Source organism: Perognathus longimembris, chromosome 14, assembly GCF_023159225.1.
Source record: "Perognathus longimembris pacificus isolate PPM17 chromosome 14, ASM2315922v1, whole genome shotgun sequence".
Lineage (NCBI taxonomy): Eukaryota > Metazoa > Chordata > Mammalia > Rodentia > Heteromyidae > Perognathus > Perognathus longimembris.
The window spans coordinates 1,579,733-1,827,790 of record NC_063174.1 but is presented as its reverse complement, the minus strand read 5'-3'; the positions used below and the strand labels follow the sequence as shown (position 1 = coordinate 1,827,790).

At 60.7% G+C, this 248,058-nt stretch overlaps 26 protein-coding genes and 2 non-coding genes across 42 annotated transcripts; 14 read left to right on the top strand and 14 right to left on the bottom strand.

Moving 5' to 3' along the window:
* The first annotated feature begins 3,976 nt into the window (after positions 1 to 3,976).
* Positions 3,977 to 19,883, top strand: Adcy4 (adenylate cyclase 4). The gene is given in 31 exon segments (XM_048362723.1): positions 3,977 to 4,055; positions 4,271 to 4,316; positions 4,319 to 4,453; positions 5,611 to 5,808; positions 6,013 to 6,174; positions 6,649 to 6,798; positions 7,626 to 7,774; positions 8,115 to 8,206; positions 8,209 to 8,225; positions 8,830 to 8,957; positions 9,043 to 9,082; positions 9,084 to 9,202; positions 9,646 to 9,778; positions 9,881 to 9,926; positions 9,929 to 10,053; positions 10,975 to 11,018; positions 11,150 to 11,236; positions 11,436 to 11,505; positions 12,012 to 12,109; positions 12,844 to 12,928; positions 13,025 to 13,162; positions 14,255 to 14,365; positions 16,118 to 16,308; positions 16,609 to 16,693; positions 16,985 to 17,143; positions 18,376 to 18,522; positions 18,839 to 18,910; positions 18,912 to 18,947; positions 19,077 to 19,191; positions 19,480 to 19,604; positions 19,681 to 19,883. Coding segments are annotated over 30 exon segments (3,234 nt in total). The 5' UTR covers positions 3,977 to 4,055; positions 4,271 to 4,292; the 3' UTR covers positions 19,834 to 19,883.
* A 360-nt stretch (positions 19,884 to 20,243) lies between these two features.
* On the bottom strand, positions 20,244 to 22,629 carry LOC125363604 (leukotriene B4 receptor 1-like). The gene is made up of 3 exons (XM_048362882.1): positions 22,575 to 22,629; positions 20,751 to 21,869; positions 20,244 to 20,531 (listed from the first exon to the last, which is right to left on the bottom strand). Exons 1-3 carry the CDS (start codon positions 22,602 to 22,604, stop codon positions 20,244 to 20,246), a joined length of 1,437 nt encoding a protein of 478 aa, XP_048218839.1. The 5' UTR covers positions 22,605 to 22,629.
* A 4,597-nt stretch (positions 22,630 to 27,226) lies between these two features.
* Positions 27,227 to 29,806, top strand: Cideb (cell death inducing DFFA like effector b). The gene is given in 5 exon segments (XM_048362787.1): positions 27,227 to 27,267; positions 27,541 to 27,598; positions 27,600 to 27,686; positions 29,327 to 29,517; positions 29,662 to 29,806. Coding segments are annotated over 5 exon segments (510 nt in total). The 3' UTR covers positions 29,795 to 29,806.
* Positions 29,807 to 31,670: 1,864 nt separating this feature from the next.
* On the bottom strand, positions 31,671 to 40,322 carry Nop9 (NOP9 nucleolar protein). The gene is made up of 10 exons (XM_048362728.1): positions 40,047 to 40,322; positions 39,423 to 39,893; positions 38,071 to 38,181; positions 37,429 to 37,570; positions 37,125 to 37,317; positions 34,210 to 34,350; positions 33,784 to 33,909; positions 33,324 to 33,560; positions 32,596 to 32,701; positions 31,671 to 32,362 (listed from the first exon to the last, which is right to left on the bottom strand). The coding sequence occupies exons 1-10, from the start codon at positions 40,294 to 40,296 to the stop codon at positions 32,205 to 32,207; spliced, it is 1,935 nt and encodes a 644-aa protein (XP_048218685.1). The 5' UTR covers positions 40,297 to 40,322; the 3' UTR covers positions 31,671 to 32,204.
* A 222-nt stretch (positions 40,323 to 40,544) lies between these two features.
* Positions 40,545 to 50,344, top strand: Dhrs1 (dehydrogenase/reductase 1). Its single transcript, XM_048362763.1, has 9 exons — positions 40,545 to 40,666; positions 41,314 to 41,465; positions 44,298 to 44,441; positions 44,575 to 44,651; positions 46,901 to 47,033; positions 47,601 to 47,744; positions 49,511 to 49,580; positions 49,849 to 49,929; positions 50,053 to 50,344. The coding sequence occupies exons 2-9, from the start codon at positions 41,316 to 41,318 to the stop codon at positions 50,187 to 50,189; spliced, it is 936 nt and encodes a 311-aa protein (XP_048218720.1). The 5' UTR covers positions 40,545 to 40,666; positions 41,314 to 41,315; the 3' UTR covers positions 50,190 to 50,344.
* A 1,203-nt stretch (positions 50,345 to 51,547) lies between these two features.
* LOC125363696 lies at positions 51,548 to 51,647 on the bottom strand. Its single transcript, XR_007213289.1, has one exon. It is a non-coding gene; the product is annotated as a small nucleolar RNA SNORA8 (small nucleolar RNA).
* Positions 51,648 to 64,513: 12,866 nt separating this feature from the next.
* Positions 64,514 to 70,835, top strand: Rabggta (Rab geranylgeranyltransferase subunit alpha). Its single transcript, XM_048362752.1, has 17 exons — positions 64,514 to 64,584; positions 64,903 to 64,965; positions 65,137 to 65,247; positions 65,879 to 66,003; positions 66,155 to 66,342; positions 66,626 to 66,829; positions 67,025 to 67,108; positions 67,503 to 67,585; positions 67,674 to 67,775; positions 67,886 to 67,991; positions 68,082 to 68,133; positions 68,217 to 68,305; positions 68,425 to 68,513; positions 68,628 to 68,744; positions 69,337 to 69,450; positions 69,604 to 69,691; positions 70,669 to 70,835. The coding sequence occupies exons 2-17, from the start codon at positions 64,963 to 64,965 to the stop codon at positions 70,815 to 70,817; spliced, it is 1,704 nt and encodes a 567-aa protein (XP_048218709.1). The 5' UTR covers positions 64,514 to 64,584; positions 64,903 to 64,962; the 3' UTR covers positions 70,818 to 70,835.
* On the top strand, positions 66,921 to 91,254 carry Tgm1 (transglutaminase 1). The gene is made up of 15 exons (XM_048362800.1): positions 66,921 to 66,927; positions 74,565 to 74,896; positions 74,987 to 75,175; positions 76,357 to 76,605; positions 77,166 to 77,284; positions 77,379 to 77,486; positions 77,816 to 77,990; positions 78,343 to 78,481; positions 78,587 to 78,690; positions 84,120 to 84,208; positions 84,776 to 84,929; positions 85,801 to 86,082; positions 86,190 to 86,350; positions 86,529 to 86,665; positions 90,883 to 91,254. Exons 2-15 carry the CDS (start codon positions 74,602 to 74,604, stop codon positions 91,091 to 91,093), a joined length of 2,412 nt encoding a protein of 803 aa, XP_048218757.1. The 5' UTR covers positions 66,921 to 66,927; positions 74,565 to 74,601; the 3' UTR covers positions 91,094 to 91,254.
* Positions 91,255 to 100,212: 8,958 nt separating this feature from the next.
* On the top strand, positions 100,213 to 105,586 carry Tinf2 (TERF1 interacting nuclear factor 2). Of its 2 annotated transcripts, none has more exons than XM_048362754.1 (9): positions 100,213 to 100,625; positions 100,755 to 100,859; positions 100,974 to 101,075; positions 101,159 to 101,266; positions 101,358 to 101,454; positions 102,036 to 102,498; positions 102,588 to 102,655; positions 102,751 to 102,842; positions 105,198 to 105,586. In XM_048362754.1, exons 1-8 carry the CDS (start codon positions 100,434 to 100,436, stop codon positions 102,828 to 102,830), a joined length of 1,215 nt encoding a protein of 404 aa, XP_048218711.1. In that variant the 5' UTR covers positions 100,213 to 100,433; the 3' UTR covers positions 102,831 to 102,842; positions 105,198 to 105,586. The 2 variants fall into 2 exon arrangements, with proteins under 2 accessions (XP_048218711.1, XP_048218710.1); XM_048362753.1 differs by lacking the exon at positions 105,198 to 105,586 and adding an exon at positions 102,961 to 103,549 and having other exon boundaries at positions 100,214 to 100,625.
* Gmpr2 (guanosine monophosphate reductase 2) lies at positions 103,612 to 111,915 on the bottom strand. Of its 3 annotated transcripts, none has more exons than XM_048362759.1 (10): positions 111,888 to 111,915; positions 111,505 to 111,606; positions 111,272 to 111,391; positions 107,216 to 107,299; positions 106,872 to 107,045; positions 105,581 to 105,662; positions 105,386 to 105,492; positions 105,237 to 105,279; positions 104,296 to 104,455; positions 103,612 to 104,117 (listed from the first exon to the last, which is right to left on the bottom strand). In XM_048362759.1, the coding sequence occupies exons 2-10, from the start codon at positions 111,589 to 111,591 to the stop codon at positions 103,928 to 103,930; spliced, it is 1,047 nt and encodes a 348-aa protein (XP_048218716.1). In that variant the 5' UTR covers positions 111,592 to 111,606; positions 111,888 to 111,915; the 3' UTR covers positions 103,612 to 103,927. The 3 variants fall into 3 exon arrangements, with proteins under 3 accessions (XP_048218716.1, XP_048218714.1, XP_048218717.1); XM_048362757.1 differs by lacking the exon at positions 111,888 to 111,915 and adding an exon at positions 111,754 to 111,835; XM_048362760.1 differs by lacking the exons at positions 111,505 to 111,606; positions 111,888 to 111,915 and adding an exon at positions 110,066 to 110,139 and having other exon boundaries at positions 111,272 to 111,393.
* Positions 111,916 to 112,232: 317 nt separating this feature from the next.
* Positions 112,233 to 114,463, top strand: Nedd8 (NEDD8 ubiquitin like modifier). The gene is made up of 4 exons (XM_048362797.1): positions 112,233 to 112,352; positions 112,867 to 112,914; positions 113,075 to 113,157; positions 114,113 to 114,463. Exons 1-4 carry the CDS (start codon positions 112,335 to 112,337, stop codon positions 114,207 to 114,209), a joined length of 246 nt encoding a protein of 81 aa, XP_048218754.1. The 5' UTR covers positions 112,233 to 112,334; the 3' UTR covers positions 114,210 to 114,463.
* On the top strand, positions 112,516 to 137,988 carry Tm9sf1 (transmembrane 9 superfamily member 1). Its single transcript, XM_048362732.1, has 7 exons — positions 112,516 to 112,522; positions 131,952 to 131,992; positions 132,220 to 132,573; positions 133,408 to 134,029; positions 134,277 to 134,462; positions 136,655 to 136,928; positions 137,457 to 137,988. The coding sequence occupies exons 3-7, from the start codon at positions 132,247 to 132,249 to the stop codon at positions 137,848 to 137,850; spliced, it is 1,803 nt and encodes a 600-aa protein (XP_048218689.1). The 5' UTR covers positions 112,516 to 112,522; positions 131,952 to 131,992; positions 132,220 to 132,246; the 3' UTR covers positions 137,851 to 137,988.
* Positions 115,682 to 117,228, top strand: Mdp1 (magnesium dependent phosphatase 1). 2 transcript variants are annotated; one of them, XM_048362785.1, is made up of 6 exons: positions 115,682 to 115,797; positions 115,882 to 115,942; positions 116,287 to 116,397; positions 116,599 to 116,706; positions 116,796 to 116,881; positions 117,027 to 117,228. In XM_048362785.1, the coding sequence occupies exons 1-6, from the start codon at positions 115,761 to 115,763 to the stop codon at positions 117,146 to 117,148; spliced, it is 525 nt and encodes a 174-aa protein (XP_048218742.1). In that variant the 5' UTR covers positions 115,682 to 115,760; the 3' UTR covers positions 117,149 to 117,228. The 2 variants fall into 2 exon arrangements, with proteins under 2 accessions (XP_048218742.1, XP_048218743.1); XM_048362786.1 differs by lacking the exon at positions 116,796 to 116,881.
* Chmp4a (charged multivesicular body protein 4A) lies at positions 117,439 to 121,995 on the top strand. The gene is made up of 6 exons (XM_048362781.1): positions 117,439 to 117,565; positions 120,154 to 120,303; positions 120,388 to 120,565; positions 120,937 to 121,051; positions 121,178 to 121,313; positions 121,689 to 121,995. Exons 1-6 carry the CDS (start codon positions 117,535 to 117,537, stop codon positions 121,745 to 121,747), a joined length of 669 nt encoding a protein of 222 aa, XP_048218738.1. The 5' UTR covers positions 117,439 to 117,534; the 3' UTR covers positions 121,748 to 121,995.
* On the bottom strand, positions 122,795 to 125,469 carry Tssk4 (testis specific serine kinase 4). 4 transcript variants are annotated; one of them, XM_048362772.1, is made up of 4 exons: positions 124,875 to 125,469; positions 124,327 to 124,541; positions 123,648 to 124,047; positions 122,795 to 123,303 (listed from the first exon to the last, which is right to left on the bottom strand). In XM_048362772.1, the coding sequence occupies exons 1-4, from the start codon at positions 125,100 to 125,102 to the stop codon at positions 123,121 to 123,123; spliced, it is 1,026 nt and encodes a 341-aa protein (XP_048218729.1). In that variant the 5' UTR covers positions 125,103 to 125,469; the 3' UTR covers positions 122,795 to 123,120. The 4 variants fall into 4 exon arrangements, with proteins under 4 accessions (XP_048218729.1, XP_048218730.1, XP_048218726.1 ...); XM_048362773.1 differs by having other exon boundaries at positions 123,648 to 124,017; XM_048362769.1 differs by lacking the exon at positions 124,875 to 125,469 and having other exon boundaries at positions 122,795 to 123,375; positions 124,327 to 124,699.
* Positions 137,989 to 138,312: 324 nt separating the features above from the next.
* Ipo4 (importin 4) lies at positions 138,313 to 146,899 on the top strand. The gene is made up of 30 exons (XM_048362722.1): positions 138,313 to 138,414; positions 138,498 to 138,584; positions 138,677 to 138,756; positions 138,901 to 138,942; positions 139,203 to 139,332; positions 139,421 to 139,600; positions 139,853 to 139,918; positions 139,994 to 140,095; positions 140,178 to 140,261; positions 140,591 to 140,752; positions 141,183 to 141,236; positions 141,590 to 141,699; positions 141,960 to 142,068; positions 142,162 to 142,291; positions 142,387 to 142,500; positions 142,760 to 142,873; positions 142,983 to 143,103; positions 143,197 to 143,308; positions 143,398 to 143,528; positions 143,613 to 143,690; positions 143,772 to 143,829; positions 143,916 to 144,021; positions 144,188 to 144,381; positions 144,467 to 144,514; positions 144,802 to 144,927; positions 145,167 to 145,375; positions 145,471 to 145,603; positions 145,687 to 145,791; positions 146,462 to 146,531; positions 146,621 to 146,899. The coding sequence occupies exons 1-30, from the start codon at positions 138,346 to 138,348 to the stop codon at positions 146,749 to 146,751; spliced, it is 3,255 nt and encodes a 1,084-aa protein (XP_048218679.1). The 5' UTR covers positions 138,313 to 138,345; the 3' UTR covers positions 146,752 to 146,899.
* A 115-nt stretch (positions 146,900 to 147,014) lies between these two features.
* Positions 147,015 to 154,502, bottom strand: Rec8 (REC8 meiotic recombination protein). Its single transcript, XM_048362881.1, is given in 20 exon segments — positions 147,015 to 147,106; positions 147,206 to 147,312; positions 147,479 to 147,546; positions 147,549 to 147,609; positions 147,702 to 147,765; positions 148,496 to 148,544; positions 148,663 to 148,793; positions 148,878 to 148,944; positions 149,193 to 149,327; positions 149,560 to 149,609; positions 149,878 to 149,969; positions 150,113 to 150,205; positions 150,263 to 150,378; positions 150,513 to 150,592; positions 151,111 to 151,195; positions 152,469 to 152,589; positions 152,673 to 152,748; positions 152,832 to 152,974; positions 153,065 to 153,133; positions 154,447 to 154,502. Coding segments are annotated over 20 exon segments (1,755 nt in total).
* A 2,943-nt stretch (positions 154,503 to 157,445) lies between these two features.
* On the bottom strand, positions 157,446 to 157,549 carry LOC125363709. The gene has a single exon (XR_007213302.1). It is a non-coding gene; the product is annotated as a small nucleolar RNA U13 (small nucleolar RNA).
* Positions 157,550 to 157,734: 185 nt separating this feature from the next.
* On the bottom strand, positions 157,735 to 163,203 carry Irf9 (interferon regulatory factor 9). The gene is made up of 9 exons (XM_048362755.1): positions 163,044 to 163,203; positions 161,993 to 162,173; positions 160,794 to 160,977; positions 160,196 to 160,308; positions 159,608 to 159,707; positions 159,437 to 159,520; positions 158,911 to 159,255; positions 158,125 to 158,228; positions 157,735 to 158,023 (listed from the first exon to the last, which is right to left on the bottom strand). Exons 2-9 carry the CDS (start codon positions 162,170 to 162,172, stop codon positions 157,949 to 157,951), a joined length of 1,185 nt encoding a protein of 394 aa, XP_048218712.1. The 5' UTR covers position 162,173; positions 163,044 to 163,203; the 3' UTR covers positions 157,735 to 157,948.
* Positions 163,204 to 164,177: 974 nt separating this feature from the next.
* On the bottom strand, positions 164,178 to 177,064 carry Rnf31 (ring finger protein 31). 2 transcript variants are annotated; one of them, XM_048362724.1, is made up of 21 exons: positions 176,847 to 177,064; positions 176,613 to 176,759; positions 176,350 to 176,505; positions 176,091 to 176,150; positions 175,927 to 176,002; positions 174,737 to 174,914; positions 173,389 to 173,755; positions 172,933 to 173,223; positions 172,451 to 172,699; positions 172,157 to 172,342; positions 171,849 to 172,055; positions 168,404 to 168,577; positions 168,210 to 168,308; positions 168,027 to 168,116; positions 166,206 to 166,320; positions 165,967 to 166,085; positions 165,716 to 165,829; positions 165,531 to 165,588; positions 164,696 to 164,792; positions 164,393 to 164,561; positions 164,178 to 164,299 (listed from the first exon to the last, which is right to left on the bottom strand). In XM_048362724.1, the coding sequence occupies exons 1-21, from the start codon at positions 177,033 to 177,035 to the stop codon at positions 164,246 to 164,248; spliced, it is 3,195 nt and encodes a 1,064-aa protein (XP_048218681.1). In that variant the 5' UTR covers positions 177,036 to 177,064; the 3' UTR covers positions 164,178 to 164,245. The 2 variants fall into 2 exon arrangements, with proteins under 2 accessions (XP_048218681.1, XP_048218682.1); XM_048362725.1 differs by having other exon boundaries at positions 172,933 to 173,220.
* Positions 177,065 to 177,781: 717 nt separating this feature from the next.
* Positions 177,782 to 181,944, top strand: Psme2 (proteasome activator subunit 2). Its single transcript, XM_048362778.1, has 11 exons — positions 177,782 to 177,940; positions 178,245 to 178,277; positions 178,925 to 178,987; positions 179,482 to 179,568; positions 179,673 to 179,703; positions 179,805 to 179,902; positions 180,457 to 180,525; positions 180,660 to 180,727; positions 180,875 to 180,929; positions 181,681 to 181,767; positions 181,850 to 181,944. Exons 1-11 carry the CDS (start codon positions 177,893 to 177,895, stop codon positions 181,928 to 181,930), a joined length of 720 nt encoding a protein of 239 aa, XP_048218735.1. The 5' UTR covers positions 177,782 to 177,892; the 3' UTR covers positions 181,931 to 181,944.
* Positions 181,945 to 182,830: 886 nt separating this feature from the next.
* On the top strand, positions 182,831 to 185,318 carry Emc9 (ER membrane protein complex subunit 9). Of its 2 annotated transcripts, XM_048362782.1 has the most exons (5): positions 182,831 to 183,170; positions 183,304 to 183,380; positions 184,702 to 184,771; positions 184,859 to 184,953; positions 185,087 to 185,318. In XM_048362782.1, exons 1-5 carry the CDS (start codon positions 182,973 to 182,975, stop codon positions 185,265 to 185,267), a joined length of 621 nt encoding a protein of 206 aa, XP_048218739.1. In that variant the 5' UTR covers positions 182,831 to 182,972; the 3' UTR covers positions 185,268 to 185,318. The 2 variants fall into 2 exon arrangements, with proteins under 2 accessions (XP_048218739.1, XP_048218741.1); XM_048362784.1 differs by lacking the exon at positions 182,831 to 183,170 and having other exon boundaries at positions 184,487 to 184,771.
* Psme1 (proteasome activator subunit 1) lies at positions 185,315 to 187,539 on the bottom strand. Its single transcript, XM_048362776.1, has 11 exons — positions 187,447 to 187,539; positions 187,145 to 187,177; positions 186,984 to 187,046; positions 186,774 to 186,884; positions 186,616 to 186,661; positions 186,418 to 186,515; positions 186,138 to 186,206; positions 185,987 to 186,054; positions 185,826 to 185,880; positions 185,659 to 185,745; positions 185,315 to 185,494 (listed from the first exon to the last, which is right to left on the bottom strand). Exons 1-11 carry the CDS (start codon positions 187,483 to 187,485, stop codon positions 185,414 to 185,416), a joined length of 750 nt encoding a protein of 249 aa, XP_048218733.1. The 5' UTR covers positions 187,486 to 187,539; the 3' UTR covers positions 185,315 to 185,413.
* Positions 187,540 to 191,437: 3,898 nt separating this feature from the next.
* Fitm1 (fat storage inducing transmembrane protein 1) lies at positions 191,438 to 192,976 on the bottom strand. Its single transcript, XM_048362880.1, has 2 exons — positions 192,729 to 192,976; positions 191,438 to 192,082 (listed from the first exon to the last, which is right to left on the bottom strand). The coding sequence occupies exons 1-2, from the start codon at positions 192,974 to 192,976 to the stop codon at positions 191,470 to 191,472; spliced, it is 861 nt and encodes a 286-aa protein (XP_048218837.1). The 3' UTR covers positions 191,438 to 191,469.
* A 3,949-nt stretch (positions 192,977 to 196,925) lies between these two features.
* Dcaf11 (DDB1 and CUL4 associated factor 11) lies at positions 196,926 to 205,463 on the bottom strand. Of its 6 annotated transcripts, none has more exons than XM_048362736.1 (16): positions 205,309 to 205,463; positions 204,993 to 205,055; positions 204,537 to 204,789; positions 203,506 to 203,633; positions 202,860 to 202,987; positions 202,555 to 202,619; positions 202,164 to 202,264; positions 201,800 to 201,946; positions 201,424 to 201,478; positions 201,023 to 201,091; positions 200,426 to 200,483; positions 200,143 to 200,328; positions 199,390 to 199,543; positions 198,935 to 199,087; positions 197,805 to 197,911; positions 196,926 to 197,707 (listed from the first exon to the last, which is right to left on the bottom strand). In XM_048362736.1, the coding sequence occupies exons 3-16, from the start codon at positions 204,689 to 204,691 to the stop codon at positions 197,579 to 197,581; spliced, it is 1,635 nt and encodes a 544-aa protein (XP_048218693.1). In that variant the 5' UTR covers positions 204,692 to 204,789; positions 204,993 to 205,055; positions 205,309 to 205,463; the 3' UTR covers positions 196,926 to 197,578. The 6 variants fall into 6 exon arrangements, with proteins under 6 accessions (XP_048218693.1, XP_048218695.1, XP_048218696.1 ...); XM_048362738.1 differs by having other exon boundaries at positions 204,537 to 204,716; XM_048362739.1 differs by lacking the exon at positions 204,993 to 205,055 and having other exon boundaries at positions 204,537 to 204,716; positions 205,309 to 205,460.
* Positions 205,464 to 210,579: 5,116 nt separating this feature from the next.
* On the bottom strand, positions 210,580 to 220,383 carry Pck2 (phosphoenolpyruvate carboxykinase 2, mitochondrial). The gene is given in 17 exon segments (XM_048362729.1): positions 210,580 to 210,621; positions 210,623 to 210,763; positions 210,765 to 210,908; positions 210,910 to 210,963; positions 210,965 to 211,018; positions 211,021 to 211,055; positions 212,274 to 212,369; positions 212,611 to 212,677; positions 212,679 to 212,749; positions 215,055 to 215,273; positions 215,561 to 215,723; positions 215,958 to 216,145; positions 216,426 to 216,629; positions 216,711 to 216,872; positions 216,875 to 216,894; positions 217,762 to 218,010; positions 220,242 to 220,383. Coding segments are annotated over 17 exon segments (1,923 nt in total). The 5' UTR covers positions 220,271 to 220,383; the 3' UTR covers positions 210,580 to 210,594.
* Positions 220,384 to 234,213: 13,830 nt separating this feature from the next.
* Nrl (neural retina leucine zipper) lies at positions 234,214 to 235,171 on the top strand. Its single transcript, XM_048362879.1, has 2 exons — positions 234,214 to 234,594; positions 234,851 to 235,171. Exons 1-2 carry the CDS (start codon positions 234,214 to 234,216, stop codon positions 235,169 to 235,171), a joined length of 702 nt encoding a protein of 233 aa, XP_048218836.1.
* Positions 235,172 to 239,746: 4,575 nt separating this feature from the next.
* Cpne6 (copine 6) lies at positions 239,747 to 245,649 on the bottom strand. The gene is given in 18 exon segments (XM_048362734.1): positions 239,747 to 239,785; positions 239,787 to 239,885; positions 240,016 to 240,252; positions 240,508 to 240,641; positions 240,885 to 240,936; positions 241,303 to 241,357; positions 241,445 to 241,578; positions 241,792 to 241,851; positions 242,152 to 242,238; positions 242,621 to 242,725; positions 242,995 to 243,084; positions 243,172 to 243,255; positions 243,418 to 243,492; positions 243,637 to 243,666; positions 243,668 to 243,712; positions 244,264 to 244,290; positions 244,292 to 244,444; positions 245,482 to 245,649. Coding segments are annotated over 18 exon segments (1,674 nt in total).
* Positions 245,650 to 248,058: the final 2,409 nt, after the last annotated feature.

The following is a 248,058-nucleotide window of genomic DNA, read 5'->3' as shown; positions in this document are numbered from 1 at the left end:
CTAGGCCACATTCCCAGCCCCTGTATTTAGTCTTTTGAGGAATCTCCATGCTGATTGCCAAAGCCTCGCTTCCCTGCTGTATCATGATGTCACTGTTTCCACTGCCTCCCTCCCTCCAGAGAGAGAGAGAGAGATCCGAATGTTCCACCCGCTATTCCTCTTCCCTCTCCCATTCCCACCTTCAGTTGGTTGTGTGGGGCCCTCCACACTGTGCAGGATGCCTGCTTTATCGAAAGCCCATCTATTGAACTCAATCTTATCCCAAATGTGGGGTCTGCCCCGGGAGGGCTCCGTGCAGGGTAAGGCCTCCTCTCACCAGGCCTGCTCAAGAGACGCGCATTGCCGCTGCAATGGTCAACGTCAGAAGTTGCTTATATTCCCGCTGTCTTTGCTCTCTCTCGTTCTCTCTTTTCCTCTCTCCCCCTCTCTCCCTCTTCCTCTTTGCCTCTCTTCTTCCTTTCTCGCCCTCTCTCGTCTGCCTGCCTGCTGGCTTTATGGAACTTCGAGTCGTGCCATCCTGTTGAACGCAGCATCCGCCACGTGGTCAGGGCTGGAGGACACAGGCCGCCTCTGGATGGCTTTGCGGGCAAAGCACCTTGGTGGTGGAGCCGCGGTGTCACAGGCCTGTGGAAAGAGGCCGCTTTGCGGGCAGGGCACGTGATCAGGATGCATGACTTGGAGCTCTATAAAGTGAGGACACAGAACACCTTCAAGTGCCCCCTTGGGGTACGGGTACACCCCCTGCCCGGGCTTCCGATCCGGGCCTCACGCCACGGGGCCTTGCGCAAGGTGGCGGCTGCGCGCTGCTCTAGCCGGGACCGGCTTCCTGCAGGCCTCCCTTGCCACCGAGGCCTGTGGACGCCCTCGCTCCCGTCCCCCCCTAGAAAGCTGGACCTGCCCTTCCTGGGGGAGAGGGAATGCGGGGGGGGGCTCCCTCGCCCCTTCAGCCCGTGCCTCTTCCTCCTCCCTTTCCTTTGCAGCTGGCAGACTTTGGACTGTCCAGGTTTCAGGGGAAGCCACTTCCTTTGTTTTTTCTTCTTCGTCGGTCTTTGGGCTTGAACTCGGGGCCTTGGCGCTCTGCTCGCTCAGGTCCTCTTCCACGTGGAGCCACAGTGGCCCGGCCCCCCCCACGCCCACAGCTGCTCGGGGTTCTCGGGAGGACGGTGGGGGGGGGGGGGCGTTAGTGGAGGTTGGCCGGGCTCCGCCTCGTGTCCCCCGCAGCTTGGGATCGTCGCGTGGACCGTGTGCGTGGGGAGAGGAGCGGGGGCGCGGGGGGGGGGGGGGCTCCGGCAGACTCGGGGATGCCTCGCTTGGCAGGTCGCAGCGCTCCGTCCCCCGGGGTCCCAGGCAGCAGTGTCCCCCGGCTTTTTCACACGGACGCCTTGCCGGTGGCTCCTGTCCCTGCGGGGGAAGACACTCGTGTCCCAGCGCAGGGACAGCACCGGGAGGGCCCGTCCAGAGCCCGGCCCCACGGGGCCCCACGCGGAGATGGCCGGCCGGGAGCCCCGCACCCGAAGCCAGGGCCCGGCGGCGGGGCGCGCGGCTTCCCGGATGCCGCACAGCCCGGCTCCTGCTGGCTTCCCGGCTCACCCCCGCCCCCCGAGAAGCACGCACTAGGGAGAGCGGGGCGCAGGGGCGCAGGACGGGAAGGGCTGCAGCGCTGGGGCATCGGGACACCTGCGGAGTCCATGGCCCCAACTCCCCGAGACCAGAGACCGCCCGGCTCCACCGCGGGGCCCGGCCCCCAGAGCGTGGGGTGAGGCCCGTCTAAGCGGGACCCCCTCACTAAGAGCTCAGGGGTGGGCGTTCAAGGCGGGAACGAGGCTCCGGGACAGGAGGCCCCGGCGTCCTGCGTTGTTTGTGGGGAGCCCAGAGACACGCCGCCAACTGTTGCTCCTCCGGAGCCTCAAATCCATGGACAGGTGTGCACACTGCCCAGCCCAGCCCCCTGCTGCTCCACTGTTTACTCAAGCACTTTCTTCCCCAACACACGCATACAGATCCACGGCAAGGAGAAGAGCCTGGACATCATCTACCCAATCGCATTTCGTGAACGAGTTGTTACCCAGTGAGAGACGCCACACGACGAAGCCTGGATCTTATTTACGTGTGTGCTAGTACTGGAACCTGAACTCAGGGCCTGGAGGCTGCCTCTACGCCGGCTCACCTGAGGCTTTACCACTGGAGCCACAGCTCCACCTCCAGCCCTCCGGTGTTTAATTAGAGGCAAAAGCTTCATGGACTCTCAGGCTTCAAGCCACGATCCTCAGATCTCAGCTTCCCGAGTAGCTAGGATGACAGCCGTGACCCCCGGTGCCCGGCACAAAGCCTGGACTTGTTGTTCTGTCCTCCGACGCGGTCCAGCAGCAGATCCGTGGTCCCCTCGGTTCCACGGCTGCCGTGGGAGTCCGGCAGGCTCCCAGCGGAACTCGAGTGTCCTGTTGAGCTGCTGCCAGACAAGTCTGAAGCGGCAGCCAGAGTGGAAGGCGGGGCGGCCCAGAGACCCCGATCTTGAACTTCCCCGGGGTGACCGCCAGGTGTCGCTGCCCACTCGACCCCCGGCCCCCACTGAACTTTCCTTCGCCGGTCCTCTTTCTCTTATCCAACTGCACTGGGGTGCAGACGGGAGACCCCAGCATCGCGACCTGGGCCGGCCACGCCCCCTCCCTGCAAGTAGGCTCACCAGAAAGCCTGCAGGAACCTACGCCAGAGCGGTGCCACACCGCGATGATCGTGGAATAAAAGCGGAATCGAAGCGGCCAGCGGGAGTCGGAGCCGCCGGCGTGGACGGTCAGGCCGGTGCCCGCGTCTGCTGTGGTTCAGCCCTCGGGAAGCAATAAACCTGTGTGAATGCCAGCCGGACGCAGCAGTCCTTAGTCAAGAGTGGGAGGGATGGGGCGGGTGGGGGGGGGGTGACAGGACCTGGTGACCAGGGAGGAGGAGACACCTGACGGAAGCGGGGGGGGGGGGGGGGGCTGCTCTGGGCTGGGGTTCTGGAGGTCAAGGCGCGGCTGGTGCGTCCCGGGCTCCTCCGGACTCTAATCTCTGGGTGGAGCGCTTCCCCCGGAGCTCACAAAGAGCCCCACCCTGGCGAAACCCAAGCTCCCGGGAGGGGGGGCCCCTGGTCTCGCCCCCCCCAGCACACACAGGGCCCCCGTGCGGCTCTCCAGGAGGGTTTGCCAGCCAGGCCCCAGGGCTGACCTGGCTTCCCCGGCTCTCTGTACGCGGGTACACGCGCCTTGCTCCCTGGGCCCGGCCGGCCATGCGCTTTCACATGCACCCCCCCCCCGCTAGGGGTGGGCAGGGACTGAGCTCAGACGGGGCGGCCGGAGCTGCCTGGAGGGCAGGGGTGGAGGGAGGTCGATCCCAGCCCCCATCGAGGCCCAGGGCGTGCGCTCCACCCGGCCTGCCAGCCAGGCTTCGCCGTTCCGGGTCCCCACGGCCCAACTGGCCACCCGCCGCCCCGCGGGCTCCCAGGTCCTGGACCCCCCCAACCATCCCACCCCACCCCACCGCCCCGCGGGCTCCCAGGTCCTGGACCCCCCCAAACCAACCCACCCCGCCGCCCCGCGGGCTCCCAGGTCCTGGACCCCCCCAACCCATCCCACCCCACCGCCCCGCGGGCTCCCAGGTCCTGGACCCCCCCAAACCAACCCACCCCGCCGCCCCGCGGGCTCCCAGGTCCTGGACCCCCCCAACCATCCCACCCCACCCCGCCGCCCCGCGGGCTCCCAGGTCCTGGACCCCCCCAACCATCCCACCCCACCCCGCCGCCCCGCTGGCTCCCACGGCCGGGACTCCCACCCCCCAGCCCGAGGGCTCCCACAGGCCCGACTCCCTCTCCCAGAGGCCGGGGGGGGGGGGCATGGACCATGGCCAGCCGACGCCGGGGCGGGGAGAGGGCATGGGAAGGGGCCAGGCGCGCCGTCGAGGAAGTGGGAGGCGGCCGCGGCGCCCGGAGGGAAGCGACCGTCGCCAGAGGCCAGAGACAGGGAGCGGGCGGCGGAGGCTGCGGGCTCCACTTCCAGCCCCGGGCGCCCTCGGGGAGCCCAGCGGTGAGTGGTGGGGGCCGGGGAGGGGGGAGGGGACTCCGGGACACTAACGCCATCGGGGGTGCGGGTGGGGGGTACGCAGTGCGGTCTGGGGGAGCAAGTCCCTGGAAGGAGCGGGGGGGGGTGCTGGGCGGGGAGGGGGACCCCGGGCGGGGCGGGAGGGAGGGAAGGGCGGACTCCCCCCTCCCCTGCCCGACGGTGACCGGTCTCTCCCCCAGCCCCCCGCACGCCGCGGGCGGCATGGCCCGGCTCCTGGCCCCGCGCCGCCGCCGCCGGGCGAGGACCTGTTCTACGAGACCTACTACAGCCGCAGCCAGCAGTTCCCGCTGCTGCTGCTGCTGCTGGCGCTGGTGCTGGGCGCCCTGGCCGCGCTGCTCGCCGTCACCAAGGCCAGCGGCAGGGTGAGCCCGGGGGGCGCGGGGGGGGGCGGGGGGGCGCAGGGGGCCCGGGGGGGGCGCGAGTTCCAGAACACACCCAGCACCAGGCTTTCCCGTGCGCCAGCCCCGCCCCCTCCCCCACCGGGGCGCGCGCTTCCTGGCCGTGCGCCCTCCCGCCCCTCGCTTCCTCCTCAATGAAACCAAAAGTGACCTCATGCTCAGCTGCTCTCCAGTGCTGCTGCACCGCGAGGGCCCGCGCTGGGCTTCCTATCCACAGACCGGTGGCGGGATGGAGGGGGGGGGGGCGGTGGGTCCACCCCCAACGTGCGGAGAGAGGGGTGGGGTGGGCCGAGACTTCCACGGGGGGCCCCCCGGGCTGTGCACACCCTGCCCCTCGCCTTTCCTTTCCCCAAGCTTGGAGTCACCGGGAGGCTAACGAGTCGGATCTGAGAGGCTGGGTTTTGTTTCTGTTGTTCCTATTTAAGTTTGTTGTTATTATTATTAAGGTGAGGTGCAGAGGGGTTTCAGTTACAGAAGCCAGATAAAGAGCACATTTGCTTTTGGGCGATGTCACTGCTTTGTCGTTGTCGCTGGGTACCCTCTTTCTGGTGAGGGAGGATCTTTCCCCCTGTGGGAAGCCAGGCCGGCGCTACACTAACCCCCTGATGGACGAGAAAGCGCATGGAAGGCCAGTGTAGTGACCGAGCCGGGTCTCCTGGGCTCAGGTCCCGGGGAGATCATGAGGTTGGCGGGAGATTGCCACCTGTCAATCAGAAACGCGTGCGCGCCTGCGGGTCCTGGGGCTCCAATTCCAGGCCTGAGCGCGGGGTCTGAGCTCTTTTTGCTCAGGCCTGGGGGACTTTGGGAGATAAGGATCGCCCAGACTTTTCTTCCTGGCTGGCTTTGAACTCCCATCCTCAGGCCTCAGCATCCTGAGTAGCCCGGCCTGCGGGCGGGCCTGAGCCGCGGATGCTCTGCGGAGGCCAATGGCGTATGAGTCGGCCCGAAAGGAACGATGGGCGCCCGGCGTCCTTGTCGCGCTTGCGTTTGAGCCCCGCTGTGGAAGGGACCCGAGGCCGCCGCCCTCCCTGCCCGCCCCGTCTGGTCTCCTGGCCCTGGGCGCGCTCCTCCCAGCCCCCCATCCCAACGCCGCCCTCGCGCGCCCTCTCCCCGCCCGGCAGGAGCTGACCTCGGACCCCGGCTTCCTGGGCACGGTGCTGTGCGCCCTGGGCGGCTTCTCCTTGCTGCTGGGCCTGGCCTCCCGCGAGCAGCGGCTGCAGCGCTGGACGCGGCCGCTCTCGGGCCTGGTGTGGGCGGCGCTGCTGGCCCTGGGCCACGGCTTCCTGTTCACCGGGGGCGTGGTGAGCGCCTGGGACCAGGTGAGCGGCGCGCGGGGGGCGGGGGGGGGGGGCCGGGGACTGGGGGGCAGGGGGGGACCCCGCGCCCGTGCACAGCCGGGGGCCGGGGGGCATGGGGGACCCCGCGCCCGTGCACACAGCTGGGGGCCGGGGACTGGGGGGCAGGGGGACCCCGCGCGCACAGCCCTCCGCGCCGCCCTGAGCGCCCCGCGCCCGCCCCCGCAGGTGTCCTTCTTCGTCTTCGTCATCTTCACGGCGTACGCCATGCTGCCGCTGAGCATGCGCGCCGCCGCCGCCGCGGGCCTCGCCTCGTCGCTGTCGCACCTGCTGGTCCTCGGGCTCTACCTGGGGCCGCAGCCGGGCTCCCGGCCGCCGCTGCTCCCGCAGGTACGCGGGGCTCGCGGGTCCCCCGAGGGGGGGCGGGGCGGGGGCGCGGGGGGGGGGGGCGTCGGGCCCTCGGGGAGGGAACCCAGGTTCCCAGGTGAGGCGATGGATGGATCCTAGGCTGGGGCGTCCGGGGGCGCGGGCGGCGCCAGGCTCCGAGGGCGAGCCCCATGCCCCGGAACCCCGGCCGGGAACGCAGACCACACCTCGAGTAGTTCTGGGGGGGGGGCGGGGTGCGCATCAGAACTTGGGCAGCCTTGGTAGCCTTGGGCAGCAGCGGGAGGGGGGGACGAGGGTGAAGAGGGCGGGCGTGAGGATAGTCCCGTCCAGCCATCAGCGTGCAAGGCTTCTAGACCTGACAGACGGTGTCCACCAGAGTCTGGAGCAGGAAGCGGGGGGGGGGGGGGGGGGGATCAGAACCGTCCCCGCCGGTGTGGCGCCCCAGGCCCTCAGAGACGCAGGCCGCCTCCCCCCCAGCTGGCAGCCAACGCCGTGCTGTTCCTGTGCGGGAACGTGGTGGGCGCGTACCACAAGGCCCTGATGGAGCGCGCGCTGCGGGCCACGTTCCGGGAGGCGCTCAGCTCGCTGCACTCGCGCCGGAGGCTGGACACCGAGAAAAAGCACCAGGTCAGCGGGGGGGGGGGGGGGGGGGGGGGTCGCACACCAGGTCAGCGGGGGAAGGGGCTGTGGGCTCCTTCAGGCTCCGTGGTGTGGGTATTATTTTCCCTTCTAGAGCATGCCTTTCCTCTTGTTGCTAGGCTCAAATCAAAACTTAAGAAAAAAGTGCTGGGTCTGGGAACATGGCCTAGTGGTAGAGTGCTCGCCTCCTATACGTGAAGCCCTGGGTTCAATTCCCCAGCACCACATATGCAGAAAACGGCCAGAAGCGGCGCTGTGGCTCAAGTGGCAGAGTGCTAGCCTTGAGCAGAAAGAAGCCAGGGACAGTGCTCAGGCCCTGAGTCCAAGCCCAGGACTGGCAAAAAAAAAAAAAAAAAAAAAAAAAGCTAAGCGACACTACCCAGGCCCCGAGTTCAAGCCCTGGATGGGCACAAGCTTTTTTGTTTTAATTTATTTATTAATTGAACACAAACTTTTTGACAAGGTGTTGTGCAAAGAGGGTGCAGTTACATAGTAGGGCAGTGTGTACATTTCTTGTGATAGCTTACGCCCTGTTTTTCTATCCCTTCCCTAGGTCAGGTAGACATACAGACAATAGACAATGTGTCAAGCACATAGACAGTAGCCACGTGGCCACGCCCATTATTTTTTTTAAGTAAGAACCCCGTGACGCTCGGTCCAGAACTCTGATTCAGACACGGGTGACGCAAAGCTCAATTCCTCCAGAGGCTCGCTGGGCCCGCGACGGGCGGCAGAGCCCCGTCCCGCAGCCGGAGGACCCCCGGGGGGCTGGGGAGGCCGGGGGTGGGCCCCGTGCTCACGGCCCCTCCCTCCAGGAGCACCTCCTCCTGTCCATCCTCCCCGCCTACCTGGCCCGAGAGATGAAAGCGGAGGTCATGGCCAGGCTGCAGGCCTGGCGGGGCTCCCGGCCGGAGAACACCAACAACTTCCACAGCCTCTACGTCAAGAGACACCAGGGCGTGAGGTGGGGGCGGGGAGCGCGAGGGCGGGCCGGGGGGCGGGGCGGGCCACGGGGGGCGGGGCGGGCCACGGGGGGCGGGGCGGGCCACGGGGGGCGGGGCGGGCCCTGGGGGCGGGGCGGGCCTGGGGGCGGGGCGGGCCACGGGGGGCGGGGCGGGCCACGGGGGGCGGGGCGGGCCGGGGGCGGGGCGGGGCCGGGGGGCGGGGCGGGCCACGGGGGCGGGGCGGGCCACGGGGGGCGGGGCGGGCCGGGGGGCGGGGCGGGCCACGGGGGCGGGGCGGGCACGGGGGGCCGCGCTGACTCCCCACGTCCCCCCCCCCCCGCCCCCCCCTCCGCCCCGCAGCGTGCTGTACGCCGACATCGTGGGCTTCACGCGGCTGGCCAGCGAGTGCTCCCCGAAGGAGCTTGTGCTCATGCTCAACGAGCTGTTTGGCAAGTCGACCAGATTGCCAAGGTCAGAGGGGGGGACCCCCCTCTCCCCCTCTCCCCCAGAGAGCCTCACACCACCCCGTCGCGGGGACCCCTGGCTTCCAAGATTCCCGTCCTACCTCGGAGCCCGTGGGCGTGCTGGTTCCTCGGGGACGTAGAAAGCCCCCCCGTGGTGACCGCACCCCGTCTCCACAGACGCGATCGAGAACCGCCGCGGCGTCTCTAGACCCCGCGTCCCCAACCGAGGGTGATACTCAGGGGTTCTCACTCGGGGAGGCCCTTCCCAGGGAAACCCCTGCCACTTGGGCTCGGGCCCCTGGGGTGCAACTTCGTTTGGGGTCCCCCTAATCCTGAGACTTCCCCAGGCACTCGCTCCGTTCTCCATACGCCCCGCACACGCCCAAACCGGGGAGAGCCAGGGGCTCCCCGCTCACCACCCCCCGCGAGGAAATCGCAGGGAAAGCCCGGTCTCCTGTCCACGTAGGGGATCCCCAGGATTGGACGTAGACGCCCCCGACGCCCAAAGGCTCTTCAGGAACACTCCGCCCGCGCCCCGCCTTTCCCAACGCCCTCCTACCCCCTCTGGCCTCTGACCAGGTTCCTCTACACACCCCCACGCCCACTCCCAGGAGCACGAGTGCATGCGGATCAAGATTCTGGGGGACTGCTACTACTGCGTCTCGGGGCTGCCGCTCTCCCTGCCGGACCACGCCATCAACTGCGTGCGCATGGGGCTGGACATGTGCCGGGCCATCAGGTGGGCCCCGGGGGGCGGGCGGGGGAGGGGCCGGGGCGGGGGCGGGCGGGGCGCAGGGCCGGGCTCAGCTCGCACCCCGTCTCAGGAAGCTGCGGGCGGCCACCGGCGTGGACGTGAACATGCGCGGTGGGCGTGCACTCGGGCAGCGTGCTGTGCGGCGTCATCGGCCTGCAGAAGTGGCAGTACGACGTGTGGTCCCACGACGTCACCCTGGCCAACCACATGGAGGCCGGCGGCGTGCCGGGGTGAGGCCCGGGCCGGGCCCCCCAGCCAGGCCCCCCCCACCGGCCGCCGCTCCCCCCACAGCTCCCTAGAATGCGCCCCCGACGCCACGGAAGGCGCAGAGGCATCCTGGGGTACCAAGAAGGGGCGTGTGCGTGTGCGTGTGTGTGCGTGTGCGTGTGCGTGTGTGTGTGTGTGCGTGTGCGTGTACACGGTGCATGGGGCCTTGAACTCAGCGTCTGGACTCTGTCCCTCAGCTCCTTCGCTCTACCGCTTGAGCCACGCCTCCACGTCCGGCTTTCTGGCGGTCGATTGGGGATAAGGGTCTCCCCGGCTTTGCGGCCCCGTCCTGGCTTCAGATCTCGGATCTCAGCCCCCCGGCCCCCCCCCAGCAGCCGGGACGGCGGGTGGGAGTCCCCGGCGCCTTGGTGAAGCCGGCCCTCCCGGCTCTCGTGGCCTCTTCTAGGCGGGTGCACATCACGGGGGCCACCCTGGCCCTGCTGGCGGGGGCGTACGCCGTGGAGGAGGCGGCCGGGGAACCCCGGGACCCGTACCTCCAGGAGCTGGGCGAGCCCACCTACCTGGTCATCGACCCACGGGTACTGGGGGGGAGGGGTGGGGGAGGGGCGGGGGGAGGGGGAGGGGCGGGGGGAGGGGGAGGGGACGCCCCCGGCTCCCCGCTCAGACTCCCCCCGCCCCAGGCCAAGGAGGAAGAGGAGGAAGGCGCTGCGGGAGGGCTGCTGTCCTCCCCCGAGGCCTCAGGATGCGCCCCTCGCTGCTGATGACGCGCTACCTGGAGTCCTGGGGCGCCGCCAAGCCTTTCGCCCACCTGAGCCACGTGGACAGCCCCGTCTCCACCTCCACGCCGCTCCCGGTGCGTGCCGCCCCCCCCCGTAACCCCCCCACCCCCCCCACCCCCTCCGACGCTGATCCCGACGCCCCGCGCCCGTCGCACCAGGAAACACCCGGTCCCCCGGTCGGCTTCCCCCCGGCCACCTGTTTGGTGTCCCCCAGAACCGAGGGCGCCCCTAATCCTAGCACCCATGCACGGCGAGATGAAGTGAGGATGGAAATGACACCTGGCCCGGAGAAGGACGTCCCCTGCGCGGCCGCGGGCGGGAGGAGGGCGGGCGGGCGGCGGGCGGGCCCCTGCGCAGGTCGGGCTAGGACGAGGCCGGGGGCGCAGAGCGCGTGGAGGCCTCCGTGCCCTGCGCACGCGTCTCTGCCGCCAGACCCTCCTCGTGCGGGGCGGCTGGTGCTCCCCCAGGCTGCGAGGGGGCGCAGTCCCCGCGTCCCAAGCCCGCAGAGTGGCTGGGGCGACGTGGCGGTACCATTCAGTGGAGGGGGGGGAGATAGCATCAGACCCGGAGGACACGGGCAGGTCAGTTGCCCGAGCGGCTGCTTGGTGCTGACGCCTTGCGATTCCAGCCTCCTGGGACGCTCAGGGCAGGCCAGCTCAGGAACAGAAAGTGCGCAGTACCCTTCCCAACAGGAGCGGGGTGCGGTGCCCACACCTGACACCCCGGCTACGGCAGGAAGCCTGAAAAAGGAAGGGGAATCGAAATCCCGGTGACTCCCGGGCAAGAAAGGAGGCTCTTACCTCAGAAAGGACACAGAGGTGGAGCCGCGGCTCGACAGGAAAGACTCCTCCAGCACGCGCCAGGCCCTGCGTGGAAACCCCAGCGCCATACGTACACACACGCGCGCACGCACACGCACACACACGCACGCCCACGCCCCAGAACAGCCCGCGCGGGGTCTGCTCACCGCCGCCTTCTCTGTGCTCCGCCCACAGGAGAAGGCCTTGGCCTCCTTCGGCCCCCAGTGGAGTCTGGATCGGTGAGGCTCGAGCGTCTCTGGCCGTGGGGCCGGCCGGGCCGATCCCCGGGTGTGGGGGGGGAGGAGGGTGCCCTGCTTTGCCCAGACGCCTGAGGCCCCCGTGGTACGAGGTCCGGTTGTCGCCCGCGCAGGAGCCGCACCCCCCGGGGCCTGGATGAGGAGCTGGACACCGGGGATGCCAAGTTCTTCCAAGTCATCGAGCAGCTCAACTCCCAGAAGTAAGAGCGGAGGAGGCCGGAGGGCGGGGGGGGGGGGGGGGGAGGGCGGGAGGGCGGGGGGGGGGGCGGGAGTCCCGAGGTGGCTGGGTGGAGGCATGGTGCTCCCTAGAGGGGCTGCTCTGGAGGGAGGCCCACCTGACCCCCCGCCCCACCCCTGCCCCGCCCACCCGCCTGGTCCTCCCCCCTCCCCGCACCCCAGACAGTGGAAGCAGTCGAAGGACTTCAACCTCCTGACGCTGTATTTCCGAGAGAATGACGTGGAGAAGCAGGTGGGTGGCCCGGACTTACCCCCGCCTCGCCCCAGGAGCCGGGCTTCCAGTCACTACCTCCCCCCCACGCCTGCGCTGGCTCAGGTTTCTGTTTTGTGTTGTGCCATTCCTGGGATTTGAACCTAGGACACTGTACTTGGGCTTTTTCTTTCTCTCTCTCTCAAACTGGCACTGTACCGTTGGAGCCGCAGCTCTCCTGCCTGCGGGCTAAGTGGAGATAGGAGCCTCACACTTTCCTGCCCGGGCTGGGTCACTAGGATGACAGGCCCGCGGGTTTGCTCCGTGTGTGGCCCCGGGGTGACAGCTTTGCACCTCTCTTGGAAAGGGAAGTCTTCGTAGACGGAGTTCCTGGGTGCCAGTGGGAGGAGGGGGGGCAGTTCTTTGGAGGTCAGGGAGGGGCTACCCTCCCCACAACAGAACCCGACGTCAGAGCGGGGAGGCTGGAAAGCCCGCCCTGGCGGCCCGCCGACACCTCAGGGCGTCTCCTCTCACCCGCGCCCGCCCAGTACCGGTTCTCAGCGCTCCCGGCCTTCAAATACTACGCAGCCTGCGCCTTCCTGGTGTTCCTGTCCAACTTCATCATCCAGATGCTGGTGACAAACAGGTCAGAGACCGACCGAGGCGGGGAAGGCCTCCCCCCCCCCCCCCCCCCGTCTCTCCTGACCCACGACCCACACTTGCCTTCCTGTTCGCTTCGTGCACCTGCCACAGAGGAAACCCGTGCTCCGGAGGATCCGCGATAACATCACAGGCCCCATCTTAATAGCGTACATCCTGGGGGCTGGGGCTCCGGGATGGAGAGCTCGCCCTGTGTTCACGAGGCTCTGGGTTCACCGTCAGCTCTGAAAAAAACAATTGTATCTCCTGAACACTTTTCTTTCTCTCGCTTTCTTTCTTTCTTTCTTTTCAGTCCTGGCCTTGGACTCAGGGCCTGAGCACTGTCCCTGGCTTCTTTTTTGCTCAAGGCTAGCACTCTGCCACCTGAGCCACAGCGCCACTTCTGGCCGTTTTCTGTATATGTGGTGCTTAGGACTCGAACCCAGGGCTTCATGCATGCTAGGCGAGCACTCTACCACTAAGCCACATTCCCAGCCCCCTGACTCCCTTTAATATTGTCCCCGTTCTACTGGTTCTTCCCCGGCCCCCCCCCCCAAACACTGCCCTAAACCCTACAATATTCTCAAACAACCAGCCGCTAAGCTGGCTCCCCCAAACCTCCTCCCCTCCCCCCCCCCAAGCCCACACCCAGCTGGCTTCCGGATGGCCCACCTGCAGCCCAGCCCCGAGGGCCCAGGCTCCGGCCACTTGCTCCAAGGACTACGCATTGTCCTCCCTTAGGCCCCCGGCTCTGGCCATCGCCTACAGCATCACCTTCCTCCTCTTCCTCCTCCTCCTCTTCATCTGCTTCTCAGAGCATCTGACGGTAGGTAACCCCCCCGCCGCCCGCCCGCCCTGCCCCCGGAGCCGCTTGAAGACGGGAGCCCAGCCCCACGGCTCAGCGTCTCTCCTCCCTCCACAGAGATGCGTCCTGAAGGGCCCCAAGGTGCTGCACTGGCTGCCCGCCCTGTCCAGCCTGGTGGCCACCCGCCCGGCCCTGAGGGTGGCCCTGGCCACCGCCACCATCCTCCTGGTCTTTGCCATGGCCGTTGCTAGCCTGGTAAGGCTCAAGGGGGACCTGTGTGTCCCCAGGGACGGAACGGGGTCCCGGGACCCGAGGGGGCAGTTGAGTTCAGGCCAAGGAAGGCTGGAAGGGTAAAGGAAACTCTGGGAGTGTAGAGGAAACGTTATCTCCCGCGGCCAGCCGCCTGGACAAGATCCTTGCTAGAACACTCTGCGTCCTGCGGAGGGAGTTACTAATTATGTAGCTCAGTTAATTGTGTGTTTTTAATAGAAATTATCACTGTTGTAGAAGTCTATGCCTGAAACGTGTGTAGGATTCATCCTCATAAGTTACAAAAGAGGAAATAAAGTCCTAGGAGACTAAGCGGCCGACAGGGATCTATAGCGGATTAGTGCTCATGAGCCCCCACCCCCCTCCTCCCGTGAGGACCGAGGCCAGGACCCCCCCATGACCCTCCCCCCACCCCCCTTCTCCCGAGAGGACCCAGGCCGGGACCCCCCCATGACCCTCCCACCCCCCTCCTCCCGAGAGGACCCAGGCCGACCCCCCCAAAAACCCTCCCACCCCCCCTCCGCCCGAGAGGACCCAGGCCGACCCCCTCCCAAAACCCTCCCACCACCCCCCTCCTCCCGAGAGGCCCCAGGCCGACCCCCCCTAAACCCTCCCACCACCCCCCTCCTCCCGAGAGGCCCCAGGCTGACTCCCCATGACCCTCCCACCACCCCCCTCCTCCCGAGAGGACCCAGGCCAACCCCCCCAGACCCTCCCACCACCCCCCTCCTCCCGAGAGGCCCCAGGCTGACCCCCCCATGACCCTCCCACCACCCCCCTCCTCCCGAGAGGACCCAGGCCGACCCCCCCATGACCCTCCCACCACCCCCCTCCTCCCGAGAGGACCCAGGCCGACCCCCCCATGACCCTCCCACCACCCCCCTCCTCCCATGAGGCCCCAGGCCAAGCCCCCCATGACCCTCCCACCACGCCCCTCCTCCCGTGAGGACCCAGGCCAGGACCCCCCCCAGAAGTGTCAGGGTTGAACCGTCCAGGAGGCCGCCCCCCCTCCTGCGGCTCAGCGGCAGGCCCTCGGGTGTGGGGAGGCCGCCCGCCCTCAGCCCGCCCCCTCCACAGCTCCTCTCCCCAGCCGCTTCCCACTGCCCGCTCCCGGCCCCCAACGCGTCCTCCGGGGCCCCCAACGCCTCCTGGGAGCTGCCGGGGTCCCTGCCTCTCGTCAGCGTCCCGGTGAGTGCTCCCACAGCCCCGCGGGCGAGCACCCCGACCTCCGACCCCACCCGACCTCCGACCCCACCCCGACCTCGCCCCACCCCCACCTCGTCCCCACCCCCACCTCCGACCCCACCCCGACCTCCGACCCCACCCCCATCCCTCGAGCTGAGGAGGGCTCCACCCCACACACTGACATGGAGACCCCCCCTGCCTCCTGTCTGTGGATGTCAGCCCCGCCCCTCAGCGCGGCTCCGGGCGAGGAGGGGGCAGAACAGGAATCCTGGGCGACCCCCCACTGTCCTGTGGACACGCCCCCTCCTGACCACCTCCCCCTCCTGTGGACACGCCCCCTCCTGACCACCTCCCCCTCCCGTGGACACGCCCCCTCCTGACCACCTCCCCCCTCCCGTGGACACGCCCCCTCCTGACCACCTCCCCCTCCTGTGGACACGCCCACTCCTGACCACCTCCCCCTCCCGTGGACACGCCCCCTCCTGACCACCTCCCCCTCCCGTGGACACGCCCCTCCTGACCACCTCCCCCTCCGTGGACACGCCCCCTCCTGACCACCTCCCCCTCCGTGGACACGCCCCCTCCTGACCACCTCCCCTCCGTGGACACGCCCCCTCCTGACCACCTCCCCCCTCCTGTGGACACGCCCCCTCCTGACCACCTCCCCTCCTGTGGACACGCCCCCTCCTGACCACCTCCCCCTCCGTGGACCACGCCCCCCTCCTGACCACCTCCCCCTCCGTGGACACGCCCCCTCCTGACCACCTCCCCCTCCGTGGACACGCCCCCTCCTGACCACCTCCCCCCTCCTGTGGACACGCCCCCTCCTGACCACCTCCCCTCCTGTGGACACGCCCCCCTCCTGACCACCTCCCCCCTGCTGTGGACACGCCCCCTCCTGACCACCTCCCCTCCTGTGGACACGCCCCCTCCTGACCACCTCCCCCTCCGTGGACACGCCCCCTCCTGACCACCTCCCCCTCCGTGGACACGCCCCCTCCTGACCACCTCCCCCTCCGTGGACACGCCCCCTCCTGACCACCTCCCCCTCCGTGGACACGCCCCCCTCCTGACCACCTCCCCCTCCGTGGACACGCCCCCTCCTGACCACCTCCCCCCCTCCTGTGGACACGCCCCCTCCTGACCACCTCCCCTCCTGTGGACACGCCCCCTCCTGACCACCTCCCCCTCCTGTGGACACGCCCCCTCCTGACCACCTCCCCTCCTGTGGACACGCCCCCTCCTGACCACCTCCCCCTCCCGTGGACACGCCCCCTCCTGACCACCTCCCCCCTCCCGTGGACACGCCCACTCCTGACCACCTCCCCCTCCGTGGACACGCCCCCTCCTGACCACCTCCCCCTCCCGTGGACACGCCCCCTCCTGACCACCTCCCCCTCCCGTGGGACACGCCCCCTCCTGACCACCTCCCCCTCCCGTGGACACGCCCCCTCCTGACCACCTCCCCCTCCGTGGACACGCCCCCTCCTGACCACCTCCCCCTCCGTGGACACGCCCCCTCCAGACCACCACCTCCCCCGTCCTGTGGACACGCCCCCTCCTGACCACCTCCCCTCCTGTGGACACGCCCCCTCCTGACCACCTCCCCCTCCGTGGACACGCCCCCCTCCTGACCACCTCCCCCTCCCGTGGACACGCCCCCTCCTGGCCCTCCCCCGTGGGCACGCCCCTCCTGCCCCTCCCCTCCCCCTCCCCCGTGGGCCCGCCCCCCGTGACCGCCCGGCCGCCCCGCAGTACTCCATGCACTGCTGCGTGCTGGGCGCGCTCTCGTGCTCGCTCTTCCTGCACCTGAGCTTCGAGCTGAAGCTGCTGCTGCTGGCGCTCTGGCTGGCGGCCGCGTGCTGCGTCTTCCTGCGCTCGCACGCCTGGCTGTCCGACTGCCTCGTGGCCTGCCTGTACCGCGCCGCCGCCGCCCCGGGCGCCAGGTGAGCGCGCGCGCCGCGGGCCTCGGGACGGGGGCGGGGGAGGGCGGCCCCGCGGGGGCCGGGCCCTCGGGACGGGGGGGGCGGGGGCCGGGCCCTCGGGACGGGGGGGTCGGCCCTGGGGGCCTCGGGACGGGGGGGGGGGGTGGGGGGGTGGGCGGCCCCCCGGGGCCGGGCCCTCGGGACGGTGTGCGCTGGGGCCGCTGACCCGAGCCACCCCCCCCTTCCCCCCGGGCGCCGCGGGTGGGGGCGAGGCTGGGCGCCCGGGGCGGCGCCAGGGCCAGCGCGCGGTGACCTCCACAGGCCGGGCGTGCTGAAGGAGCCCCAGCTGATGGGCGCCGTCTCCTTCTTCCTCTTCTTCTTCACCCTGCTCGTCCTGGCCCGGCAGGTGAGTCGCCTCCCCGCCCTCCCCAATCTCCCGCCACGGGGTGAGCCCCGGCGCGGTGCCACCGGAAGCTTCCGGGGGGCTTCCTGCCCTGCTCCTTGCTTCCTGGTCCCCCACGTCCCTCGAGGTCTCCTCGGCTTCCCCTTCCCCCCTACCCCCAAAGCCGGGAGAGGCCAGCCTTCAGGAAGACGCCCCGCTTCCTGCTTCCCCCTGGAACCGCGTCTGCAGGGCGGCCGCACCCCTGCCAGCGCGCTGTTTCGGGGCGTTATGGCGCTGTGGTCTCCCCTTCCCCAGAACGAGTACTACTGCCGCCTGGACTTCCTGTGGAAGAGGAAGCTGCGGCAGGAGCGGGAGGAGACGGAGACCATGGAGAACCTGACCCGGCTCCTCCTGGAGAACGTGCTGCCCGCTCACGTGGCGCCCCAGTTCATCGGCCAGAACCGGCGCAACGAGGTGACTCGAGGCCCCGGGACCGAGTGCGGGGGTCCCCCGGACTTTCCGACACTGGACCCAACAGCCCCTCGTGGCTTTGCCCCTCGTCACAGACCCCCAGTTCCCAAGGAGCTCGTTGTCTGTCTTTGGGGAGCATGGACTCTCTCTTTGAAGGAGCCTCCCTTCCAGCTCCCGGCTGCTCCCCGACCTTCGCCGTCCCCCTGGGGTGTTGAAGGGGGGGGGCTGTGTGGAGGACACAGCCCACCCCCGTCTCCGGCCCCGCGCTGTCCACGGCGCTAGCCGCGAGCCGCGTGTGGCCACTCGGAACGTAAATGTGATTGCATACCAACCCGAGGCTCGACTTCCCCTGCCGCCCCAGCAGCGGGGGGGGGGGGGGCAGCGCTCCCCGTGTTTGTTTATTTTATTCCGTGGCTGCACACATGCCTGCCGGGTGCTGCCACTCTGGATCCTCAGGCGTCTCGCCACCCACAAATTCACGCCACCGCTCTCGGGCCCTCTGTGCTGTGGGAATTCCGGGGCATAGGAAGGAAGCAGTTGGGAGCTCTTCCAGAGTCCTGGTCTCTACCATCTGCCAGCTGCTCTCCACAGCACAAGCAGCTATGCTTACGGTTTCTTCCCCTGTGGAGACGGAGTCTCAACACGAGCCTCTTTCCCTCTCCACGCCGGGTGTTAGAAAGCTAAGAGCCAGAACCTAGGACTGACAAGAACGTCACCGCAGCATTTTGCTGGCTGCCTAGATTCGGTTCCAGCCTTCCCCTTTTGCGCTTGGTTTGTGGTTTTTGTTTTTTTTTCTGCTGCTCTTGATTTTATCTTGCAGATAGCAGCAACCTTGTAAGCTGACTCAGCTGACGGAATGCTTTTTGCCAATAAGACAAACACAATTTCCCCTGGCACGATCAAAATCTTAGGAGCACGTCCCTTTACACGGCCTGACCCCGAAGCTCTGTCCCCTGCGGTCACAAAACCATCACTTGCTTGGCTCCCAAGTCTTACACACCCCTGGTGTCACGTGGTCCTGTCCGTGTCCTCCCTGTCTGACGCTTCCTCCGTAGAAGCAGCCTGGCGTGGCCATCCACGCCTGTAGTTCCAGCACGTGAGGCCCACTCGGTCTACACAGCGAGGCCTTGTCCCAGCCACAAGGACCGGGGTCGTGGACATGAGGAGGGGGGCCGTGCGGTCCAGGCGGGGGAGGGACCCCGCACACCCCTCACGCCAGCCTCCCGCCCACACAGGACCTCTACCACCAGTCCTACGAGTGCGTCTGCGTGCTCTTCGCCTCCGTCCCAGACTTCAAGGAATTTTACTCCGAATCAAACATCAACCATGAAGGGCTGGAGTGCCTTCGGCTGCTCAATGAGATAATTGCTGACTTTGATGAGGTAACGTCAAGAGTTGCCCGGATCCTATGTCCTCATTTCTAGAACTTTCCACCGCTCTGGCCTCTCTCTCCTCTTGCTTTCCTAGCTATGAGACCAGACCTGCCCCCCAACCCCAACACGCTCGCTCCTCAGATGTCCCAGCTCAGTCCTCTCCGTGGCCATTTCCCACCGCCGACCCGCTGCTTCCTGCTACCCTCCCCCACCCCACGGCCTGGCCCCTTAGTCCCCCAAGGCCTAGGGCCGGGCTTCTTGGAGGGGGGACGACGGAGAGAGGGAGAAGGGCTGGAGACAGACACCCCCTCTCCCCTTTGTGCAGCTGCTCTCCAAACCCAAATTTAGCGGGGTAGAGAAGATCAAAACGATTGGCAGCACCTACATGGCAGCCACAGGGTTTAAACGCCACCTCGGGACAGGACGCGCCGCAGGTAGGTACAGCCACCCTGCCTCCTCCCGCGGGCCGCGGCGGGTGGGACTTCCTCCTCCCGCGGGCCGCGGTGGGTGGGACTTCCTCCCGGGCCCTCGCCGGCTCACGCTGGCGGACGGGCCGTTCCCAGGATGCCGAGCGAAGCTGCAGCCACCTGGGCACCATGGTGGAATTCGCAGTGGCCTTGGGGTCCAAGCTGGACGTCATCAACAAGCACTCCTTCAACCACTTCCACCTGCGCGTGGGTGAGCCCGCCCCTGCCCCCGCCCCTGCCCTTGGGGGGTCGCTCCCCGCTCTCCCCACGCCAAGTGCGGGGTTCCCCACAGCCCGTCCACGGACGTGCTCCCCAGACTCAACCCCCCGGATGAGGAACGCAACTGCGGGGAACTACGCGGCTTCCCCCCACCCTTCCCCGGAGCCTCTCCTCTACGAGCCCTGCTTCCCGCCAGTCCTCCTCCTCCTCCTCCTCCTCCTCCTCCTCCTCCTCCTCTCTAAGGTGACTCCAGTGGGAACCCCTCTTTCTCTCTCGTCAGGGCTGAATCACGGCCCCGTGGTCGCCGGAGTCATTGGGGCCCAGAAGCCACAGTATGACATCTGGGGCAACACCGTGAACGTGGCGAGCCGCATGGAGAGCACAGGCGTCCTCGGCAAGATTCAGGTGAGGGGAGACACACTGGGGGCCCCGGGGGGGGCGGTAAGGGTGAGGGCACCCCCTCATACCCCTCCCATTGCAGGTCACGGAGGAGACAGCCCAGGCACTACAGTCCCTGGGTTACACGTGCCACAGGCGGGGTGTCATCAAGGTCAAAGGCAAAGGGCAGCTCTGCACCTACTTCCTGAACACGGATCTGACACGGACGGGGCCTCCCTCCGCCCCCCTGGGCTGAGACTCCATCCTCCCCTACGACCCCTAATAAAAACGCGGATCACAGGGCGTCTGCACACCGTGGCCACCAGACGTTGCTAAGTGGCAGGAACCCCCTCCTCCTCCGCCCTCGATAGGAGGGCACCTCCCAGGCCGCCTTCCTAGCATCGTGCCGGGAAGCCAGGTTTCCCAGAACAGCGGCAGTGACCCCTGAAAGGCAAGGGCCTATCCTCCAAAAGCACTTAGTTATCCTGGTGCCCGTTTTGCTGGCTCGTTGGCTTGTCCGGGTGGACGCAGGACCTCGAGTTCCCCCGTCTTTCTCTCTCAAGGCTACGAGCACTGCACCCCTTCAGCTAGGAGTCTCGCGGCCTTTCCTGCGCACAGTGGCTTTGAACCGCGATCCTCACACCCCGGCCTCTGGAGCAGCTAGGATCACGGGGGTGAGCCGCCGGAGCCTGGGGACTTCCCCGCCTCGAGAATGCCTGTTTCCTGGGGTGGCGGCCGCCAACCCGCACTAGCGTGTGTCACGGGGGCTGCGGGGTCTCCAGTGAGGCCGGGCTGGCAGGTGGTGGGGCGGAAGGCGGTGGGCCAAGAGCATGGAGAGGGCACGAAGGTGAGGCGGGGCCGAGGGGCACTTGCCACCCACTTCAGAGAAGGCGCGCGGTCTCCTCGGGACGATCCACCGGGGCGGTCCATCACCAACCCCGGCGTCGCTGGGGGCTGGGGGGGGTGGGGTGGGAGGGGGCGCCCATCCTGCCCCGGTGTCCTTTCCCCAGTCGCCACCCGTGGGCGAGGGCGGGGCCTGGCTCCGGGGCGCCCAGCACGCACGCGCGCGGCACGGCACGGGACGGATCCGATTCCAGACCTCAGCTTTTTTAATTGCCAGGCTGCCTGCCGGGGGACGGGGGGGTGGGGGGGCGGGGGGGGGCGGGGGGGTGCGAGGCCGGCCCCGCCGCGCCCTTCCGGGGCGCAGCAGCGGGTCAGGAGGGCGGCGGGGACGCCCCGGGCGGGCTCCCGGAGGCGGAGGCGGCGGAGGCGGGGGCGGGCGGGCGCGGCCCCCGCGGGCGCGGCGCGCACGGACGCGGGCAGGGTCCCCCCGCCGCCGCGCTCGGAGCCCGTGCCCTCCAGCAGCTTGGCCACGAAGCCCACGCCGGCCGAGCGCAGCAGGCCGCCGCCCGCGCACGCGTAGAGCACGGGGTTGACGCTGCTGCTGAGGAAGGCGAGCGCGATGAGCGCGCCGCGCGCCCGCGCCAGGCGCGCGCCCGCCGGCCCCGAGCCCGGGCCCAGCCCCGCCAGCGCGCGGCCGGCCTCGGCCAGGTTCACCAGGTGGTAGGGCAGCCAGAAGGCGGCGAAGGCGCCCACGATGAGCGCCACCAGGCGGCCCGCGCGCCGGCCGCGGCCCCGGCGGAGGCGGCGCGCGCGCAGCCGGCGCCCCACGTCCGCGTAGCTGGCGAGCACGGCGGCGAAGGGCAGCGCGAAGCCCGTGAGCGCCTCGAAGAGCAGGTGGAAGGCGCGGTGCCGCAGGTCGGGGTAGAGCGCCGCGCAGGCCGGGCGGCCCGGGGGCCCCGCCACCCCGCGGTAGCGCAGCGCGGGCGCCGCCAGCAGCAGCGCCGCCAGCCACACGGCCGCCAGCACGGGGCGCGCGGCCTTGCGCGTGCGCAGCGCCTGCGCGGCGAAGGGCCGCGCCACGGCCAGCGAGCGGTCCAGGCTCATGGCGGCCACGAGCAGCACGCTGGCGTACATGCTCACGCCGCACACGTAGTGGCACGCCAGGCAGCCCGCCCCGCGGAAGCGCCACGCGCCGCGCGCCAGCGCGTGCAGGAAGAAGGGCGCCGTCAGCAGCACCGCCAGGTCCGCCAGCGCCAGGTTCAGCACCAGCAGCGCCGTCACCGACGGCCGCCGCATGCGCCGCGCGATGCTCCACACCACGAAGCCGTTGCCCGGCAGCCCCACGGCCAGCGCCGTCGCCAGCAGCGCCGTGGCCAGCAGCCCCACCGCGCGGTCCCCCGCGGGCGCGGCGGCAGAGGGCGAGGTCGTGTTCGCCGCCATGTCCGAGACCTGCGGGGCGGGGGGGGGGGGGGGCGGAGATGACACGAGTGAAGGTGGGCAGCCCGGGACATGGGGGGGGGGGGCGGAGATGACACGAGTGAAGGTGGGCAGCCCGGGACATGGGGGGGGCGGAGATGACATGAGTGAAGTGGCAGCCCGGGACATGGGGGGGGCGGAGATGACATGAGTGAAGGTGGGCAGCCCGGGACATGGGGGGGGCGGAGATGACATGAGTGAAGGTGGGCAGCCCGGGACATGGGGGGGCGGAGATGACATGAGTGAAGGTGGGCAGCCCAGGTGGCCCGGGGACATATGGGAGGGGAGGGGGACATGAGTGAAGGTGGGCACCCCGGGACATGGGGGGGGGCGGAGATGACATGAGTGAAGGTGGGCAGCCCAGGTGGCCCGGGACATATGGGAGGGGAGGGGGACATGAGTGAAGGTGGGCAGCCCGGGACATGGGGGGGGGCGGAGATGACATGAGTGAAGGTGGGCAGCCCGGGTGGCCCAGGCCCCACAGACATCCCCCAAATATCGAGGGCACCAGAGGAGCCTCCCAAGTGTCCCGCCCCTTGTCTGCCCAACCGAGCAGTGTGGAGGGGCCTGGTGGGGTGGAAAGCCTCGTTTCCTAACTGGTCCACGGCTCCTTCCTGCCCCATTGCAAAATACACAGCGGTGGCGGTGACAGCCGTGGTGACAGCCCCACCGCCTCACCTCTGTCGTCGCGCTCCCCTCGGGCGCCATGGAAGCCAGGGCCGGCGGGGCTCTCCTCACCAGTGACTCGCCGGGTCCTCGGCTCCCGTCGGGCTCTGCAGTCCTCCACCTATTGACTTCTCCCAGTCAGCGGCCCAGCTGCTCTCCCTGGAGATTGGCAGGGTGCACATGAAGGGGGGGGGGGGCTGCGTCACGGGCGGTGCTGAGGATCGATCTCCACTCCGCTCACGCTGGTGGGCTCTCTTGGCAGACTTTCCATCTTCTCTCCTGCCCCACCTGTCATCCCCCCCCCCCACTCCCTTACACACACACTCCCTTACACACACACACTCCCTTACACACACACACACACTCCTGGATACTTACAAGTGTGGCCAGGTGCGGATTGGAAGCCGATAACTCTCAGGTGAGAGTCCCCTGGCACCCGCCCCTGGATGTGTCCCCCTGCCGTGCCAGGGGCTCTGCCCCAGGCTGGGTGCTGTCGGCTAAGTCAGCCAGAGAGGAAGTACCACGGGGCATGGGAGGGGACACCGTCTTCCTGAGGGTGGGGCTGAACCCCGCACCCCCTCCTCCACTAGGAAGGAACCATGTGTGTGCCGGGCAGCCCAAAGGGAGCGGTCTCCTCGGGGGCAGGGCCAGCGGAGAAGGGCCGGGCAAGGAGCAGATGCGGGAGGGGAGCGGGGCGCCGGCCGTGAGTCGGCTGGGGTGGGGTGCGGCGAGCAGGCCCAGACTAGAGGCCTGAGCGAGCCGGGGGTGCAGGCCCAGACTAGAGGCCTGAGCGAGCCGGGGGTGCAGGCCCAGACTAGAGGCCTGAGCGAGCCGGGGGTGCAGGCCCAGACTAGAGGCCTGAGCGAGCCGGGGGCGGCATGACAGCGAGCGCGGGAAGCGGCCCGGGCTCCACGGCTGCCACACTGCATCCACAGACGTGCAGTGTATATCACGTTAAGCTGTTGCCGCAGGCCACGGAGACGTTGAGGTTGGGGTGACTAGATGGGGAGTGGAGGCGTGAGCACAGAGCGTCAGGGTGGCAGTGAACCGCGGGGTCAGCACCCCGCTCGTGGCTTCCGCTCCAGCCCTGGCGGTGGCTCCCCGGCCTCTCTGCGCTCGAGGGTCGGCTCCGCGCGGCCGTCGGCTCCCGTCCCCTCCTTCCAGCCACGGAGCGGGCGCCTCGATCTCCCTCCCGCAGCCGCTCGTGCGGGGGCCCCCGTGTGGTAACGTGTGGCCATGTGGGCCAGGGTTGGCTTTGGGAACGCAGGGCTGGGCGAGTGCTCGCCCCCTAGTTCCTCCATGTCCACAGGCGGGGCGGCCCCGTCCCACCCCCGACACACTCAGAGAGGGCCGAGGGGAGCCAGGCTGGACGGGGCGCGAGGCACCGACGTGGGGGTGCGGGCACGCGGGCGGCTCGCACCGGCCCCCCCAGAGCCGTGGCTCCGCGCCACCCTGCGTGGTCTGCATGGGGTAGAGCCGGAGCCCGCTGGCCCCCAAGTGTCAGGCAAAGGATGTGATGAAAAGGAGGCTGAAACCACAGCCAGAACCCCGGGCAGCGTGGAGGAAGGGCTTTCCGACCACACCGGGGGTGATACGGGGAACACGTAACAGCGGAAGTTAGGGAACCTTGACCTTAGCGCGACCTTGAGGCGGGAAGAAGCCCATGTTGGGGATCAGTGCTCCAGGGCCAACCAGAGCCCCTTCAGACAGAAACGCTTGCCCTCCTTCCTCCGAGGCGGCGCCCAATCCCACCTCCCTGGAGGGAGGGCGTTTCCCCCACCCCACCAGGCGTCCTTCCTGCTCCAGAGGGCGAGAGCTCATCCCAGGCTCAATCTTAGTGTTCCTGGACTGGTCAGGAGTGCAGCCACCCACATCTCCCGAGAAGAACCAGACGAGCAGAAAAGGCCAAGGGACAGTCCCCAGGCCCTGAGTTCAAGCATCAGCGGAAAAGGAAGGAAGGAAGGGAGGAAGAGAAAGAAGGAAGGAAAGAAAGAAAAAGGAAGAAGAGAAAGGGAGGGAAGGAAGGGAAGGAGAGAAATAGACCCAGTGGAAAGAAAAGAGAAAGTTTCCTTTCTTCCAAACGCTCCTACCATTCCCCATAAACCCCCAGCCCCAGCCCCAGCCCCTCTGGCTGGTGGGGCGCTGGCCTCTGGGGGTCCCTCCCCGCTCGCTGGGGGCTTGTTGGGTGGGGCGGCCCGGTGGCCTGAGGGGAAGCGAGTCTCACACTCGGCTCCTGTGCTACTTGTGTCTCCCGGGCTGTCCCAACCCGAGGACAAGCAGGACCCCCCCCCCCCACACACACACCCCTCCTTTCCCCTCCCAGGGCAGTTTCTTCCTCGGGGAGCCTTCAAAGACTCCGGAGGGCCTCACCCCGCTTCCCTCCCAGCCCCCTGCACCGCCCTTCTCCTCCTCACTTGGTTTTCTGAGCGGGTCTGGGGATTTGCCCCGGGGGAACAGGCCACCGGGGAGGGGAGGGGAGGGGAGGGGCCCCCCGAAGCCTGGCACCCCCAGCAGCCCAGGTGCAAACGGGCACTCGGTGGCTCCCGTCCCGGCTCAGGTGGCCACCCGCGTGTGTCACCCTCACGGCCGCCGGCGGGGCGGGCGGCGCGGGCACGGGCCGCCCTCCGGGCCACAGGAAGCCGGACCTGCCCGCCTGGGCCGCAGCCCTGCCCGGGGCCACGCAGCGGACCAGGGCGGTGCCCTTCCCGAGGGCCCCTCCCCAGGCCGGTGACTTGCCCCGAGCCGTCCAGGAGCCGCGGGAGGCAGCGGCCGGCAGGTGGCGCGGTTGACGCCGGAGCTGAAGAAGCCGGGCCAGGGCGCCGTCGGGCGGGGCCTGCAGCAGGTGGACGGCGGGGCGGGGCGGGGTGGGGCGCCCGCCGCGGAAGGCCAGCACGACGGCGGCCACCAGCCCGCCCGCCCCGCGCTCCCCAAGCCCCTGCGCCCCGCGCCCCCCAAGCCCCCGCGCCCCGCGGCCGAGCACCAGCGCCCCTGGCCCTCAGACCCCCGTCACCCCCGCACCGCCCCCTGGCCGGCCCGCCGGTGTCAGGGCCCACAGCCCCGCAGCCCGCCCCACCTGCCCACCTCCCACCCCAGGCCCCGCAGCCCGCCCCGGAGGGCCCCCCGGCTGAGCGCCTCTCCCAACGCCCCTGGGCTCGCACTGGGGAGTCAATGGCAGTTTTTCGGTGGGGAGCCTGGTGGAAACCGTGTCCCGGGGTAAACCAGGGATGCGTGACGGTAAAGGGGCCCAAAACCTGGTGAAGAAGTCACAACCTGAAGCCACAAAGCCAGCTACTGAGCTGTGCCGGGAGACAGGGAAGGAAGGGGAGGAGGGAGGGAAGAAGGAAGGAAGGAAAGAGGGAAGGAAGGAAGGAAGGAAGGAAGGAAGGAAGGAAGGAAGGAAGGAAGGAAAGAGGGAGGGAAGGAAGGAGGAAGGGGCGGACGAGCAGTAGGCATGGAGGAAGAAGCCCTTTCCCCTTGGCATCAGGAGCTCGGGAATGAGATTTGAGGGGCCTGGAAGATCAAGGGGGTGGGGGAAGGGACAGGCGTCTGCCCAGCCAGCAGGCAGTGCCGGGCTTCCCTAGGAACAAGGACCCGGGAGCGGATGAGCACGGCAGTGCTCAGATGGGAGACGGCTCGGGAAGCAGGAGTGGGGGCGACCGAAGCTGGAAGGGGAGCGCCCGTTAGAGCCCTCGAGAGGCAACGGCAGCCTCCAGAAGCGTGAGGACCGCCCAGGACAACAGACTGAGCAAGAGTCACAAAGCCACCCGCCCGTCCTCCAGTTGTGATGGCTTCAATGACCCACAGAAGCTCCTCGTCCACGCGCGTCCTACCTAGGGCACGCGCCTCAGAGCGGTGTCACAACAGTTCCCACAGGGCGCGCCTCGCTACACCCCACCGAGGGCCATTTGGGGAGCTCAAAGAAATGCGGTTGCCAGGGCACTCAGTGCATGTCCCCTGGGGCTCGCGGAGCGCGCTGCCGGTGAGGACCCCCACACGGGGCCCTGTCCCCAGGGCATCTGAGCGTGGGGGGGGGGGCTCTAAGAAGCTCGGCTTACAATGGCCCACACTCCTTGCTCAGTGCCTGGGGTGTGCAAGGCCTCGGCTCGGGGACAGGCAGCCGTCTGGGCCATGGAGCCAGGAAGCAGGCGGGGGCCGGGAGACGCTGTGGGGCAGCCGGGAATGGCACGCGGAGAAAGACGGTCCCGCTCCGTCCTTCCCACGCCAACATCGGTTTCGTCGTCGAGGCCGCGGTTTACGCACTCCCCCAGAGGGTGGCAGCGCGGACGGACGGCGCGGACCCCCTGTGCTGCCGGAGCCGCACAGGGTGCCCTGGAGTTCCCCGAAGACGCATTCTGCCCTTTACACACACGCACACTCCTGTGGATATGCTTGGCCCTCCCTCCTCCTCCCCTCCCCCGTGGACTCTGTCCTGAACGGATATACTTGGCCACCCCTCTTCCAGCCCCCCTCCGGCCCCCCCCCCCCGTGGACTCTGTCCTGAGCGGCCAGGCGAGCAGGGCCAGAGTGCAGGCCTGACTCATCTGCGTCGCAAGGTCCCAGCTCCGTAACAGCAGAACACCAACCACTCCGGCCTCAGCGCAGCGGAGCCCCGACTCCCAAGCCCCGCGAAGGCCGCTGCCCTCCCCCCCCCCCCCCCCCCCGCCATGGACCGGATCCCGGCCTTGAGCCCCCATGGCCTGCTGAGGTAATGTCCAACCCTCCCCTCCACACGCTAACACGGTGGACGCGGGCCGGGGGGCGCAGCAAAGCATCCCGCCCCTGGGAGTCTCCCTCCCGCCCCGCCCACCCCCCTCCCTCCCGCAGGGCTGCCCCCGCGGTGAGCCCCCAATCCCCACCCTGCCTCGAGAGCTTCTTTGGGGAACCCGAACACTTAGGGCCCTCCCTAAGCCCTCCAGCCACCCCACCCCCATAATTGCCAGTCCCCCCACCCGACGGGACCTTCCCTCCCCACCGCCAGGTCGGTCTCCAACATCAGCTCCGAGCTGGGCCGCCGGGTCTGGAGCTCGGCCCCGCCACCCGCCGCGGCCCTTCCGCGTGTGCGACCACAAGCGGGCGCTCCGCAAGGGGCTGGCGGCCGCCACCCGCCAGGAGCTGCTGGACAAGGTGAGGCCCGCGGGGAGGCCCAGGGGCGGGACCGGGGGACCGACAGCCTGGGGTGGCGGGGCAGAAAGGGCCGGGGTCACCCACACCCTGGGTGGCAGGCAGGGGAGAAGCAGCCCCGCGAGCCACCACATTTGGGTGAGTGTTGTGGACATGGCAGTTCCGGGCTGAGCCGCCGGGGGGGGGGTGGGGTGGGGGGGTGCTGTCCCTGGGCTCCTTTGGCTGGTCACCTTCCGTCCTAGCTTTTCGGGTAGTTCATTGGAGATTAAGTCTCGTGGACGTTCCTAGCTGGGCTGGCTCCCCACAGTGCTCCTCAGATCTCAGCCTCCTGAGTGACTAGGATGACAGGTGGGAGCCCTGGGCCGGCAGCTTCTTTTCTCTGGGACTAGGGATGCAGTAAGGAAGAGCCAAAGCGATACAATTCCTAAGTCCATAGAGAAGGGTGATTTGTATCAACATTCAATTCAGTCTTGCTACTGCCTGCCGAACCTTGGAGCTATTCAACTAAGCTAAATCTGTTTATCTGTACGATGGAAATGAGCTACCTCCTAGTGCTATTAAAGGAATAAAAGCAGAAGAGTACGTAAAGATCCTCAGATGCCTGGCACACAGCAAGGCCTTTACAAAGTTAGAAACACTGGGGCTGGGAAGGTGGCTTAGTGGTAGATGCTCGCCTCGCATGCACGAAGCCCTGGGTTTGATTCCTCAGCACCACATACACAGAAAAAAAGTGGGAAGTGGGCGCTGTGGCTCAAGTGGCAGAGTGCTAGCCTTGAGCAAAAAGAAGCCAGGGACAGTGCTCAGGCCCTGAGTCCAAGGCCCAGGACTGGCAGATAGATAGATAGATAGATAGATAGACAGATAGATAGATAGATACACTGGAAATAGTTGTAGAGAACTATGGGCAGGAAAGGGGGTCTAACACTGTAGGCGGAAGGAGAAAGGGTGTTTTTCAAAAGATCTTGGTACTAATGTTTTTGCACAGCGTATGATGTTGCTGACACTGGTCTTGAATCCCTGGGCTCAAGTGTACACTCTAGTCTGGCTCCTAGCTAGATTTCTGAATCCCAAACTAATAGGAGTGTGGGCTTAGGGGGGCAGAAGGAGAGGGGAACATAAGAAGCCGCCCCCTTAAGGGAGAGCACCAGGAAGCGGAGCGGGGATGTCAGCCAGTGTCTGGGGCTGGCCAATGGATACTGGAAACCAACAGGGCCAGACGATGGGACAACCGCCCTCCCCTCCCCTCCGTGGGTCAACCGCCCTCCCCTCCGTGGCCAACCCCCCTTCCCCTGTTGCTTCTGGCTGCCGCAGGCGCGGGACGCCCTGCTGCTGAGTGGAGTGCTCACGCTGGTGCTGGAGGAGGACGGCACGGCGGTGGAGAGTGAGGACTTCTTCCGGATGCTGGAGGAGGATGCATGCTTGATGGTGCTGGCGCCGGGGCAGAGCTGGAGCTCCGCCAGGGTGAGCCCGTCCCGGCAGCCGCCGCCTCTGCTCCCCCAAGCGTCTTCTCCGGCCCCCCTGAGCTTGGGGGCGGGAGCACTGGGAGCACACTGGGAGCACTGTGGAGTCGTCAGACCCCACGGAGCACACAGCCAGGGGGCGGGTGGCAGCTCGGTCGACCGCACTAACGGGGTATCCTACAGAGCGGGGTGCTGACATACGGCCTGGGCCGAGAAAAACCCAAGCACAGCAAGGACATCGCCCGCATCACCTTGGACGTCTACAAGCAGAGCCCCCGCGACCTCTTTGGCAGCCTGAACGTCAAGGCCACCTTCTACGGCCTCTACTCCATGAGCTGCGACTTCCAAGGGCTGGGTCCCAAGAAAGTGCTCAGGTCAGAAGCGAACGGACGCCCAACGCCACCCTCCACAGCTGGCCCCGCCCCCCCTCCCGCACACACCCGCCTCGACGGCGCTCCCTCTGCACCCCCCCTCTGGCTCCCCTAACTATCGGCTTGCTTCCTGCTTCTGCCTTTCAGGGAACTCCTCCGCTGGACCTCCTCGCTGCTGCAAGGCCTGGGCCGCGTGCTGCTGGGGATTTCCTCCACCCTCCGCCACCTGGTGGAGGGGGCGGAGCAGTGGCACCCGCAGGGTCACCTCCGTCCTTACTAAGGGGCTGAGCCTCCAGCCCGACTTCACCCGCAAGGCCCATTGCGAGGATTGTTGACACCAGATTAGGGGACCTGCAGACAGCAGATAACTCGCCTGACCTCCTCCACGGTCCTCCGACCCCACTGTAACAGAACCCATCAGCCTGTGCCTCACCCCCCACTGTAACAGAACCCATCAGCCTGTGCCTCACCCCCCCCCAACAGAACCCATCAGCCAGTGCCTCACCCCCCACTGTAACAGAACCCATCAGCCTGTGCCTCACCCCCCCCAACAGAACCCATCAGCCAGTGCCTCACCCCCCACTGTAACAGAACCCATCAGCCTGTGCCTCACCCCCCCCCCAACAGAACCCATCAGCCAGTGCCTCACCCCCCACTGTAACAGAACCCATCAGCCAGTGCCTCACCCCCCACCCCGTAACAGAACCCATCAGCCAGTGCCTCACCCCCCACCCCGTAACAGAACCCATCAGCCTGTGCCTCACCTCCCCCGTAACAGAACCCATCAGCCAGTGCCTCACCCCCCACCCCGTAACAGAACCCATCAGCCTGTGCCTCACCTCCCCCGTAACAGAACCCATCAGCCTGTGCCTCACCCCCCCCAACAGAACCCATCAGCCAGTGCCTCACCCCCCACTGTAACAGAACCCATCAGCCAGTGCCTCACCCCCCCCGTAACAGAACCCATCAGCCAGTGCCTCACCCCCCCCCACTGTAACAGAACCCATCAGCCAGTGCCTCACCCCCCACTCCGTAACAGAACCCATCAGCCAGTGCCTCACCCCCCCCAACAGAACCCATCAGCCAGTGCCTCACCCCCCACTCCGTAACAGAACCCATCAGCCAGTGCCTCACCCCCCACCCCGTAACAGAACCCATCAGCCAGTGCCTCACCCCCCACCCCGTAACAGAACCCATCAGCCAGTGCCTCACCCCCCCCGTAACAGAACCCATCAGCCAGTGCCTCACCCCCCCCCACTGTAACAGAACCCATCAGCCAGTGCCTCACCCCCCCCAACTGTAACAGAACCCTTCAGCCAGTGCCTCACCCCCCCCAACAGAACCCATCAGCCAGTGCCTCACCCCCGTCTGCACCTTCTGGTGAATACCGGCTCGCCTTGCACTCATCTCCAGCCTCCTGTGGACTCTGAAAGGCCGCAGGCCCGTCTCCACACATCCCAATCCTATCCTGACTACCTCCAGATCCACGCCAAATCCTGGGGTCCCCATCCATGACCGCCCTGGCGTACCTGAAGAACTCTTACCTTCATACTTGGCTCCCCAAACGCAAAACATTTCCAATAAAAACATGAAAAGGTTTACCAAGGCCTGGTTATGTTTTTTTTTTAAAACTGCATACTGTTATTATAAAAGTGACGTGCAGAGGGTGGCAGTCACACGAGTCAGGTGATGAGCACATTTCTTTTTGGACACATCAGCCCTCCCTTTGATCTCTCCCAGTTTTTGGAGGTCTGTCTGTCTAATAGATATTCTGTCTGTCTGTATTTTTACCTCTTCCATCCTTTGAAGCATCTGGTTCCCCAGGCTGCACTCTTAACCATTGTGCCCATCACCTCCTGCATCTGTTTCTAAGGACTGGCCATCATTCCAGAGGCACTGGCCACTTCGTTTCTTCATTGGAGAAACTCATTTCTAGATCTCATTCCAAAAACCCAAGGTGCTGGTGGCACACACCTGTAATCCAATGCCTTTTTCTTTTTTGGCCAGTCCTGGGCCTTGGACTCAGGGCCTGAGCACTGTCCCTGGCTTTCTTTTGCTCAAGGCTAGCACTCTGCCACTTGAGCCACAGCGCCACTTCTGGCCGTTTTCTGTATATGTGGTGCTGGGGAATCGAACCCAGGGCCTCATGTATACGAGGCAAGCTCTCTTGCCACTAGGCCATATCCCCAGCCCCCAATGCCTTTTTCTTAAAGATCGGATTTGTCTAAGTGGACCAGGCTGGCTTCAAACTCAACTCTCCTACGTCAGGATTATGGGCATGGACGACAGTACCCAATCCAGGTACTGGGTTTGAATTCAGGACCTTGTGCTTGCTAGGCCAGGAGCTCTACTTCTGAGCCACAACCCCAGCCTTTCTGCATTGGTTATTTTGTGAGATCGGGTCTTGCTTTCTGCTTGTGTGCACGCCTGGACTGTGGTCCACCTATTTGACGCTTCCCATCAGAGCTGGAATGACTACTGGGAAGGTGGCTGGTAAGCTGGGCTGCCCAGGCGGACTCTGAACTGTGATTCTCCCAATCCCCAGCTTCCAAGCAGCTAGGATAACAAGCACGGGCCACCGGCAACCAGCTCAGGTAAGGTTTTTGACTCCAGCTTTAACAGGGAAGGTATGGAGTGAGCGGGCACTCCGCTGACTCCCTCTTCAACACCCACTCCCAGACGGCGGGGCCTCAGTCTTCAAGGATGGAGTTGAATGCCTTCCTCCGCTTGGCCACCGCACTCTGCTGCTCTTCCCAAGCCGCTCGCCGCTTCAAGAAGGTAGTCAAGGCCACATTCCGAGCCACATGGTGGCCAAAAGGGTCTTTCATCAGCTCCTGGGTCTGCTCTCCTGCAAAGGGAGTCACTCCTGCTTACTGCTATGCGTGCTCACAGATGCTCCTTGGGGGAGACGGCTCCAGGTCCCCCACCCTGGGGCTGCCACTGGGGTGGAGGGAACACACTCCCAAGGCAAAAGCAGCACCATCGGCAGGCAAGAACACAAAGGCAAGCGAAGAGCCCATGACCAGGCCCACCCTAGCTACCGGGAAAGTGTGAAGATAGCGGAGAGGCCCCGGCACTCACCCAACTCAGCGGCAATCTCCTTCCGGGCCCCCAAGGCCGCTCCACTCCAGATGGCGTCCAGCACGCGGCTGCCGTGACGGCTGCATGCCAGAGACACATACTGTCCCTGCGGTGAGACGGCAAGGTGAGTCGTAGGGACACACACTGTCCCCGCGGTGGACGGCAAGGGGAGCCTAGGGACACACACTGTCCCCACGGTGGACGGCAAGGGGAGCCTAGGGACACACACTGTCCCCACGGTGGACGGCAAGGGGAGCCTAGGGACACACACTGTCCCCGCGGTGGACGGCAAGGGGAGCCTAGGGACACACATTGTCCCCGCGGTGGACGGCAAGGGGCGTCGTAGGGACACACACTGTCCCCGCAGTGGACGGCAGGGGGAGTCACAGAGACACACACTGTCCCCGCAGTGGACAGCAAGGGGCGTCGTAGGGACACACACTGTCCCCGCGGAGGACGGCAAGGGGCGTCGTAGGGACACACACTGTCCCCGCGGAGGACGGCAAGGGGCGTCGTAGGGACACACACTGTCCCCGCGGAGGACGGCAAGGGGCGTCGTAGGGACACACACTGTCCCCGCGGAGGACGGCAAGGGGCGTCGTAGGGACACGCACAGAAGTGCTTGGGGAGGCAGCGGGCACGGTTTCAGAAGAGCTTCGGGGCAGGGCTGGCACCCCGTTTCCGGGGGGCAGCTCACGGTGTCTACGTGGTTGAAGTCGAAGGCTAACCTTTAGGGTCTTCAACACACGCCGGCGCTGCTTGCGTGTCACAGAAGGGCTGGTCAGGATGGCGTCCAGCACGTGGGAGCCAGCGGGGCTCTGGGCCAGAGCCACGAGCTGTGGTCCCGTCAAGGCAGCCAGGCTTCGCAGAACAAGAGCAGGGGTGGAGAAGTGCAGCAGATGCTGCAGCAGCAGAGACCCGAGGACAGTCACTTCCCCCAGGGCCCTGGCCGAGGCCGTGTCCACCTGAAAGAAAGCAGAGGGAGGAGAAACCAGGGGCGGGAGGCGCAGCGCCGGTGGCAGGGAGCCAGCTAATGAATGAAAGCGTCAGACACAAGTCTGAGTCCCAGTCTCCAGGAACAAAAGAAAAAGTAAAGTTCAAGAAGCAGAGGGGTGAGCTCCGCCCAGGACGCAGTCACGGAGGCCGTCTTGGAGGCCGTGAGCCACCTCCTCCTGGTCCCCGCCTTACCTGGTGCTCTGCGGGCTCCGCCCCCTCCTCCTCCGCCAGCGCGTAGTACACCTCGTAAGCCGTCAGCGTGGCGAGCAGAGGCACGCAGGCCGCCTGGCGGGATGCGGGCTCCGCACAGTGGAACGCCTGCGGGGAGGAGAAGCCGCGCAGCTCAACCCTCCAGGCGGGGAAAACGCTCAGCTGCCTTGCTGTGTCCCCGACTCTACGCGTGTGTCAGAGGCTGATTACCCTCAAGCCTCTCTCGGTGTGGACACCTTCTCCACCGCGGGCTGAGGTGAGGAGGGCCACAGTGAGGGCGCTCTCGGGATCCACTTTGCCCTTTGTCTGCGCACTTCCTTAGCGTTAGACCTCCTGGGCCCAGATTCTGTAAATCCTGATAAAACTAGACTAGGAGTACCAACAGGTCTCAAGTTAATACCCACTCACCTCCAACAAGCGCTGCAAGACCTGGGCTTGATGCGCCCCAACTCTGCGGCAGGCTCCCACCAGGGCAACCACCACCCCTGGGTGGCCCTGGGCCAGCACAGCTTCCAGGGCAGGGCTCAGCTCCTCAAACATGCAGGACAGCTGAGAGGAAAAGCGGGAGGGAGAGCCTCTGACACGGTGGTAATGATAGCCATATTAACTAAAAAGAACAATCTTCCTACTGACAACAGTACAAGTGCTACATAAAACACAGAAAGCAACGTCCACATCAGCACGGTTTTGCTGGGTAAGGCAGGCACAGAGGTGCCAGCTCACACAGCAAAAGGGTTTTTTCTTTTGGTCGGCTGTGGAACTTGAACTCAGGGCCTGGGCACTATCCCTGGCTCCTTTCTGCTCGAGGCTAGCACTCTGCCACTTGAGCCACAGCGCCACTTCTGGCCTTTTCTATGTATATGGTGCTGAGGAATCGAACCCAAGGCTTCATGTATGTGAGGCAAGCACTCTTTCCACTAGGCCATATCCCCAGCCCAAGTGCTCTACCTCTTGAGCCACAGGGCCACTTCCAGTTTTCTGGTGGTTAATGGTGGAGATGAGAGTCTCACAAACTTTCCTACCCAAGCTGGCTTTGAACTTTGATCCTCAGATCTCAGCCTCCTGAGTAGCTAGGATTACAGGCGTGAACCCGTGGCTCCCAGCAAAAGGACTTTCTAAAAAAATTCATTTACTTGTTTTTGTGTCAGTCCTAAGATTTGAACTCCAGGCCTAGGGGCTGTCCCTTAGCTTTTTTGCTCAAGGTTGGCACTCTACAACTTGAGCCACAGCTGTACTTCCGGCTTTTTGTGGTGATTAACTGTAGATAAGTGTCTTGCAAACTTTCCTGCACAGCCTGGCTTCAAACCTCAGTTCTCAGATCTCAGCCTCCTGAGTAGCTAGGACGGCAGGGTTACAAATGTGAACCACCCAGCAGAGTGGCTTCTCTGTAGATGTAAGGGAAAACTAAACAACAGAGGACTCGAATTAAACAGGCCCTTCCACTCCAAACCCAAACCCATGAGACCCACAGGAAACCCTACCACAGCGCCAAGCAGCAAAGGCTAAAAGGAGCTGTGGCAACAGCCCAGTACTCATAAGGCTATGTAGCTGAGTGCCCACAGTCTGGGGAGGCCACACAAGTGTGAGCTGGCTGCAACTGTGAGTTAAGTCCATCTCCTAAGTGGACAAGGTGGCACATTCCTATAACCCCAGCACTCAGGAGAAAGAGGAAAGATTATGAGTTTGAGGCCAGCCGGTGTAGGCTACATAGGGACTATCTAAAAAAAATAAAAAATAAAAAAATCGAGTGCTGGTGGCGCCCTCTGCTTCCTGATTTCTGTTACTTGCTCAATCCCAGTGGCGGGCACAGGGTTAGGGAAAATGGGGGGCCTCCACCCCAAGTAGAACCTGTCTATTTGAGCATGAGTGGCACGAAATACAAGGGGTTCCCATTACAGAGGAGCAGCATAGGAGCCCGGAATGCTAGAGATTCGAGTAGCTGAAACAGGACAGCTGTTCAAAAATCAGCCCAGGCAGTCAACATGAAGCTCTTAAATCCAGTTAACCAGCAAAAGGCTAGACGTGGGTGTGTCATTTAAGTGGTAAAGAACAGCCTCGAGCCAAGCAAGAGTGCAAGGCCCCAAGTTCAAGCCCCAGGACTGGCACCACCACCTCCAAAATATATATATATATTTTAATGAAAAATTACAGGCAGTGGAGCAAAAATTACAGGAGTGGTCAAAGTGGTACAGTGCTAGCCTTGGGCTCAGCTCAGGGATAGAGGCCAGGCCTTGAGTGCAAGCCTCACCCCCCGGGGGTAGGGGGAAACCCCTTCATTTTCAGGCTGGGAATGTGGCTTAGTGGCACAGTGCTTGCCTAGCATGTATGAAGCCCTGGGTTGGATTCCTCAGTGCCACATATATAGAATAAAGCCAGAAGTGGCGCTGTGGCTCAAGTGGTAAAGTGCTAGCCTTGAGCAATGAAGCTCAGGGACAGTGCACGGGCCCAGAGTTCGAGCCCCAGGACTGGAAAGAAAGAAAGAAAGAAAGAAAGAAAGAAAGAAAGAAAGAAAGAAAGAAAGAAAGAAAGAAAGAAAGAAAGAAAGATAGATTAGAGGCATGGATAAAGTAGTAGAGGGTTGCCTAGTGAGCATGAGACCTTGAGCTTAAACCCTAGTTCCTTAAAAATAAATAAATTTCACGAGTCAAAGCACTGCAGCACATGTCTCTAATGCAGGAGGCAGGGATTAGGAAGACTGTGGTATGAGGCCAATTAAGGCAATAAACTAGCAAGATACCATCACAACAAACAAGGAGGGCATGGTGGTTCTCAAGTGTGATCCCAACCATTCAGAAGGCACAAGTAAGAGGACTGTGGCCCAAGGCCAGCACTAGGCAAAACCAGCACCAGACACTGAGCCAGGCACCAGTGGCTCACGTCTGTAATTCTGACTACTCAGGAGGCGGAGAGCCCAGGCAGGAAAGTCTCCGATATGCTACTCAGAAAAAACCCTAAGTGGCATGGCATGGTGGCTCAAGTGGTAGAGTATTTTCCTTGAGCACAGAGAGGCTCAAGGACAGAGCCTAGGCCCTGAGTTTAAGCCCAGGACTGAAAAACAAACAAACAAACAAACCCACTAGACCCTGAAAACTACTAAAGGAAAAAAAAAGGTAGGCCCATGGCTCAAATGATAAGAGTGCCGACTACCTATCAAGCATGAAGTTCTGAGTTCAAACCCAGAACCACCAAAAAAGCCAGTCTCCTACTGGTAGGCACATCTCTGGCATGGGCGTCTTTATCCTCAACTCTGGGAAACCAACATCTATAGGCAAAAATAAACAAGACCCAATGAACAAGAAAAGCAGAAGAAGACTGCCACTCACCAGCTCAGGAGCCGTGACTGCATCCAGTAGGCGTTGCAAAGGGAAGTTAGCAATGGGATGGGCTGCCAAGGTCAGCAGCTGACCCCGGAAGTGATCCTCAAAGAGACTCTGGAGCTTCGGGGGCTCTAATACCAACAGCACCTGTTCTAAGAGTCTGGAGCTTGTCTGATCCCGAAGAAACACCAGTAGAGGGCTGGAGATATAAAAGGAACCAAGAAGTTTTAACTCTACTTCACTCAAAACAGTTACACCCTATTACCTGATTCATTTCACACAGCCAGTCAGTCCCAGCCCCTGGCCATACCTGCCATCTGCTGAAGGATTTCGAGTACCCAGATAGTCAATAACAGCACTGCAGAGACGGGCACAAAATGGAGGCAGTTTGCGGTGTAAGACCTGTAAGGCCACTTGAAGGCAGAAGCTGGAGATCTTGTCCGTGATAAACACTGTGGGCAGACAGCAGAAACAATTTTGTGTCTACATGGATACAAAGTGTCCACAAAGAGGTAACAAACAGTACAAGAAATGTACCCAATGCCTAATGTATGAAACTGTAATTTCTCTGTACATCACTTTGACAATAAATAAGAAAAAAAGAAGTGTCCACAAACAATGCTTCACAAGAACAAACCAGAAGTTTGAAGAGAGGAGGAATGACCTTAAGGGCTGTGCTTGGCAGTAATCACCAGCAAAGTGTTTCTTTTTTTTTGGCCAGTCCTGGGGCTTGGACTCAGGGCCTGAGCACTGTTCCTGGCTTCTTTTTGCTCAAGGCTAGCACTCTGCTGCTTGAGCCACAGCGCCTCTTCTGGCCGTTTTCTATACATGTGGTGCTGGGGAATCGAACCCAGGGCCTCACGTATATGAGTCAAGCACTCTTGCCATAGGCCATATCCCCAGCCCCTCCAGCAAAGTATTTCTAAGACCATCTTCTTACTTCTCTCCTTACCAGCAATGTCTTTCAGAAAGCAAGAGCTCAGGTCCTGAAGGCGATTGAGGAATGTTTCCGGGACTTCAAAATCAGCAGGCTTACATTCCCTCGCTGAGGTCCTGTGGGCTTCTGAAAGATTAAGCACATTTGTACTGATGGGGTCACAACCTGCTATGTAGGAAGGAGAACACCACAGATGGACGAGCAATCAATCAGCTTGGAGATGCTGAACTCCTGTTATCTCGGGATGACTGGCCTGAGGTAATGTTTCTGTTTCAACTTTTCTAAGAAACCTCAACTAGCTCCTCTGGGGTCCAGAGAAGATAGCTCAAACTCCTCGGCCAGGTGTGTAAAGGCAGTCCGGAATCAGATCTCATTTAAACTTCTCAGGCTGAGTGTAATGTTGAACTTCTGTAACCCCTTATAGCCAGAAGTGGGTCAGAGGCAAGCCCAATGCAAGTATCAAGCCAAACTAAAACAACAAACAGAAAACCATGAACTTCTCTCTGAAAAATAAGCTATAAGCAAAAAGGGTGTATTAGCCTAGCAAGTACAAGGCCCTGAGTTCAATCACTAATAGCAAATAAACTCTAACATTATTTTCTAGAGTTTCTCAAAGTGAAGGTCAACTAGGCCCAAGTAGCTCCCACTTGTAATCCTAGCTACTCAAGAGGCTAAGCGCTAGATGGTCTTGGTTCAAGGACAGCTATAGATAGAAAAGTAATCTAGACTCCATCTCCAAAATAACTAGCAAAGAGCAAGGCTAGAAGCAAGGCTCAAGTGGTCAAGTTCCATGTAAGCTAGTAAGCATCAGCCGTGGGTGCAAGAAAACCAAGAGAGAGCAGAGTGTTGAGGCCTGACTTCCAGCCCTGAGTTCAAGCCCCAGTCTCAGCACACACACACAGTCTGAAATACATTGCTGTGATGAAGCATCTCCTCCTGCTATGTTATTAGCTGTACCCTAAGCGCATAGTGCGAGCCAATGCATGCCTTCATCTCTGGTCTTCTAAACTCTGTCCTAATTCCTCTGCTAATTCAAGACCAAGGTCCCCCATGAAGCCTTAATCTTCCGCACTCTTTTCTTTTGAATGACCTGCACTCTTCCCTACCAGGTTCACTTTCCTTTTTTAATCTTTTTGTTTTTTTTTTTCTACCAGTTCTGGGGCTTGGACTCAGGGCCTGAGCACTGTCCCTGCCTTTTTTTGCTCAAGGCTAGCACTCTGCCACTTGAGCCACGGCCCCACTTCTGGCCGTTTTCTGTACAAATGGTGCTGGGGAATCGAACCCAGGACTTCATGTATAGGAGGCAAGCGCTCTACCATGAGGCCTTATTCCCAGCCCCACTTTCCTTTCTTACATAATGTCCTTACCAGATGATTGGGAGCCACGGTGCCTGGTTCTTTCAGACTCCAGGAGCGTCCCACCTAACACCTGCAGGAGAGTCCTAACCACGAAGCTGCCATGAGTGTCCCCACAGTAGAAAACAAAATCGTCGGACACCTCGGAAGCTAGTCCCAGGACCAGGTCCTCCAAGCTTCCCAAGGCACCATCCTTCCCATGCTCTTCCTCCTCCTCCTCCTCCTCCTCCTCCTCCTCCTCCGGCTGGGAAGGCCTCTCCAGCAATCGAGGCAGCTGCAGCAAAGCACTCTGCAACACATGGACCCCGCACCGATGACAGGCCACCAGACGCAAGTTGGAGCGCAGAGCGGCCCAGATTCGACACAGGGGCCTCCAAGGACTGAACCCCAACAGTTCCTGCAACATCTCACTGCCGGTGCGGCTCGTGGCCAGGGCTACGGCTTGGGCCTCCACTTCTTTTAAAATATTGTGCACCATCAGCTCTGGAAAAGGCGAGAAAGGGACCATTGAAAGCCAACGGGACCCCGGGACGAAGGGCAAAGACCGCGGAAGGGCGCGTGAGGAGTGAGACGGAAGCCCCCGCGCCCCGGGGACCCCAGCAAGTTCCCTCCGGCCCGCCCTGGCTGGCCCCGCACCTCGCTCCTCCCCGGCCGCGGGGGCCTCTCGCAGCGCGCACAGCGCCCGTCGGAAATACCCCAGGGCCTCGGGGCTCAGGTGCGGCGGAAGCGCCTCCGGAGCCGGCGCCGCCGGCCGCTCCGCCGGCGTGCGGGGCTGCCGTCCGCGGCCCGGCGGAGGCCGCCCCGACCCCCGCGCTCCGCGGCCCCGTCCGCGGCCCGCGGCGAAGCGACGCCCCGCCGGGGCGGGCGAGCGGGGTCCCAGCCCCATGCGTGCGCGCGGTCCCGCGGCTCCGGACACACTTCCCACCGGCCGGCGCGCTCCGGGCGCCGCGCCACGTCATCGCTCCGCGACCACGCTCAGCCGGCGGAGCGGGTGTGGCCTGCCGCTGGCCCGCCCCCGCGCGCGGATTGGACGCCTACGTCCAGGGCCCGCCCCCTCGGGCCCCGCCCCCTCGGGCCCCGCCCCCTCGGCCTGGCCCGGGAATCGCTCCGGACTTCGATCCTCCTCCCGCCCGGCTGCAGACGCGCTCCGTCCTCCCGGACCTGCCCTCCGGCCTGGACCGGGGTCCCGCCCGGGGACGGGATCGGGGTCCTCCAGGTTCAAGCGAGGACCCCCTCCGAGGAAACCCCAGGAACAGGTTAGACCCGCAGGCTCTCCCCACTGGGCTCCGGAGCCGCAACCCCCCCCCCCCCCCCACTCCCGGCTTGGCCGCGCCCGGGCCGGATCAGGGGCCGGGGCCCCGAGCCCTCCGAAGCCCCCCACCCCGTCAGCCCCTCCCGGGCTCCCCCCGGCCCCCACCCCAGAGCCTCCCAGCCGGAGGCTCACAGCCCGCGCGCCCCTCCGACCCCAGCGGGATCCTGACCGCGCATGCGCTGCACACCTGCCTCAGAAGACCCCCGCCCCCCCTACCCCCGTCCTGAACGATCTTAATTTCTTAACTTTGTCATTGTTATCGTAAAGGTAAAAAGAGTCCGCGTCTTCTCGGACAGTCACTCCTCCCCCCCTCCCCCCTCCCGTCCGCACCCCAAGGTGCGCGGCTCCTTTTCAGCCCAGGGTCCGGGGAGTGCCATTGCTGCCACTGCTGCATCTGTGCCCTCGGCCCCTCCAGTTCCGTGTCTCCCCTTACACTCCCAAAGACATGTAAGCAAGCAAATAGGACAAAGAGGAAAGAAAGCCCCTGGTCCCGGTTTCCTGGAGCGTCTGGCGTGACCAGAGGCGCATGGGCATGGCGCCCTTCTGTTGCTCTAACGCGCCTCTTGGCCCGCGGCGGCCCTCTGTCCCTAGCCATGGACGTTCCCATGAAGGGCCAAGTGTGCGTGGTGACTGGGGCCTCGCGGGGCATCGGCCGCGGGATTGCCTTGCAGCTCTGCCAAGCCGGTGCCACCGTCTACATTACTGGCCGCCATCTGGAGACGCTGAAGGCTACGGCTGAGGAGGTGAGTGACAGGCAGGCCGCCTGAGGAAGGCCTTCCAAGTAGCAGACCCTGGGCCTCACAAAGTACCCTCAACACAACATGATGTTTTTTTGTTGCCAGTCCTGGGGCTTGAACTCGGGGCCTGGGCACTGTCCTTGGCTTCTTTTTGCTCAAGGCTAGCCACTTGAGCACTTTGCCACTTGAACCACAGCACCACCTCTGGCTTTTTCTGTGTATTTGGTACTAAGGAATCAAACCCAGGGCTTCCTGTATGCTAGGCAAGCATCTACCACTAAGCCACATTCCCAGCCCCACAATATGAAAAGTAGTATAAATTAACCTTAGGAATAAACTTAGGTCAGATTGAATTTTGCTATGTATACTTTATGAAAACAAAACCAACTTTGTGAGAGCTTAAGATGTACAGTTAATCTTTTGGACTTGGGCCGTCCTTTATTTTAAGTAAGACTTTATTGAACTAACTATACATTTTCCCTTGTCTACTGGAATTCAGTAAAATAAACGAGCACTTGTGAATTGCTGGGCACTGCACAAACCACAGGGGTTACCAAGAATAATAAAATACAGGACTGGGGATGTGGCGTAGTGGTGGAGTGCTTGCCTAGCATGCATGAAACCCTGAGGTTGATTCCTCGGTACCACATGAACAGAAAAGGCTGGAAGTGGCGCTGTGTCTCACGTGGTAGAGTGCTAGTACCCTTGAGCTCAGAGAGGCTTGGACAGCGCCCAGGCCCTGAGTTCAAGCCCCAGGACAGGGCAAGAAAAAGAATAATACAATATAGTTTCTGCTCCTAAAAGATGAGTCCCACAGGAAGTGAACATTTCAGGGTCATATAAATAGGATAAGAGGGGAGAGATGCACAAAATGCCCCAGGGGCATGGGGTGAAAGGGCATCTGGATGATGAGGAAGTAGGTAAGGTACCTCGAAGTGCGTCTGGACAGAAACAAATTAGATAAGGAAGTTGGGCAAAGTGTTGTGAGTTACTTGAGCAAATGGTGACAGGGTCAGCCCCTGTGAGGGAACGGAAGGGAAGGGTGGGTGGTGAGCGGGGTGGAGGAGCGCGTCGGACGCTGCCGTTGCAGCTCTGCCGTACAAGGCCCGCTTGGCAGTGCGCAGGGCTCCGGGTCTAATCTCCAGCACCGAACCCAGCAAACCCCCTGGGAAGGAACTCAGCCTTCACACACATTGTGTTTTTATAGAGTGGTGTGGGTGGGTGTGTGTTTCTTGTTCAGTTTTTGTTTTGCTTTGGTGCTGGGACTAGGGCTTGAGCTCAAGCTTTCTGCTCTCTCCCCTGAGCCGCACCTCTGCTTCTTGTTTTTGGCTGGTTAATGGGAGATGGGAGTCTCATAGACTTTTCTGCCCAGGCTGACCTCAAACCTCGATCCTTGGACCTCTGCCTCTTGTGCGTTATAGATGTGAGCCGCGCGTCTCAAGGCAAAAAGATTGGAATGCAAGGGACTGGGAAGGTGGCTTAGTGGTAGAGTGCATGCCTGGCATGCGTGAAGCTCTGGGTTCGATTCCTCAGCACCCCATACACAGAAAGATTGGAATTCCAGTGAGCTCCAAGGAGGCCTCGCTAGTAGTTGAAGCAAAGGGGCATGAGGGCAGGCCAGAGCGTGCGCCCGGAGAACGGCTCTTAAATAGGTGCTCCTCTTCCTTCCACGTTGGAGAGGGTGGGGAAGTGACGCAGAAATGGTCATAGAAATGCTTCATACCGGGCTGGGGATATGGCCTAGTGGCAAGAGAGCTTGCCTCGTATACATGAGGCCCTGGGTTTAATTCCCCAGCACCACATATGCAGAAAACGGCCAGAAGTGGCGCTGTGGCTCAAGTGGCAGAGTGCTAGCCTTGAGCAAGAAGAAGCCAGGGACAGTGCTCAGGCCCCGAGTCCAAGCCTCAGGACTGGCCAAAAAAAAAAAGAAATGCTTCATACCTGATCATCCTGGGGTTTCACTTTTTAATATGTGCCATTTATTTATTGTTGGTCGTGAGGCTTGAACTCGGGGCCTGGGTGCTGTTCCTGAGCTTTTTTGCCCATGGCCAGCGCACTGCCACTTTGAGCCACAGCGCCACTTCCGGTTTTTGAAGCGTCTCACAGGGACTTTTCTGCCTGGGCTGGCTTTGAACTGACTTGGTCTCCTGAGTAGCTAGGATTACAGGTGTGAGCCACCGCTGCCTGGCTCATTCTGAGCTTCGGTAGAATGAGGGGTGGGTAGAGAGGGGTAGAAAGAGGGATGGGACCTCGTAAGGGTTCTAGATGAGTGGTAAAGGAGATAGGAGCTTAAGCATATGAAAGTTAGAAAGGACCAAGGACAAGGAAAGGCATACTTGTTTCTAGGAGTAGGCTCCGTATCTTGTCCTTTACCTAGGCTTTCAGAGTACACTGCCTTAAAGGCCTGTAATTTTGTTTTTGGTTGTTTTGTTTTTTTTTTTTGCCAGTCCTGGGGCTTGAACTCCGGGCCTGAGCACTGTCCCTGGCTTCTTTTTGCTCAAGGCTAGCACTCTACTACCTGAGCCACAGCGCCACTTCTGGCCGTTTTCTATATATGTGGTGCTGAGGAGTCGAACCCAGGGCTTCCTGCATGCTAGGCAAGCACTCTACCGCTAAGCCCCGTTTCAGCCCCACTCCTGTGGTTTTGAACCTTGACATCCCAATCCTCCTTGCTGTTTCTGAAGCTCCTCGAAGCGGCACTAGAGGGCAGTATCGCCTCGCTGTTTTCACTCGGCTCTGCTCCCCCCCCCCCCCCCCCCCCGCAGGCGCCCTTGGGAAACTGTGTTGTATCTCACGCGAGTGCACAGCCGTGAGTTCGTATCCCCTGCTCCCCTCCAGGCGCAGTCCCGCGGTGGCCAGTGTGTGCCTGTGGTGTGCGATTCAAGCAAGGAAAGCGAAATCCGAAGCCTGTTTGAACAAGTCGATCGGGAACAGCTCGGGCGTCTCGACGTGCTGGTCAACAATGCCTTTGCCGGGGTCCAGGTGCCCGCTGAGTCCAATCCAAGGCCCCAGGCCTTACCCTCCCCCCCTCCCCGAGGCCCCTCGGGACCAACCCCATCTGTTGTCTCCTCCCTAGTCCTTCCTTTACGCCCGTCACCCTCCCTGTGCCTTCTAGACCATCCTGAACACCAGGAAGCCCTTCTGGGAAGCCCCTGCCGCCATTTGGGATGACATAAACAATGCTGGACTCAGGTGTGTATTCCCCGGGGCTCGCTGCAAAGCCTGGGCTTTCCTTACCTCTGTCTTTCTCCTTTCTGTTGATTTGTCCTACGTATACCTGGAGAAGTGCCTTACAGGTGAGGATGTACCTGTAAATGTCAACTTTTGATCTATTTCTCTCAGTCTTTTTTTTTTTTTGGCCAATCCTGGGCCTTGGACTCAGGGCCTGAGCACTGTCCCTGGCTTCTCTTTTCTCAAGGCTAGCACTCGGCCACTCGAGCCACAGCGCCACTTCTGGCTTTTTCTGTGTATGTGGTGCTGGGGACTCTCACCCAGGGCTTCGTGTGTGCTGGGTGAGCACTGTACCGCTGAGCCACGTTCCCCACCCCTCTCCATCATTTTTATGTGAGCAAGCCTCTGGCCTTTCCTCTGCGTCTCTCACCCCCACCTGAGACCCAGCGGAGAACTTTCCCCTCTTAGTTGTGTCAGCAGTCTATAGTCTACGTTGGTGAGATGGTTGGAAGGGCTGGGGGCCGGTGGCCCACGCCTGTAATCCCAGCTACTCTGAGGATTGTGGTTGGAAGCTAGCCTGGGGTGGGAAAGTTTGTGAGACTCTTATCTCCAATTAACTGCCAAAAAAAAAAAAAGCTGGAAGTGGAGGCGTGGCTCAGGTGGTACTAGCCTTGAGCAAAAGAGCTCAGGGACAGCGCCTAAGCCCTGAGTTCAAGCCCCAGAACACACACACTCTCTCTCTCTCTCTCTCTCTCTCTCTCTCTCACACACACACACACACACACACACACACACTGGAGGGATGAATTCTTTTGCTTTATGTGAAGATAACGTTAATGACAGGCAAGGTCACCAACCTGCCTTCGCCTGCAGGTCCTCCTTCCAGAGCTACAGGCGAGTTCATTTCCAGTGCAGAGCTGGGGCAGTGTGTGTGTGTGTGTGTGTGTGTGTGTGTGTGTGTGTGTGCTGGGGTTTGAACTCGGGGCCTGAGCACCGCCACTCACCTTTCTTCACTCAGGGCTGGCCGCTCTACTTGAGCCATGGCTCTGCTTCTGCTCTTTGGTGGTTCATGGGAGCTAGGAGTCTCATGGGCTTCGCTGCCTTGGCCGGCTCCTCAGATCTCAGCCCCTGGAGTAGCCGGGACTACGGGCGTGAGCTCCCGGTGCCCAGTGACGCCGCAGGGACGTTAGCTCACGCGTGCGTCTGGCACAGGTGTGAGGCACACACATTTAGAATTTCCCTCGCATAGTCCGCATCGTGGTGCCGTGGGTTCTCGTGGGGATGATGGCGACCGTTTCCGGTGATGTAATCCCATGTGACCGAGGTCCTCAGTCCCCCGGAGACGATCTGTCCCCATGGGACAGGGAGGCGGGCAGGCCAGAGACCCAGACCCTACGCTCCAGGCCTGAGAGTGTGGCGATTGCTTTCTGAGCCTTGTTAGCAGCTCACTGGCACTTTGTCTTCCTTGCCTCCCCTCGTGTAAACTTACAGCCTTTCCTCGGCACTCCCTGGGGCTGGGGTACCCGCCCCCCAAGCTACAGTGCTGCCGGTGTTCATTCAAAAGGGTCTATCCGATCACCATGCAAAAGAATTTCTTTTCCTAGCTAACGAGCACATGTACATTACTAAAAACGATGGTGGGGGAAAAGGTAAAGGCTAGTAAAATCTCGGCGGGCATGCTGGTGCACGTCTGTAATCCCTGCCCTTGGGAAACTCGAAATCATGATCCTTTGGCCTGGGCCTCACAGGAACTGGGATTACTGGTGTGCACTACTGTACGCAGCTGATTATTTCTTTTTTGCAAGTTCACTCTTTTCCTCTACTCCGTAGTCATACAGAAATATATATGTGTGTGTGTGAGTGTTTGTGCACATCTTTCAGAGAACCAGTCTGTCAGTCATGTCTTACAGTTTCTGTCTTGGTGCAATGCTGAGGAACGCCTTTCCCACATCGGTTGTAAACACGTTGAGCGGATGCCCGTACCTATCTATGGCTGTAGTCCTGCTACCCAGCAGGCCGAGGGCCGGCTCCCGCAGGAAAGTCCAGTTAACTCCCCGAAAGCCCGTCGTGGACCGATCTGTGGTCCAAGTGGTACAGCACCAGCCTAGAGCAAAAAAAGCTGAGCCCGTGCCCGGGGCCTGCGTTCGAGCCCCCAGCCGACTTCCTCCACGCGGGGGGGGGGGGGGGTCCGCAGCCGCCCCCCGTGCAGCCTCCGCGCGTGCGTCGGCGTTGACCGCGCGCCCTCCTCCTCCCCGCCCGCCCGCGTCTAGAGGCCACTACCTGTGCTCCGTGTACGGCGCCCGGCTGATGGTGCCCGCCCGGCGGGGGCTCATCGTGGTGGTGTCCTCGCCCGGCGGGCTGCAGTACATGTTCAACGTCGCCTACGGAGTGGGCAAAGCCGCGGTGAGGACCCGCGCCCCGGGGCTTCCGACGACAGATGACCCCGATGTGCTGCTTGCAGCCAGGAGGCGCGGTCCTGGCGGCCAGAATGGCGAGGCCGGCCAGGCCCCTACCCACCTGTCCGTCCCGACCGGAGGGGGACCTTCCCTGCTCCCCCCAAGCCCCCGCCCCTTCTGCCGGAGTCGGCTTCTAATTGGGAAACGTGACTGGTGGGAACCTCGGGGCTCCCGAGAAGCGCAGAGCCGGCCGGGCACCGTGGCTCGCGCCTGTCGTCCTAGCTCCTCGGGGGGCCGAGATCTGAGGGTCGCGGTTCAAAGCCAGCCTGGGCGGGACAGCTCCCGAGCCTGAGTTCAAGCCCCAGAACCAGCAGAAAGAAAAAGGAGGGAGGGAGGGAGAGAGAGAGGGACGCAGGGAGGGAGGGAGAGGGACGCAGGGAGGGAGGGAGGAAGGAAGGAAGGAGAAGGGTGACGGGCAAGGCCTTGGGCATAGCGGTCGGGTGCGAGGCGGGGGCGGACAGGGAAGGTGACGGCCCCCGTGCCCGGCTCCCCCTCGGCCTCACCCCCTCTGCAGTGCGACCGGCTGGCTGCCGACTGCGCCCGCGAGCTGCGGGGCCACGGGGTGAGCTGCGTGTCCCTGTGGCCGGGGATGGTGCGGACCGAGCTGCTGACGGAGTACGTGGCGCAGGGAGCGCTGGACGACCCTCGCGTTCACAAGGTGGGCGGGGGGGGGGGCGGTGGCAGAGCGCCGGCCTTAAACAGAAAGACGCTCGGGAGCAGCGCCCAGGGCCTGAGTTCAAGCCCCGGGACTGGCAAAAAACAGACAAACAGAAGTTGTGAAAGGCAGTCACGCGGGGGAGGGGAGTGGAGGGGCAGCCGGCCCTGAGGACGATGGTCACGCGGGGGGGGGGGGGGCAGAGGAACACGGAACGCGCCCACCGCAGGGCCTCCCGCGGCGGCCCAGGACGGAGGACGGCATTGCCTTGTGCGGTGTCGGCCCTGTAAGGGAGAGACTGCCTCCATTTCCCCCGGCGGGGGGCGGGGGGGGCGGGGGACAACCCCAGAGAGGTGAAGAAACTTGTTCCAGGGCTGGGGCCAGAGTTCAGGGGCAGAGCACATGCTTAGCAGGTAGGGTCCCTGCGTTCGATCCCCAGCACGCCAAAAGCACAGGAAGGAGAGGAAGGAAGTGTGTGTAGATCGTGTGTGTGTGTGTGTAGATCGTGTGTGTGTGTGTAGATCGTGTGTGTGTAGATCATGTGTGTATGTGTAGATCATGTGTGTATGTGTAGATCATGTGTGTATGTGTAGATTATGTGTGTATGTGTAGATCATGTGTGTGTAGATCATGTGTGTATGTGTAGATCATGTGTGTAGATCGTGTGTGTATGTGTAGATTGTGTATGTGTAGATCGTGTGTGTATGTGTAGATCGTGTGTGTGTAGATCGTGTGTGTGTAGATTATGTGTGTATGTGTAGATCATGTGTGTGTAGATCATGTGTGTATGTGTAGATCATGTGTGTAGATCGTGTGTGTATGTGTAGATTGTGTATGTGTAGATCGTGTGTGTATGTGTAGATCGTGTGTGTGTAGATCGTGTGTGTATGTGTAGATCATGTGTGTATGTGTAGATCATGTGTGTATGTGTAGATCATGTGTGTGTAGATCATGTGTGTATGTGTAGATCATGTGTGTAGATCGTGTGTGTATGTGTAGATCGTGTGTGTATGTGTAGATCATGTGTGTATGTGTAGATCATGTGTGTATGTGTAGATTATGTGTGTATGTGTAGATCATGTGTGTGTAGATCATGTGTGTATGTGTAGATCATGTGTGTAGATCGTGTGTGTATGTGTAGATCGTGTGTGTATGTGTAGATCGTGTGTGTGTAGATCATGTGTGTATGTGTAGATCATGTGTGTGTAGATCATGTGTGTATGTGTAGATCATGTGTGTAGATCGTGTGTGTATGTGTAGATCGTGTGTGTATGTGTAGATTGTGTATGTGTAGATCGTGTGTGTATGTGTAGATCATGTGTGTGTGTGTGTGTGTGTGTGTGGCGTGGCAAGGCTGTTCAGCTCTTGACTCCCGCTCTGGAAAAGCCTGGAAGATCCAGACCTTAGTCAGTGCTGGGATGCTCCAGCTTAGGTGAGACAGAGGTCCTGTGCTGGCGCGCTGTGCCTGCCCGGGTGTTGAGACGCGACGTGGGTCCTCCAGGGCCTGTGCGGGCCCGCGGCCTCTCCTAGAGCGGCAGCTGGACGGGAGGAGGACTAAGTTAACCCTGAGCCAGGTGCCACTGGCACCTGCCTGTCACCCAGGGGGCTGAGACCTGAGGATGAGCAAGGAATGGTACTTGGGATAGTACTTGGGATGGGGGGAGGGGGGAGGGAGGGAGGGAGGGAGGGAGGGAGGGAGGGAGGGAAAGGAGAGAAAAGGAGAGAGAGATGAAGGAAATGAGCCCTGTGTTTCTGCACCTGTTTTGCAGTACACGCCGCAGTTCTCCGCAGCGGAATCCATAGAAATGAGCGGCAAGTGCGTGGTGGCTTTGGCTACAGGTAGAGCATGCGGAGCGGCCGGCGAGGGTGCGAGGACCTCGGTGGGCTGAGGAATGGCCCGGCCGCCCTCCGTGTCGGGAGCCTCCGGGGTGAGGGTCGGGGCTTTAGGCACTGGCTCTGGGAGCGAGCGGTGCCCAGAAGCCTTGGTGGGAGCAAGAGGAGCGCTCTCCTGAGCGCCCAGGGATGTTCTGGCCCTGTTGAGCCCAGATCTTGTCCCTCTGCGGCCCCCCCACCCCGGCGCCATCTCTAACCGCACGTGTGCCCCCAGACCCCGATATCCTGAGCTTGAGTGGGAAAGTGCTGCCGTCCTGCGACCTGGCTCGGCGCTACGGCCTTCGGGATGTGGATGGTAAGCACCGGGGTCGCGCCGTCCCTGCCTGCCGGTCCCTCCGTCCCGCTGCCTTCCCGCAGCCTGCTCTGCCGGGCTTGGGAGTGGCAGGCGAAGGTCTAATCACCCTTCTGTCGTTCCCAGGACGCCCCGTCCAAGACTACCTTTCTTTGGGCTCAGTTCTCTCGCAGTTCACCCGCCTGGGATGGCTGGGCTCCTACCTGCCTGGCTTTCTCCGCGTGCCTAAGTGGGTTATCACTCTCTACAGCAGCAAGTTCTAACCCTCCCCACCTGACATCGCCTCTCATAAAGGAGACTGTCCCTGCAGGACGTCCTTGGTGGACCTGGGGGTCCCTGTAAGTCCTTGGTGCCTTGCTTTGCTTTGTCCGTACCTTTTACTTTTGCCTCAGAATTTAATAAAAGTCTGGTTTCCTGATTCAGTGTGTGTGTGTGTGCTGATTCCACACTCAGAAGGACACAGAGAGCTGTAGATGTGTGAGCTCTCCAGGGACTCTCGGTCCCCAGGACAAGGCCCCCGTCCCCCAGCCCTGACCCCGCGCGGCCCCCCGCGAGGCCCGGGCCCCCTCCTCACCCCACCACCTCTACGATGACTGCTGACTCCTAGCTGGGCTGACCTCTGGGGCGCCCGTCCAACATGGACGGGTGCCTTGGTGTCTGCGATTTCCAGAGCCGGAGGAGAAGGGGCCACGCGGTCCCAGGTGAGGAGTGGCACTGGCACACTGATCCTACCTTTCGGGATACTATCCCTGAAGGGCTTCCTCACACACACCCGATTACACAGGCCTGTTAGGGCCATTTGGGCTCCTTAGTGACAAACTACACTGTCCCCCAGAGCAAAGGGGCTCCAGGAGACCCAAGTGGTTCTCTCTCTTTTTGCCAGTCCCAGGGGATTTGAACTCAGGGTCTGAGCACTGTTCCTGGCTTCTTTTTGCTCAAGGCTAGCACTCTGCCACTTGAGCCACAGCGCCACTTCCGGCTTTTTCTATATATGTGGTGCCGAGGAATGGAACCCAGGGCTTCGTGTATACGAGGCAAGGGCTCTACCACTAGGCCACATTCCCAACCCCCCGGTGGTTCTAGACAGTCGGTGTTGCCATAACCATCTTCCCCTTGTCCTCTTCCTTTTCCTCCTCCTCCTTCTTTTCCTTCTTTTCTTTATTTTCTTTTTTGGTGGTAGCAATTTGGCTTAAACTCAGGGCCTCTATTGGCTTTCCCCCCCCTCACATCTGGTGTTTACCACTTGAACTACATACCTCCAGCTCTGGCTTCTTGCTGGCTAACTGCATATAAGTCTCACAGATTGTCTGCCCTGGCTTCAAACCTTGATCCTCAAATCTCAGTCTCCTGAATAGTTAGGATTATACATGTGAGTTCCTAACACTTGCTGCTCGGTTCTTGCGTAGCCACGGGGAGCCCATCCTTTTCTTTTTTTTGGTCAGTCGTGGGGTTTGAACTCAGGGCCTGGGCACTGTCCCTGAGCTCTTCTGCTCAAGGCTAGGGCCCTCCCACTTTGAGCCACAGCACCACTTCCGCCATTCTTTCCTTTTCCCTAGAAAAACATTCACTGAGAAAAAGCATTTACTGTAAGTATTAACAATATGAATTGCCAAAGAAACTGCACTGCATCAACAGAAACACCAGGTTTACCATGGACAGAGCCAAGAAAACTGACAACGCCAGATACGGAATTTCCGTTGCACTGTCATTGACCGAGCGCCCCGTTGTGGATGAGCAAGCCTCCGGGCGCGTTGAGAGAGAGCTGACTCCCCCTCAGTCTGAGGAGCCTGTGAACCCCGTTCTAGCCGTGAATCCCCTCTTCCCAGCCAGGCGCAGCCAGGCCCAAGCCCCGCCTTGCAGGCGGAGCCGGAGACGGCGTGCTGGCTTCCGCACCAAGGCCAGCCCGGCTCCCCACGGGCCAGCTCACGGCACGCCTCCGGGGGGGTGGTCCTCGGATTCGCCCTGACTTGCTCCTCTGGCGCGTCCCCACTCTCTTCCCTACCCCGACGGGACGATGGCCTGCAGAGGGCTGCACTGGAGGGGCTGCGGTTTCCTTGGGGACAAAAGCTAGGGAGGGAATTGCATCCGCGGTGAGCGGAGAGGAGACCCTAGGAGACCAGGGAGGCGACGAGGACGGACGGGGAACAGGGCTCGAGTCACAGGACAAGGGGTGCACGCAGGTCCCACAGAGTACTACTGAAGAGCCACGGCAGGTGGCTGAGTCCACAGACGCCCTTCCGCCTTCTCTCCGCCCACCCCCGACCGCCAGAGGCCTTGACGTCGTGGTCTTCGAACACTGGCGCGAGGCGGCTATCGAGTCCCCTCGCGGTCCGGCTGCCGATCCCAGGGAGCACGGAAAGGCGCCTGTCAGCCTGGCCACTCAGGAGGCTGAGAGCTGAGGATCGCAGTTCAAAGCCAGCCAGGCAGGAGAGTCTGTGAGGCTCTCATCTCCAACTGACCACCACAAAGCCAGAAGTGGAGCTGTGATTCCAGTGGTTCAAGTGCTAGCCTCGAGCAAAAGAGCTCAGGGACGGTGCCCAGGCCCTAGTTCAAGCCCCACCACTGACCAAATATATATATATATATTTGCTTGGCCAGGCCCCGGTGGCTCAGGCCTGCAATCCTAGTTATTCAGGAGGCTGAGATCTGAGGATCCCAGTTCATAGCCAGCCAGGCAGGAAAAGCTGTAAGGCTTTTATCTCCAATTAACCACCAGAAAGCTGGAAATGGCTCAAAGAGCCTTAGCCTTGAGCAAAAAGAGATCAGGGACAGCATCCAGTCCCTGAGTTCAAACCCCATGACTGACCAAAAAAAAAAGGACAGCCAGATAATAGGTCTTGGGTGGTGGGGGGTTGTTTGTTTTTCCAGTTCTGGGGCTTGAACTCAGGGCCTGGGCACTGTCCCCCAGCTTCTTTTGCCCAAGACTAGCACTCTACCACGTGAGCCACAGCACCACAGTTTCTGTGTCTGTGGTGCTGAGGAATCGAACCCAGGGCTTCATGCATGCTAGGCAAGCATTCGACCACCAAGCCACATTCCTGGCCCCAGGTAATCGTTTTGAAGCAGTTGAAACACTCGTGTAACTACTGCCGGTAGAGCAGGAGCTGATTCTGATTGGTGCAGAGAAAACGTGGACCTGCGGCTGGGAACGGAGGGAAGGGTGGCCTGGAGCCGGAGTGGCCGGACCAGGTGGGATTCGCGCAGCCGTGTGTGTCTGGACTGGAACGTCCCCTCACAGGGACCTGCGCACAAAGGTCTTCTCCTTCTTGATGACCGCGTTTCAAAGGAAGGCACTAGAGAGAGATGCCTGTGCTTGCGAGAGACGCGTGGTCAGCTGTCAGCTACCGTCTCAGCAAGTGGCCTGGGAAGTGAGGGCAGGTCCCCGGCTCCTCCCTGAGCTACCCCACCAAGTGGGTTTCCCAGCAATCCCCGCGCAGGGGTCCGGGCTCACTTCAGGAGCGAGGCTGTGTGCAGGGGCTGGGCAGAGACGTCTCCTTGGAGGGGGAGCTCCGGGAGAGACAGGCCGAGCCCCAGCGCCCCGGGAGAGCTGGCGCTGGAGGGGCTCCGGGGAGCCGGCCGCGCCCTGTCCCTGGCAGTTCGACGCGGCCGCAGCTCGTGGCATGGTGGAAGCTGGGGGAAACGGACATTTCTCGAGCATCTGCAAGTTCTGACACGTTCTGCCCAGACCCTCCCTCGCCTCTGTATCTGCTGCACGAAGCGAGCACTCTGCGCGGCTGAGGAAATGAATCGAGGCGCCGGGAGGCCGGGGAACTTGCCCAGCCTTGCGCTCGTCACGGTGAGCGAACGCATTGAACTCCCAAGTGCAAGTTGCTCTTTCCCATGGCGCGGGCTGCCGGTGCTGTTATTTCTTGTTTGCTTTGGGCTTTGAGAGCCTTTTCTTTTCTGCAGAGGGAGTGTTGGGGTTGGGCAGAGTCATGAGGGCATTTCAAAGTTTACTAAGCCTGAAGACTTCCAGCCAAATTCATTCTTGCCTTTCCCTAAATTCAGCGCTTCCTTCCCTCCATCCCTTCGCTTATTCCATTCTGCTTCGTGCAGTAGTGCTCGTTCTCTCTGCCTTCCTCTGAGTCCCATTTCTGCTTACCACAGTTCAATCTGTAAGGCCTAGCACAGCGCTCTAGGAGCTCCTTAAATTCACTTGGGTCTTTAGAGCTGTACACTTCTTAAATAAGAGTGAAATGGAATTGGAGGTATGGTTCAAGCAATAGATGGCCAGACTTGAGCTTCTGAGTTCAAGCCCCAGTACCAGTGAACATTTTGGCGGTGTGCTAGTGGCTCACACCTGTAATTTTAGCTACTTAGAAGGTTGAAATCTGAGGATCAAGGTTCCAAGCCAGCCCAGACAGGGAAGTCCTTGAGTCTCTTATCTCCAATTAACTACACACATACACACACACACACACACACACACACACACACACACACACACACACACACGGCTGGAAGTGGAATTGTGGCTCAAGTGGCAAAGCACCAGCCTTAAGCACAAAGGCTAAGAGGCAGGGCCCAAGCCTTGAGTTTTAGCTCTAGTACAGGCCCCCAAATAAATATAACCAGACACTGGTAGCTCACGCCTGTACTCCTAGCTACTCAGATGGTTGAGATCTGAAGATCAAGGTTCAAAGCCAGCCCAGGGAGGAACTCTGGGTCTGGGCGCGGTCCCTTAGCTCCATTTGCTCAAGGCCAGCACTCTAGCACTTGAGCCACAGCGCCACTTGCAGCTTGGCCTGTGATTAATTGGAGAGAAGAGTCTCATGGACTTTCTTGCCCAGACTGGCTTTGAACCCTGATCCTCAGATCTCAGCATCCTCAGTGGCTAGCTAGGATTACAGGCACAAGCCACTGGCGATTGGCTGGTTCAAAGTCTTATCTCCCATTAACTTCCAAAAATAGCCCAGAAGTGGCGCTGTGGCTCAAGATGTACAGTGCTGGCCTTGAGCAAAAAAGAGACAGCGCCCAGGCCCTGAGTTCAGGCCTCAAGACTAACGCATGCACACACATACACACACTAGCTAAACACACAAACAAATACCTAGGAGCAGAAACCCCCTCCCCATCCAGTACCGGGCTTGCATTCTCCATCTTCCCGCCTGCTGCCCCCCCCCACGGAGCTTCCGGTCCCGGTGCACAGAACTCGGCGGTGTCCAGCCACTCGGAGGGGCCCAGCCCCCCGCCCCCGCGGGACGCCCCGCTGAAAGCGTCATTGTCTTTCCTTGGGGACAGATAGCCTGGGCAGTCCTGACGGTGCCTGTACCCCAGGACGGGCCCTCGGGGATCCTCTGGCTTCTGGAATCCATCCAGGCTCCTCTCGCCTCCTCTGCCCCCGTGCCAGAGCTGGGGCCTGAGTCACGGCTCGGGGCGAGGATGACAGAGGCGCGTGGCCGCGTCCTGTCAGCGGTTCCAGGCATTCTCCTTCTTGACACTGAATCGCAGTTTCCGCACCCCTCCCTGTCCACTCCCTGTCCCCTCCCGGTCCACTCCCGGTCCACTCCCTTCTGGTGAGCCGGGGCCTGGCCGGGGGGGGGGGGGCTGCGGCGAGCCCTCCCCAGGTGACTAACCTGGCCTCACCCCCCTCCACCGTGGGACCTGACCCCCCCCCCCGTCCCTCACCCATCCCAGGGGGGTCCAGCCTGGCCTTCTGGAGCTTCCAGGGCTCGTCATTCATCCCTCTTTCTCCGAGTGCCCAAGTCCCCCATAACACAGTTCCGTTTTCCTCAGGAGGCTTAGGGGTCCCTGGGCCCCCCGCCGCGTGCATTCACCTCTCCAGACCCGCCTCCCTATCCGGAGTGCAGGCTCCGGGAGAGCACATGGGGGGCGGAGCTTGCTCTCACTGTGTGTGTGTGTGTGTACACGCGTGTGCTGGGGCTTGAACTCAAGGCCTGGCTCCGTCCCTTAGCTTGCTTTGTGCTCAAGGCGGGTGCTCGACCACTTGCGCCACAGCTCCATCTCTGGCTTTTGGGTGGTTAGCTGGGGACAGGGGTCTCATGGGCTATTCTTCCCAGGCCGGCTTCGAACTTCAGTCCCCAGGTGTCGGCGTCCTGAGTGGCCAGGAGCACAGTCCGAGTGCGGGACTCTCCTCCTCGGTGCTGCCCCGGGCACGGCTACTGGACGCGTGTTTACCCAGCCAGCAGCGTGCTTGAGGCGCTGTGGGGGGGGGGGGGGCGTCCCCCTCGGCTCTGCTCGGAACCGTGCCCTGCCCGGCTCACCGCCACGCATGGGGGGGGGGACTGTCACCGTCAGGTGGGGCGGGGCGGGGCGAGGGCAAGGCCAGGCCAGCCCCTCCTTGTGGGGACCGGCCCGCGTCTGTCCTGCTCATCTGCCAGGCGGGGCCCCCCTCCTTCCCCACGCCCCAGAACCTCGCCTTGTTCTTCCATGGCCTCGCTGTCTTAGCGGACACAGACTGTCGGGTCTCCTCCCGCCCGGGTGGATCCCCGACGCTGCCGGGGGTGCGGCTGCTCCCCGCGCTGAGCCCCGCGTGCTGAGCCCCACACAGAGCCCCGCGCAGCCCCCCGCCCCCGCGCTGAGCCCCACGCGCCCCCCCCCCCCCCCGACTCCGCAGCTCGCCGCCCCTTCCGGCCCGGGTGGTTTTTCCAGCTCTTCAGTGCCGCGTCCCGGTGGCTTTGCCTTAATCCCTTCCCCCAGGAACGTCAACCTGAGTCAGCGCCCCCCGCCCCCCCCCGCCCCCCGAAAGAGGATGCGCTCCTGCCGGGGCTTTCCTAGAAGACACTGGCTGCCGGCTCCCTGTTCCTCGCGGTCCTTGCCACACGGGAAGCGTGCTACGGCGTGGAAGAGCACGGGGGGGGGCGGGGGGTGTCTTCTGGGCTCTGGGTTATTCTCGTCCCCTCCTAGGGACAGGAACCCGGCAGGAACCGGGGGGGGGGGGGAGGCTCGGCCTCTGCGCGTCCTCCACTACCTTCTCCAAAGCCAGCGATGCCTGTGGGACGGGGGGGGGGGGGTCACCGCCAGGCCACCACCGGGCGGGCGCCGCGAGCCGCTGGTCACGCCTAACGAGCCCACACGCCCCCGCGCTGTGCCCCGCGCTGTGCCCCGCGTCTCTCCGAGTGAACAGGAGTTTGTCCCCGTACCCCTTACAAAGGAACACACACTCCCAAACGGGATCCGCAATCACAAAGTCTGGTCTGAGCCCTTCGTTGAGGGACTAAAGCTCTCAGCTAGACGTCATGTCAGTGATTTTTTGGCAAACAAGTCACTGGTCCACTTTTCGCCCTGTCTTCTTATACTGATGTTCTGCCCCCCACACATCTACTTGCTTTTTTTTTTTTTTTTTGTATGTGCCACACCTGGGGCTTGAAACCAGGGCATCATGCTCTTGCTTGGCTTTTTACTTAAGGCTGGTGTTCTACCACTCAGACATAGCTTCACCTCCAGATTTTTGGCGGTTGACTGGAGATAAGAGTCTCAAAAAGACTTTACTGTCCAGGCTGGCTCCAAACTAGGATCTTCGGAGCTCAGTCTCCCAAGTAGCTACGTTTTCCCTTGCACAGATTGTTCGAGGAATGAAGAACCCCACTCTATCCCTATTCAATACCATCTGGCCAAATCTGTCCCAACAAACTCAGCACAACCTACAAATCAGTATTTTTCCCAACATGTCACTGAAAATCTGCCACCACTAGGGGGGCTCCCCGCAGGGTAATAAGCACACATTGATTAATGCTATTTGGGGGTGAATGTCCTGGTTATTGTTATAATCTCCCACGACAGCTCGCCGTCTTCTTACTAAGCACATCTTGATAGAACTGATGGGTATAAAAATGCTGAGATAATCCCTTGGAAACCTGATTTCCAGCCCCAGCTCCTTGGTGAATGTCACAATGTCATTGAGTCTCTGGGCTGCTGGAGATTCACCATCCCTCCCTTCTCCCTCTGTGGCGGTCAGGGTTAGAGAGAGAGCGAATCAGGAAGCTAGACTTAGGGAAGGATCCTTTTTTCTTTTTTCCCCAGTCCTGGGGCTTGAACTCAGGGCCTGAGCACTGCCCCTGGCTTCCTTTTGCTCAAGGCCAGCACTCTGCCACTTGAGCCCCATTCCTGCCCCTTAGGGAAGCATCCCTGTGGTAAGAAATAAGGACGGGCACGCCCCTGGTGGACGGGGAGCCGCTACCTGTCCTCACGGCGTGTGACGGGCACCTCGTTCACCCCTTCCCCTCTCACTTCCTTCACCGTGACCTGGGACGAGCCCCTGACGTCTCAGCATTGGAGTTTCCTCTCTCCCGCGTGTCTCCTTACCCAAGTGTCCTGTCTAAGCACCTCCCGCTCAAGACCCGGGAGGGCGGGAGCCACCCTCTGGCTCATCACCCCCTCTTCCCCCCCATCCCTTCCCAGAAGCCTCAGCGCTTCCTTCCTCCCGGGACTCTCACAGAGTGTGGCGTGAAGGGCCACGCTGGAAAGGAACATGGCTCAGGACAGTGTTCTGGAACCCAGCCTCGGCCGCCTCTGAGCACGTGGCACCAGGCAGGGGCTCGGTTCTTGTTACGGTGTGTAGAGCAGCGAGGCGCGCTTCCTCACTCATGGCGGCTCCTCTCCTCTTCGTGGTCCGCGTCCTCCTCGGCTCCCCGTGGCGGCCGCCCTGCCCCTTCTCTTCCCACGGCCCCTCCCTGCCTCGACGCACCGAGAGGCCAAGCAAAGCACAATGTGGGTCCCCCGAGTCTGGAGCCAGGGTTCCTCCCCCACGTCCCGGTCCTGGGGCGCCGACGCGGGGCCCGGGCACTGGCCCTGCGCCGGTTCTGGTCCACGCTGGCGCTCTGTCGCTCGCGCCGCACCCCACTTCTGGCTTTTTGGTGGTTAATTTAACGCAGGCGTCTCTCGGACTCCTCCCGGGATGGCCTCGAGCTACGGTCCTCAGAGCTCAGCCTCCCGAGGGACCAGGAGCGCGGGCACGAGTTCCAGTTCCAAAGAGGTTTCCAAGTGCCAACCCCACACTCAGCCCCCGCCCCAGCAGTTCCGGTCCCTCGCTGATCCCTTGTCCACCCACGCAATGGGGAGAATGTTTAAAATCGGGGGGCCAAAGTCACGCGAGTACGATTAGTGCACTTTGATTTTTTTTTTTTTTTTTTGGCCAGTCCTGGGCCTTGGACTCAGGGCCTGAGCACTGTCCCTGGCTTCTTCCCGCTCAAGGCTAGCACTCTGCCACTTGAGCCACAGCACCGCTTCTGGCCGTTTTCTGCATATGTGGTGCTGGGGAATCGAACCTAGGGCCTCGTGTATCCGAGGCAGGCACTCTTGCCACTAGGCTATATCCCCAGCCCCACTTTGATTTTTTAACAGATGCATTAACTGCACACGAGTGTGTCACTGGGATGTTTTAATTCACGCATGTGATGTACCTCGTCCACCTCACCTCCTCCTTCACCCTCCCTAGACCCTCCCAGATCTCATTGTTCTATTTTCTCCTTTCTTCCTCCCTCTCTCCCCGCCTCCCCCTCTCTCTTTCCCTGGTGGTCGGAGCCGGGACTCCCTGTCCTTGAGCTGTTTGGGTCAAGGCTGGCACTCTACCACTGGAGCCACGGCTCCGCTTCCCGTTTTCTCGGTGGTGAGTTGGAGATACGTCTCAGGTTTTCCTGCCCAGGCTGGCTTCAAACTGTGATCCTCAGCTCTCAGCCCCCAGAGTAGCTAGGATGACCGGCGGGAGCCACAGTGCCCGGCTCCTATATGACTCCATGTCCACAGCTTTTACAGGAAGGAGAGAAGCGTCCGAAGCTTAAGAAAAAAACTGTGAACCATCGCATAACAGCAGATCAAGAATGAGGATCTTGTAAGTCAACCTGAGTCCAAGCGAGGCGCTCCTTCTAAGGGGCTCAGCGAGCCCTTGTACCCCAGCTTCAAGTCGCCCTGCACACCCATCCGGTCCCATCTTGGCCAAGAGCCCCGGGTAGCCTCAATCGATCCCATGAACATTTCAAGCGTAGCCACATGGGACTGGTGACATTGAGAACATCCTCCATTGTGTAAAAAAGTGCTATAGGACAAGAAAGTGGAGATCGCGTGTGTGTGTGTGTGTGTGTGTGTGTTCCAGTGTGCATGCACTAGGGGACAGGATCAGCAGAGGAGGGGGCATCACTGGGGAAATGGCCCCCCCCCGTCTCTGGAGGCTGGGGGTGAGCCTCTGGCGGTGGCTGCCCCCCCCCGCCCCCCGCAGACCTCTAGGCTGCCGTCTGGGCGCGTCTCCGCCTGGCCGCCCACCCTCGGCCGGCTCCTGTGCTGATGTCCCCTGTGAAGGCGGCCCGGGGCTGCGTGCCTTCCCTCGGTGGCGAATACCCGGCGGCTGCTTGCTCCTTCTCCACACAGAGGGCGGGAAGGAAACCTCCTTAACCGTGGCCCGGCTGGTGCCCCTCGGGCACTGTGTGATCTGACTTGTCTTCCGGAGGAGGCCACTGGGACGCCGTGGGACAGCTTCCTCGCCTCCCGGGAGGCCAGCCACCCGTCCCATGCCCTGGTCGCCCACGGCCCCTGGCCCGGCTCCCTCTGCCAGGCGGCTCAGTCTGTTTGGCTTTCTCTCCCCACCCTCCTGCCCTCCTGGCCCACTCCTTCCCGAACCCGGGCTCGACCTTCCGGAAGGCAGATGTTTTCCCTGAGACTCACTTCCTCTCCCGAGCCTGCCTGACTCACCCTCTCCAGCTCCTAGACCGCTCAGCCCTAAGACGTGTGTCACGCTTACCTCAGCCTTCACCTCCCCCTCCCCCTCCCCCTCCCCCTCCCCCTCGGGACGGTGTGTGACACTCCTGCACACCTGCACCCGGGGGCGTCAGTGTGCACGCAGAGGGAAGCAGAGCAGGTGGCAACCAAATCGGCGGCCAGGTGGGAGGCCTGGCGGGGGCCGGAGCCCTGGGCTAGTCACCTGCTGGGGGGGCCACAGCCAGCTACCTAACCTCCCTGAACCTCTGCTTGCTTGCACATTTGTTATAAAGATTAGAAATATTAAGATGATTCGGACTACTATTACTATATTCTAAGCCCTTACCGGTGTTATTATTCTAACCACTTTTCATAGGTTATTTATTTAATTTTACTTCAACTCAAGCAGACAGGTACTATTATTCTTATTCCGGTATCAAAGAGACTGAGAAACAGAGGAAACTCAAGCACAGGTTGGGGAATGCACCGTCAAGTGACACAGCTAGGAAACGGCTGAGCCGGGAGTTGCAGCCAGGTGGCCGGTGCTGGGTTCATAAAAGAAGGCAAGAGCCCCGTGGCTCACACCTGGAATCCTCGCCCCCCGGGGGCTGAGACCCGAGGACTGCAGTTCCGAGTCAGCCTGGGCAGTCGGTCAGTCAGTGAGACTCTTACCGCCAATCAACCACCATAAAGCTGCAAGTGGAGCTGCGGCTCAAGGGGTAAAGCACTCGCCCTTGGACAAAAGAGCTCAAGGGCAGCACTCAGGCCCTGAGTTCAAGTCCCAGGACTAGCGTGTGTGCATGTGAGCACGCACGCACACACACACACACACACACACACAGCAAGAGACTATAGACAAAGAGATAGCTCAACAACAGCACAGATTTACTGAGGGAAGAAAACCTGCAGAGGGGAATGTGTAGGCAGAGCTGGAGACTCATCGTAACTGACCACTTAGGCCCGAGGAAGGTTCTAGCAGAGCTGGTGCAGGCCATGGGGATGTCCCAGAGATCCCTGGTTGCCAGGCCTAGCTAAGACAGCTCTCATCATGCTATTCACTTATTCAAATAACATATTCTAAAAGTACTCGGAAGTTATGCCTGGAATTAGAGGGACGGTTAATGTATGGCTCTTGTCCTCTGGGAACTTTCTCTCTGGTTGGAAACGCTGGCACATAAACGGAGACGAACAGACGGTAGATGGAGAGAGAGAAGCACCGTCTCTGATAACCCTTGGGAGGGTCTGTTCAGTGAGACTGGGGCATTGGAGAGCCCAGGAGGGAGACGGAGGAAGGAGAATCAAGAAGAAGGCTTGTATTCCCAGCTACTCAGAGGCCTACGACGGAGAGAATCATGGCTGGCAAACGGCCTGGATGCAAGTGTGCCAGACTTCTTCTTACCAGAGACCTGGAGACCTGGACAAGGTGGCGTGGGCCCGCCACCATGGCCGGACGGAGCGCCTGAGACTCAGGGGTCTTGGCCTAAGCTACTGCCTAGGGTGGAAAGCCCTACCTCAAAAATAAGCAGCAGCCAGGGGCCGGGAACGTGGCCTAGCGGCAGAGCGCTCGCCTCGCATCCATGAGGCCCTGGGTTCGATTCCCCAGCACCACATACACAGAAAAAGCCAGAAGTGGCGCTGTGGCTCAAGTGGTAGAGTGCTAGCCTCGAGCAAAAAGAAGCCAGGGACAGTGCTCAGGCCCTGAGTTCAAGCCCCAGGACTGGCAAAAATAGATAGATAGATAGATAGACAGCAGCCACGCACTCGAGGCTCACGCCTGTCATCCTAGCTACTCAGGAGGCTGAGAGCTGAGGATCGTGGTTCAAAGCCAGACCAGACAGGAAAGTCCATGAGACTTTAATCTCCTAAGAACCACCAGACAACTAGAAATGGAGCACATTATGGTTCAAAGTGGTAAAGCACGGGCCTTGAGTGAAAAGCACCCAGGCCCTGAGTTCAACAAAACAAACAAAAAAAAAACTAGCACCAGAGTGGGGGCTGGGGGAAGAGTGGAGACTGGAGCTGTGGTTCCGTGCTGTGGTTGACATAAAACAGGTTGACGTGTCCAAGAGACTGCCAGGAATCCCGTGGGCCGGGAATCGAATTCCATCCTGGAAAGCTGTCAAAAGCTATTCAGGCACACATATGACTTTGAATCTCCAGTTTTGAAGGCTTATCTAGTAGCACAGAGGAATGAGCTGGTGTAGGGGTTCAGGGTAGAGAGAGCGAGAACATTGAGATACTCTCACTGGTTTTAGGAATGGAGATATTACTAAAAGGGGATTCAAATTAAGAAGAGTTGGGCGCAGATGACTCACGCCTGTCATCCTAGCTACTCAGAAGGCTGAGATCGGAGGATTGCAGTTCAAAGCCAGCCGGGCAGGTCCTAGGTCCTGAGTTCAAGCCCCATGAAAGAGAGAGAGAGAGAGAGAGAGAGAGAGAGAGAGAGAGAGAGAGAGAGAGAGAGAGAGAGAGAGGACTAAGAAATGAGGAGACATCAAAGCTCTTCAAAAAGTATTGACAGGAGGACCCCAAGTTGGAGGGCAATCTAAGCCTTGAAAGCTATGAGGGCAAGGGAGGAGAAACAGTGCCGTTCACAGTTCAAAACATAAAAGCCAACGTTTACATGAGACAGATGAGAGACAGACATGCATTTGGAGTTTGAGATACCTCTGGAACACCCGGATAATATTCATCGGGATAATATTCTTTTCTTTTGAGGCAGGGTCTTACGATGTGTCCCAGGCTGGTCCGGAACTCACAATCCTCCTGCCTCATCCCCTTGAATAGCTGGGATTACAGGCATGCGCTACCATGCTGTAGGCTTTTAAATATCTTTAATGTATGCATATGTAAATAGGTATTTATTATTATTAAAGCTTGGTGAGGCATCTAGTCCGGAGATATAAGTTTGAGTGCCATTCACTTACAAGGAGTAATTAAAACCATGAGTACAGATGAAATCATCAAGAGAAAGTGTAGGGTCCGAGGACATGTCAGGCCAGAGACAGAGCTCTCCACCTCCTCCAACTCTGACTCGAGGTGAACTTCCAGGTGCATGGGAGGGTGTATAAAGTTCCCGGGTAGTGTGTTGGGGGAGAGGGGTGAGCCAGGGGACCTGGAGATAACCGAACAGAGGAAGAGAGGGGGCGAGGGGGCAGGGGCAGCCAGGCCAGCGGTGTGAAGTACAAAGAGGACGGCTATGTGGCAGCAAAGTTCCAAGCTCGGGGGAAGGGACAGGAGGGACGCGGGCATCGGGTCTGCCAGGCTGCGGGGAGCGCAGGGAGGATGTGGGGTTCTCAGTGTGTCGGATGCAGAGGGAGGGGAAGGGTGAGGGGAAGGGTGGAGAGCAGCCCGGGTGTGCTGGGGAGGCCGCAGGGGGAAGTCTCCTGGCTGCTCCCGGTCTCTGTGCGTGCGGTGGGTCTGAAGGGGCGGTGAGGCACCTGGTGGTGGGGCAAAAGGTGGGGGTCCCGGCTAGGCGCTTGGGTCAGGGAGTGAGGGCGCCTGGCTGCTGCCATGAAGCTCTTTCCACAGGCCTGAGGGGGGCTGCCCTTCCCAGGCCCCCCAGCTGCCCTTCCCCCCCACCCCCAGCTGCCCTCCCCCCCACCCCCAGCTGCCCTTCCCAGGCATGAGCCCCAGCCCTTCCCCCCCCCAGCTGCCCTTTCCCCCTCCAGCCCCCCCAGCTGCCCTTCCCCCCCAGCCCCCCCAGCTGCCCTTTCCCCAACCCCCCCAGCTGCCCTTCCCCCCAGCCCCCCCAGCTGCCCCTTCCCCCTCCAGCCCCCCCCCACTGCCCTTTCCCCCACCAGCCCCCCCCAGCTGCCCTTCCCCCCCACCCCCCGAGCCGGCCCCAGCTGCCCCCCCCCCCCGCCCCTCCAGGCCCGCCCTCCACCCGCCGTCCTCCACTCCTGCAGGGGGCGCTGCGGCTCGGCGGGCCGGGGCGGCGCCGCTCTGGCCAGGCCGCCTCGTCGGCGCGCACCGCGGCCCCGCGTCCCGCGCCTCCTCCCCGCGCAGGTGGGTCCTCCGCGGGGGCCGGGAGGGGTGGGGCGGGGGGAGGCCGGGGGGCGGGGGGGGGGGGGCCGTGGCGCCGTCCGGCGGGCGGGCGGTGGAGGGCCGGGCCCGGGCGGGGCGTCGTCCCTGCCGGCCGGGCCCCCGGGTCCCGGGTCCCCGGCGCCCCGGGCTGCGGGAAGGCCGGCCCGGCGGAGACCCCGGCGCAGACCCCGGCCCGGGCGGGCGGCGCGGGGCCGCTGGGGGAGCCCGGGGCGCCGGGGACCCGGGACCCGCGCGCGCCTTCCGGGGCGGGGCGCCGTGATTGACAGCCGCTCCCCCCAGCCCGCGCGGCCGCCGCGGGACCCCTCGCCGGGCCGGCCTGACGGCGGAGGAGCCGGCACCATGGTGAGCGCCCGGGGGCGCGGACCCCCCCCCCGCGCGTGACCCCCCCCAACCCGCCCCACCCCGCGCGTGACCCCCCCCGCGCCCCCCCCGCGCGTGACCCCCCCCCGCGCGTGACCCCCCGCCCCCCCACCCCGCCCCCCCCACGCCCCGCCAACCCGCCCCTCCGCGCAGCACGGGCGCCTGAAGGTGAAGACGTCGGAGGAGCAGGCGGAGGCCAAGCGGCTGGAGCGGGCGCAGAAGCTGAAGCTCTACCGCGCCGCCACCCAGGCCGTCTTCCAGAAGGTGGGGCCCCCGGGCCCGCCCCCCGCCCCCCACCGACCCGCCGGGCCCCAGGGTGCCCGTCCCTAAAGAGGGGCTGACCATTGACCATGGCACGCACCACCCGCGAGTGTGAGGACACCGTGTGCACAGCGCTTGGCGCAGGGTTCGCCCTCGCACACCGCCGGGCCCGCCAGGGAGGAGGCCCCGTGTCCCCCAACCCTGCCCCCCCCCCCCCGCTCCCCGGCTGCGGCCTGGCCCCATGTCCCCCAACCCTGGCCCCGTGTCCCCCAACCTTGCCCCCCCTCCCCGGCTGCGGCCTGGCCCCATGTCCCCCAGCCCTGCCCCCCGTCTCCCCGGCTGCGGCCTGGCCCCCATGTCCCCCAACCCTGGCCCCATGTCCCCCAACCCTGGCCCCGTGTCCCCCAACCCTGCCCCCCACTCAGCTGCGGCCTGGCCCCATGTCCCCAAACCCTGCCCCCCGTCTCCCCGGCTGCGGCTTGGCCCCATGTCCCCCAACCCTGGCCCCATGTCCCCCAACCCTGCCCCCTGTCTCCCCGGCTGCGGCCTGGCCCCATGTCCCCCAACCCTGCCCCCCGTCTCCCCGGCTGCGGCCTGGCCCCATGTCCCCCAACCCTGCCCCCCGTCTCCCCAGCGCCAGGCGGGCGAGCTGGACGAGTCCGTGCTGGAACTCACAAGCCAGATTCTGGGCGCCAACCCTGACTTTGCCACTCTCTGGAACTGTCGACGGGAGGTGTTCCAAAGGCTGGAGACCCAGAAGTGTGTAGGAGTTCGGGGCGCTTCCCTTGCCCTGTGGGGGGCGGTGGCAGGGCCGTGGGAAGGGGCCGCTAGGGGTCGGGGTGAAGGTGAAGGGCGCAGAGCTGAGGTTGGATGCTACGGCCCGGCCCACATTCCCGCCCCCCCCCCCCAGGTCCCCCGAGGAGTTGGCTGCTCTGGTGAAGGCCGAGCTGGGCTTCTTGGAGAGCTGCTTGCGCGTGAACCCCAAGTCCTATGGAACCTGGCACCACCGCTGTTGGCTGCTCAGCCGCCTGCCTGAGCCCCAGTGGGCCCGGGAGCTGGAGCTGTGCGCGTGCTTCCTCGAGGTGGACGAACGCAACTGTATGTGTTCAGACCCTGCCCGTCGGGAAGCCCAGGGCGGGGAGGGCGGTCCAGCGTTGATTGGGGTGCTGGTGCTGAATAGGGGCGGCCCACAAGGGGGGGGACAGAGCTCGGGTGGATAGAAGAAGTCACCGCCTAGCAAGCTCGCGGTGCTGAGTTCAACACCCCCCCCCCCCAAAAAATGAAAGCGATGAAGGAGCCGCGTGGATCCCGCGGTGTGCGCCGAGGTGTTTCTGGCGGCTCCCGACTTGGGGTACACTGTGTCGTGTGTCCCCTCCCCTAGTTCACTGCTGGGACTACCGGCGGTTTGTGGCCGCACAGGCGGCCGTGGCCCCCGCCGAGGAGCTCGCCTTCACCGACAGCCTCATCACCCGCAACTTCTCCAACTACTCCTCCTGGCACTACCGCTCCCGCCTGCTGCCCCGGCTGCACCCCCCGCCCGACGCCGGCCCCCAGGGGCGCCTCCCCGAAGACGTGCTGCTCAAAGGTCAGCAGGGCCGGGGGCCCCCGACCCCGCTCCCCAGCCCGCCCTCGGGCTCATCCCAGCGTCTGCCTCCCGCCCGGCGGGGGGCGCCAGGGACTCGGGTGGAGGACGGGGTGGTGTTCCGCGGGGAAGGGGTCTTGCCGGGTGCCCGAGCCCCCCAGCCGGCCCCCAGCTCCTTGCCTCGTGGGCCCCGCGCAGAGCTGGAGCTGGTGCAGAACGCCTTCTTCACCGACCCCAACGACCAGAGCGCCTGGTTCTACCACCGCTGGCTCCTGGGTCGCGGTGAGCCGGCGGCGCGGCCGCGCGTCGGGTTAGGAGGGAGGGGGGCGTGGGGGAGACCGAGTCTGTCTCCCTGCGGGGGGGCCCGCGCGTCGGGTTAGGAGGGAGGGGGGCGTGGGGGAGACCGAGTCTGTCTCCCTGGGGGGGGCGCGCGTCGGGTTAGGAGGGAGGGGGGGCGTGGGGGAGACCGAGTCTGTCTCCCTGGGGGGGGCGCGCGTCGGGTTAGGAGGGAGGGGGGCGTGGGGGAGACCGAGTCTGTCTCCCTGGGGGGGGGCGCGTGTCGGGTTAGGAGGGAGGGGGCGTGGGGGAGACCGAGTCTGTCTCCCTGCGGGGGGGGGGGGCGCGTCGGGTTAGGAGGGAGGGGGGCGTGGGGGAGACCGAGCCTGTCCCCCCTCAGCCGACCCCCAGGACGCCCTGCGCGGCCTGCACGTGAGCCGGGAGGACGCCTGTCTGGCCGTCTGCTTCTCGCGGCCCGTCCTGGTGAGTCCGCGGCTCGCGCTCAGAGCCCCGCGCGCGCGGCGTGGCCGGGGCGGTCGGGCCCACGGTCTCCCCTCGTGTCCCGGGCCAGGTGGGCTCCGGCGCCGAGGCCTTGCTGCTCACGGTGGACGGGTCCCTGCTGACGGCGGAGTGGAGGACCCCCGACGGCAGGAACCGGCACAGCCCCGTCTGGGTATCCCAGGATTGGGGGTGGGGGGCAGAAACGAGGGCTTGGGACGGAGCGGGGGGCGGGCATTCGCACAGAGGATGCGGCCAGGACGTTTCCTTGACCCGGCGCCCCAGCTCTGCGACCTGCCTCCCGCCTCCCTCGACGGCCAGCGGCCCCAGCACACCTACCGCGTCACCTGGACGGCCAGCGGCTCCCAGAAGGAATGTGTGCTTTTCCAAGGTGACGTCGCCTGTGGCTCCCTCCTGGCACGGTACCCCGACCCCCCCCCTCCTCGGGGACCCCCTTCCCAGCCCTCGCCCTTTCCCGCAGGCCGCCAGGAATGCTGGTGCCAGGACTCGGCCACCGACGAGCAGCTGTTCAGGTGACGGGGGGAGGGTGGAGTGGGGAGGACGGCTTCGCGGTGAGGGCTGAGGGCGTCACCGCCCCCCCTCCGCCCTCCCCCAGGTGCGAGCTGTCGGTGGAGAAGTCCACGGTGCTGCAGTCCGAGCTTGAGTCTTGCAAGGAGCTGCAGGAGCTGGAGCCGGAGAACAAGTGTGAGGCCCGGGTCTGAGGAGCCCCTTCCAGAGCGGCCCGCGGGGAGCGGGGGGGGGGTGGGGGGTGGGGGTGGGGAGCGGGGGGCGGGGGGCTCAGGAGGCCTGTGCCCCTCCCCCAGGGTGCCTGCTCACCATCATCCTGCTCATGCGCGCCCTGGACCCCCTGCTGTACGAGAAGGAGACGCTGCAGTACTTCCAGACCCTCAAGGCAGGTTGGGGCTGGGGGCCCGGCCGGGGGGGGGGGGGGCGGCCCCGGAGGGGCTCCCCAGGCCGGCGGCTGACGGGCCCACGCCCCTGCCCCCCCCCCCCCCCGCCCCGCCAGGCCGTGGATCCCATGCGCGCCGCCTACCTGGACGACCTGCGCAGCAAGTTCTTGGTGGAGAACAGCGTGCTCAAGATGGAGTACGCCGACGTGCGCGTGCTGCACCTGGCTCACAAGGTAGGGGCGCGGTGCGCACCGTCCCAGAACCCTCCCCCCCCCCCCCCCCCCCCCCCCCCGTGCGCCACCCAGGCTCCTCCTCTGCCCCCAGCAGGGTCCTGGCGGGCTCGTCGGGCCTGCTCCTGCCGGTGACGGTGACAGCCACCCGAGCACCGTGTCCCGTCCTTGCCCGTCCCAGGCTGCCCAGCACCAGCTACACCTGGGAGCCAGCCCTGCCCTGCCCCCACCCCCCAGCTACTCCTGGGAGCCAGCCCTGCCCTGCCCCCACCCCCCAGCTACTCCTGGGAGCCAGCCCTGCCCTGCCCCCACCCCCCAGCTACTCCTGGGAGCCAGCCCTGCCCTGCCCCCACCCCCCAGCTACTCCTGGGAGCCAGCCCTGCCCTGCCCCCACCCCCCAGCTACTCCCGGGAGCCAGCCCTGCCCTCCCCGCACCCCCCCCATCCTCACGTCACGTGGGCTGTAGGGGCCCGTCCCGCCCGCTGCCCGGCCTCCTGTCGGCTGGCACCCCCGGGGCTGCAGCACACGCGGGTCGGGGAGCCCGGGACCCCGCGTCCGACCTCACCGGGCTCTGCCCTCCCCGCTCTGCCCTCAGGACCTGACCGTGCTCTGCCATCTGGAGCAGCTGCTCCTGGTCACCCACCTGGACGTGTCGCACAATCGTCTCCGCGCCCTTCCCCCGGGCCTGGCCGCGCTGCGGTGCCTCCAGGTGAGCCCTCCTCCGTCCTCCCCTCCGAGGTGCTCAGGACCCCCAGTGTCCACAAGGGGCTTCTCAGACCCCCCCCCCCCACCCCCACCCCCCGCCACGTGGCCGCTCCGGGCTCCCCGCTGCCCTCGTGGCCCCGGCCACTCTCACCCCCAGGTGCTGCAGGCCAACGACAATGCCATAGAGTCCCTGGACGGCGTGGCTCACCTGCCCCAGCTGCGCGAACTGTTGCTGTGCAACAACCGTATCCTTTCTCCTGTCCGCTTTACAGGCCACAGCCGGCAGGACGGCCTGCGATCGATCGCAGACGGGGCAGGGCCGGCGGGAGGCGGGGCAGGGCCGGCGGGGGGGCGGGGCAGGGCCGGCGGGGGGCGGGGCAGGGCCGGCGGGGGGCGGGGCCGGGCCGGCGGGGGGCGGGGCCGGGCCGGCGGGGGGCGGGGCAGGGCCGGCGGGAGGCGGGGCCGGGCCGGCGGGAGGCGGGGCAGGGCCGGCGGGGGCGGGGCCGGGATGGCGGGGGGCGGGGCCGGGACGGCGGGGGGCGGGGCCGGGCCGGCGGGGGCGGGGGCTCTGGCCGTGAGAGCGCGGGGCGGCCATAGCCGGCCTGACCCGAGGGCTTTGCGCAGCGCGCCGTCCTCAGCCCGGTTCACACGCGGCGTGGCCAGCCGCGGACGTTCTTGGGAACCACCCAGTGTTAGCAGCGTCACCCAGTGTTAGCAGCGTCACCCAGTGTTAGCAGCGTCACCCCGTGTTAGCAGCGTCACTAAGTTGCATATTTGAAGGAACTGAAAGAAACAAAAACTTGGAGCCCTGGTTTCTGAATTAGACATGAAAGCAACAGGCCTGGGTGTGAGTGTGTGTGCACGCGCACACGCCTGTGCCAGTGCTGGGCTTGACCCTAGGGCCTGGTGTGGTCCTCGGGCGCTGAGAGTCCCGGGGACTTTCCCGCGGGGCTGGCTCCAAACCCCGGTCCACGGGTGTGGCCTCCCGAGTAGCGGGGACGAGGGCGCCCGGCGCGGAGCCACCTTGGACCGGATTCCCCTCGGGCGTGGTACCCGTCCCCGACACTCGCTCGTGGCAGGCGTGACTCGGGAAGCACAGGGCGAGGGCGCACACACACACACACACGCGCGCGTGCGCACGGCCAGTGGCCCCGGGCACCCAGGTGCGCGGAGCAGGCGCCTCCCGCGACCCCGCCGAGCTTTCCTTGACTTCCCTCCGCAGGCCTCCCGCGGCCGGGAGCGCTGCAGCCCCTGGCCTCCTGCCCCCGGCTCGGCCTCCTCGACCTCCGCGGGAACCCGCTGGGCCGAGCGGGCGACGTCTCGGAGCGCCTGGCCGAGCTGCTGCCCGCGGTCGGCAGCGTCCTCACCTGAATAAAGAGCTGCCCCGCCCGCCGCGCGTCCGCCTGCTCTGTGCCGCTCCGCTCCCCGTCTCCCCGTCTCCACCGCATCGCTCGGGGCGTTCCCACGTTCCCACTCCTGCCAGTGCGCTTCACCCGGTGCTCCCTGTGAGGCAGAGCCAGAGTCTCGCTGTTAGGGCCATGGTTTAGCGCGAGGGCTCTTTGTCTTTTTTCTCTCTCTTTTTTTTTTTTGGCCAGTCCTGGGCCTTGAACTCGGGGCCTGAGCGCTGTCCCTGGCTTCTTTGTGCTCAAGGCTAGCACTCTGCCACCTGAGCCACAGCGCCACTTCCGGCTTTTTCTATATATGTGTTGTTGAGGAATCAAACCCAGGGCTTCATGCATGCTAGGCGAGCGCTCTGCCACCAGGCCACGCTCCCAGCCTGCTGGGGCTCGTCTTCGAGTGTGCCTTCTGACTTGGAGCTGGCGCAGCTTCCACGTTGAGATCAGGTTCTGGTTTAAGCTGAGTTAAAAAAATAGCTGTCTCTCCAGCTAGAAGAGATCCTGAAACTTCTCACATGACTCCTGACCTTTTCAGACGCCCTCTCTGCCCTGACTGTCATCATAGGAAGGCGTAAGCCCTGTTCCAGAAAGAGTGGATCAGGCCGGTGCCACTGGCTCACACCTGTAATCCTGGCTACTCAGGAGGCAGAGGTCTGAGGATCGGGGTTCAAAGCCAGCCCCATCAGGGAAGTCCGTGAGACCTTTATCTCCAATTAACTACCAGAAGTGGCGCTGTGGTTCAGGTGGTAGAGCGCCAGCCTTGAGCTGAAGAGCTCAGGGACAGCGCCCAGGCCCAGAGTGCCAGCCCCACGACCCACAAAAGAATAAAAATGGATCCAGGTGCCCTTGCCCTTCCCTTTTATAACAATCGTGTTGGTCCTCACGAACTGCATTCTGTTTTTAGTATGCACGTCTTTTGTGTGCCAGGATCGAGGCTTGACCCCACGCTCGGGCTCTGTCCTTTGTTGTTGTTTTTCTGTTAGTTTTTTAACTAAAGGCTGGCCCTCCACCACTTGAGCCACGCTCCGCCTCTGGCTTTTTGGCGATTCGTGTCCTGTGGACTTCGCTGAGAAGCTGGCTTGGAGCCTCCGCGTGGCTAGGGTGGCGGGGTGAGCCGCCTGCGCCCGGCTGACGTTGGGGAGTTGAGGCGCTCTGGGCTCCCCCGTCCTCGCGCCGTCTCGGGGATGGGCGGAGGAGGCCGTTTGTACTGAAGTCAGACACCCGAGGCCCGTCGGGGCGCGCGGAGCCCGCGCGGCGGAGCCCGGCCCTGCCCGGTCCTCGGCGGCTGCCGTCCTCGCCTCTCATTTTCTTGCGTCAGAATGGTTGGCCCGAGACCTGGTCTCTGAGGTGTGGAGCTCCACGTCCGCTCCCACCACGGCCCCCCAACCTTGTCTTTACTCTGGAAGCCTCGAAGAACCCCGAGGAAGAAACGGGGAGCGGCTCGGGGCTCAGGGCGCTGAGTCAGACCTCGCTGGGTGGGTGGAAGAGGTTGGAGGCGAGCGGGAGTGTAACGCGGACGTCTGCCTGGCTCCCCGGGACCTGCCCGGGCCGCGTGCTCGAGGCCCTGCCCCCCCCCCCGTACCCCCGGCGGTCCCCGAGCGCGAGGCCACGCGGGGCTGGCGGGGTCACACCTGCCGGGGATGTGGATTCCACCCGCGTGCGCCGGCCTCTGCCGGGCTGGGGGGCTAGCGGCCGGGCAAGGACGCTCCGCGGGGGTGTGGGGGGCCTGCCCCCCCCGTCCCCCCTCCCCGAGGCCCCGACACCTCCACACGGCCTCCCCTCCCGCCAGCTCCCACGGCCGCGCGAGCCCCCTCTAGCCCGGCTCCTCTCTGTCCCGGGCACGTCCTGGGGACCCCTCCGGTGTTTCCCCCGAGGGTGGGGAGAGGCCGGGGGCTGGGTGGACTTTCGGGGGGGGGGGGCGGTCGGGAGATCCGGTGGAGCCGGCAGGCCGCGGGCCGGCTGGTCGAGCCTGTCTGAGGGCCTGGCTGGCGGCTGATGTCATCGCCCTGCACCCCGGGATGCCGGGACCTCCCCACCCCGGACCTCCCCGGCCCTGTCCCTGTCCCGTCCCTGTCCCTGGGGGGATGGACGCCAGGCCCGGCCGGCCAGGCGGTGTCACCGGGCCGTGGCAGCAGGGGGGCTAATGGGCGTGGAACGGGGGGGCCGCCCCGCCCCCCAGGACACAGCCCGCCGGGCCAGAGTCAGCGTGGCGTGCCGTCCCCCACACGGGCGGTCCAGAAGCTTCCTTGGCTTTCACCCCGGCTTCAAGGATGACAGCGGAGCGCACGGCCTTTCCTAGAAAGGGGAGGGCGGGCGGGGCCGGGCCCTCTCCCCACCCGTCCGGGAGGATGGAGCAACAGCTTCCCCTTCTTCCCAGCACTGCGCCCCGCCCTCCCTCCCCTCATAAACCCCGGCCGGGCCCGCCCCGCACCTGCCAGTCGCGGCGGCGTCCAGCCCGCCCGCCCCGTCCCGTCCGTCCGTCCCGACCTGCGCCTCCTCTCCTGTCCCCGGCGCTCAGGTGAGGGGGGCCCGTGCCCCGGCCCCGGCCAGGGAGGGGGTGTGCTGTGCGGGGGGACCCGGACACCCCTCCCGGCCCCGCACGGGGAGGGGGGCGACCCCGTCTTCCACCCCTCCCTTCTTGCTGGAGGAGCCTTGACGGGGAGGAGGCTGCTGGGAATCGGCTCTGGCGGCCGCAGTGTCAGGGGCGCCGGGCCGGGGCGCGGGCGGGCGGGCGGTTGGAGGGCTGTGCCCGAGGGGCAGCCCGCCGCCTGTTCTCAGAAGGGGCCCCCTGCAGGAGGTTCCCCCGCGAGGCATCTGACTCGGGGAGGTGGCTTGCGGGGCGGCTTGGCAGTTGAGGGCGGGCTTTCCTCTGCAATGGGGGGCACTGTGCTTGGGTAAATATGAATGAAGTTGGGGGGGGTCTCTGACAGGGGAATTGAGTCATCGACCTGGGGCTGAATTGTCTCTCTGGAGGGAGGGCTCCCAAGGGATTGGCTAGGGTGTCCTGGGTCCAGGAGATCCGAGGAGGTGGCCGGAGCCCCTTTGCTCATTCCAGGGGGTTTGAGGAGCTGGTCAGAGCCCCTCTGATGATACCCGGGGTGCAGGGGGGGGCCGGGGAGCTGGCGGGAGCCCCTCTGATGGTACCCGGGGTGCAGGGGGGGCCGGGGAGCTGGCGGGAGCCCCTCTGATGGTACCCGGGGTGCAGGGGGGGGCCGGGGAGCTGGCGGGAGCCCCTCTGATGGTACCCGGGGTGCAGGGGGGGCCGGGGAGCTGGCGGGAGCCCCTCTGATGATACCGGGTAGCAGGGGGTCGGGGAGCTGGTGGGAGCCCCTCTGATGATACCCGGGGTGCAGGGGGGTCGGGGAGCTGGTGGGAGCCCCTCTGATGGTACCCGGGGTGCAGGGGTACTGGGGAGCTGGTGGGAGCCCCTCTGATGATACCCGGGGTGCAGGGGGGTTGGGGAGCTGGTCGGAGCCCCTCTGATGATACCGGGGTGCAGGGGTGCAGGGGTGCTGGGGAGCTGGTGGGAGCCCCTCTGATGGTACCCGGGGTGCAGGGGTGCTGGGGAGCTGGTCGGAGCCCCTCTGATGATACCGGGGTGCAGGGGGGCCGGGGAGCTGGTCGGAGCCCCTCTGATGATACCGGGGTGCAGGGGTGCAGGGGTGCTGGGGAGCTGGTCGGAGCCCCTCTGATGGTACCCGGGGTGCAGGGGGCCGGGGAGCTGGTGGGAGCCCCTCCGCTCCTTCCTCCCAGGCACCATGGAGGATCCTCGCTCAGATGTGGGCCGCTGGGGCGGGAGCCCCCGGCAGCCCCCCGCCACCCCGGAGCCGCAGCCGGAGCCGGAGGGGGACCGCCGCTCGCGGAGGGGGCGAGGGAGAGAGAGGAGGTCCTTCTGGGCCCGGTGCTGCGGGTGCTGCGGGTGCCGGAACCGAGACGACGAGGACTGGGGGCCGCAGCCCTCGGGCTCCCGGAACCGGGCCTCGGGCTCCAGGGACCGGAGACCGGCCTCGCGGGGTGCCGGGGTGAACGCGGCCGGGGACGGCACCATCCGAGGTGAGGGCGGGCGCGGGGGGGGGGGGGGGGGAGGCCCGGGCCCGGGGGGGGTGGGGGGGACCTCGCTGACGCGGAGACGCGGCCTTGCAGAGGGCATGCTCGTGGTGACGGGCGTGGACCTGCTGAGCTCGCGCTCCGACCAGAACCGACGGGAGCACCACACCGACGAGTTCGAGTACGACGAGCTGATTGTGCGCCGCGGGCAGCCCTTCCGCGCGGTGCTCTTCCTGAACCGCGAGTTCGAGTCCTCCGACCGCGTCGCCCTGGAGCTGCTCATCGGTGAGTGGGGGCCCCGGCGCCAGGCCGCGGACACGCTCGGGCTCCTCTGTCCGCCACTGGGTGTGTGTGCGCACGTGTGTGTGTGTGCGTGCGTGTGTGTGTGCGTGTGTGTGTGTGTTGGTATTAGGGCTGAGCTCGGGCCTGGGCACCGTCCTTTAGCTGTAAACTCGAGGCCGGAGCTCTGCCCCTCGAGCCGCGGCTCCGCTCCCGTCCTCTTGTTGGTCACTTGGCAGTGAGTCTCGAGGACTTTCCTCCCTGGGAACCACAGCCCTCAGCTCTCAGCCTCCCGGGTGGCTGTGATCCCCGTCGGAGCCCCCTCCCGTCCTGGGGGCGTGGAGCCTCCGCGTGGAGGTTCCTCCAGCTTGCCCCCTTCCCGCCGCCCGGGGAACCCGCCCCGCGCTTGCTCTTCCGGGCCGGCCCTGTCCCCTCCAGCCCTGCCCTCTGCCCGTCTTTCTGGACCTGTACTCTGTCCGGAGGATGGCTGACTCCCTTCTGTGCCTCTCCGTCTCCCGCTCTCCAGCGCTGACGTTTCCCCTCGGAGTCTGTCCCGTGACCCCGGGCAGGGGCCTCGACGACGGGCCGCTGGCTCCCAGGCTGGTGATTAGGGAGCCGCCCGGGGCCGGCGACTCCTCTCACCCTCTGATTAGAGCGCAGCTTCGCCCACCTGGCCTCTAATTTCCCAGGTAGCCATCGCCACCGCCGGCCCAGCCGCCCTGGGCTCCGGAAGCCGCGGCCCCGCGGAGCAGGCGGGCTCGTTCCGAGCCCTCCGCGTGGTGCTTTCCTGCCACACGGAAAGAAGGGGCGGCTGTCCCCCAGCCTCGTCACGGGCACGGGCAGGCAGCTGCGGGGAGCACAGGCCCGGGGCCCTCCCCGCCCGAGGGTCCACGGCCAGGGAAACAGGTTTGGGATGTTGGACGAGGGCTCTGCCCGACACCCGGGCAGGCCTGCGCCCGGGAGACTGTCCCCGACCGCGGGGATGAGATAATGAAGGGTGCACGCGCACACATGCACACGCACACGCACGCGCACGCACGCACACACACGCACACGCACGCACACGCACGCACACGCACGCACACGCACGCACACACGCACACGCACGCGCACACGCACACGTCCAGGGCGCCACCCCTGCTTGGGGCCGAGGCTCTCCCACCGAAGGGCTCGCTTCTCTCCCCTAGGGAACAGCCCCGAGGTGGGCAAGGGCACCCACGTGATCATCCCGGTGGGCAAGGGGGGCAGCGGCGGCTGGAAGGCCCAGGTGGCCAGGTCCAGCGGGCACAGCCTGGAGCTGCGCGTGCACACGTCCCCCAGCGCCATCATCGGCAAGTTCCAGCTCACGGTCCGCACGCGCTGCGAGGCGGGGGAGTTCCAGTTGCCCTTCGACCCCCACAACGAGATCTACATCCTCTTCAACCCCTGGTGCCCGGGTAAGTCGGTCGGGGCGGGAGCAGGCAGAGGGCAGGAGGGCGAGGCGGGTCGGGGCGTCGGTCCCGAGGATCTGATCGTGTGTGGTCCAGGGAGAAGCGTGTCCCCGCTTTCCCGAGGGAGGGGCCCCCTCCCCCCTCAACGCTCCCGACACAGGGCCCTGGCGCCGGCCCACCACCCGACGGGAATCTGCAGCCCCCCCCAAACGTGACAGCCCGCGTGCCCACCTTCCCCAGCCCGCAGCGGACAGCAGGCCCTCCCCGGCGGAGCCCGGACCTGCTCAGTGGGTTTGCACAACAGGCTCCCGGAACCAGGCGCAAACCACGAGCTCGAAAAGCCTGTCCCGAAACTCGCGGTGCCTTCCAGGGGGCCCCTCCTTACGTTCCCGCCCCACACCCCGCTTCATCCTCACGCCTACCCTCGCGACCGGTGCCCCAAATGACCTGGCTTTCTAACCACCTCAGTGTCCCCCCCGCCCCGGAGAGCCCCCCCATTTCCTTCTGAGGACGCGTGCCTCCAAGCCGCAGCTCAGGGGGCCGCCCTGTCTTTTCTGGGGGCGCAGATGACATCGTGTACGTGGACCACGAGGACTGGCGGCAGGAGTACGTGCTCAACGAGTCGGGGAGGATTTACTACGGCACGGAGGCGCAGATCGGGGAGCGCACCTGGAACTACGGTCAGGTGAGGCGCGCCCCCCTCCCGACGAGATGGATGGGGGGGCAGGGTGCGCGCCGGGGTGGACTGCCCAGCCACCGCTGCCCCCCTTTCCTCCCAGTTTGACCACGGGGTGCTGGATGCCTGCCTGTTCATCCTGGACCAGCGAGGGATGCCCTACGCGGGCCGTGGGGACCCTGTCAGCGTGTCCCGCGTCATCTCCGCCATGGTGCGTGCCCCGCGCCCGCCCTGCCCTCCCTGGGCGCCCGCAAAGGGTTACGCAGGGGAAGAGCCCCACTCCCGTGGGTTCCCTGCTGACTCCCGCGCCCCGCCCGGCCTGGCTCCCCGCCACCTCGGGTGGAATGAGGGCCAAGCCCCAAACTTGGCACACCCAGGATTCACATTCCAGGGTCGGAGCCGGGGTGGGGGGGTGGGCGGGGCCCGGGGCGCGGGGCCCTGAGGCCCAGGGTCCTGAGGCATCGAGAGGGCCGCGGGCTGGGGGGACGGGGGAGGGGGCTCCCCCCCCTCAGGCCCGCACCACCTCGTCCTGTCTCGCAGGTGAACTCCCTGGACGACAACGGCGTCCTGATCGGGAACTGGTCGGGCGATTACTCGCGGGGCACCAACCCCTCTGCCTGGGTGGGCAGCGTGGAGATCCTGCTGAGCTACCTGCGCACCGGCTACTCCGTGCCCTACGGCCAGTGCTGGGTCTTCGCCGGCGTGACCACCACCGGTAGCCCGGGGCCCTGCACGGGGCGGGGGGGGGGGGGGCGCGGGGAGGAGGGGGGGAGCCAGGCTCCAGCTTCACTCGGCCCGCCCAGCGGTGGGGCCAGCCAGGTGGATGATGGCCGGCCCTAATTATTATTAATTAGTGTTAACGAGGGAGGGAGGCCCGAGGGAGAGGAGGAAGACGCGGGCAGGGCCCGGAGCCGGCAGGGGGGGGGGGGGCCGGGGGCCGCCCCATCTCTGCTCCCAGGGCTCTGTGGCCCGAAGGCATCTTGGGCCCTGGGGCTTGGCCGGCTCGCCCGCTCTCCCCCCACCCCGCGCGCCCTGAGCCCCCACTCCGCCCCGCCCGCCCCCCACAGTGCTGCGATGCCTGGGCCTGGCCACCCGCACCGTCACCAACTTCAACTCCGCGCACGACACCGACACGTCCCTCACCATGGACATCTACTTCGACGAGAACATGAAGCCGCTCGAGCACATGAACCGGGACTCGGTTTGGTGAGCCTGGGGCCCGCACCCAGGAGGGAGGGCAGGGCCGGGGGGGGGGGGGCGGGGAGCCCCCACGCAGGGCCTCAGACCCGGCCTCGCTCCGCGACCACCCAGGAACTTCCACGTGTGGAACGACTGCTGGATGAAGCGGCCGGATCTGCCCTCGGGCTTCGACGGGTGGCAGGTGGTGGATGCCACGCCCCAGGAGACCAGCAGCGGTAAGGCCCCGCCCCGGGCCCCGCCCCCAGGCCCCGCCCCCAGGAGACCAGCAGCGGTAAGGCCCCGCCCCAGGCCCCGCCCCGGGCCCCGCCCCAGGTCCCACCCCAGGAGACCAGCAGCGGTAAGGCCCCCCCCAGGCCCCGCCCCCAGGAGACCAGCAGCGGTAAGGCCCCGCCCCAGGCCCCGCCCCCAGGAGACCAGCAGCGGTAAGGCCCCGCCCCAGGCCCCGCCCCCAGGAGACCAGCAGCGGTAAGGCCCCGCCCCCAGGAGACCAGCAGCGGTAAGGCCCCGCCCCAGGCCCCGCCCCGGGCCCCGCCCCACTAAGTCGGCCACCGACGGGGCCCATCCCGAAGCCACTGCGTGGCTCTCAGGTTATTTTCACCTCTTTATAGGACTATTCGCCTTAGTGTTATTTAGGATGGCTGCTATACATTCAGAGGGTTCAAGTGTCCGGATTCAAGAGTAGACAGCCAGGCCAGTGCTTGTGGCTCACACCTGTAATCCGAGCTACTCAGGAGACTGAGCTCTGAGGATTGAGATTTAAAGCCAGCCTGGGGGGGCTGGGGATATGGCCTGGTGGCAAGAGAGCTTGCCTCGTATACATGAGGCCCTGGGTTCGATTCCCCAGCACCACATATACAGAAAACGGCCAGAAGTGGTGCTGTGGCTCAAGTGGCAGAGTGCTAGCCTTGAGCGGGAAGAAGCCAGGGACAGTGCTCAGGCCCTGAGTCCAAGCCCAGGACTGGCCAAAAAAAAAAAAGAAGCCAGCCTGGGCAGGAAAGTTCATGAAACTCTTCTCTCCAACTAACCACCGAAAACCCCAGAGTGGAGCTGTAGCTCAGTGGTAGAAAACACAAAACAAAACAAAAAAGCTCAGAGACAGGCCCAGACCCTGAGTTCAAGCCTCAGGATTGGCGCAAAAAAAACGCTGGAAGAGGAGGTGTGGCTCAAGTAAGAGAACACCAGCCTTGAACGGATAAAGCAGGGCCTAAGCCACGGTACTAGTAGGGGAAAAAAAAAAGTAGTTAATGACAAGTTTCCCTTCCCTGATAAATCCACTGTTCTTGATATTTTACTTACATATCCTGGGCATACGTGTGTGTAGATACAAATACAAGTGTGTGTGTATAAATTGCCAGTCCTAGGACTTGAACTCTGGGCCTGGGCTCCTTTTGTTCAAGGCTAGTGCTTTAGCACTTCAGCCATAGAACCACTTCTGGCTTTTTCTGTGATTAATTGGAGATAAGAGTCTCCAGAGATTTTCCTGCCTGGTCTGGCTTTGAACCTCGATCCTCAGATCTCAGCTTTCTGAGTAGCTAGGATTACAGGTGTGAGTCACCAGTGCCTGGACTAATATAGATAGATAATAGATGGGTAGATAGATGATAGATAGGTAGATTGATAGATAGATGGATGGACGATAGATGGATGGATGGATGGATGGATAAACAGATGGTAGATAGATAGATATTAGGACTGGGGATGTAGCTCGGCCATAGAACCCTTGAGGCAATGGTTTCAATCTCCAGTACTGCAAGAAAAAAGTCATAACTATAAGTAATACACGAGTGGAATGAAAAAACAGTACAGAATTGAATCACGTAAATTGCATGAGTTCCCTATTTTCTCTTAGAAGATAGTGCTTGTTTGTTTGGCCAGTCCTGGGTTTGAACTCAGAGACTCGCACACTGGCCTCTTCCACTCAAGCCGCTCACCCCCCCCCTTTTTTTTTTTTTTTTTTGCTGATTAACTGGAAATGGAGTCTTATACTTTTCTGCCTGTAGTGGCTTCAAATTGAGGTTCTCTAGGTCTCAGCCTCCTGAGAGCTAGGGTTATACGATTATAAACATAAGACACGGAGACATGGAGTAGAGATAGGTTTTTGTTTTCTTTTTAGTTTATTTGTTTGTTTGTGGTAACAGTGCCGGGGGGGCTGGGAGCCTTGAACTTGGGGCCTGAGCCTTTTTGCTCAAGGTCAGCGCTCTACCACTTGAGCCACAGATCCACGTCTGGCTTTTCGGTGGTTAATTGGAGATGGGAGTCGTGTGGACTTTCCTGCCCGGGCTGGCTTCAAACCTCAACCTCAGATCTCAGCCTCTGAGTAGCTAGGATGACAGATGTGAGCCACGGGCATCTAGCTTTGCAGATGTGTGATAAACACTCCCAGCTCCACACAGTCTACTTCCCATCCTCCAAAATGAGTATTTCTAGCAAGGCATTAGCAAGTCACTGAAAGCCAGCTCTGCTCTGAGCCGGTCTCTTCCTGGATCATCAAGCCCAACAGGGATTTTTTTCAATGGCTTCTTCTTTTTTACTAGCATACATTAATTGTAAAAATAAGAGGTTTCCATTTGGTACAAGAGGCTCTGGTCAGGGGATGTGTGTCAGGGAGGGGTGGGGGTGAATGGAGAGGATGAATGGGGGCACATGATCAGAGCGCGTTTGTGCATATATATGGAACAGGACAATGAAACCCGCTGAAATTGTTTTAAGAAGTAAGAGGGAGGGGCAAGAGAAAGTGAGGTTGCTGGAGCAATGCGCATGCCGCAGTGAGCTCCTCCCCGTGTCCAGTCCACGTATGCTAGTCAAACCCCGAAACAGAAGGAAGGGGTTTCATGGTGCTATTCCATTCAGGCCTATAACGTGCTTGGCTCATAATCAGCCTCTTATTCACCTTTCTTACCCCCACTCCCTGCAATCTGTCTTTTTGGAAGTTCCCCTTGTTCTGTAGGGACTGTGCACCCCGTGGTACACACGGGAGGAGGTCAAATGAAGCCGTGGGGAGGGCGGGGAGGGGATGGAGCGCTAAGCCAGCAGCGAAATCCCATCCCTGACTCTCCCCTGTTGACACACTTTCTCACTTCCCCACGCTCCTCTCCCGGTGGTTCCTCCTTCACCATGAGCATGTGCACTGCCCAGAGATCAGACCCAGAGTGAGATCAGCCGCAGTGCACTGCACAGAGATCAGACCCAGAATGAGATCAGCCGCAGTGCACTGCACAGAGATCAGACCCAGAATGAGATCAGGCTCAGTGCACTGCCCAGAGATCAGACCCAGAGTGAGACCAGCCGCAGTGCACTGCCCAGAGATCAGACCCAGAATGAGATCAGCCGCAGTGCACTGCCCAGAGATCAGACCCAGAATGAGATCAGCCGCAGTGCACTGCCCAGAGATCAGACCCAGAATGAGATCAGCCGCAGTGCACTGCCCAGAGATCAGACCCAGAATGAGATCAGCCGCAGTGCACTGCCCAGAGATCAGACCCAGAATGAGATCAGGCTCAGTGCACTGCCCAGAGATCAGACCCAGAATGAGATCAGCCGCAGTGCACTGCCCAGAGATCAGACCCAGAATGAGATCAGCCTCAGTGCACTGCACAGAGATCAGACCCAGAATGAGATCAGCCGCAGTGCACTGCCCAGAGATCAGACCCAGAATGAGATCAGCCGCAGTGCACTGCCCAGAGATCAGACCCAGAATGAGATCAGCCGCAGTGCACTGCCCAGAGATCAGACCCAGAATGAGATCAGCCGCAGTGCACTGCCCAGAGATCAGACCCAGAATGAGATCAGCCGCAGTGCACTGCCCAGAGATCAGACCCAGAATGAGATCAGCCGCAGTGCACTGCCCAGAGATCAGACCCAGAATGAGATCAGCCTCAGTGCACTGCACAGAGATCAGACCCAGAATGAGATCAGCCGCAGTGCACTGCCCAGAGATCAGACCCAGAATGAGATCAGCCGCAGTGCACTGCCCAGAGATCAGACCCAGAATGAGATCAGCCGCAGTGCACTGCCCAGAGATCAGACCCAGAATGAGATCAGCCGCAGTGCACTGCCCAGAGATCAGACCCAGAATGAGATCAGCCGCAGTGCACTGCCCAGAGATCAGACCCAGAATGAGATCAGCCGCAGTGCACTGCCCAGAGATCAGACCCAGAATGAGATCAGCCTCAGTGCACTGCACAGAGATCAGACCCAGAATGAGATCAGCCGCAGTGCACTGCCCAGAGATCAGACCCAGAATGAGATCAGCCGCAGTGCACTGCCCAGAGATCAGACCCAGAATGAGATCAGCCTCAGAGATGAAAGTCACTCTGTAACCCTTAAAAGCCCTTGCAGCCTGACGATGCCTGGTGGAACCTGACAGCCCCTTACCTGGGTACACACGCGTTTCTGCAAAAATCACATGGGGCTGCAGACCCTCCCTGTCAGTCACCCGTGTAGGCGGCGCCCCTGAGTTCTGGGACCCAGTGAGGCCCCCGGTGCCCGGCCCAGGCACGGACCGCCCTGAGAGCCCTAGCCCTGCTCTGAGTTGTAGAGCAAGGGCCAGGCAGCCACTCTGGGCAGCCAAAACCGTGCTCAGATGAATAACCGTGCACCTTAGGGCCCTGGTGTTCTTGCATATAATTCAGGGATAATATACATACAGGCTGGAGGACTATGTGGGACATCGTGCCTCCGAGAGCGCTAGTCACCACAGGAACCACTCAGTCAATGTGAGTTCCTCGCGTCTTCACTGGCTGAGCCTGCTCCCGCCTCTGGAAAAGGAGGCCATAGGGTTAGGTGTTGTTCCATACTTTCCTGTCTATGGCACCTCCCTTCCTGTTTGCCCTGTTCTTCAAGCTCAGCGTCTTCCTGCCGGCCCTCCTCCTCTAGGAAGCCCCCCTACGTGTAAGGACAGACTGTTCTTTCCCACTAGCCCCCAGCCCCAGGAGAGAGGACGGAGCGACAAACGGAGCTGAAGCATGTTTCTAGATCTTTCTGGAATTAAGGTGGTGGCTGTCGTTTTCTTTGCCAGCTGGCAGAGCCACTGTGGGCCGTGGAATGGTCGTGTGTGTGCGCGTGCACGCATGCGTGTGTGTGCGTGCGTGTGCCTCAGTACTGACGTGTGAACTCAGGACAGCCTCTCACGCTCGCTTAGCTAGCTCACTCAAAGCTAGCACTCTACCTCTCAAGCCACACCTGTACTTCTGGCTTTTTTACTGGTTAGTAAGACAGAAGAGCAACTCAGAGTTGTCCGCCCGTGCTGGCTTTGGGCTTCAATTCTCAGATCTCAGCCTCCAGAGCAGACAGGTGGGAGTCACTGGCACCCCGCTTCTAAAATGGCAAAGAAGAGGGGTGTGTCGTATCCTGGGGGAGGGGACAAAAGTGGACGGAGAACGCGCCAGGCTCCGCTCCCGCCCCGTCTGTGGGCAGAGCCGACGGCCCGCGGCGCGGGACTGACGGTGTGGGTGAGGCTCGGCCCCGAGGGTTGGCCATGGCCGCCGGTCTGGTCCGGAGCCGCCGCTGCCCTGCCGGTGGCCAGTGGGTGCTGGGCCTCGTAGATGGGGCTGGGCCCCCCGGTGGCGGCTGCTGAGGGTCCGGGGCGGCTCTCCCGGCGGCGTTCCTGGCTCCCTCATCTCCGTCTGTCCTGCGCACTCCCCAGGTATCTTCTGCTGTGGGCCCTGCTCCGTGCAGTCCATCAAGAACGGCTTGGTCTACATGAAGTACGACACGCCCTTCATCTTTGCCGAGGTGAGGCCGGGCTGGATCTGCGGGTCTTCCTGTCACCGCTGACTAGCCGAGTGACCTTGGGAAGGTCGCTCAGTGTCCTCAACTGTAAAAAGGGATAATGATGGCTGCCTTGCTCCCGGTCCTCAGGATCAAAAGAGATAATGGGTATGAAACTGCTTGCTAGGTCGTAAAGCCAGCCATGGCTCGGAGGATTACTGTCATTAGTGCAGGTGCCCCGCCGGGGCCTCCGGGACCGGCTTCTTCCCTGCTTTCTGGCCGTGGTGGCTGGGTGCGCCCCCTCCGCCCCCCCCGGGCCTCGGGCAGGCCCACCACACACCATTTTTTTTCCTGTGCCAGTACTGGTGACTGAACTCAGGGTCCGAGCGCCGTCCCTTCGCGTTCTTCCTCGAGGCCAGGGCTCTACTACTTGAGCCACGGCGCCGCGTCTGGCTCTTTTGCTGTGCTTGTGATCAGGGTCTGGCGGTCTTCCCTGCTGGGGCTGGCTGTGAACCGCCGCCCGAGCAGCTAGGGTTACAGGCGCCCGAGGCCTCGCGCCTTCCGACCCGCGGGCCCCGCTCATCCCCGCAGGTGAACAGCGACAAGGTGTACTGGCAGCGGCAGGACGACGGGAGCTTCAAGATCGTGTACGTGGAGGAGAAGGCCATCGGCACGCTCATCGTCACCAAGGCCGTGAGCTCCAACATGCGGGAGGACATCACGCACACCTACAAGCACCCGGAAGGTGCAGCCCCCCCTGCCCCCCCCAGGCCCGGCGCTGGCTGGACGCTCACCTTTGACCCCCCCCAGGCCCGGCGCTGGCTGGACACTCACCTTTGACCCCCCCAGGCCCGGCGCTGGCTGGACGCTCACCTTTGACCCCCCAGGCCCAGCACTGGCTGGACGCTCACCTTTGACCTCCCCCAGGCCCAGCGCTGGCTGGACGCTCACCTTTGACCCCCCCCCAGCCCACCCCCCAGGCCCGGCGCTGGCTGGACGCTCACCTTTGACCCCCCCAGGCCCAGCGCTGGCTGGAAGCTCACCTTTGACCCCCCCAGCCCACCCCCCCAGGCCCGGCGCTGGCTGGACGCTCACCTTTGACCTCCCCCAGGCCCGGCGCTGGCTGGACGCTCACCTTTGACCCCCCCCAGGCCCAGTGCTGGCTGGACGCTCACCTTTGACCCCCCCCAGGCCCGGCGCTGGCTGACCCCCCCAGGCCCGGTGCTGGCTGGACGCTCACCTTTGACCCCCCCCCCAGGCCCGGTGCTGGCTGGACGCTCACCTTTGACCTCCCCCAGGCCCGGCGCTGGCTGACCCCCCCAGGCCCGGTGCTGGCTGGACGCTCACCTTTGACCCCCCCCCCAGGCCCGGCGCTGGCTGGACGCTCACCTTTGACCTCCCCCAGGCCCGGCGCTGGCTGGACGCTCACCTTTGACCCCCCCAGCCCACCCCCCCAGGCCCGGCGCTGGCTGGACGCTCACCTTTGACCCCCCCAGGCCCGGCGCTGGCTGGACGCTCACCTTTGACCCCCCCAGGCCCGGCGCTGGCTGGACGCTCACCTTTGACCCCCCCAGGCCCGGCGCTGGCTGGACGCTCACCTTTGACCCCCCCCCCAGGCTCGGCGGCTGAGCGGAAGGCCGTGGAGACCGCCGCGGCCCACGGCAGCAAGCCCAACGTGTACGCCACGCGGGACGCGGCGGAGGACGTGTCGATGCAGGTGGAGGCGCAGGACGCGGTGATGGGGCAGGACCTGACCGTGTCCGTCGTGCTGAGCAACCGCGGTGGCAGCCGCCGCACCGTCAAGCTGCACCTCTACCTCTCCGTCACCTTCTACACGGGGGTGGCGGGCGCCGTCTTCAAGGAGACCAAGAAGGAGGTGGCGCTGGCGCCCGGCGCGTGTGAGTGCCCTCCCCACCCCCACGGGCGGCCGGGGCTGCGGGAGGGGGTCCCCCCACCCCCCCGGGGCGGCCGGGCCTCCGTGACACCCGCCTCCCCCCCCCCCCAGCCGACCGCGTGGCCATGCCGGTGGCCTACAAGGAGTACCGGCCGCACCTCGTGGACCAGGGCGCCATGCTGCTCAACGCCTCGGGCCACGTCAAGGAGAGCGGGCAGGTGCTGGCCAAGCAGCACACCTTCCGCGTGCGCACCCCGGACCTCTCCCTCACGGTGAGCGCGGCGGGGGCCCCCGCGTCCTCACCCGCTGCACGGGCTTCGCGCGTCGGGCTCCGGGGCGGTCCTCCGCGTCGGGGGGCCTCCGGCGGGGGCGGGGAGCGCGGCTTCCCCCCCCCCGGGTGCGGCGCGGGGTCCCGGGGTCTCTGATGGGGCCGCGTCTCTGTGTCTCTAGTTACTGGGCGCCGCAGTGGTGGGCCAGGAGTGTGAAGTGCAGATCGTGTTCAAGAACCCCCTGCCCGTGAACCTCACCAACGTGGTCTTCCGGCTCGAAGGCTCCGGGCTGCAGAGGCCCAAGGTCCTCAACGTCGGGTGAGTCGGAGCTTTTCTCCCGTCCCTGACGCTGCCCATCTTTCCTCCCCGGCTGCCCCGGGCTTCGGTCCACAAAACAGCCTGGGGCCAGCTGGCAGCCCTGGCGACGAGGAGCCGGCAGAAAGTTAGTGCTCTGCTACTAGTTGGTTTGCCAGTCCTTGAGCTTGAACTCGGGGCCTGAGCACCGTCCCTGGCTTCTTTTTGCTCAAGGCTGGCACTCTGCCACTCGAGCCCCAGCGCCACTTCGGGCTCTGTGTATGTGTTGCTGAGGAATGGAACCCAGGGCGTCATGCGTGCTAGGCGAGCGCTCTACCGCTAAGCCCCGCTCCCAGCCCCCTGCGGCTGGTCTCATTTGCATGATCGTCCCAGGCTTGAGGAGGAGGAGGCTGAGGCCCTACCTTAGTCTCACAGCCCAGGGGGGAAGACTGCTGTCCGCCACGGTGGCATGCACCACCAGGCTCTCCAGCTGGCTACCTGGTTGGTGCCCTGAGAGTCAAGTAGCAACTCCAAAGGCGCCAGCCCCGAGCCTCGCCCAGCTGGGCCTGCTCCGGGGTCGGGGGAGGCTCCGAGCCCAGGAGGCCACACAGAACACTCGTGTCCCCTGGCCTGTCATTCCTGACGCAGACACCGGATGCCTTGTCCCCACTCCAGAAAAGCACAGAGAGAAAGCAGGGAAGGCCAGAGGCTGACCTTGTAAACCAGCTTTCAGGGAACAGCTTTTTAACAGAGGGCTCCTGACACTTTCTTTTGTACCAGCCCATGAAATCTGTAAGTCTGTGAATCACTCAATCAAAGAATTCCCACGACTAGGTTAAAGATACGTTGTATAAACAACATAGGTTGTAGCTATGGAGCAGGTTTGGACTGCTAATGATTTTTAAAGAATGAAATGTTGTCAGTATGTTTGCTTTGAGAGAGAGCAGGCCCGCAGGAGGGGAGAGGGGGAAGTGGAGGACCCTGCCCACCCTGCTCCCCTCGCCCTCCCGTCCGCTCCTGGTGACCCTTAGGTCTCCCGTGCTGATCCTGAGCCACATTAGAAAGCAGCCCCGTCCTCAGGACGCCTTACTGGAGCGGGCGGGGGCTCAGGGCGGAGCGCGCGGGGCCAGGTCGCGTGTCCTCCTCAGCCTGCCCTGGGGTGTCTGTCGCCCACTCTCCTGTCACCAGGGAAGGAGTCTCCCTGTCCTGGGGGGTTCCGGGAGCAGACACCTCCGGGCAGTTCCTGCAGGCCTTTCACTCTTGCCCTCGCTAGGAAGTGAAGAAAGCCCACCGCGCCGAGCCTCTGCCCTCGGCCGCGGGGCTTCCCTGGGTCTCGCCCTCTCAGGGGCTGCCCACCACAGAACGCGAGGGTGGGTGGCGACGGCTCCTCAGGAAAGGCCTCCCTGGGCATTCTGGGGACACGTGGCTGCTGTGACCAGACCGGAGTTGCCCAGACGTTTGGGAAGTGGAAGGGGACATCCCCGTCCCCGAGCTGTCGGTTCAGATTTACTAGATTCCTAGATGGGTGTTCATCTGCACATCAAAGGCTGTGGTATGGAACCCCATTATCCCATAAGGCGTGCCACCCCAGCGGGGTGACTGTCCATTTAATAGGCATTCCAGCACCTACGCCTCCAGATGGCTGCTGTCACCACCGAAACAGTCCCAGAGAGGCCGGGCTTGTGTTCCCTCCCCTCCCGAATCTCCCGAGGGCCTACGATGTCCTTAGAGAGGCCAGCTTTCCTTCTGGGGAAAAGTCTGAAGTCAGCGTAATTAACAAAGCAAACAAGCAAGCTGGGTAATGAGGTTCCTTTCAGTCAGAAACGAGGCATGCTGTGAAGGCAAGCTAGGTGTGTGTGTGTGTGTGTGTGTGTGTGTGTGTGTGTGTGTGTGTGTGTGTGGTGCATTTTAAATGCTTAGGAAAGTCTAAAGAGCTTCCGTCTCTGCCTCCGTGCAGTTAAGGGCAGCTCTCACTAGACCATCTCAGTTCTGATTCGCCTGTTGGGAGTTGGTTTCTATTACCTATGGGCAGGGACAGGGCATTTCAGCCTTAGTAGTCACTAAACTCAAAAACACATGTGGCAAGGGTCTTACCAGATACTAAATCTAGCACAGAGAGAGAAAGAGAGGGAGACAGGGGGAAGAGGGAGAGGGGGAGAGAAGGAGGGAGGGAGAGAGAGAGAGAGAGAGAGAGAGATCCCAACATTCCCACCTTTCCAAAAGAAAGCGGTTTCTGCTCATCATCCTAGCTACTCAGGAGGCTGTGACCTAGGCCAGCCGGGGCAAGAAAGTCTGTGTGACTCTTTATCTCCAATGAGCCACCAGACCCTGAGTTCAAGTCCCACAACTGACAAGGGGAAAAAAAAAGAAGTTTCCTTCAGAAACATTGTTAGTTATTATAACATAAAATTTAATTTTCCAGCGGGTTGCTAGTAGCTTACACCACTAATCCTAGCTACTCAGACTGTGGTCTGCTGCTGATCACGGTTCAAAGCCAGCCTGGGCAGTAAAGTCTGTGAGGCTTTTATCCCTAATTAACCAGTAAGAAGCCAGAAGTGGAGTTGTGGCTCAAGTGGTAAAGCACTGCCAGCCTTGAGTGAAAAAGCTAAGGGACAGTGAGCACATGTGCGTGCACACACACACACAGTTAATTTCTGAACTTTGACGACGATTCAATTATAGTTAAATAGGCTTTGGGAGGCTGAGTCAATAGCCATTAACCTGCGTCCATGGAGAAGGGGACAAAAATTAAGACCACAAAAGTGAAATCAGTCAAAACATGACCAGTTATACAGACCCGAGGTTTTGTATTGTTTTGTCTTGTTTTGTGCCAGTCCTGGGCTTGAACTCAGGGCCGTGGCACTGTCCTTGAACTTTTTGCTCAAGGCGGACTTAAGTTTTAAGACTTCCTAGTCCAACCTATTATGTCCTCCTGGTTCCCTTTCTTTGAGCTCTCAGGCGCATCCAAGGCCGTCAGATCCCCCCTTCATCTTCAACTCACTTTCATTGTATGTCCCAGAAAGCGAGGGCCAGAGAAGTGAAGTGACTTGTCCTAAGCCTCACAGCTAAGGAGCAGTAGTTGAAGACCGGTGCGGGGAAACCTCTCAGAAGCAGTCCTAAGGCCGAGTGCTTCGCCCCACAGAAAACTCCTTTTTCGGGGTGACTTCCTCGGAGGGCCGTGCTAGCTGCACGGGACCTGTCTGGCTGCAGATACCGCAGGGCAGGCTGGGGGTGGAGAAGGGCTTGGACAGCACAGAAATGCCATCATCCCAGAGTACAAAATGCACTGTGCAGACAGCGCTTCCCCAGGGCCGGCGGTGCTCAGGGGAGCCCTCGGTGGAGAGGGGGCGTGACCTGGAAGCGGAGGGCGGAGCCAGCCGCCCGGGCCGGGCCGGGCCTGCAGGGGAGGTGAGCCCGGGGCCAGGGCCCTGGGAGGACCGGCCGGAGTGGCTGGGCTGAGCCCGCGCGGCCTGAGTCATCGCGAGCCGGCGGATCAGGTTGGTGAGTCGGTTTCTCACCCCGTCAGCACCGGGGGAAACCGAGGCCTGGGAAGGTTTAGTTCACTTCTAAGTGCTGAGCAGAACAGAATGGGAAAGTGAGATGGGGGAGCAAGGAGGCCGGTTAGAGACGGGCACAAACAACTGCTGGAGAGGCGGCTGGGATAGACCGGAACTCAGAGACCCATAGAGAAGATGGAGGGGGGGGGTGTGCGCGCGTGTGCGTGTGCGCACGGTACCCCTCCATACACACACGAACGCACACGCAGAGGCACAGGCGTCAAAGGCTTTAATCGCCCCCTCTCGGGAAGGGCTTTGCTTTGGGGTGCGCAGACACTCCCTCCTCCGTGGGAAGATGCGCATGGCCTTGAGCTTACCGCCTAGCCACGTGACGAGGTCTCCGTGGACTCGGGAGCCCTGCGGAGCGGGGAGGCATCTGGTCGGGCGGGCTGGTGGGATGGGGACGCGGGAGGGGCTGCCGGCCGCCCTCGTCCAGGTGAGCGCGGGGGCAGGCGGGGAGGCGCCCGGGACGAGGAGGAGATCTCCGGCCGGGCGGCCGGGCGCTGGGCGTGGAGCTGCTGAGCTGGCCCGGCGGAGGCCGCCCCGGGGCTGGGGCGGAGGCTCCAGCTGAGCCCGGGAATGCCTGAGGAGCTCCGCCTCGCGCGCGCTCCTTCCGGCCCAGCCACCCCGGACGGGGCTTCTCCTTCCTCGTGCCCCCATCCCCGACCCTATCTCTGCCCACAGGGACATCGGGGGCAACGAGACGGTGACCCTGCGGCAGACGTTCGTGCCGGTGCGTGCCGGCCCGCGGCAGCTCATCGCCAGCCTGGACAGCCCGCAGCTGTCCCAGGTGCACGGCGTCATCCAGGTGGACGTGGCCCCGGCCTCCGGGGGCAGCGGGTTCTCGGACGCCGGCGGGGAGGCCATCCCCATGGCCTCTCGAGGCGGCGCTTAGCCTGGAACCTTGGGACTGGACACTGCCCCGGGATGGGGGCTCACCACGGAGGGGCTCTCCAGGAGCTCGGCGGCGGGGTCGGCCAGGGCCTCGGGGAAGGAGTTAATTTGCACCTGCTCTGGGTGGCCCGGATGATAATAAACTGGTTTGTTTGTTTGCTTTTTTAAGGAAGGTGCTGTTGCATCCATCCATTAGCCCACATCAGGCCGTGACATGTGGGGTACAGTGGCATTGCTGCGGCCCTCAGCCCTGAGAACTGTGATGGTGCCAGCCCTGCTCGCTGCCTGTAAGACAGAACCACTTCAGAGCGCTGCGGCTCAGCAAACGCCTTTTGTGTTTGTTGGTCGTGGGGCTTGAACTCAGGGCCTGTGCACTGTCCCTGAGCTGTTTCGCTCAAGGCCAGTGTGCTCCTACGTTGAGCCACAGTGCCACTTCCAGTTCTTTAGGTGATTAACTGAAGATTAAGTCGCACAGACCTTCCTGCCCAGACTGGCTTGAACGGTCCTCGGATCTCAGCCTCCTCAGTAGCGAGGATCACAGGTGTGAGCCACCAGCGCCAGTCATCTGAGAGTGGTAGGCGGGCCCTGCCACTCCCATTGCACTGCCAGCAATGTGACCTCTCAGCCTCCTCTTCAAACTCCCCAGGTCGGCAGCCATGGCCTGCTGGCTCTGCTGGCTCACACCTAGAGTCCCGCTACTCAGGAGGCTGAGACCTGAGTGTCACTGTTCAAAGCCAGCCCGGGCAAGAAAGGCCAGGAGACTCCTATCTCCAATAAGCCACTCCGGAAAGGCTGGAAGTGGCACCGTGGCTCAAGTGATAGAGCGCCAGCCTTGAGCAGAAGCTCAGGGACAGTGCACAGGCCCTGAGTTTAAGCCCCAGGACTGGAGGGAAAAAAAAGAGAGCACCCTGGGCAGAAAAGTTTGTGAGACCTTATCTAAAGAAAGAAAAAACAGGCTGGAGGTATGGCTCAAGGATAGAGCACCAGCTCAGCAAGCATAAGATCTTAAACTCAAACCTCAGCACTGCCAAAAGAAAGAGACAAGAGATAGACAGATGAGGGGGGGGGAGGGGAAGGGAGAGGGAAAGAGAGGGGGAGAGAGATAGATAGAGAGAAAGAGAGAGAGAGAGCGTGCTAGTCATTGTGGTATATACTTATAATCCCAGCATTTGGGTGGCAAATATATATGTATATATGTATGTATGTATGTGTGTGTGTGTGTGTGTGTATATATATATATATATATATATATATATATATATGACCCAGGTGCTGGTAGCTCATGCCTGTAATCACAAGGCTAGGATCTGAGGCTAGAGATTCAACACCAGCCCGGGGCAGGAAGGTCTGTGAGACTCTTTTTTTTTGGCCAGTCCTGGGCCTTGGACTCAGGGCCTGAGCACCATCCCTGGCTTCCGCTCAAGGCTAGCACTCTGCCACCTGAGCCACAGCGCCTCTTCTGGCCGTTTTCCATATATGTGGTGCTGGGGAATCGAACCTAGAGCTTCATGTGTAGGAGGCAAGCACTCTTGCCACTAGGCCATATTCCCAGCCCCCCTGTGAGACTCTTATCTCCAATGAACTTCCAAAAAAGCTGCAAGTGGAGCTGTGACTCAAATAGTAGAGCACTAACTTTGAGCAGGAAAGCTCAGGTTCAGCACCCAGGCCCCATGTCCAAGCCCCAGAACCAGCACTAGATATATACATACATACATACATACATAAACGAATTGCCAGGCACTGGTGGCTCATGCCTGTAACCTTAGCTACTCAGGAGGCTGAGATCTCAGGATCATGGTTTCAGGCCAGCCCATGCAAGGAAGTCTGAGGCTTTTTCCACTAAACTACCAGAAAAGCCAACAGTGGAGCTGTGGCTCAAGTGGTAGAGCACTATCCTTAAGCAAAAGAAGCTCAGGGACAGAGCCCAAGTTCAAGCCCCAGAAGTGACACCAAAAATCAATAGATAGGTGGATAGATGATAGATAGATGATAAATGGATAGACAGATAATCAACAAGAAAGTAAAGCAGGTTCTGTTGGGGGTTACCACAGGATGGGCAGGGCTAACAAAGAGGTTGAATGAGGATAGGTATGGTCTATGTAGTTCAGTTACACCTATGAAAACACAACAGTGACACCGATGAAATTATTTTTAGAAGGGGAGGTGAAGCTGGGTGATGGTGGCACACACCTGTAATTCTAGCTACTCAGAAGGCTGAGATCTGAGGATCAAGCAAGGTTCAAAGCCAATCCAGGTAGATTCGTCTGCAGGACTCTTCAATCAACCAGCCAAAGCTGGCAGCAGAGCTCAGGTGGTAGAGGGCCAACTTTGAGCAAAAAAGCCAAGCCGATTTCAAGCCCAGTACTGGTACATGCGCATGTGTATGTGTACACACACACGCGCACACACACACACACACACACACACGGACGGACGGGGGATTAGAATGGGGAGAAGTGGTAGAGGGATGAGAGTGATCAGTATACATGTTTGGAAATGCCACAGTGGAAGACCTCTTTTTATCACTGTGCAATGTTTTACCCTCCAAAGCATGTCTCCCTATTCCATACACTAAATATTTTAAATATGAATGCTTGTTATGGTCCCTCTCCCCCAAGTACAATATTGACTCTACAGAAGCAGTGACTTCTGTCTTGTTTGTTCTCTTATATTTGTGGAAGTGAGTGCTGACAGAGTCCCGTTAAACACCTGCTGGGAATCTAAGAATGCAAGTTCTTGTGTGTATATCCCATAAACTGACTATCTTCACCACAGCTCAAATGAGAAACCAAGGCAAAGGAGGTGGTAATTTGTCCCAAACCATTGGGAAGTCTAGGACAGGATTGGAGCCCGGCTCCCATGTGTAACAATTTCACCACGTACCCTGACCAACCTCACCCGTCTCTCCGGAACTGGAACTAGCCCTGGAGCTCCTGCTTCCACCCCGAGCCATTCTTCTAGGACTTTCTGCCACCTCTGCGTCACTGTAAAGACCCAGCTGCTCCCCCTTCATCCCTCCTTTCATCCTCTGATGGTCAGCACACCTCGTCAGCAATCCCCTTCACCACACACCCAGGGCTTTCTCTCCGTCTCCATGCTCTCCCCTGGTGGAGCTGCCACAGGCCTGATAGGTTTCCTCCCGAACCGCCCCCCCCCCCGCCCCGCCGAATATGATCAGAGTGCCCAGCTAGTGATCTTTCTAAGCCTGGAAAGCTTCTGCTTCAAACCTGCCAGTGAGCTGGGCACAGGATGCATGCCTGTGCGGTTCTGGTAGAAGGATGGAGGGTTCGGGGTTCCCTCCTCCCTACCCCGCCCCTTTTTAAGGTGCATTAGCTGCATCATCAAACCGTCTCATCATGGTAGTTCAGACAGCCTTATAATTATTGAATTCTTTTTTTTGTAATTTATTTATTAATTAAAATTTTGACAAGGTGTTGTGCAAAAAGGGTACAGTTACATAGGGCAGTGTGTACATTTCTTGTTGTATTTTTTTTTTTTTTTGGCCAGTCCTGGGCCTTGGACTCAGGGCCTGAGCACTGTCCCTGGCTTCTTCCCGCTCAAGGCTAGCACTCTGCCACTTGAGCCACAGCGCCGCTTCTGGCCGTTTTCTGTATATGTGGTGCTGGGGAATCGAACCTAGGGCCTCGTGTATATGAGGCAGGCACTCTTGCCACTAGGCTATATCCCCAGCCAATTTCTTGTGATATCTTACGCCCTGTTTTTCTTTCCCTTCCCTAGGTCAGGTAGACATATATACGATACACAGTGTACCAAGAACATAGACAGTAGAATTCTTGAATTTATAGAGCCAGTGGATTTTGTGCTTTTCAAAATTGTACTTTAAACTTGTACCTTTTTTTTTTTTTTAAAGACAGGATCTCCCTTTGTGAGTGCCAGGGCTCATGCTGGCTCTGCGAGTGCCAGGGCTCATGCTGGCTCTGCGAGTGCTCTACCCATCGAGCCGCACTGCCAGCCTTTTTTGTTTCAGCTATCTTTTAGACAGGTCTCTTCTTCCTTTTTGCCCAGGCAAGCCCAGGACGGTAATCCCCCTTGTCTCCACTGGGATGACAGGTGTAAGCCAGTCTCGTAGCTTCCCTCCCCCCTTCCCCCCTCCCCCCCCCCCCCCCCCGCCCCGGCTTGATTCCAGGGCCTGGGCGCTGTCCTTCAGCTTCTGTGCTCACCACTTGAGCCACAGCTGCACTTCCAGGTTTTTGGTAGTCAACTGGAAGTCAGATTCTCATGGACTTTTCTGTCCCAGGTGGGTTCCAACAGCGAGTGATCCTCGCATCTCAGCCTCCTCGGTAGTAAGATTACCCGGTGTAAACTTCACGTATTTACTTTGTAATCACACGAGGGTCTTCACTGCAAGCTCGAGCCTGGGCTCACGACCATCACTGACGCAGCGGGTCTGAATTGAGCGTCCCGACCTTCCATTGAGCAGGGTTTGGGGGAACATTCCATGCGCCACATCATCACACAGAAAATGTCACACCGCGGGAAAATCATACAACAGCACAGCAACTGGCAGCAAATCATTTCGTATTGCGGGAAAGTTATAAAATAATTCTTACGAATGACTGGCCTAATCAATGGTGGGAACCGGCCTGGTGAAGGTGATTGGCTAGCTTATGGGGTTCAAAATGATTGGTGTAGACAAATGATCTGGGTCACAAGTCATCCTTAGCTTGAGGGTTATTTATTTTTGCTAGTCTTGTGCCTTGAACTCAGGGCCTGGGAACTGTGCCTGAGCTTCTTTTGCTCAAGACTAGCATCTGGCTTTTTCTGAGTAGTTTATGGGAGATAAGAGTCCCATAGCTGGGGCTGAGAATGTAGCTTAGTGGTAGAGTGCTTGCCTAGCATGCAGGAAGCCCTGGGTTCGATTCCCCAGCACCACATATACAAAAAAAGCCAGAAGTGGGGCTGTGGCTCAAGTGGCAGCAGTGCTAGCCTTGAGCAGAAAGAAGCCAGGGACAGGGCTCAGGCCCTGAGTTCAAGCCCCAGGACTGGCAAAAACCAAACCAAACCAAAGTTGTTTGCCTGGCTCTGATCCCTGGTTCCCTGCGCGGAAGCAATGCTATTCTCCACAGAGCTTGGAGGCGAGGATCATGGTAAGCTCCCATCCCGTGCAGCCGGAATGAGATGCTCTATGGAGAGGACCTGCTTCCAGAGTCTGGTTTCTCTCCTCCTACATCGATAGCCCCAGGAGAGGGGCACCTCCTCTCCCTTAGCCATGGCTGAGTCACAGCCATGGAACGCAGCAGGTGCTCACAACTGTGTGTGAGTGGGAGAGAACTAAATGGGAGGCCTGCTGTGTGTGGGGGCGCATGCCTACGATCCTAACACTTGGGGCCCCTGAGGCTGAAGGATCATGAGCTCACGGTCAGCTGGGGCTTCGGTGTAAGACCTTCTCTCAAAACACAAACACAAGCGAATGAAACTGGAGGGTGACGGCAAGTGTGGGGAAGCAGTGGAGGACAGCGTGCAGTGCTGTGGGGAGTGGGGCTGGTGCAGACTCGCAGTGGGGGCACGGGCGACGGGGCTGATCACCAGACTAGAGTGCTTACTAGGATTTCTTGTCCTTCAGAAAATACCTAGGAACGCCTAGTTTATGTCACTTGTACTCGTGGGTGTATTTCCTTCATAGCATTCCTTCTAGAATGGAGAGCAACTTTTCTTTTTTTTTTTTTAAAGGAAAGGTGCTTTAGCTGGGCACTCGTGTTCCATACCTATAATCCTAGCTACTCTGGAGTCTGAGACCTGAGGATTGTGGTTCAAAGCCAGCCTGGGCAGAAACTCCCTCCCTCCAAGACTCTAATCTCCAATGCACCAGCAAAAAGCCAGAAGTGACTCAAGTAGTGGAGCACCAGTCTTGAGTGAGAAAAGCTAAGGGAGAACTTGAGGACCTGAGTGCAGGCATCAGTACTCCCAGGACTGGCGTATACCGAACCCCCTCCAACCAAAAAGACCTCAGTCTTCAGGAAAACAGTAAAAAGTTTCAAAGACTGGAGGTGACAGGACTAGTTGTAAATTGGGGACAGATTGTTCTGTCTACAGTGTCAAAAGTGGATTAGAGCAGAGCTAGAGTGAATGCACACAGAGACTGGGAGGTGACTGTAAAGTTCATGGTAGAAAGAGTGGTTCAGGCTAAGGTGGTGGTACTAAAGGCACATGAAAATAGTGCAGGGCTGGGAAGGTGGCTTAGTGGTAGAGTGCTGGCCTGCTATACATGAAGCCCTGGGTTCGATTCCTCAGCACCACATAATCAGAAAAAGCCAGAAGTGGCGCTGTGGCTCAAGTGGTAGAGTGCTAGCGTTGAGCAAAAGAAGTTCAGGGAGAGGGCACAGGCCCTGAGTCCAAGCCCTAGGACTGGCAACTGGACAGAATTGGGAAGGAAGGGAGCAGAAAAGATACTCTCCCAGGTTTCTTTTTTTTTTTTTGCCAGTCCTGGGGCTTGAACGCAGGTCCTGAGCACTGTCCCTGGCCTCTTTCTGTTCAAGGCTAGCTCTATGCCAACTTGAGCCACAGCGCCACTTCTGGCCTTTTCTAATATGTGGTGCTGAGGAATTGTATGAGGCCAGCACTCTTGCCACTAGGCCATATTCCCAGTCCCCCAGGTTTCTTTTCTTTTGTGCTGGTCCTGGGGGCTTGAACTCAGGGCCTGGGTGCTGTCCTTTAGCTTTTTTTTTTTTTTTCTCTCAAGACTGATACTCTACCACTTGAGCCACAGCTCCACTTCTGGATTTTTGATGGTTAATTGGAACTAAATGTCTCATGGACTTTCCTGTCCAAATTGGCTTCAAATCTACCTCAGCCTCCTAAGTGGCTAAAGTTATAGGCAAGAGCCACTGGCATTTGGCTTCTTCCTAGTTTGCTGACTTGGGAGAATAGGAATGACTAATGAAGTGCCCATTGATGCAGGAACTTGTGCCCATAACCGTAGAGAAGACAATGTGAGAGGCTCTGTGCTCAGAGCCAGTACTATCTAGAAATGCTCCTTTGGGTGACTTTTGGAGGCCTTCAGCCATGGCTTGAACAAAACTATTCCCATACTTTAGTACAGTCTCTAGACTACTCTACTTCCATTAAAATCACCTGAAATGTTTATTAATAATTCAGATGTGGGGACGCGTGTATATGCTCCTATACCAGAAACCCTGTAGCAGCCAGAAACAAGTTCTCAAAGGTCTAAACCTGATGCTACTAAACACAGTCAATAATCATCTCCCATATTTTCTTTTCAGTTTTCCTGTGGCCCACACACCCCTCTTGGGCCTGTAGTAATGATGAGACCATATGGCTGGTATTCTAAATTCCAACCATATTATTTTCTTGAGTCTTGCCAGGGGCTTATACTGTAACCCTAGTTACACAGGAGGCTGTGATCTGATGATCTCAGTTTGAAGCCAGTCCAGACACAAAAAGCCAAGCAAGAACACGAGCTCAAGCCCCAGTACCAGTACAAAAATAAACAAAAATCAAAACAAACAGGGAATTACAGAGAATCACAACCCTCCATAAGCAGATGAGGACTCGGAGTTTCTATGGAAACCAGTAACCAGGTTAGAGAGCTTCAGCCTGTAATTGACAAGTAGCTGGAGCCCTAGTAGAGATGGATCTAAGAGTTAAAAACTCCAAAATAGGGGCTGGGAATATGGCCTAGTGGCAAGAGTGCTTGCCTCGTATACATGAGGCCCTGGGTTCAATTCCTCAGCACCACATATACAGAAAATGGCCAGACGTGGCGCTGTGGCTCAAGTGGCAGAGTGCTAGCCTTGAGCAAAAAAGCCAGGGACAGTGCTCAGGCCCTGAGTTCATGGCCTAGGACTGGCCAAAACAACAACAACAAAAAAAAGACTCTAAAATACCCCTTTCTTAAGGGGGTCTTCGTGCTTTATGAATTTTACCTCTAGAAGCTTTATCAGTCCCCTCAGGCACCCTGGAGTGGGGGAGGGTAAACCAGAGCTTTCAACAAGGTCTGTACTGGGAAGACGCTCTCACTAACTTGGGTCACTAAAGAGTCTAAGTGAGCCAAAAGGGAAGTATTCAGCATCTTCCTGCTACTTTCCCGGGGGATGAGTTAAGGAAAAAAGGAGGATGGAGTGGGCAGGGACTGAGACCTATTTGTGAAAGTCAGAGCTCCCAGCACAGGCTCTGAAACCCTAGCTGGGCACCAGAGGCTCAAGTCTACATCCTAGCTACACAGGGGGCTGAGTTGAGGATCCCAGGGAGACAAATCTAGGCGATTTTCTTTTTCTCCAATTGACCAGCAAAAAAAAAAAAAAAAAGCCAGAATTGGGTCCCCAAGTTCAAGCCCAGTAGAAATAAATAACAGGATAAAACTCAGATTGACATCAGGTATTAGGAAAGGGAATACGTGAAAAAGGTGTCGAGAGTAGGATTTCAGGCTTGTCTAACCTGCGGCCCTTTCCTCCGTCTGTGCGGTGCTGCGGTCTCGCACCTGCCGGGCAGCGGCTCTGCCAGGCAGCACACCCTCCGGCACCCGGTGACGAGGTGGGTCTCCCGGGGCGGCTGGAGGCGGTCCTGGGTGTGGAGACGGGACCGCGTGTCAGTGCCCGGGAACGGAGGGGCGGCATCCGGCCCCGCTCCTGCGCTGACCGGGGCGGGAAACCAACGCGGCGGCACCGACGGCTGCGCTGCGCGCCGGGCGTGGACCCCGGTGATGCACGCGGGAGAGGCCGGGGGAAGGACGACGGCACGCCGGCGGGGGAGGGTCAGCGCGGGGGGGGGGGGCTGGCCGCCCGTGAGCCCGGGAAGGAGGTCTCCGCGACCCGGACCAGCTCGGGGGAGCCCTCCGGCTCCGGACGGGCCGGGAACCGCCGCGCTCGCACCTGGCGCCCGGCGTGGCTGGGGGGGGGGCGGGGAGGGCGGACGCGGGCCGCCGCGGTTCCCGAGCGGCGAGCGCCCCCTCCCGTCGCGCGGCGGGAACAGCGGGGGGGGGGGGAGCGGCCTCCCGGACGCCGCAGGAGCGTGGGGAGGGACTGGGTGAGAGACCCGACCGAGGGGAGGAGGCGGCGGGGCGGGTCCGCGCGGCGAGGCCGGACGGGCGCCGCGGCCTCGGCGTGACGTCACCGCCCCGGCCCTCCCGCCGTCTCCTTCCGGGGCGGGCCCGGAAGTGGGGTGCGCGGGGCTCCGAGGCCGCGGCGCGGTTCCGAGCGGGGCCGCCTGGGGTGTCGCAGTCGCCGGTGGGAGGTCCCCGGGCCCCGGGCAGCCCGTGAGCGGCGGCCAGCGCCTGCCGCCGGCCGGAGCCGCGACGGGCCGCCGGAAGCTCTTCTCCGGGCGGAGCGCGCCGTTCGAGGGCCCGGCCGGGGCCCCCGGCGGCCATGGCCCCGCCTCCCGGGGCCGCGCCGGCCTCGCTGCGCCTGGCGGCCGCGGCCTGCTGGCAGGCGGTGCGCCGGCGCCGCGTGGAGCACTTCCCGCGCGTGCTGGAGTTCCTGCGCTCGCTGCGCGCCGCCGCGCCCGGCTTGGTCTTCTACCGGCACCACGCGCGCCTGTGTCTGGGGCTGAAGGCCAAGGTCGCGGGGCGCGTTCGGGCGTGCGGGCCGGGGGCGGGCCGGGGGCGGGCGGGGGCGGGGCCGCGCGGCGGGCGGGGAGCGGGACCTGCCGGTCTCCACGCGGGCGATTCTGAGCTCGGTGCCGTGCAGGTGGTGGTGGAGCTGATCCTGCAGGGCCGACCTTGGGCCCACGTCCTCAGCGCCCTGAATCACCATTTCCCGCCGTCCGGACCTAGACTGCGGGACCCTAAAATTGTGAGTAACCCTGGAGCAACCCCCAACCCCGGGGGCCCTTAATGCACTAGCTTCCCCTCCTCTCGACGGCCGGATCTTAGTTCTGCCAACTCTGGCCTTCCATGTCCTCCACAGACAAAGCGAGACCTGAGAAAGATCTCGGAGGCTGAAGAAACGTTTTGCCAGCAGGTGAAACAGCTGTCAGAGAACTCCGAGGATTTGGCCTCCAGCCTGCAGGTGAGACTGGCTGGCTTGAAAGCTGTTTTAGCATTCCACTTTCCCTTAATCCTCCTCTTGCCTGCCTCTTTCTGCCTCCGCAGGAACTTGAACAAGAGTATGGAGAACCTTTTCTTGCTGCCATGGAAAAGCTGTTTTTCGAATACCTGTGTCAGCTAGAAAAAGCACTGCCCACACTGCAGGCAGAGCAGGTTTGCTGGGGCAGAGCACTGAAGGGCTTCAGCATGGGTGATGATGGTATTCAGGACCGTGGTCTTCATACCTGTTTCCCCCTGCCCACAGCTCCAAGATGTGCTGAATTGGCTTCAGCCTGGGATTTCTGTGACCTCTTCTCTTACCCTGAGGCAGTATGGCGTGGACATGGAGTGGCCTCTTCCAGGTACCGGGGACATCTAGGGTAACTACGGATGTGGGGGACAGTGTCTAACGATATTTCTGTGTGTGCATGTGCACGCGTATCAGTTTGAACTCAGGGCCTGGGTCTTGGCCCTGAGCTTTTTTGCTCAAGGCTAGCACTCTACCACTTGAGCCAGAGATATTTCTGGCTTTTTGGTGGTTAATTGGAGATCAGTCTTAGGGATTTTCCTTCCCTAGCTCCAGTGGCTTATACTTGTAGTCCTGACTGTTCAGGGCTAGCCTTGTGTGAAAAAGCTAAGCAATAGTGCTCAGACCACGTTCAAGCACCGCTACTAACACAAAGTTAAGTGAGCTTGAGGCAGGAGAAACCTACACTTTCTGTTATTACGTATTTTCTCTTTAAAGGAGCCTCATTTTGGTGGGTGCCGGTGGCTTATACCTATAATCCTAGCTACTCAGGATTCTGAGATGTGAGGATCAACGTTCCAAGCCAGCCCACTCAGACAAACCCAAGAGATGTTCCTCTCCAGTTAACTAGCCGAAAGTGGAACATAGAAGTATAGGGCTTCAAGTTCCAGCAGATGAGCAGTTAAAAAAAAGTAGCCTCGTTTTCTTTTTCAGAAAACTCTGACTCAGTGAAACTGACAGAATCTGTGAAACAGACTCCTCCTTCACAGCCCAAACCTGCTCTCTACAGTCCTCTGCCAAAAGCTAAGCCTACTTCCCAAGGACCAGCCTCAAAGAAGAACCTAGAACTTTTATCAGGCCACCACTTCAATCTGGCCCCTCTAGGCCAGCGAAGAAACCGCTCCCAATGGACATCTGCAAAGGGAGGGCACAAGGAGCTCCCCGTGGCCATGTTGTTCCCCTTTAGGAATGGGGGCTCATCAACCCAGGTCACAGCAAGGTCTGAAAGCCGGGAAGAACAAGGGATACACACAGCAAACACAGCAGATGCTGGGGGCACAGGAGCAGCCTCTGCTGGGAAGTCTAAGAGCCCATCTCAGAGCCTAGCGAAGAAGGCTTTGGAGAACTCAGCGGACTTATCTGCTGCAGAGCAAAAGGCGTGAGTGGAAAAAAGTTGTTTCTCCCTCCCAGGAGCTTATTCTGTACCTGTTTTCCCCTCACCCGAGCTTTCTGTTGCTTCTACCTCAGGAAATCCTTGGATGACTCCATGGCTCCCCTGAGACTATCATTATCACCCCCTAGGGCCCAGAAACAAGGTAGGTGGGCTAAACCAGGATGGGCCTTTTGTCGTGGGGACTTGTCAGGGCCTGAGTTTACCTACAGTAGTTTGATTCTGGTTTCCTTCCTGCAGTGTTTTCTCCATCTCTGTGCAGCTCAGTCATTACCATAGGGGATTTGGTTTTGGACTCTGATGAGGAAGAAAATAGCTAAAGGGAAGCAAAGGTGAGTAGGAACGAGAAAGCTGGGGAAAAGGTAGGGAGACAAACGTACTGCTCCAGGATAGACAGGGCTTCAGGGCGGGGTTTCTGATGATAGACCCTCACTGTTCCCTTCTCTATAGGAGTCTCTGGGAAGATATCAGAAGACAGTTTGACACCTTGATCCCTACATTCTGTGAATACCTCCCCACTGTGGCCCCTCAACTGCATAGACAGCACTAGCCACCCTTGATAGCATTCCTGCCCTCTGTACCTACCTGCCTGCCTCTGCGGTTCTGTAGTGGACCGAAATGGAAGCTGAGGCTTGAGCTGCCTGGCTTTATGGCTCAAAACTGTTATAACACTGTCTTGATGTAAAGAAGGGAAACTGAGGCTCCTACAGGTCAGCAGAACTGGCCCCTCTAGAGCTGGAAGAGTCCCTCTGCCTTTCTACTTCATTTGGAAAGTGTTATTTATTTCTGTCCAGGAGGATTACTGGGCTTGAGAACGTGGTAATTACCCTTGCACTATTCTGAAAAGACCTTATGCCAGAATATGCTATGTAAATTGTCTCACTTCCAGGTTACTTAGGATGGTGGCCCTAGAATGGACTAATTGATGTGAATAATGAATGCTCATGTATCTACCTGCTGCTTCAGTGTTAACCCTTCCTGTGCCACCCCAAAACAGCACCCCGATGCCAGCATTGTGCAGAAAGCCTTAGCATCTCTCTATAGCCAGTGGGATCTCTTTATTGAGGTATTTCAAACATGTAAACACTTCGGAGTTTTTCAGACATTTCAAGACCTCATTTAATGAAATTGATTAAGAAAACATGATTCCAAAAGCCTGCCCTTTCCAGCTCAAAGCCATGTAAAGCATTTGTGTATCAATTAGTATCTTTTGTCCTCTTAGTAATTTTCAAGAAGCTGAGTCCCTAGACTCCCATTTGACTTGTCTTTTCTCAGATTGATTTCTTTCTTCCTTCCCAGTGTGTGTGTGTGTGTGTGTGTGGAGAAATGAGAGTGTTACTGCAGGAGCCCGCAGGACTTGAGTTGCTAGGAACTGATAAAGTGACACACTACCACACTAGAGCAGGACTGCCTGGCGCTAGTGTGTATCCCCAAAGATGGGGTTCACCTGCTGGGTAACTCTAATGAAGGTCGTTCTCCGGCTCAACTCTTTGAGCTTGGCTGCTCCCACGTAGGTGCATGTCGATCGGATCCCTCCTAGGATGTCACGGATGGTATATTCCACGTCCCCTTTAAAGGGGACTTCCACGGTCTTTCCCTCCGAGGCCCTTTAGGATAGGAAAAAACGTGGTTACCGTCTCTCTAAGCCCGTCCCGTCTCTAGCATTTGGCCTCCCTTTGTCATTTTTCCCCCTGAGAACTCTGCTGTTCCTTTCCTAGCACCCATGACACCACGCCCACCACCCGGCTTTGCCAGAACCTTCAGCTGCCCGGCCTCCACACATACCTGTACTCAGCCACCCCACCAGCATACTTCTTCATGGCCATCTCGGAACTCATTCCGTAGAAGAGCTTGTACTTCTTCCCATCCCTCTCAATGAGCTCGCCTCCTGACTCGCTGTGTCCAGCCAGCATGCCGCCCAGCATGACAAAGTCAGCACCTGCTCCTGCCACAGCCAGAGGCGGGAAAGAGGCGGGTGGCCGAGGTGCCCACAGCCACCCATGCTGACAGCGGCATGAGCGTCTTCCCCGTCCTGTGACCCAGCTGGCCCACGGCCCCCAGGCCCGCGCTGCCTTGGTCACTGTCTCCTAGTAGGTCTTGTTCCTTCACCATTTTTTTTTCCTCCCAGTATCAGGGCTTGAACTCAGGAGCTCATGCTTGCTTGCTTGCTCTGCAGGAACTACACTTCTGGGCCTGCTTTTTTGTTGGTTTATCTTGGAGAGAGAATCTTAGAGGCTTTGGGCCTCAGTGACAGGCAAATCCACACAGGGCTGGCTCTTGAAGACTTTGAAGAGCCTCTGGGATTTCCCGGCCTGGCGACTGCTCTCCTTTTCCTGCCTTGCCATCCTCTGGTATACTATGTTATTGTTACCTGACCCAAGAGCAGAGGTCGCCCCCTTAATGTAAGGACCACTTGGGAAACTAAGGAAAGGGGGGGAAAGAGGACCAGGTCTGCAGCCCTGTTCCTCCGAGGCTGGTTTTGTAGGTCTGGTGTGGGGCTCGGGAATCTCTGCTGTCCAGCAGTCCCGGGGACAGTGTAATAATGGCCCTGGCTCAGTCTCCAAGCTTCTGCTGCTGGCTTGCCCCAGGCTTCAGGGGGACTAGCTCATATTAGGAACGAGTCTCCGTGGCTTCTTGAGCTCTGGCCTGAGCGAGACGCTCAAGAGGCCGCTCATCCTTTTCTACAGGACTCGTCTTGTGCGTCCTAACCTCGCAAACCTCCTTACCAAAAGCCTTGGCCACGTCCCCAGGGCAGCTGCAGCCTCCGTCCTGCAAAGTAAGGAGCACTGTGAAGAAGCAGCATGGACTGCCAAGCCTCCCAGTGACTTCCTCAGCCCGCCTCGGGTGGACACCCTCCTGCCGCCCTGAGCCTTACCGAGATGATGTGGCCGTTGAGGCCGTGGGCGGCATCTGCACACTCCATCACTGCGCTGAGCTGGGGGTACCCTACTCCCGTCTTCTTGCGGGTGGTGCACACAGAGCCTGGGAAGGTCATGGCAGAGGTGAGAGGGAAGGGCTCCACGGGCGCTTGCCACTCAAGGTAGCCAGGGGTCCTGATGAACCAGCTTACCTGGCCCAATTCCCACTTTGATGATGTCGGCCCCAGAGAGGATAAGCTCTTCCACCATCTCTCCTGTTACCACGTTCCCTGCCTGAGAGCAGAACAGAGCACCTTAGGGTTGAGGATGGAGGGGAGTGTTCATGCTCTCGTGATTGCATGCCTACACGGCGTGACCTGTGTTATTGCAAAGTAAGGGTACTCTGTTGTCTTCCGCCAGGCCCTCAGGGCTTCTAGACTAGCTTTTTAAAAGGATGTCATTTCCTCCTTACTCCACATCCCATGGTGGGGGCTGAGGTGGCAAAGCAGATCAACTGGAAGACAGGAGGTGTTTTGGAGGAGCATTCAGTGAAGCAAAGGAAACTTGAAAACTAAGCTCAGATCTGACTTAGCAACAGGGCTCCAAAATAGCTGGTCCTAAAAGCTCTATGGCTTTGTAGAAAGAGAGAAAACAAGGAAATATAGGCTAAACACCTGCTTTGCCCAGCTGTACTTGTTATTTATTTCTTGCCAGTCCTGGGGCTTGAACTCAGGGCCTGGGCACTGTCCCTGAGCTTATTTTGCTCAAGGCTAGCACTCTTACCACTTAACCACAGCACTGCTTCTGGCTTTTTCTGTTTAATGTGGTACTGAGGGATCCAACCCAGAGCTTCATGCATGCTCGGCAAGTATTCTATCACCAAGCCACATTCCCAGCCTGTACTTGTTCTTGACTGACAGTACAAACATTCTTTTGGGGCCGGGAATGTGGCTTAGCAGTGGAGTGCCTGCCTGGCATGCACGAAGCCCTGGGTTCAATTCCTCCACACCACATAAATACGGAAGTGGCGCTGTGGCTCAAGTGGTGGAGTGCTAGCCTTGAGCAAAAAAAAGGAAGCCAGGGACAGTGCTCAGGCCCTGAGTCCAAGGCCCAGGACTGGCAAAAAAAAAAAAAAAAAAAAACATTCCTTTGATGTTGTGAAGAATATGAAGCCTTGCTATTTCCTTAAGCTCCTTAAAAAAAAATAAACCATTGTTTCCTGTGACCCTTTAGGTTTTGTTTTTAGGTGACTAGCACATCTCCATTTCTGTGTGCAGATGTATTTGTAGCACAGGCATGTACAGTGCAAGTCTGGCCAGGGTTTTATGAGTGACATCAGAGACGATGAGCGGATTATCATGCATTTACAGCTTAGAGCCGTGAGTTACCCAGTTACATCACGGGGAGTGGGACTATCATACTACAGTAGAGGAGAGATGAGCTGATGTGACAAAACAGAGTCAGGAAGGAGGAGCGGGAGAGGAATGCGTAACAGAAACATACCATGATGGTGTGTTGGGGAAAGCGCTTCCGTACGTCCTTTACAAATTCAACAAAATGCTCAGAATAGCCATTTGCCACGTCCAGGCAAATATATTTCACCTGGGGAATAGCTTCCAGGATCTGTTCCAGCTGCTCAAAATCAGAGGAGCCTGTGCCTGAGCTGGCAGCCAGATACTGTGGGAGAAACAGCACGATTGACTTGAGGGCATTAGATCAACCTATAGCAGCAACCAAAAACAATGAGCAGCCCAGCAAGCATTAAAGGTAAAGCTTGGTCTGCAATGAGCCAAAACAGTCTCCTAGAAAGCTTAAATAAGAAGGGGCGCAGGCAGACACGGTATTACCTCAAGACAGTCAGGATTCTTGCTAGCAAAGTCTTGCCACTGGTCAAGGCTGTAATGCTTATGAACAGCAGTGAAGAGGGAAAACTGGGGAGAAGAAAAAAACCATCAAAAAGAAGACACCCCTCTGGGTCCCTTTCTTGAAAGAGACCTTTATATTATTCTTGTAAAGAAAATGACTAAGGTTTGAAAGGAAACCCACTTTCAGGAGTTCATGGTGGAGCTGAGATGCGCTGAACCATTATCTTCTCTACAAACCCCATAGAGCTTCTTACCAGAAGCTAGCACTGGTCAAATCCTCCTACTCAAGTAAGTACTAAGCAAGCAGGAGTGGGTTTCACCTGCCAGCACATACGTACACGGGCACAAGGACATGCTGTGGGGAGACTGTGGGACAAGTAGTGGAGCGACCAGGAAGAGAACGTGGTCTGTGACTACACTCAACCTCCCTCCTAGGATAACAAAGTTACTCAGATGGTCATGGTCTCTTCTGGCTCATTTGTAAGCAGTAACTCAGTCTGTTTAGATTCCCACCAAAGTTACGTCATGTCTAATGTAGCCAATGAGGGATCACAGCCTTGCTCCCTTCTTACTGGATGAAAGGACAAGTGATCATGTTGGGCCATAAAGATATATCAAACGTGTATGCATATATATTTAAAAAAATACACACGTTTTTGCCAGTCCTAGGGCATGGACTCAGGGCACGAACACTGTCCCTGGCTTCTTTTTATTTAAGGCTAGCACTCTACCACTTGAGCCACAGCCCTACTTCAGCTTTTCCCGTTTGTGTGGTGCTGAACTGAACCCAGGGCTTCATGCATCCAAGGCAAGCACTCTACTGCTAAGCCACATTCCCAACCCCATACAAAAAATACTTGGCATACAACTTTTTTTTTTTGCCAGTCAGTCCTGGGGCTTGAACTCAGGGCCTGGGCACTATGCCCGAGCTGCTTTTACTCAAGGCCAGCGCTCTACCACTTGAGCCACAGCGCCACTTCTGGCTTTTTTGTTTATGTGGTACTGAGGAATCAAACCCAGGGCTTCATGCATGCTAGGCAATCACTCTGCCACTAAGCCACCTTCCCAGCCCCATCCAAAATTTTTGCTCAAGGCTAGCAACTCTACCACTTGAGCCACAGCGCCATCTCTGGCCTTTTCTATATATGTGGTGCTGAGGAATTGAACCCAGGGCTTCATGTACTCACTCTTGCCACTAGGCCATATTTCCAGCCCCACAAAAGATTTTTTTGTATACAAATGTATCACAAAATAGGAAAAGTATTTTATTCGTTTATTTTAGTCAACCAAGCTACAAGAAATGATGGCTTGGCAGGCTCATTACCTAATTGCACAAATTGCAAGCAGTATTACAATACTTGAAAATGGTATTCAAAAGCCACTGTGGGTGCTTCTGTTTATTGTAAAAGCACAAACATGCAAACAGATGAGACGGCAGTTGGCTGAGACAACACAAGTCTTTTGGCTGACAGAACCCCAGGGAAATCATGTATCAGCAGCAAGAACTGCTATACTTGGACTATCATCAACACTGTGGCTAACATTGGTACTGAATTATGCTTTCTCAGTAACACTCCACTGCTAGCGTGTTGATAAAGGGAAGCTGCTCAAGGACCGCAACAGGACTGGGAGATACACTGGCATAATGTGCCATGATAAACATGCCCAGTACAGACCAAGCCTTAAACTTTTGTGCCAGGTACTAGCGGCTCACACCTGTTATCCTAGCTACTGAGGAGGCTGAGATCAGCCAGCTCCGGCAGAAAAGTCCCCATGAAACTTATCTCTAATAAACGAATCAGAAAAGCTAGAAGTGGCATTGTGTCACAATGGTAGAATGCTAGCCTTGAGCACAAAGAGGCTCAGAGACAGTGCCTAAGCCCTGAGTTCAAGCCCCAGGAAAGGAAAAAAAAATTTTTTTTGCACCAGGCACAGGAGGCTTGCACCTGTAATCCTAGCTACTCAGGAGGCTGAGATTTGAGGGTCATGGTTCATGGCCAGGACAGGCAAGAAAGTCCAGGAGTCCCTTATCACCATTTAGCTATCAGAAAACCGGAAGCAGTACTGTGGCTCAAAGTGATAAGAGTGCTAGCTTTGAGCTGAAGAGCTCAGGGACAGAGCCCAGGCCCTGAGTTCAAGCCCCATGACTGACCAACAAGCAAAGACATTTGCAAGCATCTAATCTTTAGTCTTTTATTATTACTGTCTCAGTTCCTTCTCTTTAAAAAAAAAAAAGTGCCATTTTTGAAGCTTAAACTCAGGGCCTGGGTGCTGTCTCTGAGCCTTTTCTACTCAAAGCTGTCAGTCTACAACTTGAGGAGCCACAGTTCCACTTAGGGCTTTTTGCTGGCTAAGTGGAGATAAAGATCTCAAACGTTCTAGCCAAAACTGGCTTTGAACTGCAATCTTCAAATCTCAGCTGTCTGAGTAGGTAGGACTGCAATGTGAGCTACCAGTGTCCAGCTAAAATCTGCTTTCTTTAGCATTCATCCACATAGCAATTCAGTCCCTAATATAGCTCATATATTACAGCCATGTCTACTAACCTAATAGATTAACCATCCTTCAAGTGTACTGGTAAGGGTAAACTGACAATGAACAAAAGGATTCCTAAGCAGTTAGGAAAGGGGAACAGGAATAAAGTAATAACACTGCATAAATATCAACTTCAAAAATGATGACAAACATTCCACAAAGACACACAATCAAAACTACAGGCAGATTAAGTCCTTAAGGTAAAGCTATGAACAGCAGTGGAATTCATCAACTAATGCTTTATAGGTTAACCACCAGAGTGTGTATAGTCTCAAAAGTGCTCAGGTAACTATCTACCTTCTCAGCTACAAGCATAGAGGCAGGTAATATTACTGACAGGAGCAGTGTCTTCCATTTTCAAAGTGAACAACCTGTGTGTAAGAAAAACATATTCCATTGGGGGCATGTCCCAGAAACTCCCAGCAACCTAGGACTTAAAAAGAGGACGATTTTTGTTGTTGTTTATTTTTAAGAATAGCAGACATGCTGGGCTCTGGTGGCTCACATCTCTAACCCTAACTACTCAGGAGGCTGAGATCTGAGGATCGAGATTCAAAGCTAGCTTGGGCAGGAAAGTCCTTGAAACTCTTATCTCCAATGAACTACTCAAACTCCAGAAGTGGCACTGTGGCTCCAAGTGGTAGAGTACTAGCCTTGAGCAAAAAAGAGCTCAGGAACAGCACCCAAGCTCCAAGTTCAAGCCCCACAAACCAACAAAAAAGAGCAGGCATTAAGAATGAGTAAGCTGCTTCTCTAGGATAGTCTAGATAGGAATTGAGTGCTCAAACTGGATTTGAATTTCTAGACCAAAACAGCGAATGCCGAATGCTTATTGCTGCACACAAGACGTGTGACCCAAGACTGATGAATATAGTTGGGAGAGGATGAGTAATGGGAAAAGTTGGTGAGGTGTATAAATTATTAGGGGAAATAAGAGTTCTGTTCACATATCAGAAAAATGGGACAAAACATAACTTTGAATCTCAATTCAGATGGCTCTTGTTGGTGTGTGTGTGTGGGCTGTGCTGGAGTTTGAATTCAGTGTCTGAAGCTTGTTAAGCAAGCACTCTATCTGTTGAGCCACACCCCCTAGGGCATTTTTTACTTATAGTTTTGGTTTTTTTACATATAGTCTAGCGGTTTTTGCCCAGGGCCAGACTGCAATCCTCCAACCTGTGTCTCCTAGTAGCTAAGATGATAGACTGGCCCCACGGTGGCCAGATTGTTTGTTGGGGGGGGGGGGTGTCTTAGAAACATTTTTGCCAATGCTGGCCTCAAACTGCAATTCTCCCCATTCCCAAGTACCATATATAGGGATTTATAGGCAAGTACCACCACACCCACCATCAGATGGCCCTTCCAACAACAGGTCGAGTACTTAGTACTAGAGGAAACAGTACGTCTAAGCATCCTAACTGCTAACTGGGAATGGGAATGCAAACGCCTGAGACCAGCCAGCCTAATCTAACATTTATTAGGAAAGGGGCGTACGAGAAGTCCCACCTTACAGAGAGCCTTTGCCATCTCGAAGGTGCCCACGGTGTCCATGTTGGCAGCGATGATGGGTACACCAGTGTACGTCTGCTTGGAGTTCCGAAATGAGAAGGATCTTGTGAGATCCACCTGGAGGCAGAAACAGGGCACTAGTCATCACCACCACCGCCGCCACCTTCCGTATTCCAGCATTAGAGCGGGAAGCGGACGGCGTGCTTGGTCCCGGCCCGGCGCGGGCTCACCTCACTGCGCGACTTGAGGGTGCTGCGTTTGGGCCTGAGCAGGACATCCTTGAAGTCCAGCTTGACGTCGTTGTCGATGTGAGGCATGGCGCGGCCTGCGGGCTGGGGGGAGAGGGAGAGGAGCAGCCTAACCCCCCATCCACCCCGCCCCGAGGACTCCGGCCAGCCCCCCCCCCCCCCCGGCTGGCTGGAGCTAGGCAGGGCCGTCCCGCGGGGGTCGCGAGCCGCTTCCGGCCCGGGGGTACTCACTTCCGGCGGCCCCGGCCCAGGTGGCAGGTGACCAGAGCTCCCCGTCGGCTCAGCAACCGGCGCCCCGGGGCCCCGCCACACCCAGCGGGCGCCGCCGCCAGCAGGGCCGCTAATAGCCGGCCGGAACCGCGCACCGGAATTCCACCTTCGGCAGGGCCGCGCGTGGCCTGGTGGGTAACAGAGTTCCCTCACCGAGACTGTCCTATTGAATCCCAGCGGCGGGGAACTACAACTCCCAAGATGCCAAGCGCGGAGCTGCCGCAGCGCATGACGGGAGCACTCCGCCCCCCCCACTTGGTTTCCGCTAACCCTGGCTCAGTAGGAAATGCTCCAAAGCTCTTGGCGGCGGCGTCTCGGCTGTAACTAAACCGGCCGCCGTCTTCGCATCACAACAGCACGCAGAGGAAGCCCAGGCGTCCTCTCCGAGCCTCGCGGGAACCCGACGGGCAGAGGGGGGCGGGGCCGGAGCGTGACCCGGAAGTGGAAGTGGCTGGTGGGGGCGGAGCGCTGGGCAGGGGCCGCGGCAGCCGCAGCGGGGGAAGCAGCGATTTATCCACTCGCCGCCCCGACCCGGGAAGAAGATGCTGATTAAAGTGAAGGTGGGGGCGCCGCCGGGCTCGCGGAGACGCGGCGGTGCGGAGCGGGCCTCGGCGCCGCCTGGGGGGCGCGGCGGGCGCGGGGAGCCGTGCCTTCCCCGAGCCGGGCGCCGCGCGGGGCGCGATGGGAGGCGCGGGGGGGGGGATCCCCGGGACCCCGCCGGGGGCCGCCCGTCCCGACCCTCGCCCTCCGGCCCGGGCGGCCCCGCGCAGCCCCGGCGGGCTGGGGAAGCCCGGGCCGGACCGCTCCCCGCAGCGTCTCCCTCCGGGGCCTTCGGGAAGGCGGTGCTGACGCCGACTCTGGCGGGGCGGCGGGGACGGGTGGCCCGCCCCCGAGTGTCCACGGTGTAAAACGGCCGGGCGAGGCCCTGCGGCTGGCGCCCCGCGCGCGGCGGTGCTGCGGAGGAGACCGCGGGCCCCCGCCGGCCGCCACCGCCACCGCCACGGCCACGGCGCGCTCCACCCGGGGGGAGGGCATCGTGCACTGTGGGACGCGGGAAACGTTTGCCTGTTTCAGACGCTGACTGGAAAGGAGATTGAGATCGACATTGAACCCACAGACAAGGTGATGTATACCCAGTTTCTCCCTGCCCGTCCTCTTGCCTCGTTAGTGCCCACTTCTAGGTGTGCTCCTGAACGTGGTCCTTTCGTGCTCATGCCGTCTGCACAGTGTTTGCTCTCTGGGGTGCTGTGATTCTAAGCAGCCTCTGACTGTCCCTTCAAAGGTGGAGCGAATCAAGGAGCGCGTGGAGGAAAAGGAAGGAATCCCCCCACAACAGCAGCGACTGATCTACAGCGGCAAACAGATGTGAGTTTGGAGGGGAGAATGAGGACATAGCAATCCTGTCGAACACGAGGAGGTAGGAGGTGGATCGGGTCTGCCTCTTCGGTGTCTTTGCCTTGGACTCTAGCAGTTTAGTGACTCTGGCAGTTGAGTGAAGCAGAATCTTCTCAGAATAACATTATTCCAGGAATTGAATGAGATACATAGAATCACAAAGGAAACAAGTTATGCTGAAGTACAGCTATGAAATTTTAAAACAAACCTGTGGTATATTTGAGTGCCTTTAAAACCTAAGGCGGGGCTGGGAATGTGGCCTAATGGTAGAGTGCTTGCCTCATATACATGAAGCCCTGGGTTTGATTCCTCAGCACCACCTACATAGGAAAAGCCAGAAGTGGTGCTGTGGCTCAGGTGGTAGAGTGATAGCCTTGAGCAAAAAGAAGCCAGGGACAGTGCTCAGGCCCTGAGTCCAAGGCCCAGGACTGGCAAAAAAAACAGCAACCCAAAAAACAAAAACTAATGCATTAAGTAAGATCTAATGACATGGTCTTTTTAAAGTATTTTTGAGGATACCTGCAAACAGCTGTAATGTGATATAACAAATAGTTTCTATTGTTAACAATTTACTGATAAGTGTTAAAACTGAGGAGTTTTGCCTGTGTTCAAAATTGGAAGAAATATTACACTGAGAGATTCTAGATTTTTTTTTTCCCCTTCAGTAGTGGGGCTTGGACCCTGGGCCTGGGTGCTGTCCCTGAGATCTTTAGTTCAAGGCTGGCGCTCTACCACTTGAGCCACAGCTCCACTTCCGGTTTTCTGGTGGTTAATTGGAGAGGAGAGTCTCACGGACTTTCCTGCTGGCTTTGAACAGGGATCCTCAGATCTCAGCCTCCTGAGTAGGTAGGATTACAGGTGTGCGCCACCGGCAACTGGCGCTATTCTAGATTCCTAATGCTTTTTTTGTTGTTTTCCTCTGTAGGAATGATGAGAAGACAGCAGCTGATTACAAGATTCTAGGTGGTTCAGTCCTGCACCTGGTGTTAGCCCTGAGAGGAGGAGGTGGTTATGGACAATGATGGGCCTTCCCTCCATTTTACCTTCTTACCCATCATTGGCAGTGAGTCCTCGCTCTCTGGGACACCAGAGCCACTGCCCCCTCCCCCTGATGCCCAGTCTCCTGTGTCTACTGATGGGAGAAAGTGAGGACCCCAGGATGCAGTGTTTCTGGCCCAAAGGGCCTTTGCTGGCTATTGGGATTTAGCTTGTCATCCTGTGTGCTTCCCTCTTATGGTTGTGCCCTGATTGCCAATAAAATATTTCCTGGCCTCTTGAACTCTGTCTTGTCTCCAGATTAAACCAAAATAGGCCACATACTAACCAGCCATACCAGACTAAAGGGTGGGAGAATGGGCGCGTGCTGTTAGGGAGATTCTCAAACTCTAGGAAAGTCTAACTCAGCTCTGTGCTGCAGCCAGCTCTTACCAGCTCATAATGGCCAGTGCCATTCTTCCCAGAGGCATAATAAGTAACCTCATGCTGATATGTAAAAAGCAGCCATGCTAAAAATGTTTTAAGAAACTGAAGGGATGGGCTGGGAATATGGCCTACTGACAAGAGCGCTTGCCTCGTATACATGAAGCCCTGAGTTCAGTTCCCCAGCACCACACATATAGAAAACAGCCAGAAGTGGCGCTGTGGCTCAAGTGGCAGAGTGCTAGCCTTGAGCAAAAAGAAGCCAGGGACCGTGCTCAGGCCCTGAGTCCAAGGCCCAGGACTGACAGAAAAAAAGAAATTGACAGAGCTGGTAATGTGGCTTAATGAGTGCTTGCCTTGCATGCATGAAGCCCTGGGTTCGATTCCTCAGCACCACATAAACAGAAATCCAGAAGCGGCGCTGTGACTCAAATGGTAGAGTGCTAGCCTTGAGTGAAAAGAAGCCAGGGACAGTGCCCAGGCCCTGAGTCCCAAGCCGCAGGGCTGGCAAAAGAAGAGAAAGAAACTGACACGCAGTAAAACCCTTCTCCTTTACGCTCATGCCGGTATAGCTCTGATGTGCATGTCATAAGCCCCGGTAAGTCCTCACAGCCGCGGCTCTGCCGGACGCTTGGGCCTGGCTGGACAAACCCTGGGAGTTGGTGCGTCCCTTGGGTTTCCTTTCCTCCTCCCCTTGTCCTTTTCCTGGCAGGGCAGTCCCTGCAGACTGGGCTGCAGTTCTATTTGCTGCTTACCAGGATTGGAGCCTAAATTTGGGGCTCTTGCTCACGGCTGGCCCGGCGTCCCCTGAACCAGGCCCCCCGGTGGCTTTGTTCTGGTGGGCGGTAAATCCTTTTCCTCCCTGGCCCGGCCCCCAGCCCCGCGCGGGGTGCGGAGCGGCCTTTCCCCGGCCGAGCAGCAGGGGGCGCTGTGCGGCTCGGAGCCCCGCGCGGGGTGCGGAGCGGCCTTTCCCCGGCCGAGCAGCAGGGGGCGCTGTGTCCCGCGGCCCGGAGCCCCGCGCGGGGTGCGGAGCGGCCTTTCCCCGGCCGAGCAGCAGGGGGCGCTGTGTCCCGCGGCCCGGAGCCCGGAGCCCCGCAGCCCCGCGCCCCGGCTCCGGAAGGCTGCGCGTCGGCGCGCCGCTCGCGGGCCCGGCCATGTCGCAGCTCCCCTCGCTCGCCGTCTTTGATCTGGGTGAGGGCCGGGGGGGGGGGGATCTAGGCGGGGCATTCCCCTCGCCCGCCCGCCCCCCCCCGCTGACGCCCCCTCCCCCCGCAGATTACACGCTCTGGCCCTTCTGGGTCGACACGCACGTGGACCCCCCGTTCCACAAGGACAGGTGAGGCGACGGGGAGGCCGGGGGGCCCGCCGCGCACTCCGGGAGCTGAGCCGGGGAGGCCGGGGGGGGGACCCGCCGCGCCCGCTGAGCCGGGGAGGCCGGGGGGGGGGGAGGGGGACTCGCCGCGCCCTCCGGGAGCTGAGCCGGGGAGGCCGGGGGGGGGGGGGACCCGCCGCGCCCGCTGAGCCGGGGAGGCCGGGGACCCGCCGCGCCCTCCGGGAGCTGAGCCGGGGAGGCCGGGGGGGGGGGACCCGCCGCGCCCGCTGAGCCGGGGAGGCCGGGGGGGGGGGGACTCGCCGCGCACTCCGGGAGCTGAGCCGTCTCCCCTCCCCCCCGCCCTCCAGGGACGGAACGGTGCGGGACCGGCGGGGCCAGGAGGTCCGGCTGTACCCGGAGGTGACCGGCGTCCTGGGCCGGCTGCAGGGCCTTGGGGTGCCCGTCGCGGCGGCGTCACGGTAAGAAGGGTCCGCCGCAGCCGGGCGGATCGCCCCAGCCTGTAACTGTCGCGCCAGCCGGGGCGCGGGACCTGCCTGCGGGCGGGCGGGCGGGGTGCCCGCCCCTCCTGCGGAAACGGAGGCTCCGCCGCCCCCCGTCGTAAGCGACTTTCGCTTCTAGCCCGTGATTCCCCCGGTCCCGTCCCTTCCGCCTTCCCGCAGGACCGGGGAGGTGCAGGGGGCCGACCAGCTGCTGGAGCTCTTCAGCCTGGCCCGACACTTCGTGCACCGGGAAATCTATCCGGGCAGCAAGGTCACGCACTTCGAGAGGTGGGCGGGCGGAGGGGGGGGAGCGGGGACGGGGGGGGGGGCCGGCGAGCCACAGCTCCAGCCGACCCGCCTCGCGGGGTCCCGCCCAGGTTACGGCAGAAGACGGGGGTTCCTTTCTCCCAGATGATCTTCTTCGATGACGAGAGGCGGAACATCGTGGATGTCGGCCAGCTGGGTACTGGGCGGCGAGGGTCGCCCCCGGACGACGCGGAGGAAGGGCTCCGGGGAGGGCGCCGGCCTGCCTCGAGAGGCCCGCGCGGAGAGGGCGGTTCACGGGGAGCCCCGGGACCCCCGGCATCTGTCTCTCCCTCTTCTTCCAGGTGTCACCTGCATCCACGTCCAGAACGGAATGAGCCTTCAGACCCTAACGCAAGGGCTGGAGACGTTTGCCAAGGCTCGGGCCGGGCCTGGGGCTGCGGCGCCGGGCCCGAGCCGCCCGTGAGGCCCCCGGCTGGACCCCGGCTCGACCAGGGGGCGTGCCCGGGCGCCCTCGGAGCCGATTAAAGGGATCTCGTCCGCGGGGGGAGTTGTCGCTTTCTCTCGCGTGTGTCGGACCCAAGTGGGAGACGTGGGCTTTCCCCCCGCCGGAGCCCGCGCGCGCGCCCCGCGGCTCCGCGCCCTGGCGGCGCGCGCGGCTCCGGCCTCGCCCCGGGGCGATCGCCGGGAGAGGCGCCGGCCACGCCCCCGCCGAGGCCTCCGCGCCGCTTGATGACGTGACGGCGCGGGATTGGGCGAGGCGGGCCGGCGGCGAGACCCGCCCCCCCGGGAGCCCAGCGGAAGTGCGGCGCCCGCCGCGGGGCGGAGGCGGAGGCGGGAGGCCCGGTCGCGATGAGTGGGCTCGGCCGGCTCTTCGGGAGGGGTGAGCCCGGGGGTGCGCGGGGGGCCGGGGCGGGGAGAGGACGGGGAGCGGCCCCGGCCCCCGGCGGAGCCTCGCGGGGCCGCCCGCGCCGGGCGCCCCACCCCCGCCCGCCTGGAGCGCCAGGCCCGAGCGGGGCGGCCCGGGCACCGCGCGCGCGGGCTGCGGGGCCTCGCTTCCGGGGGCCCCCGCCCGGCCCCGGAGGAAACCTCGGTGCTTCTCTCCGCTGGCTTTGTGCCGGGCCGGAGGGGTCCGAGGAGGGGAAGCAGCCGCTCGACGCCCTTCTCCGCGGCGAAGGAGAGCGGGGAGGCCAGGGGCGCCCGCGCAGGCCGCGGGCGGGCGGTGTGCCGGGGCCCTGGCAGCTTGCTGGGCGGGGCAAAGAGCCACCCCGGCCAGCGCGCACAGCCTGCGAGAAACAGCACCGTCGGTGCATCTAAGGAAACTAGGAACTCTGGCAGGACAGCACTGGTACCCGCCCCCCTCCCCAAAAAGGGGACAATTAGAAGTGTAGAAGATGCGACTGGAGGTGTGGCTCAGGGGTAGCATTCAGACCCGGGGCTCAAACCCCAGTACTGCCAGGGGGGAGGGCAGGAGCATGTGGGGGGGGTGGAGGGAGGACTACCAATAGAGTGAATGGAGTTAAATATGGTAGAAGTAGTTATCTGCAGGTATGAAAAGGAAGTTGTGATACCAATTGGAATTGTGGGCTCTTGTTCCCATACTGCAGTTGAACTTAGTGCGTGGCAGTTTTGCCTGGCTGTCTTGCCTGGCTTTTTCATCCAAGGCTAGCTCGCTACCATTTGATTCACAGCTCCCTTCTGGCTTTCTGGTTGTTAATTGGAGATGGAGAGTTTCATGGATTTATCTGCCAGGGTGTCTTTAAGCTACAATCCTCAGATCTCAGCATCCCAAGTAGCTAGGATTACTCCTGTGCGCTGTCAGCAAGCACCAGGCTGAAATTGTTTAAGGAAAGGCAGAGATGGGGAGAGTAACCTTGTTGGAAGGATTGGGATACGTTGTTTACATATATCCTTATTTGCACCCATCCCTACTGTTAATGTGTATGTTACAGTGAAACTTTCTACACCTAACACATGCTAATAAGGTCCTCTTTTTTTAAAAATGTCCTGGCATGGTGGTACACACCGTCTTTAGAGGGTGAGACAGGAGAATCATGAATTCAAGGCCAGCCTGGAATACATAACAAAATCCCTGAAAATGCAAACAAGAAAGAGGGAAATTGAAGTCACTTTCTTTTCCTTTAGCACTCTGTACTTTATTAGTTTGATCTTGAGTCAGAACTCCTGGCATCGTCTAGGACCCAAGTGGTAAAATGTTTTGGAAATGACTGGAAAGGCAGCTTGGAATAGCAAAAATAATATTGGCTCTGGAAAGGGCTAGAGGCATAGCTCAAGTGATAGCATTTGCCTAGCAAGTGTGAGGCCTTGAGTTCAATCCCCAGTACTGACAAAGGAAAAAATAAAGCTTTATGCTGGGCGCTGGTGGCTCACGCCTATAATCCTAGCTACTCAGGAGGCTGAGATCTGGGGATTGCAGTTCAAATCCAGCCCAGGCAGGAAAGTCTGTGAGAGTCTTATCTCCAATTAACCACCAGAAAACCAGAAGTGGAGCTACGGATCAAAGTGATAGAGTCAGCCTTGAGGAGGAAAAGAGCTCAAGGACAGCACCCAGGTCCTGAGTTCAAGCCCATGACTGCCCCCTGCCCCTGCCCCCCCCCCCAAAAAAAAAGCACAAAAAAAATCCTACTGGCTTTAGGAAGTCAGATTGTCACTCAGGGCTACATGCTTCTTAGGCATGTTTTACCCCTTGAGTTACACTTTAGCCTGTTTTTCCTCTTGTTATTTTGGGGATAGGGTCTTGCTTTTTTCCTCTGGCCAGCCTGGACTTTGATCCTCCTACTTATGCTTTCCACCAGAACTAGGATGACTGGTTCACACCTCTGTGCTTTTTTCTGTCAATCTCGAGTCTAATAAACTTTTTGTCTAGGCAAGAAAGTGTTATCCTCCCATTCTAGGCCTTTCTTAGATCTAAGATCACAGGTCTTGATTGAGGAAAGGGTCTCATTAGTTTTTCATCCTCAAACTTCCATCCACCCTATCTCTGCCTCCTAAGCAGCTAGGATTCTACGCTTGACTAACTGGTACCTGGCTTGCCACATCTTTGTTTTTTGGGCCTACCCTGGGGCTTGAACTCAGGGCTTGGGTGTTGCCACTGAGTTTCATTTTGTTCAAGACTAGCAGTCTACCACTTGAGCTATGGTTCCACTCCCAGCTTTTTTGGTGGTTAACTGGAGATGAGAGTCTCACGGACTTTCCTTCCCCGGGTGGGTTACCTTGGAACCACAACCCTCCCAAGTAGCTAGGATGACAGGCGTGAGCCGGTGGCGCCAGGCACTACTTATCATTTTAGAAAGAAATGTAAACATCTTTGTGCTGTTTTCATGTTTATAGCATTAAGGAGTACACTGATTGTAGAGAATCATTTACTGACTAGCAGTAGCACAGTTCAAGTCCCTAGCTGGTGATGTGTTACCTTTCATCAATGTGGGCCTGCTCCGCTGCACTCATCAGGGAAGAAGGAGGAGCAGCCAACCCCAGAAGAAGCGATACAGAAACTGAAGGAGACCGAGAAGATACTGATCAAAAAGCAGGAGTTCCTGGAGCAGAAGATCCAACAGGAGCTACAAACAGCCAAGAAGCATGGAACCAAGAATAAGAGAGGTATTGAGGGAAAGGAGTGGCTGGGGAGGGCCCGGGGGAAGCAGGTACTTCTGACTCTGATGTTTAGGGCATGGGCTGGGTCAGCTGCCCTGCAGGCTTTGCGGAGAAAAAAAAGATTGGAGCAGCAGCTGGCCCAAACTGACGGGACACTGTCCACCCTGGAGTTCCAGCGTGAGGCCATTGAGAATGCCACCACCAATGCAGAAGTGCTCCGGACCATGGAGCTCGCCGCTCGAGGCATGAAGAAAGCCTACCAGGACATGTGGGTAGGGGGGGCGGGAAGAAGGGGCCCCGGGCGCTGGGAAGGGTGGCTTGCGGTCGCACGGTCAACTCGGAAGCCTTGCAGAATTTATGTCACCCTTTGCATGCCCTCTTTCTTCCTGAAAAAAAAAAAAAATCCTTTTTCCGGCTGGAACATTGTCAAGAGAAAAAATGGTTTCTCTGTGTCCTTAAGAGCCTTCAGGGAAGGAAGTCCCGCCTGTCCTTTCCCGAGTGGCTCCTTCACATTCTGAGCTCAGACTTGCCTCTTCCCCTTTCCCAGTCCCGGGTGTAAAGCCCACAGGGCTTCACTCCTGGGGTGAAAATCTACCAAGGGCTGCCGCCAGCCTTCTTGGCTCTGTATTTCATTCTCAGGGACATCGACAAGGTAGATGAGCTCATGGCTGACATCACAGAACAACAGGAGGTGGCTCAGCAGATCTCAGATGCCATTTCTCGACCCATGGGCTTTGGAGACGACGTGGACGAGGTAGGCCGGGGAATACTGGAGAAAACGTGAGGCTGCCTTCCCCAGAAGGAAGCCCAAGAGGGGTCTGTTGGGGGCAAGTGGAAGTTTCCTTTCCTTGTCTTGTGTAGCCTTGCTATCCCATACCAGGATGAGCTGCTGGAAGAGCTGGAGGAGCTGGAACAGGAGGAGCTAGCCCGGGAGCTGTTAAATGTGGACAGCAAGGAGGAAGAACCCTCAATCACACTGCCTAGTGTACCTTCCACACGTCTACCTGCAGGTCCAGGTACCAAGGGCTTCTGGCTGTCTCATGGGTAGGAGAGATACGGGACGAGATTACCCCGCAGCAGAGAGAGGTGCTGTTGCAGCTGCACAGTGATGTATAGCAGCAGCTAACTAAAAGGGGGTAGGAATTGAACCCACAAGCCAGCTTGAGCTTTATCTGATAATCCATGCGCCCTGCTTTGGGCTTGCAGGTGCAAGCAAGAGGCCCCTCTTCCTGATAAGCACAAAGGTGCTGTGGGAGTGAGCAGCAGCCCGGCAGTCAGTGGGGCCGGACTTGAGGTGCAGGCTCTGGGTTCAAGAGTCGGGGATGGCTGAAAGTTGGCTGAGGCGTTCACGTTCTCTTTCTTTCTTTCTTTGGTTATCCTTACTCCGAAAGCTTCCAAAGTGGATGAAGACGAAGCAGCACTAAAACAGCTGGCTGAATGGGTATCCTGAGGAGTCTGGGCCTGTTTTCTACTGCTGCCTTCATCAGTCTCTTTTCCTTAAGTGCCAAATGCTGAGCCAGAGGAGCACAGCTGTTTGAGGAGGTCCTGCTGAGGTGGTGGTATGATCCTGTCTCAGAAAGGGGCCCACTGCCCCTCCCATCCCTAGCCGCACGGAAGGTTCTTGCTGCAGAAGGAACCCTGGGCTCCCTTCTCTTTGATAGCAGACACAGTTGTTCCCAATAAAATTGGGTGACGGATCCTCAATGTCTTTACTGTCTTATATACACTTGAGACTTCCCCTGGTTTTTACAGCCCTGTTTCAGGCAATGGAGTGATGACGGGGAGTGGAAACAGAACAAATGGGCATTTCCCGTATCTCAGCCTACGTGTAGACATTTTCTGTGCCCCAGTACTGGTGCACACATCTACACTGTGTGTGTATGTGTATATATACATACTATATACACGTGTATGCACACACACAAAGGTGTACCAGATCTAGTAAACATTGTGCAGGAACAGTGCTGGTGATCCTTCTGACGCTGGGGGCTGTAGACAGGCAGGAGAGCCATGGCCAAAGTGAGCCAGCGAAGGCCTTTGCTTCACCACTGCTTGACCATTTAGACAATGAAAATAGGTAAAACCACCACCATGGTGATAAAACTTCCTCAAATCAGGTTTCAATCTGAGCACCCCTCTCCCACTGTTGGTTTTTTGTTGGCCAGTCCTAGGGCTTGAACCCAGGGCCTGGGCACTGTCCCTGAGCTGCTCAAGGCTAGCACTCGGCCACTTGAGCACAGCGCCTCCTCCAGCTTTTTCTATCTGTGTGGTGCGGAGGAATTGAACCCAGGGCTTTGTGCATGCTAGGCAAGCACTCTGCCACTGAGCCACATTCCTGCTTTTTTGTTTTGTCTTTTAACTTTGGATAGGTCCTGGGGCTTGAACTCAGGGCCTGGGTGCTGTCCCTGAGCATTTTGCTCAAGGTTGATGCTCTGCCCCTTGAGCCACAGTGCCCCTCCTGGCCTTTTTGGTGATTAAATGGAAGGAAGAATCTCGTGGTCTTTCTCCTGCCTGGGCTGGCTTCAAACTGCGGTGTTCAGGTCTCAGTCTGAGTAGCGAGGACTGCAGGCGTGAGCCACCAGCACCCAGCTCGAGTTTTAATGTTAGGCAAGTGCCAAGATTGATTAAAGGCTGTGGATAGAAATCTACGCGATCCTCGGCATCTGACCCTCCGCACGATTCCCTGCTAAGACTCCCTTGAGGCAAGAATGTTATTCACTCTTGCTGGTCAAAGTAAGTCAAAATTAGATTTATTTTTGTATCAAACATTTTTCACCCCCGGCCGTCCTGCCGTCCTTCCCTCTCGTCCCCGCCGCGGCCTCCTCAGGTTGTGACCTCCACGGACTGGTGGCGGTTTACGGTGCTGGGGGGCTGGCACATGGCCTGGAGGAGCTTGAGCTCGTGGAGCGGCTGCTCAGACTGGAACCTGAGCACCCAGGGGTCCTTGAGGATGTCCAGGATGGTCGCCCGCTTGAGAGCTGGCCGCAGCAGCTGGAGGACCAGGTTCTGGGGCAGGGGAGAGAGAGGCCTTGGCTGAGCTTGCCCCCACTGTACCACACGGGCAGCGAGTGGCTGGGCCTGAGCGAGGAGGAGAGCCCAGCCCCGCACTCTGGGGAGAGGGAGCGGGGCCCTGGCTTCCTGCTGGAGCCCCGCGTTCCCCGTGTGGTTCTGGCCTAAGGGGATTACGGCTGGAGCCTGCTTATGCAGCCAGGGAAGGTTCTGGATCCCAGCGGTGTCCCCCGTTCTCAGTCTGGGCAAGAGCGTGCAGCTGCGCCGGGAGGCCCGGGTGTGGTGTCTACGCTCCCCGTGAGTCATCCCTAAGACCTCAGCCCTCCTGGGGAAGCCAGCACCTTGCACTCCTGGGAGACGGTGCAGTTCGGTGGGAAGGTGGCCTCCTTCTGAGTCTCTTTGAGCAGCTTCTTCAGATTGGTGTCATCAAAAGGCAGACGGGCAACCACCAGCGTGTAGAGGATGATGCCCATGCTCCAGGTGTCGGACAGGAACGGGTTGTAGGGCAAGCCCAGCAGGACCTCTGGGCAGGCGTACGCGAAGCTGCCGCAGTAGGTCTGACTGAGGTGGGAAAAGCAGTTCACTTGGCGGTGAGACGGGCTACTGCGCACAGACTGGTTCTGGTTCGAAGGCACCATCTTGGCGAAGCCAAAGTCTGATATCTTCACATTCTCGCGCTTGTCCAGCAGCAGGTTCTCCAACTTTAAGTCCCTACCAGCAGCAGAAAGGCTGGGGGTCAGGCTGGGGAGAGGGCTTTGTATTAGAACGGGAGCTTCAGGGCCAAGGGTCAGAGGCTAGAGCGGAGGCAGGGTAGGAGAGTGCAAGGCTGTGAGGAAGGCAGGCCACTGGAGTGCGCAGAGCCCAGAGCAGACTGTGTGACACAGTCTCTGCACCCCGTGGGTATAGATGTCTTTGGTCAGATGATTAAACAGTGCATGGCTGGGCCTAAGGGACGAAGCGGGGGCAGGAAATGGGTAACACGTATCAAAACCCTTTGGGAGCCCAAAGGCCCGCCCTCACCTGTGCACGATGCCCTTGCTGTGCAGGTAGGCGATGCCCAGGGTCATCTGGTTGAACCACTTGCCCGCAAGGGGCTCGGTGCAGGCGCCGTAGCGCTGGATCCACTCAAGGACGTCACCCCCCTGTGCCAGCTCCAAGATGATGTACACTCGGGATGTAGTCTCAATGGCCTGGTAGAAGTTGATGAGGTACTTGTGCCGCAGGATTTTCATTACCTGATCCCACAACAGGGAGCCATCAAACCAGGCGAACAACCCTACCTGAGCTGTCCACCTCGCACTCCTCCCCCATTGCTAGGCACTTAGACCTTGGCACCAGAACTGACCTAACTCCCATGCTGGCCGGTGAAGAAGCCACTCCCCCCTTTTCCTTGGCAGTGTTGGGGCTGAAGGTGAATGAGTAGGTAATGAGGTTGAATGTACATGAAGGAAATTTCCTAGCTGTTTACAGATGTTCATTTTGGCTCCCTCTCCTAGCCACACCCTTCTGAGAAGCCTCAGAAAGCCGATCCTCAGCTCCATTTCTCTCTCCCAGCCCCCTTTTCTGACCTGTATTTCCCGGGGCAGGAACTTGTTAAGATAGTCATTAGAGGCCTTCTTCTTTGAGATGATCTTGATGGCAACCATGACCTTCTGCTTTGTGTAGTACGCCTCGTACACGGTCCCGTAGGAGCCGTTGCCAATGACCTTGCCCACCTCATAGCCATACTCCTCCATGACGGAGCGGTAGGCGAGGGCGGCCGGCTGGGCCTCTGGGGAGTCGCCCTTCCCCATCATGTGGAGCTTGCTGAGTGCAGAGAGCTGGGCTAGGGTCCCGATGAGGCTAGTCTTGGAAGGCTTGCCCGCAGAGCCGCGTAAGCCTGCAATATTGGGCTCAGCCTTTCACTAAGAACTTGGGGGAGAATGAAAATAATCCCTTTGTCTCCCCTGGATGTTGTCACTTTTACCTCCTGGTTACAGAACTTCCCAAAGTTCCGTGTTCTACACACATCATAATACACCTTCTGTTCGTGACTGTCCACGGAGCCTGGGAGTGAGGTGCACTTTGAATCGTAATCGTTCTCAAAGGCGTGTTGTGCATCTGGAAAGACCCCCGTGGACCAGCATGGAACGTGCGTGTTAGCTGAGCATCTGCTTAGCACGTGCCGGAGGGTGCTTGACGCCAGGGTAAATGGATACGGCCAATAAAGAACTTAGGGATTTTACCGTTCAGCACGAGAAACATTCTCTACCAAGAATTGTCGGGGGTTGGCACAGTCTAACGACTCAACCTTCAGATGCATTTCTGCTTTCTTTGACCCCTTCTAGTTTTCTTCCCATGCATTCTTCTTGCCGCTCTTCTGTTAACACCTCCTCTTTCTTCTGTCCTTTTCCTGTGTGGGTGGTGCTGGGGCCAGGGTGCTGCCTGTGCTAGGTAAGCACTCTTAACATCACACTACATACCCCTGCCCCTCCCTCTACCCCTAAAGCGGACCCCAGAGGTTCCGTTACGGGCCGCCACATCCTCTGTGTGGACGTAACGCGTCCCCCAGTGCTTCCACGCCCTCTCTGCTGACTGCTCCTCATCTCACCTGCACAGGGCACCTGTCTGCAGGGCCACACTCAGAAGCCATTTGCTTATGTCTTTCAGGCATCTCAGGGCACATCCAAATAGAACAATCCCTGTTTTACTCAGTTCTTTTCTTTTGACTGACATTCCAGTTGTCTGTAAGACACCAAAATATCCTAGATCCTTCTCCCTACTTTAATTCCTATACCTAGTCGATGCACAAATCCCTAACTATTTCTAACACACTCAGTGCCCTGCTACCCCATTGCCTGTCCTCGTCATTACGCATCATGGGCTGGCCTCAACAAAATCTCAGCCTCCTGAACGTTGGGATTACAGGTGTGGGTCATCATGCTTGGCTTGTGTTGCTGGTAGAGGAGTTTAACCCTTGGCACTCCTCAGAGCCATACCTCTGGTACCTGTCCCCCCCCCCCCCAAAGGGCTGAAACTTGAGATCCTCCTACTGAGTACTCTGAGTACAACTGACTCCAATTTTGTCTTTTTTTTTTTTTTTTTTTGCCAGTCCCGGGGCTTGAACTTGGGGCCTGAGCACTGTCCCTGGCTTCTTTTTTTTGCTCAAGGCTAGCACTCTGCCCCTTGAGCCACGGTGCCACTTCCAGCCTTTTCTGTGTATGTGGTGCTGAGGAATTGAACCCAGGGCTTCATGCATGCTAGGCAAGCACTCTACCACTAAGCCACCTTCCCAGCCCCCTTAATGTCTTTTAAGGAAGCTTTATTGAGTGCTCAAACCTAAATGATGGGTTTTTCTCCTGGAAACTCCCTCAGTCCAGTTGCAGTGCCTACCACGGTGTTCATATTGCTCTTCTTGCTTGCATCTCCTACTACTAGGCTATGCAGGAAGGCCAAGTGATAGGAAGATAGAACTAGTTTGGACAATGAGCAGAATTACAGGGTCCAAATGAGGGTGGAAGGGCTGGGGATATGGCCTAGTGGTAAAGTGCTCACCTCGTATATATGAAGCCCTCAGCACCACATATATAGAAAAAAGCCAGAAGGGGCGCTGTGGCTCAAGAGGTAGAGGGCTAGCCTTGAGCAAAAAGAAGCCAGGGACAGTGCTCAGGCCCTGAGTCCAAGCCCCAGGACTGGCGACAAAAACAAAACAAATAAACAAATGAGGGTAGAAAATAACTTATGGACATAGAACGTTGAGATTCTGTTTGGCATCTTGGCTATAAGTACTTGAATGCTGATTACAGTTTGTGATAGCTGCAATGAAATAATAATTAAGATCACAGGGCATGGTTCAAGTTGTCCAGTAAGCACAGGACTTGAGTTCAAATACAGCACTGCCAAGAAAAAAAAAAGTGTGGCTGGAACGAGGCATATAGAATCCAAGCTACATAGGACCAGCTAGAGCAAGGACGCAAATGGGAAAATGATGGAAGAGGAGACTGAACAGGAAGCACTGAGCACTTGGATGGATACCTTAACTCCCTCGCCCCTAGTACAACCTTTTGGAAGTTCAGAATTTTTTTTTATTTTTGGTGCTGGTCCTGGGGCTTGAACTCAGTGCCTGGGTGCTATCCTTGAGCTGCTTTATGCTAATTCTCTACCACTTGAGCCACAGGTCAACTTACGGCTTTTTTGGATCTAAAGAGTCTGATGGACTTCCTTGCTCCTGCTGACTTCAAGCTAATCCTCAGAGCTCAGCCTCCTGAGCAGCTGGGATCACAGGTGTGAGCCCTGGCACCTGACTCGGGGGAAAAAAACAAACAAGCAAGCAAGACAAGCTAAAAACTGGGAAAATGAAGGGGTGACACGGTCCAAAAAAGAAATGTACTCATTACCACCACGTGTGAAATGATAACCCCTATGTATAATAGTTCAATAATAATTTTAACAAATTAAGGACAAGCTAGAAACAAGAGGTGGGCTGGAGGTCTCAGTGGAATGGGGAACACATCTGGGGGAATGGCAGCAGGAAAACTGGTCACAGGTTCTGTGAATTTAAATTGTGGGGAGACAAGGAAAGGATTTGAAGTTCTATCTTTCATTCTCTGGAACAAAACAAAATAATCCAAGAACAGATTATGCCATAAGGCTACTGGCAGGATTGTTCCAAATTCTACTGAAATTTCCTCAATCTACTAAGACTGTCCAAGGCACACCTTGGTAGGAAGCCCATCCAGTTCTACCCATCAAACTCACCCTGAAGGGACAACTTAATGACACCTCTAGTCTCTCACATATACAAGGTATATGCCATTTCATTCAAGGAATGTCTACTAAGCTCCCTAGTGAACACAAAAACATCTCTGGGTCCTGAAGACTTGGTGACTTGCTAGTCACCAAGAGAAACCATCACATAAGTAAAATAATGCAGTCAGATGAAATGCTCTGAACACACCTGGAAGGAAAGGCTTACAAAGAAATGACACTGCTTAAAGTGCTAATTCCTTACTTCTGGCTGAGAAGTAAGAACAGTAGACGGGGCAGACAAGGCAGGGAGAACATCACAGCCAATAGTTCTATCTGAATGCAGAAAGCGATTCCAGAAAATGAATATGTCACCTTTTTTTTATTAATTAAAAATTTTTTGACTGTTGTGTAAAAGGGGTACAGTTACATAGTAGGGCAGTGTGTACATTTCTTGTGATATCTTACACCCTGTTTTTCTTTCCCTTCCCTAGATCAGGTAGACATATAGACAATACACAGTGTATCAAAAATATACAGTATCCACGTGGCCTACACCAAAGGAAATTCACTTAGGACTTTTAATGTAATGTCAACAATAGAGTTTGCTTATCCTTGTCTTATATGAACATACATACATAGCTTTTGAGCTATTGTGATCCACTGAGAGGTCTATTTTAGACCTATATATGCTGAGTAGTTGTTTGGTTTTAGTTACATAATGTTGGGTCACTGACCCAAACCTGAGGGAAATACCATTTGACAAGCAGTTTTTGGTTTCACAGACTTGGTCTCTACTGTCTCTCCGTCTCCCTTTGTTAACAGTCATATATCAGGGAGATCATGCCCCTTTGTTTTCTGTGTTCTAGGCTTGTCTCGCTCAACATTATTTGTTCAAGTTCTGACCACTGGGGATTGAACTCTGGTCTGGGTGCTGTCCCTGAGCATTTTTTCCTCAAACCTGGCATTCTACCACTTTGAGCCACAGCTCCACTTCTGGTTTTCTAGTGGTTAATAGGAGGTAAGAGTCTCATAGACTTTCCTGCTGGCTTCGAACCGCAATCCTCAGATCTCAGGCTCCTGAATAGATCGGGTTACAGCTGTGAGCCACCAGTGCCTGGATTGTCTTCGCTTTATTCTACATATTTACAGTCAACGGTCCTTGTGTATCAAAACTAGGCCTTATTTTAAAAAAGGGTGCTCAACAACCCCTCCCGAGATCTGAGTTTTAAAGTCTTTCCAGTAGCACTGTGAAATGACCCAATGGGCAGTGACCAGGAAACTAACAAGATGACTACTATAGATATAAACGGAGGGAAAACGATGAGACCATTATTTTGAGAGACTCTGAATTCTACCTTTAGAGACTAGGTACCTGTCAGTTAAAGGGTACTGTAAACCCAGTGACTCCCCCCACCCCCACTCCTCATTTGTCTTTAAAAAAAAACACCCTAATTCCCTACCTTCTGAAATCTTACCTGCCTACAGCTGGATGAGAAAAGGATGAATCATAAAAGTGAGTGTATACACTGTTCAGGTTAGAAAGCCATGTGTAATTTCCCATGCTTCCTTGTAAATTCCTCCTTGGTGGACAATTGGAAACCCGAGGGCAGGTCCCCTTTAAATAAGGGAGAAAGTAAACTTTTTCACAATATTCCACAGAATATTAAAAGAATCCCAAACACATCCATAGAGAGTACAAAACCATGGAAAGAAATGATGGCAAGGTTTTTTGTTGTTGTTGCCAGCATTAGGGCTCGAACGTGGGGCTTCATGCCTTCACCTGGTGTTTTATACTTAAGGCTGGCGCTCTACCACTTCAGGCACACCTAGGTAAGAAAAAGCAGTCTTTTTTTTTTTTTTTAAATCAAACCAGTGCTTCTATCTCGTATGTTATTTCCTGGATTTACTTGCTTTTTTGCTGCAAATGTGACTAGAGCCTGTACTGTCTGTGACCAGCCTGCCAGAAGATAAATCTTTTATCAACAGGTAAAAGGAATCAGACTGCCCTACCCAATGTGCTTGCCTAGTTCTGAGTAGGGTGACAGTGGTGCACCCCTTGCAGAGAAGTAAACTGCCTTGGGGCTGGGTAGAGTGCTTGCCTGGCAAGCATGAGGCCCTGGGTTCCCTTCCTCAGTACATGAACAAGGCCAGAAATGACTCTGTGGGTCAAGTGGTAGAGTGCTGCCTTGAGCAAAAGAAGCTCAGGGAGGACAGTGCCCAGGCCTGGAGTTCAAGCCCCAGCACTCGCCCTGCCCCCCCCCAAGTAAACCTCTCTCTCTCTCTCTCTTATGCATCTATTCAGTTTTGACTCTGGAGAGTGGCTGTGTTTCTAACCCCTCCGCTTCTGGCTTTTCAGTGCTTTATTGGCAATATGAACCTCCTAACTTTCCTGCCTGGCCTGGCTTCAATCCAAGATCCTCCTATCTCAGCTCCCTGGTAGTTAGGATTACAGGCCTGAGCCACCAGCGCCTTATAACACAAGATTCTTCGCCTTTTAATTAATAACCCATCAAGCTTACTCACACACAGTGAGACCAAAAGACAATGCACTCGGGAGAGGAACACAAAGGTACAATGCCTCCATACCTCTTCATTATCGTATGTATGTATGAATGTGTGTGTGTGTGTGTGTGTGTCAGTGAACTCCAAAATACGTCAACAAGTGATCTCTTTTTTTAATTTTTATTTTTTGCTGATTCGGTCTTCTGGACACTGATGAAAGTGAGCTATGCGACTCACCGGTGCAGCCAGGAGGGAGGGGCTGGGGAAGAGGGAAGAGTGGGCCCTGTACGAGAGGAAACGTACTCGGCTTGTCCTCCCTCGGTACATCACCTTTACGGTAACGGCAAAGTGTGTTAGCTTAAAACGACAAAAACGAGCGGCCCGTCAGGCCGGCTGCCGGCGGCTCCTGCCTGTAGCTCTGATACCCGGGAGGCTGAGCTCCGAGAACCCCCGCTGGAGGCCGGCCGGGCGGAACAGCCACTGCACTCCCACCCCCAACTCATCACCAAAGGGCAGGCAGGGGCTGGGGCTCGAGGGGTCGCCTGGAGCCACCGAGCTCCGAGACCCTGAGTTCAAGCCCCAGGACTGGCACATGCGCGCGCGCACCCACACTCACCCACGACACTAACACCCCTCAAGCTGCTCAGTTCCCGAGGTGAAAGGGCAGACGGGGCTCGCGGCCGGCCCCCGGCTACCTGGAGAGCGAGGTGGAGCTGTCACAGCGGCGGCCGGCCCCGGCAGACCCGCGCCCAGGTCCGCCCCCTGGAGCCCTCGGGGGGCTGGCCAGGGAGGCGCCCCGGCTCCCCTCCACGCGGCCGGCGGAGGCCACGGCGGCGTCCCGGCGGCCGGAGCGGGCGGCGAGGCCTCACCTCCGCAGGAAGGTGCCGGGCCGGCGCCCGCCGGACGCGCTCCGGGCTCGGACAGCGGAGCTCCGGGTCGGGGGAGAGGAGGCCCCGGCCCCGCCCCGCGCGCCTCCGGGCGGGCCTCCGCCGCGGCCCCGCGCAGCCGGGGCGGCCCGGGACCCCCGGGAGGAGCCGCTGTCCCGCCGGCCCGAGGCCCCCGCCGGGAGGACCCCTCCGCCGAGGACGCGAGCGCCGAGCTCGTTCGGGCCTCCGGAGCCGGGGCGGACGCCGGGCGGGAGAGGGCCCCGCGGCGCGCACCCGGACGGGCCGCGGGCAGGCAGCGCGGCGGGCAGCCCCGGGAGGGCCGCCGCGGGCAGGCAGCGCGGCGGGCAGCCCCGGCAGGGCCGCCGCGGGCAGGCAGCGCGGCGGGCAGCCCCGGGAGGGCCGCCGCGGGCAGGCAGCGCGGCGGGCAGCCCCGGGAGGGCCGGCCGTCGGGTCCTTCCGAGCCCCGCCGCTCGGCTCCGCGCCGCTCGGTGCCGCGCCGCGCCGCTCAGGGGGCGACCCCAGCCGGAGCCCGCGGGCCGCCGGCGCCGCCCGAGCCAGCCCTCCGCGCGGTGAGGACCCCGGGCGGGGGCGGGGCCCCGGGGGCGGGGGGCGCGGGCGCCCGCGTCGCCATGGAGACGGGCCGGCGCGCCGCGGAGGCCCCGGCGCGGGTCCTGCGGGCCGGCGGGCGGGCGCGCGCGCGCGCCGTGGGGTCGGGAGGCGGAGGGCCGAGGCGGAGCCCGCCGGGGCGCCCGGAGCTGACGCCCCCCTCCCCCCCCGGTCTCCGTCACCGCCGCAGGCCTCTCCCGACCCCGCCGCCTGGAGGATGAGCGTCCTCGGGCCGCCCGGCCGGTGGGGCTGCCGGTGCCTGCCGCTGCTGGTGCTGCTGCTGGGCGCGGAGGGCGCCACCCGCTACCGGGCCGGCGACCCGGTCCTCCTGTACGTCAACAAGGTGGGGCCGTACCACAACCCGCAGGAGACCTACCACTACTACCGGCTGCCCGTCTGCTGCCCCGAGGAGATCCGGCACAAGAGCCTCAGCCTGGGCGAGGTGCTGGACGGCGACCGCATGGCCGAGTCCCTCTACGAGATCCGCTTCCGGGAGAACGCGGAGCGCCGGGTCCTGTGCCAGCTGCGGCTCAGCCCCGCGCAGGTGGGCCTCCCGGGGGGCCCCGGCCCGCCCGCCCGCCCGCCAGCGGCCGCGGAACCCCATTCCCCTAGACAGCGATTCCCACCCCGTCACCGCCCCAGCTCTCCTTCCTTCCTCCCATTAGCTACCTGACTCCCCGCCCCCCCCCCCAGCTTTTTCTCTCTGATCTTCCTGTCTTGTGCGTGCGTGTGTGCGCGCGTGTACGTGTGCCCGCGCGCGTGCCAGTCGTAGACCTTGAACTCAAGATGTGGACGCCGTCCCTGAGCGGTTTTGCTCAAGACTAGCACTTTACTGCTCGACTCACCACCCCACGTCCTGCCTTGGGGTGATTCTTCGGAGATAAGAGGCCTACAAACCTCCCTTGTTGAGGCTGGCTGCGAACTGCAATCCGGATCTCACCATCCGGAATAATAGCCAGGATTACAGGCATGAGCCACCAGTTCCTGGCCAACTTTCGTGGCTTTTTGTTATCAAATTGTGGCAGTGTTCTTTAGTATACTCCAGTCCCTCCCTCCCCCTCTCTTTTTGAAACACTTTGCTGCTCTCCTTTTCTAGAGCTTGACACTTTCAAAGTTATACTTGCTTTTTTTTTGAGGGTAACCCCAACATACTAGAACTTAGCCCAGTGTGTCTAAGCAGAAGACTTTTGTCCCCCCAAAGGACATTTGGAAATGCCTGGAGATGTTTTTAACTGTCGCGGCTGCAGGGATAATACTGCACGCGACAAATACCCAGGGCGGCGTCCTCCCCTGCAAAGTGTTGCTAGCACCGCAGTCTGAGAAACTGTTGTAACCCCATGCCCGAGAGTGTGGCTGACTCCTGACTTTCTCTTTAAAGGTAGAACAGCTGCGCCAGGCCATCGAAGAACTGTATTACTTTGAATTTGTTGTAGATGACTTGCCCATTCGTGGCTTCGTGGGCTACATGGAAGAAAGTGGCTTCCTGCCACATAGCCACAAGATAGGACTCTGGACCCATTTGGACTTCCACCTGGAATTCCACGGAGATCGAATCATATTCGCCAACGTGTCCGTGCGGGACGTCAAGCCCCACAGCTTGGACGGGTTAAGACCGGACGAGTCCCTCGGCCTCACCCACACTTACAGCGTGCGGTGGTCTGAGACCTCCGTGGAGCGCCGCAGCGACAGGCGCCGCGGGGATGGCGGGGGCTTCTTCCCCCGCACGCTGGAAATCCACTGGCTGTCCATCATCAACTCCATGGTGCTCGTGTTCTTACTGGTGGGATTTGTGGCTGTCATTCTCATGCGTGTGCTTCGGAACGACCTGGCTCGGTACAACCTAGACGAGGAGACCACCCCTGGAGGATCCAGTGACGACTTTGACCAGGGTGACAATGGCTGGAAAATTATCCACACTGATGTCTTCCGCTTCCCTCCGTGCCGTGGTCTGCTCTGTGCCGTGCTGGGTGTGGGCGCCCAGTTCCTGGCCCTTGGCACTGGTGAGATGATGAGAATGAATTGGAGAGTTCTCTGAAAGGGTAGGTAGATTGTAAGAAAAGGTTGGAGGATCTTGTAGAAGGTTCAAGGTGAGGAGAAGATGTGAGGGGAAGGGTGGAAGTTTTCTGGCTAGCAGACCCAGGGAGGGTGATTTTGCTGAAGGCATTGGATCTGGGAGGAGGAGCGCGATTCCCCTGCAGCTGTGCGGGTCGCGGCGCTCTCATGTGGCTTTCTCCCACCGCCCTCCAGGAATCATCGTCACAGCGCTGCTGGGCATGTTCAACGTGCACCGGCACGGGGCCCTCAACTCCGCAGCCGTCCTGCTGTACGCTTTGACCTGCTGCATCGCCGGCTACGTGTCCAGCCGCCTCTACCGGCAGATCGGAGGCGAGCGTTGGGTGTGGAACATTATTCTCACCACCAGTCTCTTCTCTGGTGAGGACTTTTCCTTCCCTGGTGGGTCTGATTGTAAAGGGGTGGGGGAAAGGAATGTAGGCAGAGAGAAAGAAATGAGAAAAAAACAAGGCTTCTTTTTTTTTTTTTTTTTTGGTCTGTCCTGGGGCTTGAACTCAGGACCTGAGCATTGTCCCTGAGCTCTTTTGCTCAAGGCTGGCACTCTGCCACTTGAGCCACAGCATCACTTCTGGTTTTCTGGTGGTTAATTGGAGATGAGAGTCTCACAGACTTTCCTTCCTGGGTTGATTTTGAACCTTGGTCCTCAGATCTCAGCCTCCTGAGTAGCTAGGATGACAGGTGTGAGCTGCCAGTGCCGGCTTTTTCTTTTCTTGAGACAGGCTCTTGCGACGTAGCCCAGGCTAGCCTCGAACTCATGATCTCCCAACCTCAAGCCTCTTGAGTGTGAGGATTGCATGAGTGCCATGCGGCTCCTTCAGTGGTGGGAATTGAACCCAAAACCCTGGATATGTTAGGCAAGCACTTTACCACCGAGCTATATCCCTAGGCTACCTTTTTAAAAGTTTTTTATGCTGGTTAGTCCCGGGGCTTGAATTCAGGGCCTGGCTGTTGAGCTTTTACATTGAAGGCTAATAGTCTGCTACTTGAGCCATAGCTCTACTTCTAACTTTCTGGTCATTCACTGGAGTGTCCCAGACTTTCCTGCCCCAGGCAGGCTTCAAACTGGGATCCTCAGATCTCAGCCTCCTGAGAAGCTAGGACCACAGGCGTGAGCCACAGGCACCTGGTTTGCCTTTTTGAACAATTAAAAGTAGAGGGGAAGAAATACCAGACAAAACGCTGTTAAAATGTCCTTGACTGTGGTAAGCCCTTGACATGTCTTCATCTCAGTCAATCCTCACAGGAACTGTAAAGCAGGTAACCTCGTCCCCATTGTGCCCAGATGAGGAGATGAGCTAAGCAATATGCCCAAGAAGCAGTGAAACCGAACCGGCCATGGGGCTCACACTGTAATCCTAGCCACTAGGATGCAGAGATTAAGGATCATAGTTCCAAGCCAGCCCTGGCATACGAATCCTAGACTATCTCCAGTTAACTAGCAAAAGGCTGCAAGTGGGGATATTGTTCAAATGGTAGAGCTAGCAAAAAAGCTAAGGGAGAATAAGAGGCACTGAGTTCAAGCCCCAATACCAGCACACACATAGACACTAAAAATAGTGAAACAGGTTTCAGACCCAGCAGTGTGACTCTATTTAAATGTTTATTTACATATACTTAGTATAACATGTTTATTTGTTGTTGTTTTTTTTGCCAGTCCTGGACTTGGACTCAGGGCCTGAGCACTGTCCCTGGCTTCTTTTTGCTCAAGGCTAGCACTCTACCACTTGAGTCACAGTGCCACTTCTGGCCATTTTCTATATATGTGGTGCTGAGGAATCGAACCCAAGGCTTCATGTATACGAGGCGAGCACTTTTACCGCTAGGCCATATTCCCAGCCCAGTATAACATGTTTAGACTTAAAGCACACTCTTAAATTCATATTTTGGTAGTCCCTCACTTATCTGGGAGGCAGGCTTACTCCAGCCCTTCAAAGCAGCTTGTCCTTTCAAAGGCAGGTGTCTGAACCCTTCCTGTTACTAGTTTCATGTGTTTGGCTTAAGCAGCACATAGTTAAAATGGGGCTTTCTGAAAATAGGGTCCCAGCACTAGGAACTGCCAATGCCATGACCAGACAGACCTTGGAGACGAGAATGTGTCTGTCACTTGCAGACCATGATGAAACAGTTGCCTTTGATGACACTGAGGTAGAAGAAGAGGGGACTGCAGGACAGGGAAGAGAGAGCATTGAGGAAAAGGCGAAGCCAGGCACCAGTCACTCGCACCTGTAGCCCTCACTGCTCAGGAACTGAGGTCTGGGGATTGCAGTTCAAGAGCAGCCCGGGCAGGAAAGTCCATGAGACTCCCACCAAAAGGCCAACAGGGGAGCTGTGGCTCACAGGGTACCGTGCAAGCCTTGAGCAAAACAAAAGAGGCAAGGCCAACACACCCGGGCCCTCCAAATCCTAGCGCGCACGCGCACACACACACACACACACACACCAAAGATGAAGCAGTCAACGATCCGCTTATCCGAGAATGTGAGTGTGCCCTTAGGGCGAGGTGTGAGTGGGCACCCTGGCGCTCATCTTCCTGTCGGAACCCGCCCCTGCAGTGCCTTTCTTCCTGACGTGGAGCGTGGTGAACTCAGTGCACTGGGCCAACGGTTCCACACAGGCTCTGCCAGCCACCACAGTCCTGCTGCTCCTGACGGTGTGGCTGCTGGTGGGCTTCCCCCTGACTGTCATCGGAGGCATCTTCGGGAAGAACAGCTCCAGCCCATTTGACGCACCTTGTCGCACCAAGAATATCGCCCGCGAGATCCCGCCCCAGCCCTGGTACAAGTCCACTCTGGTCCACATGACGGTGGGAGGCTTCCTGCCTTTCAGGTATCCTTCCTTCGTTCCAGAGCCCTGGCGCTCAGCTCTTCCCGCTCACCCCGTATCACAGCCCTTGGATAATCCCCGCCGGACCAGTAAGAGCTGGATAAGTAGTTCCTACCCCGTCAGGACTAAAGCTTCGGTTAGTTCAGACTATGAGCGATTTGTAAGCGCTTCTACCCCACGTAACTAAGTGGCTGTATGCCCCACAGTGCTTGCAGGACTCCGGTTCTCTAGTGTTTTAGTGGCTTCATATGGGGGCTCAAAGCTCATTTGAGTAATCATTCAACTTGTTGAGTACCTCTTTTTATTTTTTTGCCAGTCCTGTGGCTTGGACTCAGGGCCTGAGCACTGTCCCTGGCTTCTTTTGCTCACTCTGCCACTTGAGCCACAGCGCCACCTCTGGCTTTTTCTGTTTACATGGTACTTAGGAATCGAACCCAGGGCTCCATGCATGCTAGGCCAGCGCTCTGCCACGAGGCCACCTTCCCGGCCCTGCGTAGCCCTTTAATGCTGCGTATTGTTTTCTCTTGGCAGCGCCATCTCTGTGGAGCTGTACTACATCTTCGCCACAGTCTGGGGTCGTGAGCAGTACACCCTGTACGGCATCCTCTTCTTTGTCTTCGCCATCCTGCTGAGCGTGGGCGCCTGCATCTCCATCGCGCTCACCTACTTCCAGCTGTCGGGGGAGGATTACCGCTGGTGGTGGCGGTCCGTGCTGAGCGTCGGCTCCACCGGGCTCTTCATCTTCCTCTACTCGGTTTTCTACTATGCCCGGCGCTCCAACATGTCGGGAGCGGTGCAGACGGTGGAATTCTTCGGCTACTCCTTGCTCACCGGTTACATCTTCTTCCTCATGCTGGGCACCATCTCCTTCTTCTCTTCCCTAAAATTCATCCGTTACATCTACGTGAACCTCAAGATGGACTGATGGTTTCCTTCCCCCCCTTCCCGCCCGCGGGCCCCTCCGCCAGCCTCTCCCCACCGACGTGAGGGCACTGCTGCCTTACTGTCGGGGAAACCGCGAGTCTCTATTCTATAAGAAATATATATTTGAGCTTTTTCAGTCGCCTCTCGTTTCGGTCCTGGTTTTTCTTGTCACCATTATCAAAATAAAATGTACCGCGAAGCGAGGTCGCGTGGTCGGAGCTCTGGGTCTGCGTGGACGGCCGCACGCAGGGAGGGCGGGCGGGCGGGAGGGAGGGCGGCGGCGGCGGGCGGAACCCTCGGCGGGCGGAACCCGCGTCGCCCGGGCCCGGCTTCCGCGGCCCAGCCCCGGAGCGCTCGGCCGGAAGTGGGGCGAGTCTCCTGGGCGACCCGCGGGGCGCGGCGTAACGCCCGCCCTTTCCGCCGGAAGCGGGTCCGCTCCACGTGCCGCCTCGGCCCCCTCCCCTCCCAGCCCGGTAGCGGCGGCTCCGCGGCTGCCATGGAGCCTGCGGGCCTGGAGCGGATCCTGCGGGAGCTGCTGCTCCCGGACACCAACCGCATCCGCCAGGTACGGGGCCAGGCCGGGGGGGGGGGGCGAGGGGGTCCCCGCGAGGACGGCCCGCGCCTCACACGCCGCCCCCCCCCCCCCAGGCCACCGAGCAGCTCCGCGGCGCGCTGCGCGACCCCGCCGCCCTGCCGGCCCTGCGCGACCTGCTGGCCTCGGGGTCCGCGCCGCAGGTAACGACCCGGATCCGACCGATCCCCCCCGCCGCCCCCGCCCCCCCCCGCCCGCCCTCCTCACGGGTCCGCCCGCCCCTGTGCCGCCGCAGATCCGCCAGTTCGCAGCCGTGCTGATCCGCCGGCGGCTCCACACCCGCTGGCGAAGCCTGGCCGCCGAGCAGCGCGAGAGGTGGGCCGGGGCCGGGCGGGCGGGCGGGGGGTGGGGCGGGCGGGGGGGGGGCGGGGGGGGGGCGGGGGGCCGGGGCGGGCCGGGCGAGGGGGCCGGGGCGGGCCGGGCGAGGGGGCCGACCTCGGCCCTGTGCTTGTCTTCCAGCCTCAAGTCCGCGGTCCTAATCGCCCTGCAGAAAGAGACCGAGTGAGTGCCCGCCAGCCGCTTCCCCACGGGGCTGGGGCGGGGGGAGTGGCAGGGCGGAGACCTCCGTCCGAGGCCCAGGGTGACCCTGAGGTTCCTGAGGATGGATGGGTGGGGGTGGACTGCCAAGTGGGAGTCAGAAGAACGAGGCCAAGCCCGCCAAGACCCCACAGCAGACTCCGTGGGGAGGAAGAGCCCTGGGGGGGGGGGAGGGCAGGTCAAGGCGCTGAAGGAGGGTTCCGGGGGGCCTCTCCCGCTCGCAGGCACTTTGTGAGCCTCAGTCTGGCCCAGCTCGCGGCTGCCATTTTTCGGAAAGAAGGCCTGGAGGCCTGGCCCGAGCTCATGCAGCTTCTCCAGCACAGCACCTGCAGCCCCCATGGCCCCGAGAGAGAGGTACCGAGGTGCTGCCAGCAGGAGGGAGGGACCGAGAGCCCCGATAGATCATGAGAGCTTCTCCTTCCTGTCCCCAACTCTCGGACAGATGGGGCTTTTGCTGCTCAGTGTGGTGGTGACCTCCCAGCCCCAGGCCTTCCAACCCCACCATCGGGAGCTCCTCCGGCTTCTGAATGACACTCTGGGAGAAGTGGGCTCTCCGGGGCTGCTCTTCTACTCCCTGCGTACTCTAACCTCCCTGGCCCCCTGCCTCCACATGGATGACTTGGTAAGACGTAGGCCCTGACCTCCTCCGCCCCGTTGCTCTGCATTGCTGAGCTGCTGGAGATGTTTCTTTTAATCTTACCGTGTCCTTCCTGACCCTCAAGAGGGGAACGGTGTGTGCGTGACTAGGCCCGGCTGCTGTGCCTTGCCTTGCCGCCTCCTCAAGAATACAGCCCGCGGATGCGCCCCGCTTGTGGGGCCTGGAGTTTGGGCTACACTGTGCTTCCCGTGACCCCTCTCGTCTTGTGTCCCCCAGTCTCTTGCACGGATGCTGGTGCCTAAGCTCATTGTGGCTGTGAAGACTCTGATCCCCATCGACGAGGTGAGGGGCGGGGCGGGGCGGGAGCGAGCGGCCCGACCCCCCAGGAGCCTGACGGAGGGGTGACCTGTCTGCCAGGCCAAGGCCTGCGAGGCCCTGGAGGCTCTGGATGAGCTGCTGGAGTCGGAGGTTCCCGTCGTCACCCCCCACCTCTCTGAGGTCCTCGCGTTCTGCCTGGAGGTGAGCCTCTGGCCGGGCCTCGGCCGCTGGGTCTGCGCACCGACCCTGTTCTTGCTGTCTGACCCCGGCTCTCTCTGGGCAGGTGGCTAAAAACGTGGCCCTGGGTGACGCCGTCCGTGTGCGCATTCTCTGCTGCCTCACTTTCCTGGTCAAAGTGAAGAGCAAGGTGAGTGAGTGTCCTCTGATAGTTTTTGTCAGGGGGTGGGTGCGTGAATGTGGTTCTGGGGCTTGAACTCGGGACCTGGGTCGCTTGTCCCTGAGCTTTTGAGCTCAGGCTCGTTACTCTACCGCTGGACTTTCTTGCCCAGGAGGGCTTTGAACCCACGAGGTCCACCCTTAATCTCATTGCCTGGGCTTTCTGTTAATACCTCCAGGCTCCCATGTAAGCCTACGCCCGGCCTCGCAATACTTTCCGTCTAGGAGATGGAGAATCCCTTGGAGTTGGTTATAGGTGCTCAAGGGATTCTCCAGGAATAACGGCCTTTTCTTCTCCAGGCCATACTGAAGAACCGGCTGCTGCCTCCCCTGCTGGAAACGCTTTTCCCCATCATGGGCGCCGAGCCACCCCTAGGCCAGCTGGACCCCGAAGACCAGGATTCTGAAGACGAGTTGGAGATGGGGCTGGTGGGGGAGACCCCCAAGCACTTCGCTGTGCAGGTGGGCTCGGGGGCGGTGGCTCAGGCCGTGCGGTGGCTCTGGGCCGTGCGGTGGCTCTAGGCCGTGCGGTGGCTCTGGCCGTGCGGTGGCTCTGGGCCGTGCGGTGGCTCTGGCCGTGCGGTGGCTCTGGGCCGTGCGGTGGCTCTGGCCGTGCGGTGGCTCTGGGCCGTGCGGTGGCTCTGGGCCGTGCGGTGGCTCTGGCCGTGCGGTGGCTCTGGGCCGTGCGGTGGCTCTAGGCCGTGCGGTGGCTCTGGGCCGTGCGGTGGCTCTGGGGGGCCAGCGGCTCAAGTCGTGTGGTGGCTCTGGGGGGCCAGCGGCTCAAGCCGTGTGGTGGCTCTGGGGGGCCAGCGGCTCGGGCCGTGCGGTGGCTCTGGGGGGCTAGAAGGGGCGTTAGAAGGCAGCGCGGAGCAGCCTCGCTGTGCTTTCCCAGGTGGTGGACATGCTGGCCCTGCACCTTCCCCCTGAAAAGCTCTGTCCCCAGCTGGTGAGTACGTGCAGCCTTCATTCATTCATTCATTCATTCAGGGCTAATCCTGGGGCTTGGACTCGGGGCCCCACGCTCTCCCTTGGCTTTTTTGCTCAAGGCCAGCCCCGTGTCCACTTGTGGCCATTTCCGGGTTACTTGCAGACGTCTGTCTGGAGTGACTTTGAGCTGCGGTCTTCAGGTTGCAGCCTCGTGGGTGGCTGGACTGCAGGCGCGCGTGGGCCACCGTGGCCTGGCAGTTCTGGTCTTCTGAGGCCAGAGGTGCCTGGGTCTCGGTAGGTGTCACGGGTCTGTAGCTGGGGAACGGGGAGGTTCTCGCGGGGGTTTCAGGAAAGCCCCCCGTGCCCCCCCAGATGCCCAGGCTGGAAGAGGCCTTGCGGAGTGAGAACCCGTACTGGCGCAAGGCGGGGCTCCTGGTGCTCGCCGTGCTGTCCGACGGAGCTGGGGACCACATCAGGCAGAGGTGGCTGCGCGGTGCCGTGGGGGGGCTGTGGGGGTCCCGCTTCTTGGTGTTTGAGCCCGTGGGAGCGGTAGTCACCGCAGGGCGTTCCTCCACGCTTGGAAAGCGAGTTTGGAAGGGAAGTGAACTGGCGTCCCGGCCGCGGGACGGAGGATGGCGCCGCCAGCCCGTGGTGGAGCACCTGGGGGCCACGAAGGGACGGGACGTGCACGGACCCCGGGGTCAGGCCCCGCCCGTGAGACTTGCCCCCCTCCGTCCCCCAGACTGCTGTCCCCGCTGCTGCAGGTGGTGTGCCGGAGCCTGGGCGACGCCTCCCAGGTGGTGCGCAACGCCGCCCTCTTCGCCCTCGGCCAGTTCTCCGAGAACCTTCAGGTCAGCAGGGCTGCCTCCCCTCCCCTCCCCTCCCCTCCCCTCCCCCACCGCCCCGGCTCAGGCTGCCCGCCCCGCCGCTCCCCGCTCCCGCAGCCCCACATCTGCGCGCACGCGGGGGAGGTGATGCCGCTGCTCCTCGCCTACCTGAAGTCCGTGCCCCCCGGACACACGCAGCACCTCGCCAAGGCCTGCTACGCCCTGGAGAACTTCGTGGAGAACCTGGGTAGGGGGAGGCGGGGAGGGCGGGGAGGCCCCCCCCTCCGCAGCCGGTCCGCGGGCGGAAGGGTGGAGCGCGGGCTGATGGGCGCCTTCCCCCAGGGCCCAAGGTGCAGCCCTACCTCCCCGAGCTGATGGAGTGCGTGCTGCAGCCCCTGCGCGGCCCCGGCTCCCCGCGCGCCAAGGAGCTGGCCGTCAGCGCCCTGGGGGCCGTCGGTGAGGAGGCGGGCGGGCAGGCGCTCTCCCCTCCCCCCCAGGGCTCCCCGTCCCTCCCTCCGTGGCAGGTGCTTTCCCCTCCCCCCCAGGGCTCCCCGTCCCTCCCTCCATGGCAGGTGCTCTCCCCTCCCCCATCCCTCCCTCCGTGGCAGGCCCTCTCCCCTCCCTGCCCTCCCTCCGTGGCAGGCGCTCCCCCCTCCCCGCCCTCCCCCCCTGGCAGGCGCTCCCCCCCTTAGCCGCGCCCCGCCCTGTTCTGCAGCCGCCGCCGCGCAGGCCGCCCTGCTGCCTTACTTCCCCACGGTCATGGACCATCTTCGGGAATTCCTGTTGACGGGCCACGAAGACCTCCAGCCCGTGCGCATCCAGAGCCTGGGTGAGGGGGGCTCCGGCCCCGGGGGAGGGCGGGTGCGGGAGCCCCGGGCGGGGCGCGCGTCCCGCCTCTGGGCGAAGGGCCCTCAGCGCCCTGTGTCCTCGCCCCACAGAGACTCTGGGGGTGCTGGTGCGCGCGGTGGGGGAGCCCATGCGGCCCCTGGCTGAGGAGTGCTGCCAGCTGGGGCTGGGCTTGTGCGACCAGGTGGACGACCCCGACTTGCGGCGCTGCGCGTGAGTGCCCCCTCCCCCCGCCCCCCTCCCCCGCCCCCTCGCCCCCGTCGTCGTCTGGCTGGGCCGTGGCACGGCGTCTTTCTGCCCCTCCAGGTACAGCCTGCTGGCGGCTCTGTCAGGACTGATGGGCGAGGCGCTGGCCCCGTACCTGCCCCAGATCACCAGCCTCATGCTGCTGTCCCTGCGCTCCACCGAGGGCCTGGTGGTGAGCGGGGCGCGGGCAGGGCGGCACCCAGGCTGGCCCCAACCCCCGCCCGCCCCCCGCCCGCCCCGTCACTCGGCTTCCTCCCTCAGCCCCAGTACGACGCGAGCAGCTCCTTCCTGCTGTTCGACGACGAGAGCGAGGAGGAGGAGGAGGAGGAGGAGGACGAGGTGCTCATGGAGGAGGACGCGGAGGAGGAGGAGGAGGACTCCGAGGTCTCGGGGTATGGAGGGCCCCCTCCCCGCGGGCTGCGGCCTCTGGTCCTGGACGGGCCCTGGCTGGCCGCACTGACCGCGGCCGCCCCCAGGTACAGCGTGGAGAACGCCTTCTTCGACGAGAAGGAGGACGCGTGCGCGGCCCTGGGCGAGATCTCGGTGAACACCAGGTGAGAGCCGGCCCCGCCCCGCCCCCCCCCAACCCCCCCCCCCCCCCCCCGCCTCTTCCCACCCAGTGTGTCCGTCCGCAGCGTGGCCTTCCTTCCCTACATGGAGAGCGCCTTTGAAGAAGTACAGAGACTCCTGGAGGTGAGCGGGGGCGCGCGCGCGGGGGGGCGGGCCCAGGGCTGTCCCCACCGCGCCCGGCCACACGCGCCCCTCTCCTTGTGGCGCAGTGTCCTCACCTCAACGTGCGGAAGGCCGCCCACGAGGCCCTGGGGCAGTTCTGCTGCGCGCTGCACAAGGCCTGTCAGAGCTGCCCTTCCCAGCCCAACACCGCCGGTGAGGGGGGCGGGGCTGGCGGGGGGCGGGGCCGGGCTGGAGGGGGCGGGGCTCGCTGGAGAGGCGGGGCCGGGCCGGAGGGAGAGGGTCTGGCTAGCGGGTAGGGGGAGGGGTCAGGGGCGGGGCCGGGCCGGAGGGGGCGGGGCCCGACCAGCCGCCTCCCCAGCCCTGCAGGCCGCCCTGGCCAGGGTGGTGCCCTCGTACATGAAGGCGCTGAAGGGCGAGCGAGAGCGTCAGGTGGTGATGGCCGTGCTGGAGGCGCTCACGGGCGTGCTGCGCCGCTGCGGGCCCCTCACGCTGCAGCCCCCCGGCTGCCTGGCGGAGCTCTGCAGCCTGCTCAAGGCCGTGCTGCAGCGGAAGGTACGGGCCGAGGAGGATGGGGACCAGGAGGCCCCGGGCCCCGAGGAGCAGGCCCGGCTCACCTGAGCGCCCTCTCGCCCTGCAGACGGCCTGCCAGGACCCAGACGACGACGACGATGACGATGACGACCAGGTGTGCACGCAGGTGGAGAGGGGGCTCGGGGTGCGGGGGCCTGGTGCGCGGTGCCCTTGGCTTGTCGGGGGATCCCAGGACAGGAGACGGGTGTCACAATCCTGCCGCACCAGGGCGGCGGGCGTCCAGAGGAGGCAGGGCAGCCTGGGGAGACTGGGGGAGACTTGGGGCGATAGGGGAGCAGGAAGCGGGCGAGGGTAAAGCCAGAAGCAGGGCAGATCCAGGGCCAGGGCAGCCCGAGGGGCCGCGGAGCCGCTCTGCCACTCCAGCCCCAACTGTCTGCGCAGGCGGAATACGACGCCATGCTGCTGGAGCACGCCGGGGAGGCCATCCCCGCGCTGGCGGCCGCGGCCGGGGGTGACGCCTTCGCGCCCTTCTTTGCTGGCTTCTTGCCCTTGTTGCTCTGTAAGACGGTGAGTGAGGCGTCTTCCGGCTTCCCGCCCCAGACTGCCAGCCCTGTGCCTGCGGCCAGGCCCGAGCTCACTGCCCTGCCCCCTCGCCCGCCCTCCCCGCCCCCCAATGCACCCCCGTGCCCGCGGCCAGGCCCGGGCTGACCGCCCTGCCCCCTCGCCCGCCCTCCCCGCCCCCCAATCCACCCCCGTGCCCGCGGCCAGGCCCGGGCTGACCGCCCTGCCCCCTCGCCCGCCCGCAGAAGCAGGGCTGCACGGTGGCCGAGAAGTCCTTCGCCGTGGGCACCCTGGCCGAGTGCATCCAGGGCCTGGGCGCGGCGTCGGGCCCGTTCGTGTCGCGCCTGCTGCCGGCGCTGCTGGGCGCGGCCCGCGAGGCCGACCCCGAGGTGCGCAGCAACGCCGTGTTCGGGCTGGGCGTGCTCGCGGAGCACGGGGGCCGCGCGGCCCACGAGTATCCTTGGCCGGTCGGAGGGCGCGATGGGCACAGTGGGCCGGGCCGGGCGGGGCCTGCCGTGCGCCGCCGCCTGGCCCTTGACCGCGGAGCAGCCATTTCCCGAAGCTCCTGGGCCTCCTGCTGCCCCTCCTGGCCCGGGAGCGGCACGACCGCGTCCGCGACAATGTCTGCGGTGCCCTCGCCCGCCTGCTCATGGCCAGCCCGGCCAGGAAAGCGGAGCCCCAGGTGAGGGGGCGGCCCCCGCGCCAGCCGGGAGCCGGGGCGGACGGGGGCGGGAGGGAGCCCGAGCCGCCGCCTGCTGTGCCTAGGTGCTGGCCGCCCTGCTGCACGCCCTGCCGCTGAGGGAGGACGTGGAGGAGTGGGTCACCGTGGGCCGCCTCTTCAGCTTCCTGCACCAGAGCAGCCCTGAGCAGGTACCCTCGCCGGGGGGGGGTGGGGGGCTGACCCCGGCCGTCCTCAGGATAGGAGGGGGGCTGCTCCTGGCCTCACCTCGGCCGCCCTCGCCAGAGTGGGGGGGGCTGCTCCTGGCCTCACCTTGGCCGCCCTCGCCAGAGTGGGGGGGGCTGCTCCTGGCCTCACCTTGGCCGCCCTCGCCAGAGTGGGGGGGGCTGCTCCCGGCCTCACCTTGGCCGCCCTCGCCAGAGGCGGCTTGGGCTCGGGCCTGAGGCAGCCCTGCGCGGCTGGCGCTCAGGGCCAGCGCTGTCACTTGAGCCCCAGCTCCGCTCCCAGCTTTTCGGGAGATGGAGTCTCGTGGGCTTTTCTGCCAGGCTGCCCGTAACAAGGTCCTCAGCTCAGCCTCCTGAGTAGCTAGGGGGTTTTGCACGTCCCAGATAGCCGAGTGTGCCACACATCCACGTGTCCTTACGCCCTTTGGAGTCTTAGCACGTGGGAATGCCGGGGTGTCTGTGTTCCTTTTGGTCTTAACCACTACTATGTTCCGTGCCTTCCCAGGGTGATAGTTAGGCATCTGCGAGTGAATACTGGACACAAGCTGTCCTGATAGGAGACTGCCTCTCCTTTCCCAGCCCCACCCTAGTCCTGGGGCCCCCAGCTGCTGCCCAGTGAACCCCTCTTTTCCCACAGGCGGTAGATGTGGCCCCTGAGCTGCTGCGCATCTGCAGTGTCATCGTGGCGGACAACAAGACCCCCTCAGGTAAGGGTATGTGGGGGGGGGTAATGGCATGGGGGGGGTAATGGCGTGGGGGGGTGGGCTTAGGAGCCCGTCCTCCCATCTCCGCCTAGACACCAAGGCCGCGCTGCTGCTGCTCCTGACGTTCCTGGCCAAACAGCACGCCGACAGCTTCCACACGGCGCTGGGCTCCCTGCCCGCCGACAAGGCTCAGGAGCTGCAGGCCGTGCTGGGCCTCACGTAGACCAGGGCGCACCGGGCCCGAGACGCCGCAGCCCGGCTCCCGCTCCCCCCGACCAAAGATTGGCGTGGACTCGGCCCCACCGCTGCCTTGGGGGCTCCCGCGGCGCTGCCGCGGCGCGCTGGCCGTAATAAAGACAGTTTGTTTTCTGCTTGGACAGCCGCTCTGAGCGCGGGGCCACGGCGCACTTTCACACGCGAGGCACGCGAGGCGGGGAGACCAATGGGCTTTAATGGAGCTGGCGTCGGCCAGCTTTGCCGACGGGGCTACCCTTGGTAGAACTTGGACCCCGGCTGGATCAGGATGTGCCCGTACGGCTCCTCTTGTTCCACGAGAATGATCTTCTGTGTACACAGCACTGGTCAAGGAAGGAGGAGCCGGGTTACACGAGGGAGGGAGGGAGGGAGGGAGGGAGGGAGCGAGCTCCTGCAGTGGTCCCAGCCTGGGCCACACTTACCCAGGAGCAGGTAGAAGACCCGCGCGGCCATTTTGCGGGGACTGAGAGGAGGCACCAGGCTGCCGAAGTCCAGTTTCCGGTTGGCCTGCAGCCCCAGTGCCACTGCCCTGTTGGGGTGATGCGCTGTTAGTTGGAGCCTCAGTCTCAGGTCCCCCCCGCTGGCGCCCGCCCTTCACCTCAGGTCCCCCTGCCGATGCCCCCCCTTCACCTTAGGTCCCCCCATCAACACCCCCGAGTCTCGGGTCCCCCCGGCCGACGCCCCCTCACCGGTACCTGTGCACAGCCTCCAGCGTGAGCAGCTCGGGCTCCGGGGGCAGCTCGGAGGGCAGCTCCATGAGCACCTCGGGAGTTCGGGTACCACGGGCAGGGCGGGGGGCTCCGGCTGCTCCACCTCCGTCCATCCCCTGAAGAGCGCGGGGGGGCCGGCCGTCAGCACAGGGAACTCAGCACACCCAGCCCCCCGCGCTCCGCGGCTGAGCCCAGCCTGGCTGCTTACCACCGCTCTTCCGGGGGAGCGAGGCTGGTGCGAGACCGCTCCTCTTCAGCTTCCAGGGAGAGCTCTGCTGGGGGGGACATGGGGGGGGGCGCTCTTAGGTGCCCGTGTGGTAGGCGAGGGCCGGAGCTCCGTCGCCAACAGTGTGACTTGAGAAGAGCAGCAGAGAAGCACATCTGGGCGTGGAGGCCCGGGCCTCTGGTTCCAGCTGCTGGCGGCGCCCGCCCTGGTGATGTTAGGAGGACCCACCCCGCCCCGAGAGCAGAACCAAGCGAGGAACCCGCGGCTTGGGCCTGTGATCGCGTAGCTGCCTGCGGGAGGACTGCAGGGAAGCCAGCTGGGGCAGGAAAGTGACGTGTGTGAGTGGAACAAGCTAGGTGTGGTGGTCCATGCCGGTCCCAGCTATGGTCCAGGAGTACACCCTTATCTCAAAACTAACCCAAACAAGTTGGGGTAGGCGGCTCAGGCTGTTGCCCAGCTGTTCCGGAAGCTGAAGCCTCAGAGGCTCAATCTGAAGCTAGCCCTAGCAGAAAAGGCCATGCGATGAACCCCCGTTAACCACAGAACACAGTGTGGCTCAAGGCTGGAGAGCTAGCCTTGAACAAAACGCTCAAGGGTGACGCGCAAGCTCTTAAGTTCAAGTCCCAGGACCAACACAGAAACGAGGGGCTGACGAGTGGCTCTGCCCAAGCCCGGGTACTGCACGTGTACACACACACACTCCCTTGTGTCACGCACGCACCCCAGTTCTGACACAGGGTGGGACGGTAGAACACCCCCCTCCGCCAGGTGCTCACCTGAAGACAGCATGAGGGGCCCGCTGGGCTCCAGGGCCTCCCTCAGGACCTGTGGGCGGGAGGCGAGCACTGAGCCCCAGCATCTGGGGCCCAGGCCTCTCGGTGGGGCAGGAAGCCTTGGGCTCTGAGTGCAAAGCCGAGCTCTGGGGCCTCGCAGGCGCCATTACCTCAATCTCACTTGGGGTCTCCACCTTCCTGCTCTCTGCCTCCGCCACCTCTGCGGGCGGCCGCTCCATTCCAGGGGGCGCCCGGGCACAGTGCGCCCAGAGAGACAGGACCTCTGGAGGGAGCCAGCCAGCTGGGGGAGGGAGGGGTCTGCATCATAAGGGCACCCAGAGTGGAAGGAAACCCCACCTTGGTTCCCCTCCCCCGCCATTCTTACAGAGAGTCGGGGTTCGGAACAGCTCTGCGGGGCTTCTGGTCATTCTCTTGAGAGGCTGCACCTTGGGCTGTGTGGTGGGAGGTCAGAAGCCCTTTTAGAAGGAAGGTTCTAGGGAGTCTGGACCTGTCCCCTCAGGTTCGTAACCCTGCTGTCCTGTGTTTTACTGGAAGATCCACTCTTTACACTGGCTGCGGGTGTTTGCACACACCACCGGTGTGTATATATGCAACCCTCCGCACGTGCCGTCTAGAGAACGCAGTTCCTGTGCTTCCTCCCCCACCTGCCCCAGCGCCTCCCCTGGCCGGCCGCACTCACACACTCCCAGCAGTGAGCTCTGGTCTGCAGCTGTTCCTGGAATTTCTCCCGAGAGATCTGAGTCTCCTGGTCCCAGAACAGCAGCTGGCGGCGGCGGCGGCGCGCCGGTGGCCCGGCGGGAGAGGGGGCCTTCCTCTGCAGAGAGGAGGGGAGGTGGAGGCAAAGCCCCGCGCTCCTTATCACTGGGGGCGCTTGGAGCAGGTCCTACTGGCTTGTGATAAGGGTTCCCACTTGGGAAGGGAGGCCACGCGCCGTGAGGAACGGCAAGGGACAGCGTTTACCGAAGTGCACAGACTCCGTGTGGGTGCTAACAGCTTTGAGGAGGGAGGAGGGTGGGGGGGGGGGGCTCGGCGAGAATGCTGCTCACCTTTGGGCTGGGTGCAGCCGGCAGGCGCAGCTCTTGGGGGGGCGTCACCTCTGCAACGACAGTCACAAGGCCGAGTCCCGCGGCGCGCCCGGCTCGCGCCTGGCTCTACCTCTTGAGCCACAGCTCCAGCCTGGCTTGGGAGTCTTGGGACGTTGCCCGTCCCGTGTCCCGCGTCCTGTGCTGGCTTCCAGCTGTCACCCCACAGGCCCCAGCCTCCTAAGACGCTAAGGCCCCAGCTGAGCCGCCATCAGCAGCCCCGAGGACCGGCAGCTCCAGGGCCTTGAGCCCCAGGCAGCCCCGCGCGGAGTGGACACTCACCACCAGGCAGCGCTCCAGGCTCCCAGCCGGTCGGCTTCGGCTCCTCGGGGCCCAGGGCCGGGCCTGGCAGCAGCTCTTCCAGCCCCTCTACCCTGAAGGGAGTAGACGGAGCAATCGGAATACCAGCGATAACACGACGAGGTGGAGTCGTGTTGGGAAAGTAGGCAGGGAAATCAGGACCCTCCCCCGAGGCAGGGGGTCACCCCGTACGCGCTCCAGGCACCCCTGTACTTACTGCATAGGGACTGGAGGGGACAGGGAGGGGACGGCAGTGTCGCCCTCCACGGCCCGGGCCACCTCCTTGGGTTCTGTAAAGAGAGGATGAGCGCTTGGAGGGCCGCGTCCCGGGCCGTGCAGGGCAGGGGCCTTCGCGGTGCACCTGCACCCCGGCTGCTGCCGACACCCACCTTGCCGCTGCTCCTCTAGCAGAATCGCCTCGTCCTCCTCTGCGATGAGCAACTCCAGGTCCTGGCGGCTGACCTCGGGGAGATCCTGTTCCCCCTGCGGAGAGAGGAGAGCGGGGGGGCCCGGGCCGCTTCTGACAGCAGCGGGAGGACGCAGGGGACGGGCACGGGGAGGGAAGGGGACCGAGAGCCGAGCTGAGCAGCTGAGGCGAGGACCAGGACACCACACACCTCAATCTGCAGGATGCGGATGGGCTCCACCTCCTTCAGCGTGATGGACTCGGGGGACACCACGGTGGCCAGGGTCTTTTCTGGAGGGGAGGAGAGTCATGGCAGCCTCGTTCATGTTCCCACACCACGCAGACTCCGTGCTACCCAGGCCAACCACTGACAGCAAGTACTGGGACTTGAACTCAAGGCTGGGCCGTGCTCCGTAGCTTTTTCCACTAAAGGCCGGTTGGTGCTCTACCACCTGAGCCGCACCCCTACTTCCAACTCTTTAATGGTTAAGTGGGGGTGACAGTCCCGCGGACCTTCCTGCCCAGGCAGGCTTTGAACTGCAACCCTCAGATCGCAGTCTCCTGCAAGGCGAGGACTGAAGGCGTGAGCCACCAGTATCCGATCCGTGCACTTCTTAACCACTGAGTCTTGATCTCATAGAGCTCTTAGGCAGTGATGAGGTGACACCGTGCCCCTCAAAGGGCCTGGCTTTTTTCAAGTAGTTGTCCAAAGGAGCTGCCATTCAACAAAGCAAGGCTGACTCTTAAGCTCAAAACCATCATTTCTTCAGCTCAGGAATCCTGTATCTCACCAAAAAGGTTTTACCAACCTGGCTTTCTGCGCTTTGCAGGTTCTTCAGGAGGGATCTCCTCAGGAACTCTCTCTGGAGTTTTAGACTCTAAAAGATGTCGGATCTTTGAGAAGAGTTTGGGATCAAAAGAAAGCTTTCAGCATTAGACCTCTACTTTCCCAGTTTCAATATATTTTAGACAGCGGGCAGTGCCATGATCATCTTTCTGCTACTCACTCATACGTAACTGAATCCAGAAGCCACGCGTGCTGAGCCCGGGCTCTGCCGCTGAGCTCATACCCAGTTCTTGCGGCATTGACAGCACGCAGCGAGCCCCGAAACTGCTCTCGCTAATCCGCAAGCGGGCACTCCGGCTTTTTAAAATTTTTTTTTTTGTGATGGTGGTTTGTTTTGATCATGGAGCTTGAACTCAGGTCCTGGGTGTTGTCCCTGAGCAAAATTTTTTGCTCAAGGACAGCACTCTCCCACTTTAAGCCACAGCTCCACTTCAGTTTTTAGGTGGTTAACTCTAGCTAAGCATCACATTGGCTTTCCTGCCTGGGCTGGCTTTGGACCACAATCCTCAAACCTCAGCCCTCTGAGAAGCGAGGATTACAGACACGTGTCACCAGTCCCTGGTACCAGCTGTGATTTTGGTTTTGTTTTTGCCAGTCCTGGGGCTTGAACTTCAGGCCTGGACACTGTCTGAGCTCTTTTTGCTCAAGGCTAGCACTCTACCACTTGAGCCACAGCGCCACTTCTGGCTTTTCCTGTGTATGTGGTACCGAGGAATTGAGCCCAGGGCTTCATGCATGCTAAGCAAGCACTCTACCACTATCCCACTAAGCCAAACTCCTGGCCCCGGCTGTGATCCTTGGTTGTAAGGAGTAGATGGTGTAGCAGGAGACAAGTTTGTATATGGCCCCAACACAAGTTGATGCAAAGGATAAAACAATGACTGAGGAAAGTGCTAAGCTTCCAACAGCATTGGTTCTGGTTGTAAGTGGGATGAAAGGTTCGTGGACAAAAGGTAGCATCTGAGCTGGTTTCTGTAGGATCTGACTGGTAGAGACGCAGGGCAGCCATTATGGACTAGTCCAGTAGCCTAGGCTTTCCCTGTGCAGGGCCACCCTGACAGCCCCACACGTCTCCTTTAGGGGAGCCTCAGAGCCGGTTCCCTTCCTCCCGCTGGGCCCTGGGGGCTCACACCTTTACTCCTTGCTGCCCAGGAGGCTGGGATCTGAGGCTCTCACTTTGAAACCGGCTTAAGCAGAAAAGCCTGTGAGTCTTATTTCCAACTAACCAGCAGAAGGTCCCACATGAATGTGCAGCTTAAGTGGGAGAGAAAGACCGTGCCATCCTTCCCTTCCAGTCAGTTCCAGGGAGATAAACCTGACCTGAGGGATATGGAAAGGGCTAGGGAGGCTGGGCTCCACAGACATCGATCCAAAGAAGGGGTCCGGAGCCGCTTCTAGGGTCTCCATCATGTCCAGGCAGTTGGGGAGCAGCAGGCTGGGTCTGGAAGAGGGCGGCGGTGTGAAGGAGAGCGGCTGCGGCGGGGGAGGGGCGCTTCCCCGCAGCCCCAGTGGGCGTCCACTCACAGCTCGGCGTCCACCATGTCGATGCGGATCTGCATGTGGGCGCGGTGCAGGCGCTCCAGGATGTGCTGGATGTCCTCTGCGGGCGGGAAGGGCGGGGTGGAGGGCCGGCCCGCTGGCGGGCTGCGCAGCCGCCCCCACCCCCAGGGCGCCCAGCCTTACCCACGAGGTACTGGCATTGCTGGAAGTAGACCCGGATCACGCCGATCTGGAGCTGGGCCGACAGATACAGCGAGAAGCGGGGCCGCGGCAGGCCGGGCAGGGGGGGCTGGACTCGGACCAGCACGTAATCGAGGATTTCTTCGCTGCAAGAACAGCTCTGAGAACGGCCCCCCAGGCTGCCCGCCCCACCTTCCCCTCACTGGGTCCCCTTCCTCCATTGCTCTGGGTCTTACCATGTCTTAACCACGTTCACCTTCAGATACTCGCGCTTCACCAGCCGACTGCCGCGGGTCGCCGCCAGCCTAAAGCGGGTAGGGTGAGGTGTTTTGTGTGTGTGCGTGTGTGTGCATGTGTGTGTGCGCACGTGTACACACTGGCTGTGTACGGGCACTGGGGCCTGAACCCTGGGTGCCGTCCTTCCGCTTTCTCCTCTCAAGGCTGGTCTCCACTACTTGAGCTGCAGCTGCCTCTGGCTTTTCGGTGGTTAGTTGGAGTGGAGTCACGAGGACTTCCCTGCCTGGGCTGCTTTCTGACCTCCACTGGGCGCTGGGATTGCAGGCTCTGCCGGTGCCCGGCCAGGAGGTGGGTTTGGATGGGGTTCCCCCCAGCCGGGAGGTGGGCTTGGATGGCTTGGATGAGGTCCCAGGGCCGGGAGGTGGGCTTGGTTGGGGCCCCCGGGTATGGAGGTGGGTTTGGATGGCGTCCCCGGGCATGGAGGTGGGTTTGGATGGGGTCCCCGGGCATGGAGGTGGGTTTGGATGGGGTCCCCGAGCATGGAGGTGGGTTTGGATGGCGTCCCCAGGCATGGAGGTGGGTTTGGATGGGGTCCCCCGGGCATGGGGGTGGGTTTGGATGGGGTCCCCGGGTATGGAGGTGGGTTTGGATGGCTTGGATGGGGTCCCCGGGCATGGGGGTGGGTTTGGATGGGGTCCCCGGGCATGGAGGTGGGTTTGGATGGGGTCCCCGGGCATGGAGGTGGGTTTGGATGGGGTCCCCCGGGCATGGGGGTGGGTTTGGGTGGCTTGGATGGGGTCCCCCGGGCATGGAGGTGGGCTTGGTTGGGGCCCCCGGGTATGGAGGTGGGTTTGGATGGGGTCCCCAGGCATGGAGGTGGGTTTGGATGGGGTTCCCCGGGCATGGGGGTGGGTTTGGATGGGGTCCCCTGGGCCTGGAGTTGGGTTTGGATGGCGTCCCCGGGCATGGAGGTGGGCTTGGTTGGGGCCCCCCGGGCATGGAGGTGGGTTTGGATGGGGCCCCCCGGGTATGGAGGTGGGTTTGGATGGGGTCCCCCGGGCATGGGGGTGGGTTTGGATGGCTTGGATGGGGTCCCCCGGGCATGGAGGTGGGCTTGGTTGGGGCCCCCCGGGTATGGAGGTGGGTTTGGATGGGGTCCCCGGGCATGGAGGTGGGCTTGGTTGGGGCCCCCCGGGTATGGAGGTGGGTTTGGATGGGGTCCCCCGGGCATGGGGGTGGGTTTGGATGGCTTGGATGGGGTCCCCCGGGCATGGAGGTGGGCTTGGTTGGGGCCCCCCGGGTATGGAGGTGGGTTTGGATGGCTTGTATGGGGTCCCCGGGCATGGAGGTGGGTTTGGATGGGGTCCCCGAGGCGGCTCACCAGATGGTGGAGAAGCAGCCGGTGTGGCGCTGGAGCACGTTGGGGTAGTAGAACATCTTCCTTCAGAGCCGTTCTCCGCCCGGATCCTGGGGCCTGAGGATGGAGAGGCGGCGCGTGGACGGGCGGCCCGGCCGGAGCCCCGGGCCGTGGAGGACGGGGAGCCGACTGGGAAAGTGCGGGGGGGGCAGAGGAGCCGGAGGGGCCGGAGGAGGTGGCGGGGGGGGGGGGCAGAGGAGCCGGAGGGGCTGGGGGGGTCCGGAGGGGCCGGTGAGGGGGCGGCGGGGGGGGGGTGGCCGGAGGGGCCGGTGAGGGGGCGGCGGGGGGGGGGGCGGCGGAGGGGCCGGTGAGGGGGCGGCGGGGGGTCCGGAGGGGCCGGTGAGGGGGCGGCGGGGGGACCGGTGAGGGGGCGGCGGAGGGGGGGCCGGAGGGGCCGGTGAGGGGGCGGCGGGGGGGGGGTGGCCGGAGGGGGCGGCGGGGGAGCCGGAGGGACCGGTGAGGGGGCGGCGGGCAGGGGGTGGCCGGAGGGGCCGGCGGAGGAGCCGGAGGGGCCGGCGAGGGGGCGGTGGAGGGGCCGGAGGGGCCGTCCCGGGCCGGGCGTCGCCGGGACTCACAGGCCGGCGGGGCCGGCGTCCGAGGACGGGGCTGAAGGGCTCGGAGCCGGGTCGCGAGGCGCGGCGTCCCACGGCAGCCCTCGTCCCGCGAGGCCCGCTGGCTCGGCGCCCTCAGCGGAGGGCCGGCGTCGAGCGGGGGCGTCGAGCTGCTCTGCGACCCGCGGCCCGCTCTCCGCTCCCGCCCGGGGGCAGCCAATGGGGAGCCGGGCCGGCGAGGGCCCCGGAGACGGCGGCGGGCCAATCCCAGGCGCGCGCGGCCCGGCCCGGCCAATGGGCCCTCGTCCTCCGCGCCGTCCCGGGCCCCGCTGGCCAATGAGCGCGCAGCGCGCCGCGCCGCGCCCCGCCCCCGCCCCCGCCGGGCTGGCAGCCTGGGGCGCGCTCCCCCCTCCTCCCGCCGCCGCGCCGGGCCGCCCCCCTCCGCCCCCCTCCGCCCCCGCCCCCCTCCGCCCCCGCACTCCAGCAGGCCCCGCCCAGCCCCGCCCTCGCACCCTGCCACCCCGTGACCCGGGAGTCCGCGCTGGGGGGGGGGCGGGATCCAAGCATCAGCCGGAGGCCCTGAGTTCCAGCTCTGGTTCCCCCCTCCCGCTCACCCCCCCCCAAAAAAAAGCAATACCCACTTTGGGGCCCATAATCCCCGTGTGCCTCCGTTGCCCCCTTTGGCTCTGTACCCCTGAGCCCCCCCACCCCCACCCCCACCGGTCGGCCTCCAGGGAGGGAGGATCTCCAGCCTCACACCAGGCGGGCCTCGGACTAAGACCCCTTCTGCTGCCACTGACGGGCCAGGATGACAGGCCTCGTCCCGCATGGGTCTTCCTTAAAACACGCAACACCACGGAAAACCGGGCCTCTCTGTTTGGGAGCTTTTGAAATGGGGACTTTTCATTTGTCGTTGACCCCCACGCGCACACTGAGGCTTGGACTCAGGGCCTTGCATGCCAGGCACTCTCCCACTTGAGCTGTGCCCCCCACCCCCCGACTTTTTCTTGGTTGATTGAGCAAACTAATCAGAGATAGAGTCTCCTGGACTTCTCGCCCTCAGCCAGCTTCACACTTGGATCCTCAGTTTTCAAACGCGAGTAGCTAGGATTGCAGGATAGAGCGGAGACAAGAAAGTCCCCGAGATGGAGGGCTCAAAGGATGTGTGCGCTGAGCACCTTTCCCTTAATGCTCCAAGCAGTCGCTTGTTGAGGCCTCGGTTTCCCAGCAGGGCGGGGGACAAACGGAAGGAGAGAACGTAGGTGTAAGGAGACAGAGAAGCAAAGCGTAGAGAGAGCACTGGAGCTAGTGAGGTAAGATAACAAGAACCTAACTGCATTTAGGCATTTAGACTTGGTCAGATAGGTGCGACTGAAGGCTTACCATAGTGCAAGCCAGGTGCCGGTACACACACCTGTAATCCTAGCTCCTCAGGAGGCTGAGATCTGAGGATCTCGGTTCAAAGCCAGTGCAGGCAGGAAAGTCCATGAGACGCTTTTTGGATGTCTTTTTTTTTTTTTTTTTGCCAATCCTGGGCCTTGGACTCAGGGCGTGAGCACTGTCCCTGGCTTCTTTTTGCTCAAGGCTAGCTAGCACTCTACCACCTGAGCCACAGCGCCACTTCTGGCCTTTTCTGTGTATGTGGTGCTGAGGAATCGAACCCAGGGCTTCCTGTATGCAAGGCGAGCACTCTTGCCACTAGGCCACCTTCCCAGCCCCAGGCTGCCTTCTTTTACTCAGGCTCAGGTGAGAGGAGGGGTGCGGTCGGGCCGTGTCCCTGTGTCAGGTGACCGTGCACTTTGTCACTCACCGCAGAGGCCGAAGCAGCAGTTCCGGGGGGCTCAGCAAGTCTTCTCAGCTTCTGCTCGTCTGTGGCACCAGGGCCTCTAGACCTAGTTTCAGGTTAACCTCAAGTGTTTTTTCCTTGTTTACTTCCCTAGAACAGGGCCCGCCCCCCCCCCCCCTTCTGTTGAGGCCCAACGCTGAGGTCTCCGGCACCCCCGTGAAAATCGGGCTCTGTGAGGCTGATGGCTAAGGCGCTCAGCTGCGTGGCACCTAGAAGGTGCCTGCTGACAGTGTCAGGCCCCGAGCCCCGAGGGGGTCCCAGCTAGAACCTGTGGGTGGAGGAGACCCAGGGGGCTCGGGATGCCGGCGAGAAGGGAGCCCCCGAGCCTGGCCACTAGCGTCCGTCTCCCCCATGCCGGGACTCCCGCTAACCTCCTCCCAGAAGATCAAGCACTCAGTCCTCTTTTAACAGAAGTTTATTTTACATTCTTAGTGAAGACCTAGGATCAAATATAAAGTGCTTGGCTTGAGAAGTGGAGGGGTGGGGAAGAGGGAAAGTCGCCCTCAGTTTACACCATTTGGGATCTCCCAGTTCCTGAGAAAGGAGGGTTTCTCTCATTTTCTTCTTATCAGATGGGTCATGTGCCCACGGCAGGACAAAGCTGGAGGGCGGTACATGTCACGAAAGCATGTGACAACCCAGTCATCACGCTTAGGAGCCAGAAAAGGATCTCTCTCTCTCTGTGTGTCTCTGTCTCTCTCTCTCGCCAGTCCTGGGGCTTGAACTCGGGGCCTGGGCACTGTCCCTGAGCTGCTTTCTGCTCAAGGCTAGCACATTAGCACTTGAGCCGCAGCGCCACTTGTGGCTTTTTCCGTGTGTGTGGCTTCGTGCACGCTAGGCGAGCGCTCTACCACTAAGCCACCTTCCCAGCCCTTTCATTCATTTATTTAATTTTTTGAAAGGACAGAAGCTATCCTGAGTTCTCCAGCGGCCAGACACAGAGGAATCGCAGGACGTAACTCGCGGGCAGCTGCGCGCGTCACGGGAGGCAGAGCAGCGGTGTGAAGAGCGAGCTCTCCAAAGAGCCGGGAGGGGCAGGAAGGAGCAGCAGCCGCCGGGGCTCCGGGCGCTACTGCGGGAACGGAGCGGCCGTCTGCTCCTCGGAAGCCTCTTCTAGGAAATGTCGAGCAAACGCCTGCTCCATCTGCGGCAGAAGAGGCCGAGAGCAGGGCTCAGTGCGCCCCGCAGAGGCGGGCGAGGCCCCGCGCGCGGCCCGTCCCGCCGTAGCCTGGGAGGGGAACTCACGCGCACGGTGATCAGATTCTGTGGGGTACGGCTCTGCTCCCAGAAGTGCAGAGTGACCTGGAACTTGGGTCTGGGGCCTTCGCCGCGGAAGTACCTGTCCAAGTCTTTACAGCCAAAGGGTCCGGGGTTAGAAGGAAAACAAGAGCGAGGGCCCTGGGCAAGACGCTCCTGACTACCCAGGGAGCTGTGATGGGGAGGGGCGAGCAGAGGGACAGGGCCGCCGCACGAGCTACGGCCAGGAGGAATGCTGGGAACCCGGCCACCTCATCCCCGTATCCACGGGAAAGGGCCTTCCTCAAACCCGCCGAAGGCAGAAGGCTCCTAGGAGCTGGGGAGCTGCGAGCCGGGAGAGCTCCAGTCCTCAGAGGCGGCAGCCCCGCCGCCGCCCCTTCCTTGCCGGCGCGCGCCCTCCCAGCACGAGGGCATCCGAGCCTCGGGGAACCCCGGGCACGCGGCACGCCCACGGCCGCGGGGCTCAGAAGCTCTGCGCTGACCGCTCCGCGCACCCTCCCACACTCCGCCTCTCAACGGCGTGTCGCCTTTCCTCCCTGTGAGCCGTGGGGCTTGAACTCAGGGCCCTGATGCTGTCCCTGAGTTTCTGCGCTCAAGGCTAGCGCTCTACCGCCCGAGCCGCAGCTCTGTCTCGGGTGGATTTCCTGGTGGTTCACTGGAGATGAGAGTCTCAGGCTGTGATGATGATGGGGGGCGGGGGGGTGGGGGGTGGCCGGTCCCAGGGGACTCCAAAGGTGGGGTGAAGAGCACCGGGGCCCGGCGGGGCGGCCTCACCTCGGCAGAAGTAGGCGGTTTGGAAGAGCATCACGCACTGGTTGCTGGGCAGCAGGTGCGGCCCCGGCCCGGGCGGGTCCTGCGGCGCGTGCCAGGAGACGGCGACGGGGCAGAGGCGGGTGGCGAAGAGGCCCCTGGAGTTGCTGGCCAGCAGCAGGCCGCGCTCGAGCTGGCCCAGCAGGCGCCGCGCGGGCTCCAGCTGCGCGTCGGGCTTGGGGAACAGCACCTGCTCCATGCCGCTCGCGGACTCGGAGGGCTGCGCCACGAGGCGGCAGTCCAGGCTGCGCACCCGCTGCTCCCCCACCACGCGGCCGCCGTACAGGAAGGTGAGCAGCAGCGAGTAGTCTGGGGGGAGACACGCCCAGCGTCCTCCGGGGCCGACGAGACGGCCGGCGGGCCCAGGGGGAGACCCAGGAAGGACGGGGACACCTTCTCCCCGCCCCCCGACCCCCCCACGCCAGCCGAGGGGCTGGAAACAGCCGGGTGGCTCTGAGGGGAGGGCGCAGGGGCGAGGGAGGCCGAGCACCTGAGTCTGCGGGGAGCTGAGGCTCCACGGACGCCGGCGCCTCCAGGAAGGCGGCTGCTCCCACAAGCCAGGCGCTGTCCACGCCTGGAAGGGAGGTGGAGGTGCTCAGGGAGGTGCTAGCTTCCTGTGGCTCAGTACTGTGCGGGGAGGCCGAGCTCAGGGAGGTGCTACCTTCCTGTGGCTCAGTACTGCTGCTCCTGCTGCTGCTGCTGCTGCTGCTGCCTTGACTCGCCCCGTCCGAGTGGCTCGCGGCTCCGTTGGCCCTGGCGTCCTGCAGATGGCGTCTGTTACCACTCGGCCCTGGCTCCCCGGTGACCATCCCCACCGCCCCTCGCCCCCCCCCCGTGACCGTCCCCACTGCCCCTCGCTCCCCGGTGACCGTCCCCACCGCCCCTCGCAATCCCTGTGACCGTCCCCACCGCCCCTCGCAATCCCTGTGACCATCCCCACCGCCCCTCGCCCCCCGGTGACCGTCCCCACCGCCCCTCGCCCCCCGTGACCATCCCCACCGCCCCTCGCCCCCCGGTGACCGTCCCCACCGCCCCTCGCTCCCCAGTGACCATCCCCACCGCCCCTCGCCCCCCCCGTGACCGTCCCCACTGCCCCTCGCTCCCCGGTGACCGTCCCCACTGCCCCTCGCTCCCCGGTGACCATCCCCACCGCCCCTCGCTCCCCGGTGACCATCCCCACCGCCCCACCCCCCGTGACCGTCCCCACCGCCCCTCGCCCCCCGGTGACGCCCCCCCCCCCCGTGCTCACGAGGTTCTGGAGACAGAAGGGCCCGGCCGTGCCGTCGCTGCCCGCGCTGGTGGCCTCCCGCTCGGGAGGTGCAGGGCTCTGGCACTGTTTTCGTTTCTTGGTTCCGGGCTGGGCTGTGGAATTGTTGGAGGGAGAGCAGGGTGAGTGGCTTTTTTTTGCCAGTCCTGGGGTTTGGACTCAGGGCCTGAGCGCCGTCCCTGGCTTCTTTTTGCTCAAGGCTAGCACTCTGCCACTTGACAGCGCCACTTCTGGCTTTTTCCATACATGTGGTGCTGGGGAATCGAACCCAGGACGTCGTGTATACGAGGTGAGCATCTACCACTTGGCCATGTTCCCAGCCAAGGTAAGTGGCTTATCCAGGGAAGAGGGGAGACGGAAGGCAGGGAAGGGATGGGCAGGGAGGGCAGGAAGCGTGGGCAGCCGCTCCCCAAAGGCAAGGACAGGATGCCCAGGGGTAGGGAGCAGACTCTGCCGGAAGGCTGTTCCCCCGCCCCTCCCCCAGCTCGCTGGCCCTCACGGGGGGGGGGGGGGTTCCGGGGGGCAGCAGCCGGTACACCTTGTAGGGCTCAGTCACCTCCCCCAGCTCGCTGGGCCTCACCGGGGGGGGCTCCGGGGGGCAGCAGCCGGTACACCTTGTAGGGCTCGGTCACATCCATGCGGCCTCTCTCGGGAGCCTCCTCAAACTCGGGGCTCTTGTTGAGGGCGCAGCGCAGCCGCGTCTTCCACACCGCGGGGCCCCCAAGGTCCCCCTCCTTGTCCTTCCCCTTAAACTTGGCCCAGGCCTAGGGACGACGGGAAGGAGAGAGGAAGCCATGGTATCCCAGCCGTCCTTCCCACAGGACTGGCTGCACACCTGAGAGGCACCACACACGCCGGGGCAGCCACACACACGCTGACACACCTACACACGCCAGGGCACCCACACACGCCAGGGCACCCACACACGCTGACGCACCCACACACGCTGACACACCTACACACGCCAGGGCACCCACACACGCTGACACACCTACACACGCCAGGGCACCCACACATGCCAGGGCACCCACACACGCTGACACACCTGCACACGCCAGGGCACCCACACACGCTGACACACCCACACACGCCAGGGTCTGAGCACTGTCCCTGGCTTCTTTTTGCTCAAGGCTAGCACTCTGCCACTTGAGCCACAGCGCCACTTCTGGCTTTTTCTGTGCATGTGGTGCTGAGGAATCGAACCAGGGCTTCATGCATGCTAAGCAAACACTCTACCACTAAGCCACCTTCCCAGCCCCTTCCACTCTTTTCATAAATTAAAAAGAGTATTAAATAGTTTTACAAGGAAGTTACCATTCCATAAGTCAGTATGAGTCCAGTGCACTTTGATCAATGTTATCCCTCCCGTTGTTCTCTTCTATTTACCCTCCTATCATCACTACCCTCAACCCTCAATAGTGTCTCTCTCTCTCTCCTCTCTTTGTGCCAGTCTCGGGCTTGAACTCGGGGCCAGGGTGCTGTCCCTGACATTTTTCTTCTCAAGGCTAGTGCTCTACCACTTGAGCCACAGCGCCATCTCTGGCTTCTTGGGGGGTTAATTGTAGATATGAGTCTCACAGACTTTCCTGCCTTCGCCGGCTTCAACCCTCCATCCTGAGATCTCAGCTTCTGGAGTAGCTAGGATGACGGGCGTGAGCTAACACCCAGCAATTGTTTTTTAAAGTGGGCTCTGCAAATGGCGGCTGGTTCTACTTTCCAACGTGCCCTGTGGGAAGTCCGGCCCTCCCGTGAAGGGCCTGTGGCTTCCCGGCCCTTCACCTTGAAGAAGGCGGCGTCCTGGTCCTCCCGGAAGTCCTGCTTGCCCGCGTGCTTCCAGGGAATCCGGAACATTGTCTTCTCGGCGTTGTCCCAGCACACCCCTGGGAACCTCCCACTCTCCACCTGCTCCACCACCCAGCTCCGAAGCTTCCGGGTGCAGCGGGCCCTGCCGGACGCCATCCTGAGAAATAAGAGGAGCAGCAAGGATTACAGCTGACCATTTGGGAGAGCACATCTGTCGACCCTAACCACAACAGCTCCCAGATACCCATCCATCTTCTTCTGGGAACTGGTGACTCGTGGGTGCGCTGGCTCTGGGGCGTGAACTCGGGGGTCGGATACTGTCCAAGCTCACGTGCTCAAGGCTGGCACTCTACCATTAGAGCCACAACTCCACTTCCAGCTTTTGTTAGTTTACTGCAGTTAAGTCTGGCAGACTTTCCTGCTTGGGCTGGCTTCAAACCTTTCTCCTCAGATCTCCGCCTCCTGAGTAGCTAGGATGACAGGAGCGTGCCACCGGCACCCAGTCACTAGCAACCATCTTTAAAGTTCTTTTTACTTGTTCAAACAATGAGGCTTGAAGGAAACATTACACACTGGTCTTTATTCTAATGTTTCAAATTGGGAGGGGGTGGAAAGTCGGTAGTGTTCTGCTCTTGGAGAAAGATCTAGATTCATTAACCCCCGGCCTAGGCTTCCCCGACCACCCTAACTGCCTTCACCTCCGAGGAGTAGGGGGGGATGGCTAGCTGGGAACGGGGCGGAGCTCCAGCAGAGGTGGGCGGGGCCAGAAGGCAAGACAACAAACAGGGTCAGTTGAGGCTGGGCAAGAGCCTTCCTCAAGACACAGCCTCCCCTTCCCCGTTCCCCACAAAGCCTGACACGCCGGCTGCTGGCCCTCTCGCCCTCACTGCCAGCCTCCCGACTCCTAAGCCCCCCGTCTAGTCCTCCTCCCGCCCTGGGAGTCCCAGGAGCCCCCACGAGGACCCCCACTATAGGTTGGCCCTTCCCGCTCTAGACCCCAGACAAACCGCCCTCCACGGCTGCTTACCTGTGCTGCTGTCCCGCTCTCCCAGCTGTCCCGGGGCTCCTGGGAACTCAGCTCGGCCCCAGCCCGGATGGCCTCCCCGGCTCTCTCTCCACCCCTTTCTACAGTCCCCACCCTCGGTTTCGGTTCTCCTCCAGCGAGGGCCAGTTCCCAAAAATCACGTGATCTGAGCTGCAGGGCCGCTGGCTGCCACGAGAGGGAAGCAGCACGAGCGCCTCCCGCCCGGGTCACAGTGAGGAGGTCCCTCCCGTCCCCGTGCACGCTGACCCCCTCACGGAGGAGGTCCCTCCCTTAGGGTGCACTGTGACCTCTGACCTGCTCACAGTGAGGAGGAGGTCCCTCCCTTAGGGTGCACTGTGACCTCTGACCTGCTCACAGTGAGGAGGAGGTCCCTCCCATCGGGTGCACTCTGACCTCTGACCTGCTCACAGTGAGGAGGAGGTCCCTCCCATCGGGTGCACTCTGACCTGCTCACAGTGAGGAGGTCCCTCCCATCGGGTGCACTCTGACCTCTGACCTGCTCACTGAGGAGGAAGTCCCTCCCATCGGGTGTACTTTTTTTTTTTTTTTTGCCAGTCCTGGGCCTTGGACTCAGGGCCTGAGCACTGTCCCTGGCTTCTTCTTGCTCAAGGCTAGCACTCTGCCACCTGAGCCACAGCACCACTTCCGGCTTTCTCCATATATGTGGTGCTGGGGAATTGAACCCAGGGCTTCGTGTATACGAGGCGAGCTCTCTACCACTAGGCCACTTTCCCAGCCCCGGGTGGGGTGCTGACCCTGCGGGGCTCTGGCAGGGCGGGTTGGTCCCTGACCTCCTCTGGCCCGGAACCTCCGGCAGGCTGTGCCCATCTGTGAGTCTGTGTTTCACCCCCAGTACCCGTTTGGCATACTCGAGGTGACCTCAAATACCAGCCAAGCTCAGCCGGCAGAAAGAAGGCGCGTGGAGAAGGAGCGGGCCGGGCCGGAGGCTGATGGGCAAGGGAGGCCGTGGCCGCCCATGGTGTCCGCTTTTCCTGGCTCTGCTCCAGGATGTTGGCATCAGGCTGCAGGGAGCTCCTTCAGCAAGATGTTGTGTGCCTCCCTCCCCCCCCCCCCCGTGCCCCTAGAGGGTGGGGCCAGGAAGAAGGACCACCGAAAGCCTGGGCAGTGAGGTGCCTCTTTATTGGTGCTGGGCTCTTCCTGAGGGTGGGAGGGAGCCGTGCTCTCTACTTCCTCCTGCGGGGGATACTCCGTCCCAAGGGCACCTCTTCCGTCAGCTTCTGCGGGCGGTGGGGGGAGAGGAGGGCAGTGGCAGCCTGGAGGGACGGGGGCTTCGGGAGGGTGAGGTGGGAGGGAGGGTGGGTGGGCAGTACCTGTAACAAGCGCGTGTGGTAGGCAGGGGGCTCCTCCCCGGCCAGAGGCTGGGGGTGCACGTGCAGGTAGCGCTCCGTGGCCGTCTCCAGCTCGTCCACCTCGTAGAGGGTGGCGGGGTCGAGCGAGTGCGCGTTGATGAGGCTCACCAGGTATTCTTTGTAGTGTGCCCTCGGGAGGCACGGAGCACAACTGAGCGTGCCCCGCCCCGCCCGGGCCGGCTCTCCCCGGGACCAGAGGCCCGCCTCCCTCCCGCGCCCCCGCCCCCGCCCCCGCCCCGGGCTCCACGCCGGGCTGGCACTCACTGGCAAAGGCCGGCGTAGCCCGCTGGCGTTTCTTTGCCACAAGCTTCGTCCCTGAGCCCGTTGGGAACCTCCTTCTGCTCCATCACTCGGCAGCCGCCTAGAGAGCGGGAGAGGAGGGGGCCGTTCGCCTGGAGCCCCCCCCCCCCCCCGCGTGTCCGCGCCGCGTGGGGAGGCAGCCTCCCACACGGGACCCAGCCCAGGGACGTGCTCAGAGATGCTCTCGGCACAAGGCCAACTCTTCATAACGAGGCAGGGAGCTTTCAGTCCTTGGTTCTCATCCAAGCCGGCTTCTGACCCACACCACACATTCCCGTGCTATGGCACTCCTGGGGGTTTTTAGCTCCTGCAGGTCGCTGAAGCGTTCATAGTCCAGGGGTTGAACTCGGGGCCTGGGGCTGGCTAGGCAGCATTCTCCCACTTTCTTCACAGTCCCAGTTAGGGCTAACTTACTCGGTAGAGGTTGTATCTCCAGATGTTGACAAGCAGAGTAGCTTAGAAACCTACATCAGACCTTTCTATTGCTCTCAGGGAACCTTTAACAGAGGCCTGCAGCTAGCGGGCCTCCTCAAATGCCCACCGGATTAATGAATCATAATCATTGGAGGACTTGAGAAGAAGCCTAGCGTTAAGAGCAATCACTTTTAATGGTACCTTAGGTAAATAGCCAGGCCTCAGGGTGTTTTCACTTGGATTTTATAGAGGAATAAATAGGCCTTGAGGTTAATAACTTGCCAAAGGGCACAACTGCAGACCTGGGCCTCCCCTTTGCCCCACTACAGTAGGGCCCCCAAACCCCACAACTGTCTCCCCTTGTGGAGGACGGTCTGACACTCACCCCCGGGGACTGCGCGGGCCCCAGCTGGTGGCTCCGTATTAAACAGGACGTGATTGTTCTGAGGAAGGGGAGAGACGGTGTGACATTCCCTTGATCCAGCCTGTTGTATTTCCTACCAGAAGGCATTTTCCATCCTTTCCCACCCGGGACCCGGGCCCCTGGCCCCTGGGCTGGCCTCTGCTCACTTGCAGGAGCTTCTGCAGCCGGGCAGCAGTCCAGTCTCGTAGGTAGAAGAGGCAGTCTCGAGGGTGGTGGCCGTGCAGGGATTTTTTCACCCTGCAGTTAGGGTCTGGACATTTCTGGTGGAAACCCAGATGGAGGAGGGGAAGTTGAAAATCTGGGGTGCGGAGCTCTCAGGAACCCCCTGTATGAAGGGCGCAGGGGCAGGGAGAGTGTCAGCCTCCCGCATCATCCCGCCCCCGCGCCCCGCACTCACATTCTTGGCGTAGAAAGTGTTGTAGCAGCCGCTGCAGAACTGGTGGCGGCACTGCGTGCAGTGGAAGTGCATGCAGCCGCCCCGGGCCAGCGCGTACGAGAACTTGCACTTGGGGCAGTCTGCGGGGATGAGAGGTCTGGGCTAGAGCCACCACCGGGACATTCAGGCCTCAAGAAGAGAGCCGCTGCCCTTCCCGGCAGGCTGCCGAGCATCCGGACAGGCAAGGAGGCTAGCCTTACCGATACCGTTTTCTTGAAGATACATGGCGAGGCCTTGGGCCTGGTATTCTGGGTCGTTGGTGCGTTTCCAGCTCTGGAACTCCTCACAGCTCCGCCCTCGGTGCTGCTCTTCCCACTGCCAAAAGAGAAGAGGCTGCTCACGCGGGCCCCGGCCCACGCCCTGGAGCTTCCCACTCGTCCTGCCACGCGGTCCCCGCTGACTTCCCGTCACTCCCCATCACTATTTGCTCACACCCTAGAACTGAGGGGCTACTGTGGTCTCTGTCTCTCTGTAGGTGTCAATACTCGGACTTGAACTCAGAGCCTATATGCTTCCTTGGCTTTCTTGTTCACAGCTGGTACTTTACCACTTGAGCCATGCCTCCAGTACAACATTGTACCGGTTAACCACAGATGAAGTCTTTTGGACTTTTTTGCTCAGCTCGGTTTGAACCATATATGATCCTCAGATGTCAGCCTCCTGAGTAGCTAGGATCAAAGGCATGAGCTGCCGGTGCCTTGTTTAACCTTGGATTTTTATTTCCTCATACCACCTCATATTATTCACAGGTTTCATTTTTGCCACACAACCTGTACCCTTTTTCTTAATCCTTATTGCTACCGCACCAATGTCACATCTTGCTTTCAATTACTTGCTTGATTTACTAATCTCTCTGCTTCCACTTCTGCTTCCCTAGGCCCTAGTCTCTACACTGCAGCCCCCACACTGTAAAGCCTTTCAAAGCAGAAGTCAGGGAGCTTCAACAGTATTGGTCAGGTGCTGGTTTTGAGATCTGAAGGTAAGGACTCAGGTGTTTGTTTTACTATGTCATCAACATATGCCATTCTTTTGGGTAGCAAACATTCTCAGAATGAAAGGCAAAACTGCCTTCCTTGCCTCGCGGTCTGTCTTGATCTGACAGTTGGCTCTTGACAGTCTCACTCTTGACCCAAGGCCTTGGTTCTTTGCTTGGGTTGTTCTTTCTGTATCTCTACATGGTTGGCTTCTTCTTAACTTGCATGCCAGAGTTTAAGCCATTTTAGGCTGGGTGCGGTTACTTCTGTCTACAGTCCCAGCTATTCAGAAGGAGGTAGGGCTGCAGTCTGAGGCTTGTCAGGGTAAAATCAAGAAACCCTAGCTGAAAAAGGAACTGAAAGCAAAAGGACTGAGGGGTATGGCTTAAGTGGCCCTGAGTTCAATTCCCTGTACTATTTCCACCCCCACCCCACAAAAAAACATTAAGTCATTTTAGAGCTGGCTTGTCTAGAATCCATCTATCACTAGTAGGTCCACGCTATTATCAGTATCTGATTGCTACTCCTTTTCTTTACAGAATTTATACCTATGTTTGACCATGTTTAATCTACTTCCTGTTCTTTTGTGTGTCTGTGTGTGTGCTGGTCCTGTGGCTTGAACTCAGGACCTAGGTGTTGCCCCTGAGCTTTTTTTGGCTCAGGTTATCACTCTACAACTTGAGCCGCAGCTCCACTTCCAGCTCTTTTGGTAGTTTTAGTGGAAAGAAGAGTCTCACAGACTTTGCTGCCCGGGCTGGCTTTGAACTGTGATCCTCAGATCTCAGCCTCCTGAGGAGCTAGAATTATAGGTGTGAGCCACCAGTGCCCGGCTACTTTCCCTTTCTTTACGTTCTTCTTCCTCTCCCATTTCCTTCCCACTCCTTGCTGCTCCGTTCTTCCCTTTTTCCTTGTGCCTGGCTCCCCCCTACATAGCATGCTTTTTAAACTCACACCTTGTGACTGGTTTGCCTTCTAGTACACCCTGGGTCTAAAACGGCACGCCAGCTTGGCTGAGCAAGTATTTCTCACACTGCGAGTGTGACTCACCTGGCGCTTGCAGCGCACACAGAAGGTCTGGTGGCACTGGGGACATGTGGCCTCTAGCTGTTCCCGCTCGTATATGAAGCCAAAGGAGCACTGTGAATGTAAGAACATAAAGCTATCCAAAGCCTGGCCCGCAGACGCCTCGGCTGCCCCACCATAACTGGCCCTTCTGGTCAGGACACTTACCTGGGCACACCACAAGAACTTGGGGTCTCGCATCAGCACCCCCTCAGTCAGCTTCTTATGGAATAATGCATAGGCGTCTGGCTCTAGGCTCTCCCGTAGCTAGAACAGAAGGCAGAGACGGTGAGTGGCGAGCTGAGGACGTGGAGGTGGCGAGTTCAAGGCATGGGACACCGGAACCGCCGGGAAGATGGCACCTGGATGTCCAGAGTAGAGAAGTAGCTGAGTAACTGGGTGTCATCGGTGAGGTCTGGGCGGCCACAGGCGGGGCACGCCATGTCTGTGATGTGCTTCTCCTTCAGGGCAATGGTGAAATGCTGGCGGAAGCAGTCAGGGCAGATGGTGCACTCACAGGAAATCAGGGCCTGCATCTGGGGGGAGAGGGGGAGAGGGCGAGGAGAAGAGGGAGATCAGAAGCTGCAAACAGGTGACTGGCCACACGTCCAGGTGTCCATAAATGCTGGCAACCCAAATATCCAAAGGTAATTAGCAGAGGAAAACAAGCAATAGCAAGATCTAAAGACAAGGCAAGAATGTCAATCGCGTTCAATCAAAAGCAAATAGGTAACTAATATCTTGAAACTGGGAGCTGGTAGTCACGCCTGCAATCGTAGCTACTCGGGAGGCTGAGATATGAAGATCACAGTTTGAAGGTAGTATGAGCAGATGTGACTTTTTTTTTTCTTGGCCAGTCCTGGGGCTTGAACACAGGGCCTGAGCACTGTCCCTGGCTTCTTTTGCTCAAGGCTAGCACTTGAACCACAGCACCACTTCCAACTTTTTCTATTTATGTGGTGCTGAGGAATCAAACCCAGGGCTTCATGCACGCTAGGCAAGCACTCTACCACTAGGCCATATTCCCAGCCCCTGTGAGACTCTTATCTCTAATTAACCACCAAATGCTGGCAGTGAAGTGTAGCTCGAGTGACAAAGCATCAGCTTTGAGCAAAAAAGCCAAGTGAGAGTGCAGGACCCTGAGTTCAAGCTCTAGTACCAGCATATACACGCGCGCACACACATACACACACACACACCTTGAAATGATAACCCTACAGAGAGCAGAACAGTGGTTGTTAGATGCTGAGCATGGGGGAAGAGTTACAACTATGGGATCCAGCATGAGGTGATTTTTTGTGACATGGGACAACAGATATCTTTTTAAAACTTAAAGACAGCCTTGTTATGTTGCATGGCTGGCCTGAGACTCAGTATGTAGTCCAGGCTGGCCTCTCACACCCAATTCTCCTGCCTCAACCTCCTGAGTGCTAGGTGAACCCACCAGGCTGGCTATAATTTTACCTTAATTATGGTTATGGTTATATGAATCTATATATGGGATAAAATCTCAAAGAACAATATATACATACACAGACACATGTAAGTAAAACAACAAATAAGATCTGTACTATCATTAACACTACAGCACGCCATTAGGGGAACATGAGTAAAGTGTCATATTTCCACAATTTCCTGTGCATCTGCAATTATTTTAAGACAAAAGATAAAGACAAAAGATAAAAACAAAACACAAAGCCAGGCTACCTAAACTGAACTGCAGTAGGATAACAAACTGCCACTTTGACCTAGATTAAGTGAGGGCTCAGGAGATAAGGGCCTCTTTCTTTCCTTGCTTCCTTCCTTTCCTCTCCTCTCCTCTTCTCCCCTTCCCTCCCCTCCCCCTTCCCTCCTTCCTTCCTGCTAGTCCTGGGGCTTGAACTCTGGGCCTAGATGCAGTCCCTGTGCTCCTTTTGCTCAAGCCTAGAATTCTATCACTTAAGCCACAGCATCACTTTGGCTTTTTCTGTGACTAATTGGAAGTAAGAGCCTCATGGACTTTCCTGCCCAGGCTGGTTTTGAACTGCAATCCTCATATCTCAGTCTCCTGAGTAGCTAGGATTATAGGTATGAACCACTGACACACAGGTAAAAGGCTATTCTTATCAAGTAAATATTTGATGATGCTAAATTATTGTTAAATTTTTGGCAGGACAATGGTATTATGGCTACTTATTCAAACAGTATTTTATCTTTTAGAGATATACACTGAAATATTACTTACAAACTATGAAATTTATTACTTATAAATACCTAAGATTTGCTTCAAAATAATCATGAGGGCTGGGAATATGGCCTAGTGGCAAGAGTGCCTGCCTCATATACATGAGGCCCTGGGTTCGATTACCCAGCACCACATATACAGAAAATGGCCAGAAGTGGCGCTGTGGCTCAAGTGGCAGAGTGCTAGCCTTGAGCAAAAAAAAAAAAAAGAAGCCAGGGACAGTGCTCAGGCCCTGAGTCCAAGCCCCAGGACTGGCCAAAAAATAAATAAATAAATAAATAAATAATCATGAGTACAGATGAAATAAAGATTGGCCATACAGCTGGTTGCTGGTGGCTCACACCTGTAATCCTAGCTACTTAGTTGGCTAAGATCTGAGGATTGCAGTTTGAGGCTAGCCCAGACAGAAAAGTCCATGAGACCCTTATCTCTAATTAACTAACAAGATCCCAGAAGTGGAGCTGTGGCCCAAGTGGCAGACCACTAGGCTTGAGCAAAAAAACTCAGAGACCACGTGTGCCCAAGCCCCAGCCCCAGCACAAAAGGAAAAAGATTGGCAATACAATGATACTGCTGAAGCTCGGTGACTAGAGTGTTTTCTGGAGTGGAGTGAGGTGTGAGGAAATTCATTATACAATCTTTTCTACCATCGGACATTTGCTGTAGTTTGGAGTCCCACAAAGACCCACAGAGTACAGGCCTGTCCCTGGGGGTGGCGCTACTGAGAGACAGGGGGAGCCTTTCGAGGGAGGGGCCAGGTGTGACGTCTTTAGGTCAAGGGCCATGCCAACAAAGGGAGCTGGGCACCCCAGTCTTTGACTTCCTGGACATAAGGTGAGTGGTTTTGTTTTGCCACGTTATTCTGCTTGTGCCACGACACGCCTAAAGACATAGAGCCAAGGGCTGAGAATATGGCCTAGTGGCAAGAGTGCTTGCTTTATATACATGAAGCCCTGGGTTCGATTCCCCAGCACCACATATACAGAAAATGGCCAGAAGTGGCGCTGTGGCTCAAGTAGCAGAGTGCTAGCCTTGAGCAAAAAGAAGCCAGGGACAGTGCTCAGGCCCTGAGTCGAAGCCCCAGGACTGGCAAAAAAAAAAAAGACATAGAGCCAGCTAGGCATTGGTAGCTTACACATCCACTGCAGTTGGAGGCTAGCCCGGGCAGCAAAGTCCTCAAGACCTCTTATCTCCACTTAACCAATAAAAAGCTGGAAGTGGAGCTGTGGCTCAGGTGGTAGAGCTAGCCCCGAGTGAAAAAGCGAAGGGATAGTCCCAGTATGAAAAAGAGAAACTGAGCCAAAAAACCATAGGCTGAAATGTCTGAAACCGTGAGCCAAAGTAAACCTTTCTCTTCATACGTACGTTGACTGCTTCAGGTGTTTACTGTAGTAACAGAAAGCTGACGAGCATGGTTGTTTTCAGTTTTCCATAGTTAGGGCAATAGTAAGTTCCTGCTCTCCCCTGCTCAGAAACCATCGGGGGAACATGAGCGACCGCAGAGCAGAGGGCGGGATTGGCCAGGGGGAAGGCTGTGGGCTGATGGCCATGTATGGCACGTATGGGGGGGTGGGGGGGCGTACTCTGTTTCTGGGCAGGGCCCAGCCGCACACTGCGCACTCCTGGGCCAGCAAGCGACGGAGGAAGGCCCGGTCCTGGCTCTGCCTCACGGCCTCCACCACATCCGGCAGCTCATAGTTCCTGGGGGTCTCCTGCAGCAGCGACAGGGCCAGCTCCGCCCGGCCCCAGCTGGGAAGCGCATGAACCGCCAAAAGCCGTCTGACCAGGCTCTGCAATTTCATTCAGGTGCAGAGAGAAATAAGTGTCAGACCCCGGCGACTGCCTCCCCATGGGTCTTGCTAGCTTGGGACCGTGCTGCCTGCGCTCCTACCTGCTTGTCTGGCCCATCCCAGGAAGGGGCGGGCCCAGGGCCAGTGTCCCAGAGGCGCTGGTGAAAGGACTCTAGCCGCTGGCGCTGCAGCTCAGTCAGGGCCCGTGCCACATCACCCCCATGCTGGAACAGAGCTTGAAGAGAGCCTTCTCCAGGCCCGAAGCCCAGGGACTGGAGCTCCTGCACCTGCACGTGGGAGCCGAGAGTGGGAGGGAGAGGAGGTAGGAATGAGCAAGAGAGAGGATGAAGGACTCCGGGACCTCAACTCCATCCCCCCTCCAGCGGGACAGGCACCTTCCTCCTCCTGGCCCTCACACACTCCTCCACCGCTTCATCAAGGTTGCCATGACGATCCAGCCAGGCTTCCCGGGCTTCCTGACAGGAAAAGGCCCCCAGGCCCGGGTCCTGCTGTCCCGCTAGCTCGGCCACCATCTCCAGCACGTACGGCAGCTCCGAGCGCAGCCACTGCAGGGGCACCTCAGTGCCTGAGTACTGCAAGGCTGAGAAGATCTCCTCTGGACAGGCACCGGCAGTTTCTCCTTCCTGAGGATCAGACACGCAGAGGGCCCATTGGAAGAGCACCGCCCCACACCAAACCCTCAGCCCAATCCAATACCTCAGCAGGGGCTGCCACAGACACACCGGCCGCGTGACCAGTGCCCTTCCCCAAGTATTCAGTACCCGATGACAGGTTTCCTCTAAGAACTCCTGTTAGCAAGCCATGGCGCCTTTCTTTCCCCAGCTCAGTGCCCCCTCAGTGCAGGACAGATCCTCACCCGGATCCTGATCACTAGCTGGAGACCTTCCTCTTGCATCCTGTCTTGGCGCTGCTTCTCAGCATCTCCACAGGAACTGGTTGGGGAGGCGCCGAGTCGAGGTGGGGGCCCAGGCTTTGGAAGTCCCTTTTCCAAAGAGCTAGCATAGGGCACGGGAGCATGCTGTACTGGGGTAGGGCTGCTGGTCCGGTTACACACAGCACACACCCAGCCAGGGCCCGAGTTGCAGAAGGTACAGTGACTACAGTACCAGACTTGGGTCTGGGCAGAAGAGAGCAAAGTATCCCCCTGCTGGGAAGGTAGAGAGAATTATCCCATTGACTGGGTAGCTGAGGCTCAAAATGGAAATACAGAGAACTGAGGGGGAAAACCGAAGGCAAAAAAGGGAACAGGGAAGTAGAGAATGGCAGGAGGTTAAAGGTAACTACATTGCTGAGAGGGCTAGGACTAGGTTACCTCAGGGGGCTGCGGATACACGCCAGCCTCGTGGGAATCCACCACCAAGCTGGGGGGCTGGGCAAGCCGCGGCCTCTCACACATAGCACACAGCACCGCTGCTGCCTCGTTCTCAAAGGTGCAGCTCTGACACGCCCACTGGCCCCGGGCCAGCTCAGGGTCCTGGTCCCCACTTCCCTGGAGCCCTTCGGCCCTGATCCCCAGTGTCTTACAGCCTCTGGGCCTCTTACAGGCCACACAGAGGACGGCCCAGGGCTCGTTCAGCATGGCACAGGCAGCACAGAGCCAGAGCAGATGGGCGCTTCCAGGATCAGGGGGGGAAAGAGAGCCGCCTCCTGTAGCCAGCAGGGGGGACGAAGCAGGTAAACTGTAACAGAAACGCAGACACGGCCTGCTGAGGTGGTCGGTGATGCCCGAGTCCCTCACCCCAGCCAGGCCCTGTTCCCTAGGTAACGACATGTGGCTCTGGCCTTTGTGCACCTCGTTCTCTCTATCTGGAATACTCCTGTACCCACTGTCTGCTCAACATGTACATGATAGTTTACAGCTTACTTCTAGATAGGCATCGTCAATAAGGCCTTCATTGTGCTTTGTGTTTAAAATACTGTTAGAGGAGCTTATCCTTGAGACGTGATTATATCTACATATTACCTACCTGCATTCCTTTATAAGGGCATAATATAACCAGTCTCTGTGTGTGTGTGTGTCTGTGTGTGTGCGCGCGCACACACGCACACACGCACACAATAGCGTAGGGCTTTGAACTTCTGCTCAGCTTTTATGCTCAAGGTTAGCACTCTACCACTTGAGCCACACTTCAAGTTAGTATTTTACTTGTTAATTAGAAATGAGTATGATCAGGGCTGGGGTTTTTTTGGTTTGTTTTTTGTTTTTTGTGGGTTATGAAGCTTGAACTTGCAGCCTGGGAGCTGACCCTGAGCTTTTTTTGCTCAAGGCTAGCACGCTACCATTTTGAGCCACAGCACCGCTTCTGGTTTCCTGGTGGTTAATTGGAAATAAGAGTCTTGTGGATTTTCCTGCCCCAGATGGCTTTGAACCACGATCCTCAGATCTCAACCTCCTGAGCAACTAGGATTACAGGTGTGATTCACCATTCAGGCTGGCTTTAACCTCAACCCTCGGATCTCAGTAGCTAGGATTATAAGCATGAGCCACCAGCCCAGGTACCATTATAACCAGTCTTATTGGATTGATGCCTAGGGTGTTTGTCTATAATTTCTCATGGCTGTGACTGGTTGCTTGTCTTGTACTAGTCTTTAACACACACCCTGGTAAATAATATCTATGTGAGCCTCTTAGCTTTGTTCCAACCGAGAAAGCATCTTACCTGGGGCTCAGGTGGGTGGCCCGGAGGGCTCCAGGCAGGGTCTGTCGAAGGTGATGAGCGCGGGATGGATGGCCATGGAACAGGAGGTCACAAGCCGGGCATGAGGCCTGCTTACAGGCTGGGCAGTGCAGAGTGGCTGGCGCTGAGCCACAGAGAAAGCAAGGACCAGGACTAGAGCCTGGAGAACAGGAGCAAAAAAGAAGTTGTAAATTTTAACCCGAATACTCATGTTTACGGTGGCACTATACACAATACCCAACACATGTAATTACCTTAGGTATCTGTCAACAGATGAGTAGGTTATATAATATTCTACTGCCATATATAGAAACATAAACATGGATATATATTTATACACACATGGTACACACAACAGAGTATTATTCATTTACAAAAATGAAAATCCTATCACTTAAGAGAAATGAATGGAAGTGGAGGACACTGTATTATACAAAGCACAAGTAAGAAACAGGTAAGTATCACATATTTTTACTCTGTGTGTGCATGTGCGCGCGTGCACACAGGTCCTGGGGCTTGAACTCAAGGCCTGGATATTGTTCCTAAGCTTTTATGCTCCAGATTAGCACGTACCATTTGAGCCACAGTTTCACTTCCAGCTTTTTTGTGGCAGGAAACTGTGACTCTTATCTCCAATTAACTGCCAAAAACTCAGAAATGCAAAAAAAAAAAAAAGTTCAGGGATAGCACCCAGGCCCTGAGTTAAAGCCCCAGGACTGACACCCAAAAAGAAAAGGAAAAAAAAAAAAAAGGCAAAAAGCCAGGCACCAGTGACTTATACCTACAATCCTAGATACTCAGGAGGCTAAATTCCAGACAACTGAAATTTGAAGCCACCCCAGGCAGAAAAGTCCATAAGACTCCATCTCCAAAATAACCAGCAAAAAGCAAAGCTGAAATTCTAAGTGGGTGGAGTGTGAGGCAGTAGACAAGCAAGCTGAGCAAAAACATGAAGTCTTGAGTCCAAATCCTGGTGTGGCAAAAAAAAAGAAAGCAAAATCCAACAACCACCCCGCCAATTACAAAGCCAGGCTGGGGCTGTGACTCATGCACACAAGACCCTAAGTTCAAATTCAGTACTGAAAAGAAAGAAAAGAAATGTGAGAACCTCAAAGTCCCAAATATCCACCAGTCATAGTCTACTGCTCTCTTCCATAAAGGGCGGGTGATACCTGTGACAGAGGGGGTGGTGAGGGGGCCGGGAGCAAGCTCTCTCAGGAGGGGGTCCAATTCTGAAAGCTGCAGCAACTAGGAAGAAGGAGCAGACAATGGGCAAGGGGGGGCAGACCCCGGACCCCGAGTCCTGACCCCTTCGATTAGCAGCAGCTCTCCTTACCTCATCTCCAGCTTTGTCATTTAGCAGCTGTTCCAGTGCGTTCTGTCTTGGATGAGTATTCTGCAAATAAGATGGTAAGAACTCTCACGGAGGGCAAGGGTCCCTCTCTAAGCCCTGCCCTCCCTAACAGGGAGCAGAACCGTATCAGGGGCTCCCAGACCACTGAGCAGCATGGGGGTCCCCCAAAGCTTGGGTGAGCCCGGGCTCTCCAGCCGGGGTGCCTAAGGACCTCAAGGGACCAGAGGGGCATCTCTCCCACCTCCAGCAGTAAGCTGAGCTCGGTCCGAAGCAGCAGCACTTCCAACGTGACCGTGGCAACCTGGTGCTCATCCGGCTCCTCCTGCCCTTCAGGAAAGCTCAAGCCATCCGGCCTCTCCTCCGTGTAGCCGTACAACCGCAGCACGTCCCGGCCGCCCTGCCGCACATCCACCACCGGTCACCGCCCCCTCCCCGGGCGGGCTCCCGGGGCGGCGAGGCCGGGCCCTCCCCCCTCCGGCCCGGCGTGGGAGCCGGGGGCTTCACCTGCACGGCATCCACCGTGGTGCGGAAGACCGGGTTGTTGAACTTGACCCCGCGCCAGTAGCGGGGCCGCTGGGGGCTGAGCAGGTTGCGGCCGTACTTCTCCAGGATGTTCAGGGCCGTGGACAGGGTGCCGAGGTAGCTTCGGGGCTGGAGGGCGGGAGGAGGCAGGCCGGTGAGCCCGGCCCGCGCCCGGGGAGGCTCCGCGCCCCGCTCCCCGGGCCGCCCGGGCCTCACCTCCCCGCGCGCGTTGCCGCGCACCAGCCGCGCGGCGTCCAGCTGCAGGTAGCGGGCGGCCGGCGGCAGGGGGGCGGCCAGGAGCGGCCGGAGCTGCTCCGGGGAGAACGACTGCGCCGAGTCCCTCCGCAGGGCGCTCGCCAGCTCCTCGCGGGCCGCCAGGAAGGCGCGCTCCTCCTCCCCCGGCATCCCGACGCGACACGCCGCCCGGGCGGCCCCGCCGCGGCCGCGCGGCTCGCCCAGCCGACTGACAGACGGCCCGGCCCGGCGCCCACCCGGGTGAGCCGGGAACAGGAAGCGCCGGGCGGGAGGGCGGGGCCGCACCAAGTTTCAGAGGAAGGGGCGGGAGTTAAAGTGAAGGGGGCGGGGCCTGCCCGCGAGGGGGCGGGGCCGGCCGGGCCGGGCCTGCGTCCCCGCCAATGCGGAGGCGAGCCGCCGCTGGCTCCGCCCCCGGCCCGGCCCGGCCGTTTCCCTCCCCTCGGAGCGCTCCTCCGCGCCCGCCCGGCCCGCTCGGCTCCTTCCGGGCCCGCCTCCTCCGCGGGAGCGCCGCCCTCGGCTCCGCTCGCACCCCCGAGGCCCCGCTGCGGCCCCGCACCCGGCCTTCGACTCGCGCCCCCGGGGGCCCAGTTCGAGCGAGGCCCGCCCGCTCTCCTGCTCGGTACCCCGGCCGGGGGGACGCTGCCCGCGGCTCCCGCCTTCGGCTGGCCGTGCCCGCCCCGGGCCTACCCCTCGCTAGCCCCTCGGCCCGCCCCGACCCTTCGCGGACCGCCCACTGGCCGCGAGACCCGCGGTCGCCCGCCCCACCCCGGGCTCGCCCCGGACGGCCTCATCACCCCACGGCCGCCTCCCTGCGAGGGAGCACCTCGGATCCAGCCCTCCCGCCCCGGGCCTCCCCCGGACACCACGCGTGGGGCGTGACCGGAGGACCGCGGGACGGGAGAGCGGGGAGGCGGGACGAGGCAGGGGGCGGGCCCGCGCCCGCGCCCGGGAGAGAAAGCGAAAGCCGCCCGCGGGCGGGGAGACCAGCGATCGGCGCCGGGAGCGGCATGGCTAAGCCGTGTGGGGTCCGCGTGAGCGGGGAAGCCCGTCAGCAGGTACCGCGGAGCCGGAGGGCCGGACGGGGCCGAGGGACCCTCCACACGGAAGCCCAGCGGGGTGCTGGAGGGGACCGAGGGGGTGTCCGAGAATGCCCCCAAGCCCCTTCGAGCCCCGGGTCCCCACATTCCCGCCACCACCACCACCCCCCCCCCCCGCCCGTCTGCTCTGGAGCCAGGGCTCCCGGGTAAAGCTGGCTTGTGGGGAAGGCCGGAGCCCCAGCTGGGCACCCTCTTGGGGTTGGGGATTGGATCTTACTATTTACAACCGGCACCCTGACCAGCATCCGGGTATTCCGTGCAGGTGGATATCTTCAGACACAATCTTTTCCAGGAGGTAAGTCCCTCTGAATTCAATTTGACACAGAATCCTAGTGCAATACTTTGAGGATCACAAGCTGTCAGAGAACGCCCCCTCCCCCCCCCCCATACTTGCTCCTTGCTTCCTTTACCAAGCCTTCACCCAAGGTGAGCTCCTGACTTCTGATTTCTGCCTTCAATTTAGCCCCTCATAGGGGTTAAACGACTCCTTCCTCCGTTTCTGTACCTTCCTTTGATGGCAAGGGGCAGGCATGCACCCCAGATCACGAATACCAAGATCTTAACCTTTGGTTCTACTGCTCACTAGCTTGGGCAAGTCCCTTCATTTCCAGGGTTTCAATTTCCTCACTTTAGCCTTGGACTCAGTAATTAACAAGGGCCTATCCTGGGGCATTTCTTACACCTTAGTGGGTGTCTTTTTTTTTTTTTTTTAAATTTCCAGCTTGAACTCAGGACCTGGGCACTGTCCCTTAGCTTCTTTTGCTCAAGTCTAGCTCTCTACCACTTGAGCCACAGCACCGCTTCCAGCTTTTGCTGTTTATGTGGTCCTGAGGAATCGAGCCCAGGGCTTCATCCATGCTAGGCAAGCACTCTACCACTAAGCCACATTCCCAGTCCCTCACTGGGTGTCTTCTGTGACTGTTCTTGCAATGTAACCTACAGGCTGAAGAATTCCTCCACAGATTCTTGCCACAGAAAATCATTTACCTGAATCAGCTCTTGCAAGTGAGTAATGCAGGTGCTTTGGTCCCTCTACCCTCCACCTACGTGTGTGTGTGTGTGTGTGTGTGTGTGTGTGTGTGTGTGTCTGTGTGTTTGCTAGTCCTGGGGCTTGAACTCGGGGCCTGGGGCCTGTCCCTGAGGTTTTTTAAAAAGCTCAAGGCTAGTACTCTAACACTTGAGCCACAGCTCCACATCTGGCTTTTTTGTAATTAATTGGAGATAAGAGTCTCAAGAATTTTCCTGCCCAGATAGCTTTGAACCGTGATCCTCAGATCTCAGCCTCCTGAGTAGCTAAGATTACAAGAGTGAGCCATTCGTGGCTGGCTTCCACCTACCCTTTCAGAGGAAGACTGGGCACAGCATGCAGAAACCAGCTGTGAATAACAGGCTGGGGATGTTGGGATCCTGCGAAGCCTGAGCCTGGGTGGGGGACAGAGCAGGTGGGATGTGGGGGAGGGGAGGAGGGCAGGTAGTCCCTGACAGTGACCTCTGTGCAGGAGGACTCTCTCAATGTGGCCGACCTCACCTCCCTCCGAGCCTCGCTGGACATCCCTATCCCAGACCCTCCACCGAAAGAGGACGAGGTGAGGCACACAGGGCGTAGAACTTGGGCTATGAACTCAGTCGGAGGAGTTACCCTTTCAACTTCCATGGTGTTTCTAAAGCAATTTTCTTCTTTTGGCTTTAGATGGAAACAGATAAGCAGGAGAAGAGAGAAGGTAATGGGAGAGCGTGTGATTAGGGTAGGAGAAATGACACATTGACTACTGGATGAGGAAGGGCCTGAAGTCCTCTCTCTCTGTCCCTCTCACACACACAGTCCCTAAGTGTGGCTTTCTCCCTGGGAATGAGAAGGTCTTGGCCCTGCTTGCTGTGGTGAAGCCAGAAGTGTGGACTCTCAAGGAAAAGTGCATTCTGGTGAGCCTGGCAGCTAGGGGAAGTGGGAAGAGAAGACCAGCAAAGCCAGGCAGTGGTCTGCTTTAGAGATGCAGGTCTTTCATGCAGAGACCTAATCCTGTGTAAGGAAACTTGTTTCTGGGCCTGGGTTTGGATACTTACTGTCCTCCAAGTCTGCTAGATTTCTGGTATCACAGTGGGACCCCTGAAATCGGAAATATCCACCTGTATTGCTTGTATAACCTCAGAATCTACTGATATACTAAGTGCCCAGTGGAGTGATAGTGAATTGGTTGAAAAGATTGGACCCAAGAAGGAAACAGAATTCACATCCCTATTACTTAGTTTCAGCCTTAAGTAAGTCTCTTAGACCGTCTGTGACTCAGTTGTTGAATCTGTTAAATGAGCAGAGTAAGAAGAAATACTTTGGAAGGTTGCTATGACAAATGAGATAAAATAGTTCATCCTAGCATGTGGCACATAAGAATTAGTTAAATGTAGCATTATTAGGAAATGGCTTAATAGGAAGAAACCAGTGAGTTTGTTGAGTGGTTTTCCCCTCTTAACCTATGTAGGTGATCACATGGATCCAACATCTGATCCCAAAGATTGAGGATGGAAATGATTTTGGGGTGGCGATACAGGTAAGGAACTAAGGTTACTGAATATGGAGAGACTTGGGAGTAAGAGTCAGAGCTGAGCATGATCTAGGAGGAAAAGTGAAATACCTAGTGAAGAAGGGAGATCAGATGGTTTTTTTCCCCCCACGTCACCTTAGGAGAAAGTACTGGAAAGAGTGAATGCTGTCAAGACCAAAGTGGAAGCCTTTCAGACAACCATTTCCAAGTGAGAGCGCAGGAAGCCCTGCCTGGGGGCTGCGGGGACCCCCAAAGCTGTGCAGTCCCATCGGGATGATGGGGGACTTGGGGAAAGGTGTGTGGGAATACAAGCCCTTCAAAACACATTGCTGTGCTGTTACCCTTGCTTTGACAGATACTTCTCAGAACGCGGAGATGCTGTTGCTAAGGCCTCTAAGGAGACCCATGTAGTAAGTGCACGGTCCACCAGACGCTGGCTGGGGATGTATTGAGCGGAGGGGAAGTCATCTTCTTTGTCTTATTCATTACTTCCCCAACATGGACAATATTAAAGCCAGAAACTTTGCTTAGAAAAACTGACTTGGAAGCCAGGCACCAATCCTAGCTACTTAGGTGGCTAAAATCTGAGGATCAGTGTTCAAAGACATTCTGGAAGACACTGCTCTCCAATTAACCACCAGGTAGCCGGAGCTGTGGTAGAGTGCCAGGCTTAAGTAAAAAAGTTCAAGGGCAGGCACAGTTCAGTTCCATACTGGCACAACATAAAATGCTTGATTTGGGGGCTTCAACAATCTTGACCCTTTTCTCTGCTCTTGATTCTATTCTGTGTGATCCCATTTGTTGGTGGTGAGATGGGTCTATCTTCAACTTTTTTTGGGGGGGGGGGAGGGGGAAGATGGTCCTGGGCTTGAACTTAGGGGTCAGGCATTTTCCCTGAACTTCTTTGCTCGAAACTGCTGCTCTACCACTTGAACCACAGCTCCATTTCTGACTTTTTGGTGATTAATTGAAGATAAGAGTCTTACAGACTTTCCTGTCTGGGCTAGCTTTGAACCACAATCCTCAGATCTCAGCCTCCTGAGTAGGATTACAATTGTGAGCCACCGGTGCCCAGCTCAAATTACCATTTTGTGTATGTGGAAAACAGTTACTGTTCCAACCTCCTGTGGGGCTGACTGGGCTTTGCATCCTATATCCCAGATGGATTACCGGGCTTTGGTGCATGAACGGGATGAAGCAGCCTACAGGGAGCTCAGGAACATTGTGCTGAACATGAGGGCCTTCTATGTGAGTGTGGATGGAGGAGGCCTATAAGGGAGGTGGATGGAGGACCAAAAAGCCAATAACCTACTAACTGTTGTTCTTCTAGGCCGAGCTTTATCATATAATCAGTAGCAACCTGGAGAAAATTGTCAACCCAAAGGGTGAAGAAAAGCCATCTATGTACTGAGTTCAAGACAAGAAGAAAAATAAATGACATACTTTGTGTGGATTGTTTCTGTTGTGTGTTACTCATTCAAAGATCATGGGGCACCTGTGGCTCATGCCTGTCATCCTAGCTACACAGGAGGCCGAAATGTGGCCACTGCAGTTGAAAGCCAGTCTGGGCAGTAAGGTCCATGAGACTTTGGCTCAGTTAACTGCCAGATACCCTGGAAATGTCACTGTGGGGCAAAAGGTCTATCCCTAGTCTTGAGCATAAAAGTTTAGGGACAGCGCTCAGGCCCGAGTTCAAGCCCCAACACCGGCACACACACAGATCATAGGCCTTTATGTTACATTAGGCTATTACACTACATTAAATAAACCAAGGGCCCGATGATAACCTGTAGCTGAGAAACATGGATCATTGTGACAGACCTGGTCACTCATTTCAAAATAGGACCAGTAATCAGCAAAGCCATCTTGCTTTGTTCTGAGTTCAAAGGTCCACTGCTGGGGACCGGACCGGGGACGTGCATTCCCTTGAGCTGATCTGCCTGGAGCTCGCGGGGGCGGGAGGGGAGGGAAGGAGGAACCCTGGTAAAGCGAGGACAGCTTCCAGTCCACGGCAGAAGTCAGGCAGCCTGGCCTGCAAGCATTCCGGCGACTTAATTTTCCTTATACCTCGCGTCCTTTCCGGTTCGCTGGAGACAAGGGCGGGGCCGAGCCCGGGCGCCCCGCTGATTGGCTGGGCGGGGGAAATCCAAGCCCTGGGCGCCCCGCTGATTGGCTGGGCGGGGGAAATCCAAGTCCCGGGCGTCTCGCTGATTGGCTGGACGGGGACACAGACCCAAGCCGGGGCTCCGCCGATTGGGTGGGAGGAGCCCTGGGGGCGGGACCCCGGAGCCCGTGGGGCGCCCCGCGTCGCCGGCGGCCCAGGCCCTCGTTCGGGCCCTCGCGGCGGGGGGGAACGCTGGGACGGGGCGCCGGCCTCCGGACCGGGGTCGCCGGCAGCCCGAGGCCCGCCTTCCAGCCGGGCCGGCCTCTCGGCCCCCGCGGGCCCGCGCGCCATGGGCGAGGTGGAGATCTCGGCCCGGGCCTACGCGAAGATGAGCCTGCACGCCGCCCGCTACCCGCACGCCGCGGTCAACGGGCTGCTGCTGGCGCCGGCGCCGCGGGCCCGGGAGTGCCTGTGCCTCACCGACTGCGTGCCCCTCTTCCACGGCCAGCTGGCCTTGTCCGTCATGCTGGAGGTCGCCCTCCACCAGGTGCTGCCGCCGGGCGCACGGTCCCCCCTCGCCAGCCCCGGGACCCCGGGACCCGGCCCCAGCCCAGCCCCCGACCGCGGGGCCCACGCGCAGGGCCAGGCCTGGGTACTGACGGGCCCCCTCTCCACGACAGGTGGATGTGTGGGGCGCGCAGGCCGGCCTGGTGGTGGCGGGGTACTATCACGCCAATGCAGCCCTGGGTGACCGGAGGTGAGTGGGGCAGCCCGAGGCGCCAGCCGGAAGGTAGAGGTGGGTGTGGATGGAGGGCAGGTCAACCGGGATCCTTCCGTCCACCTGCTCTTCAAATGCTCAGGGGCCGCGGGCTCGCGCCCCTGCGTACTGCGGAAAGCAGTTGCCCAGGACAGAGTCCTGCCCTGGGGAGTGCGAAGGACACGTCTCTCAACTAGCCCAGGCCGAGATACCTTGCTTTAGCTGAGTGCTCCTCTAAGTGAAGTGCAGAAAGACAGACAGACAGAAAGAAAGAGAGAAAGAGAGAAAGAAAGAAAGAAATTAGAGAAAGCCAAACCCAGCACCTTAAAAAAGGAATTAAAAAAATTTTAAATGTATTTCTAACATAGCCAAGTTAGAAATACTGTTTTGTAATTTGCTTTCTTCCTTCACTTTGATTTTTTTACGTCTTTCCATCTCTGCAGCTAGATCCACCTTACCCAAATGGTTATATAGTATGCAGGTAACTACGCTCTATTTTATTGAGTGCTTCACAACAAACATTGAGGGCACTTCCGAGGGTAGGCTATGATTGCTCATGCCAGTAATCCTCGTTATTCCAGAGGCTGAGATCTGAGGATGGTGTGTGGTTCAAAGCCAGCCTGGGAAGGAAAGTCCATGGGAATCTTATTTCCAATCTTCCACTAAAAAAAAGCCCCAGCAAAAAAAAAAAAAAAAAAAAAGGTATTTCCATTTTTTAAAGTTATAAATCATTTGCTTTTTTTTTTTTTTTGCCAGTCCTGGGGCTTGAACTCAGGGCCTGAGCACTGTTTGTCCTTGGCTTCTTTTTGCTCAAGGCTAGTATTCTACCGCTTGAGCCACAGCGCCACTTCTGGCTTTTTCTATATTTGTGGTGCTGAGGAATCGAACCCAGGGCTTCATTTATACGAGGCGAGCGCTCTACCAGTAGGCCATATTCCCAGCCTCTAAATCATGTTTTTGTGTCAGTGGGGATGGAACCTAGGATCTTGCACTCGCTAAGAAAGAGCTCTATCATGTAAGCCATACCCTTAGCTCTGTAGTATTTAGTTTCAACCTGAGTGCCAAATTAACCTCCAAAAGAACTCCTTGATTTCCCCTCTCGCCAGCAGTGTCTGAGCACCTGCTTCCCCCAGCACTGGAGCATGGAGCAGTGGTTCAGCAAGCACCAAGCCGGCCCAGCCGGCTCAGGCCAGCTGCAGGGAAAGGCTGCAGGGAAAGGCTACAACCGCACCCACAGCCCCAAGACCTGGGAGGCCCACCTCAGAGGGACAGGGTCTGCCCACACTCGGCTCCTCATTCCTCTGATCTTCCCTCTACACAGCCCTGGGTCTCTGGCCTTGAAAATCGCTGGGCGAATTGCAGAATTCTTCCCTGATGCAGTACTTATTATGGTGAGTCTTAAGTTTGGGGGTGGGGGGGTGGACAGAAGGAGGGAGGAGGGGCTCCTCGAAACTCTCGATTGCCTTTTGTCTACCCAGTTGGATAATAAGAAGATGGTGCCTCAGCCTCGCGTGCCTCCAGTCATTGTCCTGGAGAGCCAAGGTCTCCACTGGGTCCCCAAGGACAAGAACTTGTGAGTGTTCTTCCTCCGCCGCTTCGAAGCCATGGCTCTGGGCTTCCTCTGGTCACCACCCAAGGTTCCCCCTGCAGACCCAACGCCTCTTGAGTCTCTGTTTGACCTCCCTCCGTGGCCCGTTCTCTTTCAGAGTAATGTGGAGGGACTGGGAAGAGTCCCGGCGGATGGTGGGAGCGCTGCTGGAGCGCCGGGCACACCAGCACCTTGTGGACTTTGACTGCCACCTTGATGACATCCGGCAGGATTGGACGAACCAGAAACTCAACGCCCAGATCACCCAGTGGGGGGGCCCCACCCCCGGAGATGCCTGAGGCAGGGCTGGGAAGGCTGAGTCCAATAAAGAGAGAGGGGCTGGTGGGCGACCACGACTGTATTTATTGTGTCTGGGAGACAACCCGAGGGAGACGGGGGAAAGGCCTGGAGTCCCCGGGCCGTCCCCAGGCGAGAGGAGAGGCTCTCAGTAGATCATGCCCTTGCTCTCTCCCCGGGGCTTCTTGAGCTTCTCGAAGTTCTTCAGGATGATGTCGTACAACACGGCCTGTGAGGGCAGGGGAGGGGGGAGGGGTCAGGCACGGGTGGTTTCCTGTCTTGTGGAGAGGCTGAGCTTTGCCATCCTCCCACCCCCAGCCCGAGGGGTCAGAAAGTGGGCGGCATGAGAACGATGCAGGTGCCCACCCCCGTTCCCCCTCCCCCCCTCCTCACGTAGGCGTTTCGGATCTCCATGACCATCAGCCGGATTTCCTGGTACTCTGCCTCGTCCAGCTCATGCACCAGCTGGCGGTAATCACCCTGCAGAAACTCAGGGTCAGGCCTGAGGGGACACGCGTCCCCCCCCTCCCGGGGGGACCCCCCGCCTGGGCCTCACGTACCACATGGGGCTGCTTGGCCGCCTTGCTGACTGCATCGCCGCGCTCGGAGAAATACCTGCGGGAAGTCGGAGGGAGGTCAGGCGGAGTGTGCAGGGGGTGGAGGTGTCCTCTGTCCCCAGAGGAAGGTAATCCGCTGTGGGTTCGGTTGGCCGGCTGCTCACTTAGAGATTTGAGTGTGGAAACCTTCCAGTTTCGTGTGAAGGCTGGTCATCAGCTCAAACACCTTCTCCTGAGAAAGCAAACAGTGGCCGGAGATGTCGGAAAGGAAGCATGAGCTGCCGCAGAGTCAGGAGAAGGGGACGGTGTTCTTACCTGGACAGCCACTCCGAAGTTATTCCCGTCCTCAATCTTGGGAATCTGTAGCTGCAGCCAGGTGGTGACCTGGTTGGGGAGAAGGGGGAGGAGCCGCAGCAACTTTCACCCAGCTGCGAGGCTCCTGTCTCGCCTTTCTTCACTGCCCACACAGATAGAGGGGTGCCAACCCTCGGAGCCCTAGGGTCTGGATTGCTGGGCTTTCTCCCAAGATCTAGCAAGTGCCCTACTCTAACTGCCGGGCCGGGAAGGCCGGGGGGGATGGGAGGGGGAGGCTCACCAGGTTGAGCTGCTCAGTGACATCCTTGATCTCGGGCTTGAGGCGGTGCAGGAGGGCCACGATCTTTTCGTTGCAGCTCACCGGGCCACAGGGAGGACCTGGAGAGTGAGGGGGATGGGGCCGGAGGGAGCCATGCTTAGGCTTGATCTGTGTGCCGGCTGGCGCCCAGTCTCTTCCTAGCACGCAAGCCTTAAGCACCTTTGTCGTCATCGTCCCCTTTCTTCTTCTCATCCTTGTCTTCCTTCTGCCAGGAGAGCGGGGCGCATGGGAGGCGGGAGGCGGGAGTCGGGGTTGCCCTCCCCGCCGGGGGCCCTCCTCCCCATGGGCCCCCCCTCCCCATGGGTCCCTCGGCTTGCCTCCTGTTGTTTCCTCCGCTCTTCCTTCTCCTTCTCCTTCGCCGGATCCGGCACTGGGATGTCCAGCGGGGCCTTCAGATCGCTCAGGTTGGCCTCGTTGAGGGCCGGCTCCTGGGAGGGCGGGAGGAGGGCGGGGGGCCGGGGGTTCCGCTCACCGCGCACTCATGGTCCCCCCTTCCCCCCCCCCGCCGCCTGCCGCCCCCCCATTACCTTTAAAAACGCATCCAACTCAGCAATCTTCTTGGGGAAATGGGTCCCGAGCAGGTTCTCGGTCTGGGGGGGCGGTGGGGGGGTGGAGGAGGGGGGGTGAGCCGGGGCTCCGGCCTGGGGGGGCGGGGGGGGGGCGGGGGGGCGAGGAGGGCGGGCCCTACCTTGGCACACAGGTCTTCCCGGAACACATCCACCTGTGGAGCACGGGCGACCCGGTCGTCAGGGGCCGGGCCGGTCCCCGAGGGGGGTGGGGGGCGGGCCGGGGCGCGGGCGGAATGGGGGGGGCCGCCCCGCGCGGGGAGCGGGCCCGGCGGGCTTCCTCCCCCCCCCGCCCCCCGCCCCGCGGACGCACGCGGCCTCCCAGCGCCCGGGCGGCTCGGGGGCTCGGATCGGGGCGCGGCCCCCCCGGCCCCCCGGCCCCCCGGCCCCCCGGCCGCGCCCTCCCCGGGCCCCGCGCGCTCACCTTGGCTTGGGCCTCGGGCTGGACCCGGAGCGTGGCCATGGCCGGGGCGGGGACGGCGGAGACCCGAGCCGGCCGGCCGGGCGCGCGGGGAGGGGAAGGGGAAGGGAAAGTGAAAGCCGGGCGGGCCCCGCGCGCGCCGCCGCCGCCGCCGCCCTCGGGCCCGGGAAGCGGGCGCTGCCGGGGGCGGGGCCCCTCCGCCCCCCGCCCCCCAGCCCGGCGCCGCCTCCCCGCCCGCGCGGCCCCCGGACAGGCCCCGCCCCCGGACAGGCCCCGCCCCCGCCCCGGACAGGCCCCGCCCCCTGACAGGCCCCGCCCCGCCCCCCGGCCAGGCCCCGCCCCCGGCCTCCGCCGAGGGGAAGAAAGGGCGGGGCGGGCCGCCTGGGCCCCTCGCCCGCCCCCTCGCCCCGCCGCCCGCCTGCCGGCCCGGCCGGCGCCCCCCACCCCACCCCACCCCACCCCACCCCACGCCGCGCGCCCCGGGCGCCCTCGGGCCCGCAAGACCACACACAGCTCCCGCAGCCCACCTCCCACCGCGGACCCACGCCTCCTTGCGTGCCCTCCACTCATCAGTGCGTGTGTGTGCTGGCACTGGGCCTTGAACTCAGGTCCCGAGGGTTGTTCCTGAGTGTGTGTGTGTGTGTGTGCTGGCACTGGGCCTTGAACTCAGGGCCCGAGGGTTGTTCCTGAGTGTGTGTGTGCGTGCGCGCGGGGGGGGGGGGGTGTCTGCACAGGCACTGGGCCTTGAACTCAGGGCCCGAGGGTTGTTCCTGAGTGTGTGTGTGTGTGTGTGTGTGTGTGCTGGCACTGGGCCTTGAACTCAGGGCCCGAGGGTTGTTCCTGTGTGTGTGTGTGTGCGTGCGCGCGGGGGGGGGGGTGTGCACAGGCACTGGGCCTTGAACTCAGGGCCTGTGTGTGTGTGTGTGCTGGCACTGGGCCTTGAACTCAGGGCCTGAGGGTTGTTCCTGAGCCTCTTTTGCTTAAACTAGCGCTCTCCCACGTGGGCCAAAGCTCCACTTTTGTCTTCCCCCCCCCCCTAATGATTTAGTGGAAAGTGGCACAGAGTTTCCCACCCTGGCCGGCTTTGAACCCAGAGCCTCAGATCTCAGCCTCCTGACTAGGAGGATTACAGGAAGGGGCCACCCGGGCCTCTATGGCTTCCTCTCGGGCACCCCACTTGCAAAGTCTTTCTGTGTGCGCCTCAAACAGTTGCTCGTCCCTGCCCCTGGGAATCTGCCCTTGAGAACCCGTCCTTGGCCTGAAGCTCCCTCTCCCTCCCCGGCGCGGACATTCCGTTCTCAGCTCAGATGTCAGCGCCTCAGAGAGCTTTCTCCTGCCTCCTTCCTAGAGTACCTACCCCTTCCCTGTGGCGATCCACGGGAGGACTGACACCTTTCTCTCTGACACTAGACAATTTAATGGCATTGGTAGAGGAAACGTAGGGGTTGAAGCCACGTCTGAGCAAACTTTCCTAAGGGGTTCGATGATAGAGGCTTTGTAGGCCTTGCAGTCTGTAGTGTCTACTTGGTTCTACCACTGTAACAAGAAAGCAGGCTGTGCAATTGAACCAGTGTGGCTGGGTTCCAGAAAACCTTAATTTATGGACACCAGAATTTGAATTTCATATAATGTCAAAGTGTCAGCAAAAACTCATCTTCGATTTTTATTAACATATGAAAATGTAAAGATTGTTCGCTTGCAGGCCACACAGAAACTGGCCACAGGAGGGCCGTAGTTGCTAATCTCTTATTGTTTTTTTTTTTTTTTTCTGTTTAGAACACAGGCAATGTACCCATACTGCCTGATTTATAATTCTGGCTCCTCTATTTGCTAGTGTGAACAAGTGACTTTAACCTGTGACATTCACTCTTGCAACTGTAGGGCTGGGAATGTGGCTTAGTGGTGGAGCGCTTGACTAGCATGCACGAAGCCCTGGGTTCGATTCCCCAGCACCACATAGACAGAAAACGGCCAGAAGTGGCGCTGTGGCTCAAGTGGCAGAGTGCTAGCCTTGAGCAAAAGAAGCCAGGGACAGTGCTCAGGGCTCTGAGTTCAAGGCCCAGGACTGGAAAAACAAGCAAAAAACCTTTGCAACTGTACATGGTAGCCCCATAAGTGAAAAACCTCCTCTCCGTATGTCTCTGTGCTTCCCTGGGGATCGGTGGTCGAGGCATCAGCCGGGCCCCTTGGTTTGCTCGGGTTGGAGTGGGCGCCATGGCGGCCGGGCCCCCGCGTCCCGCGGGGCTGACCCCAGGCGCGCTCGCTGTCAGTGCTCTTGGGCTCGCTCTCTGCACCGCCACGGGCCTCGCCGGCCCCAGCCACGGACACCGCGGCGGTCTCGTGACGGCCGGGCCCCCAGTCCCCAGACGCTGCCTCCGAGACCCCCTCCCCAGCCCACACGTCCAGCCACGCGGCATCTGGCCGGCTCCGTGGCTCCTCGCGTGCCCCGGCTCCTCCCTCCCTCTGCCCGTGCTCACGCGAGTCTCATCGCGCCAGCCTTCCACGCAGGCCTTCCTGTGCTGGCACTGTTAGTGTCTGCCAGCCCCTCCGGGAGCCATGGTTTCCCCTCATTTCACGCCGGGTGTCCTGGGCAGTGGGCTTTTGCCAAAGGTACCTGTCGCTCCTTTTTTTTTCTTTCTTGCCAGTTCTGGGCCTTGAACTCAGGGCCTGAGCACTGTCCCTGGCTTCTTTTTGCTCAAGGCTAGCACTCTGCCACTTGAGCCACAGCGCCGCTTCTGGCTTTGTCTGTGTGTGTGGTGCTGAGGAATTGAACCCAGGGCTTCATGCGTGCTAGGCAAGTACTCTACCCCTAAGCACATTCCCAGCCCCTTCTGTGAGACTCTTATCTCCAATAAATTACCAAAAGGCCCTAAGTGGAGCTGTGGCTCTAGTGGTAGAATGTTAACTTTGGGCAAATGAAGCTCAGGAGCAGTGCTCAAAACCCAGGACCAGCACACACACACTAAAAATTACAAAATTCATGACCACCAAAAACTACCAAAAAATAAACCCTGGAAGTTCAAGGCCTTCATAGATCTTTGTGGCAAGACTCTGAGTAGCTCTGTGGCAAGGCACGCCTGGGTTTATTCCCTAGTACAAGAGGAAAGAGAATAGCACACACACACACACACACACACACACACACACACACGTCAGGAACCTGGGGGCTTGAACTCAGGGCCTGGGTGCTTTCCCTGAGTTTTATGCACTCAAGTCTAGCATTCTACCACTTAAGCCACAGCTCCACTTCTGGCTTTTTGAGTATGTAATTGGAGATACGAGACTCAGGGACTTTTTGCTTGGCCTGGCTTTGAACGGTGACCCTCAGATCTCAGTCTCCTGAGTAGCCAGGATTACAGATATGGGCCACCGGTGTGTGGCTAGAGCACTGTGATTTTGAGTCACTAGCACCATTTCTTGGTTCCACAGTCCCACATAGCTAGAAGACTGAAAGGAAGGACATCCTGTTAGAGAACAAAAGATTTGGGGGAGAGGGTGATGGAGAGGTGTGCGTGCATCTACAAACATGTTAAAATGATGGTTCCCCCCCCCCTTGTGCAGCTGATGAATGCTGATAACAAATAGAGATGAAAATAAGAGAAACAGAAAAATAAGAAAAGCTAGCTAGCTATTCAGGAGGCTGAGATCTGAGGATCAAAGTTCGAAGGCAGTTTGTGCAAATAAATCCAACAGACTCCTATCTCCAATTAACCAGCAAAACAAGCCTGGAAGTAGAAGTATAGCTCAAACGGTACAGTGCCAGCCGGGAGCGGAAAAGCCAAGGAGAGTCCAGGCCCTCACACTGGTACAGAGAAGAGAGAGAGAGAGAGAGAGAGAGAGAGAGAGAGAGAGAGAGAGAGAGAGAGAGAGAGAGAGAGAGAGAGAGAGAGAGAGAGAGGGAGAGGGAGAGATTCCCAGTTCAGTGACTACCAGAGCCTTTTCTTACCCTTCCTGCCCTTTTCGGGCCCCAAATAAATGATGCCAGGAGCCAGAGGCAGGGCCAGGCCTTCGGAGCCTTTATTTGTGTCAGTTGTGCTTGCGGCCCGGGCGGGGGCGCGGGAAGAGCCCGTGGCCCGGGCTCCCGGGCGACCAGGGCTGGTGGTACCAGCTGCCGTAGGTGAGGTACCAGGCGAAGGTGCCCACGGCGGCGCCCACCACCTTGTGCGTGTACTGGTGGAAGTAGACGACGGTGCAGAGCAGGAGGAAGTTCCAGAGGCCCAGCAGCAGCACGTTGAGCAGGAAGACCAGGCGCAGGGGCGCGCCCGCGGGCAGCCCGTGGGCCAGGTACTTGGCGAACACGGCGGCCTCCTCGGCCATGAGCAGGCAGCAGAAGGTGAGCAGGAAGGTGTGGGAGGAGACCGTGTAGCCCCGCCACTGGTGCCCGGCCGCCAGGCAGCTCCGCCGGTCGGGCAGCTCGTGGAGCAGGAGGCCCTGGGGCAGAGGCTCGAAGCAGGAGCCCGTCAGGTCCTCGATGAGCAGGAAGGCCCGGCCGGCCCCCCGCCACACCGCCGCCCCCACCACCAGGCGGCTGAGGTGCCTGGCGGTGACCGCCACCCGCCGGGTGGCCAGGAACACCACCAGCAGCACGAAGCCCCCCAGGAAGGTGCAGGTCCAGCCCCACGCCGAGTTCACGAACTTTCTGTGGGGGGGGAGGGGGAGGGACACAGGGGAGGCGGCTGAGATCCCGCCTTCCACCTCCCCCCGCCTGCCCGCCCTCTTCCCCTTCTTTTTAAATATAACCACTGTGCGTCTCTATTGCTGCCCATTTATCCGTACGTGCCTATGTGTCTGTCATCTGTCATTTCCCCCATCGATCTATCATCCATCTAGCTAGCTTTCTATAATGTATCTACCTGTCTGTCTGTCTGTCTGTCTTCCTGTCTGTCTGCCTACCATCCATGTATGTGAGGCGGGCTCCCGCCTGTGATGGGCCTGGCTCGTGGATCGATCGCTCTTATCAAGTTAGGATACAATCACAACCAACCACGCAGCAGCGGGGTCACGCACTGTGTTCTGCTGAGCGCAGGGCTGTGGGTGCCCGGTGGCCCCCTCCTCCCGACACCCCCGCCCCAGGCCACTGGAGGCTCTTTAGGGGGCCACTGCCCACGCTCGGGCCCACACTCGCTCTTGCGGCCGGCCCGCGCACGGCCCCCTCCCCCTCCCCTCTCCTGTCCACCTCCTGGCCTGTCTTTAGCGTGCAGACTGAGGCCATCGGGCGTTCGCGGGGAGCGGGGGGGGGGCCCCCCGAGTGCGGGAGCGGGCTCCCGGGCCTCGCGTCCACTCACATGTTGAAGAAGTTGCCGTGGCTGGCGAAGACGGTGCGGGAGTTGACGTGGAACTGCAGCAGGGGCCCGAAGATGACCACGGCGGCCAGCCAGGCGTGGTAGAGGCGCCGCAGGCAGGGGCTGCCCAGGAGGCGGGCGGCCTGCTCGCTCCCCCAGTGCAGCAGGGCGCAGGCCGCCCAGAGCAGCGCCCTGACCACGCAGCCCAGCGCCGCCCGCACGCGGGCCCCCGCCGGCGGCCCCCGCTCCATGCTCCCTCCCCTCCCCACTCGCTGTCTGCTCTGCTGGGCCGCGGAGGAGGGGCTGCTCCTGCCCCCCCCCCCACTCAGACAAGGACAGGCAGTGACAGGTGTGGCAGACACAGGGCAGAGCCGACAGCAGCTGGCGGGCGGGGGAGGGGCGGGGGGCAGCGGGGGGCCGGGGCCTGGACCTCGGGTGCCCGCGACGGCGTGCGCCCCTTGCTGCCAGCCCCGTGCCCTCGGCTGCCCCCGCGTCCTCGCCCGCCGGTCGCCACGCCACGCCACGCCACGCCACGCGTGTCCTTCCCGCCGCGTCTCCGCTCCACGGAGGAGGCACAGGGCGTGAGGAGAAAGCGGAGCCAACCTCGGGGAAGTTGTTAAAGCGAATCTGTGTCTTGTTTTATCTCTCGGGGTTCTGAGCAGCGGGGGGGGGGGTGGGGGGGGTGGGGGGGCACACACAGTACTGTCCACTCCGGGCGGGGGGGGGGGGGGGACTGTAAGCCTGGCAGCCGAGCGCTGGCTCCGGTCGGGATGAGGGCGTCCCAGGGCTAGCTTGGACAGGACGGCTGTATAAAGTGGCCATTGTACAATGGCTCCGATTTGTGTTTGATCAACCCGTGACGTTCAAGTGCCCCAAGAAGGACATCCCGTGTGAGAGGACGGCGGTCCGCGTGGAACTCTCAGCGCCCTCCAGGTGAGACTTGCCTCCAGCTATGGAGAGGAAGAAACCCTCGGAAAAACAGCCCCAGTGTGGTGTCCATCCACACCTGATGTCTGTCCTAACCAGGCTCCAGGGACCCACACACAACCCCAGTGTCCAAGCCGACAAATGGAGCACAACTCACTCGAGAAGCGTCTGTCACCGGGTAGGGGAAGATCAGTTGTCATCGTCCTTCCTCGAAACGGTAGCCCAATGGAAGCCCACAAAGATAGGGCTAGGAACGGGCACTGGAGGCGCACCAGGAACCCTAGCTCCCGGGGAAGGTGAGATCTGGGGATGCCAGTTTGCAGCCAGTCTCAGCAGGAAAGTCCACGCAACTCTTATCTTTAATTTAACCACCAAGTAGCCAGAAGTGGCAACCAAAACCCACTCAGGTTGTGGTCTCGGCTGACTTTGGCTAGCTCTCCTTTATCTTTACTGTCCTCATCTACACACGGATCCAGGTATTACATAATCAGGTCATTTCAAATCCTAAAGCCTACACTTGGGCAAAGTGGCCTTCCAGTTTCCTTGCTTATCGATCCTATAGAAGATTTTCTTGTTTTTTAAAGGTTTTTTTTTTTTTTTGTGTGTGTGTGTGTGTATGCGTGTACCAGTGCTGGGGCGTGGACTCAGAGCTTCTCATTCACACTTGGCTTTTTCCACTCAGGTTTGGTGCTCGACCACTCGAGCCACAGCTCCAATTCAGGCTTTCTGGTGATTAACTGTCGATAAGAGTCTCCTGAGCCAGGTGTTGGTGGCTCGCGCCTGCCATCCCAGCTGCTCAGGAGGCTGAGATCTGAGGATCGCAGTTAGAAGCCAGCCGGGGCAGAAAAGTCCCTGTGAGACCCTCATCTCCAACGAACCACTCAAAAAGAAGCCACAAGTGGCACTGTGGTTCATGTGATAGAGCGCTAGCCTTGAGCACAATGAGGCTCAGGGACAGCGCCCAGGTCCTGAGTTCAAGCCCCCCAACCACCACCACCACCACCACCACCAAAAGTATCATGAGCTTTTTTGTTCTGGTAGTAGGATTATAGGAGTGAGCCCCGGTGCCTGGCTCCACACCTGCTTCTTAAAATAATTTCAACAAGTCCCACCATATTCACTCTCATCCATTCTCTCTACTGGTCATTCCCTCCTCCTGTACCCACTCTGTCACACATGCATAACGTGTGTGTGCGTGTGTGTGTGTGTGTGCTGGTCCTGGCGCTTGAACTCAGGGCCTGGGCGCTGTCCCTGAGCTGTCCTGCTCAAGGCTAGTGCTCTACGACTTGAGCCACAACTCTGCTTCCAGCTTTTTTGGGGGTGGTTAATTGGAGATAAGAGTTTCGTGGACTTTACTCTGAGTGGCTTCAAACTGTGATCTCCAGGTGGGATTATAGGCCTGAGTTACCAGTGCCTGGCCTTCTTATGCTTTTACTTGAAACTATTTTGATCATTTATCACGCTTGTTTGTAAATATGTGCATATATAATTTAAATATTAAAATTTTACCAAGCTGGGAGCAGGTGGCTCCCGCCTGTAATGCCAGCTATTCAGAGGCTGAGATCTGAGGACTCTGGTTAGAAGCCAGCCTGGGCAGGAACATCTGTGGGACACTCATCTCCAATGAACCACCAGAAAACTGGAAGCGGAGCTGTGGCTCACAGTGGTAGAGTGCTAGACTTGAGCAAAAGAAGCTCAGCCACAATGACCTGAGTGCAAGCCCCACAACTGATTTAAATATATATATATCTATATTTAACTGTTATTATGAAAGAGTTGTACAGAGGGCTTACCATTTCACATGTCAGGTAATGAGTGCCTTTCTTTTTGGGAAAATGTCCCCTCTTCTCTCACTTCCCCCCAGTTTCCCCATCACTTACACAGTTCATTTTCCACATCGTGTGTACTGGATAGCGCAATTGTGTTTGTTCACCCAGCCTCTCTTCCTTTCTGCACCCACCTTAGCCACCCCAGCAAAAAATAAGTACAAGCACTACCACACCCCCCCCCCCCGCCATGTATCCATCTCCTGAAATTCCTTTCAATAAATAGTATTTTAATGTTCAGAGCAGTTACACACTCTAAGGACCTATACACTCCTTCAGTCTGTGTGGCCTTCAGTCTAGTGGCCTTATAAAAACCCATTGTGTGTGTGTGTGTATACATATATATTGCTTTATTGTTTCACTCATCTAACGTATACTTTAAGAATCTCATGGAGCTGGCACCGGTGGCTCACGCCTGTCATCCTAGCTACTCGGGAGGCTGAGGATCTGAGGATTGCAGTTGAAAGCCAGCCCGGGCAGGAAAGTCCATGAGACTCTTCTCTCCAATGAACCACCAGGAAACCACAGGTGGCGCTGTGGCTCAAGTGGTAGAGCGCCAGCCTTGAGCTGAGGAGCTCAGGGACAGCGCCCAGGCCCAGAGTTCAAGCCCCATAAACCGTGATATTCAGATCCCAGCCTCCAAAGTAAGTAGGACCAGGGCCTTGCTAGCTTGCACATCTGATAAATGTGACTGCACTGGAAACGTCTTTTCCTGGGAGAATGGTCTGTGGGCTTTAATTACCCACTGGGAGAAAGACAAAAAGGGGTGGCCTTGTCCAAAAGAGAAACGTATACATTACCTGAATTGTGAAATGGTAACCCCTCCGTATAACACCTTAATAATAATAATGAAATCGTGTTAAAATTGCCGGTGTGAGGCCGCGTGGTGAATGGCTCACACCCTGTGAGGAGCCAGGCCGCGGCTGCTCCAGCCTAGCTCACTCATCTCAGAACACAAGGCAGCAAGACGCTGCTCGAAACAAAAGTAAAAAGTACCAAAGTCCCGTCTGGGTGTGGAATAGGCACCTTTGCTGTGAGTCTGGACGCTGCTGGAAGCGCACACCCTGGTCACAGGGACAGTGCAGTCCTGGCTGGGTGCAGCACCGCCTGTCCCTGACCTTTGGTACGCCCTGGGGCCTCGGTTCTGTGTGGGAGCTATCGGTGTCCTAGCGGGTTATCTCGGCGCTGCACTCGTCGGTTGCCTCTTCTGGAAACTGGAAGAGGTCCAGAGGATCAGAACTGTGTTTACTCTCTGCTACGTCATGAGGTTGCGGAGAGGCCAGGCAAAGGGCTTGCTAACGGAATGGCTTTCGTACTTCCTTTCACCGAGGGGCATGGAAGGGATGTGTTTTTCTGCTTAGCAGTGTGTCTGGAAGCTCCGCTCAAGCTTCCTCTTGAGGTGAGGTAACAAAGACCTCCGGCAGGAAAGAGGGGCACAGACACTGAGCCGGGGCCCCACAGTTTATTGAGGGAGCCGAAGCCAGTGCGAGGACAGAGTCCCATCTCAATACCCTTCCTGGAAGCTGCTGGCGTTCAGCATAATGATCGGGGCCTTCTGGGAAGGGAGGGCTGGCCCCGTGGCAGGCCACACAAAGTTCTGGAGACTTCTACCTCTCCTACCACAACCTGCGCAACCCCAAAGGCCCAAACGTGAGAGGAGACAAAGTCCCCATCCCGGGAGGGTGCTTAGGAAACCCCTCTATCCACTCTGTGCCCCTCCCCCCACCTCGGGAGGAAAGGCCGGGGTACCCAGCGCCACTGGCCACCGCGGCCCTTGATGTGCCGAGAGGCGCGATGGGCCTGGCTGGCAGTCCACGCGCACCTCACATCCACACACGATTCAGCACGGGCAGGCCCGTCCTCTCGGCGACAAAAGTCACTGTCGGGACTCCAGCCAGGTCCTGAGACCCCAGGGTGCCCACGCCGAGGCCCCGGGCCCCGTGGGAGGCTCTTCAGGGCGTGGCTGGGCCCAGGGCCTGGCTTCTGTTTCTTGCCATCTATTGACAATGATTCCTCCGCGTCTTTCCCAGAAGAGAAAAGGGAAGAGGAGGGCAGAGAACCCGCGGAGAGGCCCGCCCTGTGCGGGGCTGCGGGTCGGATCTACTGGGGGGAGGACAGTGCGGCGGCGGGAGGGGGCGCGGGGCCGCGGGCGCCCTCCTCCGGCTCGGGCAGGTCATCCTGGAAGTACTCAGCCTGGCGGTACTGCCACAGACGCAGGTTTCCGTCCCACTGCAAGGCAGCAGGTGCCGGGAGTCAGGACGCGGCTCCCTCCCAAGCCCCGGTCCCGACCTAGGTCAGGCGGCTCCCCGGCTCCCCGCAACCTCACCGAACTGCTGACGATCTTCTCCTCGAAGGGGTGCCAGCTGACGTCCCGCACGCACGCCTTGTGGCTGCTCAGCTTCTTCACGATGTGCCCGCGGAGGAGGTCATACACTGCGGGACAGGCCCGTGGAGACGGGGCCGCCACGGGACCTTCAGCACCCCCCCCCCCCCCCCGGCTGCCCCTCCGCCCCGCTCGCCACTTCCTGCTTCCCCAGGGCGGCAGAGCCTACACCCAAACACAGGGCCCTTTCTTTTCTATTTCTGGCCGGACCTGGGCCTTGACCTCTGGGCCCGGCACTGTCCCTGGGTTTCTTTTTGCTCAAGGTGAGCACTCTGCCACTTGAGCCACAGCGCCACTTAGAGCTCTGTTTTTCTTTTTCCTGAGTAGTTTACTGGAGCTAAGAGTCTCACAGACTTTCCTGGCCAGCCTGGCTTCAAACTGTGATCCTCAGAGCTCAGCCTCCTGAGCAGCCGGGATTACAGGCGTGAGCCGCCGGTGCCTGGCTACACAGTGTGATTTCTTTCTTTCCCCTGTTCCCGTCCGGCCTTGGGTTGGGGGTACCAACTAGAATGTGAGTGTCCCTAGCTCTTAGCCAAAACCCAGAGACCTACAGTTAAGAAACTACAATGGCTCTAAAGCCTTCAGCAAAAATACGGAACACACTAAAAACGAACTCCAAGCTGTCTACAGGTGTGTGCCCGTTGTTCCTGTGTGGGCGGGTGTATCTCTCTCTGCAAGGGTCTCTACCTCAGCACAGCCAGGCACAAGCTGCCCGCGCCTCCTCCCTGTCGCTCTGTCGCATTTCTTTCTGTGCACCCCTCGGTGCCCACGGTCGCGGGCCCTTCACTGTTAGATGCTGCCTTTCCCTGCGACTCTTTCGGCCTCTGTTCCCTCTGTTCCCTCCCACCTTTCCTCCGCAGTCCCTTTCTTTGGCTAGAAAGCAAAACCACCTGCATTTCTGGTGATCTTCACTCACTGCAATTCCAGGCTCCCTTGCCTAGTTTAAGATGCGCACGGATAGGACCTCTTCTCTTTGTCTCTGCGCCGTGGCCGCGCGGAGCTCGGCTGGGTCTCGCGTGGGGTCGCGGGGACCGTCCCTGCCCCCCCCCCCCCGCCCGGCGCGCCCGGCTTACCGACCACTTTGCCCGTGGAGCAGCCGCTGTAGATGAACTGCTGGCCCGTGCTGTGCGTCGGGGAGAAGCGGCAGCGGATGAGCGTGTGCAGCACCCCGTGGCCCCGGTACGTCATCAGGGAGCTGTCCCCGGGGAGCTTCAGCTTCCGCCAGGCTGGGGGCGGGAACGAGGGAGCATGAGGGGAGGGGCGCTGCGTCCGGTGGCCTTAGGCCGCCCGGCTTCACTGAGCGCCCAGGCGGGCTTCGGTGGCTGACCTCCGACCCCGGCGCCCGCCCGGGGCCCCCTGGGGTCAACGGTAAGTTAATGCCTAGAGAAGACGCCCACGGTACCGGGACCCCCCGAAAGTAGATAGATCTGTGTGTCCGAGCCAGGCCTTGCAGAGGGGAAGCGTGTGAACTCCTCCCGCATCAGAGCTGGCGGCGCTCCACCCGTCTCCCTTCTGCTTCTGCTCTCACCTTTTTTGGGGACCTGCTGCCAGCGGTAGTCCCAGTTCTGCTGCGTGGCAGCCTGGCGTGAGGCCTCCATGCCCTCGCGGCTGGAGAAGCGCCGGATGTCCCAGAGCTTGATGGTCTGGTCTTTGGAGTTGGAGATGAGATACCGAGCATCGCCCTGAGTCCAGAAACGGACGGGAGCGTCGGAGCTTGCCGGTGTCGGTGCCCATCAGTCCACTCCCTCGCTCTGGGGTAAGACCTCACTCCAGTCCTCTGACTTGGCACCCGGCCCCCCCCCCCGCCCGTGCCAGTACTGGGGCTTCAACTCCGGAGCAGGCGCTGTCTCTGAGCTCTCCCGCTCAGGGCTAGCGCTCTACCACTCCAGTCTGGCTTTTTGTGCTTCCCTGGAGATAGGCCTCTCAAGGACTTTTCCTGCCCGGGCCGGCCTCAAACCGCCATTCTCAGATCTCAGCCCCTGAGTAGCTAGCTCGGCTCGTTTCCTCCTTGATCCCCCGTGAACTCCACACCCACGTGTGGTTTCAGATCCCACCACTCCACCGAGGGCGCCGGTGGGTGGGGGGCCCTGACTGCATCCTGGGTCAGGAGGTTATTCTTCTACTGTTCCTGTAAAGAAAGCCGGGCCTTGTTCCTTACACGCCGGTGGGCACAGGCGGCGCGTGTTTCCCGGCTTAAGCCTAGCCCGCCCTGGCCTGAGGAGGCGCGTGCGAGGCCCTGGGGCCCGCCTGGGGCTCCGGCGGCGCAGCCCGGCCCCCGCACCTTGCTGTCGATGAAGGTGATGCCGTCCTGGTGTCCCGCCAGCGCGCCCACCGGCTTGGGGTCGTCCTCACGCAGCGTGCGCCGGTCCCACACCTTGCAGATGGCGTCGTCCCCTCCGGAGAACAGGATCTGGGAGCTGATATCCGCAAAGGCCACCGCGTTCACGTCGTCCTCGTGAGACTCAATCTGGGGGAGGAGGGAGCCCGCATACTCAGGGTTGCTGTCTAGTCTTAAAACAGGCCAAGGCACACGAGGCACAGGTCCCACGTCTCGGAAGGAATACCTGAAGCGTACGCCGATTTTGTTCACGATCAAAGACATAGAGGCAGCCGTCATTGGCCCTGTAAGGCAGAGGTAAGGAGGGTGGAGGGGACGCGTGCCATGGGCTCTGGAGAGTCCTGCTCAGAGGCCCTGGTGCGGGGGCCTCTGTGTGCTGTGTGTGGTGCGTACGCGCGTGTGCAACAAGTCAGGGCCTTGTGCTTTTGCTTAGCTTTGTTCCTAGCTGCTGCGAGTGCTCTTGAGCCACATCTCCATTTCCGTCTTTGCTCTGGCTAAGTGGAGCTAAGAGCCTCTCAGGTTGGCCTGACCAGGCCAGCTCCAAGCTGTGATCCTCCAATCCCAGACTCCCGAGGGGCTACAACTCCAGTCCCGGGCCGTCAGCACCCGGCCACCCCCGTCTGTTCTTGCACAGGAAGCGGGAAGGAGTTAGCTGTTTTCCTTAAAGAAGGCTCGAGACTTGTTACCTCACACTGGGGCAATGGCAAGCAGCAGATAAAGCAGAAGAAGTCTAGTTGTTCCCCATAGCTGCCAGTGAGTAACAGAGCCGATCTCTAGCAGAAGTCCTGCCTCGTTAATGGAGGGAGACATTCTCCACACTCACCCTCCTAGTACTTCTCGTCCATCCGAGGAGACAGCAATGGAGAAGACAGCAAAGCGACGCTCATCCGGCCTGAGGGGAGCAGAGAGCGAGGGAGCTGTGTCAAGTGATGTCCCTCTCGAGCTTTCGTTAACTTACAGAGAAGCTGATGCGGATTAGAAAGCAGAGAATGAGCACGGCCTGCTGGCACGCGCTGTAATGTGAGTCCCCTCGGCGAGAAAGAACCCGGAAACCACCGTGAAACCATCGTTCATCCTGGCCCCCTGGCTGACAGAGCGGGTAGGAATTCCCAGGGTTCACACAGAAACGTGCAGCCAGTCTACTGTTCCACTTCAAGACGTCTGCTCCTGGAGAGCCTCGCTTTCAAAGTCCCCGTAACCGCGACGAGGAAAGGAAGCCGATACCTTAGGTCCAGGGCGGTGTGTGTGTCTCCCTCCCCGTGGATGCTGCAGATGTGAACTACGAGAAGAGAAACAGAAACCTTCCATGGGTGGGGGACCAGGAGCGCACAGGCCGCGTCAGGTAGCACATGCCCGTAAACCCAGCCCTCGGGGCGTGGAAACAGGATTGTGATTTTGAGACCAGAATGGGCTAAATAGCATAAAGTCCTTTTGAAAAAGGACCTTTTCCCTCTGACATTTCCCTCAGGTGTGTATGCACATGTGCGCGCGCGTGCACATACACACACACACACACACACACACACACACATGCGTGCGCGCGTCCCCCATCTCAGACAAGAAGGCTTGACTCAGCCCCAGGCTGGAGCTGCGTACTCACTGTAGTCAGACCAGCTAGAGTAGAGGAAATGGTTCCCATCAGGGGTGAAGGCCACATCCAGAACACTCCAGCCCACATCCCGGGCCTTGATGCTCTTGAACTTCTGGAAGCGGCCACGCTGGCAGTCGTACAGTCGGATTGTCTGGTCTGTGTGCACAGGGGTCAGGCAGGGCTGGGAAGGAGGCTTCCGAGACCTCTGGTTTTCCGCGGGTCTGCTGAGCACCCCCTCACCCCTGGGAAACATACGCTAAGCATCCCTGAGCCAAGTTCCGAGCTCCCCGGGTCTGGGGCGTTCTAGACTACATCAAGGGGAATGTTCCTTGTGTGACAAAAAGGCAGTTAACAGAGGACCAGGGTCTGGCACCTTGGCAAGCAGACATGAAGATCTGACCGTCTTTGCTGTAGATGCCACAGAAAGCCTTCTGAGAGTAGGTATCGATGAAGCCCAGCTCATTGGGCAAGAAGCTGGGGAAACAGAGGGAAGGGAAGGGGAGGGGAGCTCAGGATGAGAAGAATCCCAATGAGCAGAATGGAGGATCAGTACATTCCTTTTTGGTTTTGTGTATAATTGTCTTTCATCCATTCCATCATCCTCAAAAATGACTGCTTTTCTACTTGTTCATTCTCAAAACTTCAACCCCCATTTAACTTAACCTTAGGACCGCTGAGGATTCTTTCACCTCTACCCCCCTTTAACGCTGAAGAGGTTAGACCTATCCGGCCCTTAGAGTCTCTCAAGCAAACCCCATACTCACTGAGACATCATCTGAGACTGTTCTCCCAGGGAGAAGCTTCCCTGATGGCAGAGGCCCCGTTCTCTCTAAATGGAAGGGATTGGAGATATTGCTAGCAGAGGGGGCTCCTTAGGTCGGACCCCCTCCTCCAAGGGTACTGCTCTCGCTCACAAGCAGAGCCCCCAGCACGCTCCGAAGCCGGCTAGCTACCTCTCTCGCCCCCGAGGCTTCCCTGGGAAGTTTCCTTCCTTTATCTCGGGGACCGGCAGGACGTCAGACTGCCTCGGCAGGCCTGCGGCAGGCTGGCTGAGGGAGGAGAGGCCTACCTGGTATAACATGCGAGGAAAGCTGCGCTCCTGGGCTGCCTGCCTAAGTCCCAGCCGCCCTGTGGCCAACTCCACCTGTGTCTTGATCTCATTGCATTCCAGCTCCCGGGTGTCAGGGGCTGCATCCACTGCGAGTAGGGAAAAAAAATGTTTCATCCACCCTGAGTACCAAAAAGAAGGTCTTCCATGCGCACAAGACAGCTGGCAAAACTGTGCCCAAGCCCAGTCAATAAAGTTGACTGCAGAGGCTAAAGAGTCTCTCACACGCCACATGATGTTATCTTCTTCAATTGGGGGATTTCTAGTGGGCACCTCCTCCCTGTTAGGGCCCTGGTCCTCTTACCCGGTGGGTTTGGGGTTTCTAGTGGGCACCTCCTCCCTGTTAGGGCCCTGGTCCTCTTACCCGGTGGGTTTGGGGGTTTCCAGTGGGCACCTCCTCCCTGTTAGGGCCCTGGTCCTCTTACCCGGTGGGTTTGGGGGTTTCCAGTGGGCACCTCCTCCCTGTTAGGGCCCTGGTCCTCTTACCCGGTGGGTTTGGGGGTTTCCAGTGGGCACCTCCTCCCTGTCAGGGCCCTGGTCCTCTTACCCGGTGGGTTTGGGGTTTCTAGTGGGCACCTCCTCCCTGTTAGGGCCCTGGTCCTCTTACCCGGTGGGTTGTACCGATCCCCGAGACGGCCATCCCAGGCACTGTCGTGCTCTTCCTCCGAGTCCGAGAGGGCCTGAATGAGTTGTAAGTTTGCTGCACCTCCTCCCTGCACCAATCTCACTTGTCCTCTGTGGAGAGATCCCCATTATAAAGGAGGGGACCCCTTCCCCAAGCCAACTCAATCTGGAGTCAACGGCTATTCACTGCTGAACACACTTGGTGCTATTTTCAATCCTCTGTAAGACGCGGTGGGAATCTGACCTGTACTCTCAGAAAAAAGGCACAGCACTCCAACCTGCTGCTGAGATTAACCCACTGAGTTCCAACAGAGCTACCCACCCCCCGCCTGCCCTTGTTAGCGCTGAGATTGAACTCAGGACTTTGTGCATTCTAGCCAGCACTCTCTACCACTAAGGCAAAGGGCGAAACATTCTGCGAGTACTTATATCTGAAACTCTGCTGGAGGAAAACAACATTGAACACAATACTCTGAAGGGCTCCTAAGGCTCATCATCTTTCCAAGGAGCCATAATGGAAGGAACAAAGCTAGCTGTACCCTTTGGTGGTCACTTCCTCCAGGGCATTCTTTTCTCAAGAACAAGGTTATGGGTAGGATATTTCAACTTGTTTTTCAAGTAAATCCACATAGCCTCCTATCACATAGCGTGTGCTTTAACACCCCTTCCCCAACTTTTGTCTTTACCTCTCACATCCCGTTTCTCCTACTACAGCCCTCTTTTTCCTCTTCTTTTACTTACTTGGAAAACAGGTTACATTTGTGTAGTTATAGCCAGAGCGGCTCCCCCAGCAGCTTCTAAGCACAAGAGGGGGCTCTGCTGATGGCCTCCCCTAGATAAGAACCACTCTCGGTATGAGTGAGTGCAGGGAAAGGCATTCTGTAAACACAATAATCCTAGGGCTTACAAGCTGGAATTACGTTTCCTCTCCTCTGTAATTTTCCTGCTTGGAGCTGAGGTCAAGGGACTGTGGTGGCACCCGGGGGGAGGGGGGCACTCCAGAGGGTAAGTTACCTGCGGAGGAGATAGGCCAGTACCTGGGCCAGATCCACATCTTCATCCTCCTCCTCCTCTTCCTCACTCCGACGCAGGCCAGCCCCTCTGCGGGACAAGCCCTCGGAGGGGTCTCCGGACCCGGATCCTGCGCTGCTGCTGTTACGGGATCCCATCTTCTGGTCACAGCATGCTTAAGTCCTGCGCAAGGGCTTTTCCTGTCACCTCCTTGGGCTTGGTGAAAGCAAAGCCTGCTCTAGAAATACGGGGTCTCCTGAAACGGGGGTGGTGGTGATCGTGGGGGTGAGGGGCGGCCCATCCTAGGGACTGGGATCCCCGGGGAAACTCCCAAGCCTCCAGGAACACACACCTTCCTCAGTCCCGCGGCAGGCAAGCAAGCAGCAGGCAAGCGCAGCCCCCGTTTCCCCATAGGAATCCTGCGGTAGGGAACCTCTCCGTTTCCCACCTGAGACTCACCTATCAAAGTCCCCCGAGGGGGTGGATTCCCAGGTAACCTCTCCGGCCCACCAATCAAAACCTCTGCAGGAAGAAAGCGTCGCGTAGCTACTCCCACCGAGCCAATCAGAAGCCTTGGGGCTCAATAGACCCCCGACGCCCCCCCTCCCAGCCAATCAGAGCGCTCCCTCGCGGGTGCCGGCCGCGGCGGCAGCCAATGACGCTCGCACTCGGCCTAACACCCACTCTTGGCCGGACGCCCACGTGGTGTGCCGGGGGCGTGTGCGCACCACCAGGAAGGAGGAAGCGGGTGAGCCCCTCCCCGGCCGTTACCCACCGGCCAAGAGCGGTTTCGGGACGCGTCAGGGCGCCGGGCCTTGTTTACCCCGACTGCCGCTTCGGCGGCGGCCAACCACAGCCCGCCTCCGTCCCGAGCCTCCGACGTCACACCCCTCCCGGCTTCCGGGCCTGCGAGCGGACGACGTTGCGCGACGCCGCTGCTGGTCCCGCCCCCTGGGCCCGCGGATTGGAGAGCTGAGCCCGGTGATTGACAGGGGGGCGGGAGGCAGCGCGGGAGGGGCGTGCGGCGCTCGGAGCTGGCGGGCGTGGGGAGCTGTCGGCTTCCCGGACCCGCAGCGGGCGGGCGGGCGGGCGGGCGGGCGGCGAGGAAGTAGTTTAGCCAGAGCCGACCGTTTGCCTTGGATCCCTTCACACTGTTTGGCCCTGGCCTCACTCTGCGGCCCCGGCCCCGAGGGCTGGCGCCTCTGCGTCGCGGACCGAGACCAGGTCTCCCTAGCCCCTGGAAGCCTTTCTCTCGCGGCGGGACGGCCCTTTGCACACCACCCCTTACGCGCGCCGTCCTTTCTCAGACGCTGCCTGGCTCCCCACGGCGGCCTGGGCACCCGGTCCCTCAGGCTCTCGCCAGGCCCCCACTGCCCTCGGGGCGGCACCACTTCCTGTGGACGCCCCTGGGCGCTCCGGGACCGGCCGACGCTCCCTAGGCCTGCGCTCCACCCCGGCCGTGCGCTCCGCTCCCGGGCCCCGCCCCCGGCCCCGCGTTCCGGGCCCGCGTTCCGGGCCCGAGCCCCGCCCCCGCGCTCCGCCCCCGGGCCCCGCGCTCCTCCCTCGGCCCCGCGCCCCGCGCTCCGCCCCCGGCCCCGCGCTCCGCCTTCGGCCCCGCGCTCCGCCTTCGGCCCCGCGTTCCGCGCCCGAGCCCCGAGCTCCTCCCCGGCCCCGCGCTCCGCCCCCGGCCCAGAGCCCCGCCCCCGCGCTCCGCCCCCGGGCCCCGCGCTCCGCCCCCGGGCCCCGAGCTCCTCCCCCGGCCCCGCGCTCCGCCCCCGGCCCCGCCCTCGGCGCCTGGTCCAAGGACGGGGCGGGCCGCGCCCGGGGCTCCTCCCCTGGCTGCAGGTGCAGGTGGGGGGCCCCGAGGTTCCCGCGGGCTCCCCCGGGAGGACGGGGTGCGGCCGGCCTGGGCGCGGGCCTGCTCGGGGCCCGCGTCCTCCAGCGGGGCTCCGCGCTCCGCCCCGGGACGGGTTTGACGCCCGGCCCCCGGCGCCCCGGATCCCCGCTGACTTCCCGAGAAGGCACCGCAGCCCGGCCGAGTCCCCACGCGCCCCTCCGCTCTCCTCAGGGCGGCACTGCATTCCCCGAGCTCCTGGGGCCCCCCCACCCCCCGCCCGCGGGCCCAGCTCCATGCACACCCTCCCCCTTGATTTTTTTTCTGATATGCTTTTCTTTTCTTTAATCCAGTGTTTTGTATTTCTGCCAATCAATACCTTGCCGTTTCCACCCTTACACCTGCTCAGAATTCCTTAGCTGAAGGGAGCTTTGTTCCCACCCATTCCCTTGCCTGCAGTCTTGCACTTTGACCCCATGGTGCCACTTCCAGTCTTATATCCTGGGAGCCAACCGTGTGGCGCAAGTGGTAGCCTCGAACCCCCAGTACTGCCAAAAAAAAAAAAAAAAAAAGCAAAACACATTTTCTATCGGGCCTGTGGTGTCTTACACCTGCAATCCTAGACATGTTTAGGAGGAGGCTGAGGAGAATTGAGGTTCAAAGCTAGCCCGGGTAGAGACGTCTGTGAGACTATGCAATTAACCAGCCAATGCCAAACTGGAAACATAGCCTATGTGGAAAGGTGCTAGTTGGCCAGGAAGAGAGAGAGAGAGAGACAGACCGACACAGAGAGACAAACCCAGAGAGACAGAGACAGACAGACAGACACACACACACACAGAGAACACAGTGAGTTCAGCCAATGTAAATGAGCTGGGGCAGGTCGCACACGCCTGTAATCCTAGCTACTCAGAAGGCTGAGATCTGAGGATCAATGTTCAAAGCAGCCTCGGCAGGAAAGGCCATGAGACTTTTATCATTAATTAACCAACAAAAAGCCAGAAATGGAGCTTGGCTCAGGCCAGTAGAGTCCTAGCCTTGAGCGGAAAGAAGATTCATGGCCTGCCTGAAACCGGGGTTTAGATCCCAGGCTCAACAGCCTGGAGTCCCGTGTTAGGTCTAGCCACTCATTTTCATATGCCAAATAAAGAGATAAGAGAAAGGAGATTATTACACGCAGCCATGAGAGGACAGGACTTCAGTACATCTTCAGCTGTCTTTAGGGGTACAGGTTAAACGAGGAGAATTGGGGGCAAGGGCTGAGAAAGGTGTGAGTAGCTCTGACAGTTCCAAGTCACAGGTATGGCCTGGTTGACTAATATATAGCTCAGTCTTTGACTCTGGAGGACAAGGAGAAGAGAAAAGTTGCCTTTTGTCACAAGATGTTTATTGGTGAATCTGGTCTTTGCTGGAGTCCAAGGTGGTTGCAAATGACCTTCAGGAGGAATAGCTGAGGTCAAAGGACTCAGATTGTGTGTGTGTGTGTGTGACCCATGTGCTACAGACATGGATATACTCGGTACCCACTGAAATGATGTAGTTGCTGAGAATGTCCTGAGTTCAATTATTAGTGTCCTGAGTTCAATTATTTTTCCGTGCTGGGAATCAAATCTAGGGTGTCCCCAGTGCTAAGCCAGTGTTCTAACACTAAACTGTACCCTCAGCCTATTGGTTTTTTTTGCCAGTCCTGGGCCTTGGACTCAGGGCCTGAGCACTGTCCCTGGCTTCTTTTGCTCAAGGCTAGCACTCTGCCACCTGAGCCACAGCGCCACTTCCGGCTTTTTCTGTATACATGGTGCTGGGGAATCAAACTCCGAGGCAAGCACTTCACCACCAGGCCACATCCCAGCCCCTAGTGAGTCTTTTATAGGTAAAACTGTTTTAGGAATTGGTGTCTGCAGTCAGGACCTGGAGCTTGCTGACCAGGGGCTCTACCGCTTCTAACCACAGGAGATTTTCTACATTTGGCACCTATTTTAGAACCATTTCTGGCCCTTGGTGAGCGAGTGTCAGCCGGTGATGTCAGGTTTCCCCGGCAGGGCCTGTTTCCCAGTGCTTGGGCGTCTCCACTAGAGGGCGGCAGAGGGGCTGCCAAGGACGGGGGTGGGGGGTGGGGAAGGGTGGCCCACCTGGCCTAACCCTCTCCAAACTCCGCCTGCAGGAGCTTCCTGCAGCACTTGCCCATCGCTGAGCACCTCGAGGAGGACGTCCAGTCCCTTGGAGTAAATTACATCGTACAAGTGTTCACATGTTGTCTCCTCGCAGCATCATTTGTGTTATGCAAAGAGGAGAAGTGTGGTGACTCTCCCAGGGATTTAACTTTTTTTGGGGGCGGGGGAGGGGAGGGGAGGGCTGCTGCTTGAACTCAGGGCCTGAGCGCTGTCCCTGCTCAAGGCTGGCGCTCTACCACTTGAGCCACACCTCTGCGTGTGGCTTTTTGCTGATCAGTTAGATGGGAGTCAATGAGTTTTTCTGCCATAGAAGGCTTCGTGCTGTGATCCTCAAATTTTAGCCACCAGCTCCTGCCTTTCTTTCTTCCTTTCTCACTGGGCACCCACCTGCCTCAGCGTCCTAGGTAGGTGGCATTACAGGAGCGTGCCACCATGCCTTCTGGGCAGTAGTCTCTGTGTGTGTGTGCGTGTGCACGCGGTGTGCACGTACACGTGTGTGCATCCTGGGGCGGGAACTCCTGGCCTCATGCTCTCTCGTGGCTTGTTTGAGGTTGGTGCTCTCTCACTTGGGCCATGCCTCCGTTCCAGCTTTTTGCTGGTTAACTGGTGAGAAGATTCTCAAGAACTTGTCGTTTCTGACTGGCTCGGAACCTGTGCACTCAGATCTTACCCTTCAGAGAAACTAGGGCTACAGGCACGCGCCACCGGCGCCCAGCTCAGACTGTAGTCACACAATACCACTTCCCATTCCACATCTTGGAGAAATACTTGATTCCATGTCTGGAACAGAAGATATAGAAGACGAATGTGAAGCCATTTGTCATTCTCTCTATCAGAGCAGCACGCAGGAAATGTCAGGGTTGTGTCAAAAGGATTTAAGAGCCGGTTTCCCGTGGCCAAGGCTTGGAGCAGTTTGAACATTAATGAAGATAACTCAATACACACTAAATGTTTAAATTCAGTAGTTCGTAATAGTGGACACGCACGTGCAGGTGGGGTAACTAGTTGTTTACCTGTTTTGGAGAGTAGGAAACTAAAAAGGACACACACAAAAACAAGTGATTATCTCCCATTATTCCCAGTGTGTGGGATAGGGCATGGCCTGGTCTCACGGGCACCAAGATAGGAGTTCACAACAAGTTGTTGTGTTTCCCGTAAGCCTGGGGGTGCCTAGGATCTTAGAAGCCATCTATATGGGGCTGGGGATATGGCCTAGTGGCAAGAGCGCTTGCCTCGTATACATGAGGCCCTGGGTTCAGTTCCCCCGCACCACATATACAGAAAACGGCCAGAAGTGGTGCTGTGGCTCAAGTGGCAGAGTGCTAGCCTTGAGCATAAAGAAGCCAGGGACAGTGCTCAGGCCCTGAGGTCAAGCCCCAGGACTGGCCAAAAAAAAAAAAAAAAAAGCCATCTATACACACACACACACACACTCCAGTTCTAGGGCTTGACCTCAGGGCCTGAGCACTGACTGTCCCTGTGCTGCTATGGCTCAAGGCTAGCACTCTGCCACTTGAGCCACAGGTCAACTTCTGGCTTTATGGTGGTTCATTGGAGATAAGAGTCTCATGGAGGGGCTGGGAGCGTGGCTTAGTGGTGGAGTGCTTGCCTAGCACACTTGAAGCCCTGGGGTTCGATTCCTCAGCACCACATACACAGGAAAAGCTGGAAGTGGCGCTGTGGCTCAAGTGGCAGAGTGCCAGCCTTGAGCAAAAAGAAGCTCAAGGACAGTGCCCAGGCCCTGAGTCCCAAGCCCGGTACAGGCATCCAGGTGCACAGGCAGACAGACACACAGACACGGACACAAAGACACAGACACGCGCGTTTCAGCCCTGCACGGACTCGTCTGCGGGAGCCCTCACCTTTGGAAACCTCTGGTGAGACGCCGGGAAAGGCCGTGAAGATGGAGGGAAAGGAAAACAGGACCAGTGATGTATAAAATGAGTGGTGAGCTCTCATTATTGGGCAGCGCGTGGCCCGGCCCCGCGTCGCCGCGTTGCCCGCGTCTCCCCGCGCCTCGGGGGCCGTCGAGGGTCCCCGAGGGAGGCGCCGGGGCTCACATCCTGGCCACGCGGCCCTCCAGGGGCGTCCAGCTCGGCCAGCACCTCCGCCGGCAGGTCCTGGCCCACCTGCTCGCTCAGGTAGCCGCGCACGTCCCGCACCTCCTGCTCCCAGAAGTCCTTGGGGACCGAGAGGAGCCGCGCGGTGTCCACGGCCGCCAGGCCCGCTCAGGTCCAGGGCCCCTTCCCGGGGCACCAGCCCGACGGGCGTCTCCCGGGCGCCATCCTCCCCGTCCAGCCGCCGGCAGATCCAGTCCAGCACGCGCACGTTCTCCCCGAAGCCCGGCCACAGGAAGCCGCCCGCCTCGTCCCCGCCGGAACCAGTTCACGTGGAAGACGCGGGGCAGCCGCGCCCCCCGGCGGCCCCTCCATGCTCAGCCAGTGCTCCAGGTAGCGCCCAAAATTGTAGCCGAAAAAAGGGGCCGCATGGCGAAGGGGTCGTGCATGATGACCTTCCCTGGGGGGGGGGGGGGGAGGAGGGAGAGGGGGGTCATGCATGAGGGGTCGTGCATGGTGACCTGGGGGGGGGGAGGAGGGGGTCGTGCATGGTGACCTTCCTGGGGGGGGAGGGGTTGTGCATGGTGACCTTCCTGGGGGGGGGAGGGGTCGTGCATGATGACCTTCCCTGGGGGGGGGAGGAGGGGGTCGTGCATGGTGACCTTCCTGGGGGGGGGAGGAGGGGTCGTGCATGGTGACCTTCCTGGGGGGGGAGGAGGGGTCGTGCATGGTGACCTTCCCTGGGAGGGGTCGTGCATGGTGACCTTCCCCTGGGGGGGAGGGGGAGGAGGGGTCGTGCATGGTGACCTTGGGGGGGGGGAGGAGGGGTCGTGCATGGTGACCTTCCCTGGGCGGGGAGGCGTAAAGACTCTTCCTCCCCTCTAGGGGTGGGGGGTACCCTGAGTCCAGGGGGAGGAAGTCATGAACAATCGAGCTCTGGAAGACCCTTAGGGAGCGTGAGGAGAAGGGAAGGGGCGGGGCGGCCCTGGTCCTGCCTGGCACCCTGGCTACTCAGGAGGCTGAGACCCAGCCTGGGTGGGAAGGTGCACGCGTCTCTTACCCTGATGAACCACCAGAAAATCAGAAGTGGAGCTGGGGCTCAAAGTGGTAACACGCTAGCCTTGAGCGGAAAAGCTCAGGGGCAGCTGCCGGCCCTGAGTTCAAGCCTCATGACAGACAAAACAAAGGAGGAGGAGGAGGAGGGGGAGGGGGAGGGGGAGGGGGAGGAGGGGGAGGAGGAGGAGGGGGAGGGGGAGGAGGAGGGGGAGGAGAAGGGGAGGAGGGGGAGGGGGGAGGGGGAGGAGGGGGAGGGGGGAGGGGGAGGAGGGGGAGGAGGAGGGGGAGGGGAGGAGGGGAGGGGGAGGGGGAGGAGGAGGGGGAGGAGGAGGGGGAGGAGGGGGAGGGGGAGGGGGAGGAGGAGGAGGAGGGGGAGGAGGGGGAGGGGGAGAGGGGGAGGGGGGGGAGGGGGAGGGGGAGGGGGGAGGGGGGAGGGGGGAGGGGGGGAGGAGGAGGAGGAGGAGGAGGAGGAGAGGAGGAGGTGGAGAGGAGGAGGGGGAGGGGGAGGAGGTGGAGAGGAGGAGGGGGAGGGGGAGGAGGGGGAGGGGGGAGGAGGAGGAGGGGGAGGGGGAGGGGGAGGAGGACAGGGAAAGGGAGAAAGCCGGCGGCGGTGTGCGCTCACCTCTGTGTTCCGCGGCTGCCGTGGCCTCCGAGCGCATGGCGCTGCCCACGAACACCCCGTGGCGCCAGCTGAAGGCCTCGTAGACCAGAGGCACCCCTAGAACACCAGCGAGCGGGTCACTCGCGGCCCTGTCCTTCCCTGCGGAGCGTCTGGCCCCCCCCGTCCCTCGAGGACCTCAGCTGTCCCGATTCCCCTCACCGGCGTGTCCTGGACCGCCCTCGCGCTCGCGGGGAGGAGCTGGAGCCGGAGGCGGGGGCTCCGGGGCTCTCTGCGGGACAGCGATGCCCCCCCCAGCAGGGCCTCCCTCCAAGGAGGCGGAACCCAGGTGGCGTTTTACCTTTGGGTCTCCGGCCTCCAAAGATGATGGCATCAATGGGGACCCCCTCCGGGGCCTCCCAGGCCGGGGTCCATGATGGGGCACTGACGAGCGGGGGCACAGAAGCGGGAGTTGGGATGTGCACAGGGCTCCTCGTCACCTGGCCGGGGAAGCAGACGCCATCACTTCCGAGTCATGGCCGCCCTCGCCACGCGTGGGGACGCGCTCACATTGCCCCCCCCCCCCCCCCCCCCGGCACCTACAAGCTCACGTCGTAAGGGGCAGGGACCACCGGGCCTCCCATGCACGACAGTGCTACCAGAAGACAAAAGCGCGGGGAAGAAGTTGGGTTTGGCAGGATATTGACGTGCATGTCAAGCTACGGGCACTGGGTATTGAGTCATGGGAAATGGAGAACGGTAATGGCCCAAGGTTGTAACAGTTCCTGAGAAACTGTACTTACAGAATGATTTCTCAAACCTAAAGCAGCAACTCAAGAGTGTCAGGCCAGTACTTCCAGGGAGCAGTTTCCCATCAGCAAGTTGAGCTAGTTCCTGCCGGCAAATGCCAGCAGGAAGTTAGTATTTGTCTCTCTTTTTGTGCCGGGCTGGGGCTTCAGTTCAGGGCCTGGGCCTGTTCCATGGCTTTTTCACCCCAGGCTGGCACTCTACCACTGGAGCCACAATGTCTGGAGATGGACTGCAGATAAAAGTCTATAGACTTTCCTGCCCAGGCTGGCTTCAAGTTGGGCTCCTCAGATCTCAGCCTCCTGAGTAGCTACAATCGCGGGCATACCACCAGTGACCAGCAGGAATGGGTTTTTTAAAGAAAATAATGTTTCCGGCCCGACACTGGTGGCTCACACCTGTCATCCTAGCTACTCAGGAGGCTGAGATCTGAGGATCGCAGTTCAAAGCCAGCCCGGGCAGGAAACTCTGTGAGACTCTTTATCTCCAGTTGATCACCAGAAAACCAGAGGGGGCGCTGTGGCTCAGGTGGTAGAGCGCCAGCCTTGAGCTGAAGAGCTCCGGGACGGCACCCAGGCCCAGAGTTCAAGCCCCAGGACTGACCAAAAAGAAAATAAGAGTCCAGTGATTTCCCTGGACCTGGTGGAACAGTCGCTAGGGCTTGAGGCTGTCCCACAGGGTATAACCTCAGGTGCCCACAACTTCCGGTGCCTCCACGCGCCCGGGAGAGGAGCGGGGGCCAAGTGAGCGGCACCTGTGTAAAGCGGTCACCACGAGGGCCCTGCGTGTGCTCACGGGGGCTGCTGGTCGGAGCGCGAGGCGGAGGGGAGGGCGGAGGTAGCGCCCCGACCCTCACTCCACGCCTGCCTTCCGGCTTCCGGCCAGAGCCCCCTCCACTGGCTCCGCACGGGCGCTCAGCACCGAGTTCCTGCTCTGGGAACTGACTCTGGGCCCGGAGGCCCCCGCTATGCCTTTGCCCTCTGAGACGTTGGAAGGGTTGGGGAGCCAGCCTGTGCGGATGATTAGAGTCCCCGCGATTTCTCAGTGGGGTAGGAAGGCCGTAGGAGCTTAATGATGACGTGAGGGGGAAAACGGAAGGTTATCCGATGGAGCGGTGACAGCTGGGCCGGCCTGGCTCCCTAGAAGCCGGGGTCCGAGGGCCGCGGGCCGCGCTCCCCCGCGCCACGCCTTCTCTGCGCCCGCCTCTCGGCTGCCGGGTGTTTTGGGGTACAGAGGGAGGGTGGGGCCCCAAGGCACCTCAGGAATGACAGGGTTGAGAACTGGCTTCTGAGAAAGAGTAAGAGAGACAGGAGCCTGACGCAGTGTGAAGAAGAATGGAGGCACGGGGACCGGCGGAGGGCCGGCGCCCTGGCCCTCCGCAGCGGCCGCAATGGATACGGAGACGGCGCAGCCGCAGGCCTGGCCAGAGCACGGGGCAGGCTCCTCCTTTCCTAGTGTGTCCAACTGGGTGTGTGTGTGTGTGTGCGTGCGCGCGTGCGTGCAGGGCCTGCTGCTTTCACTCGAGGATGGCACTCTACTACTTGAGCCACACCTGCACGTATGGCTTTTTGCCGGTTAACTGGAGATAAGTCTCTTTTCTGCCCCAGCTGGCTTTGAACCACAGTCCCCGGATATCTGCCCCCTGAACAGCTAGAATTCCAGGTGTGAGCCACCAGCGCTGGCTGCACTGGATTCTGAGGAGAGTAACACGTCTCACAATGAATGGCCTTTCCTCTTCCTTCGTGTCTACATGCAACTTAGTTGCTGTTACGCATCTGCTAGCTGTTCCACAGCTTGATGCATATTTACTTTAATGCTCCAGTGATCTTTGAGAAGAGTGCTGTATCGATCATCCCCCGTCAGCCGAGGGGAAGCGGAGGGTTGAGTCATTAGGAAACGCGTCAGGCCACGACGGGCGGACCGCGTGCCTCCCGAAGGCCCAGAGACGGGCGAGGGGTGGGGGGAAGAGGGGTGTCACCAACCCCTCAGCCTACCTACCAGGTTTCCAGGGTTTGCCCAGCCACGAGGTCACGGTGACGCCGGGCGGGAGAGGCTGGTCAATGCCCTCCCAGTACACGCCGCCGTCGCTGGTCTCGGCCACGTTGGTGAAGAGGGTATTGCTCCGGATGGTGGCCATGGCGTTGGGGTTGGTGGCCGCCGAGGTGCCGGGGGCCACTCCAAAGAAGCCATTCTCCGGGTTGATGGCCCGCAGCCGACCTGGCAGGGAAGGGCCGGCGGGGGGAGCTGACGCGCGTGCGTGTGTGCGTGCGGTGCGCGCGTGGCGGGGTGGGACCCCTCCGTGGAGCCCGCGGCGCGGCGGGAAAGGGTCTCGGTCCCTGGGCCGGCCAGGCGACTCCAGGACGGGGCCGGTCCTCCCCGACGGCGCTCCCGGACCCGGAAGGCGGGAGCCGGGTTCGAGCCTGTGCCGCAGGGCCTCACCTTCCCCGTCGAACCTCATCCCGGAAGGCGGGAGCCGGGTTCGAGCCTGTGCCGCAGGGCCTCACCTTCCCCGTCGAACCTCATCCACGCGATGTCGTCCCCCACGCACTCCACCTTCCAGCCCGGCAGCGTGGGCCGCATCATGGCCAGATTCGTCTTGCCGCAGGCGCTGGGGAAGGCGGCCGCCATGTAACGCTTCTTCCCTGCGGGGCTCGTGATGCCCAGGATCTGTGCGGGAGAGGGGGCGGGGGGGGGGACGGGGAGAGGTCAGGGAGGACCGCGACCGCTCGAGGGACGAGGGCGGGTTACGGATCCGGCACCTCAGGCCCCAGGGCGCAGTGTTCCTTCGTCTGGGGCCGAAGCTGCTGGCGTTCAAGCGGGGTTCCTGCCCCCCACCCCACGGAGGAGGCAAGGGGTGGGGGCGCCTGGCCGAGCCCTGCCCCTCCCCCTCCCGGGCCTCACCAGCATGTGCTCCGCCAGCCAGCCCTCCTCCCTGGCCAGGCGGGATGCGATGCGCAGCGCGAAGCACTTCTTGCCCAGCAAGGAGTTGCCGCCGTAGCCGCTGCCGAAGGACACGATCTCGCGCCGGTCCGGCACGTGGCCGATCAAGGTTTGCTCCGGGTTGCACGGCCAGGGGCTCCCCGGATCCCCTGGAGAGGAGGGGGCCATAGAGCGGCTGGCAGGGGCGCCAGGAAGCGGGGCTGCGGGGGGGGGGGGGGGCTGGAAGGGTCAAGGACGGGTGGGGGAGACGGGGGGATGGGCCACAGCGCCGGCTTTTGGGTTGTTTTTAAAATCTGTGCAAACAGCTCTTCAAGCACAGTCTCACTCAACACCCAGAACTTTCCCGTGGGTCTTGAAGGACGTCACAGGGACGGGCTCTCGGGGCCTGCAATCGTGGGGTTCTCTCCGCACGGAAGGGAAGCGACTCACCCGGACCAGTCAGGGGCTGGCCCACGGAGTGCAGACATCGGATGAAGTCACCGCCTCCCAGCGTCTGAAGCACGGGGAGCCCCAAGCGCGTCATGATACGCATGCTGGCCACCACGTAGGCCGAGTCTGTCAGCTGCACCCCGATGCGGGACAGGGGGGAGCCCACGGGACCCATGCTGAACGGAAGCACGTACATGGTGCGGCCTGAAGGGCAGAGTCACCCGGATGGAGTCCCGGCGCAGCCCCGCCTCCAGCGCCCGGCCTCTGCGCCCCCACCCTGGTTACCCTGCATGCAGCCTGGAAACCTCTGGTCCACGGCTCGCTGGAACTCGCCGGGGGACATCCAGTTGCCCAGCTGCCCACGGGCGCCCGCGGCCGGGAGGGGCACGGCGTCCCGCTGAGAGGGAGTCACAATCACAGTCTTGCTTTCCACTCGCGCCACGTCCTTGGGTCTGTGCGGGCCAGCCAGCTGCGGGGGAGGGGGGCGTCAGAAAGAGGGTGCCCCGCAGTCTCCCTCACCCTCAGACTCACTTTCCAAGGCCCACCGAGACATCACGTCTCCTGCTGGCTTTACTTTCTCCTAGCCAATCACATTTCCACCCTTCCCCCAGGCTCTGCCCCATCTAAGAGGTGATGCCCCAGGGCGGCCTTCGCAAAGACCCCCTCATGGCTAAGGGGAGAGAAAGGAAAGGAGAAGAGGAGCAAGGGCTCTTATCTGCCCTGCACCTTCACCCTGCGGGGAACAGCAGCTCATCCCAGTTCCTCAGCCCTTTGCCCCTGCGTTTTCTTTTTTGTTCAGCGCGTTGGGATGGTTAATTACGTGTGATTATTATTATTATTATTTTTTGCCATTCCTGGAGCTTGCACTCAGGGCCTGAGCACTGTCCCTGGCTTCTTTTTTTTTTTTGGCCAGTCCTGGGCCTTGGACTCAGGGCCTGAGCACTGACCCTGGCTTCTTTTTGCTCAAGGCTAGCACTCTGCCACGTGAGCCACAGCGCCGCTTCTGGCCGTTTTTTCTGTATATGTGGTGCTGGGGAATCGAACCTAGGGCCTCGTGTATCCGAGGCAGGCACTCTTGCCACTAGGCTATATCCCCAGCCCCCCTGGCTTCTTTTTGCTCAAGGCTAGCACTCTGCCACTTGAGCCACTGCACCATTTCTAGCCATTTTCTGTATATGTAGTGCTGGGGAATCGAACCCAGGGCTTCCTGTATAGGAGGCGAGTCCTCTACCACTAGGCCACACTCCCGGCCCTTACGTGTGCTTTTGTCTTGAAGCACCCGCTGACCTCAGGCTGGGCAGCGGCCCCCCGCGGAGCCATGGGGGCCCAGGCTTACCAGTTCTCATACTTGGGGAGCTTTCGGATGAGGCCCTGGCGTTCCAGCAAGGCCAGGATGGCCGTGTTCTCGGCCTCGCTCCCATCGCAGATGTGGATGCCCTCAGGCCGGCAGAGACGGGCACTGCGCTCCACGAAGTCCCGGACTCCGGCGGGGAGCTGGCCCAGGTCTCCGTGAAGCACCCGCAGGCTCTGGAGGGGGCGGCATGGCGCCCGGCACCAGGGGCTCAGCCGCTGCCAGCCAAGCCCGCTGCAGAAGACAGAGGGAGGCGTGAGCCAGCCAGCCGGCACCGAAGGCTGTGAGGGCAGGCAGGGGAACACAGAGTGTGCGCCTCTGGCGCAGGCAGGCACCAGGAAGGGCAGACTGGAGTGGGGGTGTGGGATGGGTTCAGAGTGCATCCAGTCTGTGGCCTCTTTAAGGCGTAATGTGACCATTTCCTGGCCAGCGAGGGACCGGCACGGGCGGTGAGCATGAAGGCAACCCCCCCCCCCGGCCCCCGCTGTAGAAATGCATAGGCCGGCGTGATGATATCGTTGCGTGTGGCCTGTGCCCAGGTTTCACTACGCCTGTTTACACGTGTTTACAGTGGATGAGATTGATGGGATACATTTATGTTTAATCAGTCTTATTGTGGTTTATCAGTTGCGTATGAGCATAAATTAGTTCTACAGGGCATCTCATCGTGTGACATTTCCACAGATATACACTATCCCTCCACCTCCTCCTTAAAATACAAGTTGCATCGTTCAACTTTCACATGTACATGTAAAGTACATGCACGTCCTTCATGCCATCATTCGCCCTCTATATTCTCTCTCCCCTCTCCCACTGGCACCCCTCGCCCCTCCCCCCCAAAGCCTCTTTTGCTCTCCTGTCATTCCTTAGGGTCTTTTATTGTAGCAGGAGGTCTCACTATGGCATTCCACATGAGCATTTTTAATTTTAACACTTGTTTATTTTCATGCTTCTCCTGGGCACTGTCCCTGAGCCTTTTCTCCCTTCAAGGCTAGCACTGTACCACTTGAGCCACAGCTCCACTTTTGGCTTTGTAGTAGTTAATGGGAGATACAGGTCTATAGATTTTCCTATCCAGGGTGGCTTGATCCACAGTGCTCAGACCTCACCCTCTTACAAGTGTGAGCCATCAGTACCTGGCCTCATTTCTTATATGTCTTATATTTTAGCTTAAAAACAAAAAAGGAAAGAGGAAAAGAAATGATCAGGTGACCTCTGGCCCAAGTGCCAAGAAACTGTGTGTAAGTGAGAGGTGCGTGTGTGTGTGTGTGGCGGTGCTGAAAGCGTTGTCCACGTTTCCCATGCAGGCGTGCAGTTTTGTAACAGCTGTTTTCATTTTCCTTTCCCGGTGTGAACGCTCTGAGAGCCTCAAGCAAAGAATCTAGCCTGTGAGGTGGTACAATCCTCTTCCAGGTTTTGATACCCGGCTCTCATACAGAGACAGGTGGCTGGATATTGGGGTACCAGACCTGTTGCCTTCTACCTGGGTCAACGACTATGGGGAATGTTTCCCCAGGGTAGGAACCCTTCGTTTGGAAATGAGCTTCACTGGTTGGGGTTGATGGTTTCCCAGGAGGTCAGGTCCCCGTATTGTTTTATCGCCATTCTAGAAGAGAGATGCAAGGTCTGCTACGCCTGTGACCCAGGGGGCAAAGGCTAAGGCAAGCCCGCCTCTTCAGGCTGGGGCGGCCCGGGCCTCTCTCCCGCCCCGCAGCCGGTGGTGTAGGGAGCGGGCTGGAGGGAGGATGCTCCACCAGACCGCGGGAAGCTCAGGTCAGGGGAGGAGAGGGGGGAGTGCGGGCCCCGGAGGTGGGCAGGTGGGCTGACGGGTGGGCACCGGGGTGGCTTCCAGCCATCGGGGCGGGGCAGATGCCCCTCCAGCCCCAGCGGCGGAGAGGGAGGGCCGGGGGGAGTTTCCTCGGTGCATTAACTTTGGCTGGCTGTGCGGTCCCTGGTGAACCCCGCGTCCTCCTCGGTCCTTCGAAGACCCTCTCGCCTGGGCTGTCGGATCCGACTCCGGGGCGAAGGGGCCGCGGGAGGAGGGCGGGGGGGGGGGGTGGAGGGAGGGACGGCAGGGCGGAGCCGAGCTGGGGCCTAGCCAGGAAGCAGCCTGCGGTGGGGGGGAGCCACCCGGGTCCCCGCGGGCCTGGCTCCCGCCCCGGGCCGGTCCCCCGGGCTGCGCCGGGCTCCCCGCCAGCCTCCAGCGGGGGAGGCGTGGGGGGGGGGGTGTTTACCTTCCGCAGTTCCGCGCTGGCCCGGGGAGCGCGCACGGGGCCCCGGGGTGACCTCGGAGTAGGAGCGCGCAGGAAGGGCAGGGAGCCCCGGGGCGGGGGGGAGCTGAGGGCGGCGGCCCCAGGAGGCACGCAACACCCCGAGGCCAGGGCCCGGCCTCGGCCACCCCCCCTCCCTCCCCTCCCCGGGGCCGGAGGCCGGGAGGAGGCAGCCCCGGGCCGGGGGTCACTCACCGCAGGCCGGGGCGGTACACAGCAGCCATGGCACCGGGCTGGGGCTGCGAGGGGGCCCGGGGAGCCCAGCGGCGTCGGGGAGGACGGGAGCGCGGCCGGGCGAGCGAGCGCGCGGAGGCCGGGCGGGCGGCGCGGAAAGCGCAGGCGGCCCGGCGCGGGGCGGGACCCAGCCGCTTCTCCCCGCCCCGCGGGCGGGCTCCGCGATCCGGCCCCCGGGCTCGGGCTCCGCTTCTCCCCGCCCCGCGGGCGGGCTCCGCGATCCGGCCCCCGGGCTCGGGCTCCGCTTCTCCCCGCCCCGCGGGCGGGCTCCGCGATCCGGCCCCCGGGCTCGGGCTCCGCTTCTCCCCGCCCCGCGGGCGGGCTCCGCGATCCGGCCCCCGGGCTCGGGCTCCGCTTCTCCCCGCCCCGCGGGCGGGCTCCCCGACCCCAGGCTCGGGCTCCTGCCCGGGAACCGCACAGCCCAGCTCTCCCATTGGAGGCCTGGGTCCGCCAGGCCCCGCCCATGGACACGCCCCCTGGTGAGGCCCCGCCCACGAGCACGCCTACAGACGGATCCGCGGACACGTCCTCACCGAAGCCCCGCCCACAGACACGCCCATACACGGGCCCGCGGACACGTCCTCACCGAAGCCCCGCCCAGGACACGCTCCCGGAGAGGCCCCGCCCACGGACACGCCTACATGCCGGGCCCGCGGACACGTCCTCACCGAAGCCCCGCCCACGGACACGCCCACACGTGGGGGCCGCGGACACGTCCTCGCCAAAGCCCCGCCCACGGACACGCCCATACGCCTGGCCCGCGGACACGTCCTCACCGAAGCCCCGCCCACGGACACGCCCATACACGGGCCCGCGGACACGTCCTCACCGAGGCTCCGCCCACAGACACGCCCCCGTCCCGAGGCCCCGCCCCGGACACGCCCGCACACCTGTCCCGCGGACACGTCCCCACCGAGGCCCCGCCCCCGCGAGGCCCCGCCCCGCCCGCCACGCCGCGCGGCTCCTGACGTAACTTTGCGAGCAATTGCTCCCGGGAGACCGATGGCGCGGGGCCAGCAGCTCGCAAGGAGGGGCGAGGCCGGGCGGAGCTGGGGGCCTAGACATCCAGAAGGGGGAGAAGGGGGCTCCCTCTCCAGACCCTCCTGTGTCCCCGCGCCCCCGGGGTGAAGCCCCCCTCACCTCCCGCTCACGCACACCTTGCTCCCCCCCTCCCTCCCCCGCTCCACCCGCAGGCCTCCTCCATCCCCGCCACCCCTCATCACCCAGGCATGGACACGAAGCTCCCGCCCCCCCGACGACAGGCAGCCCGAGCTGCTGATCCGGTGGTGATCCGGCGATCCGGTGATCCGGCGATCCGGTGATCCGGTGATCCGGCGATCCGGCGATCCGGTGATCCGGCGATCCGGCGATCCGGCGATCCGGCGATCCGGCGATCCGGTGGGCGTCCGCTCCGCCCTCGCCGCTCTCGGGGAACAGCACCCTGGTTTTCCTTTGGGAAAGCCCCACCCGAGCCTGTGAGGCCCCGTGGCTCCGGCCTTCCCCCCACGCGGGCCACAGCAGGGAAGGATGCTCGGGGCTGGGCGGCCGAGCTTTCAGCGGGACCCCGTGCTTTCTTCCCCCCTGGCATCTCTAGAACGAGCTCTTCTCTGCTGGGCTGTGAACCTGCAGCTGCTGGGTGTCAAGCTCACCCAGGCAGAGCAGAAGCTTCCGGAACTAAGTCATAGGGCTTGGTGAGTTCATTCTCTTCCTCAAGCCAATTTCAAGGGGGCTTCTGCCGCTTACAATAAAAATGCTCTTTTTTCCCCATTCTTTTAAAGTTTTTTAAAAAAATTTTATCAGCATACATTAATTGTACAAAGGGGTCGCGGTGACATTTTCATCCACGCATAGGATGCATCCTGAGCAAACTCGGTCCCCTCTCTCCCTTCCTTCCTGCCCCCTTCTTAGAACAGTTTCAACAGGTTCCATTGTGCTGAAATAGAAATCATTCTGCTCCTCCCTCCAGAGTTCTGTGCTGTGACACAGTGGAGTGGGCATGAAGTGGGTCTCAGCTCTTTCCGTCTAGGCCTCGGCCTTCCCTCAGGGCCTCTATGTATTCGGACCTCTCCCAGCTGGGCCGCACATCCAACCTCTCTCCGTATTGGTGTTAGGGCTAACAGTTGCCTCTTGGTTACTCTCTAAAGGCATGTGTGTACCGGCACGTGGTTGGCCTTCTGACGGTCACTATCTTGTCTGTAATTCTGCACCTGCTCCCAGCATGTTCTTGCTTTTGGTGCTTACTGAGGCTTGAACTTAGGGCCTGGGGCTCTCACTTGGATTTGTTTTCCCACCCAAGGCTGATAGTCTACCACTTAACCCACACACCTCCACTCCTGGCCTTTTTTTCTGGTTAAGTGGAGATAGGAGTCTCACAAACCTTTCTGCCCGGGCTAGCTCTGAGCTGCCATCCTCCGATCTCGGCCTCCTGAATAGCTAGAATGACAGGCGTGAGCCACCGGCGCACAGTACATTCATGGTTCAGTGTCTCAGCAGCTGCTGCCACCATGTAGCCTGCTACTCCAAGACAACCTTCATCCGTCTAGACTGTTCTTTTCTTATCCTCCATAGCCAATGAGCTATCAGGACCTGTGACTATCTTCTCCGCTCTCAAGTCACTCTGTCCCCAGGCCTTGATCTGAGGCTCTCCCCTGGCTTCCGGCTTCCTGAGCACGTCTTGTCCTCCTGTGTCTCACCCACCCCTCCTCTCCCGGGACCAGGCCATTCTCCACCTGCTGTGCATATTTGCTCACCTTGGAGAGCTAGGAGAGAAGAATACCCCAGGGCGTGGCCAGGAGGAACCGGGCCTCGTGCCAATCGCTCTGCAAGCACCATCTCATTCAGTTTCACAACAGCTCTATTTTGCAGACGTGGGCCCACCCGGGCTTAGAGAGGTCACATCATTTGTTCCGGACACATCGGGTCAGCAGGAGAAACGGAATTGGAGTCTTTCTGATTCTCTTTCCCAGTCCCCCATCCCACCCACTGCAATTTTGTTCTCTTGATTTACCATCTAAAAATGATACATTTTTTTTTTTTTTTGGCCAGTCCTGGGGCTTGGACTCAGGGCCTGAGCACTGTCCCTGGCTTCTTTTTGCTCAAGGCTAGCACTCTGCCACTTGAGCCACAGTGCCACTTCTGGCCGTTTTCTGTATATGTGGTACTGGGGAATCAAACCCAGGGCCTCATGTATATGAGGCAGGCACTCTTGCCACTAGGCCATATCCCCAACCCCAAAATGATACATTTTTAATGGCCTAGTGGTGGAGCGCTCGCCTCGTGTACATGAAGCCCTGGGCTCGATTCCTCAGCACCACATGTATAGAAAAAGCTGGAAGTGGCGCTGTGGCTCAAGTGGCAGAGTGCTAGCCTTGAGCAAAAAGAAGCCAGGGACAGTGCTCAGGCCCTGAGTCCAAGCCCCAGGACTGGCAAACAAACAAACAAACAAACAAAAAAGATAGTTTCGGGCTGGGAATATGGCCTCACCTAGCCATATCTGGCCCAGGGTAGGCGCTTGATAAATGGAGGTTGAGTTGAAGAATGAATGAGTCTCACGTTCCTCAGTATCTCCCAACCATTCACTTCCTCTCAGCGTTAGGCCAATGGAACCAGAGGATCCTGACTGGATTTGCATTGCTGGTACTGCCGTGTTGACCCCATGCTTGGTCCTTCCCCACACCCAGCCGGGCCTGCCAGGGAGCCCGATGTCCAGGGGGACCACCAGGGGGCGTGGCAGGCCCGGCCCTGCCCCGCAGCTTGCCTTTCCCAGGGATCTTTTGGGTGTATTCATGCCCAGCAATGGGCCCCGTGGGAGGTGCCTGCCCCCCCACCCCCCCACCTGCCCCAGGACTGTGTTGTTTCATTGTCTCAGCAACTGACAGGAGCACAGGAGCCCAGTCCCCACTTAACTGAGGGGCTACACCCCAGGACTCCCACCGCATCCTGGAAACTGGGGATTCGTACCAAGCCATACAGAAACCAACTTTCTCCTATATATACATGTCTAAGATAAAGTTTAATTTAGAAATTAGGCACAGTAAGCGATGAATAACAATAGCAACAATAATAAAGTAACTGTAACAAAGTTTTGTAATGAAAGTTACATAAGTATCATCTCTCTCAGACTATCTCATTGCTTGTCCTTTTCCTTCTTGTGATGATGGGAAAGATGGGAAAGTGAGAGGATTCCGGTGGAGTACTAGGCTCCCACTGAGCTTCTTCTTTTTTTTTTTTTTTTGCCAGTCCCGGGGCTTGAACTCCGGGCCTGAGCACTGTCCCTGGCTTCTCTTTGCTCAAGGCTAGCACTCTGCCACTTGAGCCACAGCGCCACTTCTGGCCGTTTTCTGTATATGTGGTGCTGGGGAATCGAACCCAGGGCTTCATGTATACAAGGCAAACACTCTACCACTAGGCCCTGTTCCCAGCTTTTTTCTTTTTCTTATCATCATTACAAAGGTAACGTACAGAGGGGTTACAGTTACAGAAGTCAAGTAATGAGTAGACTTCTTTTTTTTGACAATGTCACTCCTTACCTGGCTTTCTTCCAGTTTTTTGCATCTGTTTACCCTTTTTCCATTTCTGTGCCCCTTTTACCTTCCAAAAGACAGGCAAATGAGCAAAGAAGACAAGAGAAAAGAAACTGAAACAAAAACAAAACCTCTTGTTTCCATATCCTGGATGGAATTTACTCTGTGTGTGTGTGTGTGTGTGTGTGTGTGTGTGTGTGTGTGTGTGTGTGTGTGATTACTACGGTTTGAACTCAGGCCTGGTACTTGCCCCTTAGGCTTTTAGCTCAAGACTGGTGCTCTACCACTTGAGCCACAGCTCCACTTCAGGCTTTTGGGGGGTTAATTGGAGATGAGAATCTCATGGACTTTCCTGCCAGCCTGGCTTCAAACCTCAGTCCTCAGATCTCAGCCTCCCGAGCAACGAGGTTACAGGTGCGCAGCTTTGGCATTTATCATTTAATACCTTGGGGCTGTGGTTGACCAGCAGCCACTGCTAAAAGGGACCTGCTGTGCTTAGGCATTGTCTGCGGCTGCGGGAGGCTGTCCTTCGCAGCAGTGTGCGCTCAGGCGCAGTGTCTGTCTAGAACTGGTTGCGGCACAGGTGCGGAGCCCATCCTCTTATTTCACTACGGGATGGCTCTGAAGACTCAGCCCAGCACCGCAGCTCTGGCATGAGCTCTGAGCCACTGCGATTCATCGTCCTGCTCTCCAATCCTACTTCTCCCTCTCCTCAATCGCACTCGAAAGTGCCAATGGCTCACGCCACTCAGGATGCTGAAGTTAGAGGATCGTGGGTTAAGGACAGCCTAGGTAGAAAAGTCCATGAGAATCGTATCTGCAATGAGTCACTGAAATGCTGGGAGTGGAGCTGTGGCTCAAGCGGTAGAGAGACAGCCTTGAGCGGAAAAGCTAAGGCTCTGAGTTCAAGTCCCAGGACTGGCAAAAAAGCAAGCAAGATAAAGAAAGGAAGACAAGATGGAAGGAAGAGAGGAAGAAGGAAAGTTCTCCCAGCCAGCTACTGGAACATCCGTGGGGTGAGTAGGTGGGAGTCACGTGCTGGCTGGCAGAGGCTCTCAGCCCAAGGTGCGTCGGAGAGGGGGAGGGAAATCGTCTTCGTCGATGAACAGTGGCCAGAAGCTGCTTCACCACCGCATTCCGGCGCAATGACCAATTTGATGTATCCTCACGCTCGACGTGGAAACTACAGCAGTTTCCAATCTAACTTTTTATTTTATAATTTTATTTATTAATTAAATTTTTTGACAACGTGTTGTGCAAAAGGGGTACAGTTACATAATAGGGCAGTGAGTACATTTCTTGTGATATCTTACTCCCTGTTTTTCTTTCCCTTCCCTAGGTCAGGTAGACATATGTACAATACCCAGTGTACCAAGAACATAGACAGTAGCCACGTGGCCTATGCCAAAGGAAATTCACCTAGGACTTTAAATATAATGTCAACAATAGAGTTTGCTTATCTTTGTCTTATATGTCCAATATAACTTTTTTGTTCTCCACAAAGTCCTGAAATGGTCTTTTCCTCTTGTTGATCATGGGGCTTGAACTCTGGGCTTGGGAACTATCTCTGAGCTCTTGCGCTTAAGGCTAGTGCTCTATCGCTTTGAGCCATAGCCCCACGTCTGGCTTTCTGGTGCCTAATCGGAGCTAAGAGTCTCGCGGGTTTTCCTGCCTGGACTGGCTTCCAACCATGATCCTCAGATCTCAGCCTCCTGAGCAGCTAAGATTGCAGGTGGGAGCCCCCAGTGCCCAGCTGTAAAACAGTCTTTTTACACACAGACCCTATCATAGTCTATCTCCACTGACAACCCTGTAGTAGCTTCTCACCGCACTTAGCACGAAGCCCTCCTGATTGCTCCAATCTCACCTATCGCCATCCTTCCTCGGCTCTTCGCTTTCTGCGCTCTGACCACGCTGTTCATCTCTTTCCTGTCTCAGTTTTGCCTGTGCCATTCCAGCAGCCAGGAACCCCCACCCAGCAAGGACGGTCACTTCTTATTCACTGGACTCGTCTCAGGACAGTGTGACTTCCTTAGGCAACTGGTCCCTGTGATGCCACCTTTGCTCCTCCCCCGACTCCATGAAGACCACATCTTCTTTGAAGTCAAAGCTCATAGCACCCTGCCCTCTACATGCGTCTAGTCCCGGTTCCATAGGAAGATGAGGCAGGAAGATCACTTGAGCACAGGAGTTTGAGGCTGGCCTGTGTAGAGAAGGGACTGCAGGTGGTATATGGGAGTTATTTCAATGTGAGCGCATCTCTAACACACATAGGGAAAGCCCAGCGCAAGAATACAAATAGAGACCCACAAAACTTGTGTGCAAGATTGCTGGGCACTAGGAGGTCACACCTAATCTTAGCTACTCAGGAACCTGAGGTCTGAGGAACCCAGGTCAACACCAGACCAGGAAGAAAAGTCCACGAGACTCTTCTCTTCAGCAGAGAGCTCCAAGTGGAGGCGTGGCTCAAGTGGTAGAGTACCAGCTTTATGTCAAGAAGCCAAGTGAGAGTCCAAGGCCCTGAGCTCAAGCCCCAGTATTGGCAAAATAAAATAAAAGATTTGAATGTGTAGCTCAAGATAATCAACTTCCGTAAAATATGTCTCTTGTATTTTTTTCCCTTGACAAATCCTATTCATCATATGGGTCTGGAAGGTGACTCTGACTTGACTTGGAGTCCTCAGGAGTCTGCGCAGAATGCGGTGGGGGTGAGGCCAGGGAGCTTTCCGCTGCCGGCCCTTAGCTGGACCCCCCGCCCCCCCCCCCCCGAGTGTGAGGGAGCTCTGTGTGCACACAGGAGCCCTGCTCATCTGCCCATCCCAGCAACCTGCCGCAAGCACTGGCCTCCTGCCCGCCCTGTGAACCGTGGAGTTGGGCTTGGTGCCGAGGCCCTGCCGCAAAGAACAATCAGGAAAGCTGTCCACGCTCTGGAGTATGCGCGGGGCTGCTCGAGTAGGAAATTCCTAGGTGTCTGGAATATGGTTCTGAGAAGGCAGGGCTCTTTTCTTGTAGCTGGATGATCTTTCTGTTCCCCTTCCCTTCCTCCTTCCTCTTCTGCTTCCTCCTCCTTTTCCTTCTCATTTCTGTGCTGCTATTGGGGTTTGAACTCGGGGCCTGGGTGCTGTTACTCAAGCACTCCAGGGTGAGCCTTGCCACTTCTGGCTATTGGGTGATTAGCTGGAGCTCAGCGCTTCGTGGACTTTCCTTCTCAGGCTGGCTTCAAGCCTCCACCCTCAGACCGCAGCCCCCTAAGGAGCTAGAATTACAGGCCCAGCCCAGCCCTTTCTCTCCCTGGCTCTTCCCCTCTCCCCTTCCCCTCCTGCCTTCCTTCCCCGCAGTTTTTCCAGACAAGGTCTCACTGTGTGGCCCGGGCCGGCCTGGAATTCACTAGGTAGCCAGGTGGGCTCCCAACGCTTGATCCTTTCCCTGTGCCCCCTAAGTGCTGGGGTTACAGGTATATACTACCATGCCCTTCACTGCTCACTTTCTCCTACCACTGCGTGTGTGTGTGTGTGTGTGTGTGTGAGAGAGAGAGAGAGAGAGCGAGAGAGAGAGAGAGAGAGAGTTCCTGGGGCTTGAACTCTGAACTTGAGTGCTGCCCCTTAGCTTTTTGCTCTATACTGGAGCCACAGTTCCACTTCTGGCTTTATTTTCTTTCTTTGATGGTTAATTGGAGATAAGAGTCTCAAGGACTTTCCTGCCCAGGCTGGCTTTGAACTGTTGATCCTCAGATCTCAGTCTCTTGAGAAGCTAGGATTACGGTGAGAGCCACGGTGTCTGGCCTCTTCTGTTCTAACATCTTGCTCTTATCTACCTCTCTAGTTCTTTTTCATGCTCTTCTTAGTTCCCCAAGGCCCTTGGCTCATGGTTTCTGTGACATCTTTCTGTCCCCTTTAGCCTGCACCCCATGGCGTACCTGATGCGTTCTGGCTTTTGTACTGGGGTAACAGCCAGGGCTTCCCTAGCTAGTCTCCTTGTCGGGCTTCTTCTTTTAAAGCCTCCCTGCTTGGACTTGACCTTGGCTTCGTCTTCGCATCTCGACGTCCCTGTCTCCCTGCGTGTCTGGTCTCTCCCGCCTCCCGCTGGCACGAGCTCCGCCTCTCAGATCCGCCCGCCTGCTCACAGCCCCCACCCTCTCCGCCCTGACTCCTTCCAGTGGCAGGCTCAATTGGCCTGAGCTTGTTTAGTCTGACTCTCTTAGTCTCTTAACGGCTTAGTCCTCCCGCCTGGCCTTGAGCCTCTGGAAACGAGGGGATCGGGCAGGGCGGCCAGGCTATGGCGCGAAAAGGGGATGCCCCCAACCGTGTCCACGGAAACTCTAGCAGTGTGGGTGTCCATTTCTGAGCGGTCTCGCGTGTTTGTAGGTGTGGGGTGCAGTCCCCGGGATCCAAATTCCCATCTGGTGGCAGCTTTCCAGGCCTTGGGCTCTATGCTGCTTCTGAGAAAACAGCACCGATTCCAGGTGAAACAAATCCTTTCTTCACCCTCTTTCCCACCGGCCCTCTTCTCCTACCCCTCCCCCCTTCGCCCTCCTCCCCTCCTTCCCTCCCCCTCCTCCCCTCTTCCTCCTCCTTTTCTTAATTCCTCTTCCCCTTCTCTTCCATTCCTCCCCCTCCTCTCCTCCCTTTCTTCTTCCCATCTTTTTCCTCCCCCCTCCCTCCCTCCCTCCTCTTTCCCCTACTCTTCCCTCTACTTTTCCTTCTTTTTGAAGTGCTAGAGATTGAACCCCTGGTCTCACAACAATGCTAGGCAATCTCTCTATCACACTTCCCACCCTTTTGGTATGTGTATACACACACACACACACACACACACACACAATTTTTTTGAAGTAGCAGCTCAGTAACTTTGCCCTGGCTAACCTCCAACTTGTGATTCTCGTTCCTCTGCCTTCTGACTATCTGGAATTACAGGCATGAGCCACTGGGCCTGGCTTACGAGAAACCTTTCTATTTAAAGGATGACGAAGGACTCTGGTTCACAAAATGGAGCCCCAGGCATGGGAAGAAAGGGATGTCATCCGATCCAGATCTTCTGGGGTGTTCAATGTCCCCCGGATGCCTATGGGTAAAGGCTTAGCCCTCAGCTTGACACTCTTGAGAGGCAGTGGGAACTTTTAAGAGGCGGAGCCTAGTGAGAGGTGTTCAGGTCATTGGGGGGAGCTCGGGAGGGAGGTGAGGAGGCCCAAGCCCTTCCTCTTTCTCTCCTGCCATCGTCCACCAAGGAGTGAGTGGCTCTATCTATCCCTGCTTCCTGCCAGGATCTGCTGCTCCACCATAAACCCAAAAGGTATGGGGCCAAACCATCACGGATAGGAGACTATTTGGCAAGTCAAAATAAACTCTTTATTTTTTTGCCAGTCCTGGGGCTTGAACTCAGGGCCTGAGCACTGTCCCTGGCTTCCTTTTGCTCAAGGCTAGCACTCTGCCACTTGAGCCACAGCACCACGTCTGGCCATTTTCTATATATGTGGTGCTGGGAAATCGAACCCAGGGCTTCATGTATACGAGGCAATCACTCTTGCCACTAGGCCATATCCCCAGCCCCCAAAATAAACTCTTTATAAGTCTCTCTTTCTCTTTTCTCTCTCTCTCTCTCTCTCTCTCTCTCTCCCTCCCTCCCTCTCTCTTTGTGCTGAGGCTGGAACTCAGGGCTTTGCATTCCCACTTGGTCTTTTCACTTAAGGATGGCACTCTGTCACTTAAGCCATAGCTCTACCTTTGGCGTTTTGCTGCTTACTTGGAGATAAGGACTTCATCGACTGTTCTACCTGGACTGGCTTCAAACTGGTCCTCAGACCTCAGTTTCCTGAGTAAGATAACAGGTATGAGCCCCCAGTACCTGGTAAGATATTTGTTACAGTAACTGTGTTAGTCTTCATCATTGTGACAAAATACTGGGGAGGAGTATTAACTTTTCTCAGTATCAGCCAAAGAGAACAGATTTTTTTCCTCACACTTTCAGTGGTTCTAGACCTTGGCCAAGAGACACGGCCAAATATCAGGACAGAGGAAATGGTTGAGCAAAAGCTGTTCACCTTCCTGGTGGCTGGAAAGCAGAGAAAAAAAGCAAGGGGTAGGGGCAAGATTTGTCCTCCCAAAGTATACTTGAGTAACTTATTTCCACTATGAGGTCCTACCTCCTCGTCGTCCTCCCTCCCACCCCCACTCGGTGTGAAGACAGCCACAGACTCACCTACTGGTGAGGTTGGCACTGTCACAATCCAGTCACCTCTCAATTGTGCTACCCGCTGGGGACCAAGCCTTCAACAGATAAGCCTTTGAGATATACCCCATATCACCACCATCATCATCGTCACCACGAAAGGCTGACTAACAATGCCAGCCACCCATAGCTCACGCCTGTCATCCTAGCTACTCAAGAGGTGGAGATCTGAGGATCAACAACAGTTCAAAGTCAGCCTGGGCAGGGAAGTCCTTGAGACTCTTCTCTCCAATTAACCACCAGAAAACTGTAAGTGGAGTTGTGGCTCAAAGTGGCAGAATGTTAGTCTTGAGCACAAAAGTTCAGTGCCAGGCCCTGAGTTCAAGCCCACAACTGACAAAAGAAAAAAAAAAGCTGACTAACCACATGCATGTGTCTACGTACACGTTCATGTAGCTGGCTTGAATGTAGTCACCGCTTGACAAGTGTCTCTCAAACTGTGTCAGAATAACCCTTCCATGAGGTCCTTGATTGTTTTTTCTTTTCTTTTTTGGTACTGGGGATTGAACCCAGGACGTTGCGCTTGCTAGACAGGTGCTTTGCCATTGAGCTCCATCCCAGTCCTCTCTGAGGTCCTATTCCTACAGGCCGGGGAAGGTCTGTCTTTTATGTCTTTCTGGGCAATGTTGCAGTTACTGATCTGGGGACCATACTTTGAGAACTATTGCCTTAAATGATTTGTATCTACCAGCTCTTCCTCAATGCCCAAGTCTGGGATCAAGTTAATTTTTGTCACTGAGGCCCCTCAGAGCCGACAGAAATCCTAGCCTCTCTCTGAGTTGGGAAAGAAGACCTATTAACTCAGTGGGAGCTCCCGGGTGTCCTCAGACGGTAGGGAACAGCCTTTAACTTCTGAGTTCTATTCTTGTACAAACCCTAAACGGCTTCAGACAGGTTTAAATATCTCCTTAGCTAATTCCTCCTATCTCGGTTCGCACTGCTACTGGGGGGTGATAGCTCTAAGAGGTGTTAGGCGATTAGGCTGAAAATGTAGGTCACTCTCCTCCCCTCCCCCCAGCCATCTGGGAACCACAATGAATGAGGGGGGAGAGGAGACGGAGGGGGGAGGGGGAGGTGAGGGAAGCAGGTGTTTCGAGGGCAGCTGTGAAAGTGAGCTATCACAGCATGGTGTGTAGACTGCAGTATCTCTTGGTGGCTCGGAAGGAAGAGCAGAATCCCCAGTCTCTCTTCTCCTAGCCCTTCTTCTATTTGGGGCTGGCTTATTAAGACTGGGAAGTTTCCCATCTTTATGATAACACAGCTGGTGGGGGGGGAGGGGTGGAGGGGAGACGGCCAAGGTGGAGGCTGGAAAGGAGCAGGAGTATAAGGCTACCTGAAAAGAAGAAACAGAGCCAGCAGGACAGGAAGGAGGGGTGGAAGGCGGGGTGCTGGCGGCTCGTCTAGCCCCAGCCCCTAGCTTTGGGTGGTCGTGGATTGAGGTGGTGTTCACCTGGAGGGGCAGTGGTTGGGGTCAACGCGGCTCTCTGCGTTAGAAAACTAAGCACATGGGAGTCAGCCCACTGGTAAATGTACTTGGAAAGATACCCCCCTCCCTTCCTGAAAACAGCCAGACTTGCCCACCCCTCTCCCTCCCTGCCCCCCCTCCCGGTTAATAAGCTATGCAAATGACCCCTTTACCCCATTGGCTGCGGCCTGAGCAGGGCGGATGATCTCCAGGAGCTGGCCCTTTAAGAGGGCCCTTGGGGCTCTGGGCCCCCAGCCCCCCAGTTGCAAGCAGAGGGCCCGCGCGCTGCCCATGGCTTCCCCGGGCCTGGAGGAGGCCGTGCTTGTCTCGCTCCGTCACTGACCTGTCCTCGCTCCTTCTTTCCAGTGAGTATGTCCGGAGCCCGCCTGACTGCTGGCTGCCCCCTCCCCATACCTGCTGGGTGCTCTCTGTGGCTTGCATTCTAGAAGCTTCACACCTCACTCACACCCTGGCTACAATCCTATCAGAAAGGGCAGCAACCTTCCCTACCATTTCACCTCCGTGTGCCCAGGTCCTTCCTTCCGCCCAGCCTGTCCGTGTCTCCTCGCTTGCTCCTGCTGCTAAGACCAGCTCCTTCCATGGTGTCTGCTCCTCACCCTCGCCGTCCTCCTGGGCACGGAGCTCCGCAGAGAAAGCAGCAGCCCTTCCCTGGGACAGGAAAAGAGGCCTAGACTTGGGGCGTCGAGAGGGAGCCGGGGTCTAGCCTTGAGGAGGAGCACTCTCGGCCCTGCCCCTTTTGGGGATGAGGGACGGGTTGTGGTGACTGAGAGCTGGGCACGCTGTCTAGCTAGAGGTTACTCAGGTGAACACACACTCCATCCATCGTGGCTAACGGAGGCGGGGCGTGGGGTGGGTGACACGAAGGGAGCGATGACTGGTGACTGTGCCGGATGGCTTCTCAGGTGTGTCCCTGTGCTCTGCAGATCTGCCCGGGGCGGGCTAGGAGGAAGCCTTGCCCGAAATGCTCTGAGCACCTTGGCTCGGGTACGGCTCATGATGAGCGTTCTGGAGAACTCTGGTCCTCACCAAGTATCAGGGCCCTGTTTCAGAAGGGGACCTGGATCTGCTCTGTGTTCTGAGTCAAGGGGGTCCTGTGGAGACCTAGTGGTCATTCTATCCTGACCCTTTTCGGAGTTGGTTCTGGGACCTTTCTTTTTTCCTTAGAAAATCTCAAGCTCCTATAAAAGAAATTCGTTGATGGATTAATCCATGGGGCAAATGGGCACTGAAGTCTGTCTGTGTAGGAAGACGTCCCGAGGGCTTTGAGAGATAGAGTTGTAGTCGCTCAGCATCCTTCTGCCTTGCAACTCACTGCACACGTCTTAAAACACCGTGCGCGGTGCACACTCGCACGCGCACGCACACACCTCGTTGCGGTTAATTAAGCACTCCCTCTCAATGGCTGTGCGTGCAGCGGTGCCTCTGGAGATGACGGGCTCTCAGCACGCCCGAGGGTCGCGGGGACTGGGACGCGGTGGTTCCGGGGTGCTGCCAGCGGAGTGAGGGGCTGCGCTGCGTCTCCCTCCTGCAGGCCCCGAGCGATCGGAGGAGCGATGGCCCCCGGCCCGGTGGTGGCGGGTGGAGGGGGCGCCCCCCGCAGGGCTCCCCGGAACCCGGGGTGTGGCGGGAGGGGTGGACGGCGGGCAGCGGCTGCCGGCTCCGGGCCTTCCGTCTTCCTCCCAGGCTCCGGCGCCCCGCGATGGCGCTGCCCCCCAGCGCCCTGGCCATGGAGTACGTCAACGACTTCGACCTGATGAAGTTCGAGGTGAAGCGGGAGCCCTCGGAAGGGCGGCCCGGGCTCCCCACCGCCTCCCTGGGCTCCACGCCGTGCAGCTCGGAGCCGCCGTCGCCCTCGTTCAGCGAGCCGGGCGCGGTGGGCGCCGCGGAGGGCGCGCGGCCCGGCCTGGAGGAGCTGTACTGGCTGGCCGCCCTGCAGCAGCAGCTGGGCGCCGGCGAGGGGCTGGGGCTGAGCCCCGACGAGGCCGCCGAGCTGCTGCAGGGCCCGGGCCCGGGCGCCGGGGAGGCGGCCCCCGGCTTCTACGCGGGGAGCCCGGAGCCCGCGGCGGCGCCGCGCCCGCAGGTGAGCGACCCGGCCCCGCCTTCGCGGGAAGGATTGGGGCTCATCCTATTAACTGCGGACGCCGGCCGGGGCGCGGAGGGCGGCCGGAGGGCATAATCCCAAGCCTCCGCGGGTCACGGGGTCGTGGCCGGGGGGGGGGCGGGGGGGGAGGCGGGGCCTGCCGGGGCGCGCGGGTTTGGGGGCGCGTGGATGGGGGCCGGCCCGGCGGGGTCCCGGCCCGCGCCCGCTCAGCCCCCGCCCCGCCGTTGGTCCGCAGCTGGCCGAGCGGTTTTCGGACGCGGCGCTGGTCTCCATGTCGGTGCGCGAGCTGAACCGGCAGCTGCGGGGCTGCGGGCGCGACGAGGCGCTGCGGCTGAAGCAGAGGCGCCGCACGCTCAAGAACCGCGGCTACGCGCAGGCCTGCCGCTCCAAGCGGCTGCAGCAGCGGCGCGGGCTGGAGGCGGAGCGCGCGCGCCTGGCCGCGCAGCTGGACGCGCTGCGCGCCGACCTGGCCCGCCTGGCCCGCGAGCGCGACCTCTACAAGGCGCGCTGCGAGCGGCTGGCCGCCGCCGGGGACCACGCCCACCTCCTGCTGTGAGGGGCGGGGCGGGGGCGGTGCCGCCGGGGACCACGCCCACCTCCTGCTGTGAGGGGCGGGGCGGGGCGACGCCGCCGGGGACCACGCCCACCTCCGGCTCTGAGGGGCGGGGCGGGGGCGCCGCCGCCGGGGACCACGCCCACCTCCGGCTCTGAGGGGCGGGGCTGGGCGGTGCCGCTGGAGGCCACGCCCATCTGTGGCTCTGAGGGGCCCGGGCAGGGGCGGTGCCTCCGGGGACCCCGCCCACCTCCGGCTCTGAGGCCCCGGGGGCGGGGCTGGGAGGGGGCGGCATCCCCGGGAACCCGTAGGTCCCCTTCCCCGTACGACGAGGGCCCGGGTCAGTTGCCGGGCGCGCTCCTGGGAGCTGAGCCCCCTCCCTTCTTGCGGCTGGTGACCGGCACACCAGGCTCCAAAGAGGCCTGGGCGGCGGCGCCCTGAGCGGAGGCACGCCCCTCCCCCGCTGCGGGGGCGTCATCACCTTCATCATCACCATCATCATCACCATCATCAGCATCATCATCAGCATCACCATCATCATCACCATCATCAGCATCAGCATCACCATCACCATCACCATCAGCATCACCATTATTATTATCTCCGGGCCTGGGAGCCGGCCCAGAGCTCCCGTTGGCCCTAGGCTCGCGCTCTACCCCGGGAGCCACGCGCCACGTCGGGCGGGCGCGGTCTTTGATTAACTGGAGAAGAGGGACTCGCAGCCGTTCCTCCCGTCCTGCCCGCTGGCTCCCAGCAGCGGTCCCAGGCCTCGCCGCCTGGGTAGCCGGGGTGGCGGGCCTCGATCCAGGGGCTTCAACCCGCAGCGCACGGAGGCTGTAACGAGGCTGCCTGTTCACTGACAGTCCTAGAACTTTCCCATTTTAACATGACTGCATTTTCCAGATTTCAATTTCCAACAACAATGAGACGAGGGGGGCTGGGGATATGGCCTAGTGGTAGAGCGCTTGCCTGGTATACATGAAGCCCTGGGTTCGATTCCCGAGCACCGCTTACACAGAAAGCGGCCAGAAGGGGCGCTGTGGCTCAAGTGGCAGAGTGCTAGCCTTGAGCAAAAGGAAGCCAGGGACAGTGCTCAGGCCCTGAGTCCAAGGCCCAGGACTGGCCAAAAAAGAAAAACAAAACAAAACTAAACACCAGTGAGACTAGGAACTCTGCCTAAGATGTTTTCCTCTGTTAAACCCCGGGGCCTTCAGAGCCCAAGGCAGCCCAGCTCAGGGCCGAGGAGCAGGCGCGCGCCCCAGGGGCAGTCGGTGTCGGCTGGGAGAGAGCCCTGGGCACGAGTCCCAACTCGGTCACAGGACCGCTCTGTCACCTTGAGCAAATCAATGGCTCCCCTGGGCCTCGGGTACTCGATCGGATCCCCATTCGGATTGGATGACTTCTGACACCTTTTCGGTTCTGGCACCCCCCCCCCTCCGTGAGCAAGTCCCAAGGGTCCCCAAGAAGACCCCGGGTGACCTCACTGCGGGGACGTCCTGTCCTCCGGCCTCCTGGCTGGGGTCCAGGCCGGGGAGGAGCCGCCCTGCTGGGGAGGCAGGCTTTCTCGGGAACCTCTCGTCCAAGCTCGTCCTCCACGGCCCCTTCCAGGCTGCCTAGCCCCCCCCCCCCATCTGCAGAGGGGGCTCCGGCGACCTCGGGCACACGCTGGACTTCTCCAGCCCAGGAGCTGAGCCAGTGGAGCTTTTGTGAATTAAACGTCAAGTCCAGACAGAACTCTGATGCTCTTGGCTAAGTGTTCTTGCAATTTAAGAAGTACTCATCCTCTAGCAGGGCTACTGTGCGTGTGTGCGTGTGAGTGTGTGTGTGTCCCTCCCTATGTGGGGCTGAGCGTTTCTGGAGAACCAATAAGAATGGGATGGAGGTGGGATTGGTCCAGATGGAGTCTCTCTCCTCCTCCTCCTCCTCCCACCACCACAGAAGCCCAGTAACAGCAGGGCCTGACTAGGCCTGTCTTGGCTCTCCAGGTCTCCCTGTTGCTATGGCAACTCGGTCTTCCAGTTCAGCAGCCTATGGGAAGGGCGGGCGGATGGGGCCTCTGGGTGGAGTGGAGGTGGTGAGCTGGGAGGGACCCTCTCCAGCCCCCGGGGCCGTCCTCTAAGGGACAGAAGAAACGGGGGAGCAGCCCGTGCGGGGGAAGGGCACCATGTGTCTCTCTTCCGTCCTGCCCTCTATCCCCCCCGCCCCCCCCCCCCTCCAGCTGCCTCTTCTCTTCCCATCGCAATGGTTGTTCCCTGCGTTCCCTTTCCCAGCTCAGCGGCTCTGTCCTTCCTCCACTCACCGTCCTCCCCCCAGACTGTCTCTCATCGTTTCATTTCCCACCTGCGTGCTGGTTCTAGATCGCCCTCTATGAGGACTCGTGTGTGTGTGTGTGTGTGTGCGCGCGCGTGCACATGCATGTGCGCATGCCAGGGCCTTGTGCTCTTGGTTTACTTCTTCATTCAAGCCGGGTACTCTACTAATTGAGTCACAGCTCCACTTCTGGCTTTTTTTTCTGGTGAACTGGAAACGAGGGTCTCGCGGGCTTTTCTGTCCGGTTGGCTCCTGCCCAGCATGCTCGGGTCTCAGCCTCCCGAGGGGTAGGATTGGGAGCGGCGAGACTGGAGAGGGAGGCCAGCTCCCAGAACCCAGCCCATCCCTCCTTACTCAGGGGGTTCTTTTATTTTATTTATTGAGGCCTTGCTCTGTGGCCCAGGCTGCCCGCGAACTCAAGATCTTCCTGCCTCCCATTCTAAGTGCTAGGACCACCGGCGTGTACCCCATAAACTCCCCTTACGCAGAGTTTCACCTGTGTCCTCACTCGCTCTGTGGATCTGCAATCTAGATTTGTCACTTCTCTTACACTTTTTTTTTTTTTTTTTAACATGTTCTTTCCTTTGGGGACGGGGCAGGAGCGGTAGGTAGGTTTGAGCTTGGGCCTCCTGCTTGCCTTCCAGGCGTTCTTGCTGAGAGCCTGTCAGTCAGCGTTCCGACTCACATTTCTTCCATGCGTGAGTGGGCGTGAAGGGCAGGGGCCCCAATTCACCTGTGCCTGTGGACACGGTGATACCTCGAGGCTCGAGGCTCAGGACGACACCCGAGGGGTATCACAGCTTGCCATCAAAAAAGTTGCCCACTGGAGTGGCCAAGAATGTGAGCTCGCTCTTCAGCCACGGTCTTTGGGCTTGAGTTCATCTTCCAGTTCCACTGGTTCTTTGTTCACTACAGGTGAGTTACAAATCAACCCTTATGGGGCTGGGGATATGGCCTAGTGGCAAGAGAGCTTGCCTCATATACATGAGGCCCTGGGTTCGATTCCCCAGCACCACATATATAGAAAACGGCCAGAAGCGGCGCTGTGGCTCAAGTGGCAGAGTGCTAGCCTTGAGCGGGAAGAAGCCAGGGACAGTGCTCAGGCCCTGAGTCCAAGGCCCAGGACTGGCAAAAAAAAAACAAAAAAAAAAAATCAACCCTAATTATAAGCTTTGTCAGAGAGAATGAAAATATGGAAGTGGAGGAGTGGTTCAAGGGGTGAAGTGCCAGTTGTGAGTGAGAAGACGGAGAATGGTGCCGCCCTTTACTACTGTAATGTATGCACCCGAGGAACCACGGTGGGCAGTAGAGTCGTTTGGCGGGGCTTTCTGAAACACCGAAGCCGTGCTCATGAAGAACGAGGGGCGTGTGGTACCCTAACATCAGGAACATCTGGCCTTTCAGACCTGAAATGTCCCCTCTGGGGCTGGATGCTGGGCTCCCACCCGTGACCCTGCTGCTTGGAGGCTAAGATCTGAGGATGCTTAGGCCGGAAAGTCGGCGGGGCTCTGCTCAGATCAGCTGGCAGAGAACGGGAAGCGGAGCTCTGTCTCAAGGGGTGGAGCGTTGGCTTTGAGTTTCAGAAAAAGCTACCGGAGTCTAGGCCCTGGGTTCAAGCCCCAGCGCCCGCAGTACAAAGAAAAACAAATGCCGAGTTTATGCTTGTCTCACTGGGAGCCCTGCTTTCCTCTTTCGGTGCCCCCCCTCCTGCCGTGTGGGCGCTGGGGCTCAGCCCCTGGGGGGCTCCGCAGGGCCTCTTTGGAGACAGCCGGAAGGTGGTGTGGGCCTGCCCTGGTGACAGCCCCTTATTAGCTCCCGGTCTCCTCTGCCATCAACCCCCACGGTGTCTCCACCCCCTGTGCTTCGAGGTGAGGGCGGGGTGGGCGCCCTACAGCCCGCCGGGGCGAGACCCCGAGGCAGCAGCCCCCCGGCTGGCACGCACGCGCGGGAGGCACGGGCAGGCACGGGCAGAGGCGGCGGGGCTGAGGTCGGTTCCCTTTATTGACGGCCAGAAAGTCACGGTCACTGAGGGGGCGCAGAGAACGAGGGGCAGGGCCCCCCACGCGTGTCTGGGGCACGGCTGGTCCGGGAGGCAGAGGCACTGGTCACTCGGGTCACCGGGGTCAGGACGGGCACCTGGGGGCCGGTGGGGGGGTGCTGAGCGCCCCTCCCCCGCCTCCCCCCAGACGGGCCCCCACTTTGTGCCCATCCCTCTGGGACCCCACGACTTACTGAGAGGCGGCGGGAGGGCGGCGTGGCGCGGCGGAGTCAGGGGCTGGGGCTGGGGGTGGCGGAGGGCGTGGGGGGGCCGGGGCGCCCCGGGGCTGATGCCCTGGCTGGCGTAGTACTCCACCACCTGCCGGGGCACCTCGGCCAGGACGCACTTGGCCAGGGCGGAGGGCGAGGCCTGGGGAGGGCGGGCAGGGCAGGGCAGGGGAGGCCGGTGGTCAGGGCGGGGGGGGGGGGGGAGCGGCGGGTGGCGGCCCCGGGGGCGCGGGCGGCCGGGGTGGGGTGGGGCGCGGGCACCCGGCACTCACGTCCTTGAAGTCCCGGAAGGGCACGAACTGGACGATGTCGCGGGCGGCGGGCACGCCGCGGGGGCAGCGCAGGGGCCCCTCGTCGCCGTCCAGGAGCCGCATGTCGGAGAAGTCGGCGTTGCCCACGCCCACGATGATGATGGACATGGGCAGGCGCGAGGCCTGCACCACGGCCGCGCGCGTCTCCGCCATGTCGCTCACCACGCCGTCGGTGAGCACCAGCAGCACCGAGTACTTCTGCGGGGGGGGGTGGGGTGGGGGGAGGATCGCACCCCGGGGCACGCGCGGGGCACCCCCCGCCCCCGCCCCCGCGCCCCCCGTCCCCGCCCCCCCACCCCCGCGCCCCCCGCCACCCCCCGCGCCCCCCCGCCCCCGCGCCCCCCGTCCCCGCCCCCCCCGCCCCCCGCCACCCCCGCGCCCCCCGCCCCCCGCGCCCCCGTCCCCCCGCCCCCGCCCCCCGCCCGCCCCCGCGCCCCCCCCCCCCCCCCTCACCGTGGCCCGGCCCGTGGCCTGCTCGCGCTGCGCCGGCGCGGCCACGCGGGCGATGATGGGCGCCACGTTGGTGGGCCCGTAGAGCTGGATCTGCGGCAGGCAGCGGCGGTACGCGGCGATCACCCCCGCGATCTCTGCGGGGAGGGGAGGGGCGGGCGGAGGGGGCCGGGCTGGGGGGGCGGGCTTAGACCCCGCGGGCCCTCCGGCCGCCCCCTTCCCCCCCCACCCAGCCCGGGGAGGCTGGAATCCCGCCAGCCCTCGAGTCCACGGGGACGGGGCGCGGGCGGGGCGCGGGCGCGGGCGGGAGGGAGGGAGGGCGGGGAGGCCCCCGGGCGGGGGCACAAGCTGCGGGGTGGCCGAGCCCCTTCCCCCCTTACCCTCGCACTCAGGATTTTCGGGGTCAAAGTTGATAGCAAAGTCATGGGACACCTGGGAGGGGAACAAAGGCGGAGGCCATGGGCGGACGGCCATCCTCCCTGCCCTCCTCCCCAGCCTTCCTCCCCCCTTTCCTCCCCAGCCTTCCTCCTCACCGTCCTCCCCGCTGTCCTCCCCCTGTCCTCCCTACCCTCCTCCCCCGCTGTCCTCCCCACCCTCCTCCCCCCCTTCCTCCCCGCCGTCCTTCCCCCGCTATCCTCCCCCCGCTGTCCTCCCCCCCACTGTCCTCCCCCCCTGCTGTCCTCCCCCCCTGCTGTCCTCCCCCCCGCTGTCCTCCCCCCCCCCCGCTGTCCTCCCCCCCGCTGTCCTCCCCCCCCACTGGCCTCCCCACCCCGCCAGCTGCCTTGGCACCCAGCCTACCTCGAAGTTGGGAGGGATGCGAGCGCCAAAGCCGAAAGCCGGGAACCGCTTGTCACTGCAGGGAGGACAGGCTGTGGGCCTCGCTGGGCAGCCCCCCCTCCCCGGCCCCCCCTCCCGCCCCCTCCCCGCCCCCCCCCCGCACCTGTCGTAGTCCTGGCAGATGCCCCCCACGGCGCGCAGGGCCTGCAGGTAGTGGTTGGGCTGGCGGGGGCTGAGGCAGTGCAAGGACTGGCTGCTCCTGGGGTCCCCGTTGGAGGCGGTGAAATCGATGGCCACCTGGGGGAGGGGTGGGGGAGGAGTGGAGGGGCCGCGGGGGGGGGTGCCCCCCCCAGAGAGCCCGCCCATGTCTGAGGGGGCCACGGGCAGGGTCGCGAGGGGCGAGGGGTGCATGGCCGCGTCAGCTCCGGGGGGGCCCAGGCGGGGCAGGGGGACGTGGAGCTCCAGCGGGGTACCTCTCCCCCTCCCCTCCCCTCCCCCCCACCCTCCTACCGTGAAGCTGATCTGGCAGCCTCCCATGATGTAGTCCAGGAAGGTGTGCACTTTCTCCACCTGGCGCGGAGGGGGGCAGAGGGCCGCGTCGGGGTGGGGGGGTGGGGGGGTGGGCAGGACTTCCTGGGGAAGGCGGGAGGGGGTGGGGGGGGGGTGGGCAGGACTTCCTGGGAAGGCGGGGTGGGGTGGGGTGGGCAGGGTTCTGGAAGTTGTAGTTTGGGATGGGGGAGAGGAAAAGCGCCCAGTTCCCGGTGCAGAGCCCGGACAGAGCCTGCGGCAAGGGGGGGGGTGGGATCTGAGACGGCGGGGGGGGGGGGAGGGGGGGGGCACGGCGGGGCCGAGACCGGAACCCGCGCCCACCGTGCACTGGGCCAGCACCACCGTCCCGGAGCTCTTGTAGTTCTTCTTCCGGTCCCGGTACTTGGGGTTGATACAATCCCACTGCATCTAGACCCCCCCACCCCAAGAATGCTCAGGGGACCCCGCTCCCCAGGTCACCTTCCCACCCCACCCGTCCTCCGGCTGAGCCTGGACGTCCCCGCCCCGGGGGGAGGGGGTGACCTCTCCGGGGTGGGGGTCCGGGGGCGGGGGTCCGGGGTGGGGTTCCGGGGCCGGGGGTCCGGGGGCGGGGGTCCGGGGTGGGGGTCCGGGGGCGGGGGTCCGGGGGCGGGGGTCTGGGGTGGGGTTCCGGGGGTGGGGGTCCCGGGGGCGGGGGTCCGGGGTGGGGTTCCGGGGGTGGGGGTCCCGGGGGCGGGGGTCCGGGGGCGGGGGTCCGGGGGTGGGGGTTCCGGGGGCGGGGGTCCGGGGGTGGGGGGGGTCTCCGCGGCACCTCCTGCCCGGGCTCTGCCGTCCCGTCCTGCATCTCCCGGAAGGTGCTGGTGAACTCGCCGATGAAGTCGTGCTTCCCGCTGGAGTCGTAGTCGTACACCAGGAACTGGGGGAGGCGGGGAGGGGGGGGTGCGAGCGGGGGATGGGCCTGGAAGTTTCTAGGCCCCAACGGGGGTCCTCGATGCGCCCCGGGAAGGCCACCCGCTGAGCCCCGTGGGCGGGGAGGTTGGTCTCGCGTGTGGGAAGCCTAGAGCTTCGCGGGGAGCTATTAGTTATCACGGTGGGGGGTGCTCGTTACCGGGGTGAGGGAGGAGGCCGCCCCCCCCACCCTCCGCTCGCTCTGGGCAGGAGGGCGGGCCAGCCCCACCCCGGTACCTTGAGGGGCCGGTGGACGTCGCAGCTGCACAGGGAGTGCAGGGACAGGCGGAACGGCGCCCAGCTGGGGTTCAGGTTGTTTTTCACGACCTTGGAGGGGCGCCGGGGCGGTGGTCAGCTTGGGGCCCCGTGTCCCGGCCCCGGCCCCCCGCCCCCCCCGCCCCGCCCGGGGCTGACCTCGGTCCTCCACACCAGCTGCTCGCTCTGGCCCGCGTCGCTCTTGTAGATCTCCATGAAGGGATCTGACTTGCTGAACAGATCCTGGCGAGGCGGGGGGGGGGGGGGGGTGAGTTCCGGTCGTCTCTCTGGGGGGGGGGGGGCTGGGGAGGGGGGCTGGCACGGAGGGAGAGCAGGTCTCCAGCGGGAGGCCCATGGCTGTCTACCGGGGGGCGGGGGGAAGGCCCTGGACTCAGGGGTGCCAACCTTGTTGTCCAGCTTGTGGGCCCGGAAGGTGAGCTGGACGTAGTCATTGGTGCCAGACACCTCCTCCGCGACGACCTGCGAAGGGGCGCACGTGGTAACAGTTCCCTCTCCCACCCCCCCCCCCCCCCCCCGCGAGGGCCACCCTGCCCCCTCTCCCCCAGCGAGGTCCCCTCTGTGGCTCCGCCCGCCTGGCCCCGGTGAGCCGGTGACCACGCCTACCGTGATGGTGGACTTGCCCGCCGTCTTCCCCGTTCTTCAGCAGCAGTGGCTTGGTGACCTTGGTTTGTGACACGATCTGGGGATAGAGAGACAGGGAGACGGGCCCGCCATGCTTCCCCCTGGCCCTGGACAGCGCTCAAGCAGAAGAATAAATACCGAGTGTACATAGCATTGGCCCAGACTAGGATTAGACTCAATTTCCTCCCTCCCTCCCTCCCTCCCTCCCTCCCTCCCAGCTGGTCATGGGGCTTGAACTCAGGGCCTGGGCGCTGTCCCTGAGCTTTTTCTCGCAAAGGCTGGCGCTCTCCCCCCCCTTTGAACCACACGCCACTTCCAGTCTTCTGGTGGTGACCTGGAGACGGGAGTCCCACGGGCTTCCCTGCCCAGGCTGGCTTCAAACTGTGCTCTTCAGAGTGGCTAGGATTGCGGGCGGGGGCCACGGGGCCGGGCTTACCCGTGAGGGGGAAGCGCGGGGGGGGGCGAGGAGGTGACGACCAGGAGGTGCCCGCGCGCGGTGGTTTGGGGAGCCAGGCGCGCTGCCCGTGCTGTGTTTTAGACGGGGAAACCAAGCAGAAGGGACTGGGATGGGCGGATGGGGGGGGCGGGGCGGGGGGGGCGAAGGCAGACCTGGCCCAGGGTGCACTCTGCGGAGCCCCAAGAAGGCGTCGCTGCTGGGGCTCGCGGCCCCGTCCTCAGCATCGAACACGTGGAATTGCAGGGGCTGCTTCTCCTCAAAAAAGTACTCCAGGGCCAGTACCCGGGAGAAGACGGGGTTCGAGCAGGAGCGAAGCACCTCCGTGCGCTCCACCTGCGGGGGGGGGGGCTTTGAGGATGCGTGCTGGGCCCCCCCAGCCCCGGCCCCCTCGGCGGCCCCTGTTCCTCCCCCTCCCCGGGCCCTCGCCCCCCCCCCCCACGGCCCTGAGCTCGGGTGGTGAGGCCCCCCGCCCCCCCCATGACCCTGAGCTCGGGTGGTGAGGCCCCCCTGCCCCCCCCCCACGGCCCTGAGCTCGGGTGGTGAGGCCCCCCGCCCCCCCATGACCCTGAGCTCGGGTGGTGAGGCCCCCTGCCCCCCCCCCACGGCCCTGAGCTCGGGTGGTGAGGCCCCCCCGGGCCCCCCGCCCCCCCACGGCCCTGAGCTCGGTGGTGAGGCCCCCCACGGCCCCCCCCACGACCCTGAGCTCCGGTGGTGAGGCCCCCCGGGCCCCACGCCCCCCCATGACCCTGAGCTCAGGTGGTGAGGCCCCCGGGCCCCCACCCTCCCACGGTCCTGAGCTCAGGTGGTGAGGCCCCCCGGGCCCCCTGCCCCCCCCCCCACGGCCCTGAGCTCGGGTGGTGAGGCCCCCCCGGGCCCCCGCCCCCCCCACGACCCTGAGCTCGGGTGGTGAGGCCCCCCGGGCCCCCCACCCCTCCCACGGTCCTGAGCTCAGGTGGTGAGGGCCCCCCGGGCCCCCTGCCCCCCCCCCACGGCCCTGAGCTCGGGTGGTGAGGCCCCCCGGGCCCCCCGCCCCCCCACGACCCTGAGCTCAGGTGGTGAGGCCCCCCCGGGCCCCTGCCCCCCCCCACGGCCCTGAGCTCAGGTGGTGAGGCCCCCCCGGGCCCCCCGCCCCCCCCGACGACCTGAGCTCGGGTGGTGAGGCCCCCCCGCCCCCCCCACAACCCTGAGCTCGGGTGGTGAGGCCCCCTGGGCCCCCCGCCCCCCCACGACCCTGAGCTCGGGTGGTGAGGCCCCCCGGGCCCCCGGCCTGTGGAGCTCCCCACTGTAACGTGGTTGGGGTTTGTGACGGTCGCCTGGCCAGGCTCTTGGGGGGCTGGGGGGGCTGGGGGGCTCCCTCCCGGCGGCCTCACCTCCACCCACTGCTCATCGGTGCGGAGCTTGAGCAGCACGCAGGGGTGCGGCTTGGCGAGCGTGTCCCGGTCCAGGAGGCCTAGGCAGGACACGCGGAGCTCCACCCGCGAGGCCCCCAGGGTCATGGCGGGGGGCTCGGGCGCCCACCCCAGCTCCGCCTCCGACATGGCCCTGGGGCGACAGAGCGGAGGACGTGGACCCCCGGGAAGGAGGAGGGCGCGGCTCCCCTGCCCCCCCACCCCGGGCTCCGGCCTGGCACCCCCAGAGCCCTGAGCACGGAGGGCAGAGCCCTGTGCTCCCGCCCCTCCCCCTCGGCCAGCCCGGTGTGCGGGGGGGGTGGGGGGTGGAGGTTGAGGGGGTTCCTGGCAGGCTGGGCTCCTGGGCCAGCCCGGTGTGTGTTGGGGGGGGGAGGCTGAGGGGTTCCTGGCAGGCTGGGCTCCTGGGCCGCCATCGACCGCCCGCTTTCTGCCGTGTCAGCACCTCGTGTGAGTTCCAGGCTGGCCCGGGAGCTGGCGCTGCGCTCCGTGTTGGCTCCAGGGATTGAGGAGGGATTCGAGGGCGGGGTGGGGCGGGGGGGGGGGAGGGGAGGCCTCCGGAGGCCCCAGGGGAAGGGGGCTGCAGGATGGCGCTGACAGTGTGCAGGAAGAGATAGGTTGGAGCCCTGGCCCCCCTCCCGCCCCCCTCCGGCTGGCGATGGGAAGGGGAGGGTGGGCGTCGGGAGCGTCAGGTGGGGGCTCGGCCGGGGCTGCCGCCCCCGTCCCCGCCTCCCCGGTTCCCACGCGCCTCGCAGCACTGGCACTGTCTCTTAGCGACAGGGTTTGGGGATCCACGGCCCCCCTCCGCGCTGCCTGTGGATGCACGCCCCCCCCCCCCCCGCCCCAGCCGTGGTACCCCCGCCTGGGGCAGGAGCAGCCACCGTGCCCTGCCCAGTGCCGGCTGCCCGCCGTCCATCTCTGCCTGTCCAGATCTCAGGGCGAGGCTCCTGGGTCCCCCGCTCTGCCTCCTGTGCCCTGGGGGGGGGGGTCCGAGCGCCCCGCCCTCTGTCTGCCCCTCGTCCTGGGTGCATCTGGAGAGGGCGTGACCGCCTGGACTAACCTGCTTGGGGGGGGGTGCCTTTCTGGATAGGTGAGGGAGGGTCTCCCGGGGGGGGGGTGCCTTTCTGGATAGGTGAGGGAGGGTCTCCCCGGGGGGGGGTGCCTTTCTGGATAGGTGGGGGGTCTCCTCGGGCAGCTACAGGTCTCCCCGTTTTGGTGGCTCCCCTCAGGCAGGCGGGGCGGAGGTGGGGAGGAGCTGGGGCAGGGCTGGAGCCCCTCCTGGGGGGCGAGGGGAGATGGAGCCGGGGGGCCCGGGCGGACGCCGGCGGGGGCCTCACCTGAGCTCGGTCGGGGGGCTTCCTTCCTCCCGCTCGGCCCTGGCCCCGAGCCCTCTGCCGCTCCAGCCGCTGGCGCCGGCGCCGGCTCCGGCTCTGCTGCTATTTATGGGGCCTGGATGGGGAGGGGTGGGGGGGGCTGCAGCACCAGCTTCTCCCCCCCCCCCCCCGCACAGACGGGCTGGGAGGGAGAACGGGAGGGGCAGGGCCACCGCCTGAGAGCGAGCCACAGAGTGGGAGGAGGAGGAGGGCGGGCGGGCGGGGGGGCTGGGGGGGCTGGGGGGGAGACCCCCCCCCCCGGCACGGCGACACAGCTCTCCCCTCCACGCCACGCCCGCGGCCAGCACCGCCCGGAGTCGCACACGCGGCCGCGTGCACACAGCCACGCTGACGGCCACACGCGCGCCCCGCGACGCACAGGCTCACACGCGGCCCGACACACGCGGGCGCCGGCGCGTGAACTCGGTGACACCGCGGCGGCGACCGTGCCACGCGCGGCAGACACACCCGGGCTCCAGCAGGTGCCGCCCCCGGCCAGCACCGCACCCCCTCGGCGTGGGGCCGCGCTTGTCACACACGCACACACACACTCACACACTCACACACACACACGCACACTCACACACGCACACACTCACACACGCACACACACACTCACACACTCACACACACACACACACACTCACACACGCACACACTCACACACGCACACACACACTCACACACACACGCACACACACTCACACACACTCACACACACACACACACACACTCACTCTCGCCAGCCCCGACTACAGCAGCGCGTTGATGCTCCTGTGCGTTCTCAAAGCCTGGCTCTGGGAATGGCGTCCGGTTCCCTGGTCCCCTTCTCTGCAGGGAGCTACGGGAAGGGCGCACAACGGCTAAGGCTGTCCAGGCTCGGGGGGGTGGGGTGGGGGGGGGGTGGCAAGTGCCAAGGCGTCTTCCTGGGGCCACCGTGTACCCAACGCCGCCCCCCCCCAGTCTCACCCCATCTGGTCCCATCCCGGTGGGAGGGGCGGAGCCAGCGCGGAGCTAAGGAAGCAGACGTCAGTCATTCCCGGTGGGGCCGGGGGAAGCGGGCGGTCGCCTGCCGGCCACACGCGGAGCTATCCGGGCACCTGGTGACCTAGGATGAGCACCCGGGACGTCGACGGGGACATCGCCACAGTCCCTCCGCCGTCAGGGT

Coding starts and splice junctions, on each gene's coding strand:
- Emc9 (XM_048362782.1), top strand. CDS start 182,973: ATGGGCGAGGTGGAGATCTCGGCCCGGGCCTACGCGAAGATGAGCCTG. Junction 183,171..183,303: donor TGGAGGTCGCCCTCCACCAG/GTGCTGCCGCCG, acceptor TCTCCACGACAG/GTGGATGTGTGGGGCGCGCA. Junction 184,954..185,086: donor GTCCCCAAGGACAAGAACTT/GTGAGTGTTCTT, acceptor GTTCTCTTTCAG/AGTAATGTGGAGGGACTGGG.
- Nrl (XM_048362879.1), top strand. CDS start 234,214: ATGGCGCTGCCCCCCAGCGCCCTGGCCATGGAGTACGTCAACGACTTC. Junction 234,595..234,850: donor CGGCGGCGCCGCGCCCGCAG/GTGAGCGACCCG, acceptor GTTGGTCCGCAG/CTGGCCGAGCGGTTTTCGGA.
- Chmp4a (XM_048362781.1), top strand. CDS start 117,535: ATGAGTGGGCTCGGCCGGCTCTTCGGGAGGG. Junction 120,304..120,387: donor TGGAACCAAGAATAAGAGAG/GTATTGAGGGAA, acceptor GGGCTGGGTCAG/CTGCCCTGCAGGCTTTGCGG. Junction 121,052..121,177: donor TTGGAGACGACGTGGACGAG/GTAGGCCGGGGA, acceptor ATCCCATACCAG/GATGAGCTGCTGGAAGAGCT.
- Nedd8 (XM_048362797.1), top strand. Junction 112,915..113,074: donor ACATTGAACCCACAGACAAG/GTGATGTATACC, acceptor GTCCCTTCAAAG/GTGGAGCGAATCAAGGAGCG. Junction 113,158..114,112: donor ATCTACAGCGGCAAACAGAT/GTGAGTTTGGAG, acceptor TTTCCTCTGTAG/GAATGATGAGAAGACAGCAG.
- Tgm1 (XM_048362800.1), top strand. CDS start 74,602: ATGGAGGATCCTCGCTCAGATGTGGGCCGCTGGGGCGGGAGCCCCCGG. Junction 75,176..76,356: donor CGCCCTGGAGCTGCTCATCG/GTGAGTGGGGGC, acceptor TCTCTCCCCTAG/GGAACAGCCCCGAGGTGGGC. Junction 86,351..86,528: donor CCCCGGACCTCTCCCTCACG/GTGAGCGCGGCG, acceptor CTGTGTCTCTAG/TTACTGGGCGCCGCAGTGGT.
- Irf9 (XM_048362755.1), bottom strand. CDS start 162,172: ATGGCGTCCGGCAGGGCCCGCTGCACCCGGAAGCTTCGGAGCTGGGTG. Junction 160,309..160,793: donor GCCCCCCGGAGCCCCCCCCG/GTGAGGCCCAGC, acceptor ACAATTCCACAG/CCCAGCCCGGAACCAAGAAA. Junction 158,229..158,910: donor AACCGCCTACTTCTGCCGAG/GTGAGGCCGCCC, acceptor TTGGCTGTAAAG/ACTTGGACAGGTACTTCCGC.
- Tssk4 (XM_048362772.1), bottom strand. CDS start 125,102: ATGATGGGGAAGGGCGACTCCCCAGAGGCCCAGCCGGCCGCCCTCGCC. Junction 124,542..124,874: donor TCCTGCCCCGGGAAATACAG/GTCAGAAAAGGG, acceptor TTGTGGGATCAG/GTAATGAAAATCCTGCGGCA. Junction 123,304..123,647: donor CCGTCTCCCAGGAGTGCAAG/GTGCTGGCTTCC, acceptor CCCCTGCCCCAG/AACCTGGTCCTCCAGCTGCT.
- Dhrs1 (XM_048362763.1), top strand. CDS start 41,316: ATGGACGTTCCCATGAAGGGCCAAGTGTGCGTGGTGACTGGGGCCTCG. Junction 41,466..44,297: donor TGAAGGCTACGGCTGAGGAG/GTGAGTGACAGG, acceptor GCTCCCCTCCAG/GCGCAGTCCCGCGGTGGCCA. Junction 49,930..50,052: donor CGGCCTTCGGGATGTGGATG/GTAAGCACCGGG, acceptor TGTCGTTCCCAG/GACGCCCCGTCCAAGACTAC.
- Rnf31 (XM_048362724.1), bottom strand. CDS start 177,035: ATGCCGGGGGAGGAGGAGCGCGCCTTCCTGGCGGCCCGCGAGGAGCTG. Junction 176,151..176,349: donor AGCTCAGCTTACTGCTGGAG/GTGGGAGAGATG, acceptor TCTTATTTGCAG/AATACTCATCCAAGACAGAA. Junction 173,756..174,736: donor GCCACCCACCTGAGCCCCAG/GTAAGATGCTTT, acceptor TTTCTGTTACAG/TTTACCTGCTTCGTCCCCCC.
- Fitm1 (XM_048362880.1), bottom strand. CDS start 192,976: ATGGAGCGGGGGCCGCCGGCGGGGGCCCGCGTGCGGGCGGCGCTGGGC. Junction 192,083..192,728: donor CACGGCAACTTCTTCAACAT/GTGAGTGGACGC, acceptor CCCCCCCCACAG/AAAGTTCGTGAACTCGGCGT.
- Dcaf11 (XM_048362736.1), bottom strand. CDS start 204,691: ATGGGATCCCGTAACAGCAGCAGCGCAGGATCCGGGTCCGGAGACCCC. Junction 201,947..202,163: donor CTTCATGTCTGCTTGCCAAG/GTGCCAGACCCT, acceptor CTGTGCACACAG/ACCAGACAATCCGACTGTAC. Junction 200,329..200,425: donor AAAATCGGCGTACGCTTCAG/GTATTCCTTCCG, acceptor CTCCTCCCCCAG/ATTGAGTCTCACGAGGACGA.
- Psme1 (XM_048362776.1), bottom strand. CDS start 187,485: ATGGCCACGCTCCGGGTCCAGCCCGAGGCCCAAGCCAAG. Junction 186,207..186,417: donor TCACTGAGCAGCTCAACCTG/GTGAGCCTCCCC, acceptor CTCCCCAACCAG/GTCACCACCTGGCTGCAGCT. Junction 185,746..185,825: donor CGGCCAAGCAGCCCCATGTG/GTACGTGAGGCC, acceptor GAGTTTCTGCAG/GGTGATTACCGCCAGCTGGT.
- Mdp1 (XM_048362785.1), top strand. CDS start 115,761: ATGTCGCAGCTCCCCTCGCTCGCCGTCTTTGATCTGG. Junction 115,798..115,881: donor GCTCGCCGTCTTTGATCTGG/GTGAGGGCCGGG, acceptor CTCCCCCCGCAG/ATTACACGCTCTGGCCCTTC. Junction 116,398..116,598: donor CCCGTCGCGGCGGCGTCACG/GTAAGAAGGGTC, acceptor GCCTTCCCGCAG/GACCGGGGAGGTGCAGGGGG.
- Tinf2 (XM_048362754.1), top strand. CDS start 100,434: ATGGCCCCGCCTCCCGGGGCCGCGCCGGCCTCGCTGCGCCTGGCGGCC. Junction 100,626..100,754: donor GTCTGGGGCTGAAGGCCAAG/GTCGCGGGGCGC, acceptor GGTGCCGTGCAG/GTGGTGGTGGAGCTGATCCT. Junction 102,656..102,750: donor CCCTAGGGCCCAGAAACAAG/GTAGGTGGGCTA, acceptor TCCTTCCTGCAG/TGTTTTCTCCATCTCTGTGC.
- Tm9sf1 (XM_048362732.1), top strand. CDS start 132,247: ATGAGCGTCCTCGGGCCGCCCGGCCGGTGGGGCTGCCGGTGCCTGCCG. Junction 132,574..133,407: donor TGCGGCTCAGCCCCGCGCAG/GTGGGCCTCCCG, acceptor TTCTCTTTAAAG/GTAGAACAGCTGCGCCAGGC. Junction 134,463..136,654: donor CACCACCAGTCTCTTCTCTG/GTGAGGACTTTT, acceptor CCGCCCCTGCAG/TGCCTTTCTTCCTGACGTGG.
- LOC125363604 (XM_048362882.1), bottom strand. CDS start 22,604: ATGGCGCCCGAGGGGAGCGCGACGACAGAG. Junction 21,870..22,574: donor AGGGGAGCGCGACGACAGAG/GTGAGGCGGTGG, acceptor CCCGCCCCGCAG/GTCTCGGACATGGCGGCGAA. Junction 20,532..20,750: donor GGCGCGGCGGGGCCGGCCTC/GCACCCCCCCGC, acceptor CACCCCCCCCAG/CCCCCAGCGACGCCGGGGTT.
- Rabggta (XM_048362752.1), top strand. Junction 67,109..67,502: donor CCGCTGGCTCCTGGGTCGCG/GTGAGCCGGCGG, acceptor GTCCCCCCTCAG/CCGACCCCCAGGACGCCCTG. Junction 68,745..69,336: donor TGCTGCACCTGGCTCACAAG/GTAGGGGCGCGG, acceptor CTCTGCCCTCAG/GACCTGACCGTGCTCTGCCA.
- Ipo4 (XM_048362722.1), top strand. CDS start 138,346: ATGGAGCCTGCGGGCCTGGAGCGGATCCTGCGGGAGCTGCTGCTCCCG. Junction 141,237..141,589: donor AAAAGCTCTGTCCCCAGCTG/GTGAGTACGTGC, acceptor GTGCCCCCCCAG/ATGCCCAGGCTGGAAGAGGC. Junction 144,928..145,166: donor CCTTGTTGCTCTGTAAGACG/GTGAGTGAGGCG, acceptor GCCCGCCCGCAG/AAGCAGGGCTGCACGGTGGC.
- Gmpr2 (XM_048362759.1), bottom strand. CDS start 111,591: ATGCCTCACATCGACAACGACGTCAAGCTGGACTTCAAGGATGTCCTG. Junction 107,300..111,271: donor TGGCAAAGGCTCTCTGTAAG/GTGGGACTTCTC, acceptor TCTTCTCCCCAG/TTTTCCCTCTTCACTGCTGT. Junction 105,280..105,385: donor TCAACGGCCACATCATCTCG/GTAAGGCTCAGG, acceptor CTTACTTTGCAG/GACGGAGGCTGCAGCTGCCC.
- Psme2 (XM_048362778.1), top strand. CDS start 177,893: ATGGCTAAGCCGTGTGGGGTCCGCGTGAGCGGGGAAGCCCGTCAGCAG. Junction 179,569..179,672: donor CTCCACCGAAAGAGGACGAG/GTGAGGCACACA, acceptor TTTTGGCTTTAG/ATGGAAACAGATAAGCAGGA. Junction 179,903..180,456: donor TCAAGGAAAAGTGCATTCTG/GTGAGCCTGGCA, acceptor TAACCTATGTAG/GTGATCACATGGATCCAACA.
- Nop9 (XM_048362728.1), bottom strand. CDS start 40,296: ATGGGGCTGGGACCCCGCTCGCCCGCCCCGGCGGGGCGTCGCTTCGCC. Junction 32,702..33,323: donor GTGTGTTGAAGACCCTAAAG/GTTAGCCTTCGA, acceptor GTCTCACCGCAG/GGACAGTATGTGTCTCTGGC. Junction 32,363..32,595: donor GGAGATTGCCGCTGAGTTGG/GTGAGTGCCGGG, acceptor CTCCCTTTGCAG/GAGAGCAGACCCAGGAGCTG.